General features: G+C 38.2%; 3 protein-coding genes across 3 annotated transcripts in view; 1 reads left to right on the top strand and 2 right to left on the bottom strand.

Annotated features, from left to right (window-relative positions):
- The window catches only part of GALR1 (galanin receptor 1), a gene marked incomplete at both ends in the record, with an annotated part of 12651 nt that extends 3575 nt beyond the window's left edge, over positions 1-9076 (bottom strand). Inside the window, 2 exons of the mRNA XM_079533282.1 lie at positions 1551-1616; positions 8387-9076. Coding sequence (XP_079389408.1) covers positions 1551-1616; positions 8387-9076 — 756 coding nt within the window. The remainder of the gene's footprint in view (positions 1-1550; positions 1617-8386) is intronic.
- Positions 9077-89621: 80545 nt separating this feature from the next.
- MBP (myelin basic protein) lies at positions 89622-169845 on the top strand (the record flags this gene model as incomplete). Its single annotated transcript, XM_079534002.1, has 8 exons — positions 89622-89672; positions 120085-120175; positions 154045-154475; positions 166446-166550; positions 167137-167172; positions 167684-167716; positions 168656-168778; positions 169789-169845. 8 exons carry the CDS (start codon positions 89622-89624, stop codon positions 169843-169845), a joined length of 927 nt encoding a protein of 308 aa, XP_079390128.1.
- Positions 169846-175011: 5166 nt separating this feature from the next.
- Positions 175012-242066, bottom strand: ZNF236 (zinc finger protein 236; the record flags this gene model as incomplete). Its single annotated transcript, XM_079533621.1, is given in 34 exon segments — positions 175012-175139; positions 175601-175777; positions 182004-182133; positions 183568-183765; positions 187920-188051; positions 190166-190356; positions 190595-190747; positions 191635-191814; positions 192211-192454; positions 193582-193727; positions 195022-195387; positions 197437-197540; positions 198042-198321; positions 198827-199039; positions 199153-199304; positions 199398-199504; positions 200631-200782; positions 205560-205661; positions 206067-206317; positions 206504-206764; positions 207915-208059; positions 210951-211154; positions 213032-213304; positions 215335-215563; positions 217046-217249; positions 220686-220757; positions 221946-222092; positions 223418-223590; positions 226196-226320; positions 229696-229874; positions 231520-231684; positions 233080-233222; positions 241767-241856; positions 241859-242066. Coding segments are annotated over 34 exon segments (6024 nt in total).
- Between the last annotated feature and the right edge of the window lie 46292 nt (positions 242067-288358).

Here is a 288358-nt window from a genome sequence, read left to right as displayed (position 1 = left end):
GGCAATGGGCACAAATTGGAACTCTGGAAATTCCATAAGAACATGAGGTAAAACTTCTTGGAGAGTGACAGAGCATGGAACAGGCTGCCCAGAGAGATTGTGGAGTCCCCAAAGGTCCCTTCCTACCCATATGATTCTGTGATTCTGTGATACTAAAATTTTATAAAGCTCTGAATAAAGCTGTAGAACTTGGCCTTAAACGCATTATTCTTAACAAAACTGCAAGGAAAAGAGAAGCAGTAACCAGAAAGATAAATACTAATGAAAACAGCATTGTTTTGAAATCATGAGCTAAGTAAGGCCTTGAGATCAGAAAGTTCTAAGTCAAAAAAATTTTCCACTTCATTTTGTTTGCCTTTCCATTACTAAACACTGAGACACCTGAATAGTCATGAACATACATATAATGCTTTCCCCTGAAACTAAGAAAGCAAGTTCATAGCTAGATATGATTTTTATTTGCATAAAGGGCTTGTACCTAGACGAGATGCAGATATTTCTAGTTTGAAAATAACATACATAAGAGCAGGGATGGCAACACAGAGAATGCCTTTTGAAACAACACCTTTGGCCTTGATGAGATTAAGCGCAAATTATTTATGTTAAGTATTTTACTGCATCAAAGACATAATGCTTTTAATTTAGAAATTGAGATCTGTTGACTAAGATATATATATTTTTTAAATAGAGAATGCATAAGTAATAGATTATTTATTCCCTGTTGTGCCCATGTATATCTCATTTACATTGCAGACAGTCTGCATGCCCATATGGTAATAGCAATCAGATCAAACAAAGAGCTATAGCCTAAGGCTTATTTCTGACTCCACATTCGTAAACTGAGAAGTTAGTCAAATTATTACTGTGGTCAAATCTGCTCAAAAATCAGAACCATATTATATTATCTGACAAAATATCTACATAAACACATCTTTCAAATATTGCTCTAAATTGCAAAGCTAATACTGTGCTTCAAAGACCCTTCACAATTCCACTTGTAGGCAGTATATAACTGAAGTCTTGAACATGGAAGAAAAAATGTTTTATGGAAAATCATAAAATCACAAAAGTCTCTTTTTAGACTACTATCAGGAATTGTAATGAATCTCATTTGGAAGTCTTGTCATATAACCTAGGAATCCTTCATAAACTGCTAAAAATATTCAGTTAGTTAGTTAGAAAAGAAAAAAAGAGAGAGAGAGAGAGGGAGAGAGAAAGAAAGAGAGAGAGAGATGTACAATTTAGGGAAAAAAATTCTAGTGAGGAAAAAGAAACATTTACATTAGAGAGAGGTAGTCTCTCCATGACTGAATTTCACATGCTCCAGTGTTCAAAATATGGGGATTTCAAGTAATGGCTTGACCACTGTGATGGAAAATCCTGATCAGGAAAGACTCTTATCCTGCAGAGGCACTGAATATGTCATCAAATACTCCATTTCAAATATTTTTCTCCATTATGTCTTTGGCAACAAGCAACAGAATAGCAAATCATCTTACCCATAAAACTACAATATAAACAAATAGGAATTGGTAATGAAAGCAATCTACCTTTTTCTTTGATGCTTCTGACTTCTTTGATATATTTCTCAGCTTTTTATGCAGATGATTAAGAACCTGAAAAGATCAATTTGCAACTTGTATTTCACCATTTTCTAAAATTCAAAACCATTTTGTTAGAGTACGATCTCCAGGACTGCATGAGTTGCTTACAAACATTAATGATCCATTTAAACATTTTAGAAATTCATATTATAAAATCCAAAGGAATTACATATCTATATCTGCAGTTAACCAGCAAATAGGAATTACATATCACAATTGAATTCTTCTATCAAAATACAGTTGCATTATATAACAAATACATACTACAATCAAATGAGCCAATAAATTGAAACCTTCCCTACAGCTAGAATTAGCCATTATTCTTTATAAAAATGTCAATGCTTGTTAATTTAGAATGACCTTTACTGCTTGTAACATAAGAAGTGTATGTTTTGAGTCAGAGCTTTTCTGAGTCACCTGCATAATTTGCTTTCTTCAGATGGATGTTTAGTTAATATAATCAGGATGTTGGCACTATGTGATCTTTGAAAGATGCTTAGGCTCTTACAGAGAATTTATACTAAGATGTATCTCCCATGAGACATGACCTTTTTGAACAATTTGATGATACTTGCCATGTAGCTTTCATAAGTAGTTTTTTAATATACTTCAAAATGATTCATCAAGTGAGAGCAGATTTTCACGTAAGAGTTTGGACAGTGGGTGCATAGTGGAACATCCCTACTTTATCTTCAGTCATTATTAACTGAATGTAAAATATTCATATAGGGTGATTTGTGGGTATACAGGGAAGCAGGGTATATGTTCTTCAGCTGAATGTGTTTAACATGATAAATCATACCAAATTAAAAAATGGAAATACTTAAGTATATTCAAGGGTTTAATTATAATATGGTAAGAATGCGTTTATCTATTTATTAAAACTATTTATATTTTATATATAAATAGTTAATAAATATATAATATAATAATATATAATAATATATAATGTATAATAAATATATTCTATTTATATTAAAAATTATTAAAAAGTCAGAATGTAGAGTCTTCAGTTAGATGGCTGTGATGTCACAGTTACACTTTACATACCTCCAAGGTGAACTGACAACTATTAAATAGCTAACATGATCCAGAATTAAAATAAATATGCATTAAAAAATCTTCTTTTGAAGGAACAAATATATGCTGAAATACCAGCATAATAACATCTGAAATACCAGCCTGGCTGCCACCAGGACAATCTGAACCCAGGAAAGACAGGACAGGAAAACAAATATGTTTTCCCTGAGAAGATCCAGCTTTGGCTGGATGTCAGCCATTATTCCTACTCCAGGATGAAGTAGACGAGATGGAAAATACAGAAGAACCTCTGAAATGCAAGGAGATGCCCCTCTGGTTCACACATCCTTTATTCACCATGTACAACAGCGCTGAATTGGTTAATCCATGGGTGTGAAAATAGAAGATCATGGGAGAAATGCTGTTCACTTCTCATCACTTCTTTTTCATTTATCCTCCCTCTTCACTGGAACAGACTTCCCTGGGCAGTGGTCACTGCCCAAAGCTGCTGGAGCTCCAGAAGCATTTGGATAACACTCTCAGACATAGGGTCTCTTTTTGGGTGGTGCTGTTAGCAGCCAGAAATAAGACTCAATGATCCTTATGAGTCCCTTCCAATTTGGGATTTCTATGTTTCTGTGATTCATGTAACTTAAGTAGATAGGCTTTTTCCACCAGACCTTTGCAGATCCTGTCTCCTGCCACCCTGAACCTGTACTATACTGTGATTTTCAATATTAAAGTTAGATGCACTCTTCCAAAAATTCAGAACTGAAAAATCTTCTCTTAAAATTATAAACATCAGCTCTCTCATTCTGAAACTTTTGACGCAGCTATTTTGCATTGTAACTTTCTCCAGTCCAAAGAGAGATGGAGTAGACAAATCTATTACTAAAAATTCTGTGTGAGTTGAAGATTTAGATGATAATCTTCCAATTAATCTTTCTCAACTCTCTCTCTTTCAGATTGTGTACATGTGTTATGGAGTAAGGATGTGCAGCCTCTGCAGTGAAAACATGCTGGCTCTGCATGGCATTCTACCAGATGGTATGCAAACCAGCAGCAAGAAGCAGGCAGAATTGAATTACTGATCAACAGCTGTGGAACAGTACTCAGAGACCTACACAGAGAGATGCAGAGGGATATTAAGGGCCATGTTTATGCACGAACACTACAAAGCAAATCAAAGTCACCTCTCCTTACCACCCTGTTTGAATTATCTCTTCTCTGGGCCAAGAAATAATTAATTGTTCCTCTAACAGCCACTTCACCTGAATGAATATTAATTCTGCCTATTCCTCTCATTTTGTCTCAGGCTATTCTAAAGAAAATCTCTCACAATATCCACTAATACATTTACATGCATATTTAACTCAGGTAATAAAATATAAGCCTTGATAAAAAAAGTCATAACCTGTTGCATTTATTAAAGGTTACATTTTTAAACAAGTTCAGGTCTGTGGAAAAATTAGCTTTTCACATGAAATTGCTAACTCTGGCTTTCATGTACCTGTTGATGAGAGTTCATTTATGGCTCTTGAGGAAAGAATATCTTTTCTGTGCTCTGGAGATGGGTTTATGCAAGACGCCAGTTATGCTTCTGTGGCATAGGGTGTAAGGAGACTTGAAGGATGACAAAAGTACAAAAATTCCAGGCTAGTCCAGTCTGTACAGTCAAAATTATCACTGAGAGCATTTGGATGGGAAGCTTGCTTTTGCCTATAGACTATCACATTTTGCTTGCAGCTGTTTCAGAAAGTACCTTCAGATGGCTTTGTAGCACAGACTGAGACACTATAACCAAAAGAATTTGAAAAATGGATTTTTCAAAAAGGGAGGGGAAAAATAGCTTAAGCTATCTGCACCTACTCATATAAGCCTACCAAATAATACAAAAGTTTGAAATCTGCACTGCTTCAAAGCGTATTTCCTGTCTGTCTGTACATAACTGTTCAACTGACTACACCTTCATTATTTGTTACTTTATCCATTTAAAACCATACAGCAGGAAAGCCTGCCCAAGGTCATTATCTAATAAAAGTGAACTGTTTGTTTAACAGAGCCATAATGTGACCACTACATAATGAACCACATTTTGTATTATTAACCTTATTTAAATTCAAGTGCCTTTACCTGCAATTCATTTTTAAAGCAGTGCAGCTACTTTTATTGTCACAACAGATCTTTCACCCTCTTTCATTTAATAGTGTCACTAATGTGTCATAACTTTTTGTTTTTCTTTTCAGTGAAGTTCAGTTTTCTCCAATAAAGTTTTCCCTCTCTGCTCAGTAAAATTTAGGATACAATATCTGTCGCTAAGAAGCATGGAAACATGCTGTAATGTTAAGGCTCCTCTTTTTTTTTTTTTTTTTTTTTTTTTTTTTGTATGGCTTATTTTTAACCAACCTTATAAATCATACATGACTTTCTTGAATTCAGAATGTTCAGAATGACAGATAATAATGGAAACATTCTTCAGGCAAGGAATAAATTAAAAAATAGCTTTTAACATTATATATCTATAAAAGGAAAAGTTTGCTAATGATTTTAGGTGTCCAGCCTAGATGTTTGAAAGAGTTCAAGCCTCATAATTGGGTTCTCAACAGCAGGGGTACCCAAAACCCATTGTCACACTCCGCTGCCTGGACAAGTACCAACTGGTAGAAGCCCAATGTGCATGTATTACTTTGCCCCTTAATAACATATTAGTATGTAAATGCATCAATTTATGAAACCCGTACTTGAAGGAACAAAAAAAATACAACAAGTAAAATATGATAAACTATAAAAGGTAAGAATACAGACTGTCTACGTGCAGTGCTGTAACTCAACTAACGACCATATAATGATCACTGCTCTGCCTGAAGTTGTGAGCTCCTTTAAAGAGCAGCTCTGAAGGCTCTCCGGGGCCAACGAAGGCTGACTTTCTGAGGATTTGTGATTTCTTGACCACAAGTTCTCAAGAAGATGACCTCCTCTGTGAGCAGGCACTTCACAAAACCTCTTTCCCATGTGGTATTTCTGGTGTTCAGCAGCTGGGTGCACTCTGACTCTTTAAAGAACAGAGAAGACTGAGACTCTTTGTCTTCTACACTGGCTCCTGTTTTCACAAAACTAAGGAAATATCACGGCTTCTCATATTTTTACTCCTATGCCATATTTAGTTAAAAATGACCCAAAGTTATCTGTGGGAGATCTCAAAGCACACAGCAGAGCATGAGCTCTGTCTTAAGAGCAGATTATTTGAGATTTCCAGTTCTAGTTCTGTGGCATATGCCATTATTTCAGCACTATCTGTGGTTCGTAACAATATTGCTGTCCACTGGGGACAGAACCCCATGAAAATGAATCTCTCCTAACATAATTTAAGAGTAACAGAGAAAGGGAAAGAACTCAGTCCCCTGTTAGAGCATCTAAAAAATGAGACTTTCAGAACTGAAAGTTCAATTGCAATTTGCTTTAAAAGGAAACAACAGAAATGCCTTAAAGGAGCCTGGAAAAGACAATATATTCAAATAGAGAAATGTGTCTCCTTCATCTCAATTTACTGCATCAGAAAATTGTGTTATTTAGCTGATCCACAGTTCATGAAAACCAGCAAAGTCCATAAGAAACTAATGTGTTTATCTTTGTAATACTTCTGATGCTATTACAGAGCAGTTCTCTTTTAACCCTGCATGCATTGAGAAGCCAAAATATCTGTTGTACATTACACCATTTTAGGGACATCAACAAGAGCCTATTGCGACCCACTTCAGTGGAGACTCAGGAGAGTAGCAGTGGCTGTGACAAAACTTCAGCTCTGATTTTCAACTTCTATTGTTCTTAATTTCTCCCTCACTGTAACCCATGTGTCACAGAATTGCAGTCAGAGATGTACTCATGGCTCTTAATGAGGGCAGGAACAAGCCTTTGTGCTTCAGGGCTCAACCATCTCCAATAGCTTTCTATGAGCCATGACATTTTTCAGCTTTATTGACACCAGTGGGAATACAACATGTCTCCTGGAATTCATTCTTCAGCTTAACTCTGCAGCATGCAGGGTTGTACATACAGGCTCAAAACAAATCCATCCTCAGCCCAAGCAGGGCTGAGGCTCAAGCCTGGCAGCAATTTGAGCATGAGATTTTAGCTGTAACTTGGAGTGGATTTGCTTTCATTGACTTGTTCTGGGCATGTATTTCACACAGGGTTGTTGTTTTTTAAATACTCATATTCATATTTACATTGAGGTATCTACTATAATATGAGGACTTTGCAATATAGCATGTTCCGTTTATTGCACTTGCAGTCTTAAAAATGCCCTTTATTGTATACTATGCAGATCTGTCATAAGTTTTCAAGACTTGCTTTCAGTTTTCTGTCATATTTATTTATATATTTATATATATATATAAATTATATATTTAAGGCCAGTAATTAAGCTGAAATTGAGAATAGTTTGGCTTTTACAAATATAAGAAAGAGTTCATAACAGCTGAAATTCTACCTGTACTATATGTTTCACTTCACTATGTTCTTAAAACTCTAACAATACAAGGCTACAGTAAGTTTCTTTCCTCTCACAGCTGTTACATTCACCACACAGAAGAGGTGCCAGTGTATTTTTCCAGGGAAACCGGAATGCAGTTTACATAGAAAACCCTTTTTTTTCTCCATTTGTGAGGCTGGACTTGTTTCACTACCAGCAATAGTTTAAAAACATCATCCTTTGAGTTTTGCATAACTCAAAGTTTAATAGAGTTGGATGCTGTTTCAACCAGAATTTCCACAATTAAACTAACATTATATTTTAATACATACAACTGAGCATAAAATTATGTATAAACATGTTAACTATACCTATTTAATGTGCTAATTAAAGATGTGACTTCGTGACATCTAAGCAGTCCCCATCTGCAAGGGTTGTCCTATCCTCTTGAACCCAAATTACTGCCTAAGGAGAAATTCTGCGACTGGAGATTGCTGACACAGACTGGAAGGATCTCTGTGCAGCTCAGTGGGTCACAGCCTGTGCTCTGGTTCTTCTTGATACTACATCAAAGGCTGCAATTAACATCTGCAGAAAAACGTGACTGCCTGAGCAGAAAGCCCTTAAGTAAACCCATTCAGACAACAGTACTAATTTCTTTTTCCTACCCAGGTTCTCACTTGTTGCTTCCTAGCATCTGATCTTTCTGAATTCTGAAGTAAATGTCCCTCTGCAGAGCAGGGTGAGGTTCACAATGACCAGGCAACACCGTATTCCTTTTGCTCCTAACATGTTAATTGGATCAGAACAAATTTGTAGGGTTTTGCTGTCTTGTTTTCAACACTCTTCATTTCAAAAGAGCTACACTGCTTTGTTGGAAGCCTGAACAACTTGTTGCTTGGTTGCACTTCATTTGAGTTAAACTCCTCATACAGCACTGCAAGGAAATGAGAGAGTTGTGGTCACAAAGGAAGCAGCAGAGCTCTGGGGCTTCCTGACACTTTGTAAGGAGAGGGGACCTGTAAGTGTATGAAGAACACACAACACCCCCAGCAACTCCATGCAACGCTTGACCTGTCTGCACCACACACACACATCCCCAGCTATCCCTCCACTATAAAACCCATCCCCACACACTCACTCTTGCCCCCTCACCTCCTAATGCTGCTGGTTCCTAACAATGCCGTGTCTATCTGTGTACTGGACATGTCCAAATCCAGCTCACAGACACCCACCGCCACGGTCACCATCGCTTTTTACATTCCCTTCCCCAGCACCCGCCCTGCCCCACCTTGGCATAGCAGAAAGAGATGAGCAGCAGGGGGAGCAGATAACCGAAGACAAACGTGCAGACCACGTAGACCTTCTTGTGGCGTGGATTGGGCCAGTGCTCCCAGCAGAAGGTCTGGTCGCTGCCGTTGCGGTGGAAGAGGCGCTGGTGATGAGCCACTGGTGAGGCCATGGCAAAGGAGAGAGCCCAGATGAGCCCAACGCCCAGCAGCGCGTTGCGGGGGACACGCAGGGTGGAGGAGCGCCGCGAGTGCACGATGGCCACATAGCGGTCCACAGACATGGCCGAGAGTGTGAAGATGCTCACCAACATGGAGACGGTGAAGAAGTAATGGATGAACTTGCAGATGAAAGCACCCAGCACCCAGGTAGGCAGCACGTAGACCGTGGATTGGAAGGGGATGCAGAAGAGCAGGTAGGCCAGGTCGGCGATACTCAGGTTGAGGATGAAGATGTTGGTGGTGCTGCGACGCTTGCCTGGCTTGCTGCGAGCCAGCACCGTAATCACCAGTGAGTTGCCCAGCACCCCCAGGGTGAAGATCAAGCCGAAGACGATCAGGGTGATGAAGTTCTCGATGCCGATGCCGAAGAGGGGCTTCCCCTCCGCGTCAGGGAGCCCGGAAGCGTTGAACTCCCCGCGGGGCACCTCTGCCCCCTCCTGGGACCGGTTGAGGGGCTCCCTTGGCTCCATCCTCTCCCGTTGACGCCAAGCAAAGTTTCCGCGGGTGGAAGGCGGAGGCAAAGCCCCGCGATAGGTGGTGGCCGCCCCTGCCAGCGCCGGGCAGGGTGGATGGTTAGAGGGGTGGAGGAGGAGGAGGAGAAAGAGGAGGAGGAGGAAGGCACCGCAGCCACCCAACGTGAGCAGCCGGGTGTGGAGGAGGCTCGGCAGCCCCGGGCAAGCTGCGCGCTCCCTCCGCTCCGCTCCGCCTCCGTCAGGCTCACTCCGGCTCCCGTTGCGCCTGCAGGTCGGGAAAGAGGGGAGCAGAAGGGTTTCTTTTTTTCCCGATTTAACCGGTAATCGGCTTCGCAGGGCAACCACTTGGGAGAACTTCTTTCTGCCTCTTGTGCCGGCTGGAGCGGCGGCTGGCAGGGCTGTGGGAGCTCTGCATCGAACTCCGACAAGTGGAGGGCAGTGGAAGCTCGGAAGGATTACTCAGAGCCCGGTCTCTCTGTTTTCACCTCCCTCGCTATTAAATGTTCCGTCATGGGCTGTAGCTCGCAGGGCAAAAAGTGGCAGGCGCTGTTACTTCATACAAGCAAATAAAAGACCACCTTTCACGTACCAATCATGAAGAACGCGTTCCCAAAGCTCCCCGTTGCTCTGCTCTGTGCCCTGTTAGTCAGCGATGAGCTCAGTCGTGCAGCAGCAGGGAGCTCTTCCAAGGACCAAAATTAGAGCGTCTGAACAGTGGTTCTTCTCAGAGCTGGACAGAACTCAGAGCCTCCCGCAGGCTGTGTGTATGAGTTCACGTAAATACTCTCACACACGTGTGCCTTGCCAATAAAGCAGGATTGCTGGAGAGTTCTTGAAACGTTTTCTATTTGTGCGCTACATCTGATGATAGCATTGCTTCGTCTCTCTTCTCAAGGGATGAAACTGTGAATTGTTGCAAATCCCCTCCACCCATGTGGAGGTAAGGGCTGGGAGAGCCATGTGTTTCTTCAGATAGCTCTTTTCCATGTCCTATGTACTTGAGAGCTCAGTGCCAATTTGCAGCACCTTTCACTCAGGGAGCAGTAGGGACAGAGAACTAGCTGTTCAGATGTGTTTCCTTAGGACACAAGCTTTTGTTTGCTTCTCTGTATTCCACAATTTAATGTGGGGGTTTTTTTTTTGGTTTTTTTTTTTCCTCACCTTTCCTTTTGCTGCTTGTATTAAGACAATCTTTTGTCAGCTGTGCATCAGCTGACTGTAGAGCCATTGACTTCTGCAGATCTAGATGGGAATTAATCCTACTTATCATCTGGTGCATTATGTCCAAAGCATAACATTATGGGAGAGCACAATTCAGTTTCTATGGATTTCAATGGATTTAGATTGAACTGCTTCCTGTATTCATCATGACACAGTTTCAAAGTTACAGATAACTAAAAATAAACCACTGAAGATTCCTAAGAGATTTAGGGTTCCTTTGTTGTTGTTTTTTGTTGTTGTTTTGTTTATAGTGTTCATACCTTACCACTATATTGACATGTTCAGTTACTGCTTGGTCCTACTACTGTGTACTTCTGTAAGGGATTTGAGAACAGGTGTTAAACATTTTTAGAATATACCAGATACAGTGGACTTATCAGAAATACTCCAAGTATGTGGTAAAAAGATTGAAGCATACACAGATTCCTTTAGGGTTACTGACATCTATGTTTATTGCTATAAATTTCGTTATTTGAGATACAAGAAGCTGATGTTTTGCTTTTGAATCACAGAATATCCTGAGTTGGAAGACATCTACAAGTGTCATGGAGTCCATCTTCTGGCTCTACGTGAATCAAACAAAATTCAAACCGTATGCCTGAGAGCAGTGTCCAAACTCTCTTTGAACTCCAGCAGCTTGGGGCTGTGCCCAGCCCTGGACTGCCTGTTCCATGCCCACCACCATCTGGTGCAGCCCCAGCTTCCCATTCCCTGACACAGCTCCATGCCATTCCCTCGGTTTAATCATGTCGTGTTGCCAGACATCAACCTTTTCTAGGATATCAGGAGTGAAACCTTAGCCTTGCTGAAGCCAGTGCTAATATTGCATTAATTGTAACTCTCCGTCTGAAATGTGTCATTAGTCCTCATTGCTCAGGCTTTCTTCTATTTCTCAGGAAATATTTTCCTTTGAATGGTATTGTCTAAATGATGACCAAAGTGTATCAGATTGTGGTACTGGACAAATGAGCAGGGAAAATGGATACAGAAACAAAATCAGTTTTAAAAGAAAGCAACCTGAAAATTGCATTAGTGGGCTGGACTGGAGTGTTGGCTCTATTAGTTTCCTGAGATGTTTTATTGTCAGTTTTGCAGCTCAAGCTCTGCTTTACTTTTATGCCTGTATAACACATATAGAAACATACACAGTATTATAAGGCCTCAGCTGAGCATGAGGAAAAAGAAAAAAGCAGCAAACCAAACAACAGAGAGCACAACCATGTTGTAGCTTTTCTTTCATAGGAAAGAAGTTGATAGACCCATAGGCTTTTATATCAGTAAAGTTCACGTGTTGACAGAACCCATGACTACTGTTAAAACTGATGGAAACAAGCAGGTGTTGACATTTCAATCCATCGTTATTATCTAGATGGAGTAAACAGCCAAAACAACAGAAAGTTCTAAAGGGAAAGTTCTTATGAAGTCAGTGCAGGTAATTTTATAATCAAATTTAAAAACTATCTGGGCAAGTGGGAGAAGAAAAAATCAGTACAAAACGTACATCACACTACAGGAAAATAATTTCCATCTCTTTACAATGGAGATCTCTTAAGCATGTCATTCATGCATTTCCTTGATTCTAGTTTTATTGAATCTAATCCTGAACACAAAAAGATCTCATTTTGTAAAAAAATAGACTAGCTTATGAACTTCAGAAAGAGCAAAGCTTGATGCTTTGGGTAGGTGACAGGAAATTAAATGCAATTTTCTTATGCCTGTGGACAGCATCTTCGGTATTCTTTGTCAGCTCCCCAGTTTTTCGTAGTAATTAGTAGTAAAAATAATGCAAGGAATCTATAAGGGGGATGGGAACTTAAGTACCTCTTGAAGTCCAGGCTTACATGTTTACTCCTTAATGTATAATCAGGAAGGTAATACTGATAGGAAACATCACAAAAATGTCTTCCTTTCACTCACTTTAGTGATTGGTTTGGAAACGTGGTTTTTCATATGGCTCTGATAATAAAAATATTTGAATTACATTGGTAAATTTTTATGCCAGAAAAGAGAACTCATGATTTAACAATCCAAACAAATGGATTTAAAACATTCATTACTGCTATAGTCTATGTCACTACGAAAACTACATACATAAAACATATAATCACAGTAATGTCACTAAAGTCCATTTATATTTGAGAATGAATATTTAGCTAGCACCTCTTAAATGTTTAGTTAGCATAGAAAGAATAAATAGTTAACACACATTTCCTGCTGGGTTTTAGTTACATTCCAGCTTGTCCATTTTAGGACACAATGAGTAAGTGAGGCGCAAAAATTGGAAGCTGATTATTCTTACTGATACACAATTTTCTGTTTTTATATTGTGTATCATAGAATACAATGTAAATAATAGACCATACAACCTTTTGTCAGAAAATGTGTTTCAGTAAAATCTATTCACTTCCATATAATTTTTTTTTTTTTTAAATTTGCCTGGAGTTGAGCTGGAGTTAAGCTTCAAGCCTCTAAACTGCACAGCAGTGTCGATATTGTTTGCATTCCACTCTACTGTACTCTGCTCCATGATTTGTTTATAAAACACAAAGCTGAAAAAAGGCTGATTTTCAAGACTGACTTTTTTTTTTCCAAATTCTGAAACAAACTCAGAAACAATAATCACCCCAATCGTACCCCATTACTTCTGTTTACTACAGTTCCTGGAGTAGAAATTCAGCAGAAATGAACTTTAAATATCATTCAAAAGCTGAGCTAAAAGTTCATGATTCAAAAGTCACCTTTGACTCACCAGTTATACAGAAAATTCAAATACTTACTGGCATTAACTTGCCTTCTCTATGTATTCTTGGGAACAGTGTAACCCTGAGGTCACAGATGTCAGTACATTTGAATTTCCGTAGTGGAGATGTGTCAGTAATAAATTGAAGTTTATTGCTCCTGACATTTAGAAGGTAGCAAACATCTGTCCCTATTCATTTGAGATATTGCTGTTCTATCACAGAATTTGTGCTGAATTGTTTTCTCCTGATTCTCTCTTCTAGTTCTTAAATTGTTCTCAAAGAGCCTTTAGAGTATAGACATTCAAAATCAGGGAATTAACTTTGAAATGATAATTTCTAAAACTCATTAGTTTTAAAGTAAGTATTCTAAATATTCTATTTAAAAATTAAATATTTATCCAGTGGTTTGTTTGTTTGTTTGTTTTTTCTGTAAAAATGATGAGTACTAAGCAGCATATTCCAGCCACATGCTCTCTTTTTGTAGCTGATGAAGACAGTTCCTTGCTTCATTTTGCTTGATTTGTGACAATTGCTTCATGGGATGCTTCCTAATATAGGAAGCCCAAGTGCCAAAGTGACTTGCTTGGGTGTAAATACACAACTGTGCTTCATCTAAAACAGAGAGGATCAATACCTAGTTTCTCTTGAAGTAACAGTGTACTTTGATGAGCACTTGTAACAGAGCACAACAGAGCAAGTATTGCAGACTTGGAGGAGTGCAGCAGGCACCCTGGCCATGGGCAGAGCACATACAAGAGTCATTTCAGTGGACCCTTCAAGCAGCTTAAGATGGACACCTGACAGGTTTGAAGTAACAGAGGAAGAATAGACAGTGCTAAGTTCTGCAAAATCAACTTCATGTCCTCGTGTAGGAAATACAGGTTAGAAAAGATACTTCAGTCGTATGGAAAACACCGAAGCTAACTATATTTAAGGAGATAGTAGTGGAAAGAAATCACTTGGAAAGTAAGGCTGCTGCAGCAGCAGCAGTGTTCTGCTGGTAGAGCAACCAAAGGGCTGCAGGCTGCTTTGCACAGGGTCAGTTCAGGGCAAAGATGCTAGTAAAAAGAGCAGGACCCCAGGGGATCTTGGACAGCACATCTGTGCTTTGGGCAAAGAGAGAAAACTGGCACGTAGGAGTACATTAACTGAGAGAGAGAGGGTGAGCCTCAGAAAGAGCTCTGGTGTCAGCTGCAGCCTGGCCTTGCCATCACCCCTGGCTTATGCTCAAGAGAAGCAAAATCCAATTTGCTAGCATTGCTGAAGAGCCTGGATGTAGCTGCAAGTACAAGTCTGCAAGAAAAATAATAGGCATCATGCAGATATAGCGTCACCAAATATGTAAACTGTGTGATTCTGATTGTTCTTGGGATATTGAAAACTTGTTATATGGATACCTTATATAAGCAGAGCATTATGGTTTCCATAAAATGGCGCAACTATTCTTCTATGGCTATGGAAGGTGCAGCAGGAAAGAGCAGGCTTTTTTGTAGCCAAAATCTGCTAGAGTCTTCGCTGTTTCTTTTACAGCAGACTGTGATCATATGAACAGTGAGGCAGGAACAGAAAGCCTTAAGGCTTTTTAATGGTCTCCATTGAAATTACTATTACAAACAGATTCTGAATGCTTTATAAGACAATGCCAATGGCATTGACATCCTAGCTTGTATCAGAAATAGTGCAGCCAGCAGGAGCAGGGAAGTGATCGTCCCTCTGTACTCAGCACTGGTGAGTCTGCACTTCAGTGCTGTGTTCAGTTTTGGGCTCCTCACTACAAGAAAGACATTGGGGTCCTAGAGCGTGTCCAGAGAAGAGCAGTGAAGTTGTGAAAGGTCTGGAGCACAAGTCTTATGGGGAGCAGCTGAGACAAATATGATTGTTTAGTCTGGAGAAGAGAAGTGTCAGGGGAAACCGTATTGCTCTCTACGAAGACCTGAAAGGAGATTGTCATGAAGTGGGGATCAGCCTCTTCTCCTGGGTAACAGCAGTAGAATGAGAGAAAATGGCCTTAAGTTTACCACAGAAGGTTCAGGTTGGATATTAGGAAAGCTTCTCTGAAAGAGCAGTGAGGCAGTGGCACAGGCTGCCCATGGAGTGATGGGATTGCTGTCCCTGGAGGTGTTGAGTAATTGTGTGGATGTGGCACTGAGGGACGTGGTCAGTGGGGTGGGGGTGGGCTGACAGTTGGACTGGATGATCTTAGAGGTCTTTTATAATCTTGTCGATTCTGTGATTCTATGATTCTAGTTAATTAAAACTAATTTCAGTTGTGAAGTCTTAGGGATATCTAGAAGGTTGTTTTCTTTCAGAGGATTTCATGCTGCTTATCACCCCACTGCATTTATGACTTCGTCTATTTCAGAATTTAAGAAAAAGGCATTGAAATACAGAGACCACTGTGAAAAGATAAACATAGAAAAACACAAGGTTGCCTTAGATCTTAGCTTTAGTTTGGCTCACAGAAGCCAGGTGTCAGGCTGCTGTCGGCAAATTTCTGCAGTTCCTTTTTCCAGTTCCATCATTGTTCTGATGGAAGAGAAACTGTTTTTATTTTCAGGCAATTAACAAGACTTTTTATTACAGTAGATGGAGGCATCTTACACTTGATTTTGTTTGAGCCAGACTTTTCTTCTTTATTGATTATAGTAACTATTCGAGTTGGTGCTTATTGATTCAGGCACAGCTGTACGGTATTTTAATTTGTTCTGGGATGGGAATTTGTTCATATTATTAGACAGATTCTGTTTTTCATTGTTCTGAAATAGAGATGTTATTACTCATAGTTTAGTTGAAGTTCTCTGTAAATCTTGCAAAGGTTGCCTTAGAATCATAGAATCATAGAATCATAGAATCACTAAGGTTGGAAAAGACCTAAAAGATCATCCAGTCCAACCGTTCACCTATTCCCAATAGCTCCCACTAAACCATGTCCCTCAACACAACATCCAGCCTTTCCTTGAACACCCCCAGGCTCGGTGACTCCACCACCTCCCTGGGCAGTCCATTCCAGTGCCTGACCACCCTTTCTGAAAAGTAATACTTCCTAATGTCCAGCCTGAATCTCCCCCGCAGTAGCTTGAAACCATTCCCTCTGGCCTTCCTTTCCTTCATCTTACAAAGATCACTGAGAAGAGCACTGTGAAAGAGAGTTCTGCTGGAAGAATTCCTGCTGTGCAGAGGGAACAGAGAAATAAGATAAAGGAGATCCAAGTTATGTATCACTAATCTCAGTACTTCAGACAAGTACCTGTCTATTTACACTTAGAAGCCCCATTGATGGAAACCCTACCACCTCTGCAGAAACTGTTTTAGTACTCAGCCATTATTTACAGTCAGACAGCTATTTGCTATCGTCTCACATTTCCAGTGCTGCAATTCGTGTACTCTGTTCTGCTATGTGAACATGGGAAATAGTTTTTTCTCCTTCCTTTTGCATGCACTTTTGAGTATCTGAAGACAGTTCGTCTTAGAGTTCAGAGGCAGAGGTGTTCACCTGACAGAGGGTTTTGAGGAAAGGAGATAGATCCAAAGCACAAAGGCAGCCTGTGCTTGTCTTTCTGGAAACTGCAGCACCTTTATAGCAGCAAGGCACTTTGATAAGAACAGATCATTTTTATGAAATTCAGAGGATAGTATAAGCTATCCTAAAGAAGCTTTGAAAGTAGATACAAGGGAAAAGTGTGGGTACTTTATGTATGTGTCCCACTGCTCCTTTCACTTCTGTGTCACTGGCCCCAGCATGGAACAAGGGAAGCTGTGGCCTTTCCCCTTCCATTATTTTTTACGTATTTCACTGTGGAGATTCACCCATCACCTATGAAAATCAGCACACAACCAGGGCAGTTTCAAGCTTAGCGCTGGTTGAGCGTATACAGCAAAGAAGGATGCAGGAGTTGGTGTGAGAAACAAAGTTCCACTCTTTTCCTATTACAGAGTATATATGTCTGTTAAACCAATCTAATGCATCTTTCTCCATAATGGATAAATTGTACAATATTTTGAAAGTGCAGTGCTTTGAAAGGATTTTATTAACAGCAGTAGTGCAATTTCATGAAAATCTGAAAATCTTTTGAGTCGCTCTTATCTCAGATATTCCTGAAGAAAATTATTCCAATGCTGTCCCATGAGGTAAGCCATGTCCAGGTATGCTTTAATAGATCACACTATTGGGTCTATAGACTGTATAATCTATGTAACTTTGTGAATGTCTTTATATGTACAGCAAGATTTGACTGTTAGTTTCTAAGATTGAAATCTGCTACTAATATAATTTGGCTCAGATGAAATACCAATTTTGTACCTGATTCTTGAATTTTGTAAGAATTCATTTATGAAAGCAACTAAGCAACTAACAAAAGTCTTTGTTTATGTATTCATTTTAGACTTAAGTAGCAATTAAATAATAGTGATTGAATAGTAGTAGTTAAAATGCAAGATTTTCAGTTTTGTTATGGTAAGACTTTTCTAAAAGAAAAACCTGAACACTGAGAAGGAAATGTATGGGTACAGAAAGAAAGCAGCAAGAACAATTGTCACTGACTTCTATCTCATTTTTCTTTTTTCTTTTTCTTTTCTTTTTTTTGTGCATTCGTATTGAAGACATTCAAAAGAAAAATATGCAAAATTAGCATACAGAGTGTAGCTATAGTTCCTTCAATCCGTATGATAACACATTGATGCTTGTTAAACTATTTCCATAGCAAAAGTATGATTTTATTCATGAAATATGCTCTTTTGGAGACAGAAAGGATATTCTTTTGCTACTGATTTCTGGAGACAGCATTAACTCTTTTGACTTTTTTCAACACAGGAAAAAATAAACAACAAAAAAATCTCTACTGTTGCTGAAATCCTCAGCAGACCTTATCCAAATTGATGCTTAGGAAGTTAAAATACTTCAAGGACATGGCTTCACAAAATTACTTCTATGTCCTATTATTTGTCATCTCTTCTAAGCGTAAGAAATTTGCAATCATAAGAAGTTCTTTGCAGCGCTATGGAAAAATGTATGACTCAAAGAGATTTATCCTACTATCTTAGGATAAAGATCCTGTAATACTCCTGTATTACTAATTTCCTTGTAAGAATTCTGAAGGAAAAATATAAATGCTTGAGGCTTTGTTCCTATTTTTTTTCTTTCTTTCTTTATTTTAATTGAAAGGAAATTATTAAATTCAGATTTCTCTCTGTTAATTGAATTTTTGAAAATACGGACATCTTAATCACAGAATCACAGAATCACAGAATTGTAGGGGTTGGAAGGGATCTCCAGAGATCATCGAGTCCAAAGCAGGTTCCTGCCAAAGCAGGTTCCCTACACCAGGTGATATTATTAGTATAATTAATATAGACCAACTTGTATCAACCAGTGCCAAATTAAGTCATTACTGCACTCAGTGACTTAATCATAGAAATAATAGGTTGCTTTTTGTTATTTATTTACTTGCTTTTGTATTTATAATCATCTCTAAATCAGAAAGATTTCAGGTAGATTTGTGTTCTACCTGAATCAGATGTTACATATAGTCTTCTGCAACAGAGTCAGAAGCTTGACCTTGTCCCCAAATTTTTAGTTTTATTTCTGTTCATCTGTAAAGGTGATGCAGACAGAGTAGACTTTGTAAAGTATGTGATCCATCATCTGTGTCTGACCTCTGGAAAACTCTACGTATTTTTTCATATTCTGATTCAGTGAAAAGCGTGGCCAATAGAAAACTAAATAATACTGTCATCTGAAAATCAAAATGCTGTTTCGCTTTTTTTCTTGTGTCTTTAGAAGTGAATTTTCACGATGTCATTCAAGGAAAGATTTTCAAAAACCTTTGTAAAATCCAGCTCCAGATTCTCTCATTCTCATTTGCAGTACCCCAGACATCCACTCTCCAGGTAAACAGCATTTACCAGGAGCTGAGAGAAAGTCTGGCACTCCCAATGTATGAGAGAATTTTGCCTGAATACTTGCAGATATTAAAAGTTACTTGGCTCAAATTATAGCTTTAGTTGTTCAATTTGGATCATTAAGAAAGATATTAGGGATATTAACCTACTGGTTAATTGTATTTTTTAGTTCTCATTTTCCAAATCCCAAAAGGATTTGATATAAAGGAAACAAAACAACAACAAAAAAGTGGATTTTTAGACTGTTTTAGTCCAGGAAATAAAGGATTATGGTCTAGATGAAAGAATGGCAGGCTACACACAGCCTCATACTCTGATGAATTTATCTTGTCTTAATTATTATTAAGGAAAAAATTCCTAATGAATTCACAGTATGTAATTTGTGGGTTTGGGGAAGACGTGGCCTTAAGCTAAGGTATGTTTTTCTTAGGTAACCACCAGAGGGAGCCAGGTGAATCTGTATAGGGAAAAAAACAAAAACTGAGGAGAAAAAAATGGGCTTGTTTTTTTCTTGAAAAGAAAAAAGAAAAGAAAATGAAGAAAAAAGAAAAAAATAAGAAAAAAGAAAAAAATGAAAACGAATCTTTCTTTTGGGACTGAATTTTACATGGGTAGATAGTTATAGAACGAAGGGGAATGGCTTTAAACTAAAAGAGGAGAGATTTAGGCTAGATATTAGGAAGAAATTTTTTTACTCAGAAGGTGATGAGGCACTAAAACAGGCTGCCCAGAGAAGCTGTGGTGCCCCATCCCACACTCAAAGCCAGGTTGGATGGGACCCTGGGCAGCTGAGCTGGTGGGGGCAGCCCTGCCCATGGCACGGAATTGGGCTGGGTAGGCTTTGAAGTCCCTTCCAACACAAGCCATCCTGTTACTCTATGATTCTATGATTTTCCTGTACAAGAAGCTTAAGAATTTTCTGCATCAGCTGATGTTTCCATTTTTTGTAATGAAATCTGAATGTCTGACCAGTGTCCTGAGTGAAATTCTACGAGATGGCAATGAATATTAAATGATGCACCTTCTTTTATTTAAACCACAAACACAGACTTTTCTTTAATTGATGATGCATTGTATGAACAGTAGCTTCCTTTTAAAAACCGATAACTCATAAGGGCTATCTTTAATTCAGTATAGAGAGCAAATTAAAGGACTTCATTCTGAAAACTCACAAGTGCTTTCTTCGTTTGATTCTAGTAATACCCCTCTTATAGTAGAATCATAACTAGTAAAACTAAGGTAGCATAGCTATATTAATGAAATTATTACATATGGTGTTGAAAACATCCTAGATACAATTTTCTGGTTTACCAAATGTTCAATGTCAAAATCAAGTAATGTACAGAATGGAATAGCAGCCAAAAGTTTTACTTTAGTAATGTCCTTTTTAATAATTTCAGAAGTTATCTAAATTGCAGAATAAAGAGTGCAGTTGGTAAATTTGCAGACAGCTTTGTTATCATTACATTGAAGAGTAGGCTTGAAATACAAAAAGATCTGAAATAAGCTGAACACCAATATCACTTTGTGGTGGAATGGTATCTGAGCCAATGTAGATGAGGAGTAACAGGTGAGGAAACAGTGCTGTAGGGAAACAATCTAGGGGTCACTGTAGATAGACAGACAATTAATAAACAACATGATATGATTATGAAAAACCAAATACATATTAGAATAAATGAATAAATCTGTCTTCTGAAAATCTTGGCTAAAATAAGTTACTTTGTGCTTTATGAACTGATGAAAATACAGTGACAGGAAAGTTCATTATTGAAAGTCTTATAGCTTATAGATGTCTACTTCAAATACATGTATAAGACAAATGAGAATTCTTCCACCTTCTTATTGTATTACAGAATTTATCTGGAGTACTGCATCTAGACCTCGAGTCCCCAGTACAGGAAGGATGTGAAGCTCTTGGAGCGGGTCCAGTGGAGGACCACTAAGATGATCAGAGGGCTGGAGCACCTCTCCTGTGGGGAAAGGTTGAGGTAACTGGGCTTGTTTAGCTTGGAGAAGAGAAGGATCTGTGGAGACCTCATTGTGGTCTTCCAATACTTGAAGGGAGCATATAAACAGGAGGGGGAATGGCTGTTTATGAGGGTGAATAGTGATAGGAGAAGGAAAAATGGTTTTAAACTGAGACAGAGGAGATTTAGGTTAGATATTAGGAGGAAGTTTTTCACCCAGAAGGTGGTGACACACTGGAACAGGTTGCCCAAGGAGGTTGTGGATGCCCCATCCCTGGAGGCATTCAAGGCCAGGCTGGATGTGGCTCCGAGCAGCCTGGTCTGGTGGTTGGTGACCCTACAAACAGCAGGGGGGTTGAAACTCAATGATCATTGTGGTCCTTTTCAACCCAAGGCATTCTATGATGCATTCTATGTTGCTATGAATTTGTACAAAAATATGTTTGTTTCAATCACTTAGGATAGCAGTCAATGTAGCATCACATAATCTTTTAATTGCATGTTAGATCATTGTATAAAACTGGTATTTAAGATAATTACTATAGGAATTTGAATATAATCCCACTTAACATCAGGTGAAGTACTACTTTAATTGCAGTTGTAGCTAAGCCAGTGAAAATATCCCAGAAAAAGCTTCAGTGATTTATGAGTGTATATGTCGATATTTTGACTTCCACTCAGTAGATGGACTTCATAAAATTCATAATGATTGCATGGTACAAGGAATATGAGTGTGATGTATCAGAACAATTTCTCTCAGAGCTAGAAATTGATTTTTATTCAATACCACATCTTCAGTTCCCAACATCAGATTGAATGTTAGTTTATACCTTGACCACACAGCACAGTAAAGGTACAATATTCCATTCTGTGTGCAATAGTTTCCCTCCAGAGGTTTCTCTGGGTGGTGGTATGTATGGAATGAACAGTAATGCACTGAACCAAGCCTTCAATACTCCAGAACAGAAATAGAGCTTCTGTTTGTGAAACCTTATGTTCCTTGTGCTATGGTACGGTCTCTCTGATTAACAAATTGCTCCACAATGTGACGAAATTCATGAGAACAGAAGAGAACAAAAGTTTCTCTATGGTTAGAGTTCCTGCACTGTTGGTAAGAAATAAGGGAAAATATAAGAGTTCTCTTTGTTTGTCTCATATGTAGTATGGTGAGATTTTTTTTTTTTTTTTTTTCTTTTCTTTTTTTCTTTTGACTACTTAAGTCAAAAAGGGCAGGGTGGGTTTTTCAGCTTTGATGAGTTGTATTTGTAAATCATAGGAGAAAACTGCTATGCCTGGGAAAAGGCTTAAGGCTGAAAGACTTATTCTAAGAGACATAAACTCAATTCTTTCCATAGCAGTTTTTTTGTTTTGTTTTGTTTTGTTTTTTGTTTTTTGTGCAATGCTGAGAAACTGATCAGAATCTGTGTTTTTCTCCCTTGCCACTAGTAAAGTCCCAGGGAGTTCTTCAGATGCTCAGATAAACTGCTCACCTCAGAGACAGACAAATGCCCCTTGTAGAAAACAGTAAATATTATTTTTTCTTCCAGACCCAATGGCAACAGGTGAAATGAACTGTGTTTCAGTTCCCTGCTTGTATTGTTGTATTATTGTTCCTCTCCAAAACAACAGGTAAAAGAATAGTTCCTTCTTCATTTCCTACGAAGTGAAAAGTAGCTGATTAATAACAGGAATAGTAACCCTGCGCTCCAATCTGAAATTGCAGTATCATTCAAACATGCAGCTGTTTGATCATTCCAAGCAATTCCCTCTTTTGATCAATTCTAAAAACTCTTCTGGGTTTTATTTTTTCTAAAAAAGCAGTTTCTTCCAATTGTTAAATTCCTACCGTTTTGACAAGTGTCTTTGATCAAACAGTATCTAATTACTTCACACACTTAAAGGAAATGCGAATATTCAGTTGCATGCAAATGCATGCAGCAAATGCCAGGACATGTAGAAAGTTACATAGCTTCTGTAGATAGGAACATAGTGGAATATCTCACTGATTTCAGTAGAACTGATAGGACAGCTAATCGTGTGCTCCAGTGTTAGCACCATCAAATCCTTGGAAGATATTTTGATATAGTATTCACAGGTATAAAGCTGAATAACCATGCAAAATGTTTTAATTTTCATTTCTCCTTATTTGTCCATCTAAAATAGCATAAATAGCATGGTATTGCTATTAAAAAAAAAAAATCTCTTCAATCAGTACTCTTTTATCACTAACAACAGTCAAACCTCAGGAAGCGGAGCTCTTGCCCACTCAGGAAGATTTATAAAACAGCACTTGTTGCCTTTCATGATTGGAATAGCAAAAGCGTTATGGCCTGCATCACAGATGAAGATAAGGCTGAGTTCAGTTCTTACAGAAGTGAGCATTAGTTGTCTTCACTGCATTTGACATTACAGCCTGTCAGAAAAAAAAGTGGTAGTAAGAATAATAATAAAAAAACAGAATATAGAAATATGACAAGAAACGGGAGGGATCATAGGATATCTCATTGACTGCAATTGTGCACTCACTGTCTTTCAACACAGGGAAACTTCAGGGTCAGTTGAGATATTTGCTGCAGTACAAATTCCTTCAATCAGGCAGTCTGGTAAAAACAATCCTCCATCATGGACATGAAATGTCAGTAAAATGAATTTCATTTAAATTTAACCTACAGACCATAATTTATCTAGAATACACCAGTAAGGAAAGAAATTGCATCCCAAATCCAGTGTCATGGAAAACAAGCAGAATTACATTTAATGGAGCAACCTTCAATTTAGCAGTTGCCTTGAACATGTTTTCTAAGATACAGGAGATAATACCTAAATAAGTAAATCCTCAGTACAGCAAAAAGAGAAAATTTATTTGATTCTGCAGCACTGAAGTCAAAGGGAGTATTTTCCATCAAGGTGCTTGGAAAGAAAAATCAAATGTCAAACTGTTGCCATTTGGTTTGTAACGGTTTCCATATTTTCTGCAAATAAAATCAAAATTATGCTAGACAAGGATGATAGTTTGTAGGGCTGGTTAAACTGATATATGTTTGTAGTGACTGATTCTAATACTGCCATTCTTTATGATCAAACTCAGGACATGCTGATTACCTTTTGTAATGAGATGTAATTTCCTCAGAAATCACTATTTTTAGGATAATATTCTTGAAAATATCTGTCTCTGTATGGCTTTGTTTCACCTGTATAAATAACAAACAAATAATAATAAGCAATGCGCCCTTGCCACTGAGAAGGTTGACAGAATTCTTGGTCACATTAGGTAAAGTATCTCCAGCAGGCCAGAAGAGGTGATCCTTCCTCTCTGCTCAAAATTACTGAGGCTGCAGCTGGAACACTGTATCTAGTTCTGCTGACCCCAGTGCAAGAGAGATGTGGACATACTGGAAGGAGTCCAGAGAAGTGCTAGCGAGATGATCAGCAAATTGGAGCACCTCTCCTGTGGGGAAAGTCAGGGAGTTGGGACTGTTCAGCTTGGAGAAAAAGAGGCTTAGGGGATCTCATCAAAGTCTACAAATACCTGAAGGGAGAGAGTAGAGATGAAATCAGTCTCTTTTAAGTGGTGCCCAGTGCCAGGATTAGAGGCAATGAGCACAAACTGGAAGAGAGGAGGTTCTGCCTAGACTCCAGGCAGAAGTTCTGTGCTGTGTGGATGACCAAGCACTGATACAGGGTGCCCAGGGGCTGTGGAGTCTCCTCCTCAGAGATCTCCAGACTGCACCTGGCCATGGGCCTGGGCACCCTGCTGGCGCTGGGTTGGGACTTGATGAGCCCAGATGGCTCACGTCAGCCATGCTGTGTCTGTGATTCTATACCACAGAATCATAGAATGGCCCAGGTTGGATGGGACCTCAAGAATCACAAAGCTCCAACCCCTCTGTCACAGGCAGGGCTGCTAACCTCCATATTTAACACTAGACCAGGCTGCCCAGGTCCCCATCCAACCTGGCCTTGAACACCTAAACAGATGGGGCATCCACAACCTCTCTGGGCAGCCTGTTCCAGTGCCTCACCACTCTTTTTGTAAAGAATTTCCACCTGATATTCAACCTAAGGTTCAGGCCAGTGCAAAAATATTTGAAGCATAAAATATCATTGCTTGATTAACTACTGTTTGTCAGTATAGAGAAGGTCTGACATTCTTCACATAAATGCAATGGCAATCACTGAATGCTTTCTCCTACAGTTAAATGTATTTTCGAAGCTCTAGGCATTGCCTTCTTTCCATACTGGACATAGTGCTGAACTCTATTTTGCTTTGAGATATCTTGTTACATTTCTCTTTCACAAAAAAAAAAAAAAAAAAGAAATAATTTCAGTGTGCTAGACAGTGAACTCATTAGCTTGAGCAGAATTATCAATACAGATCAAATACAGATCAATACAGATCATACTCTCAAAATATCTGCACAACAAGGTCCGTATTTATTTTAAAGTCTGGTATGTGATCTATGTAGCCTAGTGAATAACAACTAGGAGCTAAACAATTGGAAGAGCCCTCCAGTGAGTTTCACTGAAATAGGAAGCTTGTTAAAGAATTGTGACCAAAGAAAAATTGCTGTGGCAGATCAATGTCATTTATCCAAATACCTTTGGGTAAGGTCACTCACCTTATATCTACAATCCCAAACCTGCTACGGATATAAGCCTGCGTAAATTAGGCACTGGAGATTTATTCACAGTAATTCTTGCCTAAGTTCTTACCAAAGGCAGTAGTGAAGGTTATAGAAATCAAATAAATTAAAGCTTTCTGCAGAGAAACCCAGGGGTTCACTTAGAGCATGGCTACATTATAGATTTAATTTAAGGCTGCTGATCTGTTGATTGGTAGATGACTTGTTGGGTTTGACAGACAGGTTCCCCTTGTGCTATACTAAGTGGCACCACAACACAGCTACCATCCAGCTCTTGCCCGAAGGTGGGATAAAAATCATAGAGCAGTAGTTAGTCTGATGCACAGGGGAAGTGATTTGTTTAGTTTGAACGTCAGTTTGTTGCCTTAGGTTAAACAGATTTTATACCAAGTAGAATACTTACAGCAGTTTTTGTTTCTGAGAACAAGTATGAAGTCATTAGCCTGTGTGTCCTTCCTGAATGGGTCTGCTTCAGGTTATGTGTGTGACAGTCAGGATCTGCCCCTGTATCGCATTCACTGACAGTAATGAAGAACAATAAAACAAAATTTGAAAAACAAAGAAGCATTTGCACCAATAGTTTATAACTTGCATTTTATTCAGCTGCTGATGCTATCGTTTGGCATGTGAAAAATAATTAGTTATCTTCTCTCATTCTTGTCTTCCAGAACAAAAGCATTTTCATAAGGCTAATCTTAGAGATTTAGTGTTGTTTAGTAGAAAATTCATAAGAAAAACAGATTTGAGCAGTGCTTGCCTGAGTAAGCATATTAATCATCCCTGCTGAAAGATTCCCCGCTTAAGATTCTGTATTAAAGAAATATATCTCAGTGGGAAATAATGAAGTTGAGCTTCTTGCATTGCTAGAATCACTTAATGAGTTATTAAAAGTCAGGACTGTTCATATCAAACTTTATTAATTGCATAAAATAGGGATGTAGCAATAAGCCCAAATGTTACTTACTGTAAACGCATAATAGCTTACAATAAGCTTTGTTCTTGATAGAAAATTAATAATTAGCAGCAGCTATGAGTCTTCTTTTTAAAATACCAAATAGTTTCCTTCTTCAGATGCATAATACACCTGCTGTAAAGATGCCGAGAAACAAAGAAATGAAAGTGATTCAAATTAATTTATTTGTCAGTTATCTAAAGTAATTCAGGTCTGGAAAATACCTCCAGGTCAAATGCATTGCAGGCAATCACTGCAGAAAGATAACGTATGTTCCTCTTTCACTATCAAGGAGCATCAGCAATTTCATCATTATTATTGAAGTATGGCTTTTTCAAAAATATCCACTTTTACTCATTTCCTTTCTCCAAAGCCCTGGTTCTTAGTAAATGTTGCTTGAATACAACAGCAACAGCAAAGGCCTTTAGAGAACACTTAAAGAATCAAAATACGATGCACAAAGTCTGTTTTTGGTTCCCTATCTAAACTTTGAAACGTCAGGTTTTATGTAGTTAATCTTCTTGCTAGCATCTTGGGAATGAAGACCTCTGTGTATGAGTAAGGGCAGACAACATGTTTATGCTGCAGTCCAGGAAATAGAAATGTTTCAGATCACATTAATCACAATCACAGAAAAACGTTAATACATTTAAGACTCTGGACAGTAAAAAAATGAAACAAAACAAGCAAACAAACAAAAAAAAAACAACCACCAATGCATGTGAAAATAAACTTTCAAAAAGAAATTGGAGGCATCAACAACTACAGAGGTATGTCTGCATTGCCAAGACTCGCACCCAGAATTCAATCTCTGAGTACAAATTTTAGTCAGCTACTCATGTAGTTAGATATCATCTATGTAATTTTCCTATTAATTAATCAAGCAACTTTGCATTTTTATGGCTTTACTTTTAGGAATAAGATTCACTAAACCAAAATTTGATAAGTTGAGGCATACAGTCTGGTATTTACAAGTTTTATTTCATATTATTATCAAAATTTCTGATATCAAGTTGGCTTTCATTTATTAAATTGAACACTGACACATGATGGATTTGTTTTGAATCTAGAGAAAAGCATAATCAGCAGCAAAAGATCCCATTCTTTGCACATCACATCATTGCTCACTGCAAAAATTCTAACAGGTAAAATGGGTTAGAAAAGCAAGTATTTTCAAAACATATTTAAAAGAGCTTCCCAGTAATTTATACTAATGAGGACATTTTGATAAATACGTTTATATATCCAAAGCTATGTATTGTCACTCATTCAATTCATTTTACGTAAATAAGCCCTTAAAAATATGGTGACTGGTTAAGCTGCTTAAAACCATTTGCTGTCTTGCTTGGCTTGGCAGTAAAAGATTAAAAGAAAATTCTGACCAAGATCTGCACTTATGAGGTCAATATACAGACTATTAAAATTTTAATGGGGTGGGAATTTTTTTAATGCTTGGAACAACCTAAAATATGTATCTGCACATGGGAATCTTAAGCTTCCTGTGTAGCAGAGATAGAATCATAGAATCGTAGAATCACCAAGGTTGGAAAAGACCTCCAAGATCATCTGGTACACCTGTCCACATACCACCATTATTTCCTACGAAACCTTAGTACATATAAATATTTCTTGAACACCTCCAGGGTCAATGACTCAACTGTCTCCCTGGGCAGCCCATTCTAAAGCCTGACTACACTTTTGAAGAAGAAATTTTTCCTAACGTCCAACCTGAATCTCCCTTGATGCAAATTGAGGCCATTCCTTCTCATCCAATCAAGAGATGAGTTTAGGTGGTCATTCTACTGAATACCAGTGGAAAGTAGACTACAGCAAATGATGGTATGAACCATATTGAGAAGTTAAAACATAGTTAAAATAAATTAAACATTCATCTATGAGAAAGATCATATGCAAGTTGTAATGACAGTGTTTTATATCAGGAGATTACAGTCTACTTTCCTCATCTCATGCAATGTGATGTCTGAAAATTAACACAGTCATCTTTGATATGAGCCATTTTAATGATTTGCCAGCTGAATTTATTTCTGGAGGGTAACTACCAAATAGCAAAATGAAATAATGATTCATTGTTATAACTACAAGAACTGTTATCTGGTGCCAGTATTTGTACTATAATATTTGTCTTTTCAGATTTTCATTCAGTCATACTAAAACTATAATAAAACATATGAAAGATATTTTACAAAATTTCTAAAGTTGTTGGAGCATTTCTAAACCAGGTAAAACTTCCTCCCAGAAAATATGTACTAAGCCTTTTTTCTTTTTTTTTTTTAAATTCTCTTTTATGTATCCTTTTGTCTCTATGCCATCCCAAGGAATCTGACATTTTAACCAATAAAAAACTTTTGGTTTATATAAAATACTTTCATTTTCATTCTGCCCAAGAATTATTGTTTTCTAATGGATACTGGATTACATTCAGCTACAATCACCTAGGTTTCAAGTGCATATACTGATGTTCTCTTTATCCACTTTGGCTACACTGGGCCATATCCCTCTGAAGAGCTGCGTGTGACCTGGGTTGCCCTTCTCAGAGCAGCTCTTTGCAAAGATAGATCAGGAGTGGCTGGGGGAAAGTTCATTCTGGGTGATGTGCAATTGTGCGGGAGTCAGGAATCTTTCTGGTAAGAAGAGACAGTTCTGTCTTCAGATCCTGTGCAGTTCTGTTAGCAGTGCTATACTATGCTGAGCCCACAGAAGAGCCAATATTTCACCATCTGAAGCCAAAAAATTTGTGCTTATTCAAATCCATGTGACAGTCAGCTGCAGTGTAATTTTGCTTTCTGCTTCAATGATATGTTACAAACTTTGTGCTCCAAAACATATTACAAAAGCTGTTAATCAATCACTTTCAGTTTAAGCACACAAAACAAGCTTCTCAAACTCCATGTTAACTTTTTTTTTTTTTTTCCCATAGATGTCAACATGTTAGCAGCAGTCTTCATGTATATTCTGTAAAGAATCTGGCTTGTGTGTGGCACAGCTGAAGTGGCAAAAATGTCTCTGTACTACTGATGTGAAAGTGCAGAAGAAACAACCCTTACTCTTAGCATTGAAAACTGCTTATGTCAGCTGGATTCCTGTCATAAATAAGCAAATAAATAATTTGTTTCTGACAGAGTGCCCGTGAGGAAGCTTTTTTAAATTAGAAAGTGGAGGTAGGTCTCACATGGAGGACTCCATCGATGCTAGAATTTCTTCTCATAATGAGAATTTTTTCTCATAAAGAGCTCCCAGGCTGCCCAGGGAGGCAGTGGGGTCACTGTCCATGGAGGTGTTCAGTAGTCATGTGGATGTGGCACTGAGGGACATGGTCAGTGGGCATGGGGGAGTGGGCTGATGGTTGAACTATGATCTTTGTGGTCTTTTCCAAACTTAATGATTCCATGATTCTATGATTCTAAGGCCTTCGTCTGTTTTCTGTGTGTTTGATCTCAGGATGAATGTTCTGCTGGTGATAAAATGACTACCCACAAAAGAGAGTGTGGATCTTGTTCCAAAGTTTCAAAAATGTTGAAAATTTAAGACCAAGCTTTATAATTAAATTGCATTTTTGACTCTGAGTTGTTCTGATAAATTCAATAAATCTAATAAATATTTTTCTATAGGAAAAAATACAAATTTACCTAAATGGTCTTCCCTGTTTTGCTTTTTTTCTTTGGATTTGCATTTGACTCTAATTGTAAATTGTGCAGGCTAGCCACGTATATCTCAGATTGCATCAAGAGAAATATGATGAGCAGGTCGAGGGAGGTGATTCTACCCCTCTACTCTGCTCTTGTGAAACCCCACCTGGAGTATTGCATTCAGTTCTGGAGCCCCCAACACAAGAAGGACATAGAGTAGTTGGAGCAGGTCCATAGGAGGGCCACAAAGATGATCAGAGGGCTGGAGCACCTCCCCTGGGTGGACAGGCAAAGAGAGCTGGAGAACTTCAGCCTGGAGAAGAGAAGGCACCAAAGAGACCTTATAACAGCCTTCCAGTAACTGAAGGGGCCTACAGGAAAGCTAGGGAGGGACTTTTTATAAGGGCACATAGCAACAAGACAAGGGGAAATAGATTTAAACTTGAGGAGGGTAGATTTAGACTAGATATCAGGAAGAAAATCTTTACTCTGAGAATGGTAAGACATTGAAACAGGTTGCCCAGCTAGCTTGTAGATGCCCCCTCCCTGATCCGGTCTTGTATCAAAAATAGCATTGTCATCAGGAGCAGGGAGGTGATCATTCCTTTGTACTCAGCCCTGGTGAGGCTGCATCTGAAGGGAAATCGTGGTGAGGTGGGGGTCAGCCTCTTCTCCCATGTAAGTAGCAATAGGACAAGAGGGAATAGCCTTGAGTTATGCCAAGGGAGATTCAGGTTGGACATGAGGAAATACTTCTTCTCCAAGAATTATCAGGCACTGGAATGAGCTGACCAGGGAGGTGGTGGAGTCACTGACTCTGGAAGTGTTCAAGAAAGGTTTAGATACTGTACTGAGGGACATGGTTTAGTGGGAAATACTGGTAATAGGTGGGCAGTTGGACTGGATGATCTTGCAGGTCTTTTCTGAACTTGGTGATTCTATGATTCTGTAGTTCTTTGGTTCTATAACTTGCTGGTACTTCCTTGGAAAGAGTAACTTTGGATAGTTTTCATCTTATTGTCAGAAGTACAAACTTGCATTTGTAGTGCAGATATAGCCTCTGCTATAACTTCAAGTGCTGTTTTAACCTGGATAACTTCATATCTCTCCTTTTTTAACAGTTTTAGCAATTTTATTCTCAAGATTTGCTGCATAGCTTAGCTTAGCTATACAATGTGTACCTGTTGAATATGATGCATAATTTTACTTTTTCGAGATTAAAAAATAAAAAGGATGAAGTATAAAACACAGGAAAGCAAGATTTATAATTTATTGAAGCTACTTATTTTTTAAAGAGAAGTTCTCCTGAGATTTCTTCAAGCAGAAAGTAAAATTAAAGGACTGCTTCCATCTGTCTCAGTCTTCACCTTGCAGAGTTGAAAGCTGTTGAAACGTTGTAAAGTCTCCCTTCTTTACAATTGCTGGCAGTAGAATGAAAACAATAAAGTATTATTAAGCATTTTGAATTTTATTTCAACAGAACATTTTAGTGTGTGTAAACATTGCCCTGTGTATGCCTGACACCATATTTAGTGTGGTAAGAGCTGACCCTGAGTGATCGCTGCCTGAGGGCTGAGAGGGTTCAGTAGCAATCTGCAGAAGTCGCTGGCCTTCCTGCTACCTTCCAGCAGCTTTCAGTGATCTTTCACCTACCTGAAAGCAAAGTTGGACTGAGGTTGATATTTTCACAACATTCTTCCTCACCACACGGCTTTCTCTTTCCATAACTAAACTGCCTCTGCAGTTTTGTTTTTGTTTTTGTTTTTTGACAGCATTTTTAATGAATATGAAGAGCGCCTGTGGCAGTTATCGCTGTGAAATATCAATTTCATCTTGTTCTCATCTTTACAATTATTTTACTCACTTTTTTACTTTTGTCTTGTTTATTGACTTACAATAATTGCATTATTAATATGCTTATGCTGATCTCTTGTACTGCTTAGTAGGCAGCCTTCTTTCCTCAAACAAGGTTGATCTTAAAATCAACATATTCCCCTCAGACTGAAAAAGAGGAATTACTTATTTGAAATTCAAGTACAACATGCATTCTAACCCAGCTAGTCTTTTATGGCAGTTTCATAAATGTGAGCTACTAGGGAGTCAATTCCTTAGAGAAGCTGCAGCAGCAGGAAGTGTTCTCAGCTTCCTCCCCAGACAGCATGTGCTCAAGGCAATTTGTTTGTTCTGCCGAAAGATTTGTCTTTGTTATTTAAACTCAACTAATAACTTATGCAAAGGTTGTGGGTTGTTTTTTTGCTGTTTTTTTTACTATTTTTGAGGTGGGTTGTGGAGAGAGCTTATAGAATCACAGTCATAGAATAGGGTTGGAAAAGACCACTAAGGGCTTTGAGTACAACTGTCAACCCAACCCCACCATGCCCACTAGTCATGTCCCTTCGTGTCACATCCATATAGTTCTTGAACATCTCCTGGGATGGTGATTCTACCACCTCCCTGGGGAAGTAGAATTATAGGGTCCAGTTACAGTGTTCAGTCTGCTGTATTTAAATAGATCACTGTGAGCCCTCACTCTGACCTCCACTCCCAAACTCCCAGTGGAAAAGACAAAGTGTGGCAGAAAGACCACCGCTTTAATTATCTGTTAAGTTATTGCTATTAAAGATGCGCTCATTATATTAAATGCTTTCTAATCAGGGTGATAAAACGTACTATAAATGACCATTTTTGCCTACATTTTTTGAGTTTTGACACTGCATACAATGATTCATTCTATGGAATTTCTTTGTGGATCTCTTATATATTTATTTTTTCTAGGATGATAAGAGTTAAAAAAATATACAGCTGATGTCTCTTCTTATCACAGTTTTTTAGAATTCTTCTGAAAAAGAGACATGATAAGGGCATTTTTTTAATTTACCTCATTGAATGTCCTTGACCACATTAAAAAAAATGTGCAATATTTTTGAAGGAGTTTTGTGTAAGTTATTCATAGGAGATAAGATTTTTATAATTATCTGAACAAAAAAGTATTGCTAGTGCTTTTCTTCTTCATTAATTATCCATGCACTCTAAAACTCCACAGTGTTAGGAAGAGCTTTTGTGTGATTCAGTTTAGAAAGGTCTCTGCAACAACTCTCATCCTCTATTCTAACTGAAAAACGTGTTTTATATGTTTTATATGATAAAATATACTGACTCAACTTATTCTGAGAAGTATCTGGCCTAACATCCTAACAGCTCCCATTGAACTTCTGTTGTTATACACAGGAGTGGAACAAAGATATTTTTCTGTGTTTGCCAATGCAGTATTTAGTCTCTCTGGGTCTTGGGACAGTAAAAAAAAAAAGAGCCTATTTTTGAAATTAGCATAAATTCTTTCCCATAAAATTAGATTTGGGGCCTTTTGTTAACTGGCAATGCAAACATTCATCATACTTGGAGAGAAATTATCTCCCAGATAACTAGTGATGGGACAAGAGGTAATAGCCGTAAGTTGCACCATGGGAGGTTCTGATTGGAAATTAGGAAAAAAGTTTCAGAAAGAGCGGTGAGGACATGGCACAGGCTGCCCAGGGAGATGGTGGAGTCATCACCCTTGGAGGTGTTCAAGGAATGAGTGGATGTGACACTGAGGGACACAGTTTAGTAGTATGGTTATGGGTCAGTGGTTGGACTAAATGGTCTTAGTGGCCCTTTCCAGCCTTAACGATTCTATGATTCTAAGTGCAAAGGAGAAATACACTAAAAAGTAGAGTAAAAATGGTGTCTCTTCCTAGGCAGACATAGCCTGGCTTCTAGAGACAGAGGTGAATCTATTATTGATTTTCCAGGTGAATCTTTCTAAAAGCTGCTTTGGGAACAGCAGAGGTATTCCTAGCAGGGAGTAGAGAAATGGGAAAATCCTATCAGAGGCAGTAGTGATTCTCTCTTTCAAAGGATGAGAATTGAATGTCCTAAATGAAAGTAGCAGTGTCCTTCCTGACTTTGAAGCAGCTTGTCTTCAAGAGTTCAGGGAAATAGTTCATTACTGATAGTCTTCATTTGGCAGAACTATTCAAAAGGAGTTTAATTCCAACAACTGCAATTGTCAGGTTTAGAAACTCATATGATAGTCCTGCTTTTGAACTTTTCATGCTTTAAGCCTTTGAAACAAATGAGGACGTGGGCAGTTAAGCATACATAGTATGATTTTCGCATACTTCCTGACAAAAATAATTTATCAGCATTGCAAAACCTAAATTTTTCAAATTTTATGAACGTTTATCACGAAATGTCCCCAAACCACCTCCATTTCTATTTACTCTTCAGCCATTAATTTTGGATGTATCTTGTTATAGATGTATTGTTCTGCAATTTGATCCATTTTGGGGGTTAACTGTAGTTTACATCCCAAAATGCCCAGTGTCCTATGCCTGCTTTATTTTCTCTTGAAATATATCTGTCTCAAGTGTCTCACAGAAGGTCAATAGGAACAGTTATGAGCCTGACTGATGGATAAATAGGTTCCTTGTATATCTGAAGATACTGTCTGAGACTCCAAAAGACTTTGTAATGAAAGTGCCATGCTGTACTTCCTCCTTCTGTTTCTTCTATGTCATTTTGAATCTCAACTCATATTTAATCTATGTCAGATTCTTCAAACTTTCTTCAATTAGGTCTCAAGATAGCTGTTTCTTTCTGGATAAGTATTTGAGTTGTGTTCCAGCTGTTAACAGTTTGTTGTGTCATTGTCAAAGATGGATGAGATCTCTCCTGCTTGCTTTCTTTTACCAACAGCCATATTTCAGGGGTTGCTGAAAAGTTGCAAGTTTATGGAGGAGTTAGTGATGCCACAGACAAAACCAAGTTGTGCATCTTAGCAAATCATTGCATTCAAGTTGCTTGGAAGAAAACTTTTAAAGATTTGAAGTAGAAACTGGAAATTCACTCTACAAATCAATTCTGTAAAATTTAGTAAAGCGTTGTACGTTTTTTCCAGGGAACAATTTCGTTTGTAAGAACAATGCCATTCTTTGCTTTGAAACTACATGAGTACGAGTGTTGGGCAGACTGTGCTGCACAGTGCCGATGGAAAAATAGATTGTGCAACCTCCTGCACAACCAGTCATGAGAGATGACAGAACTTTTGGCACAACACAAGCTTTCATAGTTTGCTGATGGCTGCTTTTGTGGATGTGTGAGTATCACAGCCAGCACTCCACCTGTTGTCCTTAAAGCACTGAAGGCAGGGGCAAATGAATTGTACTTTCAGAGAGACGAGAAATAGTGGAAGTATTGTTCAAGTTCTCTCGTTCTTGTACTGAAACTTATCCATAGACTCATTGCTACTTAATGCCAGTTTGCCTGATTCTGAATATTTTTTTCCCTTATCCATATTCTCCATCTTGAATCCAAGACTGTGAAGTAATCCCTAAATCACATCCCTGATACATTTTTCATCATTTCTCTTGGTGTGTTCCACCTACTGCAGATCACATCAGCAAGAAAAAGTCCCCCAGCATGTTTAACAGATTAAACACAGCATCTATTTCTTTGAGAACATTGGCTGCTGCTTGCCTTTGATGGCTGTAATTTTTTAATAAGAAAATTATTTGAGAAAACTACAATATGCAATTAAAATTTTGAGTTGATTGCAACAATATGTCAGTTGAAAAGTGCTTGCGATGCAAAGCATGCAGTGATTATACTGTCTTCTGCAAATACTCAAGGAAATAAATTAACTTTAGTAGAGGAAACAACTTTATAAGGAAAAGTACTGTTCTCTTTCAAAATTGGAATAATCTCATATAATTTACAACCCTTATTATAATCTCATTTATAACTTGGAATGTGTACAATGACTTGATTTGTCACCACAGACTTTTACATCTTTGTCTCGTTTTTCCTTAGTTCATTGAATATAACATTTTGAAAACAGCCAGAGGGTTTGTTCAAAGCCTGATGTATGCACTCGTTCAAATGCCTTTCACAAAAACATTATCCATGGTGTCCCTATAGGTATCACTGCAAAATAAATAGCTTCAGAGATAAGGATGTCCAAGAATATACATTAGGGGTCATTTAAAGAAAATGTCATGAAAAGTAGGAAAATAAAATGGAAACCATTCTTCTCACTGACAGCTTTTTAAAAAATGTTCTAATAGAACTGTTTTCACACAAACAGATTATAAATGTCTTTTGTGTTCACACACAAAAGTGGACTGTATCTTTTCTTCAAGAACAATAATTTTTTCTTTAAGAAGAGTAACTAATAGTAGAAATGTACTCTTATAAGTAAAGCATCAGATGGTGCAGTGGCTACAGAATCATAAGCCAGTCACATGCTATGTATCAGCTGGGGACTTCAAAACTCCTGAGCCATTTGTACCTAATTTCTTCTACTTTTTCAAGATTGCTCGTATTTGTTGAATAAAATAATTTTTAAAACTTCATTTTTCTTATCTTCTTTTCCTTTCAAATAAGGATAATATTGTTAAAAGAATACAGTGGAGTTTAGTTGGCCTGCATATAAAGCCTCCAAATATATCCATTCATTAACATATTTTTTCTTCCTTTGTTTGTTTGTTTGTTTGTTTGTTTGTTTTCTCAAAGGATTAATGGTATTAAAATTAGTCAAAGCAGAATTTCATTTCATGAAAAGTTTTCACGGTCTCAATTCCTCTGTAGATAGAAACAAAGCCAAAACTATTTTTCTTGCAGATAGCATGACATACTTTCACCTCCATAATTTAATTAAAATTAATGAATTAAATTTAAAAATTAACATTACACTTACCATGTACTGCTTTTATTAAAATATTTCGTACTGTACCATATTACTAACTGCTTCTACAAACACCTTCATAAAAGTTATATCACGTTGTGTGGTTCTACGATGCTGTGTGTTTATGTAAAAATGAAACTAAATCTGTTTTGATATAATTTCTCAAGTTTTCCAAAACAAATACACTTTCATTCAATGAAGTTCCATTTGTAATTTTTTTGGTTGTTATTTGTGGGAGTTTTTGCCCATACTGCTTTTTTTTTTTTTCCTTTTTGTGAAAAAAGGCCTAAATTAAATGCAACCAAAAATGTCTTTAAGGTGACCAGTGTGATCACTGTGTATAATTTTCAGTGGAGATTGAAGGTCTGCCCACTGCTCTCACAGCTGCTGCTTGGGTGAGTGGGTGTTGCAGCTCGTCAGATACAGAGCACAGCAGGGCCCTAGAAATCTGGTTGGTGCAGACACTTACCCCTCTTATTAGCCAAGTACACAGTAAGTGTTATCGTTTATAATGGCAAACTCTTTATTTTTTTCCTCTTAGGCACCTTTTTCTAAAGAGTGTTTCTATTTGTCTTTTATTTGTCTGAGAGCATGATGCAAAAATGACCAAAAGTTGCTATTGGAGTTTAAACCATTTGGAAGCACAGATGCCAAGAGTTTTCCATCATACTGAGCTTCCTTTGAAGGAAACCAAGTGTATTCACACTTTCCATAAGCACAAAGGCTAACATCTATTTTCAGAGTACATCATTATAGTGAACAACATGTTCTCTGTTTAATGTGCCTCTACTGCCTGGAACAGAAGATAAAACACAAAGTATTTCTTTGGAGGGGAAACTCTATTAAAAGTATCATGAAGATAACCCACATAATTTTATTCAGGTTCTCACGTATGCCATGTTTTACTAAAATCATTTAAGGTATAAGAGGATTATTTTAGCTTTGTTTAAAATAACTTATACCACTAGAGAGAAAGGCTTTTATCTGGCTCCACATGTTATAGAAGGAAGGTTGCTCAAGATCTAGGACTGTGTCACATGATGAAGGAAACTTCAAACAGGCAGGGAAAACACTGATAGTCTAAGACAAGGCACGTGCTCGTAAGATTACTCTTCCAGAGTTGGTAATGCCTGTCAGAGATAAAGACACACGGCCCTTGTTCATCACAGGGGATTTGGACTAGATAACATTTAATGGTCTCTTCCAATTCAAATGATTCCATGATTCTATGGTAATTATTATCTCTCCACAGCTCCCTGAGTGGGGAAGCAGAGGGAGGTGTCAGGCTCTTCTCCCTGGTCACCAATGGCAGGATGCATAAAACTACACAATGGGAGGTTCAGACTAGACATGAGATAAAATTTATTCTCTTCCATTAGAGTAGTTGATATAAATATCTTTTTCAGTCTCCCTGAAGAAGTGTTATAATTTTCTTTCTATACCAATTACATTTGGGAAGGTAAAAAAACAAGTAAAGGCTGATGCCTGCATCCAGTTCCCTCCTGTGTCATGCTTTGTAATTACATACAGACATCCTTCCATCCTTCATCACCATTATTCACAGTGCTCAAGAGCAAAAGGCAGGAAGCTTTCTATTTGCTATGATACAATGAAGAAATAAAACCAAATGTTAGGGAGACAGTTCCCACATTTTCCACATCACAGAAGTGCAGATCAGCCAACCCACCTACTTGTCTAGCAACTATAAGGAGCAATGAGAAGAGCAGAATGATAGAATCATATAATCACAGAATCATAGAATGGCCTGGGTTGAAAAGGACCACAATGATCGTTGAGTTTCCACCCCCCTCTACGTGCAGGGTTGCCAACCACCAGATGAGGCTGCCCAGAGCCACATCCAGCCTGGCCTTGAATGCCTCCAGGGATGGGGCATCCACAACCTCCTTGGGCAATCTGTTCCAGTGTGTCACCACCCTCTGTGTGAAAAACTTCCTCCTAATATCTAACCTAAATCTCCCCTGTCTCAGTTTAAAACCATTCCCCTTCTCCTGTCACTATCCACCCTCATTAAGAGTTGTTCCTCCTGTTTATACACTCTCTTCCAATACTGGAAGATCACTCTTCAGGCCTCCCTAAAGCCTTCTCTTCTTCAAGCTAAACAAGCCCAGTTCCCTCAACCTTTCCCCACAGGAGAGGTGCTCCAGCCCTCTGATCATCTTAGCGGTCCTCCTCTGGACCCTCTCCAAGAGCTCCGTGTCCTTCCTATACAGGGGAAGTCAGGCCTAGACACACTACTCCAGATGGGACCTCACAAGAGCTGAGTAGAGGGGGACAATCACCTCCCTCTCCCTACTGGCCACCACTTTTTTAATGCAGCCCAGAACACAGTTGGCCTTCTGGGCTGCAAGCGCACACTGATGGCTCGTGTCCGGCTTTTCATCTACCAAAATCCCAGAAAAGGTGATAGGTCCAGCATTCTGACATATATGTTTTCAGTGGACTGTGGTCATTACTCTTAGAAGAATAATGGTTGACTTTAACTGGCTTATATGGTGTCTTTCAGTCAGTGGGAGACTGGAATTCAGCAAGCTGACTTCTCAATAACCAACTGCAGAATGAAAGAGAAAGAAGGATAGACTGAAACACCCCAACATGCAGTGAATATAAGATATCCACCATTTCTTATCTTTTCTGAAGATTAAAAAATGTTCCCAGAGGCCAGGATTTGCCTGATCTTCTGTTGACTTTCTACACATGGGCACTTAACACTTTCGGTCCTACTCTCTCCCTCAACTGTCTGTCTCTTAGCCATTAGGATATACAAAGAGAGACAATGTCACATATAGATAATGTGCTTATGTTCTGACCTAGTATTAGCACCTTTTACCAAAATTATCAGGCATCATAAGACGCTAGATTTTACAAATAATATGTGATTTTGCTAATAAGCAGTTATTAAAGCTAAACTTCTCCATTCAAGTATCTCTTTCAAGCACAGAAGTTTGGAGGAGAGAAATCTCAGCCCAGATGGTTCAGCTACTTCTGAGAACAAGAAAATGCATACTGCCTATCCAAATTAAAAATAAATCTGATCACCCTTTCAGAATGGTATCATATTTATATCTATCCAGGAGATGCAAGGAAGATCTTTGGCTTCTACAAAGCTTTCTGAACCTCACTGACTTCCTATGGGAACTAGTATGAGCAATAAGAATCTTAAACTAAACATTAAAAAAAATAATCACATCTTCTCACAGAAAAGTTTACCTGGGTCCATTCTGCAAGTACAGTCGGTGCATGGCACGAAGGGCCTTTTGTGGCTGTGGAATTCACTTGTTTCAGCTGCTTGCAAAATAAATAAATAATAAAATAAAATGTGGATCATCCTACTTTCCCTGGGTTGATGGAAAACTTCTTGGTCTCTTGGTTTACTTTTCTACTGCAATAGATGCAATATTATTTTGTACTCTCAAACTCAGCATCCTTTCCTTTGCAATAAGCTAGTAACTTGATGTTAGTATGAGATTCTTCCTGTGTACAGAAAGGAAGGAAACAGAACATCTCTTTGCTAACGCTGACCCTAACAAAGTATGAATGAGTCTGAAGGTTCGAAAAACATTCTGTTAACAGAAAGCATTCTGTTAACAAAGAGGAGTTAGTAAATGAAGCAATTAATGAATTTTTAAAGGTTTCATATGCTTAATTATCTGAAACTGTATCCTTTTCATAGACTGATACTGCAGGAATTTAAATGGATGCATGCTGAACATTTTCAGCAAATTAAAGGAAAACTGAATTTGAATAAAAATGCTGCATGATGAAAGCCAGTTTTAGTTCAAAGTAGTTCAAATATTCTGAAGCTTGGTAGCACCGCAGCAGCCACCATCCTGTGTAGTATAAAGAAATGCTCATTCTGGTACTTCAGTGATAGGACAAGAGGAAATGGCTCTAAGTTGGGCCAGTGGAGGTTCAGGTTGGGTAACAGGAAAAATTTCTTCTCAGAAAAAGTGGTGCGGCAGTGGCACAGGCTGCCCAGGGAGGTGGTGGAGTCACCGTCCCTGGAGGTGTTCAAGAGCCATGTGAATGTGGCACTGAGGGATGTGGTCAGTGGGCATGGTGGGACTGGGATGGTGGTTGGATTAAATGATGTTAGAGGTCTTTTCCAACCTGATTGATTCTGTGATTTCAACCCTTATAAAACATGGCAACTGCTCATGCAGCATTCTCTCATGTCTAAAATCAGTGCTGTTCAAGCCACTGTTTTTCAAAGTTTCAGGGAAAAGAGATTTTCCTCAGTTAAAAGCAAAGAGAATTTCAGAACACCGAGGTTTGTGTCTTACATCTTGCAAATGGAGCTTTTCTATATTCAGTGAGTAACAAATATGGGAAGCAAAGCTATCTCCTCATTCGTTTGGTTATCTCTTTAAACTAATGGATCAGTGAGGATATGTTTTTCCAGTTAGAAGTAGCTGCTAAAGTTTCAGAACATAAGATAAAAATATGAGATAGATAAACTCATCTTTAAAAAACAGTGAAAATGTCATCCAATTTGGGATATTCCATGATTCTATATGTTCAATTTCTGCCAATTTAAAAGGAAGTTCATCTATCTTCTATGGTTGTAATGGTAGAAGAAAGTTTTGATTTATTTGAAATGCAATTATAAAATATACCACGTCTGGATGCTTGATTAGATTCGTTTTACAAATCTTATTCTGTATATTCAAATATAATCATGGGTAGACAGGTCTTTTGCCTAATTCCAGAGGATGTCAGTTGCAGATAATAAATGTGAGATAGTACAGTGCTTGTTGTAAAATGTGAACATACCACTCTGAGGTAACATCATTTGGCCTCCATGTGTTAGATAACTGTTCAGTGATTTTTGACAGAATTAAAAATTCAGACTGAACAAAAAAGGCCTTTGCTTCTTCACTTGTATGAGAAAGTGAATTGTATTTGCGTGATTTCATACTGTGTTATAACGAAAAATCCTGAAAATTTTGTGCTACAGACTGATTGCATCATTAATATAGGTCAAACTGTAACTGCCATATGAGTCACAAAAGCCAGTTTGTAGCCACCGTCCCGGATGTGCATGACTGCAGTTACAGTAATTTCATCTCCCATTTCAGTAGTATTAAACAGCCTTGTGGAATAAGGACTTTTTTTTTCATAATCACACATCAATGCAAATGCAATTATTTCGAAAATCTGAGAGTCCATCAACATGCAGACAAAGTGGTTACAGTGGGGGTCACAGTTTCATCCTACATCAAGGCTGAAAGTTTTAATCTAAATTTAATTCAGGTCACAGTGTAAGAAGCAGTCCTTTCCCAACTTGTGGAACTGCACAGCGATGGCTACACCTTGCATCCTAATAGAGCTTCATTTTATGCATCTTCACTATCAAAACCCCTGAGTGGATGACATTCCTGCATCTGGTGCTGGAATCTCTCTGGTTACCTTATTCCTTATCTTGTCGACAGCTCCTTCTGACACAACCTCAGATCTTTGTAAATGTCAAATCCATCAAAACAAATTGTTATGAGGACAGAATCAAACTTTTAAAGGACTTCTTAGCAGAACTTTTTGCTTAAACCAGGCATGTCCAACCTGCTGCCCATGGGCCACATGTGACTCAACACAGCCCAACCTGTGGCCACCCTCTTCCCCATACCACCATGGCACTGTCTCTGCCTCACTGAGCACCCATTGCTCAGCAATAACCAAATATCGGTGTGTTATTAACACTGTCTGGGCTGAAACCAGGGCACGACGAGGGCAGTGCTTGCTATGCTGACTCAAGTGATGCAAATAATTGTATGCATTTTGATACACTGGCTAAACACTGTTCTGTGAACAGTGAAAAATAGGGAGCCTTGCTTTCTGTTTTGATGTGAGAATAACTTCCAAGACTGCTGAAAAAAATCATCAATATTTTGCTTTAGTTGAGATTCCATTTTCCATTGATATAAATGGCCTTCACATTTTCAAATGGAATACATACAATTGCTATCAGATATTTAACTCAAAAATCTGATTATGTCTCTGTACCAGACCTATATAGACATATCTTACTAGAGAAAAATAACCTTTGTTTCACGACCACACCTTATTCATGTCATCACTTTTGGCAGTACATGCATTTGTGAACAATTGTTTTCAAGGATGGAGCACAAATTTCATCAAAAATCTCTGACAAACATCCTGTGAATTCACTAAGAATTGCAGCCACTTCCATTGAACCAGGTTGATACATTACTTCCGTAATACAAGGTCAGCTATCCTCCTAGCTCTATGTTTTGTTTCTCTCTTTTTTAAAATGTTTTATTAAAATATAAAAAAATAAAATAAATTTTATTACTTATATATATAAAAATATTATATATTTTATATGCAGCCCAAGATAATTCCTCTTCACTGAGTGCGGCACAAGCAAGCCAACAGGCTGGACAGTCAAGGTTTAAATGTAAGTGCTGCACAGCAGACCTGATAATGCAGTAAAACCATGCGTGAAAATAAGTTGCACGTTCATATCACCAAGCTTAGAAAATCTCCATTAGAAGAATGAAAAAGGTAATTCTAAATTCATCTGCAGTAACACACAAGCAAGTTAGAACTGTCATTGCAATACCAAAATTGAAATGAGAAAGCACTGCCACTTGTCCTTTTAGGTCTATCTACGAGAGTTCTTTCTCATTTTTAGAAATGCATGACATTCAAATTGTGATCTCACTTTCCTTATTTTTGCAGCAGGTTTTTATTAGATTTGAGATAGACCAGATGTGCTGTTTGAGACTGAAATAGGGAAAATATGGAAGTTTCTTGCTAATGTTCATAAATAAACTGAGAAAGATTCTAGGAGAGTAGTTTTCAGTCATATCCTCTCAGAATAATGCCATGCTGCAGAAAGCACTGTGCTTCTCTGTGGGGTGGGGTGGGGTGACAGAAGAAGCAGCAGCAACCTCTGTTTGTGCAGGAAATTGTTACCTCTGGCCATGAGAAAATCTTGTAGTTATCACTGTCAGTCTTGTAATCTTGACTGCTTTTCTTGTGGGCATACAGTGTGCCGGTTACGTGGGATGATAGTTTATATAACCACACTATATTTGTTCACAGAAGCGTAGTTTCACTAAGTGAAATTGTGAAACCCTATGGGCTAAATTGAATCCTTCTGTTCTCAGTTCTACAAGCACAAGCTAAGTCAAAGAGACCTGTTCTTTATACTTTCGAAATGTGACACTGGAGATGTTGACATTTCAGACTGGGTATCTAAATTAATTGAAATTTCTGTCTTCTGTCTTCTGGCTTTATGCTTCATGCTGTGAAAAATAATTACAGATTTGTTTCTGTCTTTGTATCCTATAAGAGTTTGAGAAACATCCTTTACAAGCTACATTTACAAGCAGCATAAATATTCATGAGGAGATAAAAAATTCTGCTTTTAGAACACCATATCGTAGATGTGATAAATAAGACATAATAGGCATTACCTGCCCTTTAGTAAAGAGTGGGTAAAACCAGCCAAAACAGTGAATAGTTGTCTATTTCTAGAACACTGTCCAGTCTGTTTGCTGAACAAGGTGTGGGTTCTGATGGAAGATTTCACTGTTAAGAGAGTGATAGCCCTCATCCTTATATTCCTTAATTTGATACCGAGTTAATACCTCTCCTTTCTTTGTGTAACAGATTTTGGAATCATTAAGTATTCAAGGAATACTGAAGTTCTTGTAACACAGTAAATAACAATCAAGATAGTGTTCTCATTTCCTTACACGGCATTCTTAAAATAATGACTTCGTTCGTATCACCTAATAATACTCTTAAAGGAAGAGGCAGAGGAACATTCACATATGTTACTGGAAAATGTAATAGCTTTGTAGTGTTACACCATTCCTTCAATTTTTCTCCCTGTTCCTTCTTCCTGTTAACATTGCTTTCATATCCATCCAGTCGTATGTTGTTACCTGTATTTTAGCAATGTTACCACTGAAAATATATTTAGATACCATAATAAAAATATAATGAACTTGCAGAAAGTGGTTTGCAAGTTCGGAATTCTGGCTTTTGCTATGTAATATGTTCTCAAAGGTGCAAGAATTTCACCAACGAGAGCAAAAAGAGAATTATGAGGAAAACTGTGGAGAAAAAAAAGATACACTGTACTCGTACTTAGAAGGATGGCTTTCATTGTTAACTTGCTAAATTTGTGTCAAATTCAGTACTAAAGTATTGCAGGAATTGCTGGAAAAATAATTACATGCCTGAAATAAAAATCAAATGCAGAATAAATATTTAAGGTAAAATCAGTAGCAAACATGCAAAAGTGCATTATAAATGCTACTTGTAATAATATGATCCAACATTTTCCTACTTGCATTCAGAAAAGACTGCAAGTATTGTTCTCAGGGCTGAATTGTTACCTGAATTCCGACACAAATTTGTAATATTCTTTTCAAAATTTCTCACAGCCTAAGAATTCAGTAGTGTCTTCTTAATTCAGTTTTGTCAAGTTTCTAAGCCATTTTCTACTTTCAGTTTCAATACTGTACTTCCCCTTTCAGATGTGACAATAGCTGTTGTGAGCTACACAGAAATCAAAACTAAGAAGCTTGTGATTGACAACCTGGCAACATTGTGAACATTTGTCATCAGTCTGTAGACAAAGCCCCTCATTTCTGTGTTGTAATAGTTCATAAAAAATAGCAGATTCATTCAACACAAAGAGTAAAGGAAAAAGCTATAGGGTTGCATGAATATTCAATTACTTGAAATTGTTTAAAGCTAATAAGTAATTACTTAACTTTGTATAAATTACTTAACTTTGTATAAATTTATGTCATATTTGCTGTCATATAAAGGTCATCATCTAACATGTAATTAGACTGTCCTGTAAGACTAATATATTAGCAGTGCATAGCAGATTTCCATGCTTTGCACAGTTTGTAGCTGAACGCATGCCATCTGCATGGCAGTGACAAGTTGCCACGGAGATGTCAGATTCCCTGACCATAAAATGGCACGACAAGGGCAGCACATGTGCATCAGTGCAAAATTGAAAAGAATTTAGGAAGAATAGGGTTCAGTAATAATTGTACAGAACACTAGTTTTCTTTGTTTTACTAAAGAAGGACAATACCAACACTGGCATTAAGTTCAGTTGCACCTCAGGCAAGTAAGTATAGAATCATAGAATCACCAAGGAGGGAAAAGATCTACAAGATCATCCAGTCCAACTGTCCACCTATCGCCAATGAAAAAGTATTTTAATGTTTCACAGAGCTGACATCTCTTTTGTCACATACAAAAACAAATATCATAAGAGTAAGGGGTCAGAGTTGATAAAAGAAAGAGTTAAACCTTAAGAGAAAGGTTTCAGTGGGTGTTGGCTGGAAGGCCAAGCCCAGAAAAGGCACACCAGCACTAGATGGCAGAGATGCTTATTTAGGGTGGTGGCACAGAGAGGTAGGAGAACAGAAATGCATAGCAAGGCAGAAGTTACAGCTGCTAATGGAATATTGGAATGGAAGATGGCTGGGAGAGCACCTACCGCCACCCTAAAGTGCAACATGGACACAAAACATTGTTAAAGATTATTGTAGCAAAACAGTACTGTCTTTTAGGGCATTAGCTGTGACATGTTTTATCTGATCAGCCTTCATAAATCATGCCTAAATCAGCTGTTGGATAAAAGACATGTTTCTCTGGATTCTTCTGCCCAGAGGCTTCTCCTTTTTGCTGCTTTTCTGGTAGTTTCCTGCTCTGGGTGAATGAGTGACATTATGGATAATGAATGTACTGACTGAAACTTCTGTTAGCCATTAAGTCATAATAAATATACTCCTGTACGGGTGGGAGAAGCTGGGTTTCATTATGGGATCAGAAGGAAAGAACGATGTATTAATTACTGTATTAGAAAATGACAGTCAGGATTTCTGGATCTGGTTTCTGCTGCAATATCTTACACAACTGTTCTTCAAGATATCGACAGAATTCGTTCCATTAGAAGACTTTTCACACTCTCATTTGAATAAATTTAATTTCTATTAAGTTCCACACTAATAGCTGATACTCATCCTTAGAAATATTGACATGTTCATCACTGTAGATTATTGTCATGACTCCAGTGACATCAGTGCAATTCAAAAATGAAAGTGAGATGGTATTACTTTCTATATTCTTGTAATAGGATTACCAAAACACTGAAAAATGGAAATATTCCATTTATAGTGACTGCCTTAGTTTAGGAAAGTCTTCTTATCTTTATTTTGTGGCCCTCTAAACTTGATGCGTACGCTAGTGAGAAAGTTTTGCAGCTCTTGGCTTCACAGCTATACTACAGTATTTGCCTCCTTACTGCTAATCTTTAAAGCATTAAAAACTCATGTGCATGAGGATGCATACTTCTTGAACTGTGGAACTTTCTCACAGAAAATCCTTGTGCATACCACTGACCTCTTTTTGTTTGCTTGCTTGTATACTTCCTTTTCTGCCTCTCTATTACCTCTCTAGTTCATAAGCTCCTTCTGGCATAGTCATAGTTTTTCATACATTCACTTTGCTCATTTTCGCTAGAATACGTTTGGTTCTCTTTAATCGTATTTTGACTGGTAATCTCAAGACAAGAATGCTTTATTGGTTTTACCTTTAATTTTAAACTGTTTGTAAAATATTCATTAAACTACATTTAAGATTGTTTCCCTACAGGATTTTTCTTCGCCTTGGAGAGTTACTTCTTAGGTTCTGAAACAATTGACAGTTTTTTACTACTGTCCAGATGTTGCTAAAACTCAATCTCATATTCATTGACTCTCATTAGAAACTAAATCATTTCTTATATCCATTAATTTAAATGGTCTTTGGCAAGAGCTGCATATTCCACAGTTATTAACATTCTGCTCTCATATTGCTCATCTCTGAGTGACTGTGACTACCACTAACTATTCTGAGAGGCATATAATTAATGAGAACCAGGAGTGTGCTTGGCTAACTGAAAAAACATTAGAGAAAGAATTAAATGTCCTCTGCTGAGTAATATTATTTTATCTAAGGAAAGGAAAGCTGATGTACCTGGATGTTGTTCATTTAATTATATGCATTCAAAAGGGATTTTGCTTTTCTTATTAGAGGCAGGAGGCGCAGAACATTTTGTGCAATAGTGCCTCACTTGGGATCTTTCCTTCACCTGCTGTCCATTACAGTTAGTGTTTTCTCTCTCCATCCTTCTCCTTCAATATTCCTGCCTACTTGAAGCAAATAAGGTGTAAAAAAAATGGACGGGAATAAACCTGGAGGTCTAAATTGTTGTGGATACATTTCAGATAAGAAAAACTGAGTTTCAAACTGACCTATTTTCTGTATTTATATTGAGCCAAGAGTCTTAGAAAATGCATCCCCTCTCTTCTATTCAGCAATAGCAGCTCAAGTTATCCTGAAAGTTCTTCAGTAGTCTATTTATTTCCTCCCTGCTGGTTTCCAGGCATCTTGGGGGCCAAGATCATTGGGGGCTCCCCATTGGGTCCACCAGGGCAGGGCCTGGCAGGCAGAGTCCATCCCACAGCTGCAGACAGGGCACAGGGATAGCCCCATTCCCAGGCAGTGGGCATCTCCCTGAGATAAGGTCAAAGCCTGGACTGGATGTGGGTCTGTAGTAGGGCCTGGCTGTGGGAATCTGGAGCCCGGCCCTTCTGTGACCTTGCTGGGGCAGATTCTGGCTTCCCCAGAACTGATATGAGGGTCTGGGCTATGAGAGAACCCTGGGAATAGTCAGGGACCACCAGGGCTGCTCGTGCCTCATGACATTGGACCATGACATTGCAGTTAGAAACAAATTGATAGTTTCAGCTTCTTTCCCACGAAGAGAAAAATACTGCGTGTGTAAACATGAACCAGGAAACTATTTAAATTGCTGAAGATATTCAACTATAAATAACTTTAGTGAGGAAATGGCTTTACATGCTTCCACGCAAATGTTGCAGAGTGTTGACATTAAGGCATGTAGTAGAATGGTGCCATCTCTTTCCATTATGCAGAAGAGCCTGCTAGGTGATAGCAGTCCACTGAATCATGACTGTTTCCAGTGTTTGGTTGCATACCAGTTGCTCTATATTATAGGTTACAACAGAAAAGACACTGTAACCTGACTGAGCATTCTTTATCTCTGCCTCTTCCATATTCCATAACATGCATTTCTGTATTGCTTGTAATGCAATTAATAAGGTAATTTTATGGATTTCCAATATTTTACTGTTACTATGATCCTAAATGTGAAGGATGAACCAGTTTTCTCAAAACTAAGAGGAATTAATTAGTCAGCAGAGCAGATCCTGACTCCTGATACAATCACCACATACTTCAGAACTACTTGTTGGGAAAACATCCAAGAGTAGAATGTCAGAGTGCCAATTTTTTCCCAAATCTTACCCAGAAGGGCTGGATACAGCCTTATCAACCTGCCACAGTTGTATATCACTGGATGTAGTAATAGAAGTATATTGAGCATAGAAATAATACAAAAAAAAAAAAATATCCACCTAATTATTATTAGCCTACAATTCATTTTTTCCCTGTTGATCTCTTTGGAAGACTAGAACAAAATATTTTGTGCCAGATAGTAAACAGTATACATTTTATGTTGTGTGAAAATAAATTCCTTTTTCCTCTCTTCTCCATTTTCCTCTCCTGTTCTTACTTCCCATCTTCTCCCTTCCCCTCCCTTCTCTTTCCTTAAAAAAAAGCAAAATTGTAACAGACCTTGTCCATCATTTATTTTTACCTTTCACTCACAATCGTGTAAAAACAGTATTAGATATTGAAGAAAGAACATATAACATTTTCTAATAACTGTTGTCAAAAAAACCATAGAACCATGACAATTAGGATACTGGAGTTCTTCATATAATAAGCATTCAGAAATGCATTATACTGTATTTTCCAGTTCATAATTGGGAAAGAATAAACTGAGCTATTCTATTATTAATGGCAGCTCTCTGACTTGTACTCCTTCATCTTCATAAAAGAGCAAGCCACGTACTAAAACAAAGATCCTTGGTTTTGACTGCTTTATTCTGAAATGCGTCTTTTCTCTGCCCCCATTGCACAGCACTCAAAATTAAGCTGGGAACCTTGTTGGATTTCATCATCTTTGTTCACACAAAGTACTTAGCAACATGCACTTTATGCTAAGTGCTGTGCAGGGATTTCTACCTAAGAATTTGTTCCTTCAAAAGTTTCAAATGGCATATGGGAAATCTTGCAATTGTCTGGATTAATTTTTCTGTATTTTTGAAGAGTGACTCATGTTCCGTGCCCACACAGGTTTGTGCATGTTTTTCATTACCGCTTAGCCACTGTGTGCTATAGTATCTTTCTCCTAATTTGAGCCCTCAGCCAGTAGTTAAGGATTATGTAGTGCATGATGCTTTCTCTTTGCCATTGACCATGTGTTCCAGGGAAAATTTGATTATAAAGTCATCTGATTCATTATATTTTCTATTTGTAAGTTCATCTCTGCACAGAACGCTACAGTTTTTTAAGATCTGGGGATGATATCAGCAAGCTCAAGGGAAGAATTGAAAAAAGCAGTAGTTTAATAAAACAGAAAATATGAGCATGGGTTGTTTCGTTGTTTTAATTTTGTCCCCAAATACATTTTGTGTAGGACTTTGATTTTTACAGTTTGGATGAGTTTAACTGCAAATTCAGATGTGTGCCCAAACTTTATTCAAAAATAGGTATGACAAGTTAATTTCAGTAAGTTGTGAGTTTTCTTTAGCCACAGTCACAGATAAATTCCAGTTGTCTCTTATCTGGTCTTGTTCACTGAGGCTATTTTTCATCTTGCATGATGGTTATTACTGTGTTTTTTGACTCTGCCATTATAACAGGCAAATATAATTCTGACAGTTTCTTGCAAGCAACAGTAATTTAAAAATATAATAACTGATACAATCTTGGAGACTAAACATTAACTTAATGATTACTTCATTTTAGCAAATGATAGAGAACACAGAAGGAAAAAGTTTCTTGTTTTTTGTTTCATAGCAGCAAAGACATACACTAAAGCCTGTGCTTCCAAACAAGTACAGAGGTAAAGGCTGAGGGGACAAAAGTACAGATCCAGAGTATGGACTCTGATGATATCACAGAATCAGGAATATAGATAAATACTGAATGGGATAAATATCAAATGGAGAAAATACATAAGTATAAAGTTTAAATGACAGCTGAATATAGAGATTTCCCCATTTTTTGAACGAAACGCAATCTTCTTATCTCTTACTTCAGAAAGTCTCCTGCCTTCAGGATTTACATCATTCCTCAGCTTAAAAAGGAGAAGATACCAGGAGGAAGCAAGGGCAATGCATTACAAAGCTTTTGGAAATGGTCTGCTGCACTGGTTGATGACGCTGTAGACTTGGTCGTGAAATATTTATGCTTTATCTGCTATTCAGTTTTCCCTCCAAAGCCATTGAGCAGTTTGTGGAGCGTGTGGTTTTGTTCTATTTTTTTTTTAAACATTAGTTCAACGATGTGAAAACCAGTAACAATAATGTGATGTTTTCCTTGCAAATCTGAAATTTAATTGACTGTTCCCTGATGTCCATGGCACTAGTCCTCCACCTAACTTGCATGACTGAAACACTCTGTTTTCTGTTACCCTCTGACTATGGATGTATGTACTAAGGAGAAAGGATTTTACTGAAGAAACCCAGTATATAGATTTTCTTAGGTAAGCAATGTGATGCTTTTCCATAGCTACATTAAATCATGCTCAAGCTCAATTATTGCTGATATAATATGAAAATTTACATATAGTGTGTAAATGATATTGTTGATGTAAAATGCAAGTCCAAGTGTTTACTCATAACATCAAAACCAGCACAGTAACACATCCTTATAAAATGGTATACATGCAGAAATGAGGTAAAACTTTGTCTGCTGTACTTAAGATAAGGTTATACAAAAGTCCCTCTCCCTTATTTTCATAATACTATGTCTGTTTTGAGAAGTTATTGTTTAGGGCTTGGGTTTTTACCTCATGTCTCAAGTTCCTCCTTCTCAGCAGCTTCCACCTGAAACCTTGCTGATTACATCTTCATTCATCTTCTATCAGTGAAATGCCTTCACAGTGCACCTGCAGGTGTGCTCACAACTCAGCCTCCTCCCCTTCCCACCCATGTTAGCTCTCCTCTCCTCTAACCCTTCAAGGACACTCAGACAGACCTATTCTTTTCCTTTAAAACTTCTATTAATCCAGTCTTATGTGGAGTATGATCAGACTATTCTTCTTAATGAAGACCAGAACTGTTCCCCTCCCTCAATATGTATACACAGCTTTGTTAGCCAAGCGGTTGCAGCCTTTTTATATCTAGCCAGCAGACAGTACTTTCCTTGAGTAAAATTTCTTTTACCTTTCTTTAGGGACTGCTTGTCATATTTTGGTGTGGAATGTACATACACAACAGGTTATATTCTATATCAGTTTGTACACTAAGACCATAACTAATACAACTGCGTATCATTGTTGGTGAAGGCTAACGGCCTGCTTGGATTGATAATGCATTTTGGTGACTGCCCTCTGACTTCCTACTCCAAAGCATACAATTGTACATACCAATGGTCTTAGGATAGCAAAGCTTTGTTGTTTTTAAAAATGAACAAACAAACAAACAAAAAACCCTTAAAATAATAGTGTATTAGGAGAGTTGTAAGGTTAAGTTGTTCTAATAATGACAATAATATGATGACTTCTGATCAGGTTAAATACAAATATTGAAAAATGCATAATAAAGAGTAAAATCAAAACCATGCTGGATGGATGTAATTCAGCATTGTATTTCAAAAGTGCAAGTAGCAGATTTGCTCTGAAATAAAGCCAGCAATGTTGAAAAACTGCATAGAATAGGAAGACATTGGTTTTCAGACCAATGCTGAAAGAAGCTGAAAGAAAAATCGATACCAGGGATTGTGATGATGCTGTCTTCTAAACGGTCCTTGGGGTTTTCTTTGAGAGCAGCATAAGTCACCTACTTTGAAGCACAATACCTGGAAGAATTAAGCTCCTTACAATGTAAGTGGCTTAATGCAAATTTGAATTTTTTATTGTTGCTGCTGTGTAATTCAATGTATACGCATGAGCCTTCCCACTAATGAAGAAAGTTTTGATCAATGGCTAGGTTTGTTAATTGCCTCTGTGCCAGGGCTCTGACAAGAGCCCACTATTTTATTACATGAAAGATCTCTCATCTGATATGTTCATTATCTCAAAAGCGAATAATTGCATGAGAATTTCTGTTCAGTTTTCTTGACAACTTGAGATACTTATCCCAAACACTTGTGACAGGAAGCCTCAACCAGAGACTTTTTCATAAGATCTCAAAATAAAAATGGAGAAATAAGGAAAAAAAAGAATTGTTGCTGTATCATTTTTTGATTGCAGTCAAAAAGCATTGTCAACATTTACACAACTTTACTGTTAAATTTTTGTGTTATTCCGTAAAAAGAACAAATTTTACAGTGGATTTGGGGGAGGGTAAACAGTTTCATGATCAATAAAAATAGTTTTGTGCATCAAAACAGCCGATGGGCATGTCAGGTGCTAATAGTTTCGCATGAACTCTGCGAAGGGGGCATCATACTGCTTTCTTTCTAAATGTCTTTTTCTGGAGCAGAAATTGATTGAGGTAGTGCTAGCAATAAAGTATCTGTCTGCCTGGTATTTGATTGTTTTCCTTGCAGTTGAATCATCAAAAGAACCCTGGCTTAGAAAATGTTGTCAGTTTCTGTAATGGAAAAACTATTTTTAAAAAGAATAATAGAAAAAAAAAAGTTATTTTTCTGAAGGCTATAAATAATTCTAAAATTAATTCTTTTCTAAACCAAAACATTCCTTTTTTCTCTTGTGTCTCCCGAATCATCTATATTTATTGCTCAACTACAGTGTATTTCTCTTCTTTTAAGGACAGGAGAAATAAAGGAAAGCATTTGGACCTTTTTATCGATGAGACTGCTTTTCAGAAGGTAAATTACACCTTTTCTTAATAACAAAAAAAGTCCAGAATACGTCAAATGACAAGAAAATCTTTCATCACTTGCCCCAGAAAAGTCTAAGATACACTATTTTTATCTCTTTTCAGAGTAGTTCAATCTGAAGCCTGCCATTATAGCTGAAAAGTTAATTTTCAGTCTCAGTGGAAGCTGGACATTGAATTGGGCATTAGAAGCTAAGGACGTAACTCACAGCCTTCAAGTGGAATGACTGCAACAGTTTCTGCAGAAAAAGGCAGGTGGCAGTGCTATATTAGATAGTCTTATAATCAGGCAATCAGGCAGCAGCACTCTCCCAGGCCTATTAGTTCAACACTTCTTGAACAGTTCATGCACTTACAAGAGACTCTTACTAAGACAGATCCATGTACAAAGGCAATTTCATCTATCCTGATGCCTCATATAGTAAAAAGTTGCAATTAATGTCATTGTTTTTAATGGGAGCATTTGTGGGAAAAGTAGCTCTTACCACAGTGAGAAGTTGCAAGATCCAACCATAAAGGAAGTTTTTTCCAAGTGCAGGCGTGAGATAAAGGTGCACTGTGTCAGTAATTCTCACTACTATTGGATGAAGTAGAAGTACTTATTTTCTTTTTGATCTAAAATTTAATGTATGGTGGGAGAGAGAGAGAGAGAGATTGACCACACAAAAATAATTTTCTTCCCAGTGTAGTGTTTTGTGAAATTAGAAAGTATTATTCTTTTAATGGAGAAAAACTTAATTAATAAACAGTGCTGAATGAGACATGTACAGTACCTATAAGTATTTGTTTATGCTTGATATGCTTCGTTTTCAGCTAGTATTTCACTTAAACAGCAGCCTTCTGACAGAGGTTATTACAAAAATTCTCTTAATAAAAGGATTTCCAGTTCATAACTACTACCACTGTCCTAAATTAAATCCCTGACAGTGGACTGGATGCTGCACATGACAGAAAATTCAATTCCTCTCCCTGAAGAGCTTAAGGTCTGATTTAGCTCCCATCAAAATCAATGAAGATTTGCTCATTAACTTAAGAGAAGGGGGCTGATTACATCGGTCCCAGTTCTGACTTCAGGATCGTAGTCACATACTGTTTTGAGTGGGCAGTTTCAGTGAATCTAAGCACAAGATGACATTCAGCAAGCTTCTTGCAAGTGGAATATCTACTGGAAGCACTTTTTCCTCCACTCAAAAAGATGCTTTCAAATGAAAAAAGTAGAATGCTTTTGTGCCATGCTCTGCATTCAGCACATACAGAGAAAGATACAAGATGAGGTGGAAGAGATGCTGCTCAGCTTGTTCAGCCATCAGGAGCAACAGAAGAGACCTGATTCTGAAAGGCGTCCTTTAATTTTTTTTGCAGTTTAGTTTCAATGGAACAACAGCAGAAACTTATCCTAGGAATCTATTATTGCTTATGTTTATTGATTTATTATTTTTTTTTAAAGGCACGCATATGATTTGGTAACAGTGATTTAGATAAATTCTCTCCCTTTTTATAGGAAAAGCAGAAACCAACCTACAGCCATGAACTAAATGTGTTTGCTCATTGTTAAAATATGTTGCTTGGTTGTTTTGTTTTTTTTTTCCATCTGTCTGAAAAGCAAATTGTATTGGAGCCCTTTGTTTGTGCCAAACCAGCAGGAGGTAGGCATTTTCATTAAAAATGTAGAAGCACAGAATTCTTCAAAGATTTTCATGAACTACAATCCCACAGCATGAGAAACTGATGTAGTCAAAAGAAAGTAAGAAAAAAAAAAAGTGTACTAGCTGTAATAATGTTTCTTAATGTCAGGATGAACCCAAAGTAACTTTGTACTAAATGCTTTTTGCAACATGAAAGTAAAAGCTGGTTACTATTACAAAGACTTTAAATATTAGACAAGACAGCAGATGGACACAAGCAGATGGGAAGGAGTATAAAGAGACAGGTCACAAATACTGTCGATCAGTTTGCCTGGCAGTTGTCTCAGTACACCAAGAGCTTAACTATAGTCGTGCTTTGGGTGGGTGTAATTATTTAGGGCATGACTGACTGAGTGTTTTTTGTGGCCTATTTTATTTTTTTATTTTTCAGTTTGCTTTAAATGTAAGCATTATTGCAATTGAAGGTATTAAAGCAACTTGAAGCGGGATAATGAAATAGCTCTGTAGATACTGACAGGGAGAATCAAGGGCACAGATAATCCCACAGTGTCATTGCTACTTTACTCTCTAAGGATTTGTGTCACTTTTACACATTCAATAAGCAAATAAATGGCTTCAGACTATCCTGTTTCCTATTATACTCCCTCCTTAATTGTGATATCAGAGAACTTTAATTGCATGAAACTTTGCTGGAGGTGATGGGTTGTACGTCACCTATAAAACCAAACATTTTAATGCCAAGAGGCACCCCGTTTAAGGGTCTTGTGGCATTAAATATGTACCTGATTTAAATTGGATTGATAGGTTACTACTGCCAGCAAATAATATTTTACCGTAATAGTCTTTCTACAGTAGAACACTTTAGTATTCTTTATTCTGTAGTATGTCCTTTCTGAAAATATCATTTTTTCATAGTGTGAGATCCTGACATTTGATGTAAAAATTATGCACCAGCTACATTACTAATAAAAAAATACAACTATCTTCTCCTGTTCTGGACAAGTTGGTGGCTCCAATACATGTTAATTTACAATGATACCTTCATAAAAATTCACTCTGAACAAAGTCTAAAACAGAACAGTAAATCATGGCTATTTCCAAGTGTACTGAATAAAACATATTTTTGCTTGTTTACCTTAAAACAACTATTTTTAAATTGTTTTAGCTAACTCTTCTAATTACATGTATTTGAATTTTGATATTGTGTATGTATAAAAGACTTTCTGATTTTATTCAGGTTTTCATGAACTTGATAAAAAATTGTAGAAGATAAACATAGCCATGGACTAAGTTCACTCTTCTATCAAAACTGAAATTCAATGCAACAAAAATCAATGGTTTATGAAACGTGAGGGAAATACTTCACAAACTAGTAGTCAGTACATACGGTATTAACTCATTAAGGATGGCTCAAACAGAGCTCCTTTCAGAAAAGTATTTTCTTGACGTAAGTCTGAACTGCAGAAAAGAGTGGTCTAAAATAAAAATTCTTACACTGGTATTTTCACACGAATAGTTTTTGCCATTGGCAGTTTTTCAGCTGAGGTTCATTTTTCCAATAATTTACATTTATCATTGCATAATTACAACCTTCAGCTATAAATATTGGCCTCCATGGGTTTTATTGACTCAGAAAGTTGGAGTTGAAACTTTAAGATTTGACTATGTTTATGGAATTATAAAATATATTACGTTTTATTAACATATTCACGGCATTTTTAAGTTCAGTGACTCATTGAATTTGGCCATTCCCTAAGGGAGGTGCTGATGCCACTTTAAAATAAGTTATCACAAAAAGAACTTGATCAGTTTGATTCCCATTTTTTATGTTTCTTCTTGGAAATTCAGTGTTGCACAGACAAATCACAAATATTCCTGTTTTCCATTCTAAGTGTTTTTTTCCCTTGAAACGTCAAGTTTCCAGTTTATATCATCTGTCCTGGTGATGAGCAGATCTCAGTATTTCTAAAGCTGTGTAAGCTGTACAACAATGGAGTAAACTTTGCTATTTCTTTGTTTGAGAAAAAGGGCATTCTTCCAAAACGCTGAACACTGCATGCTTCATCACACTAATCAAAGATAGCACACAGCTACTATTTTATGAATTATTTAAATAGCTAGTTCTGCCTCTCAACGCTGTTGTTACCCGTCTCTTTACTGGCAATCCTTGCCTGTAACGTGGAAAGGTATAGCATGCCAATATCCTAATGTCTAAAGTTTCATTTCCATACAAAAGCCAACATCCTTATTTCATCTACAAGCAGAAGTGGAGCAGAGATACCATATTTGTACGCAGTATTTTTCTTCCGATGTTTAGCCTTCCCCTAATTTTGATTTCCAGATTTAAGAAAACAAGCCCTCAAAAATCATTTCTATTCAGAAAAAAAAAAAAAAAAAAAAAATGGCAAGAAAGATTACACCGTGATAATCAGCTCTTTCAGCTAGCATTACTACAACACTCTCCTAGACTTCTGTATGACCTTTAACAAAAAGATTTCTTGTCAATATTTAGTATTTAATCCTTTGGCTGCTATTTGGGCCACTTTATGTTGTCTCCGTAAGTAACATCAGTTGTGGTCTGGTGCCATGGCTGCATTCCTTACCTCAGTAAGCATTATCACTCCTGCTTTGTCCTCATAGGGATATTCTGGACTACCAAAAAGATTATGCATTCAGTAAAGAGAGGCCTATGTAGATTAACAGCTTGCAGGATCATTGTCCAATAAAGGTTATCCACTTCTCATGTCACATGTTGAAATACAGCTGAAAAAAGGGTTACGAAACTGATTTGAGGTCTCAAATGTATGTTTTACAGGAAAAGATACAGAGGTCAGTCTACTTGAAGGTTAGGAAGAGATTTGATGAGAACGGCAGGAAAGGTGGAGAACAAGTCTTACGGGGAGCATCTGAGAGAGCCAGGATTGTTCATTCTGGAGAAGAGGAGGCTCAGGGGAGACTTTAATTGCTCTCTACAATTACTTGACAGGAGGTTTTATTGAGGTAGAGTCAGCTTCTCATGAACCGTGATACTCTTAAAAATTGTGATACTGTCAGTCTCATCTTTAAAGATACTGCTGACATCTATGTTTTCTGGACCCGCTGGTGATGCAACACCCTGCAAGGGTGTTATATCCTCGTTTTTAAAAGCAGGTGGAAATGGCTTCCTCTTCTTGTTCACCCTGACTTTGAAGATATAGACTTGGAGGGAAGGAACACTGCACACTGCCAAATCCAGCTAAAGTCAGTAGCAGAACAAAGTTATGTGCACTTCATTAACATATATTATTTAACAGGTGTGGTTGACAGAATTCCTTATTTACATTGTGCTAGCTGCTTAATCTGCTCAGACTGAAAGAAGAGATAAGAGTAATTAGCACGTAGCCATGTATGAAAAGAAAAACGTAGTGAGGAACAAGAGGGTATGTCAAGCAGATATGTGTCCTGTAATCATGCATTTAGCATGGATTTATATTGAAAAGTGCTTTCTGTTTTGAAATCCCTCTAGATGATGCAATAGGAAATCAGGAAAATGGAATGATTTTCCATCTTGTGAAACTGAAGCCCAGCTGCAACTTGTCATTGTTTTTGTACTAGAAGAGGAGACAGTAGAAACTGGAAGGCCTCAGCTCAACTATTAGATGTTTTTGCTGTTTTTTCTATGCTGATTCAGCAGCAGCTGTATTCAGGCATTCTGGAGTACATTTTATTTCTGAGACTGGTTGGCTTCCTCCCATTGGAAATGCTCTGAATAGCAATAAAGCAGCACTTTGTAGATGTCTGCCCACACAGTGACTACAGCCTTTTCTCTCTTTAGCAGTAGGAGAAAGTGTAATGATGGCTATCATGTTTCAGATTTACAGAGTATGTATTACTTAGCATGAAACCAATCTAAGCACACATGACATTTTTTCTGGAAATAAATATATTTCCTCTGCATGCTGTGTTTAAGTTATGCACTGAATTTAGAAACTGGGTGATCCAAAATCTCACACAGCACACATACTAGCTGTTGTGGATTTTCAGTTCCAGAATCACAGTTTCCAGAAAAAGTATACTGTCATTATATATCATATACTTTAATGTATCTCCTGTTTTCCTTATAAAAACTAATTAGCAGATTTCAAATAGCAGAATCTTATGATTACCTGAAAAATCCTTTAAAAGTTATTACACTGTGGGCATCAGGCAATCGCTGGTAATTACTTTAAATGCATTTTTATATTCTACATCCAATTACTCTTATGGCAATCTTTCACCTGGGGAGCTGCAAATCATTTTTTAAACTGAGCAAAACACATTCTTCCTTTTTTTTTTTTTTTTTTTTTTTTGTCGTGAGGAAAAGGAAAAAGGACTCCCAATTGGACATCCTTGCATACAGCATTTCCCAATTCAGTGAGACGGACGGGAGGCTTGAGCTTTCAGAAATAAAGCTTATTTTTCTTAATGGCTTCCATCAGACCTGCATTAGAAATGAAGAAGCACTTCAGCACACTGCTGCTTGATCTGTGAGAATGGATCTCGGAAGAGAACACATCAGCCTGCCCATTTAGAAATACGTATGCTGAAATGCATTCTATGGGCTCTCACAGAGAAATTCCTGTTCTGAAGAACAAGCTATACAGAAGCAAAGGTATAAGAAGTGGAAAGGGAAAATGAGCAGCACTTCAAAGGAGATAGAGTACTGCATGCACCTCTAAAAGTCAGCTTTCTGCTAGTGCATGGAAACCTTTAGTACATGTAGTTTCAGAAAAACAGGATACACATCTATAATACAGATGTATGTATGTGTGTGTGTGCGTGTGCACTTACAAGTATTTAGTGAGAATGCAGACATTAATTTGGAGAAGAGGAATTTACACACAGGCTTGCTTTCTGTTCGTTAGCAAATTAACTGCACACATCAGGCATATTTTCTCTATGAATTAAGTGCTGGTGAAAAACAGAAATGTGGTAACATGCTTAATAGCACTCGAACACATCAAACATTTCTGATTGACTTCTCCAATAGCTGGAATGTTTGTGCTAGATCAAAAAAAAGAGTAAATATGGCTTTTATCATAGAAATAGACTTTGTTTGACCAAGACTGCAGCAGCATATGAGATCTGTTTGAAATATCCTATCAGATGATCGGTTTTACAGAAAATGGGGTTATCAGAGGCAACAATTAGATGAAGACAAAGAACTACAAAATATGGAGAAAATGAGTTGGAAAGTCCACCATATTCTGCTTCACTGACCTGTGTTTCCAAAGCTGCCTAATACACAGCCTTTTGATTCTTTTCAGAAAACAGAGTATTGTTGGTGTCATAAAAATGAAGTTTATCTCCTGAAAAATGCTTTGTAATTTGAAGATAAAACATTTAGGTAAGTATTTCTGAACAAAAACTCATGTATGTTCATTCTTGGGTTATTTGTACTCTACAATGCAATATCATAGATCTGTAAATAACTACTTCTGTAAATGATTACTTTTTTTTCCTCATTCAGGCAATAATACAACATGTTATTTGCAGGGACTTCCAGTATCTACTAAATCATCATTTCACTGCTGTCTTCATCCAGTAGGGAATCACAATTTATCAGGAGGAAGATTTTCATTCCAGTGCATATGGAAGGCCACCTGCCTTATCCATGAGTAGTAAATACTACGAGTTCTGACAAGAGTTCTGAAGAGGGATTATCCACTTATGACTGCAGGACATTTTATTGATTCTCAAGATTAGCTTCAGAAACTTGGGCTTTTCCACTGGCCCTTCCACAGGTATTTGTTGAAGAAGGACATATTCTGAAATTTTTTTCTGCCTATTTGGTAGAGATCTCTTAGTGGCCACCACAGCCATACAGAAATTCTCGGCAACCAATTTTGGGATTTGACAATGACTAAAGCATAGCTCCCAGTCAGTGACAGAACTCTGCTTCTGTATATAGGTGTTCTGTTGGAGATTACTCAAATAGGCCATCACAGAGCTGACATTTTTATACTGAAATTTGCTTGCAAAAACTCATTCTAGTTCAGCTTATAGAAGTATTCTTAGCATTGTGTTACTATTTTCAAACTGTTTCAAATCTGTTTTTGTATCAAATTTTGTTTCAAATACAGAGTGGATTTATGAAATATAGCGACCTTGCAGGTCTTCAGAACTAGTATTCAGTTATAAGACGTAAATGAAGGAGTTATCACCCAGAGTTCACTGAAGGTTCATTCATGAAAAATTTTACTTGAGATCATAATTGGATACAGATATATTTCCTCCACACTTAATGCTTGGTGTGGTGAATCTTGCATTGGCAATCACCATTGTCTCACTGATGGCTTGTTCCTCCTTATAACATTTTTCCATTTGCTATTTTCAGTTTCTGAATAGCCATTCATCATCTTAATTAAATAACATTCTAGAATTTTAATTAAATCATTCTTTGAGTTTATCCAATAGTGATCTCATTACCCATTATCAGGCTTTCATACTTGAACTATAGTTTCCCTGTGAAGTCTAGTATGTTGGCCAACCAGGTCAATTGTTCCTCATTAGTAGTAATAAATGGCTAATTCAAGTACAAAAACATAAAGAAATGTTATGCAAATTCTGCTTTCATTCCATTCCCACTTCTTCACTTGTGGAAAGGAAACTTGACTCAAGCAATTTTTTACCAGACTAATCTCTATGGGATTTCACTAACAAAAAAGATTAATTTCCCTGTCTCACCAATCTTTACCACTTCTGTTTATTCAGGTAGAGCTCTCAATAGAGGACAAACACCTCATAGAACAGAGGTGAAATAATGTGGGGAAATATTTTTTAAAATGTGATATTTTTCTATTCTTCATGCAATAGGAAATAAACAGAATAAATGGCACTGACTTTGTGGGCATGGACATATAAGTACTACTGCTGAGTATGCATACACACATGCTTTCTTCATGAACTTTTCAGGAGCTGATACTCATTAGTAGCAGAATCATAAGGGAAAAATCAGGATGTCTAAAGCTGTAGCTACAAATGCAGCCCAATGACTCTAGTGTTCTTGCAGAAGTATAACTTTAATGAGTGTGTATATATCTACCTACATGCCACGAATTCCAAGAGAAATAAGGGAAGCTGCAATCTGAAAAGCAGTGTGATGTTCAACGTATTAAGAGAGCTGGTGCAGGCATGCCATATCACAGATGTAAAAAGGCAAGGATTTTTCAAAAAAATATTTTTTTTTTCCACATGTGATACGACAACCCACAACACTCTGCAACTGCAGCCCTCCTCCCACCTTTAGGCCTCAATAAAGTAAATGTGCGTAACTGCGTAGGCTCTTTGCTATGACTTTATAATTTATTGTCTTAGAGTGTTGTCAAATGAGAATTTGGATTTAATTTTACATTCAGATTTTATATAATAAGGGCAGAGGTGTTTATTTGAGGACTGAAATTCAGCATTGCCTTTCAAAGTTGATAAACATCTGTTTAAAGATGTGACAAATATGAACAGTCATCCTTTAAAACTATGCATAAAGCCTAACTATCCAACTCCTTTAACATGCCCCTCAAATTTCCATGAGAAGAAAGTGATATTCTTCACAACTGAAGGAGAGTGGGGAAAGAGAGCAACTCAAAGTAGTGTTGTCCATCCTTTAAATATGGAATTCCCAGACTTTTGAGCATACATACTGCTGATATTCCATCTATACTTTTCATCTGCAATCCTTCCTTATACCTATGATTATTTTTTTTAACCTCATACTTCAGTGTTCTAAGAGTTTAGCATTCAGTTTGGTAGCCTTCATATTTACAGTAATAAAGGCACACACTGCAAACTTCTCACTGTGAGACATTGCTTGTAGGAAGTTCCCTTCATACAGTGAAAATATTTATCTAAATGACTGCTCATCTGTAAGAGCCTACAGTTTATAAAGTGGCCAAAAATATTGTCTAAAACCTCCTCCATCTTCATAGATGAGAAGCAAGCCAAAAAATATTTGCATACTGAGGAATTAGTGGGTAGTTAACATAATAGCTCTCCGTCTGCTGAGGCTTAAACATGATGTGCTTGACAGGTGCAATAGATAAACAGAGAAATCACAATGAGCCCCCCAACAAAGACTTGTTCAAAAAAATAAAAGTAAAAAAAAATTTAAAATGGCAAAAAAAGCCCTATGTATAAATTTACTTCCTATTTTTGAAGAAGTAATCTGTAATATGATATATATATATATATATTTAACACTTGCACAGGATGGAAACAAACGTGACTTGTCCAAGACACTCATTGATCTGAACTTCCCTCCCAAATTCAGGTGAAATTAAAAGGGTAGTTTCTCTTTCTTCTAGTATACCGAACACCCTGAGGGTTCATGCTTTCAAACCTCTCCCCACAAACATGCCCTAAGTTTGACTGTGACACCAAGCCACGGGCCAGGCGGGTTTTACCACTGGGAGGTGAGGCCTGGTAAGGCAGAAAGTTACGCCAACGGTCTGTTTGACCAGGCACAGCACGGAGTTACATTTGCTGGCACACGACTTTGATTTTTCTCCGTGAGGCTAACTGCCGTGAGCGAGGGGTACCTTTGCTGTCACACCGCAAAGGGCAGCAAGCTGGCAGGCGGCCGCTATTAGCCTCCCGCATCCTGAGACAGGAACTCCCACACCCCAGGGGAAAGTCGGAGCCCTAGGGGCAACTCCGTGCCTCCCCGCGGGGCTGAAGGGGCTCATCCGCCCCGGCTCCTCCCGACGGAGCGAGCTGCGGGGCACGGCGGTGCCCCCTCCCGCTGCCTCTTCCTGGTCGGAGACTGCCGTGAGCGGCGGGGAGCGGCGCTGCAGCCGCCGGGACGCACCTCCGGCACAGGTAGCGGGGGCTGAGGCCGGAGCACCGAGCTGAGCGAGGGAAGAGAGGGAGGGCGCGGGGCAAGGAGGCGGCGAGACGGTGACCCGCAGGCACGACACCGGAGCGCCAGCAGCGAGCGGGAGGAGTCGCTTCGGACGGAAGGGAGCCGCACGCTGCGGAGCGCGGCGCGGATCACTTATCTCGGCCGCCAGCCTTCCCCCTGCCGCCAGGAGAGAGTGGCTGCCCGCCTGCCCGCACCCCATCTGCCCCCGCCCGCGGCGGATGCAGCGCGCAGCCCCCGGAGCGCCTCAAGCCAGAAGGAGACGCCGGTGCGTTCCCGTTTACTGCTTCGCTTAGGTTTATTATTGCTTTTCCTTCCGGCGGGGAGTTGCGGGAGGTGGTGCGCTGCGGGGAGCGGACCGAGCGGCTCCCCCGGGGCGGGTTGAGCAGCGTTTTGACTTGCTGCTGTTCACCGCGAGCCCGGCTGAGCGCAGGAGGGGCGGGCGGTGCCGCGGGACACCCGGGGTGTAGCACAGCGCAGGTGGCTCCGGCACAGCAGGTGGCTCCGGGCTGCCCGCCCGCGGGACAGGTACGCGGGGATGGCCGCCGGGCGCGGCGCGGGGCTGCTCCCCGGGCGTGGGGCTGCTCCCCATGCGGGGGCCGTGCGTTACACAACCACCCCGGGGAGGGGGGAACGCGTCCCGGCCGGCAGTGGGAGGCCCTCGCTCGGCTCCGTGGGCTTCCGGTTTCACATCGCGGCCGTGCCCGGAGTTCTGCAGCTTGACAGCGAACTTCTGCTTTTTAACGTTAACCCCTCAAAGGCGAGCTGCTCGGCAGGCGCCGGCGGCGGGTTGAGGAGCCGGGCAGGTGCTGGCCGTGGGGCCGGTGCTCACGTCTCTCGCCCTTCTGGCCCGGTGTCTTTTAAATGATCGTTATATGTATGTATATTTTTTTTTAAGCTGCCGTACCCTGGGTGTGCTGAGGCCGTGCAATTTCTACGTAGGGTTTGGCAGTGTTTAGAATAAGTGTTATCAGCGTGTTTGTGGTGCTGCCGGCTGCTGGGTTACCAGACTGCGGTTTTGGGGTGTTTTGTTCTGTTAGTATGTACGTGGGGACTGGTGGAAAATCGCTCTGTGGTTTATCCTGGAAGGAATGTAAACGCTTGTCTTTGTAGTTTGGAATAGGTTATTCACAGCAGTATTTCTTGTGAGCATCATATTGATCCCTCAGAGTACTGGGGCTGCATTCGGTCTGCGTTTGGTTTTTGTAAAAGAACGAGGAAGCGATGAAATGGTATGATGAAATTACAGCATTTGAAAATGCTGGAAGCATTCTTGTTGAGGAACTGATATTTTCCCTCTTCTTGTTTGGACCAGAACTGGGTCTCAAATGGGTGGGGCTAACAGAGTGTGTATAACACTTTTTTGTTTTTGCTGTGTGTTGTTTAGTTGTTTTTAAAATGCTGACATTGCGAAGTATAAGGCTGTGTCTGTGGAATCTTAGAATGATTCAGGTTGGAAAAGACCTCGGCCACCTCTACCACGCCCACTTACCACGTTCCTCAGTGCCACATCCACATGGTGCTTCAACACTTCCAGGGATGGTGACTCCCCCCCTCCCTGGGCAGCCTGTGTCACTGCTTCATGGCTCTTTATGAGAAGAAATTTTTCCTAGTATCCAACCTTTCCTAGTACACTCTCCTAATACACAACTGGAGCCTTGCTAGTTCCCAGGCAGATAGACTTAAACCATAAATTGCGAGGTGATGGTGTCTAAACTGTTGTCTGGAATGATGACAAAGTGCTTGCTGTCATTCATGGTGAATAATAACAGAGCAGGAGAGCTGTCTTAAGGTTTGTGTTAATAATTTGTTGATTACTGCTGGCAGCTGAGCAGGAAATAGACTTTGATGGACTTGGAGCAGTCGATGATGACTGGTGTGAGCCTATCAAAGCTCTCGAGCATCATGGATTTTTTTACATTGGCTCTGCCTATATGCATTGTGAATTACTAAAAAAACACTATAGCAGGATATACAACAGCCTTCTGGAGCAGGCAAGAGCAGATGCCAGGGGAAGGCCATGCTAGGGAAAGGCTCACAGGGACCTCTGACCAGGCACTTGTGGCTCTGAAAGTCCCTTAGGTGAAGAGTTGTTGCCTTTGTATTGGACAAATCTTTGACCTTCTGTGGGAGGTTTGAACCCATTTAAGCTTCTAGTAAGAAAATAGGGAAGTACCTATTCCTATGAGGAAGTAAGCAGTATTACAAATGTTATAGATCAAATGGGACAGTTGAAAGTCAATTTCTGGTTAGTAAAATCCAGTGTGTAGGAGTTATATTAATGCATATTAACTTACTGAAGAATGTTCACACATTGGGCTATGAGATTATCCATTTAAGATAAAGTTTGGTATTTAGAGTAAACAACAATAAAAAGTAGTGTTATGCTCTTACAGTGCATTATAATGCAATGAATTCAAGTTTGTTCTCACTGAGCAGAGGATAAATTCAAAGTTATGTTATCTTTACTGGGTTTATACTAACTAGACAATTAAAAGCAGAACTTGAGCATTTACATCATTTTAAAACTGTATTGTACATTAACAACAAAAAAGGTACACAAACTTTTCAAGTCCCAGTTCTGATGATAATAACTATGAGTGAGATAGTGGGTACTTATAATGTGTCTGGTCATTATCATAGTGATAAACTTTGGTCCACCACAGACCTTTATATTTTAGGAATTTTAGGAACTTAAAAATGATTTTATGTTTTTAGTCACATAATTTTGTGCATTCATGAAAACTTTATTGACAATCTTGTTCTTGCGTTGGGCTTTATTCTTCATTAACTTGTTCTCATACAACATCTAGATTTCTGGTCAGCTGAGGCCTTCCATCCTCTTGGAAGACAAACCTATCAGAAGTACAATACCAGACTCAAGATATCCTGAACATACAGAGAAGAACAGTGTCTGCTTTCAAGGCATGGCAGCAACCAGGGCTTATCACTGATCACCTCACAAATCAATAGCAGAACTAGGGCATGCTTCCGCTGCTTTCCAGCTTCCACTGCTTTCTAGCTCTGAGAGTTGGAGAAGATGAGTGTTAGTGGGGCACTGGATTAGAAATGAGCATGCATGGAATAGTGGTAGGCAGAAGAGCAGCTTGGCCTAGGGGAATGCCATTGAGCTCTGTGAGCACTTCTGGGAGAAACACAATGTGGAAAATTGATGCTCGAGTCTTAGTACTGCTGCATATGCACAAATTTCCCGTTTGTTCTTCTTGTGATGTTTTTATTCAGTACTACATATAAATTATTCATAAGATTGAAATAGCCACTTCAGTTATTTATTCCATCAAATAGAACATATCATTATAGTTTAGGCTCTAATTTTTCTGCTAAATGATTGTTATGACTAAAGAAACACTTCCATTATAAAATGTTGAGAGAATACAGGTTAAACTGAAACCCCCATCTTGTACTTACTTGCAGCATAAATAGCAAAAGTTGTAAGTGTTCAGATGATACACTGCCCATTTTCTGTTTACTTCTTCCCTGCCAGAAGGCAGTGATGTGAAATAGATATCAGAAAGTTGAGCAATTTGATTCAAATTTTTACTAACCAAAACTAAACTGAGTTAATCTTGATGAATACAAGAAATATTTAAATAGTCAGCAAAACATACTCAGGATTTATGTGGGTGAAACCTGGTGTTCCTTGCCATAGGCACTGGCAGCCTGTGTTTGACAAGGGAGGAGTCTAGAACGTTTGCAATCCAAGACTCCAATCTTGCATAGAGGTTTAAAGTGTAAAGTCTATCACAGATTAAAGGATAGCACAGTTTTCTGGTGAGGTGCCCAGTCCCATGGTGATGTTACCTAAACACTGCTGGCAGCAGTAGGTCAACAATGTTTAGATGCAGTTTTGATACAGCCTACTGATACCACTGTATGAAACAGGAGTTTCCCTGCTTTCTTTAAAATACTCTGATGAAGATGGCAAGTGTAAAAGCTGATTCAGTGCTCCAGATTTGCTAGGTACTACCAAAAAAAAACAAAAAACAAAAAACAAAAAACAAAACAAAAAGGCAGCAGAAAATGCCTTCATTTTTGAAGAAGCCTGAATTTATTTATGTATTTATTTATTTAAATGTATAAAGTAGAAGTAACAACCAGCGGAAGAAGAATCAGAAAAAGGATACGTGCTCTAGTGCTTCACTGCTCAAATATCTGGAGTTTCAGACAGATAACTCTGGAATCCGGTACTGTATTTGCTTATTACTTCTATTAATAGCCATTTTCAGGGGCACCCAGCCTTCTGCATAAACTGCTTAATTTGAATCTAATTAGATATTGAGTGTAAAATAATCAAGTTAGTCTCTGAGAGACTAATCCAGTTGCTCCTGATGCCCGAGGCAGTCACTGGCTTCAGCAGAGTTTACATTATAACTGTATTACTGTACCCTTTGGTCATGGTTCTGGGTCTTGTGCTAATTGCTCCACAGGAAGATTGCTCCTTCCCTAAGGATCAAGTGAATGCTTCATTTGGACTAAGTGAGCCCAATATAGGGATCCTTATCAGGCAGTAAATTAAAATGGCAGAATAGAAATCTAGTTCTCCAGGGGTTTCGCCCACCCAAGAATTTAGACAAGATGTTCTTAATTATACTAAGCACTGTAGGATTAGCTATGGTTGAAAGGGATTGCATGAAACTTAAGTGACATCCCTCCCACGGTGAGACAATGATAGCGTCTGATCTTCTGTACTCGGTGACTCTTAAATGAAGGGTCCATCACACCGTTTTAGTTGCTTGTTTTTGTTTTTGTTTTTAACTTAGTTGTCTCATACACATCATTCTTTTTTTTTTTTCTCTGTTTATTTCTCTAGTTATTTTCATGCATTAGAACATGCAAAACAATTTCTCTGTCCAGCCCTCTAATCACCATTCAAATACCGAGCATAATCCCTGTTGAACCCACACATGGGCTTTTGCGGAGTGAACAATTCTCATGTCTGTTACATAGATAATGCATAGCAATTTCATTAGCTTTTCTGAAGAACAAATTGTGCTCATGTTTTCTTGCTCTCCCAGCTGTTTTCAGAGTTGTGTTTTGTCTGTTCTTTTTTACCCTTGAATTCCAGAAAATAGCAGTAACTCTCATCTTTGCTAACTACACCCCATCTTCTTCGAGAGGTTCGCAGGGACTGACCTGTGAAAAGTTGATCATAATGAGTTTAACTTTTCTTTAGGAATCAATATACAACCTTCTGCTGTTTGCTTTAAAAGATTTGTAGTCTATTGAGAACAATCATTTGTGGCTGAAGCATTTCTAAGTAACTTATACTTAAACAGTTCCAGACCATAGTATTTGGATTTAAACATTTCGTGTTTCTCATATTCAGAAAATAAAGAATAAAATTTAATGCTTCTTGAAATGCTCATTTTAAAATAGTGGGAGAAATTTTTGGTTAATAAAGCAGAAACTTTTTTTTTTTTTTTTTGAGGCTTCTTGCATCAGTTGAAGTGAGATCCCAGCTCTGCTGCTTGGAATAGCTATAAATCTTGGACAAGTCCCAGGAAAGCCCACACAAAGGGCAAGTGAGAGAAAAACAAGAAATAACGTGGAAATTTCCAGCAATTTTCTTTCTTCTGTTCTGAAATGATTTTGAAATAACTCAGTAGAGAAGTTAGTTTTCTGTATCTTTATTTCACTATTGATTTTTTTTTCTCCTAAATTTTAGTGAAGTCTTCCAAAAGGGAGAAGCAAGTAAAGTAATAAATCTGAAAAGATTGCTCAAATCTGTCTTTCCCTCTCTGAAGCATGCTAGGACTGCTCTGAAGGAGCAATAGTGGTTTTTCTGGTTTTTTTTTCAACTGTCTCCAATCAATGTATCAGCTGTAATAAGTTTGCTTTGTGCATTGGAATGAAGGACTCTTTCTTTTAAATTTTGCTCCAACATTTGCAAAATTTCTTAGTGTATTGTTCTAATCCTTAATGTGTCATTTCTTAAACATTTCAGGGGAGCATAAACATCTGGAAATGCTGAACTTCAATCCTTTCTACTGCAGATTGGAAACATTAACAGCTGAGAGAATCTAACAGCTAACTATTATGTTTTGAAAGTGAGAGGAAAACAAAGCAAATACACAGCAACAGATATTCCTAAAACTAACTTGGACTTGTAGTATATATATGTTTTAATATCTTTACCTAGTGCGTTATCTTCAGCTTCTGCTTAGTGTTGAAATCTTTGGGTCACATGTGCAACATGAAGATGTTTTTGTTCTTAGTGTTCTTTAGAAGTCAAAATTCAGGTAGTGCAATGCAGCTGGACGAGTTATAGCTGTCTTTGGAATTCAGTAACTTGAAAAAAAAGTCTTGGCAATGAGAAAGATCAGTATTAATAGGCACACATAAAGCTCTTATGTTCTTTTAAGTTCTGCCTATGTATTGTTTCTAACCTTTGTACTTGGTCTTAATGTTTGCTTTTAATCCTTGACTGTCTGGAAGCATTTCTTTAAGAATAAGGGAGAGGGAACATTGTCAAAAATACAAATGTTCTTGGCACTTGGCTACATTTTTCAGTTTGTTTTCTTGATCATAGTTTTGTGAATAGAGACAAGACCATGAAAAATAATGCCTATCTGCATTGGACTAGCTTAGGTTAAGCACTTGTATATTGCGTCAGCACCCTTACTTGAAAATATATGCGTTCCAAAGATTTAAAAAGCCCTGAAAAACATCTGTTACATAGTGGACAGGGACCAGACAACTTCTTCAGTTCTAAATTGGACCATGAAGGTTAGGGCTTTTTCAGATTAGAAGTCATTGCTTTATATCCAAAGGCCTTTCAGAGGACAGTGTGTAGTTGCTCCTGTTGTCTAAAGATTTACTGTCAGCTTTTTCTGAAAACATGTTGCCTATGTGCAGTGTGGCGGTAGGAAGCAGCATGGAGGTAAGTTCACCTTGGGACATAAAATATTTTACTTGTAAACACATCACAGTAAAATCATAGTTTCCAGTGTAATAACTTCAGCCTGAAGTTCTCCTGTGCTTTCTACTTAGTATTCGTGTGCATACTTTTCTCCGTTAGTAAGATTTCTTGTACTGATGTAAGGTGGAGTCTTTATTTTCATCTTCCTATGATATTTTGAAGTAATTTAAGTTCAAATTTCTGTCACCATGTAGGAAGATCCACATCTATAAAAGCAATTGCTCTTACCTAGCCAGATGCAAATTATTAAATATTGTCTTGGCCAAATTGGCACCTGATATTCCAGGCACATTGCTGAAGTATAAATTTAGATTGGTTATTTCTGATTGAGTAATGGAGGTGATCTTTATCCTCCAATTTTCTTCATTACCTATCTATCAGTATCACCTGCATCTTGTCTGCTACAACTGACCGATCTAATTTATTTCTCAGCCTTTGTATAGCTTGAGTTAGTGTCATACAGTCTGTATATATATATGTATATATTTTTTTAATGCTGCAATTCTGTAGATCCCAGTGACAGCCACTATTGTACTCCAGCCTCAAAATCTGCACATAAAGATGAGTGTCATCCGCATACCTCTGATTCACTTTCATTTTCTTCTGACTAGTTTATTTAGAATTTTGGGTGGCTTTCCATGGCACCCACTCCAAGAAAGTGCTCCTGGAGTTTGTGACAAATTCTCTGCATAACCTAGACTTAGCCAACCTAAGAAGAGACTCATCAGCTTCTGGATCAAAGTTCAGTCCACAGCATGAAAAGCAGACCAAAAGATGGTAAACTATTGTGGAAGCAGTTTCTTGATTATGATAGGTACAGGAAACACTCTATAAATGAGAAAAAATGGTAATATTGAAGATCACAGAATCACAGAATCACAGAATTGTAGGGGTTGGAAGGGACCTCCAGAGATCATCGAGTCCAACCCCCCTGCCAAAGCAGGTTCCCTACACCAGGTCGCACAGGTAGGCATCCAGGCAGGTCTTGAACATCTCCAGAGAAGGAGACTCCACCACCTCCCTGGGCAGCCTGTTCCAGTGCTCCGTCACCTCACTGTAAAGAAGTTCTTGCACATGTTTGTGCGGAACTTCCTATGCTGCAGTTTCCAGCCGTTTCCCCTTGTCCTGTCTCCACTCACCACTGAAAACAGTCTGGCCTCGCCATTCTGCCCCCCACACCTTAGATATTTATAGACCTGGATCAGGTCCCCTCTCAGTCTTCTCTTCCCAAGGCTGAACAGACCCAGTTCACTCAGCCTTTCTTCATAGGGGAGATGCTCCAGGCCCTTCACCATCTTCGTGGCCCTCCGCTGGACTCTTTCCAAGACATCCTTGTCTTTTTTGTACTGGGGAGCCCAGAACTGGACGCAGTACTCCAGATGAGGCCTCACCAGGGCAGAGTAGAGGGGGAGGATCACCTCCCTCGACCTGCTGGCCATGCTCTTTTTAATGCACCCCAGTAAGCCATTGGCCTTTTTGGCCACAAGGGCACACTGCTGGCTCATGGCCAACCTGTTGTCCACCAGGACACCCAGGTCCCTCTCCTCAGAGCTCCCCTCCAGCAGCTCATCCCCCAACCTGTACTGGTGCATGCAATTATTCCTCCCCAGATGCAAGACTCTACACTTGCTTTTGTTAAACCTCATCCGGTTTTTTTCTGCCCAGCTCTCCAGCCTATCCAGGTCTTGCTGAATGGCAACACAGCCTTCAGGCATGTCAGCCAATCCTCCCAACTTCGTATCATCAGCAAACTTGCTGAGGGTGGCTATTATCCCCTCATCAAGGTCATTGATGAAGATGTTGAACAAGACCGGACCCAGCACTGACCCCTGAGGAACACTGCTGGTTACAGGCCTCCAACCGGACTCTGCACCACCAACAACGACCCTCTGTGCTCTGCCAGTCAGCCAGTTTTCAACCCACCTCACTGTCCACTCATCTATCCCACACTTCCTCAGCTTTGTTATAAGGATGTCGTGGGGGACAGTATCAAACGCCTTGCTGAAATCAAGGTAGACTACATCCACTGCTCTCCCCCCATCCACCCAGCGGTGGAAGATGGGAAGAACTTCTTCACATTTCTGAAGTCAGCATGGGTGTGAACTGTCCTTTTACTTTTCTGAAAGCAAAAAGAAAAGAGTGATGTTTTATTTGTGATTATTTCTTGGCTTGCAATATTTGCTGAAGTAGTTGGAACAGACTTGGAGGGAAACACACTTATCATTTACTTTGGCTCTTGTTGTGCCTTTTACTCTTGGACTCTCTCCCCAGATGGTAGAAATTAAGTGTATGAAGGGTCTTCTTGGTAGACAAAGTGTGTAATCTGTAAAAACATCAACTCCCTGGCTTGTTTTTAGTCATTTTTTACCTTTACTATTACTTTGCCTTGACTTGTTTCTGAAGAAGTATAAGATTTTACATAGCTTTCACCAGCATAGTCTGAATCAGCATTGTTTGCCTGGAGGGCAAGCAATAATTTGGCTTTGTTTTGTTCTTCAGAAAATCTTTCTTGTCCAATGGAAAAGAGCCTGTAATAGGATCACATGGGAAAGTTGTTGTAGTTATTGGGTTTTTTAAAAGGTATTTTAATAGGTGCTTTTCAACTGAATGCAGGATTGTTGATATAGAAAAGTTTGTCTGAAATCTTGGTTGACTGCTAGAGTAGATGAGTGGATTGTGAAATGTTCTTTTCTTCTCATCTCGTGGTTAAAAAAAAGCTTTATATGTGGAGATATTATGCTTATTTACAAAAAAACATTCTAACTACTGAATCCCACAACCTTCTTTAGTATGGTGAGAAACTGGGTTCTAAATAAAGGCTGTAGCCACAAGTAATAATTCTCTGTACCCCTGGAAAGTGTGTGGAGGGTTGGGAAATACTCTTCATTACTTGTAATTGGCCTTTTATTGTTAACAGCTTGTAAATTTAATCTCTTTGTGAGTAATATTTTGTCCTGCTAATGAGCTTTAGTGGGAAGGCTGATACACACCTCCTACAAATAGCATACAACAAAATACAGCAACAACAAAAGTATGTTCTTTGCCTTAATGCAGTTATCTGGTGCCATGCTGAGTATCAGCATATTAAGAGTTCTTAACTGCATTTTTCACTGTACCATAAAGGACTTTTGTAGCTGCCATGAAGTATATACTGTACCTGTAGTCTCTTCTTTATAATTAGCTTTTGATTTTAGCTTTTTTTTTCCTTTTATAACTGCAGAGCTGCTGAGTGATTTTTTTGGGTTGTGTTCAGTTTTACTGATGCAGTGAACCAAGAAGCGTTACAGAGGTTTTGAAGGACTTATTCCAGTTAAATAAATACATGCATGGGCAGTTTTTGTCATCTGTGTAAGTGAATAAAACTCAGAACAGTGAAGGTTTTTGAATTATACTGCTTGTATGTGGATTGTTTGTACTGCACCTACTGTGGATGATTGAAATTTCTCTTGTCTGTTTGGATGTGTTGTGCATAAATGTGCATGCTGTGTATAGTGTATTTACATAATTCCAGCATTGATTCATAGGACAATTCATTTTAGAAGAGACCTCGAGCGATCTTGGCCCACCTTCCTGCCTGAAGCAAGGTCACATATACAAGATCAAGTCAAGTTACTGACGATCATGTTGAGCTTGGGCATGGAAAGCTCCAAGGACAGAGATTCCACTGTGTTTCAGGGCCATCTCCTCCAATGCTTGATCATCCTCACAGTGATATTTTTTTTCATTTTATCTGATAAACATATAGCAAGTATCTACCTAGCTATAGCTTACATTGTTCTCCACCTATGGAGGACTCTATCTTTGGGCTCTACCTTTTCAATAATCTACTCCTGGATATTGGAAAGTTGCTATTAAGTGCTTCAAAACCTTCTCCAAGCTGAACAATACCCTGCGTCTTCAGCCTTTCCTCATAGTCCTTATGGCCTTTCACTGACCTTGCTTCAGTTGGCTGATGCTTCAGGTTGGGCCTTTGGAAGCAGACACCCTACTCCAGGTGCAGAGCCCCCATTGCTGCCAGTTGGGCTGCTCACTCATGTCTCACCTTCTGTGTTCCAGGATTCCTGCATCCTTTTCAACAGAGCTGCTCAGTAGCAAGTCAGTTTTCAGCTGGTGCTTTCAAGGGGTTTTTGTCAGCCCCTTGCTCAAGCCTAAGCCATTCTGAAAGGCAGCCCTGTCCTTCAGTGCATCAGCTGCACCCCTAAGTACATATTTTCCCCAGATTTGCTGAGGATGTGTTCTTTAGCCTCTGCTGGGTTGCTGCTAAATATTTTAAAGATGGGTCAGGGAACCCTATCTGCTTGTAACCAGATTATGGGTGGAGTGTGAACCATTGATGACTACTATTTGAGCCTAATGATAGAGTTTTTCATATTGCCTAGTCGTCAGTCCATCTAGACTGCAACCTAGATCAGCTTAGATACGAATATGCTGAGGAGACAGATGGTGTTGACAGTCTTGCTGAAAGCAAGCTCGGTGACACCACTGCTTTCCTCTCATACACAAATCCTGTGATTTTATCATAGAGAGAAATTATAGTGGCCAGGCATGATATAATTTTGCTAGATCCGTGCTGACTATTTCCAATCACCCACTTCTTAGGCCTAGAAATGGCATTCAGATGGACTTAGATCTGAACATAATGCAGGGAGAACCTGAGACACTGACTACCAGTGAAAGTGTTCTGGATTGTGATGCTTTCTTTCCCAATGACCCTTCAGAATTGGTAACCTGTGCGCAATGCTCTTCCTGCACTCCTTTTCTGGATAGTTGTTGTCCAGCTGTAGGTACTGAGTCACTTGTCAGAGGATGGGGCACCTGAATCTTGGGAAAGTGGTGATGAATCCATTGGGACTTCATATGGCTTGAGGAAACACACTTGTTAGGAACAGGATGTTGCTGCTAGAGTGGTTCTTATTGCTTGCGCATGTCATTTGCAAGAAAGGGGGGTGGAAGCAGAAGTGACAGTAAGTTTAATATTTATATTGGTTTGCACTGCTTATAGTCAGTGAGCTTTATCTTGGATTCTCTTTTGTACTGATTTAATTCTATAGTGTTGCCATTAGGTTGATAATAACAGGAAACATAGATGCACATGTCTGCGAGAGGAAGTCTTTATTTGCATTCTAATTGGCGTTTAAAACTTCATCAGTCCTGTGGTGCTTTTTTTTTCTTTTACTCACCATTTTGATATTCCCTTACTACTCATACATTGTTGGATGGTTTTTGGAAAACACAAACCAATCTCACATGTAGCAAGACTTCATTTGAATCTAGCAGGAAATGAACAAATTTAGCCTGATGATGTGGTACTCCAGAAGTTCACAAGAACGTACTGGGGAACTTAGTATTCTTCAGATCTTATTGGCACCACGTGAACCCTTCTGGTTCAGGCCTTTGCTCTGGTGAACAGTGGTTACTTTGTGTAGTCCATCATGTATCAAAATAGTTTCATCATATGATGATGGTTGCCTCTAGTTTTATGCTATATGAAGTTAAGTGCTATGTTTTGTATATTCATTTTTATTAATTGTGTTATTGTTTAGGATCTCAAAAACCTCTTGGGAGTAAGGTTATAAATGTGCTTAATGAAACTTTTCTGTAGAGCCAGCAGCTGAACTGAATGTAACAGTAGTTATGTTTTATTATTAGAAATGTTCTAGTAACAATACTATCAGCAATAAAGTCATCAGAAATACAGCTTTCTTAATATGCTTTGAATGGCTTGTATAATTAGCTCACAATTTTAATGCTTCTAACAGTGCTTAGTTTCAGTAAGACTTTAATACTTTGGAAAAAAGTCATGGCAGATTGCAAGTAATCTGAAGTATTTTAACTCTATTTTACATGTATTCCAAAATCTTATGTAATCTATTTTATTATACAATGAACGTTTGTAAACTGAAAATGCGTATATGGGAGGGGAAAAAAAAAGGCAGATGCTTAATAGTAAGTAGTACATGAGTAATAGATTTTAGGAACTTCTGTATCTATGGATCTTATGCTTTAGGAATCTGTTTTTCAGGCTTTAATTATTTGTGAAGTGTAAGTTCACATTTTTTCTGCCCAGTTTAGTAAATGAATAAAAGATTAACACGCAAATAAAACCTTGGCACAGTATTACATTTGAAGATGGCCAAATAATTGAAGGTATTTCACAATCAATTGATTCTCTACTTTAACCTGGGAAGAATAACCAGAGCTTTGGCAAGAGAGCACTTAAGTAATTTCACAATCACACATACATTACAACAAAGACTATTGGCACACATAAGCATGAAAGCTGGTTTTGTAGTGTATTCCTGGTGCAAAATGACATTGTAATCTTCTGTGGGTTTGCTTGTGTGAGAAAAGACCACTCAGCTGAGCACAGTCAAATGATTTTATGGGAAGTCTGATCTCATGTATCTCACTGAATGTGCTGTCTATATGCAAGAAGGCTTTATGACAGTGTTTGTTTTCACACCGTTTTTTAAATACATAACAGATAGATTATTCTGTATGTGTCTTTTTGTGGTAGTGAATCATCTTGCGATGATTTCTTTTATTGATTGAGAGAGGCACTTGAGCATGTTGACTCAATTCCAGTGTATAATTGCATTCTCTATATAAAAATTTCTCTTGTAGTGTCAGTTGAATCAGTTGGCTGTCATTTACTCTTTTAGACATTTTAAGTATACTCAATGTTTCAAAGATTTCTTCAGTTCATAGAATCATAGAATGGCTTGGATTGGAAGGTACCTCAAGAATCATCACATTCTAATCCCTCTCCCACAGATAAGGCTGCCAGCCACTAGATCAAGTACTAGACCAGATTGTCCAGTATCTCATCCAACCTGGACTTATTCTTAATTGTTTATTACTGGGAACTGTGTGCTTGAAAGGTATTTGTACAGATTTTTATCTTTGTTGTAACTGAAATTGACACTCATTTTTACAGGGATCATCTATGATGTAATGGTCTAACTCTACACAGAAACCCAAATTTAAATAGCGTAGTATCACTCAAGTTCCTGTAAGCTATCATTAGATAAAATTAAAAAATACAGTTACATTCTCTTAGTTCAGCCTCTGTTGTAAAGGATAAGACTTTTGCAGTACTATGCTTACAGTGTAAGATCAGGCAAGTGTGGTGGGAGGAGAAGCATAATGAAGCTGTCTCAGTTGTGCAGAATGGTGCATCCTGGCTGTGGGCAAGCATCCAGAGGGAGAGCAAACACTGAGCAAACCAAGCTGTTGGTATGGCAGGAGTGTTAGGACTTAAGTGAGTAAAATAATAATTGATACCAAAATGATTGTGTGCCCAGGTTTCTGCTCAGTGTGAGTGTGTGACACCATTTTTGTGCCAGCCCACATGCATCACAGTCCTACTTAGTGTGAAGTGGCTGCCTCCATCATTAGCTGCCTGTACTTCTTCACCATGTGGCATCTGGGAGAACGTGCATGAAATTATCTGCAGCACTCCTCCCCTGTAGCAGATAACTAATGTGTGGTGGCATTACAATGTTTATGGACATTCATATGATGTAGTTGGCAAAGTAAGGGGAAACTCATGTCCATTACTAATTGAATTTGGGGGTGAATTTAAGTGAATTCTGATGTGCCCAAACAGAGGAAATGTTTGCGTGCAGCTTGGTTTAAAAACAAACACACAAACAGAAACCAGTTACGATAGAAATCACTTTCCACTTTGCAGTCTTTGTATGTTTTTCATGTTAAGCAGTGCTGTTAGAGTATGTTTTCAGACACCCTTAGCAGATGTTAAGAAGCCTGTGGTTTGGGAGGGGGGCAGTGCTGTGGTTTGAGTTTTTTTTTCTGTTTGAGTGAATATGGCATGCTTCAAGTAAAAAGTGGGGACATGTTTTTTCTTTCTTGTCTTAGCAATGTTTTGTTTTTGATGTTAGCATTTCACAGGTGTTTAAACCTCACACATGGAATGGATTTATTAATAAATATTTCCACGTAGCAATCCATTAAGCTCATTGGATGTACCGAAATAAGACTGTTACAACTGTAACATTAACATAGTAATGGCAGGCTTGACCATCCAGAATTACTGTAAGTTTTAGAATATCACATGTGAAGTATTTGGGACCACAGATGGGCAGTGCTGACATAAAGATGGGACTGGTTCTGTGCACACAGATAGTCAGCAGCTGTTCAGGAGGGAAAGCTCCAGCTGCAACATTCTCATTAACCATAAGCACTGACTTAGAATTGCCAGATTTCCGGTTAAAGAAGAAAAAAAAAAAGTTATAAAACAGCTAAACCTCGGTGTAATATTGCTTGCAAAGTGACCTCTTACAGATTTCAATGAGAGCTGTTTTAAGCAAGATTCTACATTTGATAAAAGACCCATTGTTTTCTCTGATAAATAATTCATGAAAGCGTTAAGTGACAGAGCTTCTTGATTCAAGTATCATAGGATTTGTACTTAAGTAAGTAACTTGAATTCTTGACTTCCCTTTAAGTGTTACAAGCTGTTGTTTCTTGAGAGTGCTGTGGGTGAACTAAGGTCTGAAAGGAGCACGTTAGATGGAGTTACTGTTCGGGGTAAGAAAGAAGGAATTTATCCAAAGGAGCACCTTGATATCTGTTTTCTGAAAGTCTTTCTTCAATCTTCTTTCTTCAGACTTCTACAAAGGCAGAGGAACCCTTATTAGCTGGATCATCAACTGTATGATGTTGCAAGCTTGTGATGGCTGTTGCTGGAGGTTTTTTCAGGGTCAGATGTCAGTAGGTGAACAGATTCAGTCAAAAGCTGATCTGGCCCTCCCCTGCCCTGCCTTGCCCCATGTGTGCTGTCAAGAGATGAACATCCTCAGGCAGAAGGATTCCCTGATCTTGGGGCTGCTTTCTGGCTGTGCCAGGGCCCTGATATTCATGCAGTCTCTGAAATAGTGATCACACTCCTGTCTTTTGTCTGAAAGGCAGCAAGGTTTTCTGTTCTCCTTTGGTTCTTCCTGACCCTTGCTCTTTTCCTGTTTAGAAACATTCTGACATTCATCTTAGATTTATACCTGGACAGTATATATTTTCTTCTCTTCCAACACTGTATTTTAACCTTGTTTTTCTTAAGTTTAAGTTTTCTTAAGTAAAACCCATGTCATGGGTTTTGTCTTATCCCTGTATAATGAGCTCCCGTTGCTTTCATCATCCTGGCATCTCTTCTAGTAAAAAGTTCACACTGCTACACGGGGCTGAACAGCCCTGTACCTTGCATCCACCTGCAGTTGTGCTTGTGGGTTGTGTGGTGACATCAGTTCTTCCCTGCCTTGACTGGGAATATCCCCTCATGACTCAATGTACATCTTTTTTTTTTTTTTCCCCTGCCAAATCACGTGTGTGACTCACGGTTATCCTATGATCACCTCCTAGGCTGATCTTTCCCCTTGGTACCTTCTAGAATGATGGCTGGTTTCCCACATCCTGTGTGAGTATGCTAATCACAAGCTCATTATTTAATGCTGGAGCCGTTTATAAAAGGCAGGCCGGGGATGGTACTGTGGTTGCTGTTCTGCCTTGTGATAAGCCTGAGCCTAATGGTTAGCATAATGCATGCTGAGGAAGTCTACAGAAATAAGACTGTGTGTGGCAGAATACCTTGTTGTATTCTGATGGGGTTTCGGTGCAGAATGCTGTGATGCTGCTTCACCATGTCATCGTGGCTGTCAGAACTTGAAGTCCTCAAAGAGCTTTTTAAACAGGAGAGGAGACATTGGTTGTAGCTGATTGCAGCACCAGAAGAATGTGGTAGCTGAAAAGGGCCTCCTGAATTACAGCTCTGGATTTAAGTTTCTAATGTCTGCTAGGCTGTAAATCATTTTTCTTGCTGTCTTTCTCTGTGTTCTATATCTGTGATATGGCAGAAAGGTTTGCCTTCTGCTCATGTGTTTTGTGCCCTTGAATTGCCAGACCTTTAGGGAAGGAATGTTCTTTCTGTCTGTCTTCTGGTGCTGTCTGGCATCATAAGACTGGGTTTCACAGCTGTGAACCCTGTCACAGTTATTATAATTGAAACATTTCCTTCATTATTCTAGAAACATTCAGTTAGCAATTAAAATAGAATACTTTGTGTCCTCATACCTCACGAGGGAAACTTATTCAAGGATATCGTGATATTGTGATGGGCGCTGTGAATACCTTTTAAGAATACTTAGCTTTTAATCATGTAGAGGATTTGAGGTGCATCTTGGTAATCATCTTTGAAAATGAATACACTGCTGTTAATCGTATTAAAACACGAGTTTCTTACTCTGTTACTTTGACACATTGCAAGATTTACTTATTTATTTTACACTGAATAAAATACGTGTTTGATGTAAGTGCTGAACTGAATCATAGAATCATAAAAGTTGAAGAAAGTAGTGTTTTTGGCCTGGCACATTTTTGTCTTCCTTTTAACATGAAGCACTCTGTTAGCACACCTTTTTAATGAAAGAAGGGAAAATAATTGTCTTGTGTGTTTTTTTTTACATTGTGTTCAAATAGAATTATATTTTTTTCTGGATCTTTTGTTCTCTTCAGTACTAATTCAGTAATGGTTATTTCTATGTTCTTTGTACATAGCCTGTATAAGAGCTGAGAGTACTACATTTAGTACATGAAATTCAAGATTGAAGTGAAGCAGTGTCTGAGTGTGATGCAAAACAACACACTTTAAAGCATATTTGTTGAGGTACACAGCTGCAGTACTGGTACCAGGGCAATGTACAGACCTAAGTGCTTTCTCATGCAAATTTCAGTGACAGGCTTGCTGCTGTTAATCATAAATAATTTAAAATTCCAGGTGCAACAACTCACAGCTGAGTGACTGTAACCTGCTGAGCCTCTGACCTCAAGTGAATAAGGGCCAAAGTACCCAGCATAAAATTCCATTTGGAAAGGAGACAAATCTGTTGATTTCTCAGGTATATGGTCGTCCTCAGCAAAGGGTCTTTTTGCTTTTTTAGTTCAGAAGAGAAAGCAAGCCACTGTATCATTGACAGACAAAATCCAAAATCGAAGTCAGGTTAGACCAGGCTCTGAGCAACCTGATCTAGCTGTAGATCATGGAATGATTTGGGTTGAAAGGTGTCCCTGTTCATTGCAGGGAAGTTGGGCTAGGTGACCTTTAAAGGGCCATTCTATCTCAAACCATTCTGTGGTTCTATGAAAATCCCAAAACAGCGTCACAGTATCCATAGTTGCCACAGTTAAAAAATTTGCTTCTCTGTATCCCTGTAAGCTACTTTGCTCTTGGAATTAGTTTATTGATTCAGAGGCAGTTTGCACATACCTGCTGACACTTCATGAGTGTCACTTGCAGCTTGCAGAACAAATGGCTTTGTGCTGGACTGTCTCATTTGTGCTCGTGTTAATGAACTGTGGATAATAGTGACCTACTGGGAGGTTGTCACAAGATCCTTGAATCTTAGTACAGACCTTAAGCACAAATTAAAAACCTGGGGGCTAAGTTTTCATGAAATTACTTCACATTTAAAAAAATTACTTTCAAAGCATGGTTTCATGTGTAAACACTCAGGCAATCAGGCTAGGAAAAGAGAAGGCAAAAAGAAGAGAAACTTAACACATGAATACTGAGGAGCCTAAGGATGCATTCTTTCATGTCTGGAAAACCAGATTCAGTTTTGTGCCTCCTTGGCAGTATGTTTACGGGGAGTGAGAGGCGGCTTTAAAGTGGTAGGCTGAGCCAAGAGAGAGTCAGCTAGGAGTAAGGTGAAAAGTCAGTCTTTCGTAATGTCTATATTTATGCCAAACGTAATAGAGGAGCATTTACAGGAAACCCAATTCTAGGTCGGGCGTGTTTACAGTATGGAGAGATTATATTTGAAGTCAGAGCAGAGAGAAAGGTGGGGCAGAGAGAGGTTTTTTTGGGGTTGTTGTTATTTAAATGAGAAAGATATAGTGGTTCATTGTTTTCTGACAGTAATGTTAACGGTGTCTGGAGAAGATGAATCATCTTCTAGTCCTGTCAGTCACTTGAATATGAGAAGATAAGAGCCAGCATATGGTGCCTTTGATTCATGAGCATTCAGAGCTGCAGGTGTGCGTTTTGACATCAGTCTCTGGTGTGTTAGTGCAACACTGATCATCAAAGTGGCTGTGTTGCTGGGGAACCTCGGTGACCTGTCTTGCTTATAAAGAGAAAATATACTGCTCATCACTGGGAGAGGACTACTTGTTTTACTAAGTGAAGACACAGAAAAATGTGAGTCTTCAAATGTATCTTGTTTTGATTTTCATGGTATCTCTATTTTTATGTGCAAACAGGTGATAGATCTTCTCTGGTTGCAGAGTACTGTAAGCTCAAAACTAGGAAGTCTCCAAGTAACAAATAACAATTCTTGTTGTATAACTTCTTGATTGCTCCTTGCCTTTTCCACCAGTGTTACTAGGAAGATCATCATTGTGACCTGCAATTATTGTGTGAAAATGAATTCTGTTTTCCTTGTTTTCTTTTTTCCTGGTTAATGCCACATTTATGTTATGTTAATTTGCTCACTAATTTCTCTCTCTTTGAATACTTCAGCATTTAGGACAGGTGTTATTCATTGAGGTCAAGAGGTTAAGTCCCCTGCTGATGAAATACACTCTTGAGGGGGACATCCCGAGGGATGTAAACCTTTAAGGGACTGCAGAAGTTCTGATAGTGAAACATGCTGTCTTAAGAGCATACTGCACTTACTGTCTGTACTGTATACAGAATGAACGAGATTATGGTGTGTCTGTTCTTTCTTCTACTCTCTCCATTTTACTGTCTTTTTTTTCCCCTTCGTTATTTATTAAACTTCAGTTTCAAAATATTTTGTCCCTTGAGTGCATGAGTGCTGGGGAAAAAAACACCAGTGATTCTGCCATTGTGCCTCTGAGCCTTTTCAGAGGGTTGTGACGAGTTGATGCTTGCTCCTCAGTTTTGTATGCCGTGCAGACCTAAAAGGTCCTGCAGTATGGGGAAAAATATTGGGTTTTCTTTGTTATTGTTCTGTTTTTCAGTGAGCTATCCAAAGGGATGAGAAGTGAAGATGTATTGATAAAGCCAATATGTAACAAATGAAATGAAATTTTTAGTGTTAATGAATGAAATAGGAATAGATGCATCAGAGTCCTAATTGCACGGTGGGGCAACATTTCTTTTTTTGGATCAGACTCAAGGAATGAATATATTAGGCATATATGTGATCCTCTCTATTCTCTAGGCTGGCGCTAGCTGAAGAAAGGAAGAAAAGTGAGAAGTGTAAACTACAGGAAATAAGTAAATGCAACAAATAAAAGGCAAGATGATGTCCTTATAGGATAGAGGGAAAACTGTAATCAAAGCAGTCAGAAAAGGTAAAATAATAAGAAGAAATGTACAGACATCTCAAATATTTTGGTGTATTTTGTGATGGTACACGAAGTGTACGTAAACTCCTGAGATGCTGTGTGGTCATGAGGGAGCACTTTCGTAGATCAGCAGTGTTTCAGAACTCAACCCTTCTCTTTGAGAGCTGCTGTTTTAGGTCTAAGATTCTCACCAAGGAGCACATGTTTACCAATAAGCATGAAAGTGACTGTAATGTTTTGATAGGCCCGGAAGGCCAGGATTCTGCTATGCAAGGTTCTGTACGAACATAATTTAAAATACACTTGGTACTTGGTAAAGTCGGTGCTTACTACTGGTAACTTCTCTGCTCTGTATATTATGAATGCCACTAAAATCTTGGGCTTGATCATTCATGATGGATAAATGTATGTAGAATAATGTGTGTTTCCTTCAGGAAGGGCTCCTCAGAGACATACCGTGGCGGAAGTCAAAAGTGAAATAAGGCTTGGTCTAGCAGGAACTGCACACTTTCATGTTTAATGAAAAATTAAATAATGATGACACTTGAAAGGGATATGAAGCACTATGCTTCATAAGGTAATTTAACACTAGAATTTCAAGAGGGAGGAAGTTCTAGGAAGCAGTTTGCCCCTGAGGTGAATTACTTTTATGATGGGGTTGCTTGCATCTATCTTTGGCTGTGACTGCTGATGCAATTAGCTACAGGTCACTCACCTGAGACTGCCAGGGTTTTCTTTCTTGATACATCAGAGTCCTAAATTACCATGGGGAGAGAATACTGAGGAAGCAGGTTAGGTTTGCCCAGTATCTCAATCTGTTTTGAGACAAAGGCTGAAGGGCTTCTTTCTAAAGATGTATGCCACACTGAGAGCGTTAAAACTATTCCAGCATTTCCAACTAGCTTCTTGGAAGTACTGGGCAGTACGTCAGCAGCATAACATGGGCCTGATACTGGAAAACAAATGTTTTGTGTGTCACTGCTGGGTAAGTTCATCACCAAGTGTCTGCATTAGAGGGCTTCCAAAACGAGACAGAATTTGCTCATTTATTCAAGGTAATTAAACTGTTTTATTTTGATTAATGTGATTTGAATGTAGTAGAAAAAAAAAAATAATATTCATAAAATTAGCAAGAAGTTTAAAGTAAATTCCTGATATATTTTTATATTCCCTGCTGACTCTTCCCATATGTGAGTAAACACTTGGGAGACGTATCTAGCAGTGTAGCTCTGCACCATTACTCACCAGTATTAGGCTGTGGTGAATACGTATTCCTAGACAAGGTAGTGCAAAGTAGTAATTATGATCTGGTACTTGTAAATATGTAAGTACTTGCATACCTCTACTATTCTGTATAGTTCTGTTGAGTCACACTTAAGTGCGTGGGAAGAGGTTGGACTAAACCCTTATTTTACATAACTAAGTTACTCTTCAAAGATAATATTTAACAATCCATTTTCAGCATCCTGTGATTTACATTAGGTAGTATATGTGTTTCAAAACTAAATCACCATTAATATTCAATAGAGTGCACTTGGATTGAACAAGCATTGACTTATACCCTTGTGTAATTCCTGAACTGGTATCACACAGTTGTTACTGTCAGCTAGCTCCTGGGCTGAGGTATATTGATTTTATTTAGAGTATAGAAAAGTGATGATGAGAAAGACAGCTTTAGAGTGATGATTAGGAGTGGACTTTTCTCAGGCTCCTGTCAATGTATACTTGTATGCAGTCAAAACAGCATAATGTGCAAAAATCTGATACCAGTGTGTTTCTTGATGTATTCAGAAAGTTTCAAGGAGCAAAGTTTTGTCTTTCAGTGAAAATTCTGAATCACAATTTAAACCTCTCTATAGGACACTATATGTGTACGGAAAGATGATTGGAACCCTCTTTTTTTAAACTACAAATATTCATTTAGCAAATAGTAAGGAGGATTTCCTTCTTTGGGTGAGGCAGTGGTGTTTCTGGTGTTGGTAGCTGGAATACAGCTTCCTATCATGAAGAAAGCAGAAAGGAAGGCTTGGCCATCGGGTTACCTGCTAGCCTGGCTTTCCAAGGAAGGTGACTCGATGGGGGAAGGCAGTTGAGTTGATTTCCCCAGGAGGAATCCCTGGGCTCTTTCCTAGAGTTACTGGAAGCAGCCTGGATATCTGGATTAATTCCTGCATTTGGGCAATGCTGGGTTTTGGCAGCAGAGCCCATCCAGCTGGTTTCTGGGCTGGGCAGAACTACGGCACTTTGCAATGCCTTTCCTCAGCTTCCTGGGGAGCTGCTGCTACACTCTGATCGCTTCCAGTCTGCACCGGGGGAGTCTCCTTGTGCTCTGTGACTTATGGTCATGTGCCAAATCTTTCATCTCACTGGAATTATGGAACTCGATGGGTTTCGCCAGGAAGGTGGGAGGGCTCATGCTGTTGTGGTCATGAGCTTGATCTCGTGCTCAGGCCTATTTTAGAAACTCACTGTAATGTCTGATTCATGTTTGATTCAATGAGGATTCCTGCATTTCTATAATAGTTGTGTTTTCACGTTGTTTTGGGAGCTTCATGACTGTTCCCGTGACAGTTTATCAGTGCTAAAGCATGTAAGGACTCCCATGCAAACAAGGCTGTGGATGGGTTAATGCTTGTTAATAACTGCTGCTTTGCTATGTACGGAGCTCCGTAGTCTGGCAAACTGAATGTTATGAAAGTGACTAAAAGAAAATACAAATCTTTTACCTCGGATTCTTTGAATACTTGGCTGCAGGTTCCTACAAGGATTGCACAGTGAGTAATCCCATTGAAGTCAGTGACTCAACTCATTGCATAAAGATCAGCAGACACAGAAACTGTGCAGTGGGGCTTCCTCAGAGCAGCAAGAATCAAGTAATTGCTATTTAAGTCTTAACAGCAGCCTGCGCTTTCATTCTGAAGTGAAAATGACCTGTATTCTCAGGTTTTAATCAAGTAAACCAGACTTCTGCTCAAGTGTAAAATGAAAAATTGGGTTTTTCTGTCACTGTAAATCATTCTAGTGTTTCCCAGCTTGTGGGTACTGATGCTGTTCTCTGATCATTGCATATCTGCATTGTGTCCCCTCAAAATTCATGTTTTTGTTTCCTACACATGTATCTACAGAACAATTTGCACTGTACATTTCTGCTTCATATTCACATCAGAGTGAAATTGTTGAGTATTTTTCCCTGAAGGATTAATTACAGATTTCTCCATTTATAAGGTAGCGTGAAGAATTCTGTCAATTTTAAGGTGTTTTTTCAAACTGGCTTTTGTCTCCTTGGCTGGGAAGTAGATTTATCCTTACAGAAGGAATTTGAATCAGATCCTGTAGAGAAACCTGATGCTGGGCACAGACATAGGTGTACTCTCAGTTCCTACTCCTGAAGTCTGAATAGTGTTTTGCATTTCCATCTCTCCAAGACTATTTATTGGCATTGTATTTAATTCCTTCTCTTGTGCAATGTTTAGCATCTTTCTGATGGATTTATTCAGACTGGAATTGGGAGTGCATTGGCAAACAGTTTGCCTTCAGTGTGCCACTTCATATGCTTGTCTCTTTGCTGGTTTTTCCACCTTGTTTGCTTTGTTTGTGCAGACACTTGAGAGTAAAACTTTTCTTATCATTCACAGGTTGTGGTGGCATGAAAATGTTATTCTTTTCACTGGCCAGCAAATTATTTTAAACATTTATCTGATTTAAGTTCACACCATGGTACCAATTGTGGTTTGTCAGTGCCTGGTATCTTTTTCTACCTTGGCAGTCTGGGAGTGGGGCTCTGCTGTGCTCTGTTTATTCTGCAATGAGAGAATGGTTTGAGTTCGAAGAGACATTAAAGATCTCATCCAGTTCCAGTCCCCCCACCTTGGAGGCCTTACCAGGGCCCCATCCGGTTTGGTCTTGAACACCTCCAGAGATGGGGCATCTACATCTTCTCTTGAAAACCTGTTCCAGCACCTCTCCACCCTCTCTGTGAAAACCTTTCTCCTGACTTCCAACCTAAATCTCCTCTCTTTCAGTTTAAAGGCATTCCCCCTTGCCCTGTCACTATCAGATCATGTAAAAAGTCAGTCCCTCTCCTGCTTATAAACTCTCTTTAGTACTGGAAGACCACACTGAGGTCTTCCCAGAGCCTTCCAATCTCCAGAGGAGTGCACGGCATTCTATTTATTGCAGAGTAGCAAATATTATGACTAGTACCATTAAGCTGAACTTCGTGAGTGAAAGTTCATTATGCTGAGGGAGAAATGTTCGTTTGAAACTTCTTATGCATTTAGTTTTATGTTTCAGGGCTTTACATGATACCTTGCACTGCTTTAAACTGTCTGAAGGAAGCAGCTGTGCAAGTTACTCTAAATAAACACATGCCTCTACGGGAAGAAATATGTAGTGTAACCACAGGTGTTAAACTAAAAGCTGAAATTTGAGTGTTGTGGTTTAACCTGCATAAGCCCTGTTAGAGCTGAGATACACCGTGGTGAGCCAGAAAATTCAGAGAGGAGCTGGCGTTACTTTTTTTGTGTGCTTGCCATGAAAGTGCATTCTATAAAGAACATATCCATTCTACCTCTACAGCAAATTGTTAGCAGTTTAGTATGGTGGGTTTTGTGGTTTTGTTGTTGTTGTTTGCAACTGCAGTTTATGTAATGGCAAATGTGAATTCTAAAGAACTTACCTGATCTCTTATGAAGATTTTCAATTAGAGATTAATTGATAACAGTAGGGCTTCTGCCTAAATGCTAGTAGTCCTGGCTTATATGCGAATCAAATGCTTAGTTTTTCCTCCTTTGTGTCTTTAAAGAGCGGGGAAAGCTTTCTAGTACTGCTGTTTCTTGTATGAGAGCTGTTTCTTTCTTTGTTTGATCAGATGAAAAATGAATTTGTATTTCATAACGAATGTATTGATTCTAAAATCTCTGTTTTGTTTTTATTCTGTTTCAGAATTTGAAGTTCTGGTAATCTGTCATGGGGAACCATGTAGGAAAACGAGAACATAGCACTGACAAGTCAGCCAAGGTAAGAGCAGAAAAAAAAAGAGGCAAGACCATCTCAGAAATGTAGAATCATAGTCAGTGGAGTTGAAAAGGACCTTTGAAGGTCACCTAGTCTAACTCCACCGCAATGAACAGAGGCACCTACAGCTACATCAGGTTGCTCAGTCCCTGGTCCAGCCTGATCTTGAATGTCTCCAGGGACGAGGCTTCCACCACCTCTCTGGGCAACCTGTGCCATGGCTTCAATATGTTATGATTTATGCTATGAAATGAATATTTCATACCTTAATGAATTTTCCAGATTTAACCATTACAATTTTGTAATTGTCATCGTAAATAATGACTATGTTTTTTAAAGAGGTCCTATGAAATATAGCCAAACCAGGGTTTTGCTGCATAAGATTTAATGAGGAATGCCATGTTTTTGTGCTTCAGATCCATAAAGCGCTTCTCATCATGGTGGAAATGAATAAATTGAGCCTCAAAAGCAGGAAATTGGAGAAATTTTTAAAGAGCAAATGAGATGATTAATGTTTTGCTTGTTGACAACTTTCCATTCTGGGAGTCATTTGCTTTATCCATGAGAAGGAAACTGTATAGAAACATGTAAAATAAGGGAATTCTAATGGAAAAAGGTTGTCAGTCTCAGTATGTACAGCTTTAAAAATCTCCCCAGTAGAATGATGAGGACCATCAAAATATTCATTAAAGTTAGCATTTGCTTTCTAGGCCTCTGTTGGCACTCTGTATTTTACATGTTATGTGGTATTCTGTTTGTCTTGTGATAATATCTTATTTGTGTTTCTGCACTGTGCAAGAGGAGAACATATCTTAAAAAAAAAAAAAAAAAAAAAAAAAAGCATAAAAAAGTTGCTTCTTGTTCCTAGCTATTGCTAACTTCTCTCCACCTGTTCCCACCCAAAAATAATGGTTCAATCTCTGTGTGTAAAGTAGTTGCCCTTTGTGTTGGACAGATAATTGCCGTGGCACAGATAAGCAGCTATCCCTAAATGATACATGCAGACTAGAATTTATAGAGTTGCTAGTTCCCTGACATCTTTTACATAAGGACACTGGAGGGATTACAGCAGGAAGAGAGGACAACTGGTGACATATGTTTTTGTTTCATATTTATGCAGTATGTAACAAAATAGTTTCGGTTTCAGTACAAATACTATGACTCTCAAGTAGTGTTCTACTTCCGAATGTTTTTTGTTACTTCCCATCTACAAAATAGACTTGTGCAGTTCCAGCAATGTCATATGGACCTAACAGATGTATTTAACCAAATATTTTTATTCTTTCTGACCAAATGTGCAGGTGTGGCGTGGCAGGTACACATCCTAATGCATGGCACATAATTGCTCATTATGCTCTGTGTGCCTCTGATTGGCTCTTTGAGTACAAAATCTGGTCAGAAAAATACATCAAAGCATTTGTTCCGCTCTGGGGTCGTGCATCTTACACATCTTCTTTTTCCTTATGAGGCCATGTACAGAAATTGATTCTGAAATGAAAATAACATTCATTTACCAGAAATGTTTTGAAGGGAAACTTAATTCTGTGGTAATATCTTCTGCCCATCACTCATCCTTTTAGTCTTCAAAAATGAAACAGCCCCCTAAAAATTAAAATGAATAATGCCTGATCATTATCTCCCTTTACTTACGGAAGACAGCAATAATGTTGCAGGAAATGATAAAGCCACATATTTTAAATCAGTAAATATATGGCTAAGCAGCTATTATGTATTCCATATAGCCAATCAATTTTGATTCAGTCAGTGAAGTTCTTACCAGCAGTAATAACTGTATGTACCGTACGTTTTTTTGTTTTGTTTTATTTTTCCTTTTGAGCTGAAGTCTCTCTTTTATCTTTGTTCAATATAGCTGCAAATTAGAACTGTTTTCCCACCAGTCTTGTGGTGTCACATGGGAGACAATTACTGGAGGCTTGTAGAGGCCGCAGTAGAAACACTGATCTGCCTCTCTCTGCTTGTAGCAGTAGAACTTCAATGCAGAAGGCCAGCAGTTCATGAAAGCTCTTTGTAAAATTAATTGCTTGTAACTTTAAGCAGTTTTCATGCCCCAAAATGTAGTGCCAAAGAGTATCACCTTAAGCAGCTGATTTGAACCCGTGATAATCAGATTTGCTGCATAAACAATGTACTGGCTCCTCAGCAGCTTGTCCAGTTCTCTAGTTGGCTATTTAATGTTTAGAGACATTAAAGACATTGCTACTGAACTGTAACTCGTGGTTGTACATTAAATGGCCACAGCAATTGCTGTGGTTTTGATGTGTTGTTGTTGTTTGTTTGAGTTGGCATCAAGCTTTGTTTCAGTAAATGTAGGTATTTGATGACAAAATCGAAATGGAGAATCAGAAAGCAGTTATTTCATCAAATTTCTATAACAAAACTCTGATGTTCTCAAATGGGTAAATTTGCAAAACTCAACTAAATGGCTTCCCGTGTTGTGATTATCCTTTCAAAGCATTGTTGTTCACTTGAATTATAAAAATGCCAGGCAATAAGTATATCCTTATCATGGAGAAGAATGTGAAATTAATTGAATACTTTGAAAATTAGTATACTTGATCTAAATAACAAGAAAAATATATTTTCTTCAAAGCAACAATATAGTTCACCTCATTTCTGTCAGATTTTTGTTTTGTGTTTCACCGATTTTTAACAGTTTTTGTAAGAGACATAAAACTATTTAATGAACCCAGCAGTTTGTCTCATTTCTTCTACCTCAGATAGTTTTAGACTCTGTGGCCTACTGAGTGCATTGCCAAATGTGTAAATATAGTTCATACTGTTCAACTTTGTTCTTAGTGATAATATTTGGTTTAAATTTACAGAAATATATCTGGGAACAACAAAACAAAAAATAGTGGTCTGTCATCACTGCCCTACATTTCTTTTAATTCTCTGAGAGCTAAATATAGAATTAGAAGACTAAGTGACCAGAATTTCATTGATCTTTGTTCTCAGTTGTAATTGATGCATATTAATTTGGTACACTTAAACTACAAAGAGCCCTGTGTTCTTTCTTAATGACCAAACCTGCCTTTAAGTATTGCATTAGAACGCTTCCCTGCCACTGCTTATTTTGTCTATCTCACTTAGAAAATTCTGTTCAGCACATACATGACCATCCCTAAATATCTGAACCTTTTTGGTACCCATCAGAACAGGCTCTACTTCAATGCTGATTGTTTAGACCCATGATAAGAAGTTTTTTGGTCATTGTCAACAACAGCTATCCTAATGAGCAAGACCACAGAGCATGATTTCTCTGTACTGTGTGCCATATAGCACAATGGACTGCTGGAAAGTAAGCTGGTGACCTGTAATGAAGGACTAAAAGCTGCTGTCCTGCCATGTAAATAGATTGCTCAGGACTGTGTACACCTGGAACATGTTAGATTGCTGGAAATGCTGGATCATCTACCAGTTTCATGTCCTTGATGTGCTGTAAATAACACCAAGGAACCAAAACCAATTGCTGTCTGCGTGTCAAGCTCTGGGGAACTTTGGCAAAATTAGCTGCAGTATACTGCTTTTTCACAGACTGAAACTGAAAACAGATGTAGTGATGACATAGCACTCAGCCTACAGCTAATTCTTTGTTGAAGCTACAAGGCCATCTGTCAACAGTGACCAAGTCTTTCTGTGTTGCGAAGTTAGACTGCCAAGTTAGTTTGTTTCTGTACTGTGTTTTGAAGTGATTCATTTGATCATTGTCATAAACTAACTGGTTCTCAGTGTTTAAGTCAAACTCAGCTCAAGTAGTTCAAGCTAAATTGTTACATTTATGATGAGCAAGTATTGTAAGTCAAATTGTTTCTACTCTGATTCGGAACAGATTCTGTTTCCTCTTTCTGCTGTTTGCCTTGCTAAGGTTGAGAGATTTTCTCCCCTCTGCAGCCTCACTCCTCATAACATTGACAGAAAGCTTTCTGTCTCTCCCTGATAAGAGATAGGTGAAGTTCTGATGCAGGCTGGCTCAGTACAGTAGTTATATATTTCACCTCGTAGACGCTGTACAATCAGCAAGCAAAAAGGTTTTCACACTGAGCTTCTCTGATGCCTTACCTCGGATTGCTAAGAATGCTTGAAGACCTACACCATGCATCGAAGGATACTTGTGGGTTGTTTTTGTTTATTATTATTATTTGCTTTGGTTTTTTTTACGCCAGGTACAAAAAAAATTTAGCCACTTTATACTTTACACTGTATAGGACTATGCTATTCTTATTTTCCTCATTTATTTATTTTTTTCTCTCAGTTTTACCTTCTGCTGTAAAACAAAGAGAACACGAGCTCTAGTGGTGTATTCTTCTTTGTAATTTGATGTGTGTATTCAAATACTCCCTCTGAAGTCAATATATTTCTGAAGGTAAAGGAAGAATAGAGAAAGAGTGAGAGAAATTAGTATTTTCACCAACCAGTTTTACAAGTTGCACGCTGCAGAATTCTCTTGAATCACCAGAATCTGGTCAAACTAGCGTCTGGTACAAGGAAATATTGCTCTAAGAAGAGGCAGTGCCCTTCCTTAGAGTGAAGGACAGTTCTATAAAGTTGGGTTAAACAAGACCAATTCAATTTGATGGATGTCTGTTTTCTTCACATTCTATCACTGACTGAGATTTGGCCTTGAGCAAATTCCTTTGTGCAGGCTTTATCCTCCTGTTTCATTTCTTAACCTTCATACTGACTAACTAGACTGCTTGCTGGGATGGATGCAGTGTCGTTCTGTATTAATAGCAGTGCTTTGAGACCTTGAGTGGGCCTTCAGGCACTGGTGTATTTCAGGCAGTGAGATGATATCATGGAGGTATTGAAAGGATGGTGCTGTTTGAAGCCTCTGGGAATGCCAGGCTATGACATCTTTCATCAGACATTAACCTTAAGACTGTCATTCAGTATGGTATCAATTCCCATTCCGTGTTTAAACAGGCAAGGAGCTCTACTGTAGAGGGACCAATTTATGTGTCCAAATTGAAGTCATGTGTTTAAATATGTAGGTTGCTCCAAAACTAATGCCTCCTGTGTATTTCCATACAACACATACAAAAAGTACAATAACACTGCTTGATAGAGCAAATTCTCAGCCACAGAACACTGTCTTTCAACATAGTCACCACCATTAGCCATGTGTTTTTAGGAGCAAAAAGCAAAAGCCTGTATGCCACACAGGCATATCAGATGTAAGTAAACAACAAGCTCTGGTCAATGCTACAGCACCTATTGAAAGTATTGAAGGATTTGAATGAATTGTGATCTTTGAAACATTTTCCCTAGATCTTCCTTACAGTAAAATAGTAAATATGTAGGTACAATTATATCAAGTACATTGTGAGCGTGTGTTTCTGTTGTGTACACAACTGCTAAGCACTAATGTTTCTTGATTTAAGTCTGGAGCTGTTTGAACTTGCATGGGTGTAAAAGGAAGAGGTACTGTCACTGTGATTTTGGCTGGGGAGGAGCAAGGATCTTAGGCTTTATTTTCCCACCCAGCCTACAGAACTGACTAGCAGAAGGTGGAAGTGTTGTGTGTCATATGCCATATTGCTGTGGTATATTTTCCTACAGTTTCCTTCATGTCTGTTTCTTGCTAACTTTGATACAGAACTACGTAAATGTCTTGTCAGATGAGTGTAACGATAGCAGCCCTTAAATTAGCAAGGACCTGTAGGGGTGGAGGTGTGATGCCCTCCTGTTCTTTGTGACCTCCTTGTGAGCTGACCTGGTTGTTGAACTGGCTTCTGTGGTTAGAGTCAGCCTTTAAAGCAGCCTGATAAGGTGGTGTTCATTGCTCTTGCAACTTCACACCAGAAAAATGAAGATGAACTTGTTTATAATCTTGAGAAAGCCTGAAGTGCGTTTCTGCTGCTAGGTGGTTTGTGCTATCATGTGGCAAGAAGTTTTATCATCTTTTCTGAAACTGGGTGAGATAGGTCAAAGAAACAAATTAGCATTTCCAGTAGTTATATATGATAAGATTGTATATTAAATACATATATACTGCGCAGTAATATATTACCTTCAAATACAGTTATGTCTGTAACGTCAGGTAGAGTAAAGAGCATTCTTCTGTTAGAGGAGAGTTGCTGAGCTTCACCTGTGGAGCCAAACCACAGCAGAATCTCCTATCTCTGGGACAGTGACCAGCACACAGAATCCTAGAACAACCTGGGTTGAAAAGCACCACAATGATCATCGAGTTTCAGCCCCTCTGCTATATGCAGGGCCACCAACCACCAGATGAGGCTGCCCAGAGCCACATCCAGCTTGGCCTGGAATGCCTCCAGGGATGGGGCATCCACAGCCTCCTTGGGCAACCTGTTCCAGTGCGTCACCACCCTCTGAGTGAAAAACTTCCTCCTAATATCTAACCTAAACCTCCCCTGTCTCACTTTAAAACCATTCCCCCTTCTCCTATCACTATCCACCCTGTAAATAGTAGTTAAGCAAGTTGGTGCTTGTTGAAGTATTAAACCCCAGTAAAAGTGTGTTCTGAAATCTGTCCTCATCTTATTCCCCTAATAGAACTCCTGTTCTCTGATGCTCCTGGACATCAGCTGGAAAGAAGTGTGTTGGAACCATGTTTTGTCTGGCTTCTCTTTTTCATACCAGCTGGTATTTTTGATAGTGTAGTTGTCTGTGAAGTTGAGTCAGTGAAACTTGTCAATAGATACAGTTTTACACCATGCATCAGCACAAAGTCAAAACCAAAGTGCTGCTAAAATCTGATGCTAAATATTCTGCCATGAGAAAAGAGGAACTCTGCATTGCTAAGGGAAGGTGCCTTTACATGTAAAATTAGCAGACATGAAACGGACATCAGAAGGAAGGAGATACAAGGTGATTATTACAAAGTGTCACTTTAATAATACCTTCTCTTTTCACTTCAGAAGCTGAAGATGAATGAGAAACAGCAATTTCTAATGCAATTGCAATTGCTCGTACACTAAATAAATATAACTTGTCTGCAGTTACAGTTCAAAAGCTTATTTTCCACTTTGAATGAAGGTCTCATGGAATGTTTTTTTTGTTGTTGTTGTTTTAGATAATTTTCCTACGTCCTCAGCTCTAAGATGACAGAAACAGTTTATTAGTATTTGCTGGAGGAAAAAGTATTTTGCAAGAGGAAATTGAAAAAGCTTTAAGTAATATGGCTTCGTTCTTGATTAATGAGATAAGGTAACTTGAAAAACAATCTGATCTTTCAGTGCAGCATCCCGTGGATGTGGCCATAACAACATGAACATTTGCACGAGCTAAAAGCCACAAGGTACATACCATTTACATTGGATAATTAGGGGGGCCTTCTGAACATCTGTTACAATCAAGAAAAGACAGTAATGGAAATTACATAGCTTTTCTTTTTTCCCCACAGTATTACAGGGTGACATTCAAGTTGGTGTTGCTGAATTCACCTGTAAATAGAATCACAGAGTATGTTTAAATAGTGCTGAATATAGGGAGGCGTAGAAGCACTTAGCTCGCTTGTGAACTCCACGCACTCAAAATATGTGGAAAAGAACCCAGGGCAAGAAACTGTAGGAAGTCAATCACCAGTGAGATTTAAACAAGATACTTATTATCAAAAAAGAAGAAAGGAAAAAAATGACACGATTTTTGGGTCCTAAGTTAATACCATTCTGTGCAAGAGCTTCAGGACTGGATTCACTGTCTGGTAGTGCTGAGGTTATCACATGAGTCATGGAAATCCCAACATGCCGGCAACGTCTTGGTTAGAAGATACCATCTGAGTCTGTTATGTTGAAATCTGAGTGATTTATGGTTTTGTGGTCATAACTGACTTACTAAATGTCTAGCACATTTTCCTAGTCTTTCACCTCCTTTCTTCCTTCTCTAGCTTCTCCATCTGCCTACTCCTTACACCCACTTTACTTTTAGCACGCTATTTCCTGCTAGCATCTCCATCTCTGACACAGTCTAAATTCAGATCCATGTTTTGATTTTCTGTCGCATTACAAATAGTAGTTAATCATTAACAGTGTGGTAGCACACTCAGAAACAGTGGAAAAAGCAGCCAACAGACAGGCAGCCTTACTGGAAGGTGGAAACACCATGGAAGAGAAAATTTGCACTTCTTGAACAATACCTATACACTTGAACAGTCATCTTCCAGCCAAAAAACAGTGAGTCTATTTGAATATATGTACTTTGCAGCCACTTAGGGATATAGACAGCATGATCATTGCCATAGCTTGAAGAGGTTAGATGAGCAGGCTTAGTCCAAGGGAGTTTTCTCCCTGTTCTGATCTTCCTTCTGAACTACAGGCTACATTTTCTCTTAATGCTGATCCAGAGCTTCCAACTGCTGAAGAAATTTGCCCTATCGTGCATAGTGAGACAGCCTATATAATTGCTTTCTTTTTCCTTTTTTATCCATTTGAAATCCCATTTGTTTTTATGAGGCTTGGTGGATGAAGGATGATGAATATGGGACTGAATCAGAACCTCATTTTAAGGACTGTAAGGAATGAGGAAAGTTAATATCTCATAAAACATGTTTCAATATTTGCTACCGATATCTACTTGTTAAATATTTAGCAATATATTTAGTATCTTAAATAGGTAATAATAGAATTCATCAGTATATTTTAGTATTCAGTTAAAGGCTTCAGAGTTCACAATAGGTGAGGCTCACTACATAAAATAACAGTTGCTTTGTCTTGTGTCCAATGCTATGCCTAAAACTCAGCATGTTTAGAAGGATTGATGTTATTTCTGGAGCTCAGTCACATGGGATAAGATTCTAGGTCAAAAGCTGTGCATAATGAAGACTAAAACTCAGGTTTGTTTCTGCTGAAAGAAATAATTTGCTTTGTGCTGCAGTAGTATATATTCTGGTAGGAAGAGGTCCTCTCCTATGATATAGTGCTAATCTGCAGCTTCTTTCAAAAGCAAATATGTAATCAGAAAATTTATTTAATGTATTTTAGTTGAGATAGATCTGAATCAGAGTAATCTATTTTATTTAGATGTGACTTAAATGAAGCTACGTTGATTTGTAGGTACTGAAAACATGGAATTGTAACATTTAGCTTTAGGATTCTTGCGAATTCAATATTTCAAAACATGTAATTCTTTATATTTCCTTCAGATAATTTCTTATGAATGAAGGTACTTGTAACTAGAGAAAATAGGTGAAATATTTATTTAAAATTAAACTTTAACACTTTTTCCTCTTCTTTTAATCTTAATGCATTTTCTTATCCTTTCCCTGCAGCCCTCCTGGAAGGAGAGGGAACATAACTCCATTCTGGAATTTCTTCAGTGCACTTTTCTGTCTGTTAAAACCTTATTTTCTCTGGCATTTTTTTCTGTTACTTATTATTATTTTATGATCATTCTATTATTCTGTGTTGTATAGGCCTTATAAAGATAGATTGAATATCTGAAAATGAAAGTTTTATGGAGCTTGAGGGAAAGGAGGCTAAAAGGTCCCTACCAGAGGATGTCCTGGGAGTTTGGGGAGCTCTGGGCTCTTGTACCCTCCCAAGAGGTTGTATAGGTGTCCTGGTAGTCACGTTCAACAGCAAGTGCTTGACCAGCCATGGAAACAAGTGCTATCATTGCCTTTGAGGAAGGATGCTGAGGTTTTTCAGGCATCAAATTCTGTTCTGGGATTGTGCAGGGGGAGCTTATGATGTGACAGTAGAATGCAGTTAATTTGTAATAATGTTGCGGCTCTTGAGTCACCTGACTGTGGGAGAGTAAAAGATGTGTGGTAATTTGGAAGCTTACAGCGCTTAAAACATACTTCAGATCAATTTTGTGTATTTGGTCACTTCACAATTCAGTCTTGCTGCTTGCTGTATGTTGAAACTAGAGATGTTCTGAACATGGAGCCCACAAAGGAGATGGCTGCACCAGGAGCAGGGTTTGGCTTCAATCCCAGCTTCTGAGCAGTGGTCTCAGCAGTAGACAAGTTGTTCTAGTTTTGCCCTGATCAGCGTGCTTGAATCAATTAGGCTACAGACTATAGGCTGATGGAGCAGGTGTGGAGCTGCTTTCTTCCATGCAGAGAGCCAGATGGCCAGCTAATTGTCCCAATCACCAAACGAGACTTGGCCAAGTCTCCTGTGCAGATCTCAATTCAGCTGGTGTGCTGCCAAACTGGGTCTCAGTGCTTTAAGAAAATGATATCCGCAGGAGCTCTCATAGTTAGTCTTCAGTGGGGTTAATTTTTGTTTTTTATTGCTGTTGTTTAGTTGGTTGGTGAGTTTTAATTTTTTATACTTTTGTGGGTGTTGTTGTTGTTCTTGAAAGAAAAGGTGCCTGGTGCCTAACAGGACAAGATACTTCTTGATATAAGGCATCTTGCTTGTTGTGAATCTATTAGTGTTGAGGTACAATTGTAACAGCAAAATTTCTAAGTAGCAACCCATGTTTTGAAGCATTGATTCTTCTCGATTTTGCCATGAGAATTTGTATCTATTGAGTTACCTGTTACAGCAGAAAACTGCAGGAGGAGCTCCAGAGAGGACAGTACTTTGTTTGGCTAGTGTTTCTAGAATTTCTTTTGAGGGTCTATTAAAAATCCTGAGACTTTTAATTCTTTGGGTGGAATAGGAGATGCTTATTTGAATGCTGTAGTTGAAAGAATGGGCCAGACTTCTTGTAATGGGTTATAAGCTTGCTAACAGAAATGTAAGTGACAAGTATTTGCTTATCAGTATGCTTATATTGAATGTAACACTGCTATTATATGTGCAACCTCTCCATGTGAATATATTTGTGAAATGCAATATGTGTAACTCAGTCAAATACTTAGAAATCAGGACAATTTTTTTTATTTTTAAGAAAAGAAACATTGTGGAAGAATGAAACTTTTGGGTGCTAGAGGCAAGGAAGTGGACTGCAGTGATGAGGAATTGGATAAAAATGATTCCTAGGTATTTCCAGCAGTCTATCTGGTCTGCTGAAAAGACTGTCTCTTGATCCAAAAACACTGAAGTCTGGTGTTGCTAGTTTGGATGCTCGTCAGTCAATTCACAAGTAGAATGCATGTGATTCAAATATATAAATTAATACAAAGTAACTATTGATCTATTGATGTTTTTATATTTAGAGTTGATGAATTCTTGTCTCTTTTTTATTTTTTTCTCTTTTATTTATTTATTTATTTATTTATTTATTAGTGTTTTGTTTTGACTGTGGATTCTATACTACCAGACCTACCTGGAAATTATATAGCTAGTAGACTATACTACCTCTAGGGGAGAAAGTCATGATCTTTCCATAGTCTCTTTTTGTCTTGTGTCTGAAGTCTGCACTGCACTGTTGATGAGCAGTACCAGAAAAATCTGTCTGAGGTCTACCTTCTTTGAAATTGTCTCTGTTCCTATTTTGTGATGATATATCAGAAGGAATATAGCAGCAGAAGTATCTCTGTTAATGCACGAGTTTTCTCTCTCCCTTTAAACTTCCTGTCTGGAGCGGCAACTGAACATAGCCAGTGAGAGTTTGATTTACAGTTCCCTGCATTATTTTTTTTGGTTCTGGCTCGCCTGTGGAATTGAAGCATAAATTTTAGCCTTCCCAACACACATGCAGTCATGTAAAGTTCTATTTATGTGCAGGGGGTTACTAAGTAACAGTTGCTGAGGGAAATGCAGTCTTTTAACTATGTGACGTCTGTGCACTTGAAACAGTCAGCCAAATAATGCATTAACATAGATTTTGCACATTAATGTAATGTGATTTGCTGTGGGCTATGTGCAAGCATAACCTTTGGAAAAACCAGCAGCAATGTAGTTGGAGTCTGTCTGCAGCCTGGTCTTATGAATAAGAAGTGAAACCCAATTTTCCCCTTTTTCCTCCTTTCTATGAAACACAATGCTTACAGATCCTGATATACCTGCGTGTTTATATCTTTATCTGCTTATAGATACAGCTATAAAGGTTTAATCTGTATGTTTTGCATTTGTATGTTTCTTCAAGTGTAGAAATGTTGAGCAGAAAGCAATCTAAAAGCCTGTTGTGACTCAGCCATATTCTGGGTGTTGAAAATACAAGAAGTTTGCCTTGAGCTGTGGTAACTGTGTTTACCTCTAATATTGCACAGGTGTTATCAGAACTTTTGTTTTTTTCTCTGGATTTATTTTCAAAGAACTTTACTCAAGAAGTCACGTGTCTAGGCTGGTAGGTAAGCTGAATCTTATCTATTGAATTCCAACTAAAGCGAACAATCTTTGCATTCAAGCAAGTCCAGTATAACTTACACTAGGCTAGAGCTGGAGGTCTTGGTATAATGATGAAAATGTTTTGTTGGTCTGTCATTAGTTTCTACAGCTTTTAACTCATTTCTCCATTATAAAGCTACTACTTCCCTTTTATGTGTACATAATTGTTACAGTGTAAAGATAACATTAGCTGTATGTTTTGTGTATCACATAGAACTTAATTTCAGGGAAATTTTTGTATTAATTATATTGTTTGAATTGTAAGGGACCTTTAAAGATCATCTAGTCTAATTTCCCTGCAGTGAACAGGGACACCTACAGCTATATCAAGTTGCTCAGAGCCCTGTCCAGCCTGACCTTGGATGTCTCCAAGGATGGGCATCTACCACCTCTACAGGCAACCTGTGCCAGTGATTCACTACCCTTATTGTAAAAGCTTCTTCCTTCTGTCCAATCTAAATCTCCCCTCTCTTGGTTTGAAACCATTTTCCCTTGCCTTTTTACAACAGACCCCACTAAAAAGCCTGTCCCTTTCCTTTTTGTAGCCCCCTTCAGATACTGAAAGCCTGCCTTCTCCATGCTGAACAGCTCAGCTCTTTCAGCTCAACCTCATAGGAGAGCTGTTCCAGCCCTTGGATTATTTTTATGGTCCTCCTCTGGATGTGCTTCAACAGGTCCATACCTCTCCTGTACTCAGGACTGAGGATGCAGTACTCCAGCTGAAATCTCATCAGCACAGAGCAGAAGGGCAGGATCACTTCCCTCACCCTGCTGACCACACTTCTTTTAATGCAGCCCAGAATACAGCTGGCTTTCAGGGCTGTGAGGGTACATTGCTGGTTCACGTCCAGCTTGCTATCTGCCAGTGTCCCCAAGTCTTTTTTTGGAAGGGCTGTGCTCTATTCTTGTATTCCCCGCCTTGTGCTGATAGTGGAGATTGCTGTGATTCAGATGCAAGACTTTGCACTTGACTTTATTGAACCTCATGAGGTTCACCTGGGTCCACTCTCCAGACTGTCTAGATCATATTGTTAGTGTACATAAAAGATATGTAAAAGTAAATATAGGTATGTAGCTACTGCCACAGTCCTTTTATAAAGCAGTGTAAATATCAGTATAGTCACTAAATTCATAGATTTTTTTTTTGTATCGTTTTAGCTGAATCCAAGTATGTTATTTGCTAATCACTGAGAACTGCATTATAGCTGGGATACAACAAAATGTTGTCCTTGGTAAATAACATTTGTCACTCTTGTGTGAATAGTATGGTAACTTGCAGACTTTGAAAAATACATTTTATTTATTCTCTCATGGTAATTGATTGGGTTTTTTTGTTTGTTTGTTTTTTTTGCTATGGATGACTTACCAAAAAAAAAAAACCCACAACCAAACAAAAAAAGTCACAACCAAGTAAACAAAAATCCTCATAACGTCATTGCTTTAGAAGCTGGGAACATTGATTTTTATTTTATTTTTTATTTTTGTGCTTGGCATAATACTCTTGTTGTTTCTGATGCATTATAATTCTTACATACTGTTTGCATTTTTTTGTCTGCGATTGTGACAGTGCAACATTTCAGCTCTTTTGTAATCTCTTGTCCAGTCTTCCCATTTTGATTTTGAGGCCACGTACCTTTCCTTCTGGGGAGAAATCAGCCCTGAGTTCTTGATTGCTCAAGTCAGGCTACTGTTTTTCTGTACCTCTGTGAGCAGCCATGACTGTTCAAGTGGTTTTAAACTTGTTAGCCATACATAGCTTTTTTCCATGGGAGGCTGTCATCTCTGGTGACAATATTGGCTCCAAGCAAAGTATCTTTAAAATCTGTAGAAGTAGAAAAGCAGAACAAGGTAAAAAGAAATTGCAGCATAACTCTAAGTTGACCTCTGTTCTTCCATTCCCCTCTCTTTCTCACTGTGTGGGGACTGATAAGGGTCCTTTCTTTCAAATTACCAAGTTAAGGAAAACGGGTTAAATTTTCTTGGTAATAGTTCCTTACTTTGCCATGTACTTTGAGAGCTGCTCTTCAGTTCCAAGCATCTGTAATACAATCATCTACAGTCATGTAACTTAAATGGGTGAAAAACATAAACATGGCCTTCACAGCCACATTCTGGCCAGCTGGCTCCCAGCCTGTACTGGTGAATGGGGTTTATATTTGCTGAACTTCAAGAGAGTCTTGCTAGTCTGCTTCTGCACCCTGTCAATGTCTCTCTGAGTAGCAGTTCTACCTTTCAGTATGCTGAAATACTGCCTTGCCATTTTTATAATCCGGATCTCTATGAAAGACACCAAGTGGTATTGGCTGTAACACTGATCCCTGAGAGATGCAGCTGCTGACTGCTGGCCAGTTGGAATTGGTGCTTTTGATCACAGAACTCTGAGCTCAGTAGTGCAACCGGTTATCTACCTCTGGCATTCCACCCACCTGAACCTTATCTTCCATTTGACAGTACGAGTAAAGCAGCAGACTGTGGGAGGCTGCGGGGTATATGACATGTCTGGTTCTGTGAAGGATGCAATGTCATCGTGGGAGACAGCCTGGTAGATCAGACCCTGTGTGCACATGGCATAACCAAATAGGCTGTCGCACCCACCTTCTTTATCTGTGGAAGATAGCTACTGTTCAGACTGTTCTGTCATCAGCTTTTAACAAAAAAAATAAGAAGAGCCAAACATCTGAAATACTATATTTTAGGTATGTCTTTTGCTTTACCAGTGCACTGTTTCCCTTTCACTGCAAATGCAGCTGTTCTGCTGAGTATAGAATGACTATAAAGGACTGTTAGAGTACAATAAAGTACTGTGCTTAGGGATCAATTGCAACACAAAAAAGGTGGAGATGAGTTGCTTTTCATATAAACAGTCCTTTTTCTTTCAAGACAAATCCTTATAATGGAGAGAAGAGGCATAAAGCTTACTTTGAGCTGGATGGTGATCTTTTATTACTTGAAATACTGCTGCTGGAGAGATCGACACTGGTTACAAGAAAGACACTGGTTGAAGAAAAAAAGGTGAAAGCTGAGAGAAGAACAAGTGTTTCTGTTTGGAGCTTGAGACAGACCCAGGCAGTGAATAGAAGTGCCTGCTGGTAATGCTGCTTACTTCCCTCAAAGAGCCTGTGACTTGCACAGTTGATTAGTAGAAATGCTGCAAACGTAATACTTGCTCAAAGCACAAACAAAATAGTAAACTTGTTCTTTTGTCGTATAGCTCTTGAATTTCCACATGGAGTAGACATATCTTTGTGCCTATCTAACTCCACTGTGAGACTTTTCTTCTGAAGGTGCTTGGAATTTTTAATAGAAACAAATTAAGGAATCAACTTCTGATAAACTGAATCATCTTAAAATCTGGTTGCTGTTTGATTTTTGGCTTGCTAAATGAAAAGATGGCTGCTTGTAGGTGTGGCTGTATTACTGGTATTACCATTTCTCCCATCTTCTGTGAACATGAGCCTCAGAACATCACTTTCTGTACTTTGGTAGTTCATTGATGGACTTCTATTTTTACAGTCAAATAGAAATTTCTGCTAACCAGTCCTCCTCAGGTTTGATGTCTTTGTTTGACTCTACAGTACTGCCTCTGTGAATTGTTCTATTTTGGGGAAGGAGTTTAAAGAACACAAACTAAAACAAAAATGCTTATGAAGAATAGCACAGTGGGAGTATTTCTAATTCAGTGATTATATGTTCATGCTTGTCAAAATGTATGGAAACAGCTTTTCAGAACGCTTATATTATGGACTGTGTATCTTACCATATTGGACATTTGAAGACAGTCTTGAAAAAAGCTTTCTGATCATGCCTTTTTTTGTGAGTGTGTGTACATAAAGGGAAGCAATTAAATCTGCAGGCAAACCTCCCCTGTTTCCAGGTGAGTAGCAGTGTGTATTTGCTGATGAATCAAGTGTCACCTGAAGAAGCATTAAGTGTGATATTTGGCTGAGTCATTTCCTTGGGCTCTTCAAGCTTTGTATCACCACTGGCTGGTCGGAGCAAGCAAGAGTAGTTGAAGTGACTGTTACTGAGAGTTAGGAATGTGCTGAATTCTTGATCTGAAAGAAAAAATGCAGCATTTTACCTGCAGCTGTTGCATAAAGAATCACCAAAATGTGGAAGAAACTAACCACATGACTTTACTGAAATTTGGATAAACATTAGTAAGATTGTGTATGTAAGTATTCATATTTGCATGTCTGGACTGTGTTGGGGTGTAAATGGGCTCCAGAGGAGGATCCCAATATCTGAAGGTGACAGTGGAACTGTGATACAGTAGATTACTCAGTGGCCAAGTGTCCAGAACTTGTTGAGTTCCGGCTCTCACACATACCCCGTAAGATGTCTAGAATACTGGTGAGATCAAGTGCTCTGGTGCAGTTTAAAGTGTGCTCTCATTTAAGTGTATTGGTATTGTTGCTGGCATGAAGGCATCCTATTACCTTGTGGCTTGCTTCTTGCTTTAGAGGACCTTTATGCACAAACTGTGTGGCAAGTAATGAAATTTACGTGTGCCTTTCCATTAATCTCTGTTATTCTTGTTTTGTTTTCTTGCTGTTTGCTAGACTGGGATCAATGCAATTAAAATATCATTTCAAACATGTAAAAACTGATTGAAAAGTTGCCTGAAAGTAAACAATTAAAATGTCACCTCCCTGGACGCCTTTCAGTAAACAATTGTTTGTGGTTTTCCTTTCCCTAGCAAGTTTCGCCTCTGAGAATTCAGAGATGTTAAAGTTCAGTTATTGGAGGTGCAATTCAGTATTTCAGCTCGTTAACTTGGAGCACATATTACAATGGCCCATTCTCTTCCAATTATATTGGTGCGATTGAAACTGCACGGTGGTTTTTACGAGGGTGCCTGTGTTGCTTAGGAGCGTGGAGGGAAAGCACTGTTCACTTGTTTTGATTTCAGAAAGCAAAATCTCAGAATTAGACAGAAAATCAATGAAAAAGTTACTGGTTTTTACATGAATAATTGACATAGTGCCATTTATACTGAGGTGGTTGACAAATTTTGCTGTGAAGGCATTCCAGTTAGGGAAAAAATGAACAGGCTTTAATGGTGAGTGCAGCAGAGCCACTTGCTCTTGTTGGTGTCTTAGGACTTGTAATTCTCATGGTCAGTTGCTCGTAAAGAAGCCATTACAGAAGAAAATACCAATTTCTGTGTTATGTCAGGCTTCCTGAGAAAAGAAGGATCTGTGTGTTCCTACCTGGCAACTCTTTGAAAGCTCTGAAAGTACATATAGGACGCCCAAAGAATGAACTTCCTAGCTCATTCCTCTCTGAGAATAATGATAATAACCATTGTTGTCCTAGTATTTATGAACATTGTGATGAAAGGGAAATGATCATCACAATAAAAGGGGCTGCCCCCATTCCTACAGAGCTGAATTTGACCAAAGCAGTGGCTGGTGGTCACAAGTTTCTGTTTGTTTTGGAGCCATCTTGTGGAGTTTCTTCAAGTGGTTCGGGTGTATTAGTTGAGGTTACTTCTACAAAATTCTCCTGAGTTGTCACAGTGTTTTAGTGTTAATTAGGTGTGCTGTTTTATTTATTGTATATTTTATTTTAGTCTATCAAGTTCTGTTGTGATGGTTTATCAAAGAATGATAGAAAAATAGGGTTAACTGATTTCTGAAACATTCTTCCTTTGGATTTTCCATTTTGTGATTAATAAGACAACCAGGGAATGTGAAAAAGAAATTTTTGTTTTGCTTCTCTTCAAGTGCCTTAGAAAAAATTGTAAATTGATTGTAATCAGCTTTCTAAAATTGTTTTTTTTTTTTTTTAATTGCATTCAGAAAATTAGGTGAGTGTACATCTCAGTGTTTGTTCATTGGCTCTAGGATGATTTTTCCTACTCATGAAAAAATACTGTATATTTTCCTCTGTTCTAGTAAGTTGTTATATTTAAATATCACTGACAGCTATGATTTAACATTTAGTTAACCTGAGACTTTCAGTGGCCTGTTGCTAGGAAGGTCTGCCAGATTTGTGCCCTTCATGAAACTGGGGGTGACTGGATCCCTGGAATGGTGCTGTAGCTTTCTGAAAAGGTAGTTCTTCCTGCCAAATGATTTTCACTATCAAAATTTAGCATTCAGTTTAAGCTTTATGTTGCTGTCTGTTGTCTCATACAAAAGTTGAAGTTGATAATAGTTGATGGACAAAGTCTCTTTCTTAAAATAATGTATTTTTTATTTTAAAACATGGTGCTAAAGGAATATGGTTGAATCTGTTTTTTCTAGGTTTTTTTGAAGGAATGAGAAACCTTTTATGCTATGAAAGAATAAAAATGCTCTACAGGAGCCATTATTGATGAAACAGTTTTTATTTTGGTTTATTTTTTAATTGAGTTGCAGCTTTCTGATTTAATTTGGAGGGGGAAGAGAACAGACAAATCAGACTGACTACCTGAAACCATTTCTTTCCTCCTTCTAGTTTGCCGTTGCTTGATTGCAACCCAGTGTTGATTTAAGCTTCATTATTGGAACCCTTACAAAGCCATACACTTTTGAAGTGAATAGAACTTGTGTGCATTTGTGTAAGTTTTCTTAAGTAGGAGTTGAACTGTTTGCTACAGTTTTGCAGTCTATTTTGTGCCTTTATCAGTTTCCTTCCACTACAAAGCCTTACAGTGGTGCCAGCTGTATTTCACAACGGATATATGAAAAAAACTATTTGCACATGGAATTAAGCAATCGTGTTTTGATTGTTCTGTGAACATAACTCCCATAAAACTTGACATTTGAAAATAATGTATTTTAACTGGTGTCTGCATTTATTTGCCCTTCTTGGAGGACCCATGTTAGAGCACTGTTAAATAATGGTCAGCTTCTTTCAGGATCTTGTATTTAATGTATAGGGCTATTTAAACCAAATAAGAGGAGAGGAAGAGCTTGCATCATTCAGTTATACAGCCCAGCCTTTCCTATTTTAGCAGGATGGATGGGGACACAGAAAAGCCTCGTGCTCTGTACTTGGTGCCTTATTTGTGGCAGCTTCTCTCCTGGCCTTAAGGAGAATGTGCATCTGGGGGATGGGACAAGGCAGTAGATGGGGCAGCAAGGAGCTGAAACTTTTTGCTGTTTTTTCTGGGCTAAAATATTTTGTCATTTGAAAAGACAAAAGTGTCTTTTTCTCCCACCCCTAATTAAAATCAACAACAACAAAATGTAACTAGCCATTTTGGAACTGGAATAAGATATAAAATCTATTGAGTAATTTTCAATAATTCAATAACTTTAGCCTGGAAATAAATTTCGTAAGACTAGGGATTGTCAAGTGGTGTAAAGCAGTGAGGATGATCTTGCTTCCACATCATTACATTAGGAAAAAAATCGCATAGCAGCTTGTGAGTTTTCTCATGAGCTAAGATTTGGGAAATGAAAATTAAATTAAATTCAAGAGGTTCATGATTGGTGTTTAGTGGAAGCTGTTTCCAGGCATTTTTTCTGCTTATGATATTAAGCTCAGAGTGGATTTGAGTTAGTCTGATATATCACTGCAAGTAGAACAGTGACTGTTGTGAATGTTTAAATGTGTCTGCTCCTTTTGGTACCCTCTTAACACAGACCAAGTACTAAGAGGTTACTCATGTTATTCAGTAAAGTCCACCTTCAACTACTTGTAGAGATGACCTCAAGGTATATGTTGTCACGTGTATTTTGTACCCTGATGTGCTAGTACATCATACAATGATTTAAGAATACAGTGCATTAAGAATAATGCAGTGCAGGCATACAATGAATTAAGAATAAAATTTCCCAAGTGAAATGGTAGCCTGCCTGAAATCTGTTCTGGTGTGGGGGAGCTGAGCAGAGCTCAACTGTTGTCAGGAGCTGGTTTTCTTCTGCATATGTCTAGTTGACACATCTATGCTTCAGCTCTTTGTAGCTCGCAGTTGCATGCATTTTGCTTTTGGAAGCCCATGGAGTTAAAAATTTACACTGACAGGTGAAACCTTACATATTTTCTCGTAACAATGGTAATGCTGGTTTCAGAGTCAAAATGTCAGTTGTGTAGCCTTGTTTGTTTGTTTGTTTGTTTTATCAAAAATACCTGTCCACTGTCAGTTGAAGAACTGCAAAAGTGAGAAGGTTTTCACAGCTGGAAGCCAGAAAAGAGGTTTGTTACTGAGAAGGTGGCAGACTGATTTAATTCTATTAGTCTTGTACCTTTCTTAAGTCTGACGCTTCTACATTGCGTATGTCAAATATGCTCCATGGAAACTTTCATTTCTAGGTAGGTTTTGTTCTTTTGAGTACTTTAGGTCCATGCAATATATTTCCCTTACAGGTAACAAAGAGGAAGAAAAATTGATTTAGCTACATATTTTCAGTGCCTTTGCTGCTCAGTGCTGCTGTGGAAAGGCACACATGACTACTATGAAGAATTCCTAGCAGCAGTGCTTTGGAGTGGGTTGGTACTGCACCAGGTTCTGCACAATAAGCTGCCATCTCCTTTACCTTGCTTCTCTCTTTCTATGGGTAAAAGGGGCAAACCTTTAAGTTCCTGCCACAGCCAGGCCTTTGTGTAGACCTCAACTATGGAGCCTGGGCTGAGGATCTCAAGTAGTTTGTGTGGTGCCAAGTGTTTTGCAAAACTACTGCCAAACTCAAACCCATGATACAAGAAGTTTGGTGTATAGGGCTGAAAGATAATTTTGTATGGAAAAACAAAATACTTTTAATCCTTTGTCCTTGACTAGTGAATTTAGTTTGCACTTTTTCAATGGACGTAGTTTTTTTCTTTAAGTATAGATTATTTTTCTTTAAGTATTCTGCCTTGTTCTGTCACTAGTTGCATCTCTATTGTGCTTTTAGCATGGATTCAGATACTTATGTGACTTTTGTCTTTCAGTGTATCTGGTATTTGTATATATTTTTTTTTAATATATATTTTTATGTTGAAGTATATTAAGACCTCTTGTGGTAGCATTTAAAAATTACTAGGCCTCTGAATTTCGATACTGCCCTTGTTCAGTGTGTTTGTGAAAGAAAAATTCAAAGAGATTTCAGGTTGTAGCACAACACTGCATTTCTAACTTAAACCATATCATTTTATTGAAGAAGAAAAAAAAAAAAAAAGGAGTGAAATATTTGTGCTTCCTTAACATCGGGCTAAAAGTAATGCTCAAAGGAGATGAAATTGGCAAAGACTAAGTCTGCATAGATTAAAGGGGATGAGTGGACTGGGAAAACATCAGTATTGATGACTGTTTTTCAGACTACCCTGGAAATCTGCTTAAACACCTTTGGTGAAAGAGATTTGCTGTTGTGCTTGGAGTCCAAAGTTCCTGTTTCTGGCTTAGCTCATCAAGGGTTGTTACAGCTCCTGTGATTCATTAGGTTAAGTGTCCATGAGATACTATTCACTGTGGCACTTGAGGAAAAGTGCTTGGGTTTGGAGTGAGAAACATATGCTCTTTAATTACGTTAGGGTCAGGTCAGATGCTCTGGAGGTTATCAAAAGCCAGCATATTTCCAAGAACAATATTGGAGCCTTATGGTGATCTTTACAGCCTAGTATTGTCTGTACTAGGGGGCTTATTGTACAGCTGATGTGCCTTGCCTTGTCTGATAAGGGTGAGACTGGGAGGGGAAATAGCGATTCACTTTTCTGTCTGTACTTGTCCTCATTGGGTATGATTCACATTCAGGTTTCCTGTGTATGGTTTCAGCGTGAGTGTTTCAAAGAGTGAAAGACATGTGACTGGATTCTTGCTTCGCATTGAAAATATTGATCTGAAACATATTTTTCTGTCTTGTCTTAACTTGTTTTTCAAATTCTGTGCTGCTTTATAAGCATTGCCAGTACTGTCAGTGTCTCAGTACCTACAGAGTTGTAACTGACATAGCTTTTTCCCCTTCCTCTGCCCCAGAGGATACAAGAGTCTGTTTGCTATTGCAGAGAGGCTGCTAAGGGCTACTACGATGATGTAGGACTTGAAGGATAATGTGTATGAGGAGCAGCTGAGGTCCCTGTGTTGGCTCAGCGCAGAGCAGAGGAGCTGAGGGGAGGCCTGATGGCGGCTGCAGGTCCTCACAGGGAGCGGAGGGGCAGCGCTGAGCTCTGCTCTGTGTAACAGCGACAGGGCTGAGGGAACGGCATGGAGCTGTGTCAGGGGAGGGCAGCTGGGGGTCAGGGAAAGGGTCTGCTGCACTGAGCTGATGGAGTTGATGGACCACTCTCAGGCATTGAGTTTGAATTTTGGGTATTCCTGAGTGCAGCCAGGAGTTGGACTTGATGATGCTTGTGGTCCCTTCCAACTTGGGATATTCCAAGATTTTAGCACCTTCTTTCCAAATGCAGCTATCCTGTGTCAGTTGATTGAAAACAGGAAATGTGAGCAGTTATTGTCTGCCTATATGTCTGAACCTCCCTTTTCAGCATTGAGAAATACATTATGGACCATAAAGGCAAATTAGCAGCATACCATGGATCCATAAATTGTCTTTATCTGCTGTACTCTGTTTTGTGCTGGAAAGATTTAGGTCTGTTTGAAAATGTAAGAACTCTGGAAAAGAATCCTTTTCTCAAAATGAAACAATTGCTATGAAAGCAAAATGTTTTGTATATTAACCTGGTTTGTGAACACTTGTCTGTGAACAAAAGCAGTTTTCAAATGTTCTTCACAAATGGAATCACATAGCAAATCAGTATGGAAATGGTAATGGGGAATTTAGCGAATCTTTGAATTGAAACTTAGTAGTAGTTATTGCAACCCCTTGGTATCCAGTTTTAAAATAGGCTGGATGCATCCCTTCAAAGTATTTGGCATCTAAGCCCTTTTTCAAAAGGCATTTGTCTGCCTGGAGGGTTAGTGATGGGATCTTTCTGTTTGCAACTTTTGAAGTTCTCCAGCTGGGGACAAGAGCAGCCCTAGCACTGTATTGCTGAAGCTGAGATTTCAGAGAAACAGAAAATTGTCCTTGGAAGACTTTATCCATCTCTCTCTGTCGCTTTTTCATCTCAGATGATATTTTGACATGCAGGAACATAAAAATAATTTTGCTATATAGAAGTCATTGAATAGAGGATATTTCAAGTATTACATTTCAGAAATGGGATGTAAAGAATCTGTAGAAATGAAAATGGAATTGACAACATGAGGTCTACTAGAAAACTGGAGATGATGGTTGGGATTAGCTGGCTGTTTGAAAAAGTAGTTTATTTATTTGAAAATGATTGAGAAAATTATGAAATTTTCATGGCTGGTGGGGAATGGAGGAGGATCTGATGTAAGAGTTCCCTGGAACATTTTCAAGAACTCAAAGCTTTGGAGATAATGTGAGTCCAACTTCTGTCTGGTATAGTTGTGTTGTGCATGATGGCAGTAGATAGGTGTATGAGGTTGCTGTATTAATGGAATGGATGATGAATCTCTACAGTTAAGAGGAATTAATGACTGACTTCAAGAAGGTGCTTGAATACATTTATTAATCCAGATACAGAAGATCTGTGGCTACTTGGAGGGCAGGCAGCGTGCTGTGAATTCTTGCTGTCCAGGGTTGACCACAGTATGTTCAGTTGTGTGGTACTGATGAAGTCCTTGAAAAGGAAATAATATGAAACTTTTCTGACTCATTCTGATGAGACTTATATGATAATACCAGTGTCAGTACTTAATCTGGGGATGCAGAACATGATGACATAGTAGCAAAGAAAATTATCCCTGTTAAGAGGGACTGGAGCCCTGCAACTTCTACCCAGTTCACCTGTATTCTTTATTTAGAAAAATGTTTGCGCATGTCAGACTTACTAATGATGATAATGCCTCTCTATCATGTTATCATAATTTGAAGCCACATTGTAGCTATGATTTAAAGATTTGCTTTTCTTCCCCACTGGAACTCTAGAAGGTCAGTTAGGTCTGCTGAGAAGAGGCAATATATACAGTGTCCTAAGAGTGTACTGTAACCTGGCCAATGTGCATCCATTATGTGAAGATTAAGTGGAAGGCAGACTTACGTTACAGAAATTAGATGAATATCACTGAAGAAGTGAAATATCAGGAATGGTTTCCTGAGTTCTTCAGTTGAGCCTGAAGTTGCACGATTTACTGCTATGGCTACAGATTACATTATTAAGATTATTATTGCCTGCAGCAATTTATGCTTTTTCTATCCTTCTGAAATGGAGGCTTATTGGCGGTCAAATCTGTTTTCATCTGCTTGAAATTTTTGTCTGTCTTTTAAGGTGGTGTCAGTTGTTTATATTAAAATAATTTTGTAAATTTAGTATAGGGGAGGAATCACGTTTTACCACTTAAAGTGCAGGAAAGGTAACCTACTGTGGACAGTAATGAATGAAGAACAGATGTGAATGGACAGATGGATATGATGCCAAAGCAATTGTTTGTGCATACACAGTTTGTGGTGCTGTTTTTTTGTTATTTCTGCGGTTATAGCTTTTTATGTCAGTGTTGTACTGAAAATAAAGGAAACTTAAGTCTATTTTCATGTCTGCCATCAAGATGAAGCTAACACACTCTCTGGTTGCAAGAGGCGGGAATGGGAATGTGAGCGCTAACAATATAAATAGTATAAAACTCTACTTTCGGATTATTATTATTTTTTTTAATTCTCTTTTGAATATAACACTAATCCTTGTTGAATACTTATTTGGCTTCTGATGAGAAGTTTTGACATATCTGTGTGTTTTTCCTTTGCAAAATGAAGTCCTTATGTAACAGTTGTATGGTTAAAGGAAAAGAAGCAAGACCTTTCTATTTAATATGCAAAAATGGCAAGGTGGCTTAAAGGTTGGCTTAAGCACTCAAGAGTACAATTCTTCATTTCTGAGTCCTGTTTTCTTTGAGGAAATAAGCTGCTTCAGTAAATGCCATATGCTTTATTGTAGTTTCTAACCTGGTCTGTTACTGCACAGTTTATTGTAACTCAGTATTTCTTATTTCCCATTCAAGTAAAAATCCTTTAAATAGGCATTGATAGGAGCAAAGTAATGATAGTAATAACAACAATAATAATATGGCCTTCTTGCACTAATGCGTACATAGCCAAAATGTGATTTTGATAATGATATTAGTTGGTGGCAAATATTTTGATAGCTACCAGTTATTTCTATATTTACCTATCAAAATTCTTAAACATTATGTAACATGGAGACTGCAGTGTTCATTTGCTCACTATAGTATGATCCAACAGCTGTGATGGAAAGCAGATAAACTGAGTCACAAAGAGGTAGTGGTCTGCTACAGTGGGAAACTGGGCCAATAGGTCCTCTAGATTCTCTTCTGATATCAGAGCAGCTGCAGAGTTGGGGGATCGTTGTCAATTCCCTGAGGTGAAGCACATGCAAAGTGTTTGTCTCATCTCAGGACTATTTACTTGGATTCCAGTTTGAAGTGAATTTTTGTAGTGATACTTTAGAGAGAGGAAGAGAGAGAGAGCTTCTGTGAACTTATTGAAATATAGAATCATTGAATCATGGAATTGCTCAGGTTGTCAAAGACCTTAAAGATCATCAAGTACCAACCTCACCCAACCATACTACCCTAACTAACAACCCTCTGCTAAATCATGCCCCAGAGCACCACATCCAAAGAGTTTTTAAATACATCAGGGATGGTGACTCAACCACCTCCCTGGGGAGCCTATTCCAGTGCTTAACAACCCTTTCAGTAAAGAAATTTTTCCTGATATCCAACCTACACTTACCCTGGCACAACTTGAGGCCATTTCCCCTCGTCCTGTCACCACCGAGAAGAAACCAACTTCGCTCTCACTGCTATCACCTTTCAGGTATTTGAAGAGAGAAATAAGGTCTTCCCTCAGCCTCCTCTTCCCCAGACTAAACAGCCCAGTTCCTAGAGTTGCTCCTTGGAGGGCATATCCTCCAAGCCCTTCAGCAGCCTTGTTGCCCTTCTTTGGACCTGCTCCAGCACCTCAATGTCCTTTCTGTACTGAGGTGTCCAAAACTGAACACAGTACTTGAGGTGAGGCCTCACCAGTGCTGAGTGCAGGGGCAGGATGACTTCCCTAATTCTTCTCACCACAGCTGATACAAGCCAGGATGCCATTGACTTTCTTGGCCACCTGGGCACACTGCTGGCTCATATTCAGCCGACTGTTCATCAGTACACAAAGGTCCCTTTCTGTCAGGCAGCCTCCTGGCCACTCTTCCCCAAGCCTGTAGAGTTGCCTCGGGTTGTTGTGGCCAAAATGCAGGACCCGACATTTGGCCCTACTGAAACTCATACAGTTTAACCTGGCCCATTGATTCAGTCTATCCAGGTCCCTCTGTAGTGCCTTTCTACCCTCTGGCAGATCAACACTCCCACCCAACTTGGTGTTGTCTGCAAACTTACTGAACTTGATCCTCTCATCGAGATCACTGATAAAGATATACAGATATGTAGGTATAGGAAATAAAGATCTATAGGCCCAAATCAGATATAACCAGTAATTCTATAAAATAAACTTATTTTACCAGTCTGTCCTGAAAGTGCATTGAGTGCTCAACCTGAAAGTCATATCTAGATAGAATTACTATGATTGGTACAAAGGAGCTTTATTTTATAAGCTCCAATAGCGCTTTGTAACTTTAGATAATGAATCCATCCTGGAACAGCTCAAGCATTCTGAAGGAATAAGTTTTGAATTTTTTTGTTAATTGTTTGGAGTGGTTGAGACACCTGAAAGTTTTTAGGACACTGGAAGAAAAAAAAACAAACAAATGGGTATGTCTTGCCTTTTAAATATCTGTTTTATAATAGAAATTTTCTTTAGAATATCCGCATCATTAATGATTTTTTTGCTGTGATTTTTCATGTATCATATTTGGTTATAAAATAGTAGCTTTATCAATAATGATGACACTTTAATTTCAGTGCAAATAAAAAAGCAAAGTAAGTATTCTAAAGACTTTTTTCTTTTTTTTTTTTTTTTTTTAGGGCTAGCATTTTGTTTAAGGAGCTACGCCGAACAGATTAACATTCTGCCATGTCTTGTCATATTTTAGACTTATATTCTGAGGCAACTTTACTGTTGACATCTGGGAGCTGACATCTGTCAACACCAGCAATGCAGCTTATTCAGGGAGCCAGAGTTACCATGTAGTTTTCACTGTGATTTAGCTCAACCCAAAATATCTCAGGACTTGTATTTCTGACTTATCTGAGAATGCTAAAAACATGTGTTTAGAGGAATGGATGTTAACATCTCCCTAGAAAGTGCATAGTATGACAAATCATTTGTAGTCACTGTCTATTGAGTACTTGTTGCAGCAAGTTCATGACCCAGGCATTTCCCATGAAGAACAAGAGCATGAGAAATAGCAACTCTTCCTCCAGCTTTACCCAATCACATCTAGTGTATCGTACTCCTGAAATTGAGCTGACAAGTGCTGTCTTTATACAACCTATAACAGTAGCTCTGATGAGGATTTCAGTTGTCCTCTTCATCTTGGAGAGCTGCGAACTTGGTTTGCTCTATATGTATGAATTTTATCTTTTCGGTGATGGCACAGTTTTTAGGGACTTTTTGCTTTGGAATTGACTCACTGCCATAGTAGCTATCCTCTTCTGCTTTCTTCAGAGTAGAAAGCTGGTCTCCATTTCTTACAAAGATGATGTAATTAAGCTGCTTACTACAGTGCAACTAAAATAGGACAGAGAACCCAACTCTGTTATGTGGCTCACTGATTCAGTGGCTTCTGCTGGTTCTCTAAAGCAGTTTGGGCACAATGGACCTTGGCATGGATCTCATGTGCATAGACAGTGCCTGCACACTGTGGTTAATACATGACTTTTTTTGAGGAAGGCTCCAGTGCTTGTGTTTATCTGAGCAAGTTTTCTCTCTGTATAGCCACTGCTGGTTTATGACTGGATGCCGCTGTCATCCTGAGAGACGCCAGTTAAACCAAACTGAAGTGAGCACATGCTAAAACTGGCTGTCTCCTCAGCTTTGTGAGATTCATAACTAGTGGATTTCAGTGTGGGATGTTCAGTTTGGTACCTTAAGAACACTTCTGCAGATGATTTTTCCTCTGAAGCATAGTTTCCATTCTGTCCCTTTCTTTCTGCTTTTTTTTTTTTTTTTCCCTAACACTTTTCTGCTGCTATGACACCACCAATAAGCTTTTTAGGTCTTGCGTTCATTTTTTTTTTTTCCCAACAGATTGCTGTCTTTCTTCAGAATCCCTTTGAGTTTTCATGCCCTAAATTTGTCTGCTGTCTTGTGTAGGAAGGTTGACAGACTTAGTCGAACTGTTTTCTTCTCTCTTCTGTGCAGTTTTTAACGAGGGGAGATAAGATGCTGCATGCAGATTGGAAGCGTGCTGAAGTTCTGAGGCATTAAGTAGTATTTTTCATGGACTGTATATGGCAGCAGTTCCAAAATGTAAGTCAGAATTTGTAAATTTTATAAAGGCAATTTCTTCAAAGCCTCAGAAAACATCTTATAAATGAGCATGCTCTTGAATAGAGCAGTATCTGTTGTTTCAAAAGCATAGGCATACCACATGCGCTTTATTTTCTTCTCCAACTCATACTTAACTCCTAGTAATATTTAATATTGCATCAGTCAATTCATATTCATCACTCAAGTGCTGTCTGGTTTATGAGCTGCATTGCTGCAAGCATGCATATACATTTCTTCTGAGTACCAAAGTAAAACATGTTGAAAACATGAGGGGCTTCTTTTGTCTTTAGAGTTTTCTGTAGTAGCAATATAACTTTAAAACTCAGTGTTCCATGAGTTAGGTTTTTTCTTTTGCAGCTTTCATTCTTTTTTAATTAGGAGATGAAATGCTTTGAATTCTGGCAGCTCAAATTCTGAAACTGCTGACTTATGTAGCATTAACCTGAGTCCAAAGATATCTAATTGTCAAATTTGCTTCAGAACTAAGTGCTTGTGCTTCAGATGGTCATTTAGTTGGTTAAAGGAATGGCTGCTACCAAGCAGTAGAACCTCTCTTTATCTGGCTGACCTTTCCTCTGTCAGGAGAAATATTTGTGCCCTGTGTTCTTGGTTCAGTACATCAACAGTGGGAAATGTCAATAGAAAGAAAGTGAAATACGAGAGGGAAAGGTGGAAACTTGAAGTTTGTCGTAGTTTTTAAGGTCTCACTCTTATTCTAATTTAGATGTCTTCTATAGTCCTACATCTTATGTCCTCTGGTACTCTGTTATTCAAACATAGAGGGTGGTGGTTTGGATAAAATAAGAGGGTGAATTGTAAATCGCCATTTCGTACTCACTGCTGCTAACTGAGATTCAGTGTGTGAGAAAGTAGGAAGGGTGACCTTAGTGCTGTACAATTGTGAAGCTGTTTTTACAGAAATTTCTATCTCTGACAAATTTATTGAAATAATGTCAAGCAGAAATCTTTAAAAGTCCACAAATCAAATGTTTGAAAAGAAATGGGATTTGCTAAATTCATATTACATACAATTGTTCTGAAGAGTTTAGAAATGCCATTTCCACTGTGCCACTCTCCCCCCAGCCAACTTAAAATAAGATGGATTTGGAAACTGGATTTGATCTTATTTGTTAACATTTTTGCAAAGACTAGGTCTTTAGTGATGGGTAGGCACATAGGTAAACTGATTTCAATGAGAATTTTGCCACTGGTATTAGAGGTGCACTTAAATTCTCTCTCCAGTGCATTTGGTGAATAGACAGGTGAAGCAGAAGTGGTAAATATCTGAGCAAGGTGTCAAAGATGCACAGCTTTGTTTTGAATATATGTATATATATCTCCCACACACACATATATGCACATCTAAGTTATATGCTGTACTCTAACAGTGCTTTTGTAGCATCCCAGCTAAATGAAGTATGGGATGGGAGGAGCAACATGCTTATCAAATGTGATGGTTTAAGTTGAAGTGCAAGGAAATCACTGTTGAAGATACTGTGTCATGGAATTTTCTCTACTGTTTCATTATTGAGGCTTAAGAGACAACGACTATAAGGTAGAGGGACAAAAAAAAAAGATAAATGAATGTTCCATTTAAAACACTCAACAACCTCCTCCATTGTTTTCTAAGAGTGATTTTCCTCAATATTTTGCAAAAACACATACACATGAAATTATAAAGATGGCAAAAACCCTTCATGTTAATGTTTCTGTATTCACTTAAGAATGTGATTCCTGCATAATTAAGAATTTCAAAGGATGTTTCTGGTTAGTCACCTTAAAAGAGGACCTGATCTGAAGGAGTGGTTTGTTTTACAGAATGCTGAAACCAAGGTGGAGGAAGCGGCTAAGGAGAGTCCGAAAGCAGCAAGACTAACACAACAGTCTTCAGAGGACAATGAAGTATTTGGTGAGTTACTCAGACCATTGGAAAATGTTACTTGATCAGTTAGTTTTGTGTGTATGCTGTTGTATTGGTTTGTTGTTTTTGGTTTTTTTTTTCTGAGAAACAGAAAAAAAATGACTCTTGTCAACTACTGATGGTTAGTGAATAGCCTCCAGATATGGGCAGTACAGTTCCAAAAAGAAGTGGAAAGGCTGAGGAAAAGACCAAGAAGAAAATGGGTGGGATCAAAGATCTGAAATATTTATCTAAAGAAAGATTAAATGCGAGTATTTAACAAAGTTAGGGATGGTATGCAGTGAGAAGGAAAGTTAACTTTTCTCTGTCCATGATGGGTAGAACAGTGATTTCTTCAACTTGTGGGCAGACTCCTGTGTTGGGTAGGGGAATCCTAAAACGAATACCGAGACATTGGCATTCATCATCTTAGCAGATGGAGATTCATCATTGCGGGCCCTAAAAAGCAGGTTAGATAAGTTACTGTGTAAAGTGATACAATACAGTTCCACTTGTGGCAGAAGTGGATAGACTATCTGATGACCTATGAGGTCATCGGATTTTAGATGACCTCATCTTGTTAGCTGTATGTGTGTTTTTTTTTCCCCCCCATAGGTTTTGCTAGTAGCTTTCATACCATATAAGAAGGGGCCAAATGTAGCTTTATTCTGCATTAAGATTGGGAAAAGTGAGAGCAAACCTTTTATTTTTCTGACTTTATATTGATTTTATGCTAACAGAACTCCACAGGAAAAAAGCAGTAGTCTAAAGTTCCTGTAAAGGCTAAGGGTTTTGTCAGTTAATGTAACATTTAGCTCCATTATGTTTTGACATGCAAACTACATCTGTAAAAATCGTGGATTTTATTAAGGCTGACTAGCTTAACATTTTGGATGATTCAACTATTTATGAACACGGTAAGGAAATATTTTCCTTCTTTCAAGGTACAGAAGGAGCAGAGCATGAATAACTAAATCTTTCTTACTATATGTGGAAACAACGCATATCCATTTAGGCAGGTTTTGGCTAAAATCTGCTTTCCTGCATGAGTTAATGCAGTGTGATTAGCACATGAGCCTGAATTCCTGGCATGAATGCTTCCAGCACTGATCAGATAATGCCAGTGGCTGAAGAATCCACAAGTGGACGTAAGAACTGGGTTTATGCTTCATTAATTTTGCAGTGAGAGTATTATCTCATTTCCTCTACATCTGCTCTGCTAGTCATTTGCAGTAGATCCAGTTCTACTGGTTATGCGGCCCCACAGCACTGTATAATGCTTGTCCCAAACTATGCCCTTTCTCAATGTGAATCTCTCCAGTGCTCCCTTCCTCTGAGGAAAATGGAGACAGTAGAGAGGGTGATATCAGCCTACTTCTTTCTATCAGCAAAAACTCAGGCTTTTACAGTGCCTCTGCATCCGACATTAGACTGATCGCTGGCCTGAAATTGTATCAAACTAAACTAGTAATTGATTGTACAGACCTGTCCTGTGTGTAGATTATGTTTAAATTCACTCTACAATGATTCTACAGTGATACATACCCTTACTATAAATTCTTTTGCTAATTTAAAAAAGTGGACATGCAGTCAGCTTCCTAAATGTTCGTTAAAGTTAATGATTTACTAACAAATTGCTAAACATTTCCATGTTCCAAATCTGTAAGCTGAACTGCTTATCTAAGATAAACCAGCATTCAACCCTTGCTAGCTAGCTTGGCATCACAAGGAGGAAAATTTTTTTGCAAATCCAAAACAGAGTCATCATCTTTTATCAATCCTTCTACCACTTTACAAATAGAAGTCCAGTTGGTTTGCTTTCTAAATTAGATGAAAGCTGTTAAGAAGGAAGAGGCAAAATGGATCAAACAGTCTGTAAACTGGTTAAGTGAAGAATTCAAAGTAGGCTGGAGGTGCAAAGGCACTCACTTTAGTGTGAGGCTCTCTGAGAGTCAGGGAGAAAATGTGTGCAGATATAAGTTTCATGTGTCTGAGAATGGCACTGTTGTATGTAACTGCCTTACCCTGGGCAATTTTTTTTTAAGAGTTCAGATCCATCTTGTAGAGGGTAAGTGATTATAAGCTTCAGACAGCTTTCCCTAGGTGAGGTGTTCGTTGTTTTATAGTCCCCTGCTCTGCTGTTTCTCCTTCTGTCCTGGTGCATTTCAAGCCTTCCTTCATTTCTGCTTTCCTTCTCTCTGGTGATGTTAATTATAATGAGTGTGCACCAGTAGCAGGTTAATTTATAGCTTCAGCTCTTTGCCTAGAAGTGCTTTTCCTAGGAATTGTAAATAGCCTCCAGTCTTTTTGACAGACTGCAGCACAGCATTCTTTTTTTTTTTTTTTTTTTTTTTCCCCACGGATCACTGTCTTCTGTGCTTGCTTTATTTATTTTGGACAAAAAGCCACTATCTGTGGCTTTTACCAGGACAGTGCCACCTCCTACAGGAAAGGAGGAATCAATGAATTTCATTTCTGTCTGAAGCAGTCCCTTTAAGAAAGAGGATGCTTGTGCCTTGATTGCTGTTGTACTTCTTTCTCACTGTGATTTTCTATTCTGTGCATGATCTCAAGGGGTTCAGAAGCATCCAGGCCCCCTGAGGTCCTCGTGGCTGCCCCTCTGCTCTTAGCCACCTGGGGGCAGCAACCTTACTCCATTCTGTTTTTTTTCCCTTTCTTGGGTTAGTATTGTCTTGGGCCAGCAGAAAATATGATCTGTCAGAAGGAAACCTTTGTACTGCAGACAGCAGTTCCTAAAGGTTGTTATATGGAGTTTTTGTCAAGGAAGTATTTGCTTCTAGAGCAAGTGTGGTTTCTGCAGTGCTTATTGTTTGAGTACTGTTTTGTCAGGAAACACAGTGTTATTGACTGAAAATGCTGTGGTAATAAAGAACAGAGTGTGGATATCTCTTTCACGTCTCCTAGACCCAGTAGTGCTCTCTGTAAATACGAGTAAAGATCGATCCACTACTGTGGAAGGGCCTTTTGGGAATGAACATGAACATCTTTGTTTTGTTCTTCTTCATGAGCTGGATTCAGGAATTATTATTTTGGAAGGCATTTTTTGTTTGCTTTGAGTTTTTTTCTTTGTTTTCCTTTTGAAATTACTTTGTTATACTGGGACATAGCTGAAACGTCCTCAGCAACAATGGAGACTCATTGTACCAGATGTTTTACTAAAAAAAAAAGAAGAGCGTCAGAAATGTGCTGTGTTTCAGAGAACTAATTCTCAGAGGTGATGAACTTTTAACACAAACGGAATGAAGAAATGGAGACTAAGTGTAGGATATGGAAGAGAAAGGGAATTGAGTCTGTATGGTAGTCGTATGTGCAACTATCAAATTCTGAATTAACAGGAGTTAGTTTTGTTTGTGCATTGAAAGGATTTGCTTGTGACACCCCACACCCTTCTGTTGTCTGTTCTACACTGAATATTCATCTGTGCTCTCGATCTCTAGTGTTGCGCTGCTCCAAACTTCTATTAAACTTGCACATAGTCAACATTGTTGCTGTTGCAACCAGTATGTAGTCAGAAAAGGATCACGAATGACTCAGTATAGCAGAGAGAAAAGAAATGGCAGGGTAGAGCCCTGTGCATTTAAAGAAATGGATCAGGAGATCACTTTGCTGTGAATTTGGCAAAACAACACCGAGCAGAGCATCGTCTGTTGTTCTGCCATTTTTAGCTGCAGCTCTGGGTTAGGTCCCAAGGTCACTTTTCTATGTGGAGCTCAGGGAAATACCTCAAAACTGTGCAGTCAGCACAATTCCGCAGCAACCCTGCCTGACCCTGATTCATTACTTATGCTGACACCCGCTTATGTGTCCTACGCATTGAACTCCTGTGGGTATTTGTATAATCCTTTGCAGGTTGAAGAACTTCTGTCTCCACTGGGTTGCCATCTGTAATATTTTGACAGATGTAGGCATTGCTGCTGTTGGCCTTAATGTGGTACAAGTGTTGCCACAGCTGCTGCTGTCCCACCATGACCACGTCTGGAACAGTTTGGGGGTTTTTTTTGGATGCTGACATTGAAGACAAAGTTCTGGTTTGGGGTTGGATTTTCTTTCTCTTTCTCATTTTCCCATTCTGTTTGGGATGTAATGACAATAAATAAAGCATATTCCCTGAAAACAATAGGCAGTGTTCAGCTCTTACAAGTGGCTGTACAGAATATAAGAATATAAGGAGGTGGGCATGTATATACTTATGTGCAAAACCTGTATGGATTTCACGTATGCTTCTAGCATTCATTTTTGCTTTTAGAATCTCATTTAAAAGAAGAAGGGGCAGAATGCAAAAGGAGGAGCTTGAAAGAATTTAGCAGCTCCTGGCTACACAAACCCTCTCTCAGGAGGTGATGTGACAGTGATAGGAACCTAATAAAAGCTGTGCGTTATTGTTGTTCAGTGACCTTCTTACAAGAGAGTTTCTCTCATTGTAGCCATCATTGATTGTGGGATGCAGACTATGACTTTAATGCAAAATAATGGCAAGCTGACATGAAAAAATCAATCCTGTGAGACAGCAGATTGTCCTAAAATGTATGTTTTAACCATTGTGCAATTATTCCCTCTGGCATGAGAGGCAAATGGGTAAATTTAGTCTTTCATAGTTTTTCATAATAAGCTTAAGCAATGATTCTGTTGTTCCAGCTGTCCACATATTTCCACTTCCCTTCGCCATCTTTTTTCTGTTCCCAATTTCTTGCAAGTCTTGGCCTGCTTGCTTCTGGAGAGCATTTCTTTATCAAAATGGCACCAGAAAGACTGGAATAATTTCCTGAGCTGGAAAAAATGAGATTTACATTTTAACAAAAAATAGCTTGTCACTTTTTCTGTGCAGTGGTAAGTGCCTGATGAACACTGCTTGTATCCTTTCCTTTGGTTTGGTTGTTTTTTTTTTGTTTGTTTGTTTGTTTATCTCACCTAAAGCTTTTATTTGGGGAAAGGGTTGAAATTCTGTTCTTGCAAGATCTTGTATATCAAAACACTTCTTGCTGTCTGTGCATAGGGCACCTCTTCCTGTATCATATGCATTAGAGAACTGTTGAGGTAGAAAAAGACCCAGAGGATTTCGGATCCAGAAGGTGGCTGACCTTTTTGTTGTTATTTTAGGATTTAAAGCTTTTTTTAAAGTATAGAGATTTGCATTTTGATGCTATATCTGTAGTTAGTTATGGCTCATTAGGTGACCAGTCATCTTTATGGATTTTTTTAATAATAATACTCAAGTTTTATTTCCTCCAACCATTTGGTGCATCAAACAGCAGTGATAGCTCCTGGGTTTCTAACTAGTTAATATGCAAGCACAATTACCACACTGCTCTATGGTAGCACATAGACATGCGAGATTGCCTCTAACATGGCTCTGATGTTTACATGCAATTAGTGCACAAGCTATAGGGCTGTTTAACAAATGTGATCCCAATGTGTTTTTTTTTCTGATCTTTACCACACCCAATCTGCATGTCTATAAGAGGCCTGGGGTTTTTCTCTGTTATGGGGACTGATTTTGTTACTGTATTTGTTATCATAGGCAGGGACTGGAGACAAGTGATGCCTGCTGCACTTTCAGCAGTGCTGACCCAATGGTGTGCGCTCACTGTAGTTTATCAACACAATAACCGCACAGTAAATGACTTATTCATGATTTTAATGGTTGCTATACAGTGAGCAGGATCTGCTGAATTTTTTCCCCTTGTTTATTCAGTAAGAGTGAGTCTGTCTGAGCGATGGGTGGAAGCACAATAGGCGTTCAACATCCTATTGTTATCCCCAGCACACATTGTGGCTGACTGTAAAAGTTAGGATGGAGAAGGGTTGCCCAGTGTCACATGGTGCTCTGTGGTGATTGTGGCCTTCTGCTAATTAGCTAACCATGAACACAAGTTATTCCTTTCCAAGTGCATTTTGCTGCCTTTGTCCTGATAGCAGGCTGTAGCCTAAGGAAGTTTTCTGTTTGCACAGAAGCAGCAGAATCCTTAGTGTTTTCCATCACTGGTCCTTATGTAGCAATCAGTTTGGATAAGGCAGGATTTGAGCTGCAAATGAATTACAAGTGCTTCTGAAAGATCATTGTTTTGGGGAAAGTAGTTCGAATGTTGCTGTTGTCCCATTTCCAGTTTGCTGAGCTGAATCTTGATTTGAGTGAAATAAACCATAGAATAATAAGCCATAGAACCCTCCGTGGGCCAACTGCTCCACTGTCTCCTTAGCTGAAACAGATGTTGGCATTAAAGTTTAATTACACTGTGAGTCATTTTTGATGTCATGGCTAGAATAAAACCAGAGTGAATTTTTCTACCACTTATTTTGAGAATATATGCCTAGAAACATCGAGACTGATGATTTTTTTTTAAGAGAAAGTTTTATATATATATTTATTTATATATATATATTTATATAAATATGTATATATTTATATTTATGCCACTTGTAAAAAAAAAAACAAAACAAACAAACAAACAAAAAAAAACTTCTTCCTCATATCCAATCTAAATCTTCACTCTTTAGTTTGAAACCATTTCCCCATGTTCCACTACAGACCCTGCTTTTCTACACAGATCTTCTTTCCTTTAGCTTCGCTTTAAGTAGAGCTGAGTTCTCACAAGTATCAAACTTGGTTTGTAATGAACCAAGATGTGAAAGCATTATACAGGGAGCTGAGCAGCAGTAAGCCCACCAGGAAAGGACTGTGCCAGAGAATAAAACGGCAGATTATAAACACTCCCTGCAAGTTGTGCTCTCGTGACCCTGACAACATGATTTTAGTTCTGTGCTGAGTTAATCTACATAATGCTTCAGACTAATGTATGACACTTCTAACTATGTCCACAGGTCTGAAAAATGAATCTGATGGTGGTATGGAAAGTGGAGAGGGAAAGCACTGACAGGGAACTACACAGCAGAAAGTCACATCTGAGTGTCTGTTTTTGGTGAGGGAAATAGAAGTGAAAAGGACCAGTGTACACTGGTGTGCACACCCTGGTACTTGCACAGAAACATCCTGGTGGTGACAAGACTGCAGTTGCTCACAAGCAGAGAACAGCCACGATAATGCTGCCCTTTATTTCCAGAGCTGTTCATAGCAGGCTCACTCTCTAAAGCCTCCCCTATAAAAAGCCAATAAAAACTTGGCTTTCTGTTGACCTTCTAATATTCCTACTTAATTAGAAGGAACAATTTTTCTGCCAGTTAGAAAGCAGCATCTCCATCCAGCAGGAACTTTAAATTAGTCTGAGTGGTTTAGTAGCTGCCATCTACAGTAGTTTGGGTTTTGTTTTCCTTTTTTTTTTTTTTTTTTCCAATTTTTTTTTTCCCCTTGCTGCAGCATCTTAGATTTACTGATGTGTGTGATATTGATCATGGAAAGCCGCGGTAATTCTGTCATGGAAGATTGCAGCAGAAATTGGTGTTTTAGAGACTAAACAAACACATGTAGGGCCACTGTTGCAAAAATACTTCTAAATCTCTTCTCATCTGAGGTGACTTCTGCAGAAATGCATAGAATCACAGAATCCTTAGAGTTGGAAGGGTCCTCTGAAGGTCATCTAGTCCAATCCCCTTGCAGTGAACACTACAGCTACGTCAGGTTGTTGATTGGCTGAAAATGAAAGGAATTCATGAGAGTTCTGATTTCTGTTCTAAAATACCGTTATCAGATTTTCTACTTAACCTTTGACTGTGGGAAAAGTGATTGAATGCCTCTGGAAAAAAGAGTGTTAGGTGTTGGACACCTGACTGGGTCACCACAGTGACATTACTGCAAACAGACTTCATTTCACTGAAGCTAGAGGAGATGAAATGAAAGTGCTGATGTTTCTGAAATAGATACTTCATATTTGAAAACCTTTTCTGTTCTTGAAGTGGGATTCCCTGAGCATGTATCAGAACATGGTGACTCTTAACTTGCTTTGGCATATTTTTTTTTTGACTTGTAGGAGCTCCTTTTTTCCAGCACAATGTCTCTGTTGATTTCAGCAGTTCTGCACTGATGTTTGAGGTTTAACAGAGAAGACTATGATCTTAGGTCCATGCTGTAGCGTAGCTCTGGTACTGGGTGGATTAGGGGAGCTGCAGTCTATTAGGTAGAGAAATGTGTTGGTGAACTCCTAACGATTAAGTTTCAATTGCTGCTCTGTTTATTGTTGTAAGTGGACTCGTTATTTGCTGAGTCCATTTGGGCTGGAGCAGTGCTAGGTACGAGGTAATGTTGTCTTTAGTGTCAACTGTTCGTCAGATCTATTCCATTATTTCATTTTTGAAAGGTGAGGTTATGGCACAAGTGGGACATTAATAGCATTATTCTGTTACCTTTCACTGTCTTTGATTTCCGTTTGATTTGATTGAGGTAAATCTTGTATATAAATTGCTCATGTTTAAAATGACCACAAGACTCTCTTGTTTAGTTTCCAGATTGTATTGGTCTGGGGTCATATTCCTTGAGCAATTGTCAGCAAAGAAATCAGTTTCAGAATAGGAAATAGAAGTGTGGAGAACTTCAGACTGAAATCAGGCTTGCTATATGACACCTTGTCTTTTTATAGAGCACTACGTATATGTTCTGAAAATTTACTTGTATTTTAGCATATTTGGCAAAATTTCTTGAAATAACTTTTCTTATCTGTTTCAAAATACCAAGATCTGAAAGCGAATTTCTTTTGGTATTCAGGGTGAAAACTCCCTCACCCAAGAACCATCAGAAAATGAAACTTCAGCTCTTGTTCCTCCACTAAATTACTCTGCCCTTCTGTTAAGGATCCAGGGCTAGCCAGCATTGTCGTGAACTGCACAGCCTATAAAGGAACGATGAGTGATGAAACTAAACAGAGGAACAACAAATATAGCTTCAATTTCAAAATCACTGCTCACCAGACTGTAGCAGTTTGTATGTAGTGGCCTGATTTCAGGAGGTAAATTGAATCAGTCTGACTGATTCAGTGGTTGAATCCGAACTCATAAACTAAAATAACATAGAATAATTGAACTGAACTCATAAACAGGATTTTTGGAAAATAAGATGTTGAGGAGATGAGGCTTTTGTATGCATGCTTGGGATTTTGCCATTTCCTTCCTTTTGTATGCAATTGTCTCCTCTATTGCTGAAGCATCATGTCCAAGTGCAGACTCGCTCTAGCACTATTTTGGTTATTCCAAGTGCTGCAGAAGCACCTAGCTGAGGAGTAGGACCTCGTTTTTCCTGTCAGCCAATAAACAGATGGGGTAGAATATGAGGAAGGCACTCTGCAGCTGTCACAGCTGACTTCTGTTTCCCAGAGTGACTTCTTCCACTGCCAGTCAAACTACTTTTCACCAAGGGGACTGCTGCTCACAAACTGCAGTACAAGAATCAAATTGCTGCAGGTTTTGCAGGGGAGTTGCAGCTTCAGGGTAAAGGCTGCTTGGGAAAACTCAGTAGCAGAATCCCAGCAGCATAATTACTCTAATTACAGAGGTGCTCAAATAGCACCCTCTGCACATGCTATTCCTGCCTGGACATATTTACAGCTGCACTGTTACCCCTGTGCCAATACAGTTGTGCCAGTTATTTTTCCCTAAAGGCAAACATTTAAATTATTTCTTTTTCCTGTTCATCTAATCAACAATCTTTTAAAATTGATTTGTAATTATTCTTTCAATTGCAAATAATTATAAGGGTTGAAAAATACCTTACTAGTTTCATTTTTCCCACCCATGTGGTTTTTTTTGGTTGTGGTTTTTTTTTTTTTTTTTTTTTTTTTTTTTTTTTTTTTAAATATATGTGTTCATTACAAATGTCTCCTGCAGTAAAAATACGTTCCTTTCTAATAAATGTTCTTGCATCCCTTGTAAAAGTGCTCTTTTTGGCTCTGTGTGAAGTCTAGGTGCCTATTATGTGACTTCTGAATGTTCTTGCAAGTTATTTTTGAGATTCCAAGAAAAAGAAATTAAGGAAAGCATGCAGAGCTTGTCCCCTCTATAAAACGTGAGTACATCTAAATTAGCATGTTGTTTAAAAATTCCACACTGCTTTGACTAATCATCATGACTGTTATCCTCTTTGTAATAAATCAATGCTGACATATACAGATACCTGGTTTTTATAATCAGTTCCCCTTGTTTTTAAGCATATCATAATCATGTGCTTTATCAGGAATGGAGTGTAGGAGAAGGTTCATGTTGTCATTTGTACAGACTGAACATAAACTGCTTGACACAGGGGACTATAAAAACGAAACATTTTCTCCACCATCCATATTAGTTTGCTTATACTGACGTAGTTAGGATTTACAACTGCAAGGTAAATACTTAAGTATTTATAAATAAATAAAGTAAATAAATATAACTATAAAATAAGATAAATGAGGACTTTTTCATGTGAGTGAAATATCCCAAAAATGATTGGCTGCAGAAGTTTTCATGAGGTCATGTCTTTCTGAAAATTGTAGTGTATTTGCATCTAGTTTTTCAGAGCCCTTCAGATCTTACTGAAATTACAATTGTGCATTTATTGTAAAGGTAATATTTTTTGCAGGAAAATTAAGCATGATGTTAGAAAGCCTTGTTTTCCACAGATGAAGAAGGAAAAAAAGAAAGGAGAACTCGGGCTGTTAGGTGGAATTTGTCAAGCTGTGTTTATGTCCATTTCACTCACTGCAGATACACCTATTTAATTTATTGTTGTATCTGTTTTGTGTAATTCAGATGGTAAAAATGTACACAGTGAAAATGCTTGGAGAATATCTTTGTCTCTCTTGGATATAAACTATAAACTGCCAGTTCTGTGTCGGCTTTAGTACATGGTAGTACTGATTAGAGTTCTTTCCTATATGCTACTTGTGTTGAAGTGACACAAATCAGAGGTGTCGGTTGGTTGGTTTTTTTTCAGTAGTGTATGTATAAATAAGTGGCAAACACTTTTTGAAATTACTGGTGAATAGCAATATTTTTAATGAAACAATTCAGAAATCATTACAATCCATCACTAGACCTGACTTGAAGAACAGACTGTCAAACATGAAATACATAACGATGAACTCGCTTGTGCACATACGCCTTCTAAGATAGCCCACTTGTCTGTGAACACATCTGTCATCAGAAAATGCAGAGTATGGATTCCAGGTCTACAAGAAGCCTTTCCTTAAGCCGTTCTGCCAGCAGTTCTACCTCAGCCTTTATGTTTGATAGCTGGCATATCTCAGATGATCTCAACTCCAAGGGGAACATGAGAATAGAGGCATTCTCTGAGTGCATGAGTGTTTAGAATAACACTATGCTTAGTGATCAAATGAACAATCCCTTTGAGCTTTCGAGATAGTACCCCCTCTCACAGGGCACTGGAAAGCATTTCTTTAACAATTATGCAGCAACAAAGCACAATGGGATTGCTGGTTGCCATAATTTCTTTCAGAGGAGAAAAGTCAGAGTTTATATATTACCTTCCTGTTCTGATCTCAAATCCAATTAGTTTGGCAGTCAGGGAATATAACCTCATCTGCTCTCGTATCCCTAGTATTAGTGGAATAGGCTGCAGCATACATGTTTAAAATTTTTTACATGTTAAGATAGATTTTTTTACAGATGCATTACCTGCCTGCTGCTTGTTCCTTCCAATCAATTTTTTTCCTGCCTGCCTTACGTTCAGGAGTTTAAACCTCCAGGTGTAAACAATCTATACTACTAGTGGTGTGCTTCTTATGCTCTCAGACACTTCTCCAACATTTTTAAAAAGGCAAAAGCCCTTCTTTACTGAGAACAAGCTGATAGGATATATCCTGTCTCTGAGATCCTGCAAGCCATATGCCAGCAAATGGTCTGCGCTTGAATTTTTGTTGAGATGACTTGGGCTAACAGCACTGCTCAGTGCTGCTGTGACATTTTGCTGAGAGAACAAATTCTGCTCAAAACTTGAGACTTATTCTAAAATGAAGCACTCTTTAAAATATTCTGTAAAGAAATCCCAACAAATTGTATTGTTTTCTGATAGAAGCCTGTGAAATCTATGAGCTGTTCACCAGATTTTGAGCCTAGGATGTACAGAAGGAGAATGCATATCTTCTTTCCAATTTTAAAAATAAATGCTAAGTACAAGTGTTGGTAAGTTCTGCTACAAGTTGGTCATACCTCCCACTATTTCAAATATTGCTTTACTACAAATAAAAGAAATCCAAATCTCAAGTGAAATTGAAATCTAATCTGGTGCCTTTAATCTGCTTGTCAGACAGGGTGCTCTTATTTGTAATTGCTTGGGAATCAGAGTTGTTTCAGTAAAACTATGCCAATGGGGGCATAAGATATTTTGCTATATTTGCTTCAGTATTTGCATTCTGAAGCGTGTTTCAGAAACCACAAACCTCTTGTACATCACAGCGCACAGATCTTCTTAACCTGTTGTGACTGAGCCACTATAGCTACTCATAGATAATTAGGTATTTAGGTTTTATGATTACCCGCAGAACTTTTATTAGATGGTTTTAGCAATACATGCCATGCCTGAAAAGCTGAAAAAAAAAGCGGTGCTGGCTTGCCATCTGTCTCCTAAGCATGTATTAGACCATTCTTTGGCTCTTGGCAGTGAGTGCTGGGTGATGGGGAGGAAAGAGGGGTGAACTGGATTAAGAGTGGCCTGCAAGTGAATTTGGATATCCCTCGTGTTTGTTAATTACTTTTTTTTTCTTTTCATTTCTCCCTGCTCATTAGATTGTTGTTTCCAGCTTACCATCTTCAGAACGGAAAGCATCTCTCTTTACTTTCATGTTCACGCTATTTATCCACGCTTTAGGGTTATGTTCACATTTTAGGAAAGAGAATGAATTTCAGTTTTAAAAGATATCTGAAGATTGTCCTCATTAGGTGGTCTTGTTGTTGCTAATTTGAGAAAATCTTTTACTCTGTTAGTACTTTAAAAAGTACCGTTTTTCTTCAGTCCTTGTGTTCTTACTAGTCCAGAAAAATCCACTCTCAGCTGTTATCTGTGTATGACCAGCATTATGACCTGCTCTGATTCAGAACCCTGCTGTGCTAATTAATCCAGCCAAATCAGGCTGATGTATGTATGCCTGCAGATTCTTTGGTCTGAAATCAAGCTCTGTGTAGATGGAGATGTTTGTAGCCTGCACCCTAATGAGGTAGTTGATTTAACAAGAACTTGCTTGGTTCCACTGTACAGAATTTAAACGTTTCTTCTTGGAAAAGAAATTGCTGTGACTTCCCCATGTTGTTTTATTTTCATTCCGATGAAAATAGAAGTCTAGGTTTTATTAAAGCAGCGTCTTGCATAGTTTAGTAATAAAAGAGACTGATGATTGGCTATGAGCCATTTGCTACAAGGAAATGAGTTTGTTAGATTTTGCACTGTTGGAGTGCAGAGTCTGGAAATGGGTGCATATCAATTTGATACTTTATTTGATATTCTTTATACATTGTCTTCTGTTCTCATAGGTTGTTTGTTTGTTTCCCTATCAGCTCTATTTGTTCATCTTGCAGGCCTATGCAGAGGTGTCTTAGACACTGAATTATCAGTTCTTGACTTGGAAACATTTTAGTGGCAGTGAAGAACGTTTTGCACCACTGTTGCTGGGTTTAGCAATCGCATGCTGCAAAGCCTGCCACAAGCTGTGCCTTTATGCTCCTTGCTGAGTAAAGCTGCACGTGTTTGTCTTGTCTCGATGTTATTTTCTCCTGTTAGAGGAGAACACCTCAAATAATGAGTCTTTAGGTGGCAACAAAATGCTCTATAACCGTTACCCCAAGGGAGAAATCTGTGCTGATTTTATTCTTATGGAGGACAGTTAGCTCAGCCAGTCTTCTTAGCATTCTTCTGCAAGACTTCTTTAGTGCGCAAACAAGTGGCCTAGTCTGCTGCTGACCTCTTTTCCTTTTTCTTAAAGTATTTTTGAGCCTTGTGTGCTATTATCTTGCTTCAGATTTGAAATTTAAATAGCACAGATGAAAATGCATGATAAAATGACAGTATACTACCCTGTGTGTTCAAATATGAAACTGGTACAAAATAAAATTTAAAAAAAAGATTCAAAATTGTTAAGCAAGCAATTTCCATGTTGTGGGTGGATTTTCTGAAATAGTCAAATGAATTTTTTCTTTAATGTTCTTGAAGTATCTGGAAAAAAAAAAAAAAAAAAAAAAAGCCCTAAACCATAAATGTTGTAAACGAAGAATGCTAGCAGGGAGATGAGCTCTACAGAAATAACTGAAAGCAGTTCCGCATTCACAGCTCAATCTCAAAGAACAAAATTGTAAGTGGAAGGGAAGGACTACAAAAATCTGGATCCTGCAGGTGTTGGTAATGAGTACCGTGCCAATAGCCTCAGAACTCAGAGAATAATTGAGGCATTTGAGAGTTAGTACAGGACTTTTTTTTTGATGGGCTGGAGTTCAAAATGACTGTTCAACCTGAAAGGTGAAATACTGACAGCACTAACATTTTCAGTATGACTGTAATAGTGCCTCTAGCTGCGTGGTGTTTTGCGTGAACAATGCCAGGGACAGCCAAGCCAAGTGGCTAAAAGCACCTGTACTCCTAGCAGCAGCTGTCTGTAACATCCAGTTTCCCTTGGCTAAGTACTGATTTGCAGCTCTGTTACTTCTGTTTTTTTTTGTAGTCTCATTAGAAGGGCTGGTTAAGTTAGCTAGGGTAGATGATGGCAGAACTCAACAGCTGTTGCTTTACTGCCAGCTCCTTTACACAATCCATTTCAAAGAGCCTATTTTCAGGGTGGGGTGATTAGACATTTGGCTTGTTTGCTTTTAATTGCCATTAGACTTTGCTGCCAAAACAATGTGGGATACTAGTGACAAAGCTGAAAGTTTGCTAGCTGACTTGTTAGCACAAGTCCTCTCCAAACAGAGAGGTATTTTAAGGCAATAACCGCACGATTTTTAGAAAAATGCTTAATTCTATGTTTGGAGGCCATCTACTTTTAAATTGAATGTACTGTACTGCATGCTGAAAGAAGAGGCATGGGGCTGGAAGAGAGGGGAAGCAAAAGAATCGTGAAGTTGTGGAAGGTGCATTTCTGATGGTAGGTAAATGGGGCATCGCCTCCTTCTGCAGCTGGAGCTTGGTCTGAAATTCACAACATGTGTTTCTTGCACTGTCTGTGACCATGGGTGGAAAGCTCTGAGTACTTGGCTCAGTCCTGCTTGGCTGCTTGTTCCTGACAGACACAATGCCAGAGTGTTCCCATCTGAAGTGGGTTAGGAAAGTTGGCTGATGAAGCACATAACTAATCCTGGAATCTAAAGATTTATTTCTGCACTTGAAAATTCTGTCTCAGTGAGTGATTTATTTTATATATGCACCACTAAAAACAAAGAAGCATTTTTCTCTTATGTTGAAGTGGAGGAATAACCAGATGCAAAGGATCCCTCTAGTCTACAAGATCCCAAGGACATTTTTCTTGAGTCTGCTGGCTGCCTTCTCCTTACGTTCATGTGCATACAGCCCCTTCTTTCTCCACTTCAGCATGCATGTCCCTGTTTCTATGTCACACAAACCCTGATGTTCAGGCTGATGGCACAGCTTAAGAGCTTGTCTCCTGCTCCATGCCATATCAGCACAGCTGTATAATCTGACTCCATCAAATATAAGCAAACAGGATACACTGTTTTTCCATAGTGAAATCACTGGGAATCTGGATAAGGCTGTTCCTAATTTTTTGGAGATTTGCAACAGTGACTATCCTTGAGCAGTTAGCAGTTTGTGTGGTGGACGCATCAAAGGCAAAGCTTGGAAAATACTACGGATGATTCCCAGACATGGATCTACTCCGTTCTGAAGCATGGTACTGAGTGGCTCCTGTCAGGTGGGTGAAGCACATCATCCTAGGCACATTGTAAGCTTGGTCAGAGGTAGAAAAGATTCACTTCATTTTTCTGTTGTTGTTTTTAAGACTTCTCAGATCATGTAATGCAAACAGTCTTTCTGTAGAGGAGGGAAAAACATTGCTGTGACTGTTTCTCTGGTATCACTGGCATCACTGGCATCTCTCCAGTCAGCATTCAAGTGCAATGGTATTCATTTTTTCAAAAGCAGAGCTTCTTGCTCTTTTTCAGATGGTGTTATAAAATGTGAAAAGGCAGACTCTTCAAAAAATTTCCTTTTTTCCTATCATTGACTCTTTAACGCTGTTTTTTGAATTGTTCTCTGGCTACCATTCAAGACGTATTTGAGCTAGCTAGCTAAACCCTCTGCTGCTGATATTCCTGAGTTATTAATGCTCATGCTTTGTTACTGTTAGAAAAGCTTCATTGGCAGAAGGTAACCTGGCATATTTACTGATCAGGGCCATGCTGTACTGGAGCCCATCCATCCCTTACCTTTAGCTGACAGTTATGCATTTGCTTAGAGTTTGTCTGCTAAGGAAATTGCCTTTATCCAGGCAGGAGGTAGGCTAGCAATTACTAACTACACTGGATCTGTGTACGTGTGCATGCACGTTAGTGGTGACAAGGTTCCTAGGTGCAAAATTGAGTAGTTCTGTTGTGCACAATGTCTCAGTTGTCTATCAGTCCATACTGTCAGTGCTGCATAGATGTGCCTTTTTTGTTCTTCATAGAATAGTTGAGATTTGTGGTAGTATTAATATATCTCTCTAGTCCTTTTACAAGCCTGTGAATGGGGGTGATGTCTAAGATCCCACCACTAGAATAAGTAGACTGTAATGGCTTGGATATGTTGAGAATAATCTTCAAGTAAACTAGCAGATCTATACTGCAGCACAAGCACAACAGTGGCTAAGGGTTAAGCAGTCTTCCTTCTGGCTGATGATAGTGGAGGTGATGCTTAGCACTCAGTCTGCCCCTTACTGCTTCAAAGGACAGCACAACCAGTGCATAGTGAGATGTTGGCTTCTTTTCCAGTTCACTTTTATTGCGTTCAGAATGTTTGAAGTCTTTTATGAAGTGTGGCAAACCTGTCACCGAAGAGAAAAACATGTAACCAGCGTGACATCAAATTGTAATCATCTTGTCAAACTGTAGCAAATCACAAATGAAGTTTATATTGGAATAAATGCCAAGATAACATACAAGTCACGTTATCCTGCATCTTCTCATTTTCTATATGCAGCACAACACACTGTTTGTACCATCAGTACAAGTGCAGGATAATCTGACAATTACTGATTTCAACCAACTTGTGTCAGCCTCCTGCAAAGAATAGAGGCATTAATTTTATTCCTTTTAGGAGCAGAGAAAATATTTTCCTTGTCAGAATAGAAAATTTTGAATTCAGAAATGGAGTGGATGTTCTTCTGTTCCAAATATTTGGTCTCTTCTGATTTCTTTGTTGCTTGATGGGCCTGTTCTTAAAAAGAGTTGTCAAGAAGAGATGTGGGTAGGGTGGAGGGAATTTGTTTCATTAAGTGCCTCTCAATTACACTTTCTGAAAGGCAAGGAGTCAGAACTCTGGGCTTTTGCAATTGCAAGTTTTTGCCCTGATTCTGAACTTCTTTCATTTTGAATGAAAAAATGTCTTGGTTTGTTAATTGCTATGTGATTGCTTTCGTTTCTCAAGTAGTACTGTTTCTAGTGGGATTCATTGCTGCTGCTGGAGGGAATATCTGTAGGGTTCAACCCTTCTTCTAAGGGTCTCATTTTATTTATGCATTTAAGTAACTCATCTACTGAAAGCAATTCTGCGTAAATCAAAATTGCAGTTTGAAAATCTTTTATTCTTGCGTTTATCAGATTGGATACCAATTAGTTTTCTTTCCTTAGCATTTGAAGCCAAAGGTAATAAAAGAGGACTTCAAAACCACTGTATTCGCATTTCTTGCTTCCAGACTGTGAGAGAACAGCAAGAGTGGCCTGCCCAAGGCGGGTAATGGGACGCAGGGTAGCAGCAGGGCAGCCCAGCAGTGCCCCTACAAGCAGAGCAGGACCAAGGTTGATGTCAAGGCTGGGCACCAGGCAGGTCTCAACTTTGTGAGATGTGAGGCACAGATGTTGCTGTAGTGCAACTGGGGGTGTCACAAAACTGTGACATGAGGCCAGGCAGCCCTGCAGGGTTCTGAGCTATTTCCCAGCAGTCTGAGCCCAGGTGACAGTCACCCCATAGCAGAGCTGACCTCAAGCACTGGCAGATTCCCCCATGTGTGGGGGAATAGGGTTGCAGAGCCTGCTGTGGTGCACGGGCTGCCCAGAGAAGCTGTGGTGCCCCATCCCTGGAGGTGCTCAAGGCCAGGTTGGATGGGGTCCTGGGCAGCTGATCTGGTGGGGGGCAGCCCTGCCCACAGCATGGGGGGCTGGGTGGGCTTTGAGAGCCCTTCCAACCCAAAACATTCTGTGATTCTGTAATTCACTACAGTTGATTGCATCCTAAAACTGAAAATTGAACCAAATTGCAGGGGCTTTATAAAGAGACTGCGTTATTTATATATTTCCAAAGGACACACAGAGATAGGATGCAGTACTGAAATGTACTCACTTTTACCTGGAAAATAGATGACCTTTTATTTTCAGAGAAAACACAGCTATTTTCTGTCTGTGGATCATTTTATATCATTCATGAGTTGTCTGCACAGTTTCATATGAAGCAGAAAAACGAAAACTTCCTGTTGAGAAAATTGAGGCAGAGTTTTTGTCTTTTAGTTTCAGAAAAGCATGATGACTTGCAGACAGGCACTCGTGTCTACTGTCCCATGGGTGCAAACAGGCTATTGCTTGGAAGTACTGACTGCTCAGTGGTTTGCAGGCAGGCACAGGTCAGCTGGTGGCTGTGAACACACAGTCAATGCAGCACCAAGCCCCCAGCCAGCATCAGCACTGTGCTGAGGTCTGTGCCAGGACCTGTGCTGGCCTGGGGCATGAGCAGAGCAAGAGGGGAGGATGCTTGCATCTGCTTTTAAGGTAACAAGGGATGTGTTTTTTTTTGTGTATATGCACTGCCCTGTTATCTTCCTCCTGGTGGGACCAAGTGAATAGCTCTGTAAGTTATTCCTGAAGGGCTTGTTTTCATCTTTATTGATCATCAATCCAAATTTACACTTGGAAAAATGTGTTCATAACATTTCTTACCTGTTTCAATATTTTAGATGCGTGGCTTTCTCACACCATGCTTTTTAGTCCTCAGAATTGATACTGCTTTTAGTGGAGTGCTTCATTCAGGACACAAGAAGTGCCTTTATTTTGCTATTTGAGCGTGTAGAAAGTTTGTGCGTTCTTTTTTTTTTTTTTTCCTTTTTTTTTTTTTTTTCTTTAATAGCAGTAACTCCCACGAACTGGTACAAGGCTCAGTACTGTGCAAGCAGTTTTTCACTCTTAGAATGCTGCTACTGAAAAGCAGATATTGTGCAAAGTACCATCGATCACTGCTGCGGTTTTATACAGTTTGTCACCATTGTTCTTCGTATAGCATTGAGTCACATTTAGGACTATGGTACAGCTCACGAGTGTTCAGCAAGGAAAAAAGTGCTTGTTTTCAGTTTTGTTTTTTGTTTTTAATTAATAAAAAAAAAAGCCCTTGTTATTTATAATTTTTTGTTAGGGATTTGTTACTGTATAGAAAATATGTCTCATGCAGCCTCCCTGCCTAGATAACATGTTTAATATTAATGTATTTAAAAGCAAATAATGAAGTTTCTAATAATGGATTATGATGGAGTCTCTGAAGACCCCCCCAGATAGCTGAAGTTAGATGTTAAAATATTAAAGAAGAAATCTAAAATGCTGTTCCACCAGATGGTTAGCTTAGGGGCAGAAATAAACTTCTGTTGTATCTCCAGATTTACTGGACTTTTTACCTCAACTGTGGGATTTCCTAATCATTTCCTGGAATTTCTTTGTCTGACTGAGAACACACTGTATCTAAAGGCTCTTAGCTAAAATCCAGCTGAACACCAGGTGCATTTCTTTAGATAAGAGATGAGTTGTGTACAGTTAGGTGTTTTTTATTGAAACTGGTATTCTAACAGTGCCACAGAGTTGATGGATATACTTTTGGGGCCCATGTCAGCTAAGAATCTGAAGTTCCTGAAGTTCAGTTGTGGGTTATTTTTGGGGGTTGTTGACTTTTTTTTTTTTTTTTTTTTTTTTTTTTTTTTCCCCAGGGACTTAATTTCTTTCTTTTAATGTGGTATTAATTTAAGCAAACTGTTTCTCTGTGAATATATTCAGTGATTCCATGACAAATTTTGTTTTCATGTGATAGATGCTTCTGGCTGCACTGATGGGAATGGTAATTGGAGCTGCCATCATTTCTTTTTACTGCTATTGCTGCTTTTCTCCGTATTAAATATGCCTCAATTTGCTACAATATGTACATATAAACCACAGTGCACCTCTGGGCATTTGTTGCTATAATATGCCATGTGGGGTACAGAAAGATAGGACTAAGACCCTAAAAAAATGCTTCTGTCAAAGATGAAGCAACACAAAAAAAAAAAAAAAAAAAAAAAAAAAAAAAAAAAAAAAAAAATTGGAAACGTCTAGAGATGCAGGAGTTTGGAGGAGATTAATTGACAGAGCCAACAGCAGAAGACATCTTTAATAAGTGTTTACCATCCAGACCTTGAAATAAGCAGAATTAATGGAAAGTTGAGAGGACTAGAAAAAAGAGTTTAATTTTTGTTTTCAGAATGTGCATATAAAAAGCACGTCATAAAAATATCTTCTTAATGATAGACTTCACGGTGCAAACTTTAGCCGTGCATCAAATTTACAAATAATTTTAATGAAGGACAAGTGCCAAGCTGCTCTTAAGGGTTTAAAAGTAATGAAAGCTGACCGCTTCTGTGCTAAGATCATCTCCTGGTTTTCCTTCTATTTTCCAGGAAAATAATACAGAGGAGTTAGTAACTGCTCATGTGATGTGCTGAAAACTGATCCAAATAAAGAAGGAACCTGCAGTAGGTGCATGTGCTATGCTCCTGACTACTTTATGTGTGTAGTGGGACTGGAGCTTGACTACATTCTTTCTTTGACAGCCGGGGAATACCAGGTTAGCATCCTGCTAAGCTTCAGTTCTTTGCCAGGATCTCTTCAGATGGAGCTACTTGTGCCTCAAGCCTTTGCAAAGCTGCACAGCCTCCAGTTGGCCTAGAGTACATGGTGAACAAGATAACTTTAAACTGAGATGTAGGCAGGGCACATTTGCTCTCAGCCTGGAAAGCACCCTGTAAATATACCTTTTGGAAACTGGAAATTTCATGCTGCACAGATGGTGCCAGCCTACCATGTAAACCTCTAATTTTGTCCCCTCTGCTAGCTAGTATAGAAATATGTTTTTCTTAGAAGGAAAGGTTTGTTGTAAAATGAAATGAGGATGTGGTGAAGGCATCACTGTATGATCACTGTTAGCACAGCCGCTTGCATTCCTTTGGGATGGATGAGAAGTGAGTTGTTTCTTTTTTCAGTACAGAATGCATGGAGTTTCCTGAAAGGCTCAATCTGTGGTTCCAAGCCAGTAATGCTTCAGGTTGGGTAAGAGCTCCAGTCAGAAGGCAATCCAGAAGTGTCCCCTTAGCAGAGTGAAGGAATATGACTGGAAAGACATTTGTGAAATGTGTTGTGAAGCAACACTATCAGTTCTTAGATAACGTAGATAAATGCCAGTATTCCAGATTTGAGAAACTGCCAAAACCTATACAGTATTCATTTTCTAAGTGGGGACCCTTTTGAATTTAAAGACTTCATAATAAATGCTCGAATCTAAAATGTACATGGTTTTTAAATGTTTAACAGTGCAGATCAGGAGAGGTAACATTTTAAGCTTTTGACTTTTATAATTGTTTTTAAAGTATGTATTTTCTTCCCGTATTAGCTATTGACATCTCTGATTGCTATTGAGCAGGTAGATTTTGCAGCCTGCAGAGGTTTCAGAGATGAATTTGCTGGTGAAATTAGTGAACTTGACCCAGAAGAAGACTACTAATGCCTCCAGCAGTATGGCAAGGGTGCAGTTCTTTGCTCAGAGTGTGGTGAGGTGCACAGAGAAGCTGTGGTGCCCCATCCCTGGAGGAGCTCAAGGCCAGGTTGGATGGGGCCCTGAGCAGCTGATCTGATGGGGGGCAGCCCTGCCCATGGCATGGGGTGGGGCTGGTTGGGCTTCGAGGGCCCTTCCAACCTAAGCTGTTCTTTGATTTATATCTGTCTATAAAGGTTTGAGTTCATCCTTCTCTTTAACCTGTTAGTCATCAAAACAAATACTCATCTCTTCCTTTCTGATATCTCTCTTTCAAATATCCTACTTGGATCTCTCTGCTGATATTTTAGATTTTCTGTGGAGTAATTTCTCTGCTGTAAGACCCTGTGCCAATTGAATCAGTGCAGGTTGTTTTAGTTCTTTGTACTCATTGCTGCATTTGTTGAAACTTCCTTCTTGGTTTCAAGTATTCTTTATTCTAGCTTTAGGACTGCACTTGAGGTTGTTATGAAGAAGATAGAGCCTGCTGTAAACCCAAGATAAATTCCAAAGATAAGATTTCCTTCTAGAGTCTTTTTGACTGACAGGCAGACATTTTAATCAGATCAGATATCAATTCTTCAGGTACATGAATTTGCTTCTGAAAAATATTTCATTGGACACCAAATTTTGTTACTAGGAAATCTTACATTTTTATAGTAAATTAAAAATGCTGGGAAGGCTCTGAATAATTTGTCACTGTTATGATCCAAAGTGCTTCTTTTCTCTTGTATGGATTGTCTTAGAATATTTTCATAGCCTTTACTTATTTATCCTACAGCAATTCCTAGATCTGCACTGATGTTGTCCATTATGCAGCCTCCAAACAAAGCTGTTTTGAAAAGCAAGGCAGAGCATGGTAGCAAAAATCTGTTCCCTCCCTTTGCAGCAGGATGCAGAGTCCCCAGGAGCTGAGTTCCCTGCAACGAGGGAACTTTTCAAACTGTGAGAGCAGCCTCACACAGCCTTGAGATCCTACGCCTCAGGAGCATCATCACTAATCTGCTTTAGTGTGGGGAATTTTGGAATTGAACTTCAGATATGGCATGGCAAACTTGTCCTCTGAGTAACCTGGCATTTGGGCCTATTTTCTTTAGTTTAAAGTGATAGTTTCAATAGTGAACCTCTAGAATCTTCATAACATGAGTAAAAACTTAAATAAGCTGTACGGAGGAAATGCCAAGCAGCCAAAACCCCAAATCTGAAATGTTAAAATGATATATTGGCTAAGCACTTACTGTATTTTTTTAAATGAGCAGTTAGCTGCTGATCTTCTAAGCAGAATGACTTTTTTTTCCCTTTTTAGCAGTAGCTGGGATTTGACTATGCTGATGACAAAATGATTCAAATATTTATTCAAAGAGTTTGGCCTGGTATGACTCCATAGTTTATTGCATTTGCGGGAATAATGGTGCAGTCAAAATCTATAAAGCTCTCATGAAAAAAGCAGAAGATGGCTGACTAAATATGTGATGGAGAACTTTTTCATGTTTAATTTATATCCCTTCTGAAGTATTTAATGGTTAGAAGTGAGTGGAATAACAGAGACGCTTATTTTTTTTATTTGATCTTTGTTTCCGTTTTGAGTCCTGCAGATGCCAAATTGTCTTGTTAACTTAAGAAGCCATCGGCTTGTTCCCCAGGGAATATATAAGATACTTGAAAGATGTTACCAATAAAAATTGGGTATTTTCTTTTCTTAGTCTTCACTGCATGCAATATGGTATAATGGCTTGCACTTTGATAGCTCCCCAACTACTGCTTTTTCCATCTTGTGTTCACCTGTAATCATCAGATAGACACCTGTGGGGGACAAGGTAGAGAAGGAGAGCAGCAGGCTGTGAAGAAGAGTGGTGTTTCCTTGCTGAGAGAGCTGGACAGAGAAATTAGAGATAGCAGGACTGCAGTTGTGCACAGCGGTGTTGGGGATTAGGGATGGGGAAGCAGCTGTGTTGAATTTTACACTAACTGATTATCCAGAGCTGGAGACATGGCTCACTTTTTCCCAGGCCCAAAGGCTGAAGAGATGTTTGCTGTTGCAAAAGACAGTTTTAAGGACAAGGGTGTTTGAAGGGACTTATTCCAGTTACCCTGCCAAGGATGGTTGCTTCTCAGCTAACAAGTCAGTGAAAGGCCAGGAGGTGAGAAAGGTCGGGAAAGGGAGAGAAGCACATTTTCATTGAGGTTAGAGATGGAGAAACCCTTTGATTTGTAGTGAAAGTCTTTTTGGGAAGTCTGAGGTGGAATGAAAATGTAAAGGTAGCTTGGCCAGAGAAACAACCACTCACAAGGCATAATGGTCCTGTCTTATGCAGAAACTTGTTTCCAGAGTTTGCTTTGAGCCTGATACCAGCTCTGCCATCTCCCTGACCACCTTCAAAGCCCCCTCCACCAGCTGATAACTTAGGCCGTCAGTTCTCATCCAGAATGTAAACTGAGATGCCACAGGGGGAGGAGTTCTGTCTGCTCAGTGCCATGTGGGCCATGAGTTCACATGCTGAGAGGAACAAAAGCAATCAGGCTGCTCTGTTGATGACTGGTCCTGTATGCTATGAGCACTGGACTGGCCAAAGCCCTTGGCCATTGGCCTGGGACATTCCCTGTGGACAGGCCCTTAAGATAACATTACCAAAGATGAGTTTATGATTACTCTTTTGGGTCTAGAGTAAGCATACCAAAGGCTGCTGTAGTTCCCAGCACTGCTTTCAGTATCCTAGCCATGCAAGGAGCTTTTCTTACTGTTCATAGCAAAGGCAGAGCTGGAGTTCCAGATAACTGCTGTGTGCTGTTTCCATGTTGGAAGTGGATTGTATGTCCCTGTCAGCATCTTACAGAATCATCTAGGTTGGAAAAGACTTTCAAGATCATGAAGCCCAACTATCTTGAACTGGAGATGCGGCTCGTGACCTGGTTCTGTTTCCTCAGAGGATACAGATATACTTATGTCTTGCACTATGTGGAATCGGCTGGTTATGTGGATTTTGTCCCCGTGAAGGTTTGAGCTTCTTTTCCTGTCACAGGCAGAGTGGGAGGACATGGGTCTTCTGGGCCTCTGCCTCCCAGAGATTCATGCATTGGACATAGCTGGTCCAATGCTGGTGATTACGCAGCTGAAAAAAAGCACCCACTGTTTTTTTACTCCTCAGTCCTTTTACTACAGGGGAAAATTAATTCCAAAGTGAAGATAATGCTGGATTAATACAGTGTCTGACAGCTGTGCAATTGTTCTGACCATTGAGAACTGCAGTTCACATAACTTTTAAATGTCTCTCTGGACCCTTTTTGGGTTTTAGAAGGTGTTGAGTATTTTTTTTAATCAACTCAAGTGGAGATAATGTTAAATGGTCTGCAGACTTATTTGTATCCTGTTATTTAAAATATTTTTAGAAATATTAGCAAATAGTGTACTGACTAGCAAATAGTAATTTGAATGTCTTTTATGGCCCTGTACTGTATCTTCTAAAAATTTTCTTCTGAAAGTAACTCCCCTCACTGCAAATTCTACAATGATAGTGAGTCTGAGTTCAAGTGGATGTCTTAGTGGAAGCTTCAATTCAGAACAAATTAATAGTGAAAAGAGAGGAATGTAGTGATACAGCATTGCACACCTGGAGTACGTGTGGAAATTTAAAGCATATTAATTGCAGTATCCTGCAGGTAATTCGCAGTAACCGAGTACTTGGCATTGTGTGAAAAACTGAGTACCCATAACCAGCTCTACTTCTTGGAACTGAAAAGCAGTTCATTTGAAGAAGGCTTTATAGGCTTATGCTGTAGGTGATTTTCCTGTGGTCATGATCAAAGCATGTTTCTTAAACCATACTTGGTTAACCTAGTTACAAGTGTACTTTATTCTGCACGGTATACTTCATAAATATAATTTGTCTCACATACACATAACCCTGATTTAAAACAAACAAACAAACAAAAAACCACAACGATAATCCAGTAGAGTTTTGAATAACCAAGTGCTGTTGTGCTGTTTTGAAGCAGCTGCGTGATGACTTTTAACTGCATATATTATACAGCTGGTTTTGCATGCCGCTTACCATGCTCTGAGCCTTTGAACGAGCTGGCTCAGTCACTGCCCTGAGTTCACTGTCGTATTATGAAAGAACTCTAATACTGTTTATTCAGTTGTACTAACAGGAACAGGTTATTTCTCAGAAAAAAAACAAAAAACATGGCCGATGTGGAAAATACAAACCATAGCATGAGTTGTTGTACAATCTGATTGAAGTGCTAGTCATTGTGCTGGGCTCTCACTTTTGCAGGAGTTATATGTACAGGTTTTGCAGCATAACTTTATTCATACTCAAGGTGACTAACAAATAATCAAGCAATCCTTCATTTAATATTGGTCAGTTGTACAAATTGCGAGGATATGGCAGGCGGCTGGGACTAGATGATCTCAAAGGTCCCGTCCAACCCAAACCATTCTATGATAACATGCTGATGGATCAGACAGGTGATTTCATTTTTCCTTTGAGTACACAAAATGGTTTCTTACAAATGATGCTCCAGCTCTTTTCACTGTGGACGATGATCCTTAAACCAAACCTGTATGTTCTAGTAATAACAAAGGGACATTTCTCTTTGAAACTGGTGGGTGGATAAAATTCTTTTAAGTTTCGTTTTGTTTTTTCTTCTTTTAAAAATAAACCTTCTGCGGGTTGTATGGAGAGCTGCCACATGCTTCTCATAGATTCCAAATTTCTGCCATAGCAAGTCCCACTGGTTGCAACCACAGGCTTTTTTGTTTTCTGTACTCTCCTTTGTAATCCTCAGCAAATGGAGGCAATGCCAGAGTTGCTGGAAAACAAAAGTGAGCGGCTGCAAGCCAGGCCTACACTGCTGCATTCCTCTACAATGGTAGGCCACCGTGTGGGTTTCGCTCCGACTCCTCGTTGTGAGCCAGGGGCAGAGAGAACCAGCAGGGTGGAAACAGGCAGAGATCAGGGCTCTCGGGTGTTAATCGCAATCTTGATCAAAAAACCACTTTCCCATGGGGTATATTTTTAACTTTTTGGAATGCTTTATTTTTTTTTTCTTGTGAAATTTGTTCATTTCAGCATGCTCATAAGCATACCTCACCTTCATGCAGCCAGGAAGCAGATGACAAGGTCCAGAATAGTTTTCTTTTTGTTACATGTGCTCCAACGCCATTAGCTTTCTTCATCTAACTGCACTGAATGTAAAGGCAGTACATGAAAATCTTTCTGCAAGAGCTCAGAAGTTGGGAGTAACTGGTAATTTCATACAATGATGCATCACTGCTTTGCAGAAATATATATCCTGTAATATACAAAACAACTAGAACAGGGGAAGAGGAGGAAATGAAACTCAGTGCAACCACAGATAACAATTTCCTCCCTGCCCCCTGCTAACTTCTTGTGTGTTGAATCTGGAGGTAGTGTGTGACTCTTAGAGTAATTTTGAGAAGAAAGACCTGTTATATTTCTGATTTTAAGCTTCAGCATCATCAGTAATGGAAGAAGACATAGTTGCTATGCAACTACTGCTAGCACCATTTGAAAAACATTGTGTGCTGTCTTTCTATGATCCGTTTCCTTTGACATGTCCATAATGAACAAAGCTATTTCAGCTGCTGCCACAACTCATTTTGCTGCTTTAATTGAGCATCTGTGTGATGAAGTGCTAAATTTCTATACTAAGAGGATACTTGAAGGTACAAGCAATACCGGGTGTACAAGTTTGAGGATAGTATGATATTGTTTTTTCTCCATCAAGTCTAAAACCTGGCTCCTAGAGCAGCCTCTCGCAGTGGGGTATCAACACATTTCTGCCCACAGCAACCACATGTGCTTCCTATTAATAGCCAGACTCTGGGCACTGACTACAAAGCTGGGTTATTGCTGCACAGACTACAAGTGTTTTCTCATCTCTGACATGCAGATGCTAGGAGTTACATGTCCGTTAGGGAAAAGCCTGATGATAGACAAGATTTTTCCTCAAGTGGGCCCCTTGTGATGGCATATCCAAAATCTCTGACACAGCATTGCTAGTTTTTACACAGAGATGCTGTAGGACTTAGTTGCCTTCAGTGGATCCATAATGCTGAACCTGAGCTATAATGGATGCATGGTGTATTTTTATTTGTTGTATAGAACCGGTTCTCTTAAACCATAAAATTGTCAGCAAGGGCTGCAGAAGTTATGTACTGTTTGCTTAATCACAAGGCAAGAATTAGGCATTGTTATTAGTGTCACCATTCCAGATGAATGACACATTCTTACGTGTTTTCATCTGGTCATTTGTTCTATCTTGGTTTTTCTTCGTAAGTTGAAAAAAATCAGTGAAAAAAATTACCCTACAAATGGGGTACCACAGCAACCATACAACACAGCACCAGTTTCAGCTGCTTACTACAGAGATCTCCTCTACTCCATGTTCATCATCTAAATTTATAGCTTTGGGCCCCTGAAGTGAAGGAGGCAAACTTAGGAAAGCAGGTAAGGCAAGTGATCCTTGCTGTTAAACAACACAATTTACTACTTGTGTTGCTTGTGATTTTATAGTACGCCTCCATATAAGCGTGGTCTTGGAATGGTTGCTGCCATGTAAGTGTCTTTATTTTAAGCAGATTCCGTGGAACCCTTGCAAACTGCTGCTGCTTGCATGAACACTGCAGTGATGGGGCCCAGCACTCAAAATCTGAAAGTCCTTTGTTGTGCCCCAAGCAGCAAAATGTCAAATTGGAAATCAGTATTAGTGGACCAGGAGCAGCAAAATGAGATCCAGCTGCATACAGACAGCCTGTTTTTACAGGATATTGGAGGCTTTTGTCTTCTCCCCTAGTCAGTCCTGTATTTTTAAAGGAACTGACACAATTGGGCAATACTACTTACTTACAAAGAGTTGTGTGCATGTAACCAGTCTTCTGTTCTCTTACCAGGTAAAACAGCCACTTCTGAATTGTCACGCGTTTCAATTTAGCATCAGAAATGAAGTGAGAGGAATTGTACTTACTTTTTCATATTGTAGTCATTAGCAACTGGAAGAACTGCTGAATGTTACTCTCTTATGCAAGCTGAATTTTTCTCCCGTTTCATACTAAGAAACCCACAAAAAGAGGGTATAACCTCCACCCTTCCTATTCCACCTGATGCAGTGCAATACTTATTTCCTTCAAAATGTGAGGATAAATAATGTAGACACTTCTCTTGCTAAGTTTGTGAAGGCAAGTATTTCCATGATTGGATATGAGCTGACACTGCCCTTCTCCTCAGCAAAAGCTTTATGCGTTTTCATGCAAGCTGTGCTGCAAGGGCAGATTCTACTCTGTGAGAGCCCTGCTTCAGTGGGAAAGGGCCAGGGAGGGCTTGGAAGAACGAGGTATTTCTTCAGTCAGGGAGCAGCTATGCCAAGATATTAGCAATAATCTAGCCATCAGTGTATTTGATCTATCAGCTTTCAGTCTGGCAGTAGATCCAAGATAGCATAATGCTGCCTGTGTAGGTTGACCAGGAACTGCTGTTCTGTAAGTCACCAGGGGTTTGTGGAAGGCAAAGTTTGTCAGGCTCCTCACCTTGTGAAATTACAAATGAAAGTTTCATTTGTGTGGCCACAGGAATGCAATCTAAGTGTCAGTTCTAAAACTCTGTCATGCTTCTACTAACAATGGGAAAATCCTTTTCTACATGCTTAGCCACTGATCTTTATTATCCCAAGATGTAGTACAGAATTAATCTTTCTCTTTTACTTAATCTTGTTCAATAGATGTAAATACAACACTGCTGGTAACATAGCTAGTTAAAAATCTGTATTGGGCCAGGTGTTGGGTGTTTCTTCTTTTTCGTTTCTTACTCTATATTGAATAATAGGGTATTGTTTTTGTTTTTTGTGTTTGGTGGTTTGTTTTTGTTTGGTTGGGTGTGTGTGAAACTGTGCCCCATGATACCATTATTCAACTGCTGTGTATGAGTGAGGTAGGCAGAGGTGCACTTTGCCAACCAGTAGAATGGAAACACCTTTTATTCTTGTCTGGTAGGAGTGCTCTGTAATGTCTAGTGTATGCAGTGAGGGAAGAGTCAAAAGTGTCGTGCTTAGTGGATGTTTTCTCGTTTTTCTGGAGGTTTGGTTTACAGTTTGACAAGCTGATAGGGAAAGTTGTGTTTCCTATGTAGACAAATATTCATCTTTTGCTGTGAAATTGTATTGAAGATACAGAGAACATTTATCTCTGGTTGGAGTGTTTCCACCAGAAGTTATAAGTTTAAGTAAGGAGGGGAGGAGGAGAGTGGCCTGTATGTAGAAGTGGTCTCTTAGCTAACCACAATAGTTAAATTCCTGAGAATTTATGTTATGATACACACTGGTATTTCTCTATATTGGTTTTGCTAGTGTAGCAAATGGAGAAACTATTTGTATAAAGACATAATGCAGCAGTAGATCTGTTCCGGTTTTGTTCAGAGCTATGACCAACTGTTTTTCAAACTAGTGTAGTGTGTGCACTCTATTCCAGACAAATATTTGTTCAAAATTGACTTTCAACAATTTGACAAGCATCAGACAAACCCAGTAATTAGCTCTTGAAGTAAAATGTCTCATGGCATACTGCCTTCTGCACAGATCCTTAAAGTTAGGCTGGGAGCCATTTTTTGTCTGCAGTTTCTCAGCATAGAAACTGAAGAGAAATCAAGCTTTGAAGCTTCAGGTAATTTGACCAGATAACTCCTTTCTTCGGCCCCATTTAACTGGTTCAACAGTGTTTGCCATGCTTGCCTTTGATACTTGAGACTGCTGAGCACCATGTAGTTGAATTCTGTTTCCAAGGAAATTAAATGTTGAATTGGCCTGGTTTTCTTTTGTAGAATTGTAGAACCATTAAAATTGGAAAAGACCACTAGGAACTAGGATCATTTAGTCCAACTATCTACCTACCACCAACATTGCTGACTAACCCATGTCCCTAAATACTACATCTACCCTTTCCATGAACACCTCCAGGGAAGGTGACTCCACCAGCTCCCTGGGCAGCCTGTTCCACTGCCTCACCACTCTTTCTGAGAAGAAACCTGAACCTCCCCTGGCACAAGTTGAAGCTGTTCCCTCTAGTCCTATTGCTAGCTAGTTAGTGATCTGCACTTTGTATAAAACAGGTTCTGACAGAAGCAATTGTTCAAACAGGGCTGAGGCTTATTTAGGGATGTTATTTTGATTGTCAAGAGATGGGATAAATCACTGTTGCCAAGCTGAACTTTAAGGCATGGTGGTTTTGAGCATAGCAAGGTGTGTCCTGACTCCTATTAAAGACAATGAAGGTTAGTTTTAATGTTGGTTCACTGAAAGCACCCTTGGAGTTTCCATTCATTTTATTTCATTAACAGACTGTTTGGATTTTTTTTGGTTAATCTATATTGCTTCATTTTGGAAACAGATGGGTTGTCCACTCAGACCAACAATGTACAATTCAATAGTCTTCCAGTTATGCCTATGGCAATGCATTGTGCTATGTTTACTCTTAAAATTAACCTATTTTGCAATACTCTTTTTTTTTTTTTTTTTTTTTTTATAATGCATGAAACCCTTTTCTTCTCTGACAGCTTTCTCTTGTAGAAATGATGTGTCACAGGAAGGCTATTCTAGCTTGTTTTAAGTCTTATACAGCCTTGTCAAAGCAGAACTTCATATTGCAGGGAGAAACAAACAGAACCTATAAGCAAATGTTTGCATGTGCCATTATTTCTGGGTCTCCTAAAGATGGTTGCCCTCTCAAAATGCACTTCAAGACTTCACTTAGTTAGCTCAAATATTTTTATTTATGTATTTTTACACCTTAAAGAACACTTAAACATGAACAAAATCTAGAAAAAAACTTACTTAAATGTATGCTTTCATTACTGAAATAGAACATACAGAAAGATTTATACTTCACAGCTCACAGAAGCAACTTTTATGGCACAAATGCCCTTCTTTGTTGCTTACCAATACACGTATTCAGTGACACAAAGCACAACTGTTGTAAAAAATATTAGTATGCAGATGCTCTGGTGTCTTGTTAATGCATTTAATTAAATACAATAGCTCTATTGTTTATTTTTCTTTTTCTGTCCTTGAATGCATTTGTATTATGGTATAGAATCTAGGGTTATGTTTGCTATTTAAAATGTCTTGCAGTTTCAGCAAGTGTCACATATTGGTGGTGCTACTTTATCTTTCATTTGATTAGGGAAAAATGGTTGAGTTTTAGTTACTGGTAAGAAATCCAAAAACATCTTCTCAGGAAAACTAAAATCACAAAGTTGCCAGCAACTATCTTCCTCTTCTCCACTGATGAGATCTTAAGTTAAAATTAGCAGTAGTTAAACAAGCATATTCCTGAGAAATACTTCCAAGTGTTTTAACCAAAGGAAAGTCTAAGTTTCCCTAACACAGTCTGGGTAGTTTTCAAAGGTGCACATAAAAATTGCACGAAATATTTTCATATGAGAAGCTGTGCAAAACTGCAGCAGACTAACTGATAACAACAAATTGTCACCTGGTAAGTACTAGGTATATTGTTGTAGACATCATAATTTCTGTCTTGTGTTGTTACCCTTACATTTATTTCAGAATTCTTCTCAGCCTGAGAAGAGGTTTCTTCAGTGCCTTGTGGGTGGGAAAAGTGGTATGAAATGACTACATCAAGTCTAAAATTGCTCTGAAGCACTGAAGCCCTGGCTACTTAAGAAACATAGTAGTATTTGCCAGATTCTGTCCCTCGCATGGCAGCAAAGGCCAAAGCAAAGGGAGATTTAATGAGGTAATGAGAAGACCATAAAAGTAAAACATGACTAACTAGAGCTTCTCTCTGAAATTTCAAGCTTCATTAACTCCAAAAAAACTTGGTATTTGTGACATGGGGTGTGTTTGTGACAAGTGTTTGCTCTGAGGCTGCTTCTCAAGCAGTAATCTACCAATAGATTTGGTTTGGTTTTGTATTCCTGCGAAGCCACGTTAGATGCAGTATGCATCTACATTTTTTAGTCTACAACAGAGGAAGACAAACAAACAAAAAATTCAGTTTTCTGTCAACATAGAGCATGTGTGAAGGGCTGTGTCTTCTGTAACTGATTTTTTTTGCAGATAATTCAATGCATGCATTAGAACCTAACTGTAGAGAAGGCAGCAAATGTTGACAGACATCAAGATTTGTCTTGGAGCCTCTCTTGGACAAATGCTCAGTGGGTTATGATGATCCTTTTTATCACTTCTCATAAATAGTAAGTGCAATCGGGACAGCTTTGCTCATGGCCTTCAGCATCAGATAGCCAAGGCATCATATGAAGAAAAAGTGTCCTGAGAGGCAAAGCAGAGTTTGCAGTTGAGTATTCTTTACCTGTTTGAAGAGATGATAATTTAAGAAAAAATCTCTCACATCACATTTTGCTTTTGTTCATGAATTTAATGGAATTGCTTCATTGTTAAAGGAGTCAAAGTGAGAAATTCAAAGTGGGGACAGAACCATCAGGTGGAGAAGCTCTGATAGCTCAGAGGGGCAACATGCACTGGGAAATGCTCAGTCCTGCTACTTTTCCCTGTTTAGGATACAAAAAGTATACTTTAGAGTTCCAGTCTTCAATGGAAAGTACTGGAAATCTGACTGTCCAGACATTATAGCTGAAAGCCTCAGGGTCTCTAAGCTTCCCACATAAACAAAATTAGTTTATTTCAGTTATGCTTCTAACAAGTTATTAATCTATTTACAAATACTTGCAATTAAAAAAAAAAAAAAAAAAAAAAAAAAAGCACCTAGAGCTACTGCACATTTTGTGTGAGGACATCACTGCAGTTTCAGTTCCAAGATAGCTTAATGTTCTTGCAGGCTGCTAGGGAACATAGTTGCGTTGCAACTGCACATATTACGGGTTTTGTATTAAATGGCCAACTCAAGGCAGGGGAAAGAAAGCAGCATTGTTCCCGGGCTGTTTTTCACAGGCCTGTATTCATATCTCATCCTTGTTGTTTGCAGGAGAGGCAGATGTGAACCAGAACAATGGGACCTCCACGAAGAGCCCAGCGGTGACAGACTCCAAAGGCACAGCGGACCCGAAGAATGCCTGGCCCCAGTCCCACCCAGCTGACACGGCCGGTCGCCCCCACTTGATCCGCCTCTTTTCCCGAGATGCCCCAGGGAGAGAAGACAACACCTTCAAAGATCGGCCCTCAGAGTCAGACGAGCTACAGACCATCCAAGAGGACAGTGCAGCAGCTTCAGAGAATTCGGATTTGATGGCTTCACAAAAACGCTCCTCTTTCCGGCACGGATCAAAAATGGCATCGGCAAGCACTACAGACCATGCTCGACATGGATCTCCAAGGCACAGAGACTCGGGTCTACTTGACTCGCTGGGCAGATTCTTTGGAGGTGACAGACACGTTCCCCGGCGGGGCTTCGGCAAGGTGAGCTCTGAGGAATAAAGAACTGCACAGCCACAGAAAAAAAAAAAGTACAATTAAAGAGGAAGGGTGGGACTGAAAAGAAGGTGTAACAACGATAATGCAAGAGTTGACTTAGCCAGCAAGACAGTACTTGCAGTTGTGTAACTTAATGCTTGGCTTTGATCTGAAAATAACAAAAAAAATCCATAGATCTGAGAAACACAAGGAGCTATTTCTGGGTTGTGACAAGGAGTATTAGAAATCCAGTTGGCTTTAGAAACATTATCAAGCGGAATTTCTATGAGCATTTTATACGGTGCGTTATGTGCATTTGTATGCTGTGCTGTTTAGAGAGAGACATGAGCCTGCTTTTGTGTTGTTTTTAGTATTTGCAAAACTGAGCTGGATGAAAGCACTAAATGCAAGATGATGGCTAGGTGGTTGGGCAGTAATTGTGGGACAGACTTGGAAAGGTATGGTGGAAAAAGAACGGTGGCCAGATTCTCAGCCTGCTTGCATAACAGCATATTTTAAGGTCAGTTGATAGCATTGCTGAGGGGACAGGCTGACAGGTGTGCAAAGAAAGTCCAGTTAAGACTTATATTTTAAGCACTGAACATCTTAATATCAGAAATTGTGTAACAAAATCATTTATGCATTCTGACTTGAAAATCAAGGTATAGATGAAAGGATATCGTACTGTTTTCTCTCCTAGGATTCATTGGCATTCTTTGATAAGTATGATAGATACTGTATGTTGTTCACTGTTCCTGGAGAGCCAAAACTCATTTTATCAATTACATAGCAGTGGGTACAGTGAAAATAAGCACTCTTGTGTTTGTGTAATTTACACACTACAAAAACATTTAAACTGTTCCCCAAACCCTCATTTTAGCTAAATGTATTGTTTAATACTGTTGCTCAAATTGTATATGTTACAAACAGCAATGCTCCTACTTGCCAGCTAGCCACAAATTTTTCAGTAACCTTAGAGAACCTGTGCTATCTGCTTCCCCATGGTGCTTGCTGGGACAGGTCACTACATGCAGCTTTCCCAGACCAGTTGTATCATGATGCCATTACATTAGGGCATGGTGCTTTAATGATCATGGGACACCTGCAGGCTGTCAGTGCACTGCTCAGCTCTGGACTTGGAAGCACAGCTTGCACTTGTGCTTCCCTAAAGAGCTGGTGTACTGTGTTAGACCACTGGATGAAAAATGCTCTACAATGTCGGTATCACAGCTACAGCAAGCTTCTCAACTTGGGCACTAAGACTAAGCAAGCTGGGTATTCTGGTCTTCTTGTTTCTCATAGTTACAAACTGGGGTCAGTCATGCTTATGACAATAATGCTTACGACAAATATGAACATCTCCATCTTTAGTAGATGAATCTGACTGTCACTAGAACATTCAACAAGTGGTTGCTGCGATAAATTCTCACTTTTCTAAACTGCAAATATCACAAATTGTTCCCGACAATGCTATGTTCCGCAGTCTCACTGGCTAGCTCAACTCTTGCTCTTTTATCCATATACTGCATTACTCAATGACAAATCAGATATTAAATGCTCTTAATGCCAAGAAAACATTACCAAAAACTTAGGCTATACAGAGGTGTGTGTACGCCCTCGCTTAGCAATAAAACAAACCAACCACCCCACTTTTTAGTAGTGATGACTAAACCATGGCTGCAAGTTGTACAGAGTTGTGTATTGTATCCTTTTGTGTAAACAGATTGCTATGCTTCTCTGCAGATCCCTACATAATCCATCATGTGAGAGAACAGAGTGCCATCTGTCTTATCTCTGTTACCATTCAGTTAAGTTAATTTGAGGCACTTAATGTCTGCACAACCAGTCCAGAATTATGGATGGTTAACACTTTTTTGCTTGGTAGAAGTAATTTCTTTAAGAAAGAAAAGACTACATTTAATGTTGGAGTCCTGGCTTACATATTTCAGCTGGAAGCACAGAGAGGCTTTGTCATCTTGGCAAAAGCCAGTCACATCAGCACTGACTTCAGTGCCAAAGCATCTCTGTTCCCATTTATCACAGTGATAATATTGATGCATGAAAACATATCTTGGGAATCTATTCCATAGGAGAGTTTCAGTGCTGAAGATGTTGAACAAGTGCCACAAACAATTTTTGTTTTTTTTTTTTTCTAACTATTATTTATTTAGGCTTTGAATCAATGCCTTTTGGTTTCTTGTATCAAGGAAGGCTTGTGGTGTCATTTATTTATATGTATGTACACAGAGGACATCGAGATGGCTAAATAATCTTATTTGTACTTAAAACCTAAGTAGCTGCAATTTGTTGAATTTTGTAGAGTGTCAGAGTAGTGATACACCCCAGAGGTGCTCAAGGAAGAGCTGAACAAGAATGATGTCTTCTGGCAGTTTTCCAAACTCTAATAAGGAAACAGGGCTTTGCTAAATAAGATACTATCCCAAAAAGCACCTTAAAGTAGAGAAGTTCCTGGGACTGTATGGTTTATTTGCTTGCAGTCAAGTTTTAAAGCCTTTTAAAAACAGTTCTGCATCTGCCTTCTTTGTGCCCATCCTTTCTCAAGCGAGCTGTGCCCAGTGGGAGCATGCATCACAACTGCCCACACCAACAAGCACTGGAATGCAAAGACAACACTCGCTCTTTGTACAAATTTAGGACTGACATTCAAGCAAAACACAGTATAAATTCTTTGTGGAGGCATTTTCATCTTTCAGCCATAGCTGGAAAGCACATAAATGAATAATATTCACTATTGTGTAAGGGAAGGTGGGGTAGGAACAAAGAAGCAACTGTTGCGTGGCCTCCTTTTCTCCCTTGGAGCAGATTTCTCCCTTATCATGGGATTCTGAAGTTAAATTAAGAGCCTGTAGGCATCCCAGGGGAGTAAATAAAAACAGAAGTACTGGAATGTACAGAAATACTTTCTCCTCTACAGGGCAGCAGTGCATTTGCCATTGTTTTCTCCACCCCAGCCCCATCGAGATTTTGATAAGAATCCTCAATCAAAAGCACAGCTTGAATTCAAACTTATAGAACTTGATTAAGGTAGAATATTCTGAGCACAGCTACTGTTACTCACAGCATAATTTTAGTCGTATTATAGAAGATGTTAACAAAGTGACAGAACGAACCTGCAGTGCAGACATTTCCAGAAGCACACAACACAGCAGTGTAACAATAAATTATGTTCGTTCTAATCTTTATGGAATATTTATCTAAACATCTGTGAAGTGTATGGGCAACTTTATGTTACAGTTCAAACCTCTCTTGTCTCTTAGGTTTTAACGTGTATTCAGCTTCAGTATGTGCTGAGTGCTCTTTTGTTTTTATGGGAACACCTGTGACTAAATCAGTTGGTTATGCTTTCGTAATTCTTTTCTTTATGATTTTTTTTGTTGTTGTTCTGCTAGGGTTGGACTGTGAAACAAAAACTTTGGTCCCAATTTAACATTATGTATTAACATACTAAACTTTAAACTACATTTGTGACAAAACGCAATGGAGCAAAAAATGGCGAATGGCAGTGAATGAGAGGCTTGGTGAGAGAAAAATGGATTGAGTCATCTTCTATATTTTGCTTCAGTTTTCTGTGTAACCTTGTGAACCGTGGCCTGTATGAAGCTTTGCACCTGCATCTCCTACCCACTCTGTGTGTTTGGGTGCAAAGGGTATGGAAGGTGGACACAGATTTCCTACCCTAGGGCTAGAGGTAGCTGAGCTCCTGTGCTCCTCAGAACGAGCAGAAGTGGGGATGATTGTAATGGGGAGCTGAAGAAAATGTTGCAGATAAAGATGCACATGCATAAGGTCTGAAAGAATGACACAGGCCTACATGATTGTCAGAGCACCCATTGATCTTTTTCTCTTCGCACGTTGAACTCAATCTAATCTTTCGCGCAAGCTTTGATGTATCGTATGGCACTGTGAGAAAAGTAGTTACAGCAGTGCTAGTTTGCCTGTCAATACTGTGATCTTTTACTTGCAAGTCTTGATTTTCAGGGAGTGGCATTGCTCACCAGATTCTGGCTTTGTAAACCTGCCGTGCAAGCAACGTGTGTGTAAATATTTTGGATATAGCTTGTGGTGATTGACTGTAACAATTTGGTTTTAATCTTTTGCTTTCTATGTGCTTTGTTTATATACTCATTAAACTGTTTACATGACAAAACTGGCGTACTAATGATTTAATTTCTTTTAAATACTTATAATATATTAACAGAAACACAACAAACCACTTCATAGTGCAAGAGGGCAGACAAAGTAATTAAAAGTAACTAAATTTGTGGGAAGCGTATTTGACAAAGGAATAGAGCTTACCTTTTAGATGGAGATGATAGGTTTTCAATAGCCAAGGCAGTACATCTACATGGAGTGAACCGAATCCAGCTTCTCATTTTCACAGCACACAGCAAGGGATGATGCAGCACCTAACAGTGAATTAGTGTCAGAATTTCCAGTTTCACCGATGTTCATTCAGTCTGTAAGGCTTCTGAGCACTTTAGATTTGTCTGCTTAAAAAAAAATTAGTAACCTGCACAAAAGAAGCAATTATTAACAGGTAAGTGCTGCATATCACCTGACAAGTGGAAGGCTCGGAAGCCAACACTGCACAAGACGTGGTTTAACATCTTCATTTAACACACATAACCCATATCTGTTATACGTGCTTAACATTTAACACATGATTTCATGCACTGGAGCCAATTATCTCTTGCATCTTGAAACCATCATTCCTGTGAATATGGAAATCAAATTAGCTCAGATGAGATACTTAGAAGAGTGAGCAGTAATTCTTGGTAAAGTCTTGGTTTTGTATCATGTCCTGAATGCAGGAATGGGACAAAGCGCAGTCAGAAATGGGACAAAGCAGCAGCCAAAGATTTCAATGAGAATTTGAAGGGGAAATCACCATTGGATGGGCAGGAAAAACCTATGCACTTTTAGAATTAGCTTTTAGAATATTTTATCCACTCAAATACCAGTAAATCAACCAAAGCATTGTAAAAATCACTGTTTCTGGTCATTCTACAGCGGAAGACTTCCCCTTTTTATGACATTTATAACAGTATGTTCCACCTCAGTTTCTGCTGCCTTGTTTCTTGTACCCATCAGCTCATGTAATACTCTGTTTAAAAAGGAGATAATGGTGCTCTCTAGAAACCCAACCATGCCTTATCTGGGCTTAAGCAAGTGACAAAGGCAGGGAGGGAACCACAGCTCACACACAGGTCCAATGAACATGTTCAAAGTTTAGCATAATGCTTTGCGCTACCCAATATAACATCTCTCACTATGTCTACTTTTTTTGCTGCAGTCGAGCCATATTATTTGTAAATCAATCACTTTATATTTTAATCTATTCCATTGTTTTTCTTCTATCATATAAGCTCAATTCTTCACAAACCGTGAGCTGTTATCCTTAGCACTTTTGCCATCCTGGGATGCCCAAAGCAGTGATGTTTTGAACTACATAGCTATTTTGAGATTGCAACTAAATAAACGCTCCCTAATAGAAAACTGAGAAAAAAGTTAATAGTCTGTTTTGCTGACCTTATTTTGTACCACCGTCAACACATGTTATTAGCAACAGTTGGTGGCTTTCATTTCATGTACTGATATAAAATACCTGATGGAGCTCCTGAGATGTTGTCAAGGTAGCTGTGTGTAGTTACCCATCGCACAATAAAGTGACCAGGTGTCATGCGAGCTACACAAAGTCCTTCACTACTGCTTTAAGATACTCTTATTGGATCTCACCGGTCTTTCATTTGTAATACACTTACTTACTTTTGCATTTTTGACATTTCATACAATTAACAAACCCTCAGGGATGGGAGGCCACTTTTTCTCCCTCCTCATTTTATAGCAACTACATCATTGGCATTTTCACCTCTGAGAGTATTTGTTTCAAAGAAATATGCTGTTAAATATGCCACGTGTAATTATTTTGCAATAGTTTTCTCTCTTTGCCATTGTATTTTTTTTCCTAACTTAAGCTACCATCAGCAATAATACATGTAAACAACCTGCATATGAGTTCAGCGTGTCTTTTTTTTTTTTTTTTTTTAACCTATTATAGGCAAAAAAGAAACAGAACGTGGCCAATGCCTTTAAATAAGAGCACTGATAAAGCAGCGTAAGGTTTGAGGGGTTGGCATTCTGCTGGTGTTAGCAATTAGAGGGAGGAAGTGTCTCATGAAATGAAACCAGCACCACTTTTACCTCAGCTCAGGGCTGTAACCTTCTACATTACTGTTTTTCTGGTCAGCAGTTGTATGATGATAGCATACACTTGGTATTTACGTAGTTCAGTTTTCCAAACAATTATCATCTTTTATTGCATTTGCTTCTTGATTACATGCAAAAATTAGGCATTGGGCCTCCTTAATGTTTTCACATTTCACATTTCTGCTTTCTTGCTAATATCCGTAACCACAACATTACATTCTTTTGATGTAACCTTGCCCAAACATGCAGGCTGTCAGCAATAGTGATAAACATCTCATCTGTGATGCCATTCATGTTGTGGCAATGCACATCTAAGTCCTTATGGCTGGGAGGTTTGTTGGTGGCAGAAGCTACCTAGAAACTACCCTGAGAATCCCTGTCCACAACCTCTTCTGTTGGAACGACTCTTCTCAAAGAAAACTTATGCTGGGTTTCTATAGAGGTAGTTTCCATAAGACTCCATTCACAATGCCTGAACGACACCACCTTGATAAAAGCAGCAAACAACAATACTGAAGATGCAGCAGAGTCTATACCTGAGTAGATGAAGAGCCTCCTCATCATGGAAAAACATTTGAATACAATGACTAATGCTAAGCAGAAAAATGCTGCAGAAAAGTAAATTGGAAAAAAATAAACATGAGGAAAAGCCCAGAGGTATGACAGCACCGTTCTCTCACTCAAAACTGCTATAAAACAGGTCATTATCCTGAAGCACTGCCAAGATTCTTCATTCGTCCCCTATGATTTTTTACTGTCACCTACTAATTTGTGAACCATAATCAAGGAATTAAGGAGTAAAAGGGTTTTGAAGAAGTATGGTTCTGGATCATCAATGCTCACTTACCTCTCCTGATGGACTGTACTACATTGCCTCCTTCTTCAGGCTGTCCATATCTTTGGGTTTCTTTTCAATCATCTCTGTTCTTTCCTCCAGCATGTTTTGTCCCCATCTTTGCTTTGGTTCCTCCTCTTTCTGTTCACCACCTATTTCAAGGCAAAAGAGTGCAATGCTGAGTTCAAGTTGCGCCACGAGAGGCTCAGGTTGGGTATTAGGAAAAACTTCTCATAAAGAGCGGTGCGGCAGTGGCACAGGCTGCCCAGGGAGGTGGTGGGGGTCATTGCCCATGGAGGTGCTCAGGAACCATGTGGACGTAGCACTGAGGGATGTGGTAAGTGGGCAATAGTGGTGGTAGTTGAACAGTTGGGCTAGATGATCTTAGAGGTCTTTTCCAACTTTAATAACTCTGTAATTCCACACAGGACTGAAAGCCACAATCTCCAAGACTCTCTCTTTCTTCCTACCAATCTGCTCTGTTTCTTTGGGCAACTCGTTCTGGTTCTGTCTTAATGTCTGTGAGAAATTTACAGTACCATGACAAAGCTACATGGCTCATCCTTTTTGAAGTGATTAGAAAAGTTCACTGAGTTAGATAAATACTTATAAATCACTTATAGGATCTCCTTTGGTCCAGCATGGGGAGAATGTGTCAGCTTTTCCTCATTTATTGCAACAGGTCAGTAAATCGTGGACAGCCTCGAAGAAACATCTGTGAGGCAAGCTCTGAGGCAAACACTACATACAAAATACCCTGAATAATGAAATGAAACAAATTGTCATTCTTCCCATGATTGCTCTGCTCAAACTACATATAGTATAATGGTGTATACAGCCATTGAAAGGACACATCCCTCTATTTCCACTTGGAAGTCTGCTTTGAAACACTGAATGTTTAAAGGACATTTTTTTTCTACCACCACTGCTGCAAATTTCTTAATGGGGTTAAGCATCACTTCCCACAGTGGAACAGTTCGGCTTTATATGGCAATCTGAATGTACTTCTTATATCTCTACCTTTTTTAAATGCACAGATTTTTTTATGATCCATGCACAGTGACTTCTGTAAAGATAACCCACTGAAAACCATGAAACCCACTGAACCCATGAAGAATTGCTTTTCACTCTTACACATGTCAAAAATGCATACAAGGTTTGATTTTAAATCAGCTATTTTCCAGTTTCATATGCATCTTGATTTTTCCAGGCAGCAAAGTTACATATTAATGATATCAATAGGAATTTGAAAAGCTGTAAATTCGGTGCTCCTGAGCTAAAACACCTCAACGTTGTTGTCACTAATACATATCATCTACTGCTTGGAAATCAGAAGCTCTAAGTTTGTCTTTAAATGTATATGCAGCCTCTATTTATAAGTGATCTTACAGGGAACAGGAAGCTTTAGAGCTTATAATACATATTGCAAAGTCTCCCTTAATAAGTAAGAGCTGCAAGACTCATTGCTTACACCAAGCAAAAGCAAAGACGCACTTCATAGGATCTCAATGTCACTAAATGCTGCTACTGCTCAGCCACACTTTTACACTCACCATCATATCTGAAGGCAAAATCAAGTGGGACACTTATAGTACTCAATTGCACTTGCTTTAAATGAAAGTGAATCTCTCTCCTAAATCTCACTGTTCTCAAGTTAGACGAATATATCACAAAACAGGATTAACAAACTCAGCATCCAAATGTTTGAAGCAAAAGTCCTCTACTCCGTTTACCAAACAACCCAACACCTCTCCCTCTCACCTCCTGCAGGGTCAGAGTGCGGGCATTAACACCACTTAGCAATTACAAAGTGCCACAAAACATCAGGAAAATTGGCCAGGCCTACTGTGTCAGAAAAGTGAGCATTTATTCAGGGATATTCACCACAGTCAGAGATGTAATACACTTACAGACGTGCAAGTGGAACACATGCTTGAACTGCATGTAGATTCTTGTGTGACTGTGTGAGAGAGATGGCAATCAGCACACACCTAACAGCTCTGTCAATGTTTTCAATACAGTGGAATGACACAGGGAATGAAATGCCCACATGCAGCTACTGTTAAAATACCTGCTGCTTTTCTTTGCACTATACTGAAAGTTTCTGTAGTGTCTTAGTGGCCAACTCACATAACGCATTGGCACAGGGAAATAACGCAACTTCCCAGTATACTACAAGCAAGAGCCACAAAGCCTCCCATATCAAATCAGCCCCAAATACAGAATAACCTGGGATATTTGACAGACATATACAAGTTCATATTCACATTAATAATCCTTAAATTTAATTTCACAATGGATTTGCAAACTATGTCTTTGTCATCAGATCTCCCACACACAGCCTAAGCAAATACCCAGCATTGGCCAAAATTGCCTATTAACATTATTCAGATTGAGGGATCTTTCCCCTGTGGCTTTTTTTTTTTTTCTTGGCACATGTATAGCCAAGCTGGCTTAGCTGTCAAGCACAAAGTTAACAGAGAGTGGTGGAAAGATGAGCATTCCTCTCTGTTCCAACTGCCAATTTCTGCCAATTGCTGTTTACTACAAACCATCCTGCTGCCCCAGAAGTTGCACTTCTGAAGGTGAAGGTGCAAAAGAACCTCTGCTTCAGTGTTTGTAAACAGAACCCAAGAGGCCTAAATCTTTTTCTAGGAAAGGAGACAGACTCTTTAGCAGGGTCTGTAGTGATAGAACAAGGGGAAATAGTTTCAAGCTCAGGGAGAGTAGATTTAGGTTGCATACAAGGAAAAAGTCTTTTGCAGTGAGGGTGGTGAGGCACTGGAACACATTGCCTAGTGTTGCAGTTGATGCCCCATCCTTAGAGACTTTCAAGGCAAAGCTGGATCAGGCCCTGGGCAACTTGATCTAGCTGTGATGTCCCTGTTTCATTACAGGGGAGTTGGACTAGATGACCTTCAAAGGTCCCTTCCAACTCTAAGGATTCTATGACACTAAATTCAGGACTATCCTTTGCAAGTGTGTTTCATAATCTATAGCCAAGTTTACTTTCCACTGGCAACATTCTAAAAGCTGATAGTCAGGAAAACACTGCAATTACCTGAACACACTCAAATTTAAATTTTTAACACCTATAGCTATTAGTTATTGCTCTTCTGAGGGAAATGTCTTTTGTAGATCATGCATGTGTGCAATCTCAGTAAAATAAAAACCACTGAGCTTTTCCTTCTCCCCTTTAGGGCTACAAAAATTGAAAGGACACACTACAGGTGGAAGAGAGAGTCCAACAGCTTATACACAAAAGGGAAACATGTAATTTAGACTTAGAATACTGGAAGATTCTGTCCACACATAAAACTTCTGATCACATGAAAGAAAAGCCCATGATTTGTAACAGTGGGAAACATTGTCATAAATTCATACAGACCATCCTTATTCTTAAAAATAGGTTCAGATTTGCTACTGCTGATTCACTACAAAGGGGACCCAAGCAAAGACTATTCCAAAACATGGCACCACTGATCTGAGAAATTTTGTAGGTAACATTTTTCAATGAGCTAAATTATTAATGCCTCATGATGGACCATGAATGCTAAAATCGAGAAACTCAGACTCCACTACATTGTAGAACAGAATTATTCCCACCTTTTTGTGCCTGATGGCAAGATACATCTGCTCGTGTATTCCATTGGGCTTCATGTAAGATTGACAGCAACTGGCTGTTAAGACACTGTGATCTGCAGCACTGCTGAAAAAGTGTAAAAGAACACAGATCAGAGTGTTTATGATAAACATATATCAATGTTCTCCTTAAATATAGACTTAAAAGACAACATGGCAGAGGTAACTTGTTCTGAGCACGTGTTGGTGCCTTACAGGCTCTCCTCCTCATTGCAACACTGCTCATGAGCCAGGAGTCCAACTGCAACAACACAATCAAGTCCTTCTGTAGCAAGCTGAGCCATGTTCTTCTATGCAACAAAAGCAAAGTGTATTCTAAGTAACTGCCCATACTGTTCCAGAGTCGAACGCTCATTCTGTTTGGAAGAGCTTATGATCTCTCACTGTTTTATCTCACTATTCTTTCTATTTCTGTTTAGAAGCCAATGAAATCTGTATCACACATGTGGTACTTTCAGAGATGCCACTGTTATTTCCATTCTCTCCTGCCTTCCCTGTTGCACACAGCTGGGAGAGAAGCACTGTACCTTGACATTGGCAATGATGCACAGACATTTCTATTTGGGTCACTCATAGGTACAGATTCTTTTTTTAAACTTAGTCCTGCTGCATCCATTGAGATAGCTACACGATTGTTTTTGACATTATTTTTACTGCAACAACTGCCTCGTGCTCTCAGTATTCACTCTTCACAATGTCTTTATCTGTGTGCTTTTGTCCTCAGTAAGTGCACTTTTCTGTACTGCAACAGGAACACCATTGAAAATAGAAATATTGTCAGTCTCTTTTCATTACTTCACTCCAAAACACAGTTGCTCTTGCAATTCATTGGTGCTATGCAGTCCATGACAATGGAGAAAATCAGATACAATCCATTCCTGCTCTCCCATGGAAGATGATCCAGCTTCAGTTTTCTCAGGTTTTCTCTCTAAAAGTGCATCCTGTAGTCCAACTTCAAAGGAAGCAAAAATTGTAAAGTTTCTGCTAATCAGAATTGCCCCAGATTTAGTTCCATGCTGGGCTGTAATGCTGTTACAAACACACACACCATTATACAAATATACATGCACAACATATGTATGCGTTTGACACAATAGCATCTTTGCCACTCTATCAAAAAATTGTTCCTTTTGCAGCACTGATAACTTTCTGACTCAATCCCTACAAATTTCCAAGGCACTCCCCTCTCCTTCCCCTCCCACAAAGTGAGCTTTTCCCAACAGCTGCTGGTCTCCTTTCTCCCTGCTGACCAGACTCTGCTGTTGTTGCAGGATATACACGCAGCCAGGGCCAGCCATGTAGGCTCCATCCCCCAGAGGTCTCAGCACGGCCGGCCTGGTGATGACAACCCTGTAGTCCACTTCTTCAAGAACATTGTAAGTTCCACTTCTCATTATGCACTATAACTCTCCTTCAGATCCACCTATAATCAAATAAAATATCCCACAGTCATTACCCTTTACTAACAAATTCTTCTACACCTTTGAGCTAACCATGCAATTCAGTATAATTTTACCCGGAAACAAGAACAATGCTGAAATGTTACACCAAAGTGGGTGAACCTTCAATTAGCACAGTCACATTTCAAGAGCAGTTGTCGTAATTATGCAGCTTCACCATTTACAAGGTTTGTGCTGCTATCTTTGGCAACCAGTGTATTTGTTTAAAAAGAAATTAAAAAATGTCCACACAGCAATAAAAACAAAATTAACAACTAATGCATAAGGCCTAATAACTCCTGGTGACATTCAAAGTTTCCTGAAGACACTAAAGGTCAGGCTGGACAGGGCTCTGAGCAACTGATGGAGCTTGTGGGTGCTCCTGCTGATTGCAGGGGAGTTGGACTAAGTGACCTCTGAAGGTTCCTTTCAACTCAAACCATTTTATTATTCTCTGAATCTGCTTAATGATTATCACCATTTATTGTTCCTTTGGCTTTATAACTTTTTTGTTGTTTTTTAGGTCTCACCCCGTACTCCTCCTCCAATGCAAGCGAAGGTAAGAGCTGGCCAGGGCTCAGACAGTGCCCAAAAGTCTTTGGGGCTCATTTATACCATTTCAATTACCAGTCCATTTATTTTCTTTAATCATGCTGAATAGAAATCAAGAATTGCCTTTGGGAATAGGATTTTTCTCTCCTCATGCATTTCCTGATTTGCTGCATGACATCTAAATTAAAGCCAAATGTTGGGGTCTTTATATCTAAATTTTGTTGTGGGTGCTTCACATAGTAATACTAACAATAGGTACAGCTGTCAGCCAAGCTCCAGGAACTGTTTTCACACTGATAAGCTGACACAACTCCCACAGCCCATGACTGATGAACGACGGCTAGTGATGGACGCTCTTGTGATTCTGACTGAGAACTTTGCCTTTTTCATTTTATGGAATGACTGATGCTTCATTATCTGGCCAATTTGACATTGTTTTTCACTGCATTCTCAACACCTTCTGATCCAATGTTTTGTAGTGACCATTGTGCCATTGTTTCTGTTTCTTCCATATGCAGGGAAGAGGACTGTCCCTCACCAGATTTAGCTGGGTAGGTGATGAATGTGCTTTCAGAAACAGCCATATTATTTACCAGGCCAAAGCATATCTTGCTCCACTGCCTCAAGCTGCTGCAGCAACATGATAATTTTGTTTTGTCTCCGTTTAGCTATTTTGCTTTTCCTGTTCTTCTTTCCTCCCTCCTCCCACAGCACTTTAAGATGGTAATCGAGTCACTCGCTCTTATCCAGCACACTGACAGCCTCGCAACAAACATTTCTTTTGCTTCAGCATGAAGGGAACAAAATCCACTGCATGACAAAGCTGTCATCCTTTAAACCTCCTGGGAGACTCACTGCTGCAGGTTTCTTCTCCTGGGAAGGACAAGAGGGCAGGTGGTGTCCAGGTGGGGATGTGTCCCCAGTAAGCCCTATAGAACTAACATTGCCACTAATTGAAGTATTTGGTCTCACCTTTCCTTGCCATCTCTTCCACTGTGAAGAGATCAGCCCAAGTTAGAAAAGTTCCTCCTCTAGTTATCACAGCTAATTAAATCCTACTTCTCTGCTGCAGGTTTGGTTCTGTAATGAGAAGAACATGTACATTTTAAGCTAAAAAAAATACTACAGCCTTCAAGCTGTTACACATTTCTTTCACTGCCAACAGAACACCAACTTACTTCATGCATAATCACCTCAGAACTTGTAAATTGAATTTATTTTTTATTTAAGTTTTGTCATGCAGGTTAACGCTCTCAGCATCCGCTTCTGATTATTAATTCTTCGTTTACAGATTGTTTCCCTCAGGTATCAGCACACTGAAAAAACCTCCTAATGCTTGCCTTCACTCCAGCTTATTACTTAAAAGATCATTTTATTGCGTCTCCTCTAAGATTCTCTATTTTTCAGCGATGACAACGAAAGGTTACCATATGAATATGCACTTAACGTCAATGCTGATTTGAAACATACACCAAACTCTTTCTTTGCAGGGTGGTGAAGGACACAAGCCGGGATACGGAAGTGGAAAATTCTATGAGCACAAATCTGCTCACAAGGGACACAAGGGATCCTATCACGAGGGCCAGGGCACTCTTTCCAAAATCTTTAAACTGGTAAAGTACAATTGAACTTACTGTAAGTGCAAAGAGTTGAGCCCAAAGAAAAGCTGAGTGCAGCTCAACCTCTCCAGGAGCTGCCATGTTTCCATAAACTTTTGAAGGAAGTAGGCATTCGCAAAGAAATTGCCTTATAAAATCACCTCACAAATAGGTAAACCATTTGACAAGAGATTAGGCTTCAGGTAAATGGTTTCTTTGGTTTGTTTTTTTTTATAAAAAAAGGCAACTGAAAATGCAGAATAGTTCAGTTTTACAAATAGAATCTTTAGAAATAGAAGTGAAATACTTCAACTATCCTGAAATGCCCACTAACAAATCATTCCCAGTTCAAGTATTTCAGAAGGGCTCCAATCCATTGCTTGCTTTAAGAATCAAAACAACCACTCAGAGTTGAGCCTGGCTCTCACCTGTGTAAATCTCCAAAAGAAAGTTTCTCACCATGCAAGTCTCTGGCTGGTGCAAGTCCAGAGCATCACAGCAGAATATAGGCCAACCTTTTTTTAACCTTCTGTGTAAGGAAAAAGGAGAAAGACACATGAAAAGTGTGTTTTATGGGAAAAGAAATTAGCCGAATCTCAAATAAATTAAAAAAAAAGGAATTCCAAGCCTTCAGCTTGGATCTCCTTTGCTAAAAAAGCTGTAAGGCTTTTCTCAAATGTATGAATTGTTACAAATATAATCAAGATCAAGAGCTACTTTCTTTCTTTTTTTTTTTTTTTCGGATGTACAAACACATCGCTTTCATAAGGAAGACCTGAATAAGAACATGCATGTACAACCAACACCTGCCTAGCTACATATGAGAAATTTAATGAGAATAAATGAATCCTATGTGAAAGTATATGAGAAGCAATTGGTTCATACAAAAATTCAAATAAGACTTTGCAATATACCAGAGTCATTTTCATTTAGATATGTAAGGTTTCGTATTAGACTGGTATTTTTCAACACGTAGTCCCACGCACCCAGTACCTTGTTAATTAACTCCATTCCTCCTTCCCCAGGGAGGCTCTGGCTCCCGGCCTGGATCGCGGTCTGGCTCACCAGTTGCGAGGCGCTGAAGCTCTACAATGCCATTCAAGGATCATTCACGCACTCTGCTTCATAATCTAACTGCCTTAAAATTAATAACAACTGCAAGAATTACCTAGTTAGATGCAGTCCATTATTTAGTGCCAATTAGGTTCTGCATGCAGTAGATAATACAAACTTCTATTGGCAATCCCTTACCAACAGTTGAATGAAAGGAACACACAAAGTAGATTTACTAGCTGTTCTCCCTGTTTTACGTAGAGTAACAAGACGTCTGACTTTACTCATTCTCCTTCAGGGTGCCCTAATTGTATGCTGGACTTCATTATTTCTCCCACGCTCCTAATCTGAGCTCCAGCCTTATGGTTTCATTTTAGTGAAGGTCAGAATCGCAAATAAAGAGTTAATGTCTTGGATACTGAGCACTGCCGTTAATGAGCTTTTGAAACACTGCTGTAAAAACAAACACAAAACCCATCATGTGCAGAAGTTGTAAGGACTGTTTATCCAAATCCTTTTTTTTTATTTATTTATTTGGGATTTTGGTTTCTGTTTTAATCTTCCTTCTCTCACTCACAGAATAATTTATTTTCATAACAGGATTAGGCAGTCACGGAAAGGTTCACCAAACATTGCGAGTTCAAGGTATGTGAAATGTGGGAGGGGGCAGATGTAGTAGAATCAATACGATGCAGAGCAATGGCAATAAGGAAACGCTTTCCACACCACAAATTGCTCACCGCATCCAAACCATTAGTATTAAGAGTAGATGAGGGAGAGAAAGAGGATTTCAAATTTGAGTTAGACTAATGCAAAGAAACAAGGGATATTCCCAGCAATGAAACATCAGATCACACATGTGACCACTGGACGTCACTGTTGCTCCACATAAACTGCTGCAACAGCATAAACTTTGCAGTAAAGTAAGTAATTACATATATACATGAATAAGTCTAATTTCTGAAAGAGAGCCCTTCAGTACTGGTGTCTCAGATAGTCCTGCACATCTCATGAGAGAACTTCAAACCTTGCTCTTGGTATTGCAGCAGTGTTGTATTTAGTTGGCTCTTCTTTTGACTGAGTAACATCTGAATGCCTGTTAAGGGCAGCGCACCAAAGTAAACTCATAGTAAACTACTGTGAACATTTAACTGTTGTACTGTAGTTGCCTCATAGAAATGAGTTATAACAGAGTTAGATTTAGATATTAATTGTTCACAGATAACTAAAATGAATGTGTGGCAATGGTATTTCCAGCCACACGTAGAGAAATACAAGGCTCTTCTGAATTGCACTGTTTTATTACTTAAACTCACCATTCCTTCAAGCTCTTCTCTAAACATCTGATTAATTACTTCCTTTTTTAGTTTTAGCCTGCGTTGTAGACTGAGGTTAATGCTTCCCAAGTTGAAACTGCATCTATGTGTCCAGTAGAAGTTATCTATACACACGTATGTTAATTCACATCTAAATCTATTGTAGGTTTATATTCAGTGTCCATTAATACAAAGCAAGGGAAGATGGAGAATAGAAAATAGAGACTAAGGAAAACAAACCCACCAAAATTATATACACGTATTACATCTTCTGTTACCTGTGTTGTTTGCTATGTGTATTTTTCTATTGTAGCTTCATTCAGATTTATACTCGGCAACATAATAGTGGATTTAATTTGAAGACGTATTGTTCTTATAGGAACAAAGCTTTTAAAATTTATCAAAATAAAGTAATCGATATGTAATGAAACTTGAACCGGTTTTGTCTTTTGTAATGTAGGCTGTGTACAAAAAAAAAAAAAAAAAAAGCTCCTTTTTTCCTCCTGCTATTTATTCAGTGCTGAAGATACTGGAAAATGCCTCAGTTGCACGTTCACAGGCTTCTTGTGACATTGGTGGTGCCTGAGCATCAGCCTTGTGGGCCATGTTATGACAGGATTCATGGGACACCCAAGGGGACATTGCAAGTTAAAAAAAAAAACCTATGAAATTCTGCCTTTGTAAATAAGCATAGCAAACAGTATCTTCCTCAATCACAGTAGGTAATACTCCATTTGATTTTTAAAGAACTCTTCACAAGTAGAAAAGAACATTTAAGGTAAAAAGTTATCTAAAGCTGCTTCCTCCACTTCATCACACTTCTTTTCCCCTCACTAACTAATAACTAATAACCAAGGCTGGAAATGGCTTCTTGAAAATTTACTTCATATAGGAGAAAAGGTACGGTAATTTAATACAATATTTTTCCAACATAAGTCTTGAGGGAAAGACTAAGACAGACTGAAATCTAGTCTTAATTTTTCAGCAGTTTTGATGAAAACAAAACCAAACAGCACAATAAATGGCTCTATGACTTGTTTCAAAAAAAAAGAGAACAGAGAACCAGCACTAGATGTTTATTATTTCTTGTACTGAAGGCAGGGACATAAAACCAAACAGAATCCTTGGGTAAGCACAAATCTACTACTGCAACAACCCAGAAAAAACTGAGGCACTCCTATGCCTTGTTCCCTTATGCACAACACAATCTGATTCTTCAACAGAGTCCTTGGATAAGAGTTCTGCTTCCTAAACAGGATGCATCTAACTCAATGTTTTCTAAAGCATTACTAATGTGTTTGTTCCAGTGTCTGCTTCCATACTGAAGGTCTGCTTGGAACACTTCCAATTCAATCTCACTGAGTAGCCTCAACAATGAAAAATCTCTGTATGAAGATACTTGAGAATGGATTCCTGAAGTTCACCAACAAAGAGGTGGGGTGGTGGGGAGGGAAGCAAATAAAATAACTTGTTACAAAACAGGTTTTAGAAAGTCTGTTTACTCTGACAGGAGTGCAAACACTAAAGGAGAAGCAGACTGCACTGAAGAAAAGTGTCAGGGGATTACACAGCTCATGCTGTTTGTCACTTCCAGGATTTGGAACACACACTCACTGCCCCTAATCAAGCCAAAACACTTTGAGAAGTGACCACTTTAAAACTGCACCCCTTTATACATGACATAGTCTGCTTTTAGTACATGCTCTCTTAGTGTCAGTCACCAGCATTTGTTACTTGCTGGCAAAGCAATCACAGCCAGAGCAGGATGAATACCCCCCAACAGTCAGCAATCACACTGTCATTAGGAAGTATGGAACTGCGACCAGCTGTAAATCATCTTCTGTCATCACCCATGCAACAAACCAGCTCCAATCAACTTTGCTGTGCATTTACAAGCTATTCTTTGAAAGTGGAGCAAAATGGTTTTATATATGCCATATACCATACAGCCCATCAGAACTGATTCCGGATTACACAGCTCCTAATTCTATGCAATTATGCATAAAAACCATGCTATGCAAGGGGGTCAGCACGCCTTCAGAAAGCAACTGTAAAAGATATCTTTCTTGTATAGCTGAAACACTATTGCTGTCTGGAAAGGAAGGCACTGCTGGAAGATCGTCACATACGCTCTTTAAATAAAATAAAGGCGTGCTTCTGTTAAACTGCTTTTAGTTTCCCAGAATTCAGGATGGAATAAAAAAATACACAAAACGGGATTAGGAAAAGAGTAATATTATTTAACATGTTTTTGAATTAAATATTCCACATAACAAAAGTGTTATTTTCATGTCAACAACTATATTACTTATATACATATGCCAAAAGAGTTAACAAAAGAATCAAGAGATGTCCTATTGAAAAAACAGTAATTTCTTGCTTCAGCAATCTGAAATAACTAGTTGGTATCATAGACAAAGTATAGACAATATTTACAAAAGAGCTTTTTGGATCTGAGAGCAATCATCTTTCAGAATGTAAATTAAAATTCAGCTCTGTATTATAGTACAGTGAAACCACTACTGATCTAGGAGTACTTGCAGCAAACCGAAAAGATGAACTTCCTGCAACCAGGATTAGTATTTACAAAATATACTGATCAGCCACACAGAGGCTCATATAACTTTAAATATACATATATATATACACACAAGCACACATATATATCTATATATATATGTAACATATAAATAAAATTCAAAAGAACAAGGTAAAAATAAGAAAAGAGCTTGTCTTTGGAATGTCTAAAAGATGACTATGTCTTTACTCCAGTGTTTCTTTGCTATGAATAGATTTAAGTGGCACCTTTCAAAGCATTGCTTTAGTCATCTAGGTAGTTTTGATGAAACAATGACTTAAACAACAAATAAAAGTAACATATTTCCAAAATCCACAAAGAAAACAACGAGTAATTTACAGATTTGAAGTAACTGTTTACAGCACTGGGAATATTGTATAATATAGGTGACTTAGTGTGCACCACACTTTCTGACTGCTAACATAAAACCTTATGTTGACTTCCCAAATTTAGCATATGGCTGTGCCTTTCACAGACACTGGGAGATGTACCGGCTAATCCGATACTGCGAACATAAAAGAGGCCTTCCTTGCAACCCTTCCTGATTTGAATTCTCTTTAAATAGTAACTGCTGAGTTATAAACCTCAAGCACTTTTATGTAGAAACAACCACCTGCCTCTGTGGTTGGAATGGAAATGAACATGCTCTCTCTCAAGAGCATAACTCAAGAAAAGCCATGCATTCATGGCAATTTATTTCAACATTCTGAAAATGCACTAACAAAACAAAAATAGAGCCTTTTCACGTGCCTTGTAAAAAGAAAAGAACTACTTTTGCTGCATGCATCTAGCTGTAAAAAGGAAAGAACTACTTTTTACTGCATGCACCTACTTGTAACATTTTGTTTCTGAACTCAATTATTTCTTTAAATAGGTAAAAAGAAAAAAAAAAGAAAGCTAACAGCTTCATGGTTTTCCCATGAAGTTATTATTCCCCTCCTTTAAAAATTCTATTCTAGTATGAAGTTCCAGTTCATTTTTCAAATAGATATACTGGCTGTGAATTAAAAGATGAAACTGTATACAGTATTACCTGAGTTCATTCATTCACAGACAACTTATCACAGATTAAGTGATGATTTCACAATATTTTTCTACAAGCTTAAAAAAAGGACATTGATTCTTTTAGGTAATTTTTGCAAATAATTAAAAAAAAATCCTATAATATATTATCTTATTGTTAATATTTCCAATGCTTGAAGTTTCAACTGTAAAATCCAACTTTTTCCTTCTCTGAAAACTTCTTTAGAGAAACCCAAGTTCCCAAAAAAAAAAAAAGTCAGCTTTCAGACATGAAGGTGTCATCGAAAAACACTGCCTATATTTTGCCATTCATTTGATGACTCTTGTACCACTTCCTCTAAATTCAGAGCACGACTAATATCTTCCCCTTCTTGTTCTTGATTACTAGCAGGTTCTTGCACAGGACCTACAAGAAAAAAAGAAAATGAGTACGACTGGATGGGCAGTGTAAGACAAATGGAAATATGCTGAGAATTATTACATGTGAATAAAAAAATTACACTCGGAAATCTATTATGCAACTATTTCAACAGTGGCATCATACAAATATCACAGATTCTACAGATGCTATTAAAAAAAAAAAATTTTGGGAAAAGCTACCCACAACAGACCAATATAAGCAATTATTCCCCTATACTAGGTTTTGAACTTTCTATTTTAGCAACAGAGGGCTCCACCACAACCACGGAGCCATAAGCAGTTACCCATTTGTTTCAAAGTGTTATTTGGTCGTGTTCAACTATTAGCTCACCAACTCCTCAGCTTACTGATGTCTAATTCTTCAGTGACTTAAGGGAAACATTTTCTGATTTCCTAATAAACCATGCAGCTTCCTGTACTTGCCACTGCTAACACTGCGCTACATACCAGTGTAACCATGAGCCCGTTTCATATGAAGTTTCATATTGCTTTTCTGTGTAAATCCCATTGCACAGTAGTCACATTTGTAAGGCCTTTCTCCCGTGTGCTTTTTCATGTGAACTTGAAGAGCACTCTTCTGGTTAAAAGCCTTTTCGCATAGCGTACACTGAAATGGCCGTTCCCCTAAAAGAGAAAAACGTAATTAATGTTCATTTAAACATATAAAGTTCCAAATTCAATAAAATAATTAAGATCACCTAGAAATTAAGTAGACAAACAATTTGTTTCCTCGTGTCTCCCTTAAAGTGCTGTAACTCCACATAATCAGAAAAACATCCTAAATGAAATATCAGAATATTGACATGAATCTTAACTCATCAATACTGTTAAATTTCATATTCGAATTACATCAAAGCAAACTATTTAATAGAGATTTTAAAAATCTTTTATTTTTTTAGCCAGTATGACTTTTCTGTACTTGAGGGGACCATCACTGTCTTACAACATTTATGAGTAACAGAGATAAAACAATATTCTAAAGTTAACAAAGCTGATGTCTGTAAGAAACTAGAATGCTGAATGTGTTAAAATTACACTGGTAATTTTCCAAAGGACTCACAATATTAGTAATTTTTTAGTAAAGCCCCCACAACTTCATCATCATAACAGAATTTCAACAAGTATCTGAAATGACACAAATCCTTTTCTTTCATTACCCCTGTGCTTCACAGGTATTGCAGCTTCTCAGGCTAAATGCAACTTCTCAGGCAATCAATAAAAGAATATTTAATGCTAGTAAATCATTAAGTAAGCTTAAAAGTATTAACTAATTAGAGCTACAGGTCAAACAGTAACAGAAAGAGCGCTTACTGTTGTAAACACCAAACAGCACCAACAGCAGAGTAGGAGAAAGGTTTCTGAGCACAAAAAAAGCTGCCTACGACAATGGCTTTTCATTTTATCTCGCTTGTCACTGCTCTTCTTACCAGGGAGTACAGCTGCAGCAGAAAGTAAACAGGAACAGAAGTTCCTCTACTTATAAATAAAGGATTTATGTATAAATTCATTCAATAATTCTTTTGCTACCAGATATGTCTCAAAAGATCTACTTGCTGGAATGAAAACATGACAAGCAAAAGATGTAAGAACAATCTGGACCTATCTCAGACTCAATTCAAACACATTTGGAATAGAAATCAGATCTCTTGGCAAACTGAAACACAAGAGAATTTCAGCAATAACAAGAGATCACTACAGTTAATTCTGCTTCTTCTTCCTTTTTAATACGAAAAAAGTATGAAACCAATATGAGCATAAAATTCTTCCTGGGCTTGGATACTATTCCTTTTGCTCTCATCATCATCTCTAGTTACTCCCTGTTTTCTGAAGGGATGAAAACACTACTTCAGTTCAAAGCACGCTTGGAGAGATAGAAGGCATCTAATAGAAGAATATGGACCTAACAGAAGCATATTTCTATTAGGATGTCACTCCAAGAGGACCTCAGATGCTTATGTTACAGTGAAGCAAATAATACTCAGCTACTTAAGATAAGCAAAAGGAAGATATACCTGGGGAACAGGCAAGCTGAAAAGGGAAGATTACTGTTCAGACTACAAATCAATTCAGCTAACAAGTACAGGAATACATTCTTGCATCTTGCAAACAAAGCTTTAAATGCATTTCTACTTTGAATTTTCAGGGAAAAATCAGTTAGGCTTGCAAAATATTGTTTCCACTCACCTGCCTACTAAAGCAATTCTCAGATGTGGTCCATAAGAAAGATTTTGGGAAGATTGTTCTGATAAATCCATTCAAGAAAGTGATCATTACACAGCCTTTCCAACAAGGCTGACAGTATCTGCATGCAAAGGATTGTTTCAAGGAAAACTCAACAAATTAAGTTTCACAGCATTACAAATCTCCAGTGTAGTGCAAAATTATGGTCAAAGCCACACTCACTTCAATACTCTGATTAAAAGGAACTACTTTAAAACCCAAGTTCCTCCCTTCACTCAAAGTTCTGCTTTTGCAGAAAAGATGCTGACGTTTTTTCAGCATGTACAGCATGCAGCCTGTCATTATTTTTCTTCTTAAGATTACACCATAGACAAGAAAAGGGGCTCTAGATCTAGAAAGATGAACTGCAGCACAAGTGTTCTTTATTTTTGTTAAGCATGATTTCACTAATTTGAATTTAAAATGTTTCCACCAACACTTTCAGTTTTCTGTTCTAAAATAAGCAGCCATTTCGGTGCTGTGTAAGGGATTATGCCATATGGCTTCTTCTATCAGAAATAGAATCATTCACTTCCCTCTAATTTTTGCAGTGTTTATCCAAACTGCTCTTCACTGATAAGTCCTGAATGTATAAGATGATTAAAGGATGCAAACAAAGAGACTCAAGTTGTGTAGGGGAGATTTCAATTGGATATTAAGAAGAATTCGTCCACAGACGGGCTGGTTAGGCACAGGGAGAAGCTGCCCTGAAAGAAGTGGAGCTTCCATCCCTGCAGGTATTTAAGGGAAGTGTGGAAAGCTCTAAAGGATGTGGTTTAGTGACGGGACTCAGTAGGTCAGGATGATGCACGAACTTGATAATCTTCAGGGTCTTTTTCAACTCAGACGATTCTGTAATTTTACTCAGAGAAGAAAATGTGTTTTTTTCTTTGGACCATGAATTCAGTAGGCACTATGTATTATAAATTATTGTGTTTAATCAAGATAGGAATCTCAGTTTCTCACAGGCAAGGATCATTCCTTTAGGAAAGCCATTTGGTTTAGGCTTAACCTCAGCTGCTCTTACTAGGCTTTTTTTTTTTTAATCAATCTAAAGACTTCTTTGCAGGACATTTTCACTTGCTTGGTCTTCAGAGATTTTTAGAACATCCCCTTTTGAAGGAATGACTACCAGGTTTCAGCAGCAGGTGAGCCCACAACTTCAAACAACGAGACAGAAAATAATTCAGCAAGGACTTACTAGCTTGCGGACACTCCCAGCTCCGGAGCGCTCATATACAAGAAACCCAAAAATATCTGAAGATTTACTGAGTAAATTACAAGTGATTCCAAAATAGAAACAATTTCTTCTATGACGGTGCAGATTTATTAGAAACAGATGTATAAAGGGGCTCTGGTCTTTTCAAAGCCTTCCTGAAGTGCCATTATGTATTATAATGGACAGCATGAGCCAAAGCAGGAAGGAAGCTGCCTTGTTTCCTGTTATCAAACTATTTGTGGGATTCTTACAGCACTGCCTTTTAATAACATCTGAATTATTTAAGCCAGTTAAACAGAAAGCAAGTTATTACGGAATTTTGAAGGCAGTTAATCATCTTTGACTGCAACTCCTGCCTTTCTCTACCTGCCTTCAATATAACAAGAACCTTCCTTTCTACCACAGTAACCACAAAGAAGCTGTACTCCCTTTCTTCTAGTTTTTACTATCAGAAAGAACAGTTGTCACTCACAATAACTTATATTCTCTTTGGGTAAGGTATGGAGGAATGAAAGCAGGTAGCCCATTAGATTAGAATGTACAGGATTAGCAGAAATCTCTAAAACATGAGAACAGCTGTACCATATCAGCTTACCCATCAGTCCTCATCAGGACTTAATGCTTATTTACCAGGAGTTGTTTTGCTCTAAGTGAATGACTCAGCCCACTAATATTGAAGTCTATCCTACTACGCCTGCATTGAAAACTTACTCCTCAACTGACATAAGGAGGATCTCATCCCTTCCAACCCAACACACACCCTTGATTCTTTATCTCCTTTTTACACCCCTATCTATCCATACCCTGCCACTGCACAATCTCTGAAGCTGCTCTTAGGATTCCCAAATCTCAAGATTTTCTTAGCAAAAATATCTGAAACATAAATTAACATGTTCATGAATCCTCTTTCCATCCTCCTATCCTTTTCTGTTAGAGTTCTCAGCAGAGCAGCAACAGAATGAGATGTGCAAAAAGACACAAGCAACACCTGGACCTTCTGATTCTTAGCTGCCTGATAAATGCTAATAACTCAATTCTTGCAATTATTGCACCTGTTTCACTTTCGACAGTATGCAGAATAAGCGCTGAATTAGTCAACTGGATTAGCCAAACTCACTGTAACAGTTCAAGCAATGTCACAGTGGGCTGTACATTATATAGGTCTGATCTAATTCATCCACAAACACACGGATTCCTGAATAATTCTCCTCAAATTCTTTTTTCCTGGTAAAAAGCAAGTCACAGGCTACATTCATTTATTTACAGACTTCACGATACATGCCAAAAGCCTGCAAGAAAGCACAGACAGATAAGGTATACCTTGATCTCAGTAACTGCTTATACACAATAATAAAGATGGAGTATTCTAACCCTAATCAGAATCATTCATCACCCAACAATCTTTCTTATCTTCTTTTTAAATAGTATCACTGTTACACAGCAAGTTAAAGCAATTCCCTGTGGCAATATTATGTTTCCAGCTTCATCTACTTCCCCCATCTTACATTGGAAATCATGTCATTTATTATTCATAACACCACAATGCAGTCTTACATGTAGACTGAAATTCCACCATGTTAAGTCCTTCATGAACAAAGAGCAGAGACAGACGCAAATTTTAAGAATCTGCTATAAGTATGAGAAAATAATGAAAAGGGAACAAGTGTGTAATGGGATAATCTGATAATCTAAATAATCAGTACAAAGCAACGGTCCCCACACATCAACAGCCCACCAGAAGTCACATAAACAAAAAAAAAATAATTTAAAGATGCTGCTCTATGAACACTCAAGGAACATATTCATTCCCCTCAACATTTGGCACAGCCATGTTAGAATGAATGAAAATGTGTGGAATTTTGAACAGGGAGAGAAACGCAGGGATCACATGTTGTTTAGAGACGGGAATAAAGAGCTCAGTGTGGGTCATTTGGTGTAGAGAGGGAAGAGGGAAACAAGGAAGGATAGACATACAGATAAGGGAAGTAACAGGAGGAGACAGGGAGATTGAAAGAACACAATTAAGTGCGGCTCACAGTCACTTAAGTGTGAAGACAGTTTGCAGTTGGTGCAACAGAGAACAAAGGTATATATGAATGGAAGTCCAGCACGATACAGAGACATCTGGCAGCGAGTTCTGCAGAAAAGCCAAAGTAGTTCAAATGCATCTGAATAAGACACTCACTTGTTGAAGTCAGAGAAGAGGAAATTCTAATATTTTAAGATATATGGTATGAGAGCATACACAAGAAAGTTGAATATTTGGGCAAGCCTATTCTTCAGAGATACAGTACTTAGAATTACAAGACTGAATCTGTGGGTACAAAGATCCATCCAAAACTCAGATTATACCTCCGAAACTCAGATTATACCTCATGAGACAAACAAGTGATGCCAACTATGGAAAAATGACAAGGTTAACAAGATAGCTTAAATGAAGAGATTAGAAATTTTGCTTTAAATCCATGAACAATAGCCAAAAGCTACATAAGACAGTGATATCACAGAAAGAGAAAGCTCCAGCTGACTCACTGAAGGAAACAGTAATCATGTTACTGGAAGTCCTCCTATGCTACAGCATACACAGTTATATTTCTTAGTCTTCAGCAGCTTAGAAGCAACATGGATAATTTTATCCATTCTTTTTTAATTCTAGCAGACACGACAGCCATTAATTGGCAGCAGCGGTATGGAAGAAAGTAGTTGTTTCAGAGAATGACTCCAATGTTTAAAACTCATGTTGTTAACACACAAGGTGAAGGGGAAGGCAGATGGGATCTATTACACGTAGCTTTCTCCTTGTGGCAGGCCACAAACTGCAGCCTGAAGAGTACTTTATCAAGGGAAATACGTGTCCCCCAGGAGGAGACAGTGTAGTATAATTACAGAATAACAGTTAAAGAAAATAACTTGGCAGTAAAGAACACAACATTGTATTCTAGCAGCAGACACAGATGAACTGACTGATGGTTGAACTAACCACCACGCATCACTTACAGCAGTCAGCTTCAGCAGTTAAGACTGTTCTTTAACATCACTGAACACACCAGGACATTTGCACATTCTCCTACAGTCTTGAAGATATCCAGTGTTTTCACACAATGCCTTAAAACATCCATTTATCAATCTATTTCAACAACAAAATTTTCAACATAAGCTTGTGTATTCACATCACTGCTGCAGTACAGTGAGTGCCAATGTATGGAGATTCTTAGTCTCACCACTAAGCATAGATTTAAACAGAATATCATGCTAGTTGAGACTGCAAGTTCGCTCTCATTTTAACCTTTTTCTTTTCTTTTTTCTTTGTTATCTAAATGCAATTACCTGAACCTAAGAGCAAATACTCTGAAATATAACAGTCACATATGCATAAGAAAATTGTGAGATGAAGATCGTTTCTGATGTTACCTGTGTGAATGCGACAATGTCTCTCCAGCTGACTTGGTTTCGCAAAAGCTTTTTCACAGGTATCACACTTAAACACCCGAGGTTTCTGGGAACTCAGTGAAGGTCCAGCCTGATGGGTTTGCATGTGTTCCTAAGGTAGCACACAAAAGATGACATCTTAGAACCATTGAGCATAGAAACATATTCACTTTTGAATATAAAAGCAGATGATCTTAGTCATCAATAGAAAACACACAGAAGATGGAGCTCTGCATTTTTTTCTAAAAGAGATACTTGTTTGTATATCATCTCTTTGTAGGGCTGAGGCATCAGTAGCTTTACGTTTCTGAAAGCCTCTGTCAAGAAATATTTATTTTGCATAAATTAGTACCTTCACAAATTATCTGAAGTAAGATAATATAATGTTACTTATGAAAACCCAGTGCTCTTTGAATGTTTTTATCACTTACAAACATAGATTTTGGTCAACTATGTATCATAAGCTAGCTTTTTCTCCCTCTCTACAGTACCCACCTCCCCATCACTTGCCTGATACATGGGCATTTGTACCCAGGTCCCAAATGAAGATCATTCTAAAACAGTAAAGGCCTCAAAGGAGAGGACTGCTACACACACAGCTACAGGACCACTTACAACCACTAATGGAACCACTTACAACCAATTGCTGAATTACTCAAAAAGAAAAAACAAAAAAAACCACTAAGGTTCTTAAGAAACATCCTAAAAAGCTCAGGAAGGTAAGACAGCACAATTTTACTAGGTATTAATAATTTACCATCAGTGAACTTAATTCACTAACACTGGGCTCAAAAAGTTTACTTCTACAAAAAGAAGTTTAGGAGATTGGTGTCTGATTTCTTCATTTTCACAATTACCAATTCTGTATTCAAATCTCTTTTTTTTTTTGCTGAAAACTTTCTCCTAAAATATAGGATAGGTAACTGAGTTTCACAGCATTTTGTGTTTTCCCAAGAACCATTAACGTTTTTGTCACATGTGCTCGCCCAAAAGGCACAAGCTTCACAACCAAAGTATATTTCCTTAAAATATGATACTACAGTGAGAAGAAATCTTCTGAAAAACTCTCTTAAGAAGTACTGAACAGCAACAATATAAGGGGATTTTAAAACAAATGTTTGCTCTGAAGATGTCACTTGTACTCACAAAACAGAACACCCAATAATCAAATAAGAGCAAGGATTTTGCTTTGCATTTTACAATTACAAAAAGTGTATCTGGAAAAGAAGATAAGTAGCAATAATATATATATAAGAGAACAGAATAAACACCTTTTTCTAACACCACTGTTTATATGACAGGTATCCACGTTTTTCTTTTTGTGGACAACATATACATTAAAACACTAAAAACTTCTCCATGCTCCACGGAAGAGTTATGTCAGCATATGTTGTCATTTAAGTTCCCCCTCACAGACATCATGCACTTCACAAACTATACATGAACAGAAAAAGTAAAGGGCTAACAGGTATCTTTCAGTAACATGACAACAATTCCAAAACAAAAGAACAAGTTATCAGAACAATCCACTGTTATTACCAAATACCTTGAGATGTGTTGCCCGCTTAAAGGCTTTATTGCAGACATGACAAACATGTATTCTTTCCTTGCCGTGAACCTCTTTACTGTGATGCATCAACATGGCGGCCGAAGAAAAGGTCTGACTACACTCAAAACACTGGTGCACACGACCTTCTTTTTCTGCTTGATTGCTTTTAGTCACATTAGGAGAAACCTCTGTCACCTATAACGATTTATAAAACACAGTCAAATAATTAAGTACACTGACAGCAGACTGGGTGGTTGTTCTGGATGCTGCTTTGCTGTGATCAATTTTTTGAGGGTGCTTGCAAGCACCTTATCAACACAAAGGAAAGACAAGTTGTATGTAAACAAACATGTATTTCACTGCTCTTAGAATAACCAAATTTTAAGGAAACAAAAAGATTAGAGTAACTATGCTCAAATTCATTTATGCTGTAAAATCTGATGTGTTTGAGTACATAAATATTTTTTTACATCCAGTTTTATATTCCTGAGATCTCAAGTGATTCTTACAAAAAAAAAATTCAAAGCCAAACAAAGTTCCAGAGAAAAGACAGACAGAGAAAGAGAGAAAACATCTCTGACATTTACAAAGGAGAATGTTTATGGTTTTCCATGTGGTTAATTCATTCATCAGGGATTCAGTTACCTTAAGTAAGCATTTTTGAGCTACTAACACAGTCTCAGAAATAACAAGGAAAAGCTGACAGGGTCTGGGCATGGTTTTGCTGTGTTTCACTTTCCTCAAATGAGATAACATGAAACTTGTTCAACTTCATGGAATTTTTTTCTTTAAAAAGAAATATATGAAAATACAGAAAAGAAACTAAGTGCTAAGTGACTAATTCAGGATGAACTAAACTCGAGAAAGGTACAAAGCAGTGCAGAACATTATCCATAGTAAAAATCAGGAACAGTAACAAAATTAGTAATGATGTAATATCAAAACAACTAAAAGAAGGGATTAGAAAAAAACCTTTTATCACACACACTTATTTATACATTTCCAACTAGTTCAGAAACCTTTCCAGAAATTGCTGAAATGTTTACTGGTAAATTAACAGTCACCAGAAAGGAAAGTGGTCTTCATTAGTGTTACATGTTGACTGCTACCATATGGCTTCTCAGGTACTGTCACAGTTTGCAGGTGACATTCTAGTAAGCCTTATGAAATGCTACTCTGATTTATGAAAGCATATATAGATTGAAAGACAAAATCCAGTCCTAAATTTAGAGGAGAGACAATATGGGCAAGTAAAATTTTAACCACCCATTTTCACAGAGTATGTGAACCCTGCAAAATTGTTCAGAATTCTCATTCAACCATATGAAAGTGTAAAAATAGGAAATTAATAGAATAGCTCAAGTTGGAAGGGATGCCTTGAGATCATCTATTCCAAAATTCCCAAGAGCAGGCTCACAGTCATGCCCAGACAGCTTCTGAATATCAAGTATGGAGACTCCAGACTCTCTTGACAATCTGTCCAGAATTCAACCACCTGTTTCACTCACAGTAAAACAAGGGTTATAGCCTGTTATCGTTTCATAGGCACCACTGAAATCAGACTGGCTCTGTCTGCTTTATTCCCTCACATCAGATACCATGCACACTGTTAAGAACAACCTCACCATCACCAACCACCACGAAGGCTTTTATCAGGCTGAACAATCCCCACACTCTGTCTCTCCTGCAGTAGACACTAACACAATCATCTCTGCAGCCCTTCACTGTACTCCCTGCCATATGTTCACGTGCCTATTTTACTGGTGAGTTATGACTGGGCAGAGCACTTCAGAGCATGTCCTTTCATTGGTGCTGAGTAAAGGGAAAGAATCATCTCCTATTGCCCTGCTGGCAATTATAGTCATAGAATGGCCTAGGTTGAAAAGGATCTCAAAGATCATCTAGTTTCAACCCCCCTGCTATCTGCATGGTCATCAACCACCAGACCAGGCTGCCCAGAGACATATCCAACCTGGCCTTGAATGCCTCCACAGATGGGGCATCCACAACCTCCTTGGGCAACCTGTTCCAGTGCATCACCACCTCCTGAGTAGAAAACTTCTTCCTAATATCTAACCTAAACTTCCCCCTGTCTCAGTTTAAAACCACTCCCTCTTGTCCTATCACTATCACCCATGTAAACAGTCATCCCCCTTCCTGTTTATACACTCCCTTCAAGGTACTGGAAGGCCACAATGATGTCTCCCCAGAGCATTCTCTTTCCAAGCTAAACAATCCCAGTTCCCTCAACCTTTCCTCACAGGAAAGGTACTCCAGCCCTCTGATCTTCTTAGTGGCCCTCCTCTGAACCCACTCCAAGAACTCTGCGTCTTTCTTCTGCTGGGTGCCCCAGGCCTGGACACAATACTCCAGATGGGGCCTCACAAGAGCTGAATAGAGGGGGACAATCCCCTCTGTCCCAATCCTGCTCTTAAATGAATCCAAGGATACTGTTGACCACCTCTGCTGCAAGAGCACATTGCTAACTCATGGTTAAATACTTGTTCACTAGTACCCCTCACCCCCTCCACATACAAGTCCTGCTCTACTAAGCTGCTTTCCAGCACATACCAGTGCATGGGGTTATTTTTCTCCAGGGACTGAACTCCGCATTTCCCTAAATGGAATTTCATGACATTCCTGTTGGCCCATTTCCCCAGCCTACTGATATGCTTCTGAATGGCTGCACAAGCATCCAATCCATCACAAAACTCCTCACAGTTTTCTATAATCTGCAAATCAATTGAGTATGCTCTCTGTTCTATCATGCAAGTCATTAATGAAGAGGTTAAATAGTACTCATCCCAGTATTTCAACCCTGAGGTACACCACTAGCAAATGGCCTTGATATTGTTGCACAGGTAACATCATCACTGAATGCAGCAGTTCAATCATTTTTTTTGTTTCTTTCCTTCTCTCCGGTACCTGAACTCCATTATCTACAGTCTCAGCTACCAAGGGTGTTCCTGACATTCATATTTCTGACCAGTTCTTCCTTGTTTGCAATTATGAAGCCCAGCTGAACATCTTTCCTTGCTGGCTTTTCAACCTCCTGTACCAGGAATTTATCGATACACTCCAGAAGTTTCCTAGATTCCTTGCACCCTGGCTTGTTGCCCTTTCAGATGATCTTAGGTGGGCTGAAGTATATGCAAACCAGGGATTGCAAATCATGGAATTACTTAGGTTGGAAGAGACTTCTTGAAATCATCTAGTTCAGTTCCTCTACTCAAAGTGTGAGCTAGGGGCAGGAAACCCAAGACTGTGTCTGATGAAATACAAATAATCTTCAGATTCTTCTTAATCACGTGATCTGAAGCAAATGATTAGTATTCACCACAGCCTGATCTTCCTGACATCATTCCCCCATAAAGCCACAGCTGAATCACCATCCAGCTCCTATGCAAACCTCCACGTAATCCCACTATGGTCTTGTTGTCGTGTCCTAAAAAGCCATCATCCTATCATAGCTGTGCTTCATCTGTGTGTGTTCTACCTTCTTTCTGTGATTCCCATCAGATTGCAGACTGTATGCCTACCTCCAGTTGCATCTATCAGTGTACAGACATGCCAGAGAGGTATGCATTTCTGACAATTTTCCAAGAAGCATGAGGGAGTTTCCTCTACTATTTTGTCATCTCACCACCCTTATGAGCATAAACTTGTAGAGGGTCCGCTCTTTTCAAGCATTTTTTATGTTCAAAGTTTCTCTCACTCACATCAGTCACAATTTGCCTACATATTGATGTCTGCTTGCCAATCCAGTACCCCACACCTTTTGACTGTTAGTCATCATCTGCCTCTACCATATTTCCCAGTTTAGAGATCATGTTACCTTAATAATAAAATTATTAATCCTATCTTCAACAAGACAAATCTGAGCTACCCCTTCTGATAATAGTACTGACATTACTCATGTATAACAGCCTGTGGAAACTCAAAACACTTAAGTTGAAAAGTTTATACTCCATTGTTAAACCAATTTGGCTGAAAAAACAAACAATAAAAAAAAAGAAAAAGATATAGCAATAGACGCTGCTTTTCCCCACAGCTCTTAACTTCATTTATTTTTATAACCTAAAAATTTACTTGGATTTTTTTTGGAGAAAACTGCTGAGTAAACACTGCTACAGTCTGTAGAAAAACACGTTATTAAACGTATTTCTCTTTTGTTTTTCAGCTCAAAACTTAAACACAATCTGGGTGATTAGGAAGTCACAATGAATCTCTTCCCAGTGCTCTTAGGAATGACATCAGCCTTCCTGCTTCAGTATACAAAGGAATTATCCTAATATTTTTATTAATAACATTCTTTACCCACAAGAGATACAGAAATATATAATATCTACCTGATACGTTATTTCATCGGAGTTTGTAGCTGCTGAATGGGGTGTATGGCTCACCAGTATGACTTGCTGTGAGCCTGACCCACTTTGGCTAGCAAGACTGGAATCTGCGAGTATAGCAGGGAACTGCTGACCCTGTCAAAGAGGGAAGGGAAAAAAAGAAAAAAAAGGAAGAGTAACTACATTTAAACAATTAATTGCAGTCACACAAATTATTTTTATACCTCAAAACTACTTCTTTTTTTTCCTTGAAAAATACCATGACAATTTATTTGAACAATTGCTAGAAGCATTCCTTCTCCTCTGATTTTAAATATACCAAGGTGTTAAGTGTAAGAACAATTGGAAGTCCAAAAAAGCAAAAACTCTAATTTTTCCCCATCTTGCATCAATTGCTGCACATTTCAGCCTTCATCTTTTGCCTCTTTAGATGATGCTCTCCATAATGTTATCTTTTGCTTTTTTGTGTGGTCTTTCCACAGATTTTTCCTTTTTTAAATCTATTAATTAAACATATTTCCAAAGTACATGAAGTCAAAATATAAAATAACAAATTAAGTTTCAGAATTTTTAAAATCACATTATTTCTATTTCTACATTACCACTATAACTTCTACATGTGAATCTCTACATGTGAATGTATGTTACACATTACCAACCCATTTATCAAGATTCATACTATCTATGTACAGCGTACTTATGCAGCATCCAATTTTTTACTTGACTTAGTGTTAAGAGTAGTGTCTTATTAATAAACATCAACACTGCTAAATCTACATTGTTTACATTATTACAAACTCTGAAATGAAAATATACGTTGCTTCTTTGCTCCACAACGTCAAAAATTCTCAGCAGTTCACAAGAATCACGCAAGCCTTCCCGCAACCCTTTCTTGACTTTAGCTTTTGACGACACTACAAAAATCTTACATTATGATCAGAATGAAATTAATACTGAAGCTTCTTGAGAGGTAATAGTCATATGGCATTATTCTTGTGTAACTTCTTGTAAGTTTACCTCTTTATTCATAGAATGTCTTGGGTTGGAAGGGGCCTTCTGCTTTTAACCCACCTTCCATAGGCAAGGATATATTCCATGAGATCAAAGCCCCATCCTACCTGGTTTTGGATATCTCCAGAAATGTGGCCTCCTCAGCTTCTCAGGGCAGCCCCTGTGCCTCATTCACCCTCTGAGTGAAGAATTCCCCCCTAACGTCTAATCTAAATCTCTTATTTAACTTCAAAACTGTTTCCCTTTATCATCTCACTATTAGGCCATGCAAAAAGTCAGTTTCCATCTCTTTCATAAGCCCCCTTTAAATACTGAAAGGGCACAATACAATCTCCCCAAAGCCTTCTCTTCTCCAGGTTTAACATCCCCAGTTCTCAGCCTCTCTCTGTAGATGGGTGCACTCCAGCTCTCTAATCATCTCCATGGCCCTAATCTAGATCAATTTCCAGACAACATAATTCATTTAAACACTTATGTTGCTTTGAAGAGACCTGTTTCAATTTCTCTTCAGTTCTTATGTTCTCAAGCACGCTCAAGGTAAAAGAACAATCTTATTTAGGTCTCCACGGTGCAGAACCTCAAGGAAGGTACTACACCACAGTCTTCATAACGTGTCCTATTATTAAAGATTAACTGTTCCTCCTCAGATAAATTTAAAGCTGTTTTTCAGTTCTCCCCAACACAGCTTCTTGTTTTGATCATATTGTCCTATCTTTTGAAAAGCGGGGATAAAAAAAAACCAACAACTCATTAAGAATGACAACAAAACAATTTCACCCACAACAATAAAGGCAGAGATACAAACAAGGTTTAACCAGAAAAAAACACAAAGCAAAAAGATAATCATCATCTTTATTATTTATCCTGCATGTACCTTATCTTAGGTAGATTTGCTATGAACATCTCTGAAACATTTTTACTGTAACATTTATGCCAATCCTTGAGAAAATAATATCTACCAGCTTTACCATTAGGTACCCACAGCAAATACTCTTTACTCATCCCCCTTTTTATTTAAAGAGGAAAAAACAAACAAAAAAAAGCTACAATTAGAAGACATTAAGTTTCTTGTATTTTGGCAACTTTTGCCTTCTAAAGAAGAAGTTACAGCACCCATATATAAAACCAGTTTATCACAAAACATTCATCTCAAAATTATTTTCTAAGAAAAATCCTAATTCCAGCCCTCTAAGACAATAATGCTAGCTTATCTGTCAGTTCAGAAAAACACTTCTTACCTGTGATGTGATATTAAGTGTAACTGCATCAAGACCACCTGACAACATTCCCTGAGTATCAGCAAGGGTCAAAGTGACACTACCATCTCCTCCAACTCCTGATGAAGACATGACCAAATTCTGGGCAGAAACTGTAGATTGAGATATGGGTGTTGTTGAAGGAAGGTTTGTTCCAGTTGTTGTATTAAGCTCTGGAATATATGCAAAACAAAAACAGAAACAATCTACAGAATATCCTAGGGGTAGTCATTTCCTTCTTGTTCTGTGGAGTGGATAATTTAAATTGGTACAGCAATTTAAAACTAGTGAGAAAACATCTAAATCTTGTTGTTACTTAATTGTAGTGTGCAAGACTGTATTATTCCTGCCTAAAGCTTATTTTTTTTTTTAACAAACTTATTTTTTGTTAGAAAATCACTGGAAGCATACCTGGAGCATTTAGTGAAGTGCCCTGAGAAAGAAGGTGGTCGTTACTTATAGTTAATGTTGCACCTGTACTCTGACTGTTGATGGTTGGTGCTGTCAACCTTAAGCTACTATTCAGATCACTGCTTCCAGAATTATGCTGAATAAGATCTTGACCTAAAAAGAAATTAGTCCTATTACAGCCAGAAATATCTCAACATTATTCTACTACTATACTCTATTAAAAAAAAAAAAAAAGTGATCATAAATTAAAAGCAGAAGATAAAACCAAAACAAGATTCACTTCTTCACATGCATATTTTTACAAAAAACTTCAACATATTCTTAATACAGGTTCAGACGGCAATATACAGAGAAATACCTGTACTTCTTAATATTTAGACAAATATTGATAGATCTTAAATTCAAGGCACAAGAACTTCATGAAACTATACAAGCTAGCAAACTGAAGACTAATAGTTAAAACACTGGATCCACTTAAGAAATGTAATTAAACAAACATGTCTTTGAGGAAAGTGGACTGCTAATTATATTGTACATAAAATCAGTTTCCTAAAGGCAGTAAAGATAGTCTAAATGTTTTTAAAGACACCTAGAGTACTAACTACTTACTACAGTGACTGAAGAGTACACATGCAAGGACAGTCAGAACATCTATTGGAATATGTATTGGAACAGGCATGGAAGTAAATTTATATTAAATAAACTCAACCCCAATGCCTGCCTTGAGCTGCTTGCTCCTATCCCACCAGGAATTACACTAAGCCAAATGAGTCACAGCAAGGAAATAAGAACTGCTTACACAAACTTTCCCCCTGAGAAATATCTGTTGAAATAAGACCATGAATAAAACAGGGAACTGATCTTACATTTGTACTCACTGCAATTGCATTTGGCTTTCAAAGGTAGATTTAGAAAATACCTTTTAAAGCTGATGAATATAAAAAGGAATGCAGCTGACAGCAAAAATATGCTCAAATACTGTACCAGCTAGCCTCTGAAACAGAGATCTGGTACCACTAAAAATCATTAGAAATACCAACCAGATATTGTAAGAGTGATTTCTTGAGGACTTCCTGATGAGCTTGCAGTATTAGAACCTGTAGCATGAGCTAGAACTTGACTCAAACTGGAATTATTTATGGTCAATGTTATCTCATGTTGTCCATTTGAAGATGACACCATACCCTGTGAAGTCATGACCTGAGAGATGTCCTGTGTACCTAAATATAAAAAGGTAGAACAAAAATTTCCATGAATATCCTTTCTTTACAATATATATTTTGTAAAACTACAATTACAACATTATTTTTTGAACTAGTATGAAAGACTTAGCCAAGGTAAGATGCTAAAACTTGCAATCTAAAGGAAAAATTATTTCCGCAGTCTAATTTATTCCTCTACAACTTAAAAAGCTTTTATATTCCTAAAAGCTATACATATTCTTCAATTTTGTAGTACACATTATGAAAACCTTGTATTCAAAAGTGATAAAGTTGCAGAATTTGACAAATATGCTGTTACAAGAAGCATATATCCAACTTACTAAACGAAGTATTAAAAAAAGTGAAAAGTTAATGCTAAACAATTCAAAGCATAAGACTAGTGGCACTACTCACCACTAGCACTGGTTGTCAGTACAGACTCTTGCTCAGATAGGGATCCAATTGTCATGTTAGCTGAAGATGTTACTGTAGGCTGCAAAGACAGGCCTGATATAGGCTGAATAACCACGTTAGCTGGCACTGCATTTTCCGTTGCCTGGAGGGAGGGATTCTGTGGAGCCATACTGGGATCTCCAGTTAGTTGCTGAGCAAGTATATTACTCTGCTGTAAGGTTTGCTGTAGAATGCTTGGATCAATCTGAAAAACAAATTCTCAGTCTGATCAATCTGACTTAATAAATCTGGGTTACATGAATATTTATAACAAATCCAGAATTCAGAAAGGTGCATTTGGAATATATACTATTTAAGATTACTATTAAAAAAATTAAAATTTTTGAAGTATCTATTTGTAGGATGCCTATTCAACATCCAGGTTCAGGAAATCATGATCACAGCTACAAATAGGCATACTGGGTATCTACTATATTGGCATTTTGTAGTGTCTTGCATGCAAGGCTTATTGCTCACAAATCACTGAAAGGAGCAGAAGGGAAAAACACCATCAGAAATGATCTGTTTTTCAGTCTTTATGGGTCCTAGAAGTCCCAGTTCACCAGAAAATATCTGTTTTCAATATTTAAATACACACTGTTTTCTTCGGGATGAGTGTTTGGGAATTAAGGGAAACAAAACTACAGTTTCCTTTACTTTTAGCTATAAACTTTTTAAGTAGACAGACTTCAAATGAACCAATGCAATTCAGACGATGATCTTTCCTTGACCTAGGAGCTGGACACAGAAGTCACCAGAAGTCTTTTCCTCAAAACGAGTCTCTGAAACTAATCAAACCCAACCAATTTCATCAAACGATTCTTTCATGTCATTTTGAATTCTCAAATTTAATAATTCCACTTTCTTTTATGTAAAGTATTTCTATTGTTCATTTTACAAGTTCAAATGGCATTTGAACTATGAGTCTAAATGTTTAAAACTAGACAAATAATGGAAGTGTCATGGTAAGGAAAATTCTTAGTAACATTTGGGTTCTTCTGTTTTGAGGAGGGTGACTGGGAGGGGAGATGTTGCTTAAAATGTTTTTTTAAAATGAAAAGACAAAACGCCATTAAAAGAAAAAAAAAAAAAAAGGATTTTAAAGAAATCTGTCAAAATCCCAGAGAGGTAACAATCTGAAAAACTTGAAGAGAAAAAAGCCAAAACAAAAATCCCACCATGAACCTACGCTCTAACACGATACAACTGAAACAGCATGGAACTGTCAGATGTCTCACTCAAAGGTACTACTTCAGAAGTACATATACTCATTAAACTTCCTTCAGTCTTCAAACTGATTCTATAAAATCAAATAAACTGAAAACAACCTACCTGTAATGTTATGTTGTTGATACTAGCAGCATCGATTCCAGAGATTTGAACATTTTGTCCAACCAGATTAGCAGCAAGTTGTAACTGTATTCCTTCAAGAGTGGCCAAGCTACCATCTGTCAAGGACACAGTTAAGTCACCTCCAGCTACCAAAGAAAACAGTTGCATTATGTTTTTCTTTATCATTACTGACCGTCTCTTTTAGCTTGCTTATTTTTATAAACAAAATCAATACAGAAACTACACATACACACTTTTGTGTGTCATTTCAACGTTCTGGCTGGCTAGTTTAAAATTTAATAAGTTCCATGTCATTTAGGGATAGTTATTATTTAAACAGTAGCTGGCATCTTCCAAAATAAGAACCACTCCAGAGCACCTACCAAGATAAATCTGGATAAATTTGCTTTAAGTGTTCCTAAGCGTATGCTACCCCTAAAAACAAGCAGCAATTATACACACAAGGTATGTGCATTCTGACCCTTAGCACACGTGAGAGCTGTTACCATATTTATACACAGCACATAAATATTGTTCAAGGAAACTATGGACAACCTATGTAATCACATGGATGGGAAAAAAAAGTGCATTAGCATTTGAAAATTGAAATCTTAACAATTTAGAAAGCTAATGTTAAAAATTGAAGAGACTACCTCTACAAAAGCTCCCAAAATGTGGAAAGATCACCTCGTGTTTGATATACAATCTCCAAAAACACCTTTATTACGATCAACCAGCATCCTTTAGTGGATGCCCGAAAATCATCCTTCTTTGTGAATAAGTATCTTTAGCATAAAAACATCTTCACAAGAAATATCTACTCAGGGCAAAATGCAAACCACTAGCCTAGATTTCAGAACTTTCCTGCCCTCTTCCTAGGAATTCTGAATGTAACATAAATGCTTCATTCTGTTCACTCGGAATTCCAAGCAAACATTAGGTAGTTTCATAGCAATGTATCACTCTGGTATTTAACTCCAGTAATCTGAGCTCATCTTCTGACTTACTCTAAACAGTTATCTAAATCCAGCCAAATGAGTTTGGAAGATAGTGGTAAATGTTTTGAAAAGTTTGATTTGTGATAAATGTGGTATTAATAATCATTTTGCTTCTTTCCTTATTAGGAAAAGGCAAGAATATTACGAAAAGAATACAAGTAGTCTACCTATTTATTATCAGCATTTTTTTTTTTCCTTTCTATAGTTCAACATCACAGCAGACCTGAAGAGAACCTTCTAGGTTAACTGTGACTACCATAACATTTTCACTTTCATTCTAAAATAAACTTCTATTTATGTCATCACTGTGCATCAAATTATCAATGCAATACAATGCTTACCTGTTTGGAAGTAGTGTTTGGTATAAGTTTCTGAACTCTAACAGAAAACAAAGTTCAGTACTTGATTTAAATACCACCACCAAAAAGTCATCCATTTTTACCTGACACGGAAGCAGGCAGGATAGCCTGGCCCACAAGTCCTTGTTGAAGTAAATTTTGATCAAACTGACTTGTCAAAACAGAGTTATTCATGATGAAAACATTAGGATCTGTTGAAGATGAATTAAGAAGACTGACTGGCTGCAGTCCCTCAGCTGAAGTGCGGGCAACAGGCTTCCTAACCTTCTTTGTTTCTGGTTTATAATGACACTGTATGTGGGTTTTTCTGCGCCCAGAAGTACGAAACCGTAAATCACAGTGTGGACATTTAAATGGCTTTGCTCCTGTATGCAGACGCATGTGGACTTTTAGACTTCCTTTTGTAGAAAAAGAATTACTGCACACATGACAACTGAAGAGCTTCTGACCTGGAAAAAAAAAAAACAAAAACAACAAACAGATAAATAACTCTAAAATTCAACAGACCTGTGCCAAGAATTTAAGAAAATACTGATTCTAAACTATTTTGAAAAGAAAGAATTTGAAATAAGTAGCCTTTTTCTTTATAACTTTGGCTGTTTTTCAAATGAACCAGTAGCCTAAATTAAGTCTATCTTTACTTCCTCTTAATTTCTGAAACTCATTTTATTTTTCATTCAGAATCTTAATAGGTCAGCTTGAGGCCTCTTATCTTCATTAACATCTCTCAAATTCCTCACTAACCAAGTAGTTTCAAAAAAACCTCAGTTTGAAACAAAAAAAAGATTAAAAACCTACTTTCTGGTCAGAACTGCGTTCCTATAACCTGGTGATGCTTGTTATTTACAGTTGATAATGAGATCGCAAAAAGAATCAGGGAATGCAGTTTCTCCTATCGAGTTCTAAGTCTCGTTTATTCAGAAGAATTTCCCATCAAATTCCTGAATTATAGTTCAACCTATTTCAGATTATAGATTGAGGTTACACTGATGTCACATTTTGCTCAACAAAAACAAAATCTCTGGCAGCATTCAAGTTCAGCAGAAACAACCTAAGAATAACAAATCAATGTAGTTCATGAAGACAACAGAGGCACAGACTGCAAGCACAGGCATCTCCCCCATTAAGAATACCACGGAAAAAAACATTTTCCAGTCTTTCCCACTAAAACCAAACCTGGGGAAAAAAAAGGCAGGGTGGAACAGAGAATAAGGGAACAGCAAATGAATTAACAACATCAAAACAGTTCAACTGGCATTTGGATAATGCCCTTAATCATATGCTTTCACTTCTGTTTAGCCCTGAAGCAATCAGACAGTTGGACTTGGTCTTTGTAGGTCCCTTCCAAGTGAACTACTTTATTCTAAAGAGTGAAAAGTAAACTCAACATCTGAAGTCCTCTTTAAACAGAAGGTTAAATATTCAAATTAAGATCTGATGTGATTTTTATTAAAATGCCAAAATTCTGGAGAGTGAAAAGAAGAATGGATGGACTGGAATGTTGAACTTCAACTATGAACAGGGATCTAAGGGTCAAAACGAAACTTAGAGGGAAGACTATTACAAATTGGCATGAAAAGACATATACAAATGCCAAATGCTAAAGCAGCATCAAAGTGTAATTAAGTGTACTTTATTGCATCTACAAGATTATGTCATACTGCTTGCTATCCAATCAAATCATTAGAAGAACCATTATATACACAAGAAATTAATAAGCAATGAAGCAGGACTATAATAATGTGTGTTATGCCACCATGCTGTGTATGCTAAATCAAAATGAGACGCTGGGAGTAAGTATTTAGCCAAAGGACCAAATCTCACAACCTTTAACCCTATATAAGACCTGGTTTTATGTATAACAATGAAGTGTAACTATGTATAGTAACAACAGAACAAAGGTCAACAGCATCCATTAGAAAGCCCCCTCCATGGAAGTATTCAAAGCAAGGCTGGATGGGACGTGGTCTAGAGGGAGATACTGCTGACTGTGGCAGTGGGATTGGAACTGATCTTAAAGGTCCCTTCCAACCCAAACCATTCTAATAAGATAACTGAAAAGAAACATAATTGAAGCGCTTGCTCAAAGAAATTTAAAACAATCACCTCAAATCTTAAGTTTTTGCAAACAATGTAGCATTTTTAAAGACCACCACAAACTCAAAGAATTTTTAACGTTTAATTTTATAAATTATTATTATTATTTTTAACTCCACCCTCTTGCTCACGAAAACCATTTAGCACTGAGATATTGCCACTAATTTATGATTAAATTAGTGCAGATACATATATATATTCTCCACGAACATTATTATGGCATTTTGAATAAACCATACGATTAAACTCGACACTGCAAGCACCAAATATCACCTAGCAATGGCACTCATGCCATTTTCCCCACATCATAGTGAAATATATAATCCCTCCCAAAACCTTCAAGCTAACACAGCTATGAAAGTAACTGGTTTCTTGACAAAGACATTCAAAATCATACTGACCTGTATGTGTTTTAACATGACAATCTAGAGTGGATTTTACAGTGAAACTCTTCCCACATTCTTCACACTTATACGGCTTCTCTCCAGTATGGATACGAACATGCCTAATAATTCCAAAATACACACACACGTGAATTTCTGTCCTTATGTCAGCTTCTATGAATATTTTCTACATTATTAATTTTAGAAATCCTCAACAATTAATATCAGCTTTACAGTAAGGAGAACAACTAAGGAAGACAATTCAAACTTGCACAATTTGTCAAACTGAAAGAATATTTTTATTTTATTTTTGTTTTATTTTTATATGCAAGTCTTGTTTTACGAAAAAATAATTTATTCTGAAACTGTAAAAAAGGTTCTAATAGCGTAGGAAACTGGAAACATGAAAAGGCTGTTCTACTCAGATACAGAACAAGCAACAATTTCATACATATTGTTAAACCATACATACGTATTTTTAAACCATTCTGAAAAAGATAAATTTACATAGACATGAGTCAAGCCTTAGCTTAGGCATAAAAAGTTAAAACGATCTGTTACTACCAAATGTCTGGTAAAGAATTTGGAAAATTGAAAAGATACAGAAGTTTTCCATTTCTTACCTGACTAAATCACTGGGCTTTTTAAAGCTTTTGGGGCAGTAACTACAACAGTTGGCATATTTAGGCTCTGCTTCCAATTCTGCCTGCTTATCTTTGATCTCACTAATTCTGTCTTTCTCTGCAGCAGACTGAACAAGAACTTTTTCTGAGACAGTAGCACTTTCTCGAGGCCTAATTTTTGCCAGTTCTGCTGTTTCTTCTTCTGTAAAAGTTATGACACCAGGACGAGATTTTCTGGAAGCTCTTTCAGAATTTTCATCATCATCTTCAACACATGCAACTACAAAAAAGAAAAATTATATATATGTATATACACACACACACATGTATGTTCAGTTTAATCTGTCAGCTGAAATTACAAAAACTTAATGCTTATTACAAATACATTATTAAATACAAGGCCATTGTGCAGCCCGTGCTTCCACTTAATCTGTCTTTAAGAGATGTAACTATGTATATATCTTTAAAATAACACTAGATTTATTACTCCTGTTTTTACAATAATTAAATACAGGTATAAATTATTTAGAACAAAAGACTTCAACTTTAGTGGCACAAAAAGTCATTATGTAACATACAATACCTTGAGTACGCTGGATAGCCTCCTAGCAGACTGATTTCTTATAACAACTTAGACAAAAAAGCAGTTCCAACAGCCCTGGACATTACATGTTACCCATGCATTAAGGTTAATTTATAGCATTATTGGTACAGCATTCATGTAACCTACTGAAACATTTGTACTTGTTACGTAGTAAGGACTATAAGAGTAAAAATGAAATTACCTCCCCCTCCTGTTTCTGTAGCTGATGCTACAGCTGAGGAGACTGCTTGATGTTTTTTCATATGCTTTTTGCAGTGAACAGTTGTTCGAAAGCTTTCATCACAGAATGGGCACTTGTAAGGCTTCATACTCATGTGAGTTGCCATGTGCCTTGTAAGGCTGCCATTAGTTGTGAAGGATGTGTTGCAAATGCTACAGCTGAATGCTTTAACTCCTTAAAGTAACAGAAACAAGTAAGTAACATGCAGTTGTTCTGTTTACTTACACAAGTTTGGGTATAGTAAACACTCTGACTTAAGAAAACGTAGAGCTGGCATACTCTGTTACCTGTATGAGTCTTTTCATGTGACTTAAGAACTCCTGAGGAAACAAAGCCACGGCCACATAGTTGGCATTTATAAGGCTTCTCACCAGTATGCGATCGTACATGTTGTTTCAAATGGCTGGATTTCTTAAAACCCTTGTTGCAATATTCACATCTATTAAAACAAAATTATTAGTTGCATACAGTTAGTGGCCATAAGACATCCAGGAAATTCTATGGCTGAACCTAAAAGTAAAGTATAACAAACCTATATGAACGCCTGCTTTGATCTTCACTGTCCTCAAGAAAATGAGGCCTTTGGGTATGCAATTCAAGCTCTTCTTGTGATGACTGATCTTGTATCAAGCGAGTAGTCTAGAAATCAAAGCCTCAAGTAAATTTCACAACAAAATACTACTACAAAGCCATGCAAGTAGGCAAGGAAAAATTAAAGCATTTACAGAAGTAAACACAAAGCCAGAGATCTATTCTTTCACAAATTCATGACAAGAAATTGAGTGCAATGCAATACCTTAGCTCTTTCATAGGGAAAAGCTGAAAAACATACATCTACCGAGTCAGAATAAACTGTCAAAGGTGCACTTACACCTTCTTACAAGTCTAGAAAAAAAAGTCTCACACTTTCCTAAATTTTATGGTGTTTGAAGGATTAAATTTAACCCTAAAGTAGACTTACTAAGCAATAGAAGACCTACACTGAGCAGCAAAATACCCATTAGTACTGACAGTCTTCAGTACTTTCTGGAGAAGTTTTTCCTCTGAGAAACAACTACAGAAAAACCCTCCAGAAAAACATGTTGTAATGTTTGAAGAAAACTTCAGAGACTGAACTTACTCCAACTTTTTCAGATCTGAAAACCCACCTCACTTCCTTGACTGGATATTGTCTTTTACCAAAAAGCATAAAAGAGCTTTAATTCATGCAGTTCAGTATGGTAAAGACAGTCCCCATTACTAGATATGGCCTTCATGCTATCTGCTGTTACTATAATAAAATGCGAAATTTAAACTGCAAAGTTTTTTTAAGCAACTGATCTGCTTTACAAACTTAACCAGATGAGAACCATGAAAGAATAACGTACTATGTAACCTCAGTGAATGATGACTTATATATTTGTAATGCTTTTATTACTTGATCATACCTTTGATAATTTAGGAATTAGGAAATAATACAATGCAATAATGCAAGATATTTTATAACACTAAGTCACATGAGAAGACTCATAGGGGTTCCTTAGTTCCAGATTTATGATTTAAAAGGATATAATGCTATGAAGTAAAAAGTCTTGAGCAAAGTGTACAATTCTTGATGAAACAAGAATTACAAGCCACACTCCCTTTTTCCCAGCAGTTTAACATAAGCAACCTAGGTTTGAAAGATTTGAAACTTTCCCGATTTCTCAATTCACATAATTATTTATGAAGATCTCACAAGAAAATCCTCACTGAGCCCAACACAGTGCCATCTAGCAGTACTTACTACATTAATAGCGTCTGTATTAGGAACTTGAAGAAGGGATGGTGGATGGTAACTTGTTGAAAGAGCCTGAGATTCAAGTGTGCTTGAATCCTGCAGCTGCTGAACAGCTGGAAACTGAGTCTGTTGATTGTAGCTCTCATTAACTGCAAACCCTGCCAGAAATATAAAATCACAAGACCAGAAAATACACTGAATTGAACTCTGAATAACATCACATTTATTGAAGACTACCTTCAAAATAGATAAAATAGTATTACCACACAGTAATACTCATTTTATATTCTTCACTGCTGAGTGGCAAAATACACAACTGTTGTTGGCATAATTGTGTAATTTGGTTACTTACCATTAGCTGGAATTCTATTGGACAATCTCCTCCACAGAAAAACACTGTTTGAAGTTTCTTCAGGGTGCCACAATTACCTTAGAGCCATTGAAATTTTGAATTTCTTGTATGTAAGCATGCATGTGTCAAACAGGTTGACCCATCTCCCTTTATCCACGTTGGTACCACGCTCCCTTAACTACACTGGAAGCCGATCACAAGGATGCAAAGCTCAGTGGGGAGGATGGCGGGTGAGTGGAGGAGATGACCCAATAGGAGAACTCCAGTTTCTGATAAAGTAACCCCACTGTCTCCTACTTTGGATCTCCTCCACATATTCCCACTCTTTAGATAATAGTAAAGTATGGCCTCTCAAAGGCAAACTGCAAAGTAAAAATAAACATTTTCATTCACATTTCCAGTACAAAGATCTGACATTTATTTAGTTTTGTTCTTCTAGAACATCAGATCTTTATTACCTTGTCTTCTAAACGAACGAATGAATGGACTGCATAACTCATTCAAAGCCAGGGAAATATAGCTCAGATTGCAATTTTTTATACTAATAGACACGCTCTTTTATCAGCCCTTCCAAGCTCTAATACTTTTAACGTATATGAATAGACAAGTAAATGTTATGCAGGGGAAAAAGGAGAAACCACAGGTATTCATAATTAATAAGGGTAGTAATTTTCTTATTTCTGTGCAGTTTGCCTTCAATGGACAAAAAGGGTGAAGGTTATGAAAACAGGGTAGAAACAAACCCATATCAGATCATCACAGCACCAGAGGCCAAAAAAGCAACGCTTGGAGAATGTTTTGAATTACAGAATATCAAACACTGGGATGCGTTAAGTATAATCAGAAGTTGACCCAAAAGATATTTTTCACAGCAAAAGAACACCTGTCTATAGAGAAAAGTAATCTACTTATGTGCTACTGCTTATATCATAGAATGAAAAGTCACAAATGTAAACCAATCTTGAAAGCATCATTAGTTAGGCAGTGATTTAGAACAAAACCTAATGCTGCAACTCATGTATTAGATTCTCTTTTATAACTACCAAGATTATAGGAAATAAAAAGATTCTAGAGACTAAATCTTGTAGCTGAACTACACTTAGTGAAACGACAAACTAAGAGTAGTATGAAGAACAGCCATGAAAAGCTTTATGGTCATTAGATGGCCACTAACTGCTGTTTTCAAACAAAACGTTAGAAGCATTGTTATGGAAAAGTAGTATTTTTGCTACATTTGGTAAGAATACACGCACAAAAAAGGCCTCAAGAAACTAGGGGAAAAAAGATGCCACTTTCATACCCTCCATACAGAAATGGACATTAACTTGGACATAACTATCAAATGTAAAAAGAAACAACCACCTAAAAAAATACGCATACTTTCATCTATTCACTATTTTTTACTAACAAAGAAGGAAAAAAGCTATTTTACCCAATATCCACTTAAATTGTTTTAATAATTGTCATTTTCCATATCAATTTGTATCCAGAGATTTAAAAAATTCCCAAAGTGCTTAGGAAGCAAAGTTCTGAACTTGGAGTTATTTTGGGACAAACTGAAGAAAGAAATACTACTTCTGAAAGCAGATCAGGGATAAATACAAACCAAATGTTTAACAGGAATATATACACATCATGTTCCTCAGCACCTAGGCTGAAGGTCAATGTCCACTCAAAATTTGAAAGGATCTGACAACTCTGAATATGTGGACAACAATTGCCACCACCACACCATTTTCACAGAACAACTTTAAAAGTCTGAGGAGACAGAAGTATAACTAGAGCCTTTAATTTCTGCTCTTATTTCCCATCAATACCTATCATTTCCCTCAAACTTTTTCCTAACCTTTTTTTGCCAAGCAAAGAACAGAAAACAACTTTGGCACTAAAGTTAATAACAGGAGTCTCATACAACAGTCTTCTAAACTTCAAAAGACCTTTTATGTTCAGTGTAAGTCATCAATTGCAATGTAATTTGTAACATCACCCAACCTACTCTCTTCTACACTGACAGAATTTACTGAAAATATAGAATATTCTGTAAATCAGTTTATGAGCAGAATCAGAAATCAAACTGTATAATGGTTCATAGAAAATACACTATCTTGGTTTGCACTGACAACTCAAAGTCTTTGTTTTCTGAACTAACTGGTCATGTAAATTCTAATATCACAAATGCATCTACATGCACTTGTTGATCCCTGTGGAGATCAGTGACTAGCAATCAAATGTTCTGCAAGTTGGCTACTTAGGCAACTTTTAGAACCAAGAGAGCAGCATCCACTGGAATCCATGTGTAAACAGTTACTCAAAGAGCAGGAGTACCAAGTCCTAAGACTGTAAATCAAGTTCTTAAGAAAGCAGAACAGCAGTCTGGTGGCAAGGGCATATTCACATGGGCTACAGAATAATACTACTTGAAATTCTTGTAGTATTTCAAAAACACTCCCCCCGTTACCACTAATTTAATTATTAACATTCAACCATGCTTCCAGGGAGACTTCAAAGGAAGAAAGGGTGACATAATCTATATGAAAACATGTTTGGTGACAGATGATGTTCAACAACCCAAAGACACTTCCTGATAAAAAGATCTATTCAGTTGTTCTGACCTCACTAAAAATGAGGATACCTGGATATGTAAGACCAGACAGAACACTGCAGTGCTTTTACTGTCCTTCAAAACTACCTAAAACAAATCCCAGATGAAATCAGAAGCGCACTCAAAATACACTTCTTAACAAGTCTGAACATATCAAAAAGAAACTCTATCTCAACAAACCAAAAATTCTGTAGAAGTACTGCAAACAAACCTGAAAGAAAGAACAAGTTCTGAGTGGTCCAGGCAGACCTACGCATCAGCCATCTGTATGAAATGCATGTATTCCCCTTTTCCTTAAAATTAACAAACAATAAAAATAAAACCTGAAGATTTTCTAGGAACTCTGATGCTGTTCTATTAATAAACACTGAGCCAAAATATTTTAATAAGAACACAGCCTAAAAATGCCAAGAAAATTTAAAAAAAAAAAAAAAATGTCTAGAACTTGAATGATCTGTCTAGCTGATAGGAAAAAGAAAATAGGAGCATGAAGCACAGATGCAGACATAGGGAGAGGGTCGACCAATTTAACGCATGCATCCGCGCAAATGCTTACCTACCTGAAATTCAAAAATTTTGTAGGGCTCCAGGATCTTCAAGGAAACTTCAAAGAGTTGAGAATCTGTGGATGAGATTCCAAGTAGAACAGGAAACATCTTATACAAATGAGCTTTAGGAAAAAAAAACACGTTTTGATTCTCCAGTACCAATTTTATAATTGTGCTGATGATCAGCCTATATTTCTGATGAAAGAATTGTTTTGTAGGATCTAGAACACTTTCCTTTCCTGAAAAAAGCATTAAGTATTCAACACTTACTTAAAGAAGAAGATAAACACGCTAGGAACTGAAGTCTAAAATAACAAAACAAGGTTTAAATAATGTTTTTTATAAATTCAAAAAAACAGTACAAATCCAGAAGAAAAAACCCACCACCACACTGAAAGTAACACTGATGGTGAAAGTTTTCACCTTTATTCTGTATCTCTTATTGCTCATTGGGATAGCTGTAAAAGGTAATTTATAATAATCTATAGGGTTTTAATAGAATCTGTTTCAGTCCTGCTTAATAAAAGAGGAGCATAATCTATTTTCTCGGTTACACACAGAGTAGCATAACCTAGAGAATTGAAATCTGCAACAAATTATCCTATTTCTTCACAATTCCATGCAACTTAGCAATAGATTATATTTTTATGAAAGGCTCCATACAATTAAAGAGGGAATGAAATGAAGAATAGAGAAGTTTAGCCAGCAGGGATATCAACTACTGATTACCAGTTACGTAAAGTTCTTTGCTGGAGTCAGAAACAAATAAAACTCCGTAAACTTAACATCCCCACCCAACCAAAAAACTACTATCTTCATACAAGCACCAACTCAAGAGAGCCAACAGCAAAAAGCAAAGCAACACAGTAATTTCTTCATAATGCATAAGCATTCCTTATGCACATTTCTGAGTATTTTATAGCTAAAACAAAGAAGTTTCCAGGTGTTTATGATCTCTTCATTTGTCATGCATGTAGTTTTACAGAAATACAAAGGAAATTGCTGTCATTAGCTGATTTTTTACATGATTATATATTTTACACTTTTTCTATAATGAATCTCAGCAACTACTCAGTCAAATCTTAGACTGCTTCTGATCATCTCAGGTTCTGAACAAGTACAGCTAGAGCTTTCAGAGTAATTACAAACAGAATCATGGAAGGAATATAAAATGCCTGACTACAAATTTCATAGTTTTATGGCTAAATATCAGCTCATAAAAGGAAAAGCTAATTATATTTAAATATTCAAACTATTCTAGCAGATATGGCTTCAGAACAGTAATTTAAGAAAACGTTTCTGCAAGGTTTCTTATATTGCAGTTACTTCAATTGTGGATGCTGCTTCAAAATGCCTTATGATAGCTATGCTGCAGAATAAAATTTATAAAGATTACTTTCAAAAGCTTTATAAAATTTTTATTTATTACTAACCTTGTGATAAGCCCTGTTGATCAAATGACTGCTGTGTTATAGATTGTTGCTCAAATTGAGTCATGTTTTCCTGTAAAGCATGCTGCGATGTCACAAATCTATCTGAAATGGGGGAGAGAAGGGAATTGGATGGAAAACAAAAATAAAAAAAAAAAAATGTAATTAACAAGACAATTCATCTGTTCCTAAGAATTTTATAGTAATCCAAACTTTTCCTCTACTGAAACTAAAAAAAATTAGCTGAATACATATATAAACCTTTGATTATGGCAGGATTTAGTAATTACTAACCAATTACATAATGAAAAACACCAAATAAAAATATGAGATATGCACAAGTTTTATGCCAGTATTTTTTTCCTATGTATTTAGTTATTTTATTTGATACAGATAAATTTTAATAAGTTTAATATACACTATCTTTTTAACAGCATACCTAAACTGTATAATATATCAAGTTGTGAGCTTTTACTCCCTTTACTGTTCTGGTTATTTTCATATACTCACCCTCATCTTGCTCTAAAGGTTGATCAGCCAATTGTTGTTCAAGCGCTGTTTCTTCTGTGCCTCCTACTGGCTGCTGGTCTAACTCTAAAATTGCTTGCTGATCTGTTGCAACAGCTTCTGACTGCTGCAGCTCATCACTTTCAATCTCTACTTGCATCTGTGCAGAAACATGAATGCTCTGTTGATCTACTGTAGAATCATCTATTGAAGTAGACTGCTGATGTTGCTGAAGTTGCTGTGCAAGTTCATACCTGCAATGAAAGGCAAGAAAGTCTTTTTACGGCTTAGACACTATTTGTCAGAATTTTTATTATACACAATAATCTACATCAGTTATCCATAAGTATCCTTTTTGATTATTAGCAATTACTAAATCACCTTTCAAAGTATTTTTAAGGAAGGACTGTTGAAGGGTACATAAAAAATCATAAACGTACCTATGAGTCTTCATATGTTTTTTACAGTTTAATGAGGTTTTGAATGTTTTTTGACAATACGGACACATATACGGCCGAAGGTCATTATGGATCCCCATGTGCCGCCTGAGGCTACCACCAGTAGTGAAGGCCCCGTTGCATATAAGACACTTAAAAGCTTTCAGTCCAGTATGTGTTCTAATATGTGCTTTCAGAACTCCTGCTGATACAAAACCTCTTCCACACTGAGAGCACTTAAAGGGCTTTTCACCAGTATGCGACCTTTTTAAGAGAAAGTAAAAGTTAATTTGCTTGATTCTAAGAAACAGTAAGATATTAAATTAAAAAAAAAAAGTAAAATATAGACACTAAGGCAACTGCTGCATGCATGGAAGCAGGTTCAGTTAAAAAAAATCTGGATATTAAAGCTTTAATAATTTATATATGGCATACCATCAATGGCAGAGCTACAAGTAGCGCTTTCTTGTCAGACTTGCCTGAATTAAAAAAAATTTGTGTTGAAACAAATATACTCTTTAGATTAAGATATTACCATTCACATCTAATTTGTTCATTTTAGCTAAAATTGTGTCCACAGAAGTTCAGAATAAAACATTCTTTACTTAAATCACAGTAATCTTCTCCTCCACATATTTTTTTCTTAAGTTATTCATAGATTACAGAACAGGAAGCAGTGCTTGATAACCTGACTAATGGCAGAGGCTGTGGGCTATAAAACTTTGCCAGATGGCTTGGAGCAATTTGATCTAACTTTGAAGCTATCCATTCCTTTTTAACACAGAGTTGGATTAGTTACTACCATTGGTTCTCCTTCAACTGTAGTTTTTCTACAACTTTATGATTTTATGGTTGTAACAAACACCCACTCTATGAACTTATGCAGAACTTCAAGCAACAAAATGACCCCAAAAAAGTATGCTCAACTGCTCTACAAACTTAAATTTTTAGACTTAATACATTTAAAAAATGGACACAGAATGAAAAGCTGATTTCCTTCCCAAATAACAGCAGTTACATACAAAGCAAATTATCTGGAGTATGCTATTAAAAACTATTATAAGAATTTGCATGTAACGCCTGCAATTTTCTGTAAATCATTCAGTAAAAAAAAGACTTCAAGTGTCCCTTCCAACCCTGGCCATTCTCTGATTCTGTGTGATTCTGTTAATGACCTGCATAGCAAACACAACCATGTGTACTGCCAGGATTACATGCAGACACAAGTTATTCCAAAATCTCTTTCAACACTACCAGAAAAATCACTTATCCTTGGTTCACTCCTTAAAAGACAATAAAAACAAAAACAAAAACAGCCTCTTCAAGCTTCTCTTTTTCAGAGCACCCTGTAAATTTCATGCTTTTCATTAAGAACTGGTTTGTACATTTCCTTTCTCCTTTGTGATTGTTTTACCTGATATGTTGTTTAAGATGACAAGATTTTTTATAGGCTCGATGGCAATAAAAACATTTATACGGTCTGTCTGCATCATTCACAAAATTACTGTTAAAATAATTTTGGAAGAACTGGCTATTCCTTGGAATTGGTTGGATAAGACCTGCACAAAAAACACACACACAAAAAGGAACAAATAATTGTTAGAGATATTTGCAGTTATCTAAAAAGGTAGTATTTGAAAAATAACAATGGCTAGACTTTTAGTATGCTAGTATATGGTAGAAATAGCACATCTTCATCACTTGTTTAAAAGGTTTGCATGTATCTATTTAGCATTATACATACTGTATCACGTGTGCTATCTTATAGATACAAATTATCACTAGTTCAACCTCATTATATTGAGCCTCAGGATTATCCAACACACCAACTTTCAAGAAAGTCAACAGTTAAGAATTCACCGCCCAACAGATGCTTCACATTTAGTCAAGTACCAAATATGTATCTTGTCAAATACTTAAAAAGCATTTGGTCTATTACAGTTTGTCATGACATATATAAAACTTGTTATGCACTGTACTCTGAAGTCAGTTAAAAGCATAGTTCTGGAAAACCAGTTAAGAGTTTCTGCTAATTAACATCGAACCACTGATACAAGAGTATTCTGTCTCAGACATAGACAACAGAAGCCCATCATTCCAAATGCTGTGACAAAACATGGACAATAGCAGAGTTCTCTCATGAACTTACCATCATTCATGCATCTGAACACAAAAATACTCATCACAACACCAGCACGAAAGACTAACAAACAGATTTTCAATAAAATAGCAAAAGATCCATTAATGATACTTAATAATCAGCAAACAAAACCCATTTTCAAACCGCTTCATATTCAGAAACGGAAGTTCAGTGCGTTTCTGCTGACTTTCTTTCAAATATAATTGAAAAGATAAAGAGAGGAAATGAGAGAGATGACAACATCAAAACAAGAGTGACTTGTTCCCCCAGGTCCTATCACTATAACCACCTGTTGCTCTGCTTCCATAGTGAGGAAGTTATAGCCTGACATAAGACTTTCCTTCTGCTTTCTCTAGGCTGAACCAATCACGTGACCTCAGCTATTCCTCATACCTCTTGCTCTCCCTTGGACACTCTCTAATAGTTTTACATTCCTTTTATATTGTGGCACCCAAACCTGCATTCAGTGCTCAAGGTGAGACTGCACTAAGACAGAGCAGGACAATCTCTTCCAACATCTGGCTGGTAGCGCTAGGCCTGATGCACCCCAGGGTATGGCTGACCCTTTCGGATGCCAGGAGACAGGGCTGGCTCATATTCAACTTGCCATTAACCAGAACTCCCAGATTCTTTTCCACAGAGATGATCTCCAGTCTCGTCTCTCAATCTGTACATACAAGCAGGATTACTCCAACCCAGGTGCAGAATCTGGCATTTGCTCATTAAATTTCATAAGGCTGATAAGTGCCTTATCTGGCCCAGCTCTAATCTATCAAGGTCTCTCTGTAAGGCCTCTCTACCTTAAGGAGGCATCAGCTCCTTCTAATTTAGTATCGTCTGCAAAATTGCTTGGGATACATTTGACTCCTGTGTCCAAATCATTTGTGAAAACACTAAGGAGAACTGCCTCTAAAGTGGAATCCTGGGGAATCCCACTAGTGACAGGCCAACAGCTTTCCTTAACACCATTTACTATAATCCTTCGAACACAACCAATTGTTTACCCATGTATTATGTACTTGTAGACAATGCATGAGTTTTGGCTGCATGGATTTTCTTCCCACAATGTCAAACAACATTTCTGTAGTTCTCCCACATAACTGACCTTGCTTCCAGTATTCATACATATTCCTTTCACATCTGAACTCTAGAATCCAGTCAAGACACATTTAGTTTACCTCTAGTACTTTGGAATTGTCTGCCACATACACTCTGAAGAGACAGCTCTTAAAGCATGATCAGCATATGTGAACCCCAGTACCTTCAACAGCAGACTCTAAAGGCATCTCACTAGTTTCTTGTGCTGCCTGAACTCTGTTTTCCAGGTTTCAAAGTTTTACTGGCAGTTCTGCTACCACAAAAAATTTGAAACTCAATTACAGAGTGATCACTTCATCCAATGGGATCCTCTCTCTTTACTAGTAACAAATCCAATTGTTAGTAAAGCAGACTTGCCTAGTCAGCTACCTTAGCACTGTAACAAGAAGTTTTCTTCAAGTAACAATTACTCTTGCATAACAGTAATTCTTGCAATGTAAGCAAAAGGAATTTTACAGAGAGATAAAGATTTTAGGATAGATCTATTATCAATATGGTGTTCTACCATATAAAGACAACTACACAATAGACAAAGCAGGGGTTAAAATACTACCGAGTCAAAAACCAATAAAGAGTAAAGATCCTGCCCACTGCATTGACCTCTGCTAGGTAATATATTATCTTAATTGAGATGTGAGACATCTTGTTCCAAAAAGTGGTTTTATGTAATGTAACAATTACTCTACAATAGAACTAAAATAACTACATCGATTATCTATAGCATGCTCAAGAATCATTCTGCCCCTTATTGAAATATTACCACTAATTCAGCAGAGGATCATAATTATACTAAATGTACTAAAATCATGTAATACTGACTCATTTAATACAGTAATTAGAATAAATGTGATGAGCTCAAGAAAAACCTAGGACGTTAATTGTACATCATCTTTTCAATACCAAGGATCTAGAAATAGTTAAAATGCTCTAACTTACATAATGTAAAAATTAATATATTTCTTATTCATAAGGCTTATACAGTTCCTGCATAAATAAAAAAGACTCTGTAATTCTGAAAAGACAGAAGAGTTCTAATGTAAGCAAACTATGAAATACCGCATTTAGTTGAAGACTGATTTCTGATTACTTACTTCAAAGCACATCCTTCTCATTAAAGCCTGACTGCATTTGCTTTATTCAACTGTGACCTCTATTTTCTATATATTCTATATTTCATGTTTACAAGCAGGCAGAGGTTTACTGACTCTTTACCTAAATCAGTGATGAGTATGGGCTCCTGCAAAGGGATATCTGGTACAGGAACACTCGTCTTTCCTACTCGAACTTTTGCAGGTTTACGTTGATGTCGCATCTTTCTTAGTTCACTATGTTTAAAATGTGAAGCAATATGAGTTTTCCTGTGGCCAGACGTTCTAAACTTCTTGTCACAGTGAGGACAAGCAAAAGGCCTAACACCTGCAAGAGATTTAAAAAAAATTAGTTTCAAATTTTATTTCCATCTTCCCAGAAATGCAGTTTGGGGATATAGATTCTCTTTTCTCTATTTTCTGTTTTGGTTTCCATCTGGGAGTTCACTGTTAAATATGTTTTCAGAGAAGATCAATAAAATGTAATCAACAGCAAATATAAAACTGCCTAACTGATACTGATACTAAAACAGATACTAACTGGTTCTAACACTTCAAGGAAGCTTATTATCGGGAAAAAGAAGCAACAGCAGTTTTTCAAAGGTTGCCAGAAGCTATCAAAGAATTGCTTTGGTCAAATATCCTTCCAAAACAATCCACTGACAACTGTGAAAAAAGACAATTGGCAAACACAAAAGCAAATGAAATGTTATAGGACAAAACACATGAATGGAAATGTAATAGTTAAAGAAATTCTGTATCAGTCTCTGACAGTGTCAACGGTGTTAGATGCAGTCAAACAAGTATGCCAATGACAATTTTTAAAGTGAGACTTTTTCACTACAAAATCCAGTAGCATTTTGAACAGAATATTCAGATTTGGGCACTTGCTCTTGGAATATATACTGGAGAACTTGGTAAGTTATAGAGACAGGCAAAGCTGATGCATTCAACTTCTGCCCAAGAAGAAATCTTGAATTTACAAGGCTTGAAAACATGACTGGGTACACCACGAAGAAAATCATAAATGGAAAAAAATGCACAAGAGTGTACTGTTCTTCATAATACAATAAATAAGAAATTTCAAATGAAACGACTGGGCAGAATATTTAATGCAAGAGGAAGTCAGCATAGAGGGCAAGATGAACCTTTAACCAATTCAGCAAACCTAACGTGACTGACAGAGAAAAAACAGTAAATACCCATTTCTGAGAGGTAGTGGTACAGTTATACGGTGAAGCTCCACAAGCACTGAACTACGTATTTTTCAATCCAAACAGTGCTTTGGATGATTGAATGAGTCTGATTTCTTAAATGTTTACTTTAAAGCAATAGACAAAAGTTTACAATTTTAAAGTAAAAAAAAAAGTTCTGCAGATGGATTCAACTTCAATATTTCATGGGTTAAAGGCAGACTAAGACCACAGTGAACACCAAATATATATAACCAATGAATGACACAGGAAAAGTTTTGCCACAAACTCCGAATTCAGCAAGAAAATGCATTTTACAGAATACAGATATAAACATGAAATTCTTTCATTCCTGTTTACATGAGTATCACATCACGATAGCTAGTTGAAAGCCTGTGTAGCAATATGAATAAAAAACAAAAAGTGGAAAATGACAAGACAGTTCATCAGTTCACAGGAGTGGAAAATTCATTTAATCTATGAAGAAAGTAGAAGACCATCCACAGAAAAAGACATCTTGAAGCTATTGTATATGATATAAACAATAAAAATCATATCAACACCCAAGTTTTAGGGTATGCAATGCAAGGTTTTTAAAGTATCTAAATCAGCAAAACTACCATACATCTTACAGCAGAAGATAAAACAGGAAGTAAACAAATGGCCATGAGTGGCATAGTGAATTTATTGAAGACTGTAGAGAAAAGAATATGCAGATTAAGATAACTGACTAAGCTAAATCAGAATCCAAATTGTATGAGTTGATTATGTATTCCACAGAATCTAATACACTCACAATATCAACATTAAAAGAAGAGCTGATTCATCAGAAAACTAAACACTAGAAAGCTAGAAAAAAAAAAATCAAGTTCATCATAAGACACTAGAAGTTATTTACTGTACAGTAGGTGGTACGATAAGCACATTTGTAATTAAGCAATTAAAATTGTGTATTTTCCTTTGAGGCCTCACTCACATTATAGAAAACACAAATGCAGCTTTGAGACCTTACCTGTATGTAGACGTATATGAACTTTTAAACTCCCTGAGGTGGAAAAGCATTTCATACAAAATTGGCACTTGAAAGCTTTAATGCCAGTATGTGTTTTTATGTGTGCTGTGAGAGTACTCTTAACGGCAAATGCACGAAAACACTGGGGACACTTGAATGGCTTCTCATGGGTATGAATGCGAATGTGACGCACTAAATCACTTGGTTTCTTAAATTCTTTAGAGCAGTATGGACAAACATGCCACCTTATTCCATTTTCTTCACGTATAGAACCTGGAAAAAAAATAAAAACATTTGTGACTGAAGGATTTTAACCATTTTTTGTTTCTGAATTTCACTGTACTGTCACTATCATACTGAGTAATCTGAAAGAATGTGAAAACATTTTACAGATGCTACTAAAAAAAACACTCTGTAGGATAATTCACTTCTTTGTCAGAGACATTCAATAGCAATGAGCCATAATGAGAAAATCAAAATCCAAGAAACTCCTGTTGAAATTCAAACATTTTTATGCTATTGAAAATGAAGGGCAAAATAAGAAAAACAGAGCTAAAAATGTAACTCCACAGAATAGCAAAAACACATTTCACAGGCCACTCTGAATATAAGCATAATGCAATCCAATATACCTGTTAACTTAGAAATACCACATTTAACACAAATTTATCTAGCAGTGAATGTAACTCCAGAATCATAGCCACACCCACAAACTAGTTAAATCATTAGACACTCACTGGATATTTTATATGGATCTTCTCAATATTCAGTAAAGCTGTGAGTCCCTCTGAATCCCTCACAGTTCTCAACTATCAGTACAATGTTCTGCTTTTATCTCCATTTCTAATCAAGTTCATGATGTGTATTTACTAATATTGAAAACAGCATCTGGATTATATGAAAGGCAGAGCTTATAGTTTGGCAGGTAGGGAAGGATTTCACTTTAGCCCAATAGAGCTATGGAGAACATAAATTTACAACTAAATCACTACTTTCAGGTTACAGACTTGCACTATAATTTTGTCATTTTTAAAGGAATAAAATTCTGTTAAGAGTTGCTCTGAATGCAATTTAAGGCTATTTCTCACAAAAGTTGTTTGATGATCCAAGAATTCTATTACAAAGCAACAACATACCTCTGCTGCTGACAAATGACAAAACAATGACAATGGAAGCTTCTGAATACTATTATGTCTTTGTTCTCTTTTAAATTCAAATACACTGTTTAATATATGAGATATTTACTCATTTAAATCAGTTTATAGGCACACCATGTGAACTGTGCCGGCACAATTTTTTTTTTTTAAGTAACAAATAAAGACTCCTGTTTGACTGTATAGCATAGACATATTTTTGTTTGCAGTAAGGTATTTGTTATCTTTACACACACAGAATAAAACAGTTGTTATAGGCAGTGGGAAAATTTAATGCTGATTTTTATCAGTTACACAGGGCAAGCTGAGGGGTTTTTTTGTTTGCTTTTTGTTTGGTTGTTTTTTTGTGTTTTTTTTTTTTTTACTCTGGATCAACTTCTACATCCCTTGCAAAATAAAAATGCATAATGAACATATTTATGAAGTTACTAAGGACACAGCCAAATGATTGTCCATCTCCAACAGGCCAGCCTCTGAAGTACAGCAGCCATACTTGGAACAAAGAACTTCTAGCAACCTTAAGGTCCAAGCAACCATAACCCTAAACCTGCAATGAAGCACACTGTGAGAGAATACAGACTTGCACAAACACAATAAAGTGTGGAGGCAGGATAGTAACCTGTATCTATGATGACATAATCACATGAGTACTACCATCCAAAACATAAGTTTTCATCAAAAGTACTATCCACAATGCCAATCGTTACTCTTCCTTTTACAGGCTGTATCAGTAGCCATTACCTGTATGAGGCAGCAGCACTTTACCTATGTGAGGCCTCACTTCCAAAGACAAAAAGGAGAGCTTGCAACAACTCTCTGCTCCAGGAGATACCAAAAAATCCCAATTAGCCTCAAAGAACAATGGGGAAAAAGGTATGGAAAATTTGTATTTTATAATTTTATGTCTTCTATTTTCTCTTCTATTCCAAGAACTTTCGGAAGATTTCACAGTATAACTTTACTTATTGCTACTCTGTCAACTAATGAAATTCATAAATGACATTAATCATAACTTACACAAACACTGTATTTTAGATAACGTAGATGATCCACAATATGTTTTGAGAAATCCCTTTATGAAGTCATCAACATCCCCAGAAATACTGCAGTCCTTACTGCACAAAAAATAGCAAACAGTAGCAACATTACCAGGTAAAAATGGCGATTTTTTCTTAATAACCTTTTTTTCTTTTTTATCCAGTTTATCTGTGCTCTCTTGTTCCTTATCTTGTTCTGCATTATTAGAGTCAGCCTGATGATTTGAGAGAGTCTGGACATCTGTGTTCTGATCCTGGGTCCCAGGAGTCTTAGCTTGGCTGCAGTCAGTAGAATGTGCGGAGACAGGAATTGAAGACAATCCACTATTCTCTAAAGCTTGCTAGATGAGGGAAAATAAAAATCTTCAGACTAGAAAAGAAGCATTCCCTACTTGTACCAATTTTTCTGAAATGACTATTCAGAAGGTACAATGCAAATATAATTATAGGACTCATCTTTCAAAAATGTGCCTGCAGTCTCTATGGAGTCAGGCATTTGCCAGGAATATATAGCTAAGTCTTATACCCACTACATAAGATAACAGTTTCCCATTAACATTCAAATTTGAAGCCCATCAACTTGGAGAGAAGCCATAATTGGTATAATGAAAATGGAAGATGGCTATAATGAAAAAGGTAGCTAGGGAGACACCAACCCTAGAGATGTTCAAGAAATATTTAGACGTACTGAGGGACATGGCTTAGTGGCAAATATTGGTGATAGGTGGACGGTTGGACTGGATCATCTCAGAGGTCTTTTCCAACCTTGGTGATTCTATGATGTGATACATCAAAAAGAGATCTGGAAAACCTCAAAAGCCTCTATCAACAAATCATGGATAATTGTTTTACTGAGGCAAGAGCAACCACCCATTTTACATACATCAGAAGAAACAGAGAGGATACCTTCATGGATGCTACTGCATCTGAGAAGATCTTGGATTAGAGACCTCAAGAATTCATTTCAATAGGATGGCACAAATATTTAATCACTTGGAACAAACCTTTTTTTTTTTTTATTTTGTACAATATGTGCAGTACACTAAATGTTCATGCCTCAAACATTACTTTTTCTCTTATTTTCAATACAGCTATCAAGACTACAGTTGTAATTCTGTATGGTTACATACAATTTTTCACGCATTAGAGATTTAGTACAGATAACACGCAGAACCTGAACAGAGCAACATAAAACATATGGGTCTTCCAAAAAAGAAATCAAGTGGTGTTTAACAGGCTAGGTAAGAATAGATTAAAGGTTTGCAGGACATCAGCAATGCTACAGATGAATACACTCCACCTGCTCCACTCTGTTTGCATCTTTATGCAATGGAGGCTTCAAAACAAACACATAGTTGAACTACTGCCCTACAGCTCTTCCACTGCACTACACAGTATTTCCTACTGCCAACATCAAAGACATATGATGGGCTAAACAAAACTCAACCTAGGAAGGAATTCGCACAGACAGTAAAGAATCAAATAGCCCATATTAACTCTAGGAATCATTACCAATGGTTGCACGACAAGCTGATTCTAGGCAAGAAAAAGGAACCAAAACATCCACATATGGGTGCGTCCACAGCTTTCTTCTGTCATGAAATCAATATCTGCAATCTTCCTTTTGCTATATTATATAAAGCTGTATCTTGGCATGTTCCATTCCTATTCAGTAGATCTTTACAATTCTTTCTTAACCAATAAATCATTTGAAAATGCTGAAGGAATGCTACCCTTGAAAATGCTGAAGCCAAATATCACTAAAATAAAAATGATGAGTAAAACTATTGAAATGTAAAGCTGTTACCATACACAGCTCTTACCTGCAAAATATCTCTGTTGAGTCCCACAGCAATGTTGAGCTGCTGACCAGGTTGTTGAGGCTGGCTATTTTCTACAGCACCTGGTTCTGATAACTCAAGGAGTTGCTGGATGACATCAGTTACAGCCTGTTGTCCCTGATTAGCAGTAGCTGAAGACACCTGGTTTTCTGTCTGCTGAAGAAGTGGAGACCGGAAATGTGTGGCCTGAAACATACAGTAGTACATTTTTAAAGGAAGATGAAAACATACATGAACAGTGCCTGTTGGGCTCCTTATCAACGTGCATAATCAAGGAAGAAGCTGAAATTTATGCATGTAATAACAAAAGAACCTTCAACCAGTTTACAGAACCCAGAGATCAACTCCTGAATTCCACATGTATACGTCACAAGAAAGACGCACAATGCTGTCATGGGATTCTTTTCGTAAAGATTAGATCACTGTATCTTAGCCACCTTAGTAACGAACAGGTAGAAAAGACAGAAGAAAACAGTATTTCCTTTAAAAAAATCACAAATGAAGGCTTTCTGTTCCCTCTCATTTATATACTTCTCTTTTCTATAAGAAATAGACCGCAAGAGCCTACTGTTATCGAATCAATTGCCTCTAATCATTCTACTGCAAAAAAAGATGTATTTATATATCAACAGGAACTGGAATTCCATTTCTCTATAACACTCTCTGTAATACTCCAGATATCTGCTTCTAACATTCACTTCCCTACCTGCAAAATAATCACTTCCAGGCATGAACATATATATATAAACACTATATTCCTCTGGATCATTTCTGACAAGAAAGAAATCTCAGGTTTTCTGCACATTGTATTTCTGTATTTATCTTTCCCAGATATTTTCCTTATATTGATATATTACACTGGACAGTTAAAATTACACTGTCACCCTATTTGAGGATGAACAATGAAAAGTTAGCTTTGTATCTGTTATATCCTGAGTATATCATTAAATACTTATGTTTTTGGACAAGAGTATTAAAGCACACCCTTATCTCATTACTCTTGCACGCACACAGCAGAATGGCACTTGCTATTTGATTGTTTTTACCATTAGTTTGTCTTTTTCACTTCACTAGTGAGAGGGATGAAAAGATGGAGTCTTTTCAGATTCCAATTTAGCAGAAGTCCAATCAACATTTCACTATCTATTTTACAAAAATAAAACACATCATTTGACATTTTCACTGAAACAACACTGAAGCAAAGCGTGTAGCAACTCCTTATAGAAACTACTTTTCTCCCTAAAACAGAGAAGCTCTAATACAGTGGGAAGCTGAGACTAAAAGATCTGTAAAATCTTCCAGGGCCCTAAAACAAGAAATAAGTGTTAAAATAAGGAACTGCTTGACATCATCTTGAAAATTACAGCATCACATATCTTCAGCCAGTTTGTTCACATATTATACAGCACTTTTATATCCAGTCTCACAAAGGTAATCTTTTTTGAAAAAATAATATGCACGCATACACAGTTTGTTTTTAATCCTACTAAGTTAGCTTCTTCATTATGAAGAGTTTTCAGTGGTCTCTTTCTAGGTCCCCCTCAGAATACTTAAATATCTAAGTATCAAACAGTACAAAGTGTCATATTATTACTTTGTAATTCCACATTTCTTCAGTTAGAATAATGAACCTTTTGATCACATTTGGGCTGTCTGACCCGCTGAGTAAAACAGAGCACATGCTCTGGGTCAATTACTTCCCTAAGACAAACTACCATAATTTCTATAATCACTGCAGCAGCTTTCTCCATTGCTATCAAACTTCAGGAAGTTACTCCAATAGTACATCATCCATACTAAATTCTATACATTAAGTGTTAGTTTGTCTAGCTTAGGTCCTCAAATTCTTTTTCTTCCTCTTTTAATAAAAAGGCGATAGATTTTTCCCTTTTCTGCAAAACAGAAAATTAAGTGATTATTAAATATTTCATCTGATGGGCAAAGTAGATAGAGCTCCTTTAATCTTTTTGATAAAAAACACATCGTGCAAAACTTTGGGAATTCTAATTGGTCTGATTCCTCTTGTATTTTTGAATACAGTTCATAAGAAGTAGACACTGTAAACAGCCGTGATAAAAGCAAGAATTGTCAGAATGGAATAGAAACTGCAGATAAATTTTTCACTTTGACTTAAAAGACTTTTCCCAAACTTTGTGGGCAAGGAAAACTTCAATTTTAGCTGGCATATTATTTATGACCTATTCAATCCCTATTTTAATGGGATTTTATATCCTTTGAATACGGCCTGCTTTCTTTTTCTACAGTGTGCGATTTTATTCTTGTTTCAGAACACATATTGCTTGTTTGTACCCTAATTCACCAAGTAATCCACTGATTTGTCTTCTTTATAAATTACAACTTTCGTATCATACAGATCAATTATGATTTTATATCCAGGTTGCTGATAAAATATTAACTTGTGTAGTGAAAATTATTAAGGGACTCAATCAGAAGCAAAGTAATAGTGGTGACTCCCTGTAAATCCTATTGAAAATTTTCAGGAAGTTTTACTCACAATGCATAACATTCAATATGATGTACCATTCCATTTGAAAGTGGAAAACATTTTTGCTTTTTATAAGCTTCAGCAGAAGAAGAAAAAGTGGACTCATTAAGGGTGCAACAAGAAAACTAGCTCTACTTACAAAGTAAAAAAAAAAAGATGCTACATACAAGAAAAGCACTTACACTTTTTTTTTTTTTAAAGCCATGTATGATACATCATACAGTTCCATGGAAGAATCAGAGCATTCATCCTAGGTCAACAAATCAACAGGAACTGTACATAAACAAGCAAGCTGTGCATCTGACAGCATGGAAAAAACAGGTTTTACATTGAAGGACATTAAAGGAGGAATATTTGAAAACATAAGGCAAAATTACTGTTGACTCATCTTAGTTTAGAAGTTTATAAGTTCCAGGTGATTTCATATGTTCCTTTTCCTCAAAATTCCTATAAATGTTACATTTTATCATTACTTCTTAAAAACAGAAGGTACCCTGGCAAGGGGAAAGAGAATTCCAGGTTCGTCTCTGCTGAATAAGAGTCAGGCTCTTCCCTCCCTGGTTTACTAGAACTACTACACATAAGTTGAAGCTGATTCTGCAAAATTGCATACAAACACTTGGTGGCCCAGGAGCTACTAAGGCATACTCTTGTAAAGATGCAAGCTTGAAGACCCTAAGACTAAAAATGAAATTGGAGCCAGCACTCTCACTTGCTATGCAAGAATATCAGGCAGTTCTTGGAGGAGGGAGCAGTTAGGTACCTGTTGGGAGCAATGGACCTATCAATGGGATACACAACAGTGTAACATCTTGTGTATCAGTAACAGTGTAACATTAGTGTAACAGTGTAACACTTGCCACCATTCTGAAGAACTAAAATGCTTTATCAGAATTATGAGCTTAAAGCTGTATAACAAATGTGGGAATACAATCTATATAAGATCTGTTCAATTCCTAAATACCCAGTTACATTGATCAGGAAGTCTGCCTTCATCTATTAGTTGACAAATCTATCACAGAGGACAACTGCAAATTTTTTTCACCAAGAAGCTGACAAAAGTCTGTGAAAGTTCCACCTGTTTATAGCCTTGACAAACAAAAACTCTATACTTACATTCTTCCACTTATTATCAACAGGTTGCAAAAGATTAGCAGGAGATGTTGTTAAAGGCTGGGTGACAGAGTCCTAGAAATAAATTTTAAAAAGCATTTTTAGACTTTTAACACCAGGAAAAAAAAAAAAAGAAAAACAGCAGAAGTATCAGTTCCACAGCTCATTTTCCCCACAATATGGGCTAAGGACAGAAAAAAAAAACTATGGGAAAAAAATGCAATTGTGCATGTAATCACTAGTGTTGCTTCATAGTTTTATATACATTAAATAAACACAAATTACAGGAACTGGTATCAGTTTCACCTGAGCTATAAGCACAGATGCTGCAGAAGACAACAGCAGCCTTGCAGTAAGTATATTTTTCAAGATGTACCTAAGTATGAGAATAATATGAATTCTTCAAATCAAGTGACTTCAAGTTTTGGAACGTATATACTAAGGACAATCATTGCTCATCCTCACATCCATATCAAGGGATGGCAGAGACATACCACAGACTTCAGCACAGGACAAGTACAATGGAGATTAGCTGTTAGAGAAGCTCTGCAAGTTGAGACCAAACTGAGGAAGACAGTTCTTATCTCAGAACACCAGTGCTACCACCTTTCTACAGCAATAAAAAAATCCATCATTAAACCTCTGCAACTTCAGATACTAAATTAAATATAAAGAGTTTAACACTCTCGCAATACATCAGTCAATTTTGTTCTACTTGTTAAGCTTTTTAAGACGAATTCTGTCTCTTCTATTTTGCTTACGCTATTGTATAGAGTTATTCCTTTCCATTGCCTTCATGCAAGCAAAGATGGACGCATGAGGCAAAAATTATGGTAACACAATTCTCTAATATCAATATGCAATTCAAAAGGAAAATAATCGATCAAGCTAAACAAAGCAAGAAAATCACAGCTGGCCAGAGAAAGGAAATATTTGGTAGTAAGAGTTTTTTTTTCCATTCTTCCAATTAGTTTTGTTACATAGAGAGAAAACTTCTCTTTCCCATACAACCTGCAAGTACCAAAGCTATACTTGAATTAGATGTAGAATAAAATTGTCATGTTTTCATCTAAACCCTCAAATTATAAATGCTGGTGTTTCAATACGCAAATTATTTTTTTTTAAATGGCAAAACTTTGAAAGAGCAGAAGACATAAGAGAGGTCAAAACTAAAAACAGCTGTAACCATATGAAGAATTACTGGTTAAAACACAGACCTACTTAAACGCTTAAGGGGACTTTTGTGATTCAAGTGAAGCTTACCGCTGTAACATGAGATACATCTGTTGAAGAGCTTGCAGAATTCTGTGGACCACCCATGTGCATCTTGCTGATATGCGTGTTTAAACTACCCAAGCTTTTGAAGACACAGCTACATTCTGTACAGTTGTAGGTAGGGCCATTCTTCACCTTCAGGAAAAGGAAAAAGTTGAAGTACATTTTCCCTAAAACGATCTGATTTTTTTAATCATTATTTATCCAACTAACAAACATGCCATTGTAAGACATGCCATTGTAAGACATTACTGCCATTATAAGAGACAAAATATTTTATTTCCCCAATTTATTGATATTCTGTTATACAATCAGTTTGGAATCTTCCTGCTACAAAGTTAATGGTAATCTGCCTGCATTACTCACCTATTACTGCTTTTCAATGTTTAAAAGCACCAGAGAGGAAAACAAATGTCATCTGGCGTATGAGGCCTCAAGATTTCTCTTTCCTTAATATTTGCTACTATTACATACTTGGAAACAAAACCAAAATGCATCTTTATCAAATAAGACACGCTTGAAAATTTAACAACATACAAAATGCAAATTCAAGTTAGGGAAAACAAGGGGAAAAAAATGCAAGTTAAAAAAAAAAAAATGCATCTTCTGTTTATTTCTTCTTTTTCCCCCCCCCCCCCCCTTTTTTTTTTTCTCTAACAAAGATGATATTCTATATGCAGCAAAAAGAAAGACAGTTGCCTCTACCTATTTATACCTCCAAAATCAAAGCTAGGTCTCTGTTTATGAGTACTGCCATCTATGAAACACTGAAATCAGAAAGATAATTACTGAAAAAGATTGCTCAGTCAACATTGCTCAGAAGACTACATTACAATATTACAGCAGTGCCTTCAGTATTTTAAAACTTGTCTGTCACAAAGGAAAAAGTATCAGCATAAAGAGGTCTATGATTTTTGTGGCTTTAAAAACAAAACTTATTTTGCAACTTCCTTCTTCCTGTAAAGGAAAAGCTTCTAAAGGGGGCTGTAAGATACACTATTCAAAGACAAATATGAACTGTGCTTTATGTTGGAGTAAGCAGGTTGCTATTGGGATTGAAATTACTCAACATTTTCTACTTTGCTGTTTACAGCTTACTTTGATCTGATTTTAGCCCTCAATCTCCTGAGACTGCCACAAATGCCATTTTTAGCCATTAAAAAAAAAAATCACAATTGTGTTTTCATCTTCGAATGTTCTGAAAAAGCAATGGTAAATGAAGGCTTTGCTACTTATCCTAAGAATCTGTTTATGCAGATTAAGCTATTCCAGGAAAGCTGAATTTGCAGGTAAAACCAACAAACCAATAGCAATACTACAACAGAAAATCTGCATTGGCTGCAGAAAGCACCAGCGTGCACAAGAATAGCAAACAGGACATTTTAAATACTGAAAACAAAAGGTTAAAAACCAATAAGCAGTATATTAGCACCAACCACTTTATGAATAATTGTATTTACCTCTGAATGAACTCTCTGTATGTGTGATTGAAGATTGCCTTTCTGAGAAAAGGCAGCAGGACAAAAGGCACAAGCATGGGGTTTTTCACCAGTGTGCTTGATCATATGGGTCTGCAACGCCCCCTTCTGGTTAAAGGCTTTTCCACATTCACTACATTTAAACGGCCTTTCACCTAAAGGAAAAAAAAAGTTTAAGGGATTTCAACATGTCTTAGCAGTTTCCTGTACGTATAATGAAATTTTATCAGCTAAAATAAAGTACTGCATACAGAGAAAGGCATATACGTAATTACAGGTTTAAAACAGACACATTATTAGGTGATATTTTTATGAAGAGTGTTCAGAACAGCTTTCCTTAGTTCAGAAAGCTACTATGCAAATGCACTGGAAAAAGAGAAATGTGAAAAAGCAAAAAATCTGTCCATAAAAAATTCTTACAGAAAAACTGAGAAAGATGTATAGCCTCCACCCTCAACGATTATTAACAGTTATTCAATTCTTTGCAACCATCTATCCCCAAAAAGTGAAGTCAAATGTTGTTATTATTCAAGATACTGTATAGACTTGCTCAAAAATTAAAAACCTTGAATGTTCTCTTTCAATATTTCTTTAGTACAAAACACGAGAGAAAATCCTAGTTAATGATGTTTGAGAATCTGCTGCTGTTCTCTGACGTTAAGTGTGTTCAACATTGTATATACTTAGTTATTTCCACACTGATTATACATAAAAAATAGTCCCCGCAAATCTTAAGTGACGAAATGTAATGGACCTACATTAACTCACTACAAAGCAGTTATACACTGACATAAAGCACAAAATCCAGTACCTTGCCAGCTTTTGTCTCAATTGACTCCTAGAAATCTCCACTGTAAACTCAGCATTAATATATATATATATACATATTTTTAATGAAACAGTTCAATAGTGATAACTCCAAGACCCTGAAAAAATTTGTTACTTTGCTCTGCATACTTCTATAGCAAAACCACTACAGACATGCTGCATCTAGCTAAAAGATGTGAGTAACAGCATGCGATAAATATCAGATACAAATAATTTAAATGAATATTTTATATTGCTTCTAAAGATGTCGAGAGCTATAATTTGGTCTAGTTCAAAAAGATTAATTCTTAATTAATCTCACTGTTTGCAGAAAAAGGTAGTTTTCTGGAACAGGTTACAAAGAATACCGCAGTATCAAATCTTAAGGAATATACATTTTCTGTTCTATTGCCTTTGAGTTCAGATGATTTCTTTCAAGTCTATGGGTTTTGGTATGGCATTTTTAACACAGATTAAAATACTGAACATGTAAAGGCCCCAAATAATAGGTATAAGAAAAAAAGTAATGCAATTACAACACCAGTGTATGCACTGTAATAGCACCACAGGCATGCTCTTTTCAAAATTAAAGGAACACATATTCTAAAGTCTCACAAAGATTTAGTACCTCAAGTAACTAAATCCACAGTCTGTCTGGCATTCAAAGCAATAATATACTTTCATATAATTGTTATTTCCTAACTGCTTGAAACTTAGAGTGACCTATGGTCATGTGCAGATGGGGACAATCTATTTTCTGTCTCTTGTTTCATTCTGCAGAAGAACTACAAAAGCTCTTCAAGCTTTTAAATTTTCACAGAAGTATCCTCAACCAACTGTAGTTTTGCTTCTTCAATTCTGGTTAGAATAGGTATAACAATGTATCTACACAGACTCTAAAACAGTAAAACTATTTTTCAATGACATTTGTGAATGTTATTTTGATGTAACCTTTAAAGCAGGTGCAAGAGTGACCTCCTGTGTCATTGTATCATGACTAAAAATCTATAAAACTTGAAAAGATTCCTATGATAAGGTAACACAATCTAATTTTATGGGAATTTTTATTTCTCTATTGGTCAACAGTAATTTCCACATAGAGTGACTCTTCACATGATTGCCTGCACACATGGCTAATGCAAAGAACATTATGCACTTACCTAATTTACTACTTATATTAGCAAAAAACTAAACAAACAGCAATTTATTCACAAGACAGAAAACAAGCTTTACATCACTGGAGAACCTTTTGTGAAGGTTTGGTTTAAAGCCAAACTCATACTATATAATGTATGGCTGGTTAAAACTTTAGAACTAATACCACAGTTTCAGGAACACTTCCTCCTAAACTTTTGCATTATTTTCTATTGCACAATTTCAGTTATTAATATTGCTTAAGGGTTAAACAAATACATATATTTATTACAGTAATTTAGCCAAAAACCCTGCTATTCATTCCACAATGAATATTTTCTTCAATTACCAAAACTGAAGTCTAAGCTTACCACCTCCTAAGCTTACTTTGGGCATCTTGAACATGTCGATTACAGTAAGTTCAGAATACATATGGCAGTAACTTTAAACACATCAATTAAAAAAAAAAAAAAAAAAGCAAGGCCACTGTCAGAAGTACTATTCACTGTCTTAAATTTCTACATTTTTGTGATGGTAACTTTCAGAATCTGTTTGCAATTTAAGACCTTAATTAGAACAATCCCTTGATCTAGGGACTCAAATTTTCTGGCCCACTGAAACTTTAGGTACCAAAACAGGTATTCTGTAAAATAAATAAATAAATAAATAAATAAATAAAGAATAGTATGAACTACTTAAATTTTTCATAATAACAAGCCAAACACATTAACAGCACTTCCACATCCCCACACATACAAAAGTATTCATCATCTCTCAGGTTAATGAAATTTTGTGAAATAATTATTTCTACAGTCTTACCTGTATGAATTCTAACATGTCGAGTTAACTGACTTGGCTTCTGGAACGTCTTTCCACAGTGAGGACATGAATAGGTGAACCCACTTCTGTCAATATTTCTGTTATATGACCTGGTATTTGATACCCTGTCATTAAAAAAAAAAAAAAAAAAAAAAAAAAAAAAGTTAACACTAAAGTCTTATTTTGAAGGAGCTCATTTTACAGCTTTTTTTTTTTTTTTTTTTTTTAAACAAACTTGAAAAGTGATGACAATATATACAGCATCAGCCATATCAATGAAAATAAAATCTTTAATAATATTGAATGATCGATGGAAAGTACTTGGAGTACTTTTCTAGGCCTACCCAGATAATACAAATAATTGTACAGTTATTTCAGCAATCAAATTGGTAGATCTTTCAGGTTCTCTAGAGAATTTCACTGTAAATTCATCTAGAGTGACTTCACAACTATGGTTTCTATGGGAACTTTCAACATTGCAACTCATTCGCTGTGTGCAAGAAACAGAAAATCTTTGTTCTTAACTACAAGTGTCTTACGAACCACCGCACAAACACAGTTACTTAAGTCTAACAAGAACATGTTAAGGATTTAATATCTCAAGTATGTATCATGATCTCCAAAGCTACAGTAACAGATACATAGACATGTAATTGATCTCTGTACAAATCAAACTAATCAATAATGTAGAAAAAGAACACCTGATTTTACTGAGGGGGGAAAAAAAGTCAAAAAGCCAGGTGGCCCTAAAGACCATTACAACAACTCAATGGAAACAAGAAGCAGTAAGCAAATCAATGCAACATCTACAGCGCTCCACAATTTCCATAATGCCTGAGAATTTACATCTATGTGGTAATTCAGCTTGGCAGTTCTGCTCAAAATTACAGATTTAAATACCCAGTGTTTTCCTGAAAACCAGAGAAATAAGAATTAGCTAATATGGATCAGATGTGCAAAAATATACAAGCACCTTGAAGCACAAGCTGGTATAACACCATGAAAAACAGCAGGGAAGTTACAGTCTGTGCAGGAGGCAATCTACACTTCTCAAATGATGCATTTTTTCTCCTCTAAAAGAATACAATGTCATTTTAACAGGCAGTACATTTTCTTTTCTAGTTACTTGAACTTTTACATGCATTTTAAAACTTTTTCTTTTCTTTTTAATATTCTTGCAGAACAAGCAGAGTCTGGACAAAATTGTTACTGATACATGTTAACTGTATCTACTAAAATTTACTGAAGTATGCAGAATAAAATCTGCTAAAGACTGAAGAGCAGTAGAGACAGCACAGCTCCGCCACTAGAGGTGTTCAAGGCCAGGTTGGATGGGGCCCTGGGCAGCCTGGTCTAGTATTAAATGTGGAGGTTGGCAGCACTGCCTGCAGCAAGGGGATGGAGCTTCATGATCCTTCAGGTCCCTTCCAACCCAAGCCACGAGTCTATGAGTAGGACAGACTTTAGAAACCATCCTTTTCTCCTCAGGACAATAGATGTACACCAGCCTGATACACTCTTTGAGGAGAAATTACACCTGTTTAAACTATAGCTGTGATATTTTAACAAGGAAATACAATACATGCCTCCAACTTGAAGACAGCTGAAGGGATTTCAGCGTTTACAGATACACTGATAATTTTAAATTATGGATTTTGTAATAGTTTTTATTCAAATATTTCAGAGACAGAACAGATACCTCTAAGGAAGGGGAACTACATTCTATTTCTGGAAAGAAAAAATTGAAAATATGAAAAGCCTTGCTTCCTTAACTCCTAAAAAATCCTTGAAGCTTATTTTATAATGAAAAGCAGGAAATAAATAATAAGATCTTTACCTACATATGTAGGTCCTTGAACCTTAAATAAATATTATACTGTATACTGTTAAGCTAATTAGGTGAAACATTTACTTCTCATACTTTCTCTGAAAATATGAGAGGACTGAGTCAAATGAAAATTCAGAATTTCTACTGAAGAACAGAAGACCAGAGCTATGCTAGCTTTTCGATGAAGTAGCTCCTGCAACTGGCTAAACTGGTTCACATACTCAAGTTGCTTTGGAACTGATGGCAAAAGGACAGTAAATAACTATTGTAAACAATTTCTGGAACACAAATGCAATGTTTCCACATCTGAATTGATAAATGAAGTAGATCTTAATAACATAAAACAGAATTATGTTCAAAAATTATGTTCAAGAAAATGAAGATTAACAAACGTTGATGGAGCTGTGCTTTCCTGCAAGACCAAAGGAGTTACTCTTCAAGAAAGAATCTGAATGAAAATACCAGAAATAACTCCTCTTCCTGTTTTGCCATTAACCACTCTGTCAAAATTGATGCTGTTATCAATTTTGTCCCTCTCTGTCAAGCAAAACTTTTTATCTTCAACATTTTTAAAAGTAAATTAAAACTACTCATACATCTCACATCAAAACACAGGATGCATAATACTCTCTCAAAATCACAGTTGCCATTATAATCATTCATGTATTTTTCTCATTATCCTAACTTATAAAGGAGACATCCACAATAAGAACTTGTTTCTTGACTCATAGTATACACTTACGTGACTCAGTACAAACATAGCAACCCCATACTTCAAACTCTCAATTTACAGTTTGCACAGAGAAACTGCAATTCTTATTTAAACCCTCTGAAACATAACTAACAAGATCTCTCGACCTGTAAAAGCTGCCTACAAGCAGAATAGGAAATGTCTGACATTTCTCATTTTGTTGTTTTCATTTCTCCTGCAGATGATTTCTTATAAAAAAATCTTAGGCTTTCTTAATACATAGTTTATATATAAACTATATATAAACTTTCTTAATACGATTTACCTTAAACTAAACCAACAGAAGTGTTTCTTTCAACTAACTTAATTTTCACCTTCCTAAGATGGAATCAAATTACACTGCTGAAAGAAGTTATTGAACAAATATTTAGCTAAAGCAAGAGCAACACTTACTAGGGTTCTTTCTTTCCCTTTATTATGTGCTTTTTCAGATTTGCAAGAAACTCAGGGAAGGTCATGAAAGAGCTACTAGGAAAAAAGTACTAAACTGCAAGGAACAGTTTATTTCTTTGACAAGGGAAAGCATTAAGATTTGCATTACAGTAACTATAAAAAACTACAGTAACTACATAAAGTTTACACAGGTTCGCTTCAGTACTGCTACTGGACTTCAGAATCACATGAAGGCACTTCAGAATGCAATCTGTATTTAAAAAACACCTCACAAACCCATATGCTTAACCTGTATGCTGACAGAACTGTGCTTAGTATGGGCCTCCAAATACAAAAACAGCCTTCACAAACGATCACCTAGTTTAGCAAGGATTTACGAACCAATGCTATTTCAGAACAGCATACCAAAGAAAGGAAACAACCAGCACAGGTTATGGTACTTTAATGACTGGAAATGCTACTCCTGCCTTCCTAGCTATTACTTTAAAGTAACATCTTCTCATTTTGTTACAAAACTGTGATTGTCACCTTATTTTATAGTGAGTTTTCATATGCTCCTTCAGCTGTGAGGAAGTTTCAAATTCCCTTTTGCAAGATTTGCAGCTGTGGACCCTATTGCCTGCCAGTTCTTGACGATGCTCTTCCATGTGTATGGACAGCTGACTCTGCAACGTAAATTCATCTCCACACTCTGAACAGATAAGATTCTGAAACAGATAATAGAGACTGGTTTTTAAAAAGATTCACAAATACAAGTTCTGCTCAAGTAGGTGCATGAATACTTCTAAGGACTTTGGCAGCTAGAAGCAAACACGAATAAAAGTATACAAGTGAAAAAAGTTTAAGCCACGTAATATAAATCATGAACCACTGCACACTTACGGTAATACTTATCTTCTACAAAACTCCACCTGAACTGAACTGTGTATGAGTTTGTAAGTAACACCAACACGCAGTTCAGTACTATCATCTCTGCTCTGTTTCTTTGGTCACATCTTTCAAGATATACACCATAACCTACCTCAATGCTAGAAATCTACACAAAGATTTGAGGGAAAAAACTACCACCACCAAAATACTTCCTAACTAAAAATACTTTAACAGCAGATGTAAAGATTTTACACTTTCACTGTTAAAAAGATACAGAATATCACTTACTCTTTAAAAGTAAACCCACCGCAGTCACTACTGACTTACCTTAAGCTATCCCCACAGACAAAACAACAGAAATGAGCAGCGACGCAGCAAGGGAAACACACCCCACTGCTAATTTAAGTTTTTATACTGCTCATCTGGAAAAACATGCCAGTACCATGTTCTATGAATTACAAGGTATAGTGCAAGTTCAAATTCCAGTTCTCCAAGGACAAGTCCACACGCACAATCACTGGGAAAGTCACTCTTGCAATTCTCTAAATTAATTACTATGTTCATTTCTGTTTTAGCACAGAATTACGTTCTGTTACAAGCAGGGATTCGTTACAACTGAAAAGCATTGATATTTTTCTAAGTTTGATTTTTAAGCTGCAGACTGATTTTTTTTTTAAATTGGGAGGCATCACAATCTATTCTTCTGACATATGCACCTAATATGAAAATCAGAGTAATTGAAGTGCAGAAATGAGTAACAGAAATCACTTTTGAGCATCTTCCTTGCTGTTCAATTTTCTTCTCCTAATGCTGCTGGCAATCACAAAAATCAAGTTCCCCCAGTAAATTAAACTGTTTGGTGTTATATATATGTTAACACCCCAAACTGCACAGTCCTCTCATTTTAACTCAGTAGTGACTCCTTAAACAAAAAGAAAAAACAGGAGGTCTCAAAAAACAGCTTCATGATACAAGAGATTGTGAACAAGTCTCAGCAGTAATAAAAATACACTAACAGAATACAGAAACGTTCACAAAGACTAGGAATTATCTAATATGACATAAGCCATGGAAATGATCACACAGGCTATTATTACACGTGGGCCTATCAATGTACATAAAATGACCAAAATCACTCCAAATTGGAAGTATTTATAAAGAACTGAGACAAATGGTTAGGTAGGATTAGTTTTATCTATTGCACATTCATCAATTAATGATCACTGATTGTATATGAATACTAATGAATGTGCACAGATTCTGTAGGAGAATGCACAATTGGAACACTTGTTTATATCTGATATGTTAATTTCTACTACTATTAAAATAGTTTCCCCGCTAAACATGCTGTGGTTCTTATAAATTACATCATTCAGTCAGTCTTCCGATCTAAAATATATAGTTGAGAGATTAAGGACAACCACCACACACACACACACATTCACCTTCTTAAAACTTAAATGATGAAATATAATGTATTACCTCTTCTTTTTCATGCAGCATTATATGAGCTTTCAGGCTGGCCACTCTGGAGAATTTCTTGTTGCACACAGGACACGTAGGATCTTCGCCATTGTGAGTACATTTATGAAGTGTCAAGTTGAATTCAACATTAAATGACATTGAACACTGGTCACATCGGTGAGGCTGTTTGTTAGAAACCCAAAAATAAAGACAAAATTCAATCATCCCAGAAGTTATGTATAATACAGATGACACATAACTGGAACTCAAAATTTTAAAAAACATTAAGACCCCCACATATAGCAATAACAACATACAATAGCACCAGTTTAAAATATTTCCTCTTCTTTGGGTTTCACAATTGGAAAAGCTAGTGCTTTGTGTTCAATAGTGTTTGGGAAAAGAAAGCCTAGGAATTAAAGAAAGCAGGGACTCAAAATTGAGTCTTTCTAAGGGCAATGAAGTTAGCAGGAGAAAAGAATGAGCAAGAGACAGATAAGTTTCCCTGCTTTAAAACTGAGATACAGAATTTTACTTAAATTTGATTAATTTCTCAACCGGAGAAGTGAAGAGCTTAGCTTATGCTTGGATTCAGTGCTCTTCAGTTGCTATCTGCACTACCACTTCCAGTTAGTGAAGGTAGAAAAGCTCTTTTGCAAGCATGGAATGTAATAGTTTTAACCACATGAACTTCCTGTTTTTATGGATCAGTTTTGTAACATGGAAACTTGGATTTTAAGAAGTGTTTGGACAACACGCTCACAAATATGATTTGGATTTTGAGGGATCCTGTGGGGAACCACGAGTTGGACTTAATGATCCTTATGGGTGCCTTCCAACTCGGGACTTCCAACTTTTGGGACAATGCTGTGATGACATAAGTAGCTTTCACCATATATTCATTAACATCCCTAAGTTAAACATTTCCTAAGAATTCATTTACAACTGCAACTATCTTAAACAGTACAAGAATTTTTCCAATCTCATGCTTTGTATAATAGGAAACAAGGAAAATAAATTAAATAAAATGCTTCAGTTTATATATGAAACCTGTGGCAAAAGCTCAATTTAAAAGTCAGCAGAATCTTAATCACAGATTCTTTTTTTTTTTTTTTCCTTCTTTCCCACATTTCATATGGAAACAGCTGTCGCTGTGAAATTAATCTACTGATTAATTTATACATACTACGGTAGGTAGCCTAACTATTAAGAACAGACACAAGAGTCTGGCTGGGTCCAGATAATCAATACAATCATTTTATTTTCATTGCTAATGTGTAGAATCAGTTTGCAGATTCAATTAAAAGGATCCCATGTTTTCTTACCTACGTATTTTATAAATTGAAGAGAACAGCTAAAAATAAAAATTACTGAACTGAAAATAATTTCTTATCTCAAAGGAAACGTGCAGAGTGAAAAGAACAGCTTCATAAAACTCCCAGGTTTCTAAACAGTAATAACTAGTGATGTAACACCACCACCTGAAAACGCTATCTTTACTTTACTTGTCAGTATATGAAAGTATCAAGACACGCTAATATTTCTTAAGTTTATATTTGTAATTCATCAAAGTTGTACCTTGTCATTTTGCTCATGATCCCTCATATGGCGCTGGAACTGGGTCTCTTTTGGGAAAGACAGCAAACAGATCTCACACTTAGGGAAGCTGGGTACTTGGTAGGGAAAATCACCGTTCTCTATATTCGGTGTCAGCACACCATCTACAAAACAAGCATGGAAACATTTCATACGGAGCCCCATTCCATTTACTTATAAGGTACTGTAAAAATAAGAGTTCTTCAAAGAAGAAACTATTCTAATTCCTGCAAGTTTTTGACATGACTGTAACTGCACTGGAACTTGAAGATCTCAAGCATAAAGCACATTGCTATTTCCATTCACACCACATCACAGGAATACAACCATCCCTGTAAATGCCTGTTCTCAAGGACAAAACCACCTTTTTCCTTGTAATTATAATTATTTCCTTCTGTGCTTCATAAAAACCAATCAATTTTGCAACAAAATGAAATGCTGACAAATGCACTAGGTATGAGATTAAAAACACTGACAGAGGTTACTTTCAATATTATTATGTGTTTAAAATGCAACAACAGTCAGCAGTTCTGCCTACTTGTATTTCTGCACCTTTCCTCACCCCCAGGTCCCCCCACATTTTCTTTTTTCTTTTCCCTCTTTCAGATCATTTAAGTATCTTCTGTCTCTAATATTTCTGGCAACATAAAATATTGTTTATTGTTGTAAAACCAACACAAAAGTTTCAAGTAGCTGAGAAAGATGTAATAAAATGCAAGTCACGTGAATTCAAAGAAAATGGTTTTAATAGATTCAGTCCAAACACATACAGTTTTCTTGTTCTGAATGCCCAGTGTAATACAGCCTTTGATACATAGGTGGATATTTTGATACATAAGTCAGTATTCTCTCAGATTGAAGAAGTCAGTTCTATCAATGTTTTTCTTTTATCTCAAATATTTAACAGGAAAAAAAAAAAAACCAACTCAATCGAAAACTCAAAGGTTCCAAGCAACATGAACAGATTTTACACTTGAGACCATACTATACTGCAAGGTAAGCTATCTTTATGCAAGTAAAACGTTAAGGAAAAACTGGCAAGAGGTCCTTCAAAACAGTATTAATAAAACAAAAATAAACTCTGTTGACTCACGCTGCTGCTTGAGGACACTAAAGAGAAAAAAAAACAGAATCACAGAATTCTGCTTCAAACACTGCCACAACTCAAAGTGAATCAACGACAGAACGCAACGAGACAAAAAAATAAAAAAGAACACTGATTTCATTATCTTGTCATGCAAGACATGATGCTTTCCCTTAAAATTGCCAATGCCTCTCTCCATGTTCGTAAGTACGAGGCACAGGAAGAAGCAACACAACGTACAGTATCCCATTTACACTTCCTCTAAGAGGCAAATTCATAGTGAACTTCTGCTCAGTACTATTCCCATGTCCAAGCCCTCTATCATTTAACACATCATTCACACGGGGAAAAAACAAAAAACAGTACCTTACGCCCTGACTACCTTTTCTTCCCACTAAAATCCTCAGAAATAACTTTAGAAAGCTTGTAGTTAAGGAGGCTGTTCATAATGTTTCAGAACACGACAGCATCAGTGAGAAATCAAAACTGAAAACCGCAGCCAGGGAACTTACATTTCCCATTGCTGGGCTATCCAAATCACCCAGTGAACTTTCACTTTGTAAAGTTAGTTTTCGCACAGTTCTGTTACAGACATGATAATGCAAGCACCACAGAACTTGAGCATGTGTATTTCTACTGCACCCTTTAAAGAACTCCCTGTTGTAAATTCAGAGTACATGCAGACAGTATCAATAATACTGGCATGACATGACAAAAAATAAAAAAATGAAAATAAAAAAAGGAGAAGTGAAAGGAAAATTTACTCCAACACGTGGACAACATGGAAACTTAACAAAGAAAACTTTGTCCTATGGAAATTGGAGTAATTGTTCAACCCAATGAAGGCCTGACCTCTCTCTTAATTGAGGACTGAAAAAATTCTCTGTGAACCCAAGAGATTATTATCTTTGAGCATTCACTCCTGAGATCAAAGAGAGCAGATAACAGACTAAAACAGTGCTGCAGCAACTGAGCAAGCAGAAATGTAAGTTTCATGCAACCAAAGGTACTAACTTCCCTGCAGTGTGAGTCAAAGCAAGCAACATGTTCATTCCTATGTGTAACTAGTAACTAGATACCTGGTTAGTTACTTTCCAGGTCAATAATATTTATACGCTTTATGTTTTTATTAAGGTGTGCATCATATCTGCATCAAGCAGAACATTAATTAATCTACAGGCTAGGCATCTTCTTTAAAAATTCACTAAAGACTTCAGTGGAACCATATATTAATTAAAAATTGAACATCTTGCAGCAGAATTTCATAGGAAAGAATAGAGAAACGGCCTTAACTTTGGTAAATCAGCAGCTCAGCATATCACAGCCCACACAGAAGTGCCAAGAATTTCTCAAGAGCGAGCACAAACCCAAAGCTGCCTGGAAGCCTTTCCAGCTCCTTAGAGGCCCTCACACTCCCAGGAGAGAGAAGGCACCCACTTAGAAAACTCACTGCTTTCACTGTAACATCTCAAGCATTTTTCTTTAAAAGGAAACCTTTGTAACTCTTTGCAAAGCCAAATCTTACAATCTTATATCTTTCACAGTGCCTCAAAAAGCAAAAGGAAGAAGCCTGGGGAGTAAGGACTGGGCCTGAGACTCGGTGACTGGACTGCACAATACATTTGAAGGAGGCTGCTTGGCAGAGGGCTCCTACTGCAGAAATGCACCAGAAGGCCTTAGGGATAAGGTACAGCAAACAAACTTAGGTTCAATTTCAGACATCTCCACTACTGAAGATGAGCTCAATGTTGCCCTAAGTAGTCACAGCCAGTATAAGCAGAAAAACAGTCCCATTGGGACTTCTGTTTCCACTTCTAGCCAAAGATAGGACTGAGATGTAACACAGATTAGAATTAGAACATACTCATTTCTTTTCTTCCTTATTACTCTGCCCGAAATAGCTTAAGGGAAAGCTATGAAATTATAATAATCTTTTTCCCACTTATATTCTCACAAAAATCCTGTTTGTTCTCTGTAACCAGCCAAACACAGGATATTCTAAGAGCCACACAGCTCCTTTCTATTAAAGACACAGGTCGTGACTTTTTATTTCATTCTTCTAGTAATAAAGGAAGCATTTGAAACAATATCCCCACAGAAATCCAGAGATTTGAAAACAGCAAGGACAAAATGTTACGTATTTCAAATCAGAAAGACAAAAGCAGAGAAGACATTGCCAATAAAAGAAGTAACAAGTGAGACAGACCATAACTTTCCTGTCAGGCAACACAGACTCCAGGTATGGTTTGGGGATGTTGTCATGGATATGAAAACGAAGTAACAGCTTGACAACTTTTTGTGCAAACAGTTAATAACCAGATAAAGACAGTATTCATGCTGGTATGTCATCCTCACAGCAGGTCAAAGTATTAACCTGCATTACCACATTTCTGGGAAATCCTCAATAAAATCCAGGTTTACTGAATTACTTCAAAGCAGCAACACTTTTAAATGCATCATGGGACATGACACAAGGCCAATGCTGACAACTACTGAACCAAATGTAAAGGTCTGTAGCTTTGAAAACCCAAAAATGGTGACGATGCTAGTTCAGCAAGTCAGCAATAGCATACAGATAGAGTTCCCTGCTTACCAAAGGAAAAAAAAATACAAATACTGATGCAGATGATAAAGCATCTGATTGTCACAATTAGCAACTCTATCATAAATACTTAATATGGTGCCTAAGCTCCCAGAAAATTGTAAATATTTGGTACAGAGATTAAGCCATCTGTTTGTCTTAGATATACTCTGTCCAGATGACAACACAATTCTGCTATGTGCTAACAAAGATACGAGAACACTATTCAACTCAACAACAAAGAACTAAGTTTGATTTCCTTGAATATATTACAGAGAATAGGTGAACTCACTAAGCATATTACTTCAATTAAAACAATCACATGAAGACGTGGCATTCTCCTGCTAGAGAGCTGCTATTTATTGACATCCCATAAACATAAACACATGCACACACAAGGCACAAAGTGAATATCAGACTAAACAAATGCCTTGAAATGTTGCTCTCAGGTCTGCATACTTCAACAGATGATAAACCTTACCGAGCAAGACTGAAGTTTAAACCACTGTCATTTATTAACTGTATAGAAACAGTGCAAAAGCTTTAAGGCATGAATGCAATTTCAATATTTCTCTAGTGATAACGTAAATCAATTCCATCATAACTTGAGACAGACAGCTGCCTATCAATACAATCAACTGAATAGGAAGCACCCAGCTCATTATGCGCTACCAACAAAGACTTCTGTTTGTATACTTGCACTTTGTCCATAGTGCAATGGTAGGGAAAAAAAACAGACTTGGAAAGTATCAAAGAGAACAAGACAGGCATAAAGACAGGCATAAAGACAAGGCTGAGGTGATCTGAGAGCAGCCTTTCAGTATCTGAAGGGGAGCTACAAGAAAGAAGGGGACTCTTTAGCAGGGTCTGTGGTGACAGAACAAGGGGAAATGGTTTCAAGTTCGAAGAGGGTAGATTTAGGTTAGATATAAGGAAAAAGTCTTTTACAGTGAGGGTGATGAGGCAATGGAACAGGTTACCTAGTGTCGTAGATGATGCCCCATCCCGAGAGACTTTCAAGGCAAGACCAGATCAGGTCCTGGGCAACCTGATCTAGCTGTGGTGTCCCTGTTCATTGCAAGGGAGCTGGATTAGATGGCCTTCAGAGGTACCTTCCAACTCTAAGGATTCTTGATTCTATCTGAGCATTCTGAATGCTACTGCCTTCAAGTTCTTTGGAAATGTTTTGCCCCTCGTGAAGCATCAGCCATGAAATTTTGGATAAGCTCAGCTATAGATCCCTGTGACACTGCCTTCAGAACAATCGACTTCAGGATGAGTCAGCAGGCAGGTGCCCTCGGCCCTAAGCCACTGATACAACCTCAGTGCGGATGGAGGAAGACAGAATGAGAGCACTCTTGAACATTTCTTCCATACATAAGCAGCACTGTGCCTCATGGCAGAACACAGCTCTCTGTGCAAGGCACAGATGGGCTCATTCAGCTGTAAACACGACACAGCCTTATTACATCTCTAATAGCCTGCCAGCATCAGGCTAAGAAGACAATTCCATGCAACACAGCCCATGGAATTTGTTGATGAAAATCTACCACTGAAGTTACCCGGCAGCTAGCAAGTCTAGGGACTCAAGGGTTTGACCCTATCAAAGGTAGAACAAAAGACCAAAACGGGGACAGCAATATTGACATTCCCTCATGCCCCGCCAGAAATCACAATAATGAATAATGATATATGAATCATTAAAACATTTTGCTCAGCTCTGCAATCATGAAAGAATTGGATTTGTTTAAACTTAACTCAGCACTTTCTTCAACAAAAAGCAACAAACAGTAATTCTTCACGACTGCTGATGGGAGGAGCAGGAAGAACGCTCAACTCTCTACCCATGCACTGGGCCAAAATACAGAAACCAATAAGGACCTGCTATATATTTTAAAAGGTAGTTTTTGTTATTTCTGGTCAATATTCAACCCAGAATTTAAGCAGTACCAGTGCAGACATTCAGCTCCCAGAGGCACACTGCTGAGAAGGATGTTCAGATGCCAGCTGTCCTGTTTGTCAACACGAAGCAGCCACCTTTCTTTCTGGAGCACCCAGGCCTCCCCAAGTTTCATGGCCACACTGCAGGTGGCAGAGGAGCCTGATAGGACGCCAAATGAACAGCTCTGTTGTATCTGGTTCAGTGCAACCTAGACAGCACTGGGTCTGGCTGTGATAGAGTTAACGCTGTCATAAGCAGCCTGTATAGTGCCATGTTTTATTTAGACTGGTGACAAAAAACAGTGCTTATTACACACCAGTGTTTCATTCCTGCTACTGGTAGAGCATGAATGCAGCCTGCTTCTCTCTCTTCACCCCTCAGTGAACAGGAGGCCAGGAGGGGACAAATGCCAAGGGGATGGCCATGCCATCCAAAAGCATGCTCAGCAGAAAAAAAAACTACTCAGGGCAGTCCTTCCAAGATGGCTAAGCATCAGTCTGCTGGTGAGAGCGGTAAGTGACTGCCTTTCATAGCATTTCCCCCCCCTCTTTTTTTCTATCTTCCTTCATTTACTGAGGTATCCTCATCTCAAGCCACGAGCTTTTTCTCACTTCTGTTCTTCTAATTCTATTCTGCAGAGAACTAAGGGAAAATGTGAGTTTTGCAGGCCAAGGTAAAAAGGATCACATAAATAGCCCACATTTCCCCAGTCTACACAGGTATACAAAAACTGACATTTCCTTAACCAAGCTTGATACTTTCATTAGATGTTCAGGTAAATATTGCTACATGTATTGCTTAATATTCTAAACTAGAAACTACATTTTTTGGATAGCTGCATATTTGACACCAAGCTAGAGCTTTTCAGAGGTTTGCTTTGACACGATTCGGACCTTGAGCTATGTCCAGGCACTACTTTGTCAATAGAAACTTAAGAATGAACCAAGTAATTTGTTAGGTGAACTTCCCTCTCCCTGAGAGAAAGCACAACCCAATCACAGCAGAAAAAAGATCTGAGAGGTTTGAAATGGAAATCTAATCATTCTTTAAAACACTTAATGCATAGGAATGAATGAGGTATGAAGGTGTGAGTGCAATTGCAACAGGGAACAAAATAATGAGCACCAGAAAGATACAGAGAAAGGCAGAACAAGGTAGTTAGGTTAACACACAGACAGAACTTAAACGCAGGTTATTTAACTGCTTCAATTACTGGGGGAAAAGGCACAGATTCATTACAAACATAATGAGGAACTAAAGAACACCAGGGCAATCTAAGGCTGTCTTTTTCCAGCAAAAACCCAACACATGCCCTCATGCATAAGCTTAGATTTGGTACTTATTATTATTTCTGCATATAGTTCAGATTTCCATTTATCACCTCTAATTTTCCTGGAACAAAGAGCTTGGCTAATCTTTGACACCCATGAACTCAAAGTAATTAGAGAAGTTGTACAACGAAGCATGACTGATCCACCTTCACTTCCTTGCAAACGAAGCCATACTGCCATACACGTACAGACTGCACAACTACAGAGATCAGTTTCTCTCTTTCGGGAAAGACACTTGAGTACCAGGATAAGAACTATTTGGGCAACACTGACAAGGAAGAAAACCTATACATGTAGTTTCCTAAGCAAAAGACATAGCATCTATTTTGCAAACAGCTGTTTTCCTAATAAAATTTTTCCCACTCAAGTGGAAGATTGTGGGACTCACAATCAGTTCTCCAAGTTTGTTAGCCTGTTCCTGAGTGGGACAAGGAACCAATTGTCCTGGGAATATCATTTACCTCAATTCAAGCTGTCCTGTTTAGCCAGTTTCTTCATTTAAGCCTTTTTCTCAGCCAAACATTAAGGCAGAGAACATACTACAGTTGACAACACTGACATTACTGATTCTTGCAGACTGCTGAAGTCTACAGAACCCAGAATATTTGCTTATGTGGGGCAGAGTCCTTGCAACTGCAGTCTGTATGTTTCCGAATCCCTGTGGGAGCCCCAGACCCTGTAATTCTGAACTGACACTTGCAAACAACCCCATGACATAATTTCATTAATAAGCTAGCAGGTTTCTTCTGTTTAAAACATTGAAAATACAACGTATGACTAGACTAGCCATCAATCTGTCAACCCCTTATAAGCATACATCTTAATATTGGAGAAGTCTAACATCATGGCCCAATTACGAGCAAAGTACAGCCACCAGGTGCTGGTGGGTTGCCTCAGACTCAATCCTCCCCCATCCACAGCCCATGCCATCAGTGCAGGAGCTCACAACTGCCAGCAGCCTGCGGGGCCGATTCACAGCGCGGGGCCGTGTCCCGTAACGCGGGTAGGATGCACCACACAAAGGCCCCACCGAATCCCAGCTCTCAGCCCTGAGGCGCTGTCAGCACAGCCACCACAGCGAGCCTGCCCCGGGGCGTCCACACGGCAATAAAACAAGCAAGAAACGACGGAAAGCGTGAGACAAACTCGTACTCGGTTGGGAACACAGCAGGTCTGCTTTAATACATGAGCTCACGAAGAAGAATTTTAAAGCAAAAAAAAAAAAAAAAAAAAAAAAAAAAGCCTCCTTTCGGGAATGAAGCCGCCTGCAGCCCTCCCTCAGCTCTCCCCACGCACACCAAGCACGGACGGCTCCCCCCGCCCTGGCCCGCTCCTCCCGGCCGGCGGGCAGGCAGTGCGAGGCCCGCGCCTAGGCCCTGCCTCCTGCCCGGCGCCAGGCCACGGCTCCGCCGCCTCCGTATCATTCCGCAGGGCCGGGCCGCGCTGCCTCCTTCCCCTCCCCTCTCGCCCATACACCCGCACAATAGACCCGGCCTTCCCCCCCTCGCCATATCCGGGGACTATATGCGCAACCCGCGGAGGTTTCCCCTCTCCTCGCCGCTCCCGGCCGCGCCCCGCTCTTCCCACCCGCGCCATTTACCTGCCCGGGCGCCGGCCGTGCCGCTGTCCCCGCTGGCGCTGGGAGGCCGCCCCCTCGGCATGGCGGCCCCCTCCCTCCCCCCGCCCCCCCCCCCCCCAGCGCGCACGCACACACGCGCACACGACACGCACACACAGAGCCACGCGCAGCGACGTTTGGCGGAAGGAGGAGGAAGAGGGGGGCGGGGGGAAGAGAAGAACGGACCCGACCCTGAGCGCCGACCGTGGGGACTCGGCGCCCTGGGAGCACACGAGGCGGGCGGGCGGCGCAGGCGCACACGGGCCCGCTGGGGATGTGCTGCGGTGGGAAACGGAGGAAAGAGAAGGAGCGCACTCACGGCGAGGCCGAGCGGCGCAGGCGCGCTGAGGGAGGGAAAGGGGAGCTAGACGCGCATGCGCGAGGAGCAAAGAGTGCGGTGGGAGGGGGCGCATGCGTAGAGGGGGTAGCGGTTGGGGTCTGAGGGGGGTTCGGCTTGTGGAGGGTGGGCGTGGTGGGCGCGTGGTATTAAAGTTAGGGAGGAGATGCTTCGCTGGTATCTCTTTCTAGTTTTTGGTGGCTTTCACTGCTTCCAATGGAACTGCTGCGTTCCCTGTTACAGTTCATAAAGCTTTCGTTAAGCTTTTTTCATTATCTGAACAGCGTGGCCTCTTTCAAATCCTAAGGCTTTCAGAGTTAGATTTTCCTTCTGCACCGTTTAATTTCAAGTACTCAAAATAGGTGTGTTTTCGTTCAGAGGGCTGTGAGGTGCTGATACTGCTGCCCAGGGAAGCTGTGATGCCTCATCCCTGGAGGTGCTCAAGGCCGTTCAGTTGCTCAGCTGCTGAGATGCTCAAATTCTTCTTGCTACATTCTAGGATATCCCTCTTTTCCTCTCCCCACCCCATGTGGCCAACATATGGCCAGTTTCTTTACTTCAGCCCGTGTAGTGTTTCAGTGTCCTCTATTAAAATGCATTTAATATTGCACGGGCCTTGTTGATCAAGCAAGTTCAATGTCCCTGTCTTCATTGCTTACTGCTTTTATATCATTTTCTGTATTTCAGTATTTCTCTGGAAATAGAATTAAATACATACTTCAAGTCATTGATCAAAATTAAATAGTAGGCAAGGTACTGGTATCTGTAAACTGTAGCAACAGAGTTTTATTTACTGTTTTTTTTTTTTTCATCATCAAATATTGATAATGCCTTCATAATTCTTTTATCATCTTCTGTTGGAAACGTAAGGAGCTGTTTTTTGTCAGCGATTAATTAAATGCTTTTCAAATATCTCATTAAATTATATTTGAATACTTGCCTTTAGCTACGCAATTTAATCATATCAAGGAGAGAAATCAGCATTTTGGAATGCGAGTTTTCATTTCTTCCTGAAGGCTGATTGGATAAGTGCATTTAGAAAATTTCTTCTTCTATCTGCCAGTTAAAAAAAAAAAAAAAGTACTGAATTTAATTTTTTCTGCAGAAGTGCAGCATTGATGCATAAATAAGGAAAAGGAGGGTTGCAACTGCTGTGACTTTTGCCTGGGGCTCCTTGCAGCTGTCTGCTTGCTAGTAGCCCAGCTGCACGTCGAAAAAAACGCGAAGAGCAGCAGTGGCCTCTTGTGGTGGTAGGCTTGTTCTATGCTGAACGTTACTACAGTTGTTGGTCGTTTCAGCAGTTAAATACAGCCTACAATTCCATGGGATAAGGCAAGCATCTGTTCACAAGATTTCAATTAGACCCTAAGACATGATTCTCAAACAAGGAAACCCAACTGAATTGCTATCTTAAAAACCCTTTGCACAAGCTCGTTATTCCAACTACTAGTTTTTTTTCTGCTCTAACTTAGCTGTAGGATTATCTGTATTTTACATGAGCTCTGCACTAGGATTAAGCACTTTGAATCATGAGTTCTGTCGCAGTTTTGCATGGAACTGAAATGTACTTCACATGAAAGAAAGCAGGACAGTATATGCAGCACCTTCTGTCTAGACTGATATTAGCAAAAATTGTATGTCATTTTTCAAATCTAATGCAAAAGGCAAGTTTCTATATTGGCTTTTCAGCATTACTGTTCCCTGCATGTATTTTAGTGTTCCGAATTAGTACATACAATCAGGGTTAATTTTGTACCACGAAAGCCTGTGCACACAAAAGTGTGTCCCAAATTTATGTGGTATGTCGGTGCTTATCAGTGTTCAGCATCACTTTCATTCCTTGCAAAATTAGCTTTGCATAACAGCTGAAGATACATCAAAATTTGCTTCAGACCTTCGAGGAGCCCCTGGTGTTGAAAGAGAAAAGTAACACTTTTATGAAGAATATATGAAACAGATGTTGAAGGGCATATAAAAATAACTTTATTAATAAGGAAGTGCTAATTCAGATGTCTAAAATACTGTTTTTGAGTTTACAGCCATTTTCAGTCTACCGAAGCTATTTAATCTGTTTGATTTACTTTCTTAGTCTGTATGATTGACATATTTTCCAGCTGCGCTTTGCAGATCTTGGAAGAAAGGAACTTAAAGCATAACTGAAACTGTTGCTCTTCGTGTTGAGTGAATCTGTTTGAAGAAATGCTGGTATTTCAATGTATTTTTAAAATGTTGTATTTTGTAAGAATAAAATAACCCCCAGCAGTTTCTCTTTAAAGTCTGTTGCATTATTCTGGAGGTGCTGCACAGAACTTTTCAGGTTTTGGGTGTGCCCTGGTGTTACAAGCCAGTGCCTTTTCAGGTGAGAGCCTTGCAGACCATTAGTCATGCTCTGCTTTCCATGCAAAGGAAACATGGGTCTGTTCCCCGGAGGGAATCTGTAATGTAATACAGGGAGAGTGCTAGTCAGATGGTTGGCCTTTAACTCCTTCCATCATGAATTTTATCTGCTGTTGCTAATTTCTAGGAAGGAAAGCAGCTAGTGTCAGACCTAAAATTACACACACACACACGCAAAAATTATGCTGTTTTGACTACAGATGAAGAATACAATGGCTACAAAAAGCATGAGGTTGACACAAGGCCCCAGAACAAATTGAATTTTAGGTTTTACTAAATTTTAAGGCAAACATGAAATCTGGTGAAACATCTCAGGAATGCTATTTATGAGGTAGAGTGCTGTTTAGTGTGACAGTAGTCAGGTCCTTTACCATTGTTAACATGCTGTCTCCAGTTGCTTATGTACTTGAACTGTTTGGACTAAAATTTGCATGCTGCCTAACTTCAGTTTGGATTTGGTTAATTTGAATAGATCATTTGTATTTGTCAGATCATGTTTCAGCTGTTCTTTTTCAGAGGAGATGGAAAATTACTGGCTGTATTAAGAAATATAGTACTTAGCAGTGACACCAAGTTTTCTCTCTGTCACAAATTTTAAGTTTGCATGAGTCCATTAATCTCTCCAGGAAAATTTCAATCAAAAGTATCCTTTTGAAAGTGTTTTGATATGCTCTATAAAGATTTTTTTTTTTTAAGTAACTGGGTTATGTAACAAATCTCTGCCCATATTTTCCAAGCAGCAGCAGCAGCAGCAGCAACACAGTGCTTTCCCTGAATTAGCTGTAGGTTGGTGAATCCCTCCACAGTTTGTTCAAAATCATTATGTTTATTTAAGTGTAACACCTTTGGAGTTCTTTTTATTTGCTTTCTGCCTTTTGAATTCTCTTTTCTTACCCCTTGTACTGCTAAATGCTTGTGAACTCGGAATGTATTAATAAATGTGGATTTGTATCATAGTTCGACTTCAGTATGTGGAAAAAAATAAATCACAAGATTCACAACAATCTCAGAGACAGAAATACTAGTTGATCAGCCAGAGGTGACAGAAATAAAGGCCAGCACAATATCGTACATAGCCAGGATAGCCAGGCCTCCACACAAGGGCTTTTTGATAGCTATACCAGCACATTTCCCTACTGCGGACACAAAGCAGTGGATGCGGTTAGGACTTTATATGCATTACCAAAATGAAATAAGCTGCATCAAAAAGACAAATTTTATGCTTATAGGACGTAGTCTGATCTAGAACTTGCGGTAGTGTGGAAATACCATTAAGTCTTCTTTCATACTGATAAAACAGCAAAAAGAAATAGAAAGACCTGGTGTATATTTGGCCTGTAGGTAATTGCTGAAATTATGCATTACAAGAACTGCAGTATACATTTTGTATGAGGAATTTCACTAAAGAACCAATTTTTCAATAGTAATATATTAATTCCCAAAGAAAGATTAATGTTTTCAGCTTCGCTGAGATGCTCTGTTCATTTATCAAAGACAGAGGCCCCCTACTCTTTCTTGGTTTGCTTTTGCAGAAGCCCTGCCAACTTGCTTCTGAAAGTGCTATTCCAGTGGAAAATATTTTGATAAAAAATTAATACTTGGTACGCATCTAATGTTCATACTCATTAAAAAAGTAATGATGATTAAAGACGTAACTGAAAATACTTTATCCACTTGAATAATATCCATGAAATTCTCGTTGTTGGCTATAAAGCTGCATGCACAGTTCAGTATTTTGAGAGAAAATAAATTAGAATACTGAGATATGGTATATGGCAGTACTGAGGTGGTAGAACTGTATGACAGCTGAAATCTTAGTGTATTCTGTGACTGAGATCCAGTAAGAACATAAAATCTAGCAGCCTCTTAATGTATGCAGCTAAACTTAGATATGTTTATTTTTATGACTTTCACCTGCTATTGATTAACCCAAACCAATTGTCTAAAAGACAAAAACAGTTCCTTACCAATGTTTGAGATATAATTGATAGCTATGTATCCCTACAAAAAAGTTATCTATGTTGGGTCCTACACTGAGTTTTTAAGGCTTGTTAGGCTTTTGAAACTGAGCAAGACATCACAATTCACTTGACCAGCTTTTCTAAATGTTCAGTTATTGCCAAGAGAGTCCAAGGATTCATGACTAGAGGTGTGCCATTTCTGTTGCATTCATTGCTTCCATCTTGTGGTGCATGTACTCCACTGGCTGTTGGTGTAACGTGCCTGGGAGACATTCCAGTTCTTCTGGACTTCCAGCAGCTCTGCTGCAGAGATGCCAAAGTGTATTGTCTACACTAGATAGTACGGAGTTTGGGTTCTGTTTTCCTTTTGATTAAGCTTAAAGTTACTTACTAAAAGTTTATTGTATTAACTTTCATGCTTTTTATGGTGGCATTAGTTTGTGTTATCTGTACTAGCAGAAATTCCAGCCTCTAAGCTTTTACTGTGTATTTTCTTTGTGCGTGGAATTATTATTGTTTTGTAATTACACGATCATTGTGGCTTTTGTTCATGCACTGTGTAATTTAAATCTTTTTGTCACTGCAATTTTGCTTTCTGTGTTCAAGTAATAATAGAGGAGTCTTCATAACCTACTAGGTTCACTGATGCTTTACTGTGTATTTGGCATTTAATTTCCTGTTTCTATGCTGCCTAGTCGTGATGTCTTATGATAGGCTGAAGTTAATGTTTTCTATTTTATGTTGCCTTTTGTTTTTATCTCCTCCTCTTTCTTCTTTCTTTCTTTCTTTTTTAATAGAAGACTTGTGTTTGGACACATTATTGAGCTCCCAGATGCTGTGTAGACAGCAGAAGCTTGACAACTCAAGTGCACAGGAATTGTCCAAAAATTTTTTCAGTAGAAGCAAACTTCCAGATTTGGCAGCACTATTTGTGGGAGTTGCTCTGAAATAGGAATTCAGAATAAACATTTTAATCCCAACAAATTAGAAAACAAATCTTTTCCAGCATCAGTGAGCAAGTGGGGAGATCTTAGCTGCAGCGTGCAAACAGTGCTTATTCATAATTTATAATTTATGTAGACAGGTAGCTAAAGGATTTTTAGAGTTTCACAGACATATATTTTTCTTACTTATTTATGACAGTGTCACACTGTCACGTATGGTATTTATTAATATAAATGAACCCACAGTGAGGGGAAAAAAAAAAAAAAAAAAAAAAAGAAAGGAAGTATGTATGTATGTGCTTGCAGGGGAAGGTAAAATGAGGAAAGTAAGCAATAATATTTCCTAAAAAAGCAGAAATGTTTTATTTTTATTATAAAAATCTGATAATAGTATTCTTGTTTTAAACCAAAGCCTGACATTTTGTAAGTCAGTATATTTAGCAGAATGTTCACATTCATAACCTAGTAATTTTCAAAACTTGTGATTACAAACAATATATGGGACTTAATTCTTCTGCATTTTTATGGTGTTAATTCATGTGCAGGTGCACTGTGGTTTACAGAGTACTCAGGATTTAGTAAATGCACACTGCGGAGTCATCTGATGGCTGTTTTCACTCAGAAATTCCCTCCCTACCCTTCTGTCATTGATTTTTCCTCTCCCTACAGCTTGTCACCCTTGGTCATGCTGACATCCTTGTGGGAAGGAGGGAATGAAAATTGAGATATGGTACCAACCCAATTTTAGAGTGTATATATTGTTGTGTTTTTTGCAAGCATAATAATTCTGATGCCAAACACAAACATCATCTCCTCAGCCATATATTGTAGGTGCAAAAAATCAGGGAGTCACATTTATCAACTGTTGGGAATCTGCCTCAGTACACTCAGGCTGTGTGAGAGGGGTGGACCTCTTCTAAGGGAAGCAGGCTTTGGGCACTTTAATCACAAAAATCATGAGTGAGCTTTTAAATAAAAAAGTAGTGGGAAAAGTGCAGAAAAAGATAGTTTGAAGTGAAACCTTACACAGTTATGGGATTTCTGATACATCAGTCAGAAAGAAACCAGTCAGAGAGGAAGTGGAGACAGACTGTCAGTTAACGAAGAAATCATGTCACATACAAGTTCTTGAAATGTAAGATCCTGCATGAGGGAAGTGAGTCTTGCCCTAAACGAAAGAAGTGACAATGTACAGATATAGGAAGCTTGACTGGAGAAAGATAATCCATGGAAGACTATAATAACAAAACAATAACAGAACAATTCAAAGAGGATGAAAGAAGAAGTAACCCTTCTTAGTGGTGATATAATGCTATATATATTTTTTTTTATTATTATTATTTTTTTTTTTTTTTTTTAAATCATAACCTAATTATGCTAAGAAACTCACCACTTTGGCAAGCAAACTTATGAATACACAAACACTGAAACTTGAATCCAAAATTTAAAAAACATACTGTTGGATTTTTATAACCCAGTCCAGCAAGGAAAACTCAGCACCACCTCATAAAAGGGAAGATCCTTGTATGGTTAGATAGTTGGAAGACAAAAAATAAATGGTTTGTATTCGCAGTGGAAAGCAGTGACAGACAAGGTTCCATAAGATTTGTGTTAGGACCTTTGCTGTTCAACATATTCGTAAAGGACTGGAAAGCACAATAGCAATGAGGTAATCAAGTTTGATTATATAATTTATTCAGGGTAGTAAAATTTAGTGACAGAGCAATAAAATGACAGCTGAAATTTGGTGCAGGTAATTGAACAGTGATGTGCATAATGGAAAGAAGAACTCCTAATTTCACTTACATGAGCTCTGAGCTGACTGGAGTGAGAGTTGGGAGTTATGATAGATAGTCACACAGAAACATCACTCAGTGCTCAATAGTGATTGAAAGACTAAATCAAATGTTAGGAGTCATTAAGAGAATAATGAAAAGAAGAGAAAATGTCACTCTGCCATTATGTAAATCTCTGATTTTACCACATGTGTAATATGTTGTACAGTTCTGGCCTAGCCCTCCTTACTGTCTTAAACAAGACAAGGGTCTGGAGAAAGTTTGGGAAGGGCAAGAAGGATGGTCAGAGATATAGAGTAAATTCTATATGAGAAATAAGTGACCTACAACTAGGCTGAAAGAAGATTATTTTAATAGTAAAGGACAAGCTACAGAAAAATGATCCAGGAAGAAACTAACTTATTATTACTAAGGAAAAAAATAATGAGAAAAAGAGATTCAAATGAAGAGTCAAAGGGTAGAACAACAGAAATAGGAAACTGCAGATACTGAGATGCTCAGAAGAATTCCTTTTAATAGCACTCATTGTTCCATTGGGGATTGGATACTAGGTTGAATTTCTTTACAGAAAGGATGGTTAGGCATTGGAACAGGCTGCCCAGGGAGGTTGGCAGTGTCACCATCCCTGGAGGTATTTGAGGACACGGTGCTAAGGGACATGGTTTAGCAGTGAACTTGTAGTATTGGGTGGATGGCTGGACTTGATCTTGGTGGTCTTTTCTAACCTAAGTGATTATGATTCAAGCATCCAAAGACTTGGTGAATGCTGCCCAGCAGTTCTGTACACAGAGACATAGCTAGACCTATGATCACAACCAAGCTTCTAACACTAGACTGAATTATTATTATTTTTTAATAGTTACATTATTTTTATGCTTTTGTTTGCCTGTGCAATAGGTTTCTTGCTGTTGTTGTTTTTTCTGACATAACTCTTTTTCCTCTCTTTTAACTATTTTGCTGAAATGCAAATGATAATCACATAGCTTTTCATTTGTTTCAGAGTCCAACCTCGCATTAAGCTTTTGGATCCTTTTCTGGCACCTTGAACTAAACCCATAAAAGAGTTGCTATTAATGAATGAATTATTCTCTATAATTATAGGTATAAGAATTTGAAGAATATATCAGCCTGAAAATACATCAGTCAACATCATAACAAGAATTTAATATCCTTCCTCATTTAAATAAGGAAAATAAATCAATTATTCATCTATTTTCCATCTTAACAGTAGGACAGAGGCAACAAGATTATAGCTGCTGGCCTAATGTAAATCATTAGTGAGTAAATCACCTTGGCTGTAGTTAAAATCACTGTAGGTGTTCTACTTAATGAAGTGTTAGTTAGGTGGCAGATGACCATAAAACGTTGGGGTTGTGCGAGTTGTCAGTACAAGAGAAGAAAAGTGCGAATGCCAAGCTGTGTTTCATCAAAGGCAGATACTGAGGATTGTCCTTTACTGATGCTAATTGCAGTCTTTGTTACATTCAGCAGCTGCTGAGCTGAACCGAAATGTAGTTGCTAATGTATATGCAGAAAGGTCTGTACGTTAGTAGTAAGTCACATCCATTTAAGTCTGTTTTACAACTGCTGCAGACAGCAGAGGCAGATGGAAATTGTGAGTTTTCAAAAGCAAAACAAAAAAATGGTGGCAAATGCAGAGTTAAAACCCAAGCCTGATCACAAATTCAGTGAGAAGGAAAGAGGAGAGAAAAAAGTATAAAATCTTCCTAATTAAAAACCAAATAATTTCATACATAAGTCTTAGGAAACAAACACTCTGCAATAATGTTTTTAGAAAATGTCAGTAATTTAAAACATATTTTTTTAACAAGTGTTTTAGAGTTGTTGCCTTAATTTTTTCCTGTGTAACGTGAACTGAGTAATATCACTTTTATGAGAAGAGCAAATGATTTTGTAATGGCATGTATCTGGATGAAGGCTCTAGTTATGTAGTGAGCTGCACGGAAACCTGATGCTGACTTTTCCTGGGGAAGGTGAGAACAGCTGCATGCTGATATTTCAGGAGAGTTGACTGCTGGGGCTCTTAGTCATCAGCACAGAACTTCATCCTTATTTTATTAATATGTATGTGTATTTCTTCTTTTTTTTCAGTGCCCACTAGCATTTTTTGCTTTGCCAAGCTTGTATTTCCTTGTATTTCCTTCTTCAGTTTCACGTTCCCCATTGCATTGGTTTGGTCCACGTATGCATTCTCCAACGATCTTTTTCTTCACTCCTGGCAATTTGTCAGGAGTAAATATGGAATCTTCAAAGAAGAAAGCTACAAAACTGTAATATCCAACCATTTATATCAGTGAGCATTTTCTGATTTTTCTGGGGCTCATAGTTTGGCCAGCTATAGATGCTTTTCTGTGGGCCCTCATCAAGGGTCTGCTAGCTCTCAAGTTCTTATTTCAAGAGACAAAGATAACTGACATTTTATTTAAGTGAAGCAACTGAGAGTCCATACAAAGTAAGTAGCTGTTACCTCACTGGGTCATTCTTGAAAATCACAAACACATTTTGTCTGAAAACCAAACTCTCATATTTTTTTCTTTGAAATAAACCTCAAAATGACATAAATCCCAGAAAAGGTCAACCTACTGTGTTGGCAATGAGATTGAAAATGTCTTTATAATGGGAAAAGTTGGGCAGTCTTAACATCAGGTATCAGTGTAAACTCCGGCTGTATAATAAAGGGTGAAAATAATCTGATTAACAACTTTTAGTGCTCTCACATGGTATCCTGGGTTGTATATGTTAAAAGCTGATTTGTCATTAGAAAGTACATTCCAAATATTGTCTCGGATCTCATATCTATCAGTTACAGTATCATAATCATGCTTTTTTTTCTGATTTGTCAGCAATTTTCACCAGCAGCAGTATCCTAATGATTACTTCGAAATCAAACCTCTGAAAGCAGCTACCATACATGTAAACGTCTGATATTATGTTATATTTGCCCTGTAGAAGACTGTGCTAAATAAATAAGGTTGATTGAAAAGGCAGTCTAAGCTGTGAAAAGAGAAACAAGGCAATATAATTTTAAAGAGATTTGTAGAGCCGTGTTGTAAATGGAAAAATCTAGCATAGAAAGGCACTGAAGCATATAGTAATAAAAATCAATTGTCTGCAGAGCTGGCTGAACAAGTTATAAGAAGTTAATGAAATGAATTAAGTGAGAAACACCTGGTAACAAGTAAAATGGGTTGGTCTTATTTTGTTTTTCCATAGAGAAAGGAATGAACACTCAATTTTATCTTGAAATCCATTTAGGTATTCCCCCTTTCTGCTTTTGGGAGGGGATATCTTCAGCCACCTGTTTCTGTGCTGCATACAGAAAGCTATTTTCTGTTATTGCCAAACTTTGGAGTGCCTATCTGTATATATTCTCACGTGTATGTACTCCAACGATGATATTTGTGCTGCATTTTTCTGAAAAGAGAGATTATTTTTGTCCACATGGTGGCTTAAAAGTCTGGTCTATATGAAAGCTGAGGGTAATCACAGATCAGGCAGCTGCAGGTTTATTCTGTACTAGGCCAGATAAAAAATAAAAATCTTAGTCAAACCAGAAGACATATGGAAGATAATTATTCCTTTAAAAGTTCTGCTATACATACATGCATGTATATATATAGCCGCAGAGGAAGAAGGCCGGCAGGCAGCCAGGCTTTCCCAGCTGAGAATTCCCCTGGCACTGGGGGACTCAGCTGGCACCCAGCCCACTGCTGGCTCCTGTCCCGCTCCGCTCCTGTGCTGCAGAGCTGAGAGCACCTTGCCCCAAGCTATATGCTCAGCTGGTGTTCATAAAGCTTTCGGGATGTAGGGCAGGGTATGTCTGTCCCGAGAGTCAATGATCCATAACTGACTCCCTCTTTCTGCCCTGTCTGCACTGCCAAGCACATTTCATCTCTTTGGTTGCATGTTTTGTGCGGCTCCCACAGCGTACGGTCTGAGTGACTCCAAAATGTGAGTGTTATTTTCCCAACCGCTGCAAGGTAGAAAAGCTCTGCTACACCCCATGCTACCCATGGGGAAATAAGGTAGTACTTTGTAATGTCTTTGAAATCCGTGTTTGAATATAAAGATCCAAATGGCTCTAATTGCATCTGTATGGCCTGGAGGAGTGGGAGCTCAGGTGCCAGCCAGTCCGGCTCTCAACCCCAGGTTCCCTTTTTGGAGAGGCACACAACTCTTCCCAGGCAAGAATCATACTAAGAGTCAACGTGCAGGCAGGGTAAGCATCCATAATATCATCATAGGGCAACTAAATTTTGTGAGACGGGGTCTGAAGAGCGGAATCCAAAGCAGAGTATAGGTACTAGACAGAGTTAGAATAATTGTCCCAAAGAATTATTCACTTAAAACTGTTGGAAATATACTGGTAATACATAGATTTGTCTGAAAACTCATTCTGATTAGGACTTACAGATTTATTGCAAGACTGCCTTGTAAGAATCTGGACTTCTCTGACAGTCAGTGCTTACAAGCAAGCGTACCTTGCCGAAGTATGCTTCCTTACCAAGTCAGTGCTGTACATTCTGTATGACAGCCCAATGGCTAGAACATGGAGTCTGGAGTCAGGTGTCATTGGGCCTTCCATTTTGTCTCTCTTCAGCTGCAGATGCTCTTAAAGTCTGCACACCTCTAAGGCTGCCTTAACAGTAAACTACTGGGTGGTCTGCTTTGGGGCATCGCCTTACTGCAGCCTTACCTCCAGGGAAGCATGTTAAATGCATTGTGTTGGATGAAATTTAGATTAGAAGAAATTCTTTACTCAGAGGGCAGTGAGGTGCTGGCACAGCTGCCCAGAGAAGCTGTGGTGCCCCATCCCTGAAGGCACTCAAGGCCAGGTTGGATGTGGCCCTGGACAGCTGAGCTGGTGGGAGGCAGCCCTGCCCACAACAGGGCATTGGGTCTAGGTGGGCTTTAATGTCCCTTCCAACCCAAACCATTCTATGTTCAATGAACGTGCTCTCGTGATTTGCAGGACAGTGCTGGAAGCGGTGGGTAGTGATTTCAAGTGACTTAAAATATGGGATATTGATGTATGCTGCCTTGAAACATAACACCGGACATTCTTCATGGGATTAATCAAGATACAGAATAAAAGCCTGTTACACCTCATACTGCATTCAGGTTTTAGCTGAACACTGTGCAGCCTGTGTTGCAGTGGGATTAAAGAAATGGGAATGCAGTCTGTAAAAAGAATGCAAATAGCACTATCTTTATGAACTTGTCAAGAGTGATTCCAGCTGACTGAAGCTTTACAGATTTGGTATTTATCCTCCTGAAGCCTACTGCTCTCCCTCAGTGGTTCCTGGTGGGGAAGGGACATGACTTTCTCTGGTAGCAAATTAAGCAGTTCCCAGGCATGGAAGCCAACTGGCACAGACTGCCTCACTGGTGGAGCAGTAAACAAACACAGCCTCCAGAGGAGGGTGCCTGAATGCAAATCCTCTGGCAGTAATGGGCTGTGGGATGCTCTAACACCTAGCCTGTGCCTGGGGATTGCTTGGGAGACAGCTTGCAGGTACAGACCAGAAGCATGCTGGCAACTGCACTCCAAATCCCATAGCAGCTGAATTCGTGCTCCTCAGAACACTCAGACACAGTCTGATTCTCTGAGATGGAGCCTGAGGCTTTACAGTAAGGATGATGGAGTACTGGAACAGGTTGCTTTTGTTCTGCAGAGATATTCAAGACCAGTCTGGATGCCTACCTGTGTGACCTATTGTAGGGAGCAAGCTTTAGCAGGGGGTTGGACTCAATGATCTCTCAAGGTCCCTTCCAATAATCTGTAATACTGATTATGTTTGGTGAGGAACCATTTAAAATGTTTCAAATACTCATTTTAAGTGAGCTTTTAACTCTTGAAAGATACAGATTTATAGCTTGGTCCTGGATTTCTGGTATTTCTCTCTTTAGTACCAACCTTTTAATGAGTCATAGAAACTCGTAAAACATCCTGAAGAAGTCTACTGGTTTCTGGATTATTTTTGAGACTTTCTGGGCAAATTTAGAGGCAGATACTTAAATATGCAGTATTCTATGTCATTGTTAACATGCAAAAGCTCTCTTCAGTGTCTATTCTCTACAGCAGCTATTAGTGCCTGTTACCATTCTTATTTAGAAGATGATACGATTGTAAAGCTACCTTTAGAGGGCATTAATTTGGGGCACTGGATAGCATTTTATTTGTAGCTGTCATTAATACCTGTAGATAAAAATAGTTGCTGATCTGATTACATATATTAATTTGTTAATTGCCACACATTACAGACTGATAATTCCTACTTCCTGCTGCTCACTAAATTCATTTGTTGCACCCTGTTAGACTAGCTAAAAAGGAATGGATAATCCACCATAAACTTTATAATCTATTTGTAATCACCCAGAACATGGAAAATAACTGAACTGTTCTTACCTTTAGTTTATTCTCTTTCTGATTCTGATAGAAATGTGACTGCAAATCTTGCCTTTACTCTGGCCACGAGAGGAAAAGGTTCTGTTTGTTGTTGTTGTTGTTGTTGTTGTTGTTGTTGTTTTTTTACCCTCATCAAGTATCATTTTCTTTCCCAAAAGAAAATATACCTGACATAAAAAATAAAATAAAATAAAAATTCAACTATAACCTGAATAAAATTTTTCTCTTTTACTCCAAGTTACTCATTCATTCAAAAATCTTTATATTTGGATTGTTCGTTACTTACAGAACTAATTTAGATCCCTTCAAGTCCACAAAAGGTCAGATAAGAACTTCTGTCAAAGCCCTGATAACCTGCATGTGTTGCTTTGTTCTTTTTATGTTTTGTTTTTGTTTTTTTTTTCAAATCATTATGATAAAAGAGAGAGGTCCTAAGAGGAGCCTCTGAGGAGCCTGTGGACGCTCTGTTGTAGGACATTATCTTACTTTTTGTGGCTGAATGATATCTGCATGTTTCAAAAACTAAAATTTACAGAAAATTAGTGCATAAAATCGTGCTGAGGCAATAACAGGAAGTCACAGTAGGAAGAAAATGGCTGCTTTTATTGCAGCATATTCTTTACAGGCCTTATGGTACCCAACTGTTGGGACAGGCACGGAGCACTAGATGAGGTGGTATCACTGTTTGTATAGCATTGCACCTACTAACAAACAAAAAAACACACTAAATATGAATTAATACAAGCATTGGAAGATCCAAAGAAAGTGATGTAATAAAAACAAAGCTAAAGAAACAAGCACTAAAATACATTGTTATTCTTCAGCTATACTATATCCGATCATCAGCTGAAACTCTTCTTTGCACTTCCTCACTGTTTCAGCATTACTACTAAACAGTCTCCATGTTGTGACACCCTATTCTAGTGCTACTCCAAAATATTGCAAAATATTGCATATTAACGTCAATGTAGAGCAACAGTTAGGTCATGGCATGAAGTGGTAATTGAGCACCCAGTAAAGGGGTGTGGTTGGCCCAGGGAGCGCAGACACATCATTTGCTCCTGTGCTTCCCACCTGACCAGAAAGGGAGGACCCACGATGGAACCACCCTGGGCTGATATAAGAGCCAGCCACTAAAGTGAGAAGTTTTCTTAGACTTATGCTATTTCCTAAGAAGGAATGCTGTGAGAGTTCCTTCACCAGTTTGGGTGAGTTCAACTCTTCTTTCTATATGTGACTATTAGCCTACCTGTGAACACTTTACCTGATGTAGCCAATAACCTGTCAGAAGTGATTTTGTTTCTTTGTCAGCAGAATATAAATATAGTGACAAGAGACATAAAATTACGTGGCAAATAGGAATAATGATTAGAGGACTCTATTTTTAGATGCTTTATCTCTATTTGAATTACCACTGAACCACCTCCTCCAAAACTGAAAGTCCAGAAATCCTTGATTCAGAGAACAACTAACATTAAAACTTACAGCATGCTCTCTGTTTCCCATCTAATTTCAAAGCAGATAGGAGGTTTCAATGGCTGGTGGTAAGTGGCTTGGTTTAAGTCTGTGTCATCTGTGCTTTGTTGCAGTTTTTAGTTAACGGTCTGCTCCGGGGGCGCTAAGTAAAGAAGACAGCATGTAGCTGAAACATTGTGCTTTTAATTGCAGCTAATGGACAATTAACTGCTGAGCTTTAACAATGGAAGTAGTGGATGATGGGGAAAGTACAGTGACTATAAAATCAAAGAAAGAGTATTAAAAATGTTTGGTTTTGGTTTTTTATAGAGTGAGTTGAAGCAGGCACAACTTTCTCTTTACATTTTAGGAAATTTGATCTGAATTGATCTTTTACTCACAGAAAAAATTTAAACACCACATGTTGTTAAATGATCAGAAACTTAGTAGCCTTCATAAGTTACTGTATATTTTCATGTTCACGTAAATTGTTGTTGACTCAAAATAAAAAAAAAACCTTCATGATCTATTATTAAAAACAGGAAAGGGATAGAAAAATAGTGTCTCTGATGCAAGAAAATCTGACTGAAAATAGAACAGATGTGAAAGGCATTCAATACAGAAGCAGTAGGATATATTTTCTAATCTTGAATAGGTACCTGATGGAAATTACCTACTGATGAAGTGGTGCCAGACAGAAGAGAAGATCTCAGGATTAGCACTGCACCTGGAGGATCGGTGAAAGAGTGATATGAAAATACAGGGCAAAGGAAATGAGAGAGGAGGCTGTGCAGACAACTTGATGTTTATAGACACCTAATAAATGAGATGACATGGAGAAGAGATGCTTGTGTGACTTGGATGACCCAAAACACATATGTCAAAAGGTCAGAATGGAAAAAGAGATCACCAGTGGATGAAGAGCACAGCTGAAGAACAAGTTTAAATTACTGAAGAGCATGAGGAGAGGAAAAAAAAAAAAAAAAACCAACGGTAGAAATAGAAGCTTTGTTTCTGGGAAGAAAGGGAGTTCGGTTTCTGGGAAGAGGTGGGAAGTGGAAACACCATCAGGGAATGCAACAGGATGGATAACAAAGCAGTACAGGAATCTGTGAACTAGGATCTGGAGATCTGAAAGTGTTGGTTGGAGGGACCTCTGAAAGTCACATTGTTCACCTACTGTATTGAAGCAGAACTTTTCAACAACTGATAAGGTCAGCAATGAGTTTGTCTAGGTAAGTTTTGAAAACCTTCAAGAATGGAGTTTGCACAATTTCACAGCTCCAGTCCTGCACTACCAGTGAAGACATTTATAATGATGCCCAACTGGAACTTCCCATGCTGCACATGGCTGCTGTTGCCCTTTGCAGTATCATCCACCAAGTTGTTTTGGTGTTTGTTTTTTTTTTTGCTCTGTCATCTTTGTACTTCCCCTTCAAATGGTTGTAGTCCACTATCAGATCATAGCACGTTTTTTTCTATACAAAACCAAACAGAGTGCTTCTCACATATGTGAGGAACTATGCCCTGGGCTCCTTTCCATCTTCATGCCCCCCTGCCATGGTTTCTCAACAGCCAGGAAATGGAGTGGGTGAAACAAGACACCGTATTCTAGGTACTGCTTAACCAGCATCAACTAAAGGGGAATAACAACCTGCCTTCATGTGCTAGCCATTCAGTTCTTAATGCAGCCCAGTTGGTTACTGTTGTTTCTCCTGCGGAGACAACTTGGTATCCTCTGTCACCCCCAGATGGCATTTCAGTGATTTTAAAATCTGGAAAGGAAGAGCAGAAGATTAATATCAGTGCCAGGAAGAGAGAGGTCTACATGAGTGAAGTCTCCTTTTTAAGTAGAATGGATTGGTGTGTCACAAGAGTGGGTCTGGAGGGGAAAAAAAAGAAAAAAAACCACAGCCCTCCTCCATGAAGTAAGGTAAGACATTAGATGGGAAGCATCTCTTCATCAGCTTCTAAAACAAATAACACTAGCAGACTCTTTCATAGATTTCCAAAGAGTTACAGTGGCAAGGTGTGCTAGAATCACTGGTTAATTTAGATTGTCATAGCTTGCGATGTGGAATAAGGGGTGATATTCCTCATCATGACATCATGTAGTGCACTGGGAATTAGAGAGTTAAAGCTCCAGATCTGTGGATTGTCAATAGTTCCAGGTACTTTCTCAGAAGAAGTCCAGCTTCCAGAAGACTTCACTGTTCCTTTTTCTTTTTTTTTTTTTTTTCAGAGGGAAGTATAAAACTGTTTGGATGTCACAAAACCGGTTCTCCTTTTTCTGCTCATCTCTGCGGTGTGTGCTCTTGTGCTCTCCAGCCATCTCACCTTCAACATTAGAGTAAGGCCTTTGGTTTTGGACACACTCTCTCTCCTTCATTTAATCCATTAGCTTCAGTTCCAATTATATTGTACTGTATTGTGTTATCTTGCATTCCATGCTCATATTTAGTAAATTAGTTTTTTCCCTTAGCTTACTGCCACTGTTGTTTTTAGGCTCTTCTCACTATCTTCCCCTTTCCCAGGGAGTGGGTCCCCTCATCCTGTTATTCATGGAAGCAGGCCAAATTGGGCTGGAATCATGACAGATTGGAAAGGAGTTCCATCGGTCAAGTTGTCTGTAGCATGGTCAAAGCAGAGACAAATCTGAAGGTACATTACGTTGCTCAGGACCTTGTCCAGCTGAGTTTTTAATAGCATCAACAATGGAGATTTTGGAACTTGCACATGCAATTGACTTCAGCATGTGACTACTCTCTCATGAAAGCATCTTTTCTAAGACTGGGACAAAACTTCTGTTGTTGTGATTTAGAATAATTGCTTCCTACTTCTTCACTGTGTACTAAGAAATGATCCCCATCACCCTACACAAGAATAAAGCAGAGCCCCCATTAGGTTTCCTTTACCCAGGTTGAAGAAACATGGCTTCATCACCTCCATGAATGTGATGTGTCCCTGCCTTGTGATCATCATGGTGGCCCTTCATTCCATTATGTTCATATCCTTCTGTTACTGGGCAGACCACAACTGAACATACGCACAAGATGTGGTCTCATATTTACAAAATAATGAAGAAAAATCACTTAAATGTGACTTGCTGGCTACACCATTCCTAGTACAACAAAGGATGTGGTTAGCCTTTTATCACCACAAGGATATAGGGAAGTCTCTTTAGTCCTTTGAGAGGAAAGGCTGTGGTATATGAAAGCAATAAAATCAAACAGATCTTAAAAGGTGCTTTTTTTAGAGGAGAGTTTTGGTTATAAGTGCTCAGTCACAGTCATTGAACAGTTTTTCATGCAGAGGAATTTCACTGCCAGTGAACTCCACTTAAATGTTGGGTGATGCCGTGGCTCAGCTTGGATTTAAAATAAAAGCTCTAAATCTGTGTTGTGTGTTAGTTACAATGCAGTGTTGCTGTACATATACTATTTCACATCATGGAAGCAGCCTGGCTACAGCAATATGCAGCACAAGATTAGTTTGCTTATGAACTTCAACCTGATGTTTAGAAATTGCACAGCAGGAGAGCAGCAACATGGAGATTCGTGTTGATTTCCATACTTGGCAGAAGTACAGAGGAAGAAGAAAATTAGAAAAATAAAGACACTGTGTTGGGAAGAAAAACTAAAATTAAATCAGAACAACTTTATTCAATACCCTTACGTTTGATTTTCAGTAGATTTGAAGTATACAGTTTGGTAATTGCATGGGGAATTGGAAAATAAAACACAGATTGAGGTTAATCAAATAAATGTTTCAGAAAACGTGTTCTTTACTCTCTGATTTACTAGGCCTTGTCTGTACTCCCTTCAGACTAAAAGAAATAGTGCCAGACACTGCTCAGCTGCAATTCCAATAAAATCCTTGAGAATGCTGTTCTGAGATGGCAGACATAGTCAGTACCTTTGAAGTACTTTACTCACATGTTGTTTTCCCTTTGTCCATTAGTCCAAATGTGATCAATACATTTTCAAATACAAGTACCCAACTTAGAGGAAAGTCTTTAAGCACAGCATCCTGCAATTTAAGCTCTTACATTTCATTAGATGACTGTTTCTCCACTCCATAAAATCATACATTTAAATATTTCTAGCCCTGTCTTGCAGTGTTGATGCTTCCCAAGTGTCTGAAATCAACACATTTTATGCTGCTTTTGCCATAATCATTGAAGAAAATAGTAACTAATACTGATTGGAAGTGCAGGCCCCAGAAAGATTCCATCCTAGTACTATTCTTTTTCTCTCTTTTACTAACCACTATGACATAAACGTATAAGAAGAGGTAATCATGAGAGGGGAAAAAAGAACCGTGTAGCTAATCATAGAGTCATCAAGGTTGGAAAAGACCACTAAGATCACCCAGTCCAGCCGTCAGCCCATCCCCACCTACCACATGCACATGGTTCTTGAACACCTCTGGGGATGATGACTCTACCACCTTCCTGGGCAGCCTGTGCCACTGCCTTACCAGAAGAAATTCTTCCTCATATCCAACCTCAGCTAAGGGGCAGTGCTGGAAGGATAACATGGATCTGTGAAGCGATCATAATGAAATTCAAACTGAGAATTTTGAGTCAGGATTCTGGCCACCAGAAGAATGTTATTTTGGAACTGCTGTTCAGTAAAGTAATAGGAGAAGGGCAAAAAAATAAAAAATAAAAAATAAATAGTACTGTGCAGTTTGGGTAGTAGAAATCTAGATTTACTGTAACATTAGAGACACCTGAAACTGAAGCTTTCTGGCACTACATCAGTTTTTTTTGTTACATAAATAAAAAAAATATATATAAACATAACCCTACTTTCTTGAGTGTTTTGTATCTTAATAAGAGAGGAATAATAATTTGTGTACTTTCCATTTTGAATTAAGTTGCACATTGCCTTTTTGCAGCTCAAAAAAATTGAGCTTCTGAAGTAGAGACTGTGGTACAAAAGCACTATGAAGTGAGCAGTTGCTAGTTTAAAATGCCAAGGCAACATCCAGGGGGGAATCTCTGTAGCAGGTTGGCCCTGGCTGTCAGCCAAGCACCACCCGCTGCTTGCTTCCAGCCCAGAAAGACATTGTTCACCAGTACTGTTGTGGGCAAAACAGATTCAGCATAGGGAATTTAATTAAAAATGTTCAGTTACTGATTTGGGTATTAGGAAGGAAACAAAAGAAGCAGGCATTTAAAGACTTTGGGAAAACACCTTTCTCCTCCCTTTTCCAGGCTCAGTTTCCTGCCAGTTACTTCTCCTCCCCACTTCTGATCTCCACTCCCCTTCTTATCACAGCTGGTTATGCTCAGTTCCATTGGTGATGCAGTGGGCTGTGTAGGAGGTTGGGGTCAGGATATAGAGATGCCTTTATCGCCATGCCTTCCTTCTCACTATTTTCTTCTACTGCTTCTTGTTTGCTCAATTTTGGCATGGGTTATTCATGGGGCAGCAGATCCTTGGGGTACCTGCTCTGGCACAGTAGTACCATGGGCCACAGTTCATCCAGGGATGTTACTATGCTCACAACAGAATACCGCATGCTCCTCTGGCCCTGGTGTTTTTTCCTTCTGGCATTTATTGCCATTTCTAAACACATTCTAACAGGAGCACCACAAACTCCTCTGACTGATTCTCCAACCCCAATGGGCTAAGCTGCATCTTGTGGTGAAGCTGGCTGGAAACAACTTGAGGTTACCCTTATCTCACAAAGTCCACCCTTGTGACCCACCCACTACCAAAACCTTGTCGTCTCCCTGCTATACAACATCAAAAATGGCTTAAGGACATGACAAACCATTGTGAACATCCTAAACCCAACCACAGTCTCACCTTCAGTATGCTCTGTAAAGAATGATGCAGCGCTCAGCATAGTGGAGATTTCAGGTAATTCAGCCAACCACAGAGCAGCCCCATGAGATAGTCATAACTTAACCAGCCTAAACTACACCAGGAACCAGTGTGTAGGAGCTGGGACTAGTGATAGACAGTGTGGGCTTTCAGCTGTCCTTGCTTCTTTTTGTAAAGAACATGAGTACTTCTCCACATCTGTCTCATACAAAGCATGTTTGGCACTTTACAAAGTAAATTGTGTTTGGGGGAAAACCTAATCAGATTATCAATCAGTGCAGACAGAGTAAATCATTTTGGGTGAACTGCCCAAACATATCCAGATTGGGGTAAACATTTCATGGAAGCAGTTAGCATAATAGATTTTTTAGAAAGGCATGGGGTTAAAATACTACAAACAGTTGTCATACCACAGTTTAGGCTGTTAATACGTAGCTGTATTTTCATGATCCTTTCTCACTTTAGAAGCATAGTTGCATTCTTAGTTTTTAAACGGTGCCCTAAAAAGACTGACTCAGGCAGCAAATCTTCAGGAGTTAACATCTTTGTATAAATCTCACACTACATCACACTGTGGAACCTTATGACAAAAAAAAAAAAAAAAAAAGATTTATTGTATTGTGAAATATGCAGATATTACTTTGGCAGTAGTTCCGTAAAAACTTGAAAGGTGATTTTTTCAATGCTGCTTGTAAAAAGCAAATTCATTGTCTTTGGAAGAGGTGGGTAGCTGTACTGAGAGGCACCACTGCATTAGGAGAAGAAAAGGAGAGCAGTCTACTAGTAGCAACCTTGTTAGTTCAAAAGAAAGTAAATATCATCTCACTTTCTAGGAAATATTAGAAAGTCACCATGAGGCATATTCTTTGTTTAGAAATCATAGCCTGCCTGGCTCTCCAGAAATTTTGCTCCCAAATAACCCTACATGTCTTGCTCTCATAGGTATGCTCTTGATATCTCTTGCTTTATTCTGGGTTTCTGCTCTTCTTACATACATTGGTAATCAGTTTCCCAACACCCTGGAGACCTTCTCCGTCTCTCTCATCTTCTTAAATTGCATCCTATTTAGTTAGTTACTTAGTTACCATTCCCCAAAGAGGCTCTTGCTTGCTCCTTCCAGTTAGTCTGTTCAAAAGCTAGTTTATGTCCTCTTCTAATTTTACTTGCCTATATCACAGAGAAAACAGCTATTATCAGCATCCAAAGTACAAAATTCTGCATTTTTCTCATAAATGAAACAGTGTGACTCATTGTTCATTGTCCTCACACTTACATTGGCGGAGCTGTTAGCCCTTATCTAAGTGTTGGAGCAGAATGAGGAGGATAGAACACCCATTCTTTTCACATGTATCTTGATGCTATCACACTAACATACTGTGCTGCACATTAAGCACGCCAGCTGCTGAGCTTGCTTTATCAGTTCTAATAATAGAGTATTTAGCTGGGAGGATGAGGGAATTAAACACAAGGGACTGGACAAACTTAAGGATAAATCCATTGTGATTTTAAGTAAAGACTGACACAAGATCTGCTTAACCAGCAGCTCTCTGGAGGAGGAACAATATTCTTGGGAAAAAATTTTCTATACCTGAAGTGTTTATATCCGGGGGATATTCAATTCCATGTGAACTTCTCAGTGTGCGTCTTTTACCTCAAGTAAAAATGAACTAGTCTATCACATTTTAATTGTAAGGAAAACTACCTATAAATGTACTACATTTGCAAATGTGCATGTGGGGGTCACCTCACAGGAGGTGACACGTGGCAACTTATCACCCCATGCTACTTTCGCATGTCAAAGCATTATGACTTTAAACTGATATTTTGTTCTATTTTTATTCTCTACATTGAACTGACCATACATTCATTTCTTGAAGTCACTGGTGAGCCAGACTTACAGTGACTGTCTCTTGAGATTTTGACTGTGGGAAGACTTAGGAGCATTTGTAACAATTTAGTTGATGATGAAAGTTGCAGCAAAAGCAACCAAGGTATGTATTAACTGGGTTCAATTTTTGTAAACATTGTGTCCACCAGTGCCAGCATACATCTAGCTCCATATTCAGCTGCATGTCCTTTTGTTTTAGTGTCTTTTTTTTTTGTTTTTTTGTTTTTTTACTAAAACATTTAATTTCTAACAGCACCTTGTATGTGATACACAAAGATAGTCAAAGTAAATTCAAGCTTTGAAATCTTCAGAAATTAAATTTCATGCTGCTCAGTATAAATACTTGTCATAAAAGCTACCAGGCAGAAGATACTGTAGTGATGCTATCATGCCTCACAAGTTATTTTATAGCTGATCAAAGCACTACTCATATCTAAGAAGTTTCTGATTATACAGAAAATTGACAGACTCTCACTCCCAAAATCCTGTTGTATTGTCTAGTTATTGCTATAAATAAAACTTTCAGCAAACAATCTGATATTAATAGTACTTTATGGTTATATCAAGTACAGGAATCAACATCAACATCTTGGCTTTCTTTCTTCCTTTAAATCCCATGCCTCTTTTACAAAGAATGAAATGTAGATCCAAAGTAAAGTCATACCTAGACTTCCATTTATTCAGAAAGAATGACTGAGCATTGCTGGTGAAGTTTATAACATCATATAGTAAATTTTCACCTTCTGATATAGTAATATTTTGTTATAAACATGACCTAATAAAGACAACCAAGAAGAAAGCAAAAAATAAACTACAAGCTGAGCAGAAAGATAAAAGGATACCTCAGCAAGAGAAAAAAACAAAACCATTTCTACAAATGGATTGGCAGCTGGCAGGGCAGAAAAATGACTACTCAGTAGGCTTTATACAAGGACTAGTTGATCTGATGTCATTGCATGACAACACTCAATCTTGGAAGCATCAAGATAACTAGGAGAGGTACCTGAGGACTTGGAAAAAAAAGCAAATGTCACTCTTGCCTTTAGGAGGGGAAACTTGAAAGATACCAAGAGCTATAAGTCAGTCACCCTCATTTCAATTCCTGGGAAGCTGTTTGGGAAAATAATCCTGGAAGATATATCCAAGTATATGAAGGATAATAAAGTAACTAGGAGTAGCCAGCAGCTATTCACAGAGAGGAAAACATGCTTAGCTGATTGGTTAGCCTTGCAATAAGACAGCTGAGTGGATTAGGAAGCAGTGGATGTGGTTTGTCTTGGCTGTAGAAAAGTTTTTGATGCTGTCTTCCATAGCCTCCCCATAGATGAGCTAATAAAGTATGGGATAGATACATGGATCAGAGAGATGGGTTGAAAGCTGGCTGAACCACTAGGCTCAAAAGAATTGTGATCTGAAGTACAAATTCCATCCTGAGGTCAATCATTAATGGTATACCTTAGGCCTCAAATACTGGAGCCAGGACTGTTTAACTTCATTATTCAGCTGCACGACTGGATACAGCACATGTTCAGCAAGCTGGCAGTAGGAAACCAATAGGAGTTTCTGATGTACCAGAAGGGCCTTGACAAACTTGAAAACCAGATCAAGTGCTTCAAAAGGAAATAATATTCTGCCCTGGGACAAGATAACTTTAGGACAGCTGAAAAGCAGACTCCTAGAGCAGGACCAGGGAATACTGGTAAACATGAGTTAACATTGTGCTCTTGCAGCAGAGGTTGCTAAAAGCATCCCTGAATGCATTAAAGGGAGCATTCCCAGCAAGTCAAGAGGGGATGATCCTTCCCCTTTCCTCAGTAGGGGTGAGAAGACAGCATGCAGTGTTGTATCTAGTTGTGGTCTTCACAGTACAAAAGAGACACAGACATACAGGAAGGAGTGCAATGAAGGACCACAAAGACGAAGGGACTGGAGCATCTGACATAGGAGGAGAGAGAGAGAGAGCTGGGATTGTTCAACTGGAGAAGAGAAGGATCAGGGGAACCTTACCAATGTATGTGACTACCTGAAGAGGGAAAATAAAAACTGTGGAGCTGTGTTCTTTTCAGTGATACTCAGCGAGAGAACAAAAGGCAATGGGACAAAATGAAATGCAGGAAATAAGACTTGAACATTTTAAATCCTTTTTAAGTTGTTGAATCCAAAAAGAGGCTGTCCAAAGATACTTTGGAGTCCTCCTGTTTTGTAATACTCAGAAGCCTGCTAGACATAGCACCAAGTAACCTACTCTAGTCACCCCTGCTTTAAGAATTGGATGAGTCCAGGTGGGACCCCTCACCAATTCAGCTATCTTTTGATTCTGTGACCACGTACCCTGAAGCTTAAAACAAGTCATTTTGTGCATGTTGTATTTGCATGCCTGTTTAGATTTTCAGTGTAAAAGAAACCATAAAGAGTGACTAAGTAGAAAATAAAGAAAAAAATAATATTAAAATATTATAATATTATAATGGAATAAATTACTATGATATGTGAAGCCCACAGTAAACATGAATGTGGAAACATACGAAGTAGAGAACATTACATTTCTGTATTTAATTCACTGCTTGTTGAAAATTTGATGTAACTGTAAACATTAAGCAAAAATGCTAAAGTACAAGATATCTTCATACTGAGTTGATATTCAGCCTATTGAATAAGTAATTCTTATGAAAAAAATACACCCTTCTCCCTAAGGATCTCTATAGAAACAGAGGATTTGTTTTCCTAAAAATAATAATAATCTGGCAATTAATCAGAAGGAATTGCATTTGTCATGTTTGACGCAATTATAAAGGAATGCATAATCAATAGCAATGAAACATGGTTTTATTAAAAATAAAATATAATGTGTAGAGAGGAACTATAAATAAATCTAAGTGTATTAAAATGAAAATAGAAATTTACTAGTAAAAAATGGTAGTAGTGGAGGGAGCCTAAATATTACTCTTAACTGGGGTAAAAGAGGTAATCTTGTTTAAAACTGAAAATACTACGGTGAATGCACAGGAAGACAAATTAATCATAAAGATTTGGGTTGGAAGGGACCTAATATTAGAAATCTATTAATTTTACTGTCTTAAAGAGCAATGATCCTAGCATATACACAAAGCATTTCAAGCAAGTTGAAAGAGACACTGGGAGAGTACTCAAGGTGAATTTCACAAGACTTTGGATTGTGTCCCTCCTGTTGCCACTCAGCAGTCAAGCATTCTGGTAGGTTTCTGTACACCTCTGTTGATGGAGCCAGAAGAGTGAGGTCCTACAGATAGCTCTGGATCCTAAGGAATGGAGCTGTCATTTTCTTCTTGTATGTGAAATGAATTTTAGGGAGTCAGAACCACCACTGCATTCAGACATCAGTGGAGAGAGAGCATGAAATTACCATGGTTGGCAAATTAGGTATATTTACAGATGTTCTGGGACTTCTTAGATTGCCCAGGAAAGAAATGGTATGAATAACATATTTAAGTTTAAGATGAAACATAAGGGTCTTCTTCAAGCAACTTGTGAACCTGAAATGCATGAGACAGCATTTGATGTAGATAGTAAGTAGATGTAGACTGAGTATAGCCAATGGACTAAAATAATGCCCTTAAATGCTGTGCATGTGATTTAGTAAGTCATAAACGTACAATCAACATTTAAAACTGTCCAAACTGAGTAAAATAAAGGTAAATCAGAAGCAGCCTGAGGCAAGCCTTTCTTTCATCTGCATTAGGAATGTCCTATTAGAGCAGTTAATAGAGACTGGAGGAAGAGTTAGAGCTAAACCATCTGTGCCCCCTAAAACTTTACATTACTTGCATCTCTTTAAATAAAGCCTCATTGCAAGAATAAACATTTCATGATTTTGTTACCACTCATCATAGTGGAAGAAAACTATCAACGATAAAATTAAACACTAAACAGATTATGGTGAAGAACTGGAACAGGTTGCCCAAGAAGGTTGTGGATTCCCTACCCCTGTATGCATTCAAGGCCAGGTTGGATGTGACTCTTCGCAGCCTGCTCTAGTGATTAGTGACTCCGCCTGTGGCGGGGGGGGTTGAAACTGGGTGATCTTTGAGGTCCTTTTTAACCCAGACCATTCTGTGATTCTATAATATTGCACCAATGGAGGAAGCAATACAGACAAACAACAAAATGTGAGGAATTTCAAAAGACCTCTCACATTTAGACCTCAGGTAGCCAACATAACTCTTTTGAAGAGACTGGCACTGTGTCAGAGCTGAAGTTACCTGAAAACATTTACTTGATAGATCATTAGTGCAAAGAACAAAACATTATTTCCTCTGTTCATGAAGCTCACAGTAACTACACACACAGATAGGAATCCACAAATACTAAATGGATAGCCACCACTCCAGCTTGTACAAATGAATATTTAATAGCTTGTTTATATATTCTACATATCATTGTAGAATAACATTTAATGTTTTTCTTGAAATCAAGTAACCAAGAAGAATGTAAATATATTTTTCTTGTCAATCAGATAGATAACACACATCACATGGACCTCTAAATCCCATTAAGTTGCAGTGAAATTTTGAAGACAGTCAAAAGCTGCTGTTTATTCTGTTTTTTTCTTGTTCATTCTTTTCAGTTTCTTTCCAGCTTAGTTAATGCTCATTAAGTATCTTTGGTACTTCCTTATACATACATTTTGGGAAACATTACAGGCTTTAGTCCAAGCTTTGGTTCCTTTCCCTTTATTGTTCTAAACAACTGACATCAAACTGAAACACAGAAGAGACTTTAGAAAAGGTAGTTCTCCAGGTAGGAGAAACAACTTCAGCATTTGTCATACAATAATTGTTTTTATACAGAAAATATCTCTTACCCACAGGCAGCACCATGCATTTGGATTTTGGCAAGAAGAGTTACACCACCTGAGCTGCTAACACTTTGTCCAACTCAAAGCAGCACTCACACAGTAATGTTTATTATTATCCACTAGACACATCCCATCCCCCACACACTACTTTAATCCTTTTTTAAGGCCAGTTTTCTGGAGCCCATCTGGCATTTTCAGACACATCTCACAACTGTGCCTTGCTGCTACATTACTGGGGTACACTGTAACCTGCATGAAGTCATGCTGCAGAACAGAGACTCTGGCAACATAAGTGCTTTTTGTTTCTATCCCTCTGCATGTTATCTATAATCTGATTTTAAATGTGTTAATACTAAAACAAGAATTCCAACTACTACTTTTATTTATTCACTTAAAGCTTTTTCTCAATCCTAGCTTCATTGGCTACAGAAGTTTATAAATTACATCCCACAGGCAAAGTTCTCTAATGCCTCATTTAAGAAATATTAGTAATTCTGATCTGCGGAAATTAAGATATACTGTTGCCTTTCTTTATATCCAATTTAAGTACCAAAGACTGAAACACTAGTGGTATTTCTAAACCATTTGAAGATAAAATAGGAAACAATCATTAAAAATGAGATTCAGTTTACATCATTTTAAGACAGATCTATTCAGATCCATAAAAGGAGGACAGGAGAAAGGACACAGCACGGTTTTCCTATGTGAAAACTGGCCAATAGACGATATCTAGAGCTGTGCTTTTTTAGGCAATAAATAGAGTTTTAAAAAGTGCAACTGTTCTGAAATTCTGACTTCAGCTAATAGTTTCACTGGGGATCTCTAAGGAGCTGGAGTCCCAAAGTTATCAGAGAACAGAATGATTATCTCTTATCCAGATTACTTACTGAAAGATACATAGAGAGATTAAATTTCAGCACTAGCACAGGTTGGCCAGAGAGGTGGTAGATGCCCCATCCCTAGAAATATTCAAGGTAAGGCTGGATGGGGCTCTGAGCAACCTGGATAGCTGTAGGCATCCCTGTTCATTGCAGGGGAGTTCAACTGGATGACCTTTAATGGTCTCTTCAAACTATTTCATGATTCTATTATTTAGTTTCCTCCTGTGCCTGAAGGAACTGGAAGCTATAAGGAATAGTGTACCCACTTTTACTTTATATAAATAGTGAAATATTCCTTAAAAGAATTTGTTTAACTCATATGTGGCTCTTTTCAGCATCACACCACAGGCTACTTGAATACATGTCTTCCTCCATCAGCGTACATCCTATATTCTGGATGAGGGTCCTAAGCTAATAACAGAGCCAACAATTAACAGTACTGTCTATGGAGAAAGATATAACTTCAAAGACAGTATCAAACACAGTCACCTAAAGTGAGGTCAGATGTTATTTGGTAAACACTATCACAGAAACCTCTTCTGTAAATTGGAGATATTTTTTCATATAAAATTTGAAATTAATTATTGATATCTTCTCTAGCCCCAAGGAGCATAGCATTTGAAGATGTTTATCAAAGATTTGCAAATTTTCTATGAGACACAGGTTATAATACTATAACACGATGGAAAGTACACCAGTAATAGCAGAGGAATACAATCCTAGGTTGCAGCAGACGAGAACAAACCCAAACACTGCAGTCCTACATACAGACACAAAGAAAGAAGAACTGCTTACCTTTAGAATACCTCCAGTAAGCAAGGATATCCAGCAAAAGAGACCCTTACCTGCACTGCCAACCCTTAAATGAGGTCTGGGAAGGGGCGGATCCTGGTTCCACCCCATTCCCATCACTCAGCTGCATTGCATGCACCTGAGTTCTCCTGACTTGGCCCTGCCTTCCCACCAGGTGCTCAATTTGTTTCTGGCCATGACTCAGCATTTCCACTGCACAGGGCAAAGCAAATATTTCAGCCTAACCCTCTGCTCTCAATTTAAATATTAAAAAGATAGTACTTGAGGGCAATTTGTTTCAGTATTCAAGAAATACTCTGATTCTGAGGTAAGATGAAAAAAATCTCAGCTGAGTTTTTTGCATGAAAAAGAAATTAGTAGCAAGTCAGTTATTTAACTTATGTAACTTTTACATTGAAAAATCACACAGAAACTTATTTTGTAGGAGTAACAATAGAGGGCAGAAAGGTAATTTCTCTGGACAGCTCTGTTCTGCAACAAAGCATCACTCGGATAACATAAAATTTTCCATAGCCTCTTTCTGTAGTAGAAAGATTAGCCTGATGCCATACCAAATTCAGAAATACCTTCCACAGTCAAAAATGTGTGAGTCTCACCATCTTTCTGCTCATTTGCTTCATCCTCATCTGAGACAGATGACTCAGGTCTGTCGGTCGCTATCATGAATGGCCACAACTTGTACCAGAGGAGATTTAGATTAGACATAAGGAAAAACAGCTTCTCTCAGAGAGTGGTCAGGCACTGGAATGTCCTGCCCAGCAAGGTGATGGAGCTGATGTCCTTGTCAGTGTTCAAGAGGTGTCTGGATGAGGAGCTCCGAGATATGGTCTAGTGGCTTGTTCTAGCAATGGCAATGGGAGGATTCTTGGACTGGATGATCTTGTAGGCCCTTTCCAACCTTGCGGTTCCATGATTCTATGAATGTTTCAGGATAATACCAGTGGAGCTGCCCCTTAAAGCCTTGTTGAGTTTCATGGCATCCAGGTAACTGCACTGAATAGAATGAGGGGCGCTCACAAATTGTTTCACTAAATCAGCTGTACAGCCAACAGTTTCCAGCTATAGAGTCATTCAAATATCAGGGGGCAAGGGAATAAGAGTAGATGCTGCAGTTATTTCTACAGCAGTCACTTTATTAATAACTGGGAAGCTCCTAGCCAAAGGCTGCATGTTGCTTGTTTCAAAAAAGCAGATGCATCTGAGCATCCTTCTTCAAATAAGCCTGACCATTCATATCTATTCTGTGTTTCCTTTCTGTGTTCATTTTGTAGCTTAAGGGATCTTAGAGGCTTCAGATGACAGACAGAAAGAAAAATACAATTTTCTGTTCATTGCTAATTACTGTTTGGCATAATTCTCTCCAAAGGGTTCTCCTGTATGTTTATGCATCCTTAACCTCTGGCATGCCTAAATTATTCTGTAATACCTTTGACTTCAGAAGCATCATACCAATTAGCCTTCCAGCTTTTTAGTTCAGAACAATTATTTTCATACAATGTTTTAATGACTATGGCAATATCTTCCAATAAAATGATAATTATACAATACATAGCATTTATTTTGCTATGTTAACTTCCTTACTTTCATTTGAATTACTGACATTTTTCTTGTTTCACCCCCTTTTGAAATGCCCTCTTCTAGCATTCAACAGGGAAATTCGGGGACTATCTGAAAGATCAATTGGGTTTTTTCGATCTTTTTTTTTTTTTTTCAATTATGGTTCTTACCTGCAAGAAACAAAATCCAGTGAAATCAAAATGATCTAAAGCAAAAATCAAAAGCAACTGAATTTATAGACCTATTTTCCCACATTACTTCAGATGTTATCTGTTATGGTCATACCAGAAGTAAGCTGGAGGAAAACACTTGGAGTGTCATGCAGGTCAATAAACATCTGGCTTATGAAGTGTTGCCCTGCTGCCTGTATTATGTTGATAAAATTACTTCAGTCAGGAGGAAGAAATGTAAAGTACAAAGTACAAGTGGTAAATTTTCCCGTCTTGACATACGGAAGATTTGCTTGTTTAATTTAATTTTATCAAAATGAAATTCTATCAAAAAAAATCGGAAAGAAAAAGAAACATGAGTGGTGCATGTTTAGGGGGTGCACCTCCATCTCAGCGCGGGTATAGATAGGCCTGTGGGTCCTCTGTATATTAAGATGTGACAATTAATGTGCACTTCATCTTTCTACAAGCAAAACATATAAAGGCACTGTTGGTTTTTTGTTCGTGGCGGTGGTTTTCTTCTTTTCTTTTTTCTTTTTATCTACTACAAAAACAATTTTGATGTGCTCTAAATACAGATCAGTGGTGGAACCCTGCAGCTATATGTGTTCCCATAGTCATGCTCCTCTCTGAATTCTTCTTTTTTATCTCTCACGCTTTGCAAATATTTGAAATTCCTGGAGGAAGCAGTCTTTACCTGCACCCAGTAACAGATCCACTGAAAGAATATTTAATTAGAAAGTAGTGTGTTGTCTGTGTTATCTGAAACAGCATGCTTAGCTTCCTTTAATTCACGTGGCAGATAACTTCTTTTATGATAAGTCAGTTCTCTTATTTTTACAGTTGTTCTTTGCATGGTTTTTATGTCCTCTTATGATGTTACTGAGCAGTTTGCCTGAATGAAGACTGGGCTGTGTGCTGGAGCTTTGGAAATTTTCTGCATTAAAAAAAATAAATAAATGTTTAGGTCTGGATTTTTTTTCTTTATTTTAAAATGGAAATTTCTTATTGGCTTCAAATCAGGGATTACCTGTCCAAGAAAAATGAATATATGATAAAGAAAGAGGTTTCTGACGTCTCCCTTGGCTAGGAGTGGTGATCACATGTTTGAATGGTGTGCTGCCTAGAATGAATCCAGGAAAACAAACGTTACTTTATGAATCCAGTTATTGTTCAACTGAAGTGCAGTGATATTGCCCAGTGTGCTTAGGTGGGAAATTTTTGTCCACAGGATGGACAATGGAGATCAGTAGATGTGATATAAACAAAAAGGATATTCCTGTGTTAATAAAAGTAACTATGTGGCAGTCACAAAATTAATCACAAAGCATCTGACATAGACAGATAACTCTAGAGTTTTGCTCCACTCACTTTTTTTTTTTTGTATATCAGTAGAGTTTAATTATTTTTCAAATAACTTTAATGAAGAACATAGAATGAGTATTTCTAAAGATTTATAGCATGATTTGGTACTCATGCTATAGGTGATGAAATATCCCCAGCAAGGTGCTGTGGTCTGTGATCACCTCTTGTATTGCCCCAAACAAAAAATGCCTCTGAGCTTTTAACGTAGGTTTTGGGCAATTAGGCAATAGGCATTTACCATGAGAGGGAATAATGTCCTGAAGAAGCATCTGGTGTTCGTTTGGCAGGTTAGTTTCCAGTGTAGCCAGTTCCTGTCTGATCGGACCTCTTCTCATCCTACATTCCAAATAAGTCACATCATCCATACTTATCTGGCTTCTTTCTCAGTTTTCACACAGTCAGACATGCTCGTAAAACTGTCCTAAACACCTTTTTCACATCCTCCAACTATTTTGAATAGGTGTGGCGGTTTTTCAGAATTTCATCACTGTTAGCTGTGCTGGATTTGCTCTAGATTACTTCACATACTTCCTAGAATAGTCTTCTCTTTAAGTGTTCTTGTGGAATGGCACATGTGTGTGCTGTATGCCAGATGACAGCAGCGACCTTATTTGTGGAGAAAAAAAAGCCAAAACAGCCTTCTGCTCTTTTCCACCACTTCGAGCTATCAGAGCCCTGGGGAGTCAGGTGCCTCCTTGCTCCTCATTAAAGGATGTCATCGTAGCAAGCTTCATGTCTTCAGACTGCTGTTTAGGACACAGGCTTGTATGTGCTGGTTGGATCAGTTGAACTAACATCTCCAAATGGCTCTCAGTGTCATTATTTGCAATCTGTACATGACTGATATTGAGGATGACTTCTTTTCTCATGAGGTATGTTTGGTAAAATTGTCATCTTTGATATCCTCTGCTCTTGTATTAATGTTCATAGCAACAGATACTCAAATTCATATATTTTTCTTTTATTTCATGTGTGTTAAAAGATATGATCTGATTTAAAAAGAAGGAAGCTTTGAGACATGGGTGGAGAGACAGCCATTTCCTACATGTTCTAAGGCCTCTTCTGTTTGCACTTATGATCACTGCAGTCACACTGACATGTCCCTGCAGATTTAGCAAACCATGCAAGTCCTAAAGCTGGTTCTGCACTCTGTGCCAACCCTCTCCAATACATGTACGAAAAACCCCAGTGTTGCTGGCCCACAGATGAACCTGCATTTCTGGGACCTTGTGGAACTAACTGAAGACACCTTTCTGACCCTGTGTTGGTGGAGAGCTGCTCCTGCCTTAATGCTTTCCAAAAACTGTTTTGTAAAGAATGAGTGGCACAAACAGAAATACTGCAGGACATGTGAAGACACCCTATCATTCTGCCTAATGTTACTAACCATTACCCACATCAGACTTATTTTTTACAATTGCTATGGGGGTCAGCAGGCCTTGGATATATTGCTAGAATTTTATCTTACACAGTGGTTGAATTTTGTGCTATATAAATTTAAAATTAAAGCATTACGATATATAAGGAGACTCATAAATCTGCCTATAAGCACTCAAATAAATGGCCTGGTTTTTGGATAATTAGGCACCTGCAGCTTCTGTCAAGTTCAATAGAAGAGATGTAGCCAGGAACAGGCAGCAACCTCAAGGTAGAAAATAATTTTAAAAAATCAAATCTCTACCAGTACCGTATCAATCCTAATCATATGCAGAGGAAATAAAAAAGATGCAGAAAATGTACTCTTCATGTGGATTTTGCTAATTAAGGAGCTCACTGCCCATCTGTCCACTAGTTGGCAGGCATAGCAATGGAATCAGCTATGCTGTGAATGCATCCCTGGCTGCTGCTGAATCTGTTAAGAAGTCCTAGCAACCGCCTGCCAGCACTGCACTGTGCTCATGCACAAGCATTAGAATCATTCAAAACTGCATGGGAGTTTTCCAGTGGCGCACAAAGCATTTCATTGGAAGAGAGTTAAACACTGGGGATACCAAGCTTCAGTGCAAAACCATTTTCAGCACTGTCTTAAAAACAATAAAAACACACTAAGAATGACAACATGGAATGCACAGCATGGAGATTTTCCCCTTCTTTTCAGGTTCCTGTTCATGAGAATTATGCAATTGTACAAGTGCCTGCAGCAGATGCTCAGAATGTTCTCACTTGTCTGATAGATTAAGTGGGTCATTTCAAATTTAGGCACTATAGGATTTTTTGGATCACTTTATTGGATCAAGTTCATAGCATATTCATTCCTATTTTGATAGTGGCTAGTCCCCTGTATCACCAGGGACTGAACTGACTGTAATGTAGATGTATACACTTTATTTTTCAGATAACATTTGTTCAGAAAAGGTACAGTGGCACATCAGCAATTTTGTTTGGTTTAAGAGATGACATGGACTGTTCTAGTGTTTCAATTTGCTTTGCATCTCCTATCTAACAACTCTGCAACATTAATTTTGAAGTAAACATCATTCAGTCAGCAAATAAAGAAAGAATTACTTTGCACTCATTTCACATAAACCTTTAAGTACATCTATACACAATTTCATTTTCTATCATCTTTACGTATTACCTGTTATATTAACATGCTTTCCTAGCCTTCTCTTACTCTTTCACTGTTCTGTAGCTGCTGGAGAGACCTTTGTTGAAGCTTTTTTTTTGTACTGAAGCAAAACCCTGTCAACAGAGCGCAAAAGCTTGTTTAATGGCCTCTAGCTGGCTGCAGATGCCTACAATTCTGAATAGTACTCAACATCAGAAAACTGAATGTACCGTTAATTAAAGCTTTCTTTTCAAATGATGCCAAAATAGAATATTTGCTAGAAAGACTGCACTTTTCCTCTGACATGAAGGAAGATGAAAGACATTTACTCTGTGATTTAATTTGCATTCTCTGAAGTGACTCTCTGAAATGTCCCTTGGTAGTAGAGAAAGTACTTGTTGCTGAAAACCTAAAACAAAGTACTGCTTGTCACTTTTTATACAGAGTGTCTTGCACATGAAAAATTAGTGGTGGTGTAAAAGGGCAGATATAAGGTCACATGCTTACTCATTAGCACATCCTAGAAGGCTTTTTTTTTTTTTTCCAATCACATTAAATTATCCACACCAAATTATCTACTTTAAGGTTGTTATGCACTCATATGTTAATATTTATATTTGTCATGTGAAATAGTTATAGACAATATTGAACAGAACTAAAGAGACTGAATTGATTTTTCTATAGTAAAAGAATACTTTTTTGAGTTTTACAACATAGAACTAAGTTTTACACTATCTTATTCTGTATTCCTAATACTGCGTTCAAGTTCTTAGTACATTTTGGTTTCTTATTTATGAATATACATATATTTCAATAAGAAAAGTAGAAGAGTATTTAAATAAAGTGTAAATGATCTGTAAATTGTATAGGCATTGCTTATTGGAGACTGCAGATATACACTTTGGGTTACACAAGTGGCATCCAATTTGTGAGGCAGGTATCCTGGTCTTGGTTTTCCCAATTAAGAAACAAGCTGGTAGGTGCCTACACCTCAACTTCCAGGCTACATAACTTGCTTTTCTGGACAGACCTGAAAGTAGAACAGGAAATGTGGTTTCAAGCTATGCAGAGTTCAGATGTGACTGCAGCATGAACTTGGAGCTGCCATCTGGGGAGACCACACCACATATGTACAGCACTTAGGGCTCTATGATCAGTGCAGGGCAAGAAGAAACATACTGCTGTGCTCCTCCTAGAAAACCCCTTCCAACTCCCCTACAGTCCCAAAAAGGGGTAAATGCCTCAATGCCAAGTAAAAAAAGATGCACTGACTGGGATTCTGGCAAAATTCCCTCCAGCCTTAAGTTCTACCTGCAGGCTCCTGCTTGCCTGCATGAGGAGAATATGTAATGAGTCGGTGGGACCTGTTCCTCTCTTCATACTGCACTGTGGAAAGTGCTGCAGACCATACAGATCCCTGGCACCCTTCTGTCCTCATTAAGTTACTGCATGTTAGCACTTCTAGCATATGAGAGAAGTGCTTTTCTGCCCAGTACTCTGTCATACATCTTATTTTAAATTATTAAGTCCTGCTGTTCTTGCTCAAAGACTTTTATATCCAGTAGGAGAATCCTGTTGCTAAACTTTAAAATCCTTTAAAAAAAAACACAGGTATTTCTGATTCATGAAAAGTTGTACAATCACATCTTCATGTAATTAACAGACTTCAATCTTGTCCCTTGACTGATTTATTCTCAATGGGCCTCTCCCATTTCTAGATTTTATAATGCTTAAAGTGAATCAAGCTCATGTCCAGTTTTTTTCCTATGATGGGCCACCAAAATGGTTGAGGTCTGGAGAACATGACATAGTAAGAAAGACTGGTTCAGCCATAAGAAGAGAAGGTGGAGTGGGGATGATGTTGCTCTCTTCAGCCAGCTCAAGGGAGAATATGGCAAAAGCAGAGTTCTCTCTGTGGTGCGCAGTGATGGGACAAGAGAATGCAAATATTAGTCATGAAACAACTTTTCTTTCCAGGGGATCTCAATTCTTTCTGGTGTAGAAACAGCAGAACAAATCAGTCTCTGTTAGCATGGGGAATGCTGGATTGGTTTTATTTGGTGGAAGTTTAATGCACTATCCATCCTAAATATAGAAGGAACAAACCAAAAGTCACATTTTGGGAGAGAAGCATTTAACCCTCACCTTTCCCTGGTACCTCTTCTTTCTCATTTTCTCCAGCCTTGCAAACTGCTAGAAAGAAAAAAATTTAAAGCAGCCTTCAGTGGTTGGTTTATATATATATACATACATGCATATGTATTTTTTTTTATATATGGTGTAGGCATAAGTATCCAAAGCATGCGTGCTGAGCCTGTAGCATGGACCTAGCTCATCTGTGCCTACTGCAGCTCCTTATGAATACATGTAGATTTACTCTTTGCACAAGGGTACAATGGGTGAAGCAAGTAACTGATCGAACTCCTGATACAGTCAGGTGCTTGTAATTGCTCTACCTTGAGCTGTTAATAGCACTCAGTAAGACACTTCTCTTCCTGCCAGCAGTTGTGAGGTGGTTGGTAAGGATGTGAGGTAACCATCCTTCGGCTGGTTCAGCGCCTTTAACATTGCTATTGCTCCTTTGTTGGCACAGTTTCTGGACCAATGACCTGGCTCCAAATCCTGTTCAGGCTGCTAACCCATATGAAGCATACTGCAAACAGAAATATTTATATAGTGTCTTCCAGCATTGCTCAAGGTATCTCAGATTACCATAAGAAGGCGACTATTGTTGCTCATTTTTACAGGGTTTCTATGCCTGTGCTAGGTGACAGCCCTCCTCCTTTTTTGGCAGTACGCATGATTTTCATGCTCAAATGCTAGCCTCATATCCATAATATATATCCACATTATAAGGACAGCAGTATTTATGCAACATTTCTGGTGGTAGGTGGGAGTTGCACTTTTTTTATCTGTCTCTGTCTCTAGGTTTGATGATATCAGGTCACCAGTCTCTACAGTGACACATACGAAGCTCTTAAATATGGCTGAATTTGCTGTGTCCTCCGATTAACATAAGCCAGGGAGGAAGGAAGGAAAGAAAAGAACTTAGTCACAGTTGACCATGTTTACTGGCATTTATTTATTTATTTATTTATTAATAAGAGAGAATTTTGTTGCTGTAAAACTATGACTGAATGACACACCCTTTAAGGGGGCTCCTTGCTGCACCAGAATTGCTAGGAAACTTACTCCTTGGTCCCTATTTAACACTCCACCACAGTGTCCTTCAGCTCCAGATGCAGCTGGTTAAAAGGTCACTGACTGCATGTATACAAAGGAAGTCCCAGAGTGGAAGTGTGGGAAGTGAGGGGCTGGTGAGTGAGTCTCACATCTGAAACACACATCTGAAACACAAGTCTTCATGTTTATTCAAGGCTGAATAGTAGTGCTCTCTAGAAATTTCCTTAAGTAATTATAGCAGTTTCATTCACAAAGATCATGGAACCGTAGAATGGTTTGGGTTGTCAGAAACCTTTAAGATCATCTAGTTCCAACCCCTGCTATAGGCAGGGACACCTCCCTCTAGACCAGGTTGCTCAGAGCCCCATCCTGGCTTCCAGGGAGGGGGTGTTCAGAACCTCCCTGGGCAACCTGTTCCCAGAGAGGAATGCAGGATGGAGAATACAACTCTGAACTCTTTCTCTAATCCAGGAAGGAGTTTTATAGTTCTGGATATCCCAGTTGTTGTAGCTAAACTATCTTCCTGCAACAGTGTTGGGTGGTTAGAAAAAACCTTGGCTACTGTACAGTGTAGGCTGCCCTGATTTTCTTCTTCTATAAAAACTGAAAAATAACATTCTGATTTATTTTGAAGAGCTTTAAAATCTACAGGTAAAATAATAAGAATTAATACTTCGGGTTTTGTATAATACCTGGCTGTTACATGATTGAGGCACCCTAAGTGACACAAACCGTTACGGTAATTCAGTTTTCTTCTTTACTTAGGGATTCACTCATATGTATTACGATTCACAAACTTATATGACAGGTATTATAGGCAATAAAGGAAATGTGCTGCCTGCCATCTTTCGGATAAATTCACTAGTAAATAAGCATGATATAAGAAAACATGTAATCTATGAAGACAAATTCTTCTCCACTCACCTCCTACTGTGCTTAAAAATTTTATCCTTCAACTGCTGCTCTTTGGATCAAACAAAACAAAACAGAAAAACAAAAATGAATGGAAAAAATCCAAAACAAATCTCAAACCTGAAACCAATATCACAGAGCAAAAGCTATTGGTTAAAAACTTAAAATGGAAGTGCAGAGTAGATCAGCTTTAACCAACTGACTCGACTTCTAAGGTCAAGAAAGGTTTCAGTCATACTTTTCGTTCCTTTGCTAGGGAAATTATTACACAGTAATGTCTTGGGGCTGTGCGTTTTCTAGCATTGCCAAGACAAGTCATTTCTGTGTGCACTGTGAGCAGCATTCCTATTCTATCATATGACTACGAGATGGTTATAATGAATTGCAGTTAGCAGCACTGACTCACTCTGTAGTTTACGCCAACACTTAATGTCATTTATGCTTAATAAAACTGTAGGGTTCTGCTTTACCACCCACTTTTTGTTATTTATCTTGAAACCTAGCATATCACAAGAAAAAAATATGTCAGCTTGATGTAAAGTGCTTATTTTATGTTCTCCATTCAGACTTTTTTGACGAATTGACAAGATCCCTGAGAAGTTCTCTGAAAAGACATGCAGAAATGCATACATTTGAATGACTATGGCATGCTTTTCAGATAAATATTCTGATATTCTGACTACCTAGTCTGTTTGTTTGATGCAAAGTTCATTTGGAAATCATGGATTCACCCAGGCTGAAATCTGCCACTCTAGTTCAGATCAGACAACTGACCCACTTCTACGCTCCTCAATTGAGGCCCACCTCAGAATTTTGTGCACTAGCTGCCATGCTGCCTCTGAATGACTGCTGCAAGGAGAGTGTTAAATATTGCAGGTACAAACCTTATTAAAAAAATATAAAATCAACCATGTTTCCCAGCGACGTTGTAACAGCAGCAGCATGGCAGCTAATGAGAAACATCAAGTTCTGAGATCTGCTGGAAGAAACCAAATGTCATCTCCTGAGCCACATGGTGCTTTGCCCTGCACATTTGTCCAGAAGGATTCAGCAATTTGCTCAGCTGCCATTTTGAGCAATAAGCAGCTCGAATTCTAGCTCTCTTCCTTCTAACTAAAAGCAATGAGGAAATCACAGAACCATAGAACTGACTGAGTTGGAAGGGACCCTTAAAGGTCATCTAGTCCAGCTCCCCTGCAATGATCAGGGACACCTACAGCAACATCAGGTTGCCCAGGGCTCCATCCAGTCTGACCTTGAGTGTCTCCAAGGATCAAATATGCCTGAGGCTCACAAAATGAGTTTGTTGGGGCTCTGAGAGCTTTCTTCATGCCATACTACCATCACAACTGACCGTGCACAGGAGCCCCTGTGCTAAAATCCTGAAATTTTCATCACAGCATACATTCCTCATGAGCTGGGCTATAGAGCTGAGAACTGAAAATCTAGTGAAATTAGAGGTGCTAGTCTGTATTTTGGGTATTGTTGCAGGAAAAGTGAGTAGAACTGTATAAAAACTGGATTTTGTGCTCAGTTCCTGAAGTCTCCTGCCCCAACTAGTATTGGAAATACCTGAAGTCTGTTCTGTGTTCTCTCCCAAGTGGAACAGAATTAGAATTCAAAAATATCTGTAGCAGTTCCAGGAATAAATCTCGTCTCTTATTGATTTAGCAATACAAAGGCAGTAGAAAATTCTCAGTGTTACGTGTAGGGGGAATTGTTGCAGTTTTCACTGTAGCAATGGAACAATTGAAACAAGCAATTCCAGTAAGGTGTTATTCTACTAAAAACACTTTAATTGCAGATTAACTGTGTCTAAGCTGCACTGTATTGTATTTATTCACCCTCTGCTGGCCAAAAAAATTGACATCTTTCAGTAATACTGTTATTCCAGTAAAATCAGCAACCTAGCTTCTCTGTGTAGTGTCTGCTGATCAGCAACTACAGTTCTCAGATTTGTGACCTCCTTGCTCAGGGAGCCTTTCATGGACAGTGTGCGTTGTGAATACAGATGTGACACTGAGAGGCTGAGTCATACATTTGTGGCTGGGTTTACCTCAGTAATTCCTTTCCCTTCCCTTCCCTTCCCTTCCCTTCCCTTCCCTTCCCTTCCCTTCCCTTCCCTTCCCTTCCCTTCCCTTCCCTTCCCTTCCCTTCCCTTCCCTTCCCTTCCCTTCCCTTCCCTTCCCTTCCCTTCCCTTCCCTTCCCTTCCCTTCCCTTCCCTTCCCTTCCCTTCCCTTCCCTTCCCTTCCCTTCCCTTCCCTTCCCTTTCTTAATTTTTCCCATTCAATAAGAAAGCTGAGAAACTTCAAACTTTAAGATTTTAAACTTAGGATCTTTCATTGCTGGATTTTAAGATATACAGAAGATTCTGCCTATATATATGCTTATAGCAGAATATTCCCACAAGAAAGAGAACAATGTTGCTGTAAATCCTTCTATGTTTAACATACTTGTTTCAGACTCTTGTATGAAATCTATCAGAAGGAAAAGAAGACGCAAAACTGTGTAGTTTCATCAGGAAAACACACAAAAAATTGTATCTGCTCTGTGAAAATGAGCATAGAAGCACATTTTCAGATAAAAAACAAATCTGTCTTAGTCTTTTTGTTTGATAAGAGAGGAAGAATGCTGTTCTGATTAGGACGAAGTAATAGAAATCTGGAAAGATTCTCACGGTTCTGACAAACACTTCTATGCATTCTTGAGCAAATCTATGACCCTTTGTACTTCAAGCATTTTGGAAAAAAAAATATTACAAATGACCAAGGTTTTAGAGAAAGCATATTTATATCCCTAGTAAAAATACTGTAAAAGTGTGACACATTGTCTGTTTAGAAAAATATGTTTAAAGAATATCAGGAAGGAGGAAAAGACTTTGAAGGGAGCTTTTCAATCTTCGTAGGAACTTTCTATTTGTCCCTGGCTTAATGTTAACAGTTAACCTGATACTAAAAAACAAATCAAAGAGTTGCGATAGGAATGAACAACACACAGTTTCCTTTCCCCCCACCCTAATAATATGCATTGCTGACAGGTATCTTTGGGTTTGGAGACAAAAATTATCCAGCTTCCAGTACTATGCTAGGAGCATACTTGGCACTTCTTATTGAGTGCCTCTAAGTACCTCAGTACCCTCTTGCAAGAGCTGCCTTTGATGGCCAAGGAAAGAGTCAGATGCCTCGAACAATGACAGTTGTTGTACATGTGAGGCGTGAGCTGTTTTGATGAGATCTGAATCCCACAATCATGTAGCAAAATTATGTCCCTGTGGGTTGATGCTCTGGATACATTCACAAAAGACAAAAGGTAAAATCTCTCTAGGATTACTCAGTGAGTAACTACTTACCAATGTGAGCAGAAGTGTCACACCCAGCTAAAATAATAGTGATTTTTCATACTCCTATTTTTGGCTCTAAGAAGAAAATAGATTCAAAACTGTTACTTCAGAGTAGAAAAAAAATCATAATTTTTTTTGTTTGTTTGTACAAATTGCTCTTTTTATTATTAGGAAGGCATAATAATATATTCAGGAAAAGCTTTACTGTGGCTACTGACTTCATATCTGAACTATGGTATGAGTGGTGACAAATTTCCCAGTGATCTGGCCCAGCTTTTGTATCTGTGATTGGGATCATCTCTGGGACTGATAGCTCAGTCAGATCAAGCTCTCTTTTTGCCCAGCCAGTGACTGCTAGCGTTGCCCAAATCTCCTGCATTCTTTATGTGCATGTTAATCCTGCCCTATATTCTTAACTAGTAGTCTTGACTTCTCATTATGCTGTGGTTTCACACACCTGGTAAATAAAGGGGCAAAGAAATAGGTAGAGCTGAAAACCATGCTATGTTGTTTCTGATCAGGTTAGTTTAATTTATGTTATCACAGACTTAAAATGCATCTAGCTGATTCTCACTCACCACCATAGGATTAGCAGAGTATAAAGTTGCAGTATGGGCAACCTTAATGTATTCACAAATAATTTGAGCCAGTTGATGCTACTGAATATCTCCTACATATTTATACTCTGTCTGAAATGATAGATATCACTATTTACATTATTCAGTATTCAAAACATCTGTGTACCTGGAATGTACAGTGTTGTTCTACTGCAAAGTGAAGTTCTTCCTTCTCAGGGCTCATCAGAAATTAATAAGTTACGGTAACATTTTCTGTGTAACAGAGGCCAGTAATTTACCTCCATAGCATCTAATATCTGCTTGAGTTAGCATCGGTTTTCCAGGAAGACCTAGTTATGACTTTAGCCCTCCTTACTCAAGTCATGCTAGCAATTAATTAACCTCAACGTTCATAATTTGTGCTGCATTTCTTCTAAGCATTTGTTTAGTGTCTGTTTGTAGATGCTGGAGCTCATGCCTCTTGTTTACTCAGGGCTTTTTTATTTTGGGTTTGATGTTTATGTGGGCTTTTTCTTTTTCTTTTTTTTTTTTTTTTTCTAAATTAGAAACTACCTTCTAGAAATTCCCTTACAGCATAGGAGCTGCTAAACTGCATGTAACTCATCTTGCAACCTTCTTAATGGTATTTGCTAGAAAAGTATGAAGAATCGAGTGCTGTTTTTTTCTATGTAAACCTAAGGCAAAGCAGACAGAGCTGGATTGTACAGCACAGGGCTTCCCTTAACTGCAGTAATGGGGATGTGCTGTCCAGGAAGTCCCTGTAGATGCTACTCATCAAATATCTGAGGCTGCCTCTGGCTCAGACATGTAAGTTTTGCAGCAAAACCCAAGACAGAGAGATCTGGAGCATGTTAAGGTATCACCACAGTATGGGGTGAGACTTCCGCATCTCACCTACTATATATCTGCTCTGTTTATGTATAAATAGTAATCAGCCAATTTGATTTGTAGGAAGAGAAATGGTTTGCAGCTGTGGTAGCAGTGTACAACCCAAGGCTTATTTGAGGGCAATGTTTGGGAAAGCAGGCCTCCTCTTCCTCTGGGTAAGGAGGAGAGCTGTAATAGTCTAAAATTACTGGGGATAAAGCATCTTCTTTCAGCTACCCAGAGCCTAATTTTGTCTAGAACACAAAGCACCATATACTGCAGGTAAATTCAATAGTTTGGCTATCATACATTTTTCCTACACATTGTGTAACTCAAACATAGTCTTCAAAGGAAAAATGCCTTATAATATAGAACTTTCTTAGATCTCTAGGTGAGTTATGTGGAATTCTTTAAGCTAAATTGCCCTTTAGATAATTCTGACAATAGGGAAGAATACACCTAACCATTTACAGAATTTGAGTCCGTGCTTAGAGGGCGATAAGTGCAGTATAATTAGAGAGCTAGTAAGCCACATTGTACAATAGCTGAAGAGTTTGGACAACAAGGTAGAGATATCCCTGGACCTATTTTTAACCACTGACAAATATTCTGTAGGTGTCAGATATACATATCAGAAAACTAAAGGCCACATTTTGGTATTAGTCGTACCACTGCACTGTTGTACCACAGAAAAGACTTTGGTTGGGTTGCTTTTAAGTGTTTCTTCTCAATATGTTCTTTGCTGCACTCCTCTGAACAATATTAATGATCCCTTTTCAAGTCAAATGAAACATTTCTCCGCTAATAAGACTTTTTCCCCCTTGAGAAATGAATTTCATAATGAAGAAAGAAGATAATTTTCTGAGGATGTTTTTGGTTGTTTTTTTTTTTTCCTTTCTTAGTCTGAGAAAGCCAATTAAATAATAAAGAACTGTGGGAACATAAGGATGCTCAAAACATAATTTGATACTTTTATTGCATATTTAGAGTTGCAAATGACCACTGATGAGTCATCCATGTGTTGATATTGCAGCAAATTTGCTTCCATCTTTCTGAAGCTCTCTCTGATAAGAAGACATCTGCTTCTCCTCGCCGCTCTGACATTTTGTCTTGAATACATCCATTCATAGCAGACATTTACAGTATCACATCACTGTAATAGTCACTGAGAATTCAAACAAATGTCCTCACTTGCCCAAAAGGCAGGATTTAGTAAAGACCTACAAAATGAGTCATAATTAACTGCTCATTTTAGCTCTTTGACTTCTGTGGGCTAAATCTGATGCAAGGGGTATACAGATGAAATTTTTTTAACCACTTTCTATTTATGGATAGATAAAAGCATACATTTTTGAACACTTTAGGAATAAAATCAGAGGACTGTAAAAACTTCAGACAGACAGATGAGGATGTAGTGGGAAAAGTAAGCCTAAATGGAAGTGTAGCAAGGTAGATGAAGTAAGCCTCCTGTAGGTGAAGTAAGCCTCCTGGAGCAAGTCCAGTGAAATGCTACTAAGCTGTTGAGGGGTCTGGAGCACAAGTCTTATGAGGAGCGGCTGAGGGAGCTGGGATTGTTCAGTCTGGAGAAGAGGAGGCTCAGGGGAGACCTCATTGCACTGTACAACTACCTGAGGGGAGGCTGTAGTGAGCTGGGGGTCGGCCTCTTCTTCCATGTGACTAGTGATAGGATGAGAGGGAATAGCCTCAGGTTGCACCAGAGGACATTCAGGCAGGACGTTAGGAAATACTCCTTTTCTGAAAGAGTGGTCAGGCACTGGAATGGCTGCACAGGGAGGTGATGGAGTCACCAACCCTGGAGGTGTGCAAAAAATATTTAGGTGTTGTGTTGAGAGACATGGTTTAGTGAGAATTATTGGTGATAGGTGGACTGGATGATCTTGTAGGTCTTTTCCAACTTTGGTGATTGTATGATTCCATGAAATATGGTGAAAGAGCAACAACCCTCAGAAAGGAATACATTAGGAAGAATATCTCTTACCACAGGTGTGACATCTCCTGAGAAAACATGTCTAAGAGGTAAAGAGACTTAAGGAAGAGATTAACAGCTAGCCCAGAATGAATAGCAATTAGCAATAATTTGTCACAATATATACTGGAATAGAAAAAGTCAGGAATCTGCATTTACTCCAAATCATTGAAATGGATGAGATAAATAAAACATAAATATATAAACTGTGAGAAAAGGCCTTGCAGGAAAAGAGTGTAAGCTTTTAGGACACTCAACTACTAGCCTTTCTACTCAGTTGAAATAGAAAAAGACTTTTTCAATTACCATGATTTTATTATCATTTTACTCAAATAATGACTGGAAGTTTTTATGTTTGGTTGAATGGCCTGGCCTTGAGTCATACAGTTTGTTATATAGTGAATGTGAAAAGACAACCTTTCCTCTATTCAAAAATGAATATGTGATTAATTGGTTGTCCTCCACCCTCTGCTGTGTTGTTCCTGATAATCAGTAGCAGTGAAGTCCTATTAGGCTTTCTATGATGCCAAAAGCATTTTAAGGAAAGCACTACCTACACTAACAAACAGATTGCACTGGGCTACCGTATGATTCTGAGCAGTAGCAACATCTGTCACAGCTTTT

Source organism: Tetrao urogallus, assembly GCF_951394365.1.
Source record: "Tetrao urogallus genome assembly, chromosome: 3".
NCBI lineage: Eukaryota > Metazoa > Chordata > Aves > Galliformes > Phasianidae > Tetrao > Tetrao urogallus.
Note: the sequence above shows the minus strand (reverse complement) of the source record. Positions and strands in the feature narration are given on the sequence as shown.